Source organism: Chanos chanos, chromosome 3 (genome assembly GCF_902362185.1).
Source record: "Chanos chanos chromosome 3, fChaCha1.1, whole genome shotgun sequence".
Lineage (NCBI taxonomy): Eukaryota > Metazoa > Chordata > Actinopteri > Gonorynchiformes > Chanidae > Chanos > Chanos chanos.
In genome coordinates this window covers 40,600,301-40,885,828 of record NC_044497.1, presented here as the reverse complement: position 1 = coordinate 40,885,828, position 285,528 = coordinate 40,600,301, and the positions used below count along the sequence as shown (strand labels likewise).

The window sequence follows — 285,528 nt, the reverse complement described above, 5'->3', positions numbered from 1 at the left end:
TGAGCCTCCCTCCCTCTCTAGCAGCAAACTACATCTGCATTATAAATCTCACAGCCCCTCTCATGGGCACTGCACAGGAATGTCCCTGCCATGTGGGCACAACTCCAAACACTGTTGACATCAAACACCCACTTTAGCCATATCTAATTATGGGTCTGATACCATGTCCAAACTGTCTAAAGTACCACCATGATAACATCAACATTCACATAAACATGGACAGAGCTCTGCTCTATCATGGGCCAGGAAATGGGTATTGCCCTTTAGTTAATGCCCAATGCTATTCTGCACTTAGTCTTCTGTAAACAAACAGCAAATTATAATGGAGGCTTGTGGTTTCTTCCTCTCTCAACAGATGTTGGAATGTTGGTCATCCATGTGCATGTATGTGAGCTATACATGCCAAACTGCACATCAAAAATACATTTATGAGCCACTCAGCACCATATATCACCAACTGGGGATAATGTTTTACAATAATGCAGAAGTAGTTTGTGAGTAGTTTGTGTTAAGTTCTGCTCCACCTTTTTTGCCATCTTCTAAATGTTGTCAGCAGATAAAATATCACATAGAGATCATTCCTTGCTTTGATCTTAATGGATGTGTTTCCTCTAAAAATGCTTTATAGTAAAAACATCATAGGAAAAGAATAAAGAAGAAACACTATCTGCACACATCACAGAGAGACCTAGATCTGCTTTAAAGAAAAAACAAAGAATGAAAAATGCTATACATTGCTTTTCTAAAATTGTATGTACTTTCTGTACTTTTCCTAAAATAATGATGATTTGAATAGTTTTATCAAATCTTTTAAAAATGTTCTGAGTGTTGGCATTCACCAAACGTGAACAAAAGAAAAAAACCTTGTAAGGGGAGTACTACTTTTCAGCTAGTTCTGATTAAGACTGCACAAACCTCATTAATTTCTATTCAGAACCTGTAATTTTACAGTACTTTCCAGTACACTTGTTTTTAATCAAATTCGATTTTCAAATTCACAGAGAACATCAGAGTATTATTTTCAATCAACCAGTTTCTGTTACTATAAATAACTAATCAGTATTTTAATAGGCACCATTATTTATGTTGCTAGGTGATCCTTTTCTGGCTCCCTGAAACACACCCACTCCATACGAAATGAACAGAAGTTTTTTTTTTTTTTAATCTTGTACAAACATAGACACTGAAAAGAGAAGATTAAAAGTTCTGTGTGCACACTATTTATAATTCTAGGATACAAATGAGTGGTACCTCTCAGAATGCACACGGAACCGCTTTCTGTAGGACTTGTTTGCAAGATTCCTGCCGGTATTTGGCCAAGTTAACCCTGTAATTTGCTCCAGATAAGTGTGTCTAGAGCTAACAAAAGAAAAAAAGATCACGTCATCACTTAAGTAACAAAGACTGTAAAGTACAATGGCAAAATGTTTAGTCAAAAAGTCTACTTAGTTTGTGTCGCTTTTGCAAGGAGAAACGCTTTCAATTTGCATTATAAACAGGGCAAGTGAAATCCTGAAGTTTTGTTCTCTGGTCACTGCTAAACTGAGTACAAATTTCTTGCTTCTTTAAAAACGTACTAAAGAATGGAGGTTGGGATGGTGGTTGGATGGGGTTCAATGAGATCAGGGATGTTTTCACAACTACACTGGATACATGTGGTCCCACAAGGCATAAATTTGTTTGTCCAAATGATTCATATTCTGAAGTTGGCTGTTTTAAAATGGAACAGTTTTGCAATTTCCAGGTTTTCTGTGTAATGTGAAATAACTGCCATCTAGTGCACAGTTGAGGACGGACATACAAGGACCTGTTTGCTGTGAAAATCCTGTAACTTTCGAACCCCGATCACATTTGTAGCCTCAATGTTCTATAGCCTGTAATACATATTATTTACTATGGTCTCTCTAAAAACAAACATTCAACCAGGCAAAATATACAAACAAGCATTACAACATTACTGTGCTCTTCATATTCAGTGAAAAGAATGTAGACATATGTATTACAACAAATATATGATGACAGAGACCCAGCTATCTTTTCATGACACTGTAGCACCATGTCCTCTGAGACTCACTTGACCCCACAAAACCCAGTTAAGTGAGCAAGTTCAATGATGACTGCTAAGACTTTTTATTATCAGAAATGTGCAAACACATAAGCTTAAGTGGCATTCACTATCTTAACATTATAGGATATCTCACAATATAATTACAGTCCGCTACAACACATACTTGCAATTTTTTTTATAATTTCCTCACTGATTTAAAATATGAATGGAAAGAAAACCAACTGCAGAGACAATGGACTGTTAAAATGAAGAATTCCAGGCCATTCTGGCATGTAAAACTAAAGAATTTGCGTAGCTACAATATTATAGATCATTAAGAAGAGCACAGTACAATTTTTTAGGATACTGGCTTCATGAGTATGTTTATCTAAAAAGTCGTGACCCGTCCTACTAGGTAGTGCTTTGGTCAATGCACCTTTAGACAGTGCGCAATTATTTCCATTTGACGTTGCTACCTGTAACCCTCTTACATTACCACAGCGAGGCAGGATTCAAATAGGTAGAGGCACGCCTCAGCAACTTACTTTGAATGTGAAATACGGTTGAGTATGTGATCGGAGTGAACACTATACTTTCTTTCGAATGGTAGCATAGAACTGACAGTTCAGAAAACGCTCGGTTTGGCGCCGTGACGGTGTTTCTTTAGTTTGGATACTGTGAACTAGTCGTCGAACTCTGTAGGTAAACCGGGCAAACAGTAAATAATCAATAGTTTGTCTCCAGGCCACGCGTCGTCTGGGAAGTTTGCATTTCAGTCATGTCGGAACAAAGGAACATTTAATTTCTTACAATTTCGGCACGTCTATCTTTTTGTCCTCCAGGATCTGCTTTTTCTACTTCAAGGTAAATTGTTCTCCCATAAGTCTCTAAAGTTCTCTCTCTCTTTCTCTCTCCCCCTCTCTTTCTCTCTCCCTCCCTCCCTGTGTGTGTGAGAGATCGAGATGATACCGTAATTATTTTCAGTACACTTATCTCACCTGTATGTTTGACTTGGCTGATTTGCTTAACTTGCGTGATGCTAATAATTTAATACTCAGCTTCCGACTACTTGTAGAAACATTTTATAAACGCCAGTTTTCCTTCTCGCGTTTTCCTAGATCTTGGGGGAGATACGGGAACAAATGCTATTTCTTCAAGCTAAGGGGCAGGGGGAAAAAATACTTCCCTTTCGCCCAGCTGTGACAAGAAGATTAAACGTCACATTTAAAGTGACAATAGGTATTTAGGCAGGGCCTGTTTAAGGCAGAAATATTTCCTCAGATAAATTCATTTATCCCAACAGTCTTGTGTATACCACCCTCTCTTCATTTTAAACAAGGATCTTGAAAATGGATATCAGAGAAACTGTCAACTAGTAAATCAGCATTGGAAATTCAATGTGTACGATGACCCTGACTACTTTTTTTTTTCCTAAGGGGATTTGACAACGTTTCTTATAAGGCCACAGTAAACAGACACTATGCTGCAGCAGATTCTAACAGACATGTACATTGAGCCAGAGCTCTTGGCAGAACTAAATGAGGAGCAGAAACAAGTGCTATTCTTTAAGATGAGGGAGGAGCAGGTACGGCGGTGGAAAGAGAGGGAGGCCAGATTGGAGAAGGAGGAGACAGCAGTACGCAAACCCAAGAAAGGTAAAATTTTGACCTCTGCACCTTTTTTTACACATTAGTGCCCAGTATTTAGGCTGAATCAGGGTGATTTCCATTTTCTGTTCTAACAGACAAAACAAAATTTGGATAGAGCTCCACATGAGCCCACTTCAAATATGTACAATGCTTGGAGTCAGAATGGTTTAAGGCGGTTATGTAAACCATCAGTTGTTGAAAAATACAATAGGAAATCTGATTGCATTTATGGTTTCTATGTGCTCCTTTCAGCTGGTGGTAAGACTGTGTCGTGGATGCAGGGGTCAGACAATGATGTATGGGTGTGGGTGATGGGAGAACACCCAAATGACAAGTCCTATGATCAAATCTGTGATGAGATCATGGCAGAGAGAGCAGCACTCCAAGCCCAAAGAGAGGCAGAGGAGCTAAGGTCTGTTAAACATTGTCAACTCTCCAAATCCCAAGATGTATTACAGGGCCTCTTAATGAAAGCACAGTGGCTTGACTAAAAGTTACATTTTTAAAGGAAAACTTTCACTGGAATGCAGTACAGAACCAAGTCTAATATTTATCTGTTAAACTGAGGATGCGTAAGACTCCATTTTCTTAGACTTATCCAACAGCTAGTTCTCTTCATTACTTGCTTCAGACCTCTGGAAAACAGGAACTGATTGATTGTAAGCAAATTAATAAATACACAGAGTTGATTAGTTAATAGTAACTTTAATTCTCTCCTTTCCCTGTTCAGATGTCAACTGTGCTAAACAATGGGAAGCCACAAACCATGTAGTAACAAAGCATGTACTGTATGTAGCAGTTGCCAGATGTTTTTTTTCACTAGTATGGTGTGACATGTTGCACAAGGTCTGGATTGGAAAACGTATTCTAACTGTTATTGGAACATGAGTTCTGTAGGCCAGTGTCCCATGTTAAGACGTGTTAATATCTGTGTGTGCTATGATTCAGTATGATATGTTCCGCTTGCTTAGCTCCTTTCAAAATGCAGTGAAAAAGTGGCCTTGCACTAGGACCAGACTTAATCAGCGCTTTGTTCTGCTACCCAGGTTCCTCAAATAATTATTTCCTTGTTTCCCCATGGCCAGACATTGACAAGGCCACTCCCTGAGTTGTGTATGCACTTTTTCCATGATGTTATCTCAGATCTCCTTCTCCTGTCTCTGATATCACTGCAATAGAGTATTGTTCCAGACCCTAAGATATATGGCCCTCTTTTTTTATTATTTGTCATATTCATGAGGTAATGTCAAATTATTTTATCAGTCCTAACTGACTTGTCAACAAAAGCGAATGTCTACTTAAAGCATTTCAGTTATGCAGCTTAGTATACTAGTACATCAGCATATTAGTAGAGACTGTTTTTACTTTAGATGCACCGAAAGCACCCTGCAGGAGATGGCTGAATGTCTTTGAAACAATGTCTCTGCATTCTACTTTTTCTTTCTGTTTAATGTTTTCCTGGTTTTTTATTTGCCTTGATGAATGTGTCACACAGGTAGGCTATACATAATTACTTAGTGTATTATAATTCAGCTGCTCCTGTAAGTTTTTGCGTCTCATGCTCTTTTGATACAGTGGCTACGCTGTCCTAAAGCTAAAATAACAGCAGCAAAGACACAGCAATTTTAAACATACAGTGTCCATCTATGACTCATGTAAGGCTGAAAAGCTTTGTATTGTTGGACTGATGTTGATGGACACTGCAGTCATGCTTTCATTTTCATCAACCACACAGGCTGTGTTACAGGTGTGGAGAATGGGCCTCTGGAAGCTGCAGCACAGCATTCTTTTACCTCGTTAGGAAGGCCTTTAGCACACCTTTTCTCAGCTAATTCAACTACTATGTTACTTTTTAACATCAGCCTGAATGAGTCTTGAGCAGTGAAAAAGGGCCTGTTCCTAGACGCACTGATCTTGTCTGCCTGATGGTTGTATGTAGGGCTAAGAAGGAAGCTGAGCTGGAGAAGCGGTTCTCCTCCATATATCTGGACCCAGAGGTGCTGGCATTGACAGATGAAGAGCAGAGACAAGAAAAGGCCAGGCAAGAGCAGGCCCAGAAGGAGGCAGAGAGACAGGAGCAGGAGCGTCAGGAACAGCTGAGGCTGGACCAGGAGAGGCAGGAGAGAGCGAAGCAGGAACAGGCAAGACAAGAGGAGCAGAAGCAGGAGCAGGCCCGACAAGCTGCCGCCCTTGAGGAACTCAAGGTATGTAAAAGTACAACACCTCACGTTTCCAGGATTACTACACTTGACCTCATTCTCATTTCCTGTGTCTGCTGGATCATGTCCACAATGTCTCTGATTATTTGTAAATGAAAAGGAGTTAGCAGTACACCTAGAAAATGGATAATTATATCGAAAATACAAAGTATGTACACATCAGGAGGAAGTTTGTAATCACAGAAGCATGACTTAACTTGGACACAGTAAATGTCAGTTTTCAACATTTCAACAAAATTCAGATTACTTTATATAATGGTGTATCTCACTAAACAGATGTACCTTTTTGTACATGTTAGGTCTCAAAATATCCTCTTTTTCCCACAGTCTCTTTTTAGCCATTCTAAGTACAAATCTGAACTTTAGTATTGGTGGTCACCCTCAACAGTAGAATGCTCAAGTTCCAATACTCATGAAAGTAACATTCATAAAGAGCTATACTATACACTATAGCACCAGTCCATTTGTTGTTGGTTAATTTATCAATGGATTTAAATCAAGTGTGGTTGTAATTATGTCAGGTCTTTCAAAGGTTAAATATAGCAGTATGACTTCAGTGTCAACATTTTTATCAACAAGAAACACTTCAGTGGAACTTCACCAGGAAATAGGTTCAGTTTCCTAAGATTTATCATTATACAATTGCATACACTACCATCATTAGAGGATTCCTTGCACTTAGATCCTAAGAGCCTTTTTCTTATTAAGCTGTGCAGAACAGTATTTTAACAATGGTGAAATATACCTTGGATATCTGAATTGGTTCTTAACTTGTACAATGCACTCTGTGCCAGAAACATGAACACTGTCAACATATTGTTTGCAGATGTGTAATCAGGGGTTTATTTGTATGTGGCTATGCTTAATCTAATTTTCTTTTTCTTTTAGCATGATACTTATTTGTTATTAGGGTTTCAAGAACCAACAGGGTGTGGGCATTCTATTGTTATGCCCTACTGATAGTGTGCTGCCTTTGCAGATATGCCACAGGGATTTTAGATCTGTTGAATGTACTCTTTCACACCACAACTGCTTCAGATCCACAGTTTTCAAAGTGGTGTATTAGTCATATTTAGCTTGCAAAGGTCCAAGATTGTCTGACTGGACCACGATTGTCAGACTGTGAATGGAAGTCATACATTTTAGAATGGATCACTCACACAGTTTTCATGAGTTCATGAACACATAAATAAATAATACGCTTCACATTAAATAGCAGCAAGGGGACTGATATAAAGGGTGAGTGCTTTGGCAACATTCTCCCTCAAATGCAACACCCACATAAGATTTTCCTTACTGCCGGTAGCTAATTTTACAGTGCCTCGGTAAAAAGGAAATGTGTGTCAAATCAGAATAATAATTGACCACTACCAAATAGTACACCAAGTATCTGATAAACTAAGTGAATCCTTCCACGTCTCCACACACCAGAGAAGAGAGGCCGAGGAGAGACGTAAGGCAGAGGAGGAGCTGCGTAGGCTGGAGGAAGAACGAGCCCGGCAGATCTACATGGACCTGAAAAAGGTGCAAAACCATGAGAAGGAGGACAAGGAGTGGCAGGAGACATGTAAGAGAGACACACTTATTCACCGTAGTCCTTATGGTCTCGCTGGGTGTAAAAACAAAATGTATTAATGGTAATAGAAAAGAGGAAGAATGGTCATTTGTAACACTTCGTGCTACGCCGTAAATACCGCATGCAGCAAATTCTGCATGACTCTGTTGGTCACGTTCAAAACAGGTGAGAAGATGAGTTCATTCACTGACCTGTGCACAGTTTTGTGTATCACAAATTGTGTCTCAGGATTCCTCATGGATATACCTACCAATATTCTAATAAGATTTCCACTGACAGGGACACAAGCTCTAGCTAATGGTCAGATTAGGATCCTTATTTTTGTTTTGTAGGGACACTTTTCTTTGGCATCTTTTTACACATTAAAACGCATAACTGTTACAATCCAAAATGTATACTCTTAGGTTCAACTTCAAAATCCTCAACTGTGTTTGAAGGAATTTAAGCAATTTAAAATGTGTCAGAGGGCGCTGAAGTTATGTCATGACCTCAGCCATGTAATATTCTAGAAAATACAATTTCAGTGGAGTCAAATACAGATTAATATTTAACTGTGCTCTTGGAGGGAATATTGCAACTGACCTTCATTAACAAAAAAAAAAAAAAGAAAAAAAAGATGTGATGTCATTTTGAGGGGATATTTCAGTGTTGACTTGAGCATAGTATTGAGCAGCAAGAACAAAAATGTTTGTTACCCATGAATGTCATACTCCAAAGGTGAGAATATATCCCTAATACTCTTTCGACAATTCCCAGTGGTAGTCTAAAATCTTGAAGTCCTCTGAGAGTATGTGGTTGAACGAGCTTATAATAAATCCTCAGTGATTTGGTTTACGCTTTGTGTGTTTCAGTGCGAAAATCAAAGGTTGCTGACTTGCGGAGAAGGTCACTGGCCAAGCAGACAAGAGAGGATCACAAGAGAAGGTCACTAAAGGCTTTAGAGTCTGGCCGTGTTGCTGCTATGACTAAGGCCTTTGGAGGAGAAAAGCCAACTGCTCCACCCAAGCCCAAACCCAGGAACCTCACACTTACCAGTGATTTAATTCAGTGAGTCAGGAACCATGCATAAAACATCTCCTCTCACTACTTGTGTATTTTATATGTGTAATGTTTTGTTTGACTGATCTCACCAAAGACAAAAAATCGTGAATCTGAGTCCATTTGAATAATCAGCTGATCTGTATTACTACAGGAAGAGCCAGTTTAGCCAGCTGACTGCTTGGAACCAAGGAAGAAGAGAGTTCAAAATGATATAGCAATATAACAAACAATAACATGCAATAGCTGATGTTCGATTATTAGTGTCTTGCATTTTATACTCATTTTAGTTCGATCAAAGTTTGCATTTACATTTGACTCCTTTTTCAGGTAGATCCATGATAGGAGAGGCATTTGGGAACTTTTTGTCACAGCGCTGATATTTAAGGTGGCTGAAATTTGAGAGACAGTAACTTCTCTCTTTTTGACCCAGCCGTTGTTGTGACAGACCAGCTGAAAATTATGTAGCTGATGTCACAGGACTTTACAGTCAGACAAAGCAACATGCAACCCTGAGCTTTTTGAAGCTTTTGAGCTTAAACGCATGAATGCACCTCACCAGCCAACCTGCTTTTGTATGTAATGATTGACAGGAAGCCAGGTGTGTGCCGTTCATTGTCAACCTCCAGCAGAGAACAAATCATATGTTGGTTCCGGGATGAGCAGTTGCCCTTAAGAGCTGGATTCCAGAAGGACCAGAGTCGTATAGCACCCTGGTTCCATGGTGAGAAGAAACTTTTCCTGAATGTTTGGTCTGATAAATTTTCAAACAGTAAATTTCCAGGTCACCCACTTTTCAGTTTCCTGAGCCAGTTTACCCTTTTCTTTCTCTTTCTTTTGGGCCTCTGCTGCCACCTGGTGTTCACCATTTTTTGTTTTACAGTTTGGGTAAATTTACAAACAGTGAACTTCCGACTCGTCCACTTGTCAGTTTCCTGAACCATTTTCTCTTTTCTTTCTTTTGGGCCTCTGCTGCCACCTGTTGTTCACTATTTTTGGTTTTACAGTTCAAGTAATCTTCACTTAGGAGGAATTTTCCATTCATAGTATAAACTACTCCCTTTGTAGGAATTATTACACGAGAGGAAGCTGAGACCCTTCTGAGTGAAAAAGGTCCTGGGCATTTCCTGGTCCGTGTCAGTGAGAAGATCAGGGGATATGTCATTTCTTATCGGTGTCAAGACGGATTTAAGCACTTCCTCATTGACGCCACAGAAAACTGTTACATGCTGCTTGGAGACCAGCTAAAATTCGCAACACTGGCGGAACTGGTAGAATACCATGAGGTATTTTGTTTATTGATTTTTTTCAAATATAACGGCAAAGATATGCTCAGTAAAAACCCTGATTATCTTGCTTTAATCTCCAATCAGCTGCCTCTTACAGTTTCTGCTTAAGACACTCTCATTAACTTAAATGAGCTGTTCTGCATTCGCTAAAGGAGTCTGAGATGAACAGCTTTTCATAAGCAATCCTAGTCTTTGCCTACTGACACTTTGAAAATGTACAGGTAACAGCCAAAGTAAAGGAAACACCTCAGTTGAAGAGAGATACAAAGTAAACTCAAATCAAGTGCTGTCACACAGGTCTGATTCCTGAGATAATAAAGCTGTTTACATTCCATAATGCACACAGTCTTGTATATAAATGCTGGGAAGTTAAAGTCTCTCACTTGTGCTTATTATGGCCAGAGAAATGCATGTCATAGACTGTTTTAAAGGGATGATTTTTAGGGCACATGGCAGGAGCTTTATTTGTGAGGCCTGCGCATCTTGGCCATACCTCATGATTTATAGTGGCTAAGGCAATTGTGGCATGAAGGTCAGAGGGGAAAAACATTGCTGGTTAGGGTCTGCATGTGCATGGCATAGCATAGGTGGTGTAGTGGAAAATGACACCACACCCCAGTGCTGAGGTACCATGTTCACATCTTTACTGTTACTACCAGCTGGGTTGGGCATCACCAAGAAAACAATTGGCTGTGGTACAGTAAGGTCAAATGGAGAGAGTAGACTCCATATAACCAGTGACACCTAGTGCCAGTGGGGTGAAGTGCACAGTTGTAAGCAATTCCACAGAAGTATTGTGGACCTTAACACACACACTTGCACTTTGGCAGATGAAAAGTAGAGGATGTATCAGAGAGTACATCCTGTAAGATTGCTGCAGGGGTCATACAGAAAGTGGGACTTGAGAGTACAGAGAATTGGACATGCCAAAAGCCTGGACAAGACATGGTGGAAACTGCAGGTGAAAATGCCCTACCATTAGCCATGATGTCTGTTGGCTCAAAATGTAAGGCAATACAGTTGAGAACCTCTGAATCTCAGTTGTTTTTATTACATTGAAAAATGCATGTGTACTGGTAAAATGGTGCAAAGGCAGTGGTCTTCTGAACCTTTGAAGAAAAGTGATGTCTCTAGTTTGATGTCAAGAAATGGACTACCGCATGTGAGGCAGCCACAAAAAGAAGCCCATAGGCCAGAGAGCTTGTTTACCTATTTATTTATTCATTTTATATTTTATTCATAAGGGACCATGTACAATATTAAACATAAATGTTACCATTTGATGCATTGTACCAGAGTTAGCCTAAGGCTAATTTTCATCTGCAGTCCCCTGGCAGGTCACAATTGAAATTTCCACTCGCAGAGAAAGCTGACCGCCCAAAGGCAGTGCAATGAAATGTTACAATACAGTTTGTTATGAACTGCTATTCTTGTGTTTTCTGTGCTGGAGGGTTCTGGTGGCTCTGGTTTAGTGTAAGATAGATTCTGCTTACTTACTATAGATGCACTTGGAGGGCAAGGTAAATGATAGTAAAGACAAATCTATTCTGTGTTTACGTTGAAGACGTATTTCTATCCCAATGTGCGTCTGAGTATGACAGTACCCGTATGTGCAGGGCGGGAGTGGTCAGCAATTGGTATGATGAGCATAAAAATAATGTAAAATGTACCTGTTTAAGTCCCTAGATCTCAAACCACTTTAACACTTATGGGAAACAGCTAATGAAGGGATTTATTTCAGTGTTTTGTCTACTTTGGCAGTTGCAAGTATATTATGTCCTCTAATGAAAATGTCTTAAAACAAATTCATAAAAGAAAGGAGCTTAGAAAGGACGATAATGCAACGTGCCTATACCGAGGACATGTATATGCATCATTACTGACTGAAGAAATCATAGTGAGACCATTGTAGGAGTGCCTGCCTCTTACACGTCTATTCTTTTTCCACTAGGAGGAACCCATCACCTCATTAGGAGGGGAGTGTCTGCGGCATGCATGTGGACAGAAGCAAGGCTGTGTGGACTATGCTGATCTCTTCACCTAAGCCACAGGCCTGAGAGAGGCACTGAGGACCAGAGCAAAGTGATAGCAGGGGAGAGGCTCTTTATAGCAGACACTACACTACACATACCATGGGTTTATGCTCTGACGACACAGGCTAGGGTGCACATCTAATGGACAAATAACTTTACTGCTGAAACATTTATTTGATAATGCCCAGTAGTGAATTCGATTAAGGATTGAGACTTGTTATGGACTGGAATGCAAATGTCTGTGATTTTAAACCCAATTATGCTCCACCAAATACTGCATCGGGCATCTATTAAAAAAAAAAAAATCATGGAAAATGGAAATTTGAACCTTTTTTTGGAACATTCTCTTAATGCTTATTTATCAAATTATCTCGGATGTCTTTAATGAGGAATGAAATCAAAGAGTGATCCCAGATCACCAGTATCTCTTTCCCTGACCCTGGCCCACCTCAGGTTAACAATATCCATACTGTAACAAGCACTTCAACCTCACTGGGGCAACTTCTTTTACGTGCATTTATTACTAATATACTATGAAGTGTAATGCTCAGGTTGGATATTGTATAGCGTGCGATCTGGGGAGTCGTTAAGAAGCGCTGCCCTGAAATGCATTAATAAGCATTTGCTGAGCAAGGTCTCTGGAGATTCAGACAGACTAATGGGCATTAATGTATTTCTCTATTTGTTCTGTACAGGGGACTAAACTGTGGAAGAATAAAAAAAAAACATATTAATGAACCATTGTCATGTTTATTAACAGGAACTCCAATCATGGAATATTATGCACCAACACTTAAAGCCAGTTATGTGACAGTGAATTGACTGACTTTGTGAGAAACAAATGCAAAAATGCGGGGCTGACATCCACCTTCAAAGCTGGTTTTTCAAGTTTTAGTTTTTCTGATCGCAGAAAAAAAAAGGGAGAAGTTAACATTATTTAAAAAGCAAGATGCCTTAACAAATGCATCAGATAGATTCCAGGTTTGGGCTCCTTTCAGTGTAACACTGTGCAAACTTAAGACCTGGGGAAAACAACACCAGTTCTTTTCATAATTCCCTAAGCTCACCAAATTCATAACTGTATGTCTTCTTTAAATATCAGCATCGCCAGAGTTTTAAAGAAGAATATGGCTAATGTTGTAAAATACAGGATACATTCCAAGGGCAGCACAAACATCTCTGTCACAGTTCTTTTGGATGGGTTGCCCATTACCCATATATAGACAATAAAAATCCCTTTATCCTTCCCTTCAATGGTTGGTCATTTGCATGGCTTTGCACAATGTAAGGTTTGGTTCAGTTAGGCCTTATTACAAATGACTTCACACTACCTGTTGTTCCTAATGCACCAACATCATAATTGGCATAGGAAATACTGAAGTACTTTCATTCACAGGCATACAGTTTAGAACCATCTTGTTAGCAGTGTAAGGCAATCGCCTTTTAGAGGTCCAAAAGAGCAGATTCTTCACACAGAAAGTGCATCCAAAACAGGAGCCACAAATGCACTGACTGTTCTCATCCTACAGTTTCAGTGCATTTCATTTGCGTCATGGCTTTGAACTGTAAAACAGGAGAGACTCATTCAAAACACCCACATTTTGTATCCACAGTAAAGGGTACTCACTGGTGGATAGGTTACGCCATCATCAACTAAATGATAAAGGTCCCACTGAGGATGTGTGAAAATATCCCTTATGTTTTCTCTCCATGTAATTTTAGTTGTAATTGCTCAAGCTCCATTTTGTGTCATCAAAATAGAAAACTAAAAAAAAAAAAAAAAAAAAAGAAACTAAAACTAAAAAAAAAAAAAAATTAACAACAACAAAATAATAAATATCTAAAAATGGGAGAAAATAAAAAGTGTCTCTTAAAAAGTATGTTCACCCATGAGAGCAGATATGGACATGACGTTCACATGGGAGGTAAAATGAGTGTGCATTCATGCCTCAGGTTTCAACTGTCATGACTCTCTGCTGACTCACATACCAATTTAAAAAAAAAAAAAAAAACCTCTTCACTTTCTTATCCATCATCTCTGAGGGGAAGCTTAATGGCTTTTATCTCTAAATGTTTTTAAATGATGAATATCACTGAGAGGGACAGATTCAAATGAAACTAATGATGAGTATAAAATCATGGATGGAGCTTGATTGCAATAATTGCCCTCAGGGATATACTCATAAAGAACCTTTCAGCCATTTGAAGGCTGCAGATGTATCATCCTCCCTCCCAAAAGACAGATGAATTGAGTGACAAGTGAGTCATGGAGTAGGACAAGGAGAGGGAGAAATAGAAGAGAGAGCTGGAGTCTACATGAAAAACTGCCCCAGCAGGTTGGCTACTCCTAGCACGATGAGGAAGCTATGGAAGAACATAGACGGCCATCGCAATTCACCCCGCCTCTTCAGAGACAGCATGTGGATGACAGAGGGAAAAACAAACACCAGCGCCAGGCCACATGTTGCTCCAGAATACCTGCAGGAAAGACAGAGTTAACAATGTAGCCCATCTCTGATGTCACAGTTGCGCAAGACATGACAATATGTGCTGGCCTCTGCCGCCCCCCCCCCCCTTTTTTTTGTTTGTTTTCAAAAAATATTAAGCGAACGACCTAAGTTAATTCACCAGACACATTATATCAGCATCATAAGTTAAAGTACACTCTGTACTATGAACTCTGAAACTGAAAGATAAATTGGTGTAGAGGGGAGAGTTAGAGTGGTTTTAACTCTCCGTAGTCCATACAATTGACTGCAATGAGCAGCAGTTACACATTGAGTCTGGACATGCTCCTCAGCAGAGTCTCACCTTATGATGGAGCCAATGTTAGGATAGAACTTGGCCATGAGCACACCAGCCCCAACAATGGTGATATTCAGAACCAAGACATGAAAAAAACTGTGAAAAAAAAAATTGTTATTATTGAGTGTGGAGCAACAAAATGAAACTGGTACTCAGAGTTACATATATATATATATATATATATATATATATAATTATTATTATTATTATTTATATATATATATTTACATAGCTATGTTTATAATAAGATTTTGAAATCTGAGGATGCTTTTCATAATTTCATAAGAAGATACCTAAACATGACATTTGTTGTCAAAGGACTATGTTAACCTTACTTCATTCAATGGATGATGTTTTTCATTGAGGAGGTCCATATTCTGAGGAAGCAATCTTACTACCTGAGCTGAAATTAGTGTGACTGAGGGCTCACCTGGGATACTGCTTGCCAAAAATCTGTCCCATAATTTGAACCCGTACAAGGTAACCCAACAGAGGGTACACTGTGGTCATCTGGAACAGCAGACACAAGCGGGCGAAAAACACTAATATATCATTGCTGGGGAAGTTATCCAAGAAGTTCTGCAGAAGAGCAGAGAAAAGAGAAATTTTTTTATTAAACAGTACACAGCACGCATTCAACTTCATAAGAAGATAGAACATGGAGATCTACTAGTTTTCAAAAACATACTCTCAAATATATTCTCAAATAAACTCATCCTCAGAAACTTCAGACAATAAACTCTCATTACAATATCAAAGAAAATTGGCACCAGGCACTAGATAAGGTTAAAATCCAGAAGAAGGTATCATGGAGTTTAATGGATTACAGGAGGTGAGACATTTTTCGAAACAAATGTAAAGCACTCACTGGTTCGATGCAGTCTTTTGACAGCGGTGGGGATGGGAAGGCTGCAAAAATCAGTACTCCTACATACAGGTATGTCATTCCCACAAGCAGGTAAGCCACAGACAAGTCCCGTACCTGCAATCACATTAACTGTCCTACAACATGTTTCGACTCTAGACGTTTTGATGTGTCTGTCAAAATACGTGACCTTTGTCAAGAGAATGATTTGTGTGCCAAAAAATATTAAGAGGATCAAAATTAGCAATCTTAAAACCACACAAACACACACACACACACAAACACTCACAGGCAGCAGCACATTTTGCATTATCTGAGTAAACTGATGAGTAGCAAAGAGACACGACACCAAGATTTGGACTCAAGTAAAAAATGATGTGAAAGAGGATAGGCTTAGAGCTTAATAGCAATCCCCAGCTAACTGCAGGAAACCACAACATGGACGGAAAAGGATAGAGACTGGCTGACAACAGCATTTTTTCTGCATATGTCTACAAATTTCCAGAGAACACAGTTTAACCATAATGACTCAGTACACCGTTTGACAGCGTCACACTGCATAATTCATCCAGGGATTTGCTTTATTGATGCTCAAATGGCCACATCACTCTTCTAATCCTGTATGAGGGTGATGTATTAAATATAAAATGAAAATGAGAGGATGGGGGTCACTCACATTGTTGTTCTGGTTCCTGTTGCTCTTCATGAGAGTGATAACACAGTTATGAATAAAGAAAGCCAAAGTGAGAACTCCTGTCAGCTGGGGAAACAGCAGCCTGAATTCTACACCAGATAGAGACAAAACCAGACATAAATGAGTTGTAAACAATCAATTCGTACTAAACATCCTAGAGAGTGTACCAGAGGTAACCATGTAGAACCAAAACTACAAACAACCCTTTTACAGGTTTCACAAATCTTGTCTATGCATGTTGAAGCTCCACAAAACAAAGTGCTTTGGCAGAGTGAGACAGCTGAATGAAAGGCAAGTGCTGTCATGAAACAAGCTCATTAAGATGTTGCACACAGATGAAGAATCCTCTAAGCAAGGCTGTACTATACCTGGAAGAAACAACTTAGTGGAATCAAACCAGTGGAACTCAAGGTGAAAACCCAATCGAATCGCTTTCAGAGTGACCAAGAAGATAAGGTAGACCACAGATATAGTGCCTGGAAAACAAAGGAAAGTACTTCTTACACAGTAGTTTCATCATCTAGGCTACTTTACCACTCATAGCTAAACCTAGACAAGTAAACAAACATCAGGAAGCCCTTCAGACAATCAATGAGTGTCATGTAAGATAAGATTCAGCACTGTTTCTTACATGCTTTACATGTCTGTTCTTGGCCAACACTGACAAGCCTGATTAACTGATGACTCAGGGCCTTGATCAGGAGAGCCACTACTCGGGGGTCGGGCAAGAATTTTTTTGTTTGTTTGCGTGGTTGAGATTTATGGGCTATGTAATGGCTGTTCGGGGCTTTGTTATAACGGGTATTTGGGACTTGTGACCAAATGGACTGGACCCCTCTGTAATATCATGAGGAAGTTTAGACTTTATGACACCTACCAATACCTTTGGTTCTACAAATATGTACAATGATTGGTCTTCAGCTGAATAACTATATTAGTTAATCAACATTTACATTACACTTATTCATTCAGTAGATACTTTTATCCAGAATGTGAATTATTAAAGATGCAGAACACAAATCACGCATGTAGCCATGAAGGAGCTGTCTGTGGCATGGGTGCCACTGCTAAGCTAAGTATTAGACCAGATACATGTACAAGAAAAATTGGAGGAAACTAGGAGAGTGAACCACAAACAAATACAATTGGGTCTATAGCATTCCACACCATGGCAGACCTTACGGCAGGCCTGAGATATCTGAGTCGGTGCTAGCTTACCAAGAAAGGTAAACCTGGCGAAGAAAGACGCAGAACGGAAGTTGAGCAGCGGCAGCAGCAGGACAATGAGGTAGAAAGGGATGGTGTTGGTCTTACTCCACCAGTGATCAAACACTGCTTGGTCTGTGCTGTTTTCGGTCACATAGAACAAACTGATGCTGATGCTGCTGGTATTGTCTGGGTCAGTGTTTGGATATGGACAGATCACTGGAGGACAAGAAGGGTGTAAGAGACAACAAATTTATTCATTTCAGTGATTGTTCATCAGCACCATCAGGTTGGAATACCCTCACCAAAACATAGGAGATCTAAGGATGCTCACCTCGGTCTGTTCCGTTTGTGCCATACTCTGAATCAGATGTGCTGACATTGTGAACATAGTCTGGACAGAAGAGAGGAATGTTATGTGATAATGTGACATCATAACTCCATCTATGAGGCTAATGTACATCGTGCATGCATCTATGCTACAAAAATCAATAACACGGTTAACAATTGATGAAATATATTTCAAATTCACAAGTATTTGGACATATTGCTCACTTCGTATGTATATGTTATGGCATTAATAGCATTAGAAAATCTGGCCCTGTATGAGACATAGAGCAGTTCTGTAAACAAAGCCTTCTTACTGTAGATAAATTTGCCCGTGTTGAACAGGAAGTTGGACATGAGGACCCAGTAGACCACCATTGCACCAATCAATGAGACCATGGAAAAAATCAGGCTTGACCACTGTCCAAATGCCCCAAAGTAATGTCTACACACATCTGGAAACTCCCAATCTGAAGTATCAATTCGCTCTGTTAAAAATATAAGATGCTATCATTAAATACCATCAACGTGTTTCTGTGTGTAGCTTGCGTGTACTGAGGGGTAAACAGCTCTGTAATGACACATGCTTGTTTGTCAGGCTGTGAAAAGTAGCACGTACATGCAAAAGGAACCCTGTTTATACTGGCACGTGATGGTTTGAGCTCAGTTCTATTTCTAACTGCATGACGATACACAATTTAACTTATGTAAAGATAAGTTCCCATAAAGCTTTTTAGTGTTATCACTTTATCTGAGACATAATGTTTGATGGTGTGTTCAGGATGAAATAAACTGTGGGGAGAGAACCTCGAGTTTTTTTTTTTTAACTATTTCTAGAAGTTACAGTCAGGTTAGCTGATTGATTCGCTCTGTTCTGTGTTAAAGACAAAGTTTCCTGTATGTGATGATGGATGAACGAAAGATCTTACCTATGGACTTGGGGGACCTGAGTACTCTATAACAGCAGTAGAGTGTCAAAAAACCCATAAAAATTAGGATGATGATCCCCAGTGTGAAGCCAGCCTGGCATATAGAAAAACAAACAAATAAAAACAACTACTGTGTTAAATCAATCAAGAAAGGTGTGGTTACAACTCATTTGAAATTTTCAGCATTTTAAGATACTTTAGGGTTTGATGACAAAGTAAGAAAGCAAAAATAAATCAGTTAATTGTGATTTCAGAAAAATTCAAATCAAACACACCTGCTTTATTCCCCATGGTATGCTCAGTATAGAAGTTCCCATCATTGTATTCCATATGGCAAAACTAGACAAACAAAAGATGTATTCTTTAAATGTAGAACAAAGATTGAATTCACATTTCATGTGTGTAAACATGCATCCTTTGAAGCATATTCAGGGCTTGATGTCAAATACTGAACTTTGATTTGCTGATATACACTTCACTGCGTGTTGTGAAGAGTGGGTGTACCTACATAGTGACTATGCTTGGGTTCTTGCCATCCCCTTTTTGCACTTTAAAGGCAGTTCCCAATGGACTATAAACATAGATTTCCTCAGGAGGGGGGATCACATGGTCTGGGGGAGCCTAGTGAAGATAAAGGCAATTAAAAAAAAAAAAAAAAAAGAAAGGAAGAAAGGGGAAAAAAAGAAAAAAAACATCATCACACAGCAAGCCCAATAATCAATCTAATCAATGCCACACTACAACTGGTCTGACATAATTTGAATAGAGCACATAGCTAACTTTTCTCCTTTTATATATAACATACCTAAAAACAACTGTCATTATAAATGCACAAACCAAAAAGGCCCGTTCAGAAAAAATAATGGTTCAATTTGTGCCAGATCAAGGAAAGCCACAATCTCATGCTTTCATACTTTGATACTTCCATACTTTGTGCGTATACAAGAAAAGAGAAGCTAGTTTTTGACATGTTTCCTACTGCATCCCCATTTTTGTAAGGTCCAAAACCCTCTGATCGGCTGTGGAAGTTTATAGAATCAGCTGTGCTTGTAGAGTGGAGTAAGACAATGTAAACATCCCATCTTTATTTCCATTTGCTGATCTTTAGATTGCAACACATCTTGATTTATAATAGTCTTTCCTTTTATGTTTATCTTGAACAAGCAATAGTCTTAGACCGGGCAAAGTCACGCCTCAACTGATGTCGTCCTCGGATGAAATGAGCTTTCAAGCTTAAGTTACCTTAACAAACTCTATCTAAACTTTACAGATGTGAAAGAAAAGATAAACATTGAAATCCAAAACAAATTGACACGCCATTTGAAGCTGAAAACCTAATTCTGACATTGTGACCACTTTCTGACACAGACAATGCCTGTAAAGAACTGAGGGAGGACAAACTGGGCCTTTGGAAATCTGTGAAATATTGTAAAGCTAAAGGATTCTCTCTGGATCTCAGCTCCAGAAAGAAGCCATTGACTAATTTCTGTAAGCTTAACTGATTCAATTCTCTACAAACTATGTGACAGCTATGAAAATAACTACAAAAGAGGTACAGAGCAGGTGCATGGGGGCAACTGGGACAAGGAAAAATGTGAAAGGGATCAGGTTCTATTTTGAAGTTTGTGGTATGGATGTAACAGAAGGCAGAGAGGGTAGTTGGCGTACCAGTAGCCTGTCAGATGAACCTGTGAGGCGGCTATAGTAGTGCACTCTGCTGCTCAGCACAGAGGCTTCAGCAGACACCCTCTCCTGAGCATCCTCCTCGACAATGTTCCTTGGCTCCACATGAAAAGGCCTGTTACACACAGCAAAGAGGATCCAGATCAGGACAGCTGTCTCAGAAATGAAGAATTATTGATTTTCCTTATTAAAGATCCTTTTGATTTGATCACTCCTTGTGTGAGCAAAGGAGAAGTTTCGGAAAAGACTCAGTGAGAGCCTGGATTGGAATCTGCAATACAGCTGGGCAGGAATAAGCATGTCATTACTAAGATGTCACAAAAATGCCACATCAACAACACATTCTTGGCTCTTCATGCTTCTTCATTTTTGATCTACTAAAACAGAACCGGCTTATATGGAAACATCCCCCTTAATAGCCTTACCGTTTAGTCAGTGTTTGTGAAATACCAAACTGGATTAATTCAGAATGACTTGTTAGTGATGTGGTCTCAAATGTTTATTGCTAAGGCAGTGATGACGACGTTTCAAAGAAAACCACTATCAACCAACTGTTAATTACTGAACATTGGAGGTCATGTGACATCAGCTGCTTGCTAAAACTGTGATAAGAGTAATGCAGGAACACCCCTGCCTCGGTCCTGAGTGTTGTCCATTAAATCCATGACTCTTTGGAAAATTAAATCCTGACGGCAGATAACATGAACATTACCTTAGTGCTAATGAGATCTGTCAGTAATTGGCCTAGCCAGCATTTATGACCATATCGCATTTAATGATAAATCTGTGGACAAATGAGTTATTGCACAGTTCAAATGTAAATAATATCCAAGTATGCAGTGACCACAAAGGCCGACATAAAAATGAAGACAGAATTCTCTTGGACTTCTCTAGGACTGTACCTTCTTTGCTTGGTATCCACTGAGTCTGTTTGGTCTGTGTAGTATTCTCCACCTCGTACTGAGCTGAGTAGTGGTTTACAATCATCTTCCATGTTCTTCAGCTGTGGATCAGTATGTCACTTCAAATTCATTACCTGTACCAAGGAAGAGTTGGCAAACTCATGACACAGTCACAGAGCCTTTGACTAATTGCCCAAAACTCATTTTTGCAAAGAATATCAAATCTGTATATGGCTAAAAAAATACTAATTTCAGCCTCCAGATGCAAAAAAATAAAACTGGGTCAAAATGTAAGAACCTGACAAATGCGGAGCTTTGCTGGTAGAGATAAGCCAAGATTTAGGTCTATACACTTCTCGTCTTAATGGATGAGCGCCTAAACTCAGTTTGAAAACCTTGTTGTTCTGACCTCCTCTTAGAATCAAAGCAGGGACTTGAAAAGAGCCTTCTTCCAAGCACCGGCACATGACTAATAGTGTAAGGGGGAGTCTGGTCAGCTCACATCCTAACTCTAACTGTGACCTTACTTTACAAGAGTATAAAACAGAGCCAGCCAAATTCTTGTCTCAGGAGTGATATGGAAATTATCATTCACAACACCTCTACAGTCAGAGTGCACGTGTTTCATGAATACCTGCACAGTGCAGTCATTAACAGAGAACAGCCAAGTGTGTCTTAAGTTCATCATCCAAACAGTAGCTAAGAGTACAGCTAGACTAACACACTTGTTTATGTGTGGGTCCTATAAAGTACAGATATCATAAATGAGATGTGGAGCAACACACTAAAAGCAAATTAAGCCTAGTCAACAATGACACACACATATGAGAAAACAAATAAACCCTCAAAGGAAAGTCTGTCTAATGTAAGAAGATTAGCATACTTTAAGTAAGTATAAGCCTATTTTGGAAAATATATGAACATATTACAGAAAATAATTCAAAAAAGTATTCAAAGAAAACAAATGGTTTACAGTTACTTTGCCCCGTCATTTCGTTGTTACGTATACCTTATGCCCAGAGTTCTGACAGGATTTTCAGAGAATAAAGACTACATGTCTTAGAACCTCACTATCCAATCACAGTCGCTGAACTTAAACTTTATTGGGTCCAAATTGTGAGAGTCACATGACAGGATGAATGCTTCAGTTTGATTGACTCAACATTTATGTAACATTAAAGTAGCGGAACTATAGGTGTAGTATTACGTAGAATTTGAGAGCTGACTACACAATAATAGAAAACACATCGACACAATACAAATCTGCACGTGCACATGCTTCAAAAAAAAGATTAACAGTCATGTGCAGTTTTCCACAAGATGCCTTCAGGAAGTTAAAATTTACCGGTCAAGAGCAGTTGTCTGTGGAGAGGGTCAACAAGCAAAAGAAATCTGCTTTGTAATCCGGTTTAAAAATCAATCCATGGCTAGCAAAAGATCTGAAAACTATTCATTTCACATCAGTACCATAGGACCCCCTGTCTCGGCTCTAGACTTTGAGGTCATATAGGTTTCTACAGCTTGTGAGCTAAATTACACAGCCTAAGGGCACAAAGTCTAAATCTGTGACAGACAGTGTCTGCAGTTTATTAAGAGCGCAGGTTTCACATAATAATGGTGCTTGAAACAAACATTACTCGATGTGACTATCAACGTCCAAAGCAGTTAACCCCCGACAACGAGGAACCCAAAATAAACAATGCCTCGTAAACATGGTGACTAGCCTGCAACCAAGACTGTGCACATTTTTAGTGGACCACCTCTGATTAAATCCTAACTACAACTTCCATTAGCTGTCTATAATGTGACATTATCAGCTATCTACCTGATCCAGCAGATATTTGTACGCTTCGTGTACAGGTACAAGTCACATAAGACAGTCCTGATCCGCGTATCCATCATGCTAAAACATGTCTACTTTTACTCGTTAGTCTCAATTTTCTTATTTTAGATGGACGACAACTTACCGGAGAGGAAGAGCTTAAACTGAGTTTTCAACTGTTTTGAAAGAGGGAGATGAGAAAACACTGCCTGTCTAGAGGACTTGTGGGATTTGTAGTAAATATGATCACTAGGACAATACACGGAAGGGCTTAAACTACAATACCCACAATTCTGCTGCAACATCAACTCCAGCTGCCCGACAAGTACAAGAGAAGTTGTTAATCTGATGTCAGCGGAAAAAGCAGATTTATGTCAGTGTAAAAAAAAAACTCCACTGGAGTCCTCAGTGAGAGGTTTTGTATCTATATCACAAGACAAAATGCTGAATACTTTTTACTTCTGGTATATCTTAGATTACTATAAATTTTAATTGCGCATTTCATAGCACCCATTTCTGTAAACATCTACAAGAGGTCTGACATGTGTTCCATGGCTAATCAATTGCAAAATCAAAGGGTTCAGATTTCAAACCAGTTCTTGCTCATGGACTCCAAATTTTTGGCAGCGTAAATACATTTACATGTTTAAATATATTTACAGCTGTGATGATGTGGTAAAACGTACCAGTGCTGTTATACCGGTGTGTGTGTACACACACACACATATATATATATGTATGTGTGTGTGTATATATATATATATATATATATATATATGTGTGTGTGTGTGTGTGTACACACACACCGGTATAACAGCACTGGTACGTTTTACCATATATATTTATATATTCGCTGGTTGAATGCCTTTTATCCAATCAAATTCCTCGGCCGGAAATAACCGTTTAAAATTTGAATTTGACCGTAATCGCAGCTGCTGCAGTTCGCTCATGGGTCGAAGCTGTCCCGTGGGCTGTCAGTTTAATAGGCCTAGTGTACTCAGCTTTTATTTGACATGGAGAGTGCGTTAGCATGCTGACTTTAACTTGTTAGCTATGGTTTGTTAAATTTCCAGAAATACTTTCGTGCACCAAGAATAAGCGGAAGGCAAAATAAATATTCTTAACAACGCCTCTTAAATGAAGCATAAAGGGTTTTTAAATTATACAATTAATTTTAAATGAGCAAGCACCTTGATCAATTTTGCTCACCAGTGAGCACCAGTCATTAATCATTAACCCCCCAAAAGTTCACGCCATCAGAGTGAGGTGAATTATGCTGGCTGTCGCGGTTACAAGAAGGATATCCAACCAGATCTAAAATATTCGATTTTTTTTTTAAGTTTCCCGCCCACTCACTGAAATCCTCAAGTAATCGTCACAATTGTTCTGGTATGTTCTACGATCTAACGTGCAGGGACCACTGTGGCAGGTGATCGTTTGCAGGAATGTTATATTAACGTTATCATGTTGTGTACATTAATTCTCGTAGTTTATATTCAGTCGTTGTGTATCATTTAATGACAAATTTGTATTTTTGTTGACTTAATTCTTTGCGACGTTAATAATTCGCCATTTGGCAACACACGTTTGATGAGGTAGTTTACCGTTAGGCTTGCTAACGTTGTAACTGGATATACATGCTTTGACCAGTAGTTCAAATTTAATTTGCCGTAGTAACGAAAAGAAGTCTGTTTATTTGGTTTTCAAAATCAGCACGATATGCTCAATACATTCTTGATCAGCGCTTTTGGACAGCGAAAACGTCTCATGAATTTAAATTAGCGGAGGTTAGATAGGATGGCTGACGTTAATTCTGTGACCACGTGCGCTGAGTTGCTCCTATAACACGCGTTTTGATAGATTTCAGTATGGAAGCAAATGTATTTGCGAAATGATGTAGCACTTGTATGTTATGATGTTAATTAGACAACCCTCTTATCAAACGAATGGTACCTAACCATCTGCTGTAGGCCTAGAACCTTAGTAAACTCAGTTGAGGGTACCTGGCCGTTTGCTTAAGGTGGTAGTTTTAAGGCCCCCGCCCCGAGATCCCTTGTAGGGTGTGTCTAGAGTAGGTGCATTGTGTTTGTTAATTTTTTTTTATTTAGGTTAACGCTTGCCTACAACATATCTAATGTGACGAGTTCATGTGGAATCCATATAACACAAGGTTAACCATTCATCAGAGGTGCTAGGTGGGACAACGATCAACCTTGGACGCGCGTGACTTTGCTACTTGTATTCAGTGTCGTAAGGCCCGGTGTAACATAGCCAATCGACTTGAAAAAGTCAATATTGTTTGTATGTTCTTTGGTTTTTTTTGTTTGTTTTTTTTAGATTCAATCACATCGTTTTCCGAAATGGACGATTGGGAAGAAGACCAGGTAATTGGGTTTCAAATGAATTTTTCAGGTTAACGGTCACCTAATCACGTCAGAATGTGGAAAACCAGCTGACATAAATGCAATTTAAATTGCCCTGACTATTACAACAGTCTCCTCTAAAGTGCTGCAAACAGTCATTAATTTGTTTAACGTGATGCTGATGCTCCGTGATCACTTTGGAATCTGTGGAATGTAGAGATTTCCTGCAAATAAGCCTGTGAATTAGTCTCAATGTGGAATTAATGAGCGCTTAAGAGAAACCATTTGAACATCCCTACAAAAAGTTGTTTAAGTCGATGTAACTTTCTGGACAAAGCAAAGAAAGAAACTGATTAGCAAAGCATTTGTGTGTTGACCATGTTCTAAAACTTGTATTTTCTTGATTTCTCAGAGCACTGATGTCAGCACCCCAAGTTTCGGTAAGTCAACTTGCCAGAGCAGACCTGTAGCATGGCCGTATTTCCCTTGTTACTGAGTCCATGGGAACAACACCGGTTTGTATAGCTCGAGCTTTGTTTTGTTGTTCTTGGTTGCACTTAAGAGTAAGTTAATTGCCCATAGCTGCATTAGAGTTTGGACAGAGATCAAATATATATTGCCTTCAAAGTTTGTGAATCATCAGAATGGATACATTGCTTTTTGATGGACAAATATCGCTCAGTGGTCATGCACCCTAAACATTGATGTAGAATAAGTTCAATGTATAGGGAAGTCAAGCTGTCGTCTTATGATCCATATAATATGAACATAAGTGGAAAAAGCACTCAGGATTTTGACATCCTTGTCCTTCATTGACTTCATTTTTTTAATAAACTTTAACCCTTTTATAGGTAGTGGGAACTTATGGAAGAGTGGGTTTGATCAAAACAATAACTTTGAAAGTCACAACGGTAAGAGATACTGATTATAATTATTGTACTTGGTTTTCAAAAGAAATGTGTGTGTACCAGTACAGTATTTTTACACACACAAAGTAAGTAACTTGTGTCTCTGTGTTAGATGATCAGAGCAGCTCTTGGAAAAGAGGTGGGGGCTTTGGTGGGCAAAGAGGTGGCAGAGGTGAGTTCATCATTTGAAATAATAAAGGAATTGTTTAGAATGTATGTGTGCAACAGAAATATTCACTGGATTGACATACATTAGAAAAAAAATTAAAAGATCAGATGCACTGGTGTCACTGTTACTGTAATGTTTGAATCATTCAGGCCGTGGATCCAGGGGAAGGGGATTCAGTTCATTTTCCTCAGGTGTGTTTGAAGGTTGGATCACATGGGGCAGAGATTATATTGGTTTTGTGTGTATGTGTGTGTTTTCTGTCAGCATCAGACAACAGTCTCTTTCAGATGATCATGCTGATAAATACATTAATGATGACACCTTATTTTTCAAATTGAATAACTAGTAGTAATTGACTCCGAATGTGTAAACTGGAATTGGATTTAAATTTCTTTTTGTTCTGCACAGGAAATGAAAATGGCAGTAATGAAGGTGAGTAAGTTGTTCAGTGACCAAAGATCACATTTGCTTACATTGCTGCTCTCTGTCAAACAGTATGTTCATTGCTTTTGTCACTGAGTCTAGATGATGGCAGCTCTTGGAACAGCGGAGGAGGAGGTGATGGGTTCAGAGGAAGAGGAGGCAGAGGTAAGTACACAGACTGATAAAAGATGATAGAAATTAGTTTATTTCTGTGAGGTGTCTCAAGTGTTGCACAAGCTAATAGTCTTGGGTCACCACAGGTCCTGTTTTTCTCTTCACAGGAAGCCGGGGATCTAGAGGCGGGCGAGGGGGATCTAGAAATTTCTTCAACTCAGGTTGACTGTGTGTGATTCTGGTTTACATGTTTAATGGTTTACATGTTTTACATTGAGCTGTGAAGTTGATACCACTCATTCACAGAACAGACTGTCAAACTGAAACCGATTCTCCTTTCATTTTGCAGAGAATGATGAAAATGGGAGTGGTGATGGTATGTTCTCTTGGTTTCTTTTTAATGTCAATGGTTCTGCTTCATTTCTCTTAGTTAAATTGAGTGCCTTTGCAGGTTTTAGAGGTGATTTTGGGGGCCGAGGGAGCCGTGGAGGATTCCAACAGGGCAAGTATCTAATTCATGTAGAGTAAAACATAAATGATGAAATAATATTTTATTGCCACAGAGCAGCCTGCCATGCTCTGTGCTTCCATTGAAGGTGGTGCTAAATGCCTGCCAATTCTCATTAAAGGTGGTGATCATGTTGGAAGGGAAGGGTTTGGTGGAGGCGGAGGTAAAATTTAATATTTTCTGCTTTGGTGTGTGAGTATTGAGCTTTAAACCTGCCCACACAGGTATTTAGTTTAAAATCTTGCATTGTTTCCTTTCAATTCCTGTCATTTAGGTTACAGAGGAAGGGATGAAGAGGTGTTCTCTAAAGGTGAACTTGCATAGAATTCATCTTCGTAGTAGAGTTCAACTCATCTATTGAGTATCAACCTTTTTGTTTCTCTCTCCTCTTAATGTAGGTGTCACCACGGATGATGATGGCCGAGGGGATGGGGGAAACGCTGGTTAGTAAGTTTGTAATGTTGAATCAGGTTCATAGGAAACCTGAATGCACCATGTCTCATCATAAACATTACCTCATCTGAATCTATGTTTTCTCTCTATCTGCTCTCAGCTCCAAAGGTCCTCTATGTGCCTCCTCCACCTCCAGAGGAAGAGAGCTCTATATTTGCCCATTTCCAAACAGGCATCAACTTTGACAAGTATGATGACATTCTGGTGGATGTGAGTGGCAGCAACCCTCCCAGTGCAATCATGGTGAGATTCTGTGTCCATTGATGAAGTGTAGCTCTTTGAATACTTCAGCTTCACGTTTAGGCATATGTTGTTGAACTTCAGGATTGGTTGTAATGTTTTACTCTCGCTTCCTCTTGTTTAGACATTTGCAGAAGCAGGATTGTGTGAATCCCTGAGCAGGAATGTCACTAAGTCAGGCTATACAAAGCCTACTCCGGTGCAGAAACATGGCATTCCGATTATATCTGCAGGGAGAGATCTCATGGCCTGTGCCCAGACTGGATCAGGAAAAACTGTGAGTTTCCTTCCTGCAACTGAATTTTGACCAGTGTAATGCCTGAACCACTGATGGGTAAACCAGTACTGAAAAGTACCATGGTACTAGTATTTTAAAAACAGTACAAAACAAGCATTTAGAAAAAATTGATGCCAAATTGTGAATGATTATTTGATCTGGCTAAATAGGCATCTGCCTCTTTAAGCACAACACTGACGATGGTGGTGATGTGGCAGTGGGTTGTGTGATGTTGCAGGAAAACAACCTTACCTTAGAGTAATACAAGACACAACACACATGAAGTCAATTGAGAGAATACCTAAACACATTTAGAAGGAGACCCAGAAGTGAGACATTTTGGCTTTGAAGTGGACAAAAAAGGCAAGCTCCTAAGTCAGACCTGTTCAGCTGATAGCCTGTGGGCCAGATTCAGCCCAAGAGTGTAATCAAGTGGCCCTGATGCAATGACAGTCAAATTCAAAATGATACAACAGCTAGTTCCAGTCGAGTCATTTGACTGGACAAGAGACATTCCGTGAGCGCTGATGTATTGTAAATTCTCAGATAAAAGCCGGGCCTCAAATTATAGCCAGGGGTGCCGCCTCTTTGGGCAAATAAAGGCCAGTCCCAAATACAGGCTGGGTAAAAAAAAAAAAAAAGTTAGAGGCTCAGGTTGTAAATTCATCATATTTACACAGCATTATTTACATCAGTACAATAACATACGGTAATTACGCTCATCGCTCCGTTGCAGTTAGTTTCACTTTTTAACATAAATAGCATAAGAATAGTGTTCTAACTTAAATGGATTGTGGTTGCTGTAGGACTGTATGTGCTAACGGGCCATTATTAGTATTCAGGGACATCACTGCCAAAACTCTTTCCTTTTTATTTCCTTATTTCTATGAGTTATTTCACATAACAGCACGTATTAACAGTACTTGGAAAAAGTCACGAAAGGGAAACAATGTCTGATTTTAGATGGCGTAGGTACGGTAGTATAGTAAATGAATACCAGTTTCATTTTGTGATAGAATTACTGTTCTTTGCAAACTACTGCATCATTGGCTATATCCACAGATGGGTTTAAACCTGTTGATAATTGTGCTCCTCATTCTCTCTCCAAATTCGGGTAGTATTGGTACATTAAAATGATATGTGAGAATTCTGCAGTTTGAATGCTCAGGAAACATCTGCTCTGATGCAGTCTGTGCTAAACTTTATTGTGCATTGCACACAAGCTGATGCAATTTACAAACGTATATTGCATCAGCTTAATTTCATGTTGTAGCTTTCACAATAGTACACAAACTTAAAACAATCTGCACTGTTTCGTTTGCATTACAGTCTTGCAGATAATAGTAATGCATTAAATAATGCCTGTCTCTAATAATGCCTGTCTCAAATTCTTCAGTATTAAATAAAGGCCCCGGCCATTATTTGAGAATTTACAGCATATAGTGTAGCAGGATAAGGACACTTTACCATATGTATCACTCCTTTTCACAGCACCATAAATATTTTGCTAGCCACACAGTCAATGTGTTAATAAGCTACCAAAAACATCGAGACCAATGAACAAGGCCTAGTTTTGAATTCTGACTCATTTTAATTTCCAGTTGAATCGCTCTACCCTAAACAGCAGCACCTGTGCACAAGAGCAGTTTTAAAGTGTGTCTCTCAAAGAGAAGCTTAAACCTGCCATAAATCTTCTAGACCAACGTTCCAACCATTTTAAGGAATTCAAAGACCCATAAGTGATGGCATTTTGACAGCATGCCCCCCCCCTTTTAAATACTGAAAAGTATCAAGTATGGGAATTCATGATTTGATATTAGTATCAAAACAAAAATGTGTCATGACAACAACATGCCCTTGCAGTATATGTATCAAATGGCTGTGCTTAATTTCAAAAGGCAAAAAGAGCTCTGCTTATCATGAGGCGTCATTGAGCAGCTGTGGGTTGGCCTTTGTCCTGACGCCTTTTTTTATGTGTCAACGTTTTGAATTTTGTGCAGTAGAATAGCTCATTTTTTTTAGTGGTGATTGTTTGTTTGCAGGCAGCGTTCCTGTTGCCCATCCTGCAGCAGCTAATGAACGATGGTGCAGCTGCCAGTAAGTTCAGTGAATTACAGGAGCCTGAGGCTATAATCGTCGCCCCTACCAGGGAGCTCATCAATCAGATCTACCTAGAGGCCCGCAAGTTTGCTCATGGGTAAAGAACTCGCACACCTTTTAGCCAGAGAATTATCTTCTAAATTAGACTCCTTATACTATCCTAATAATTCACTTTCCTTTCTTCCTTGTGTCAAATTTCTCTTGGTCATTTCTGCAGGACATGTGTGCGTCCTGTTGTTGTGTATGGAGGCACAAACACCGGATATACCATTCGGGAGGTGTTGAAAGGCTGTAATGTATTGTGTGGAACCCCTGGGAGATTGCTTGACATCATTGGCCGTGGAAAGGTAGACTAACATTTGTTTGCAAAGGGAGTACACAGTAATCTCAGTCACATGATCAGTTATACGACATTGGACAGCTGTTGAGTTGAATCAGCTGTATTAGAGTTAGCAAAGCTCTAAAATGTGCAGTTCTGTAGGCCTTTAGGAGCAGAACTGGGGAACCTTGCCTTGTGTGACCTCTACTACATGGTGTTGTGTAATGAAAGTTGCTGAGGATGACTTGTATATTGTATCATTTCTCAGGTTGGCCTAAGTAAGGTTCGTTACCTGGTTCTGGATGAAGCTGATAGAATGCTGGACATGGGCTTTGAGCCTGATGTCCGCAGACTGGTGGGGTCTCCAGGAATGCCCCCTAAAGAGCAGCGTCAAACACTTATGTTCAGTGCCACGTACCCAGAGGACATTCAGAGGTCTGCAAGTCTCAAAGCTTTTACACTAATTAGTAGAAAGTGACCTATTGTCATTACATTGTGCTTGTGATGTAACCATACCATTTTGATGCAGGTTTATAGCACAGCTCTTGATTGAATAGCTTGCTGTCAGTTTATGCTAAGCATGGGTTTTGTTCACACTGCAGTGACTCAGTCTGAGTGTGTCTTCCCAGACCCTATTGCCATGGGCAAGTTGTGTGAGAACCTTAATCAGAGTTTAAGCCTGGCTCAAATTGTTGGCTACTGTCGTCATGGTTGTACTGGCAGAGCTGTTGAAATCAAAAACAGCATGAACAGCTATACTTTAACAGCTTTATTATTTAGGACAGTAAAGCTTCATCTTTTGTTTTGTCTTAAATTCTGGAACATTTGCTCAAAACCACATTGATTTTACTGTGCCTTCAACAGTGCAGCAGTGAATAAATAATGTCTTAATTGTGAAATGGGTTGTATAAAGAGATCTGTGCGATGTCTGTACAAGGCTGGCTGTAATCTTGTTGATACCATCATCATTTGCTCTGACAGGAAACAGGGCAAATGTTTTATTGTTGGGGTTTGACAGGATGCAAAGCTCTTACTGAGTCAGTGATATTTCTCAGTGATGAATGTCCTGAACTTCATAAATATAACGAGAAAAATGTGTCTAAATACTAGGGGTGTAACGGTACGCAAAAGTCACGGTTCGGTACGTACCTCGGTTTTGAAGTCACTGTCCGATACGGTTTCGGTACATTGAAAAAAAGACATGCAAAACATGAAATTTCTTTTAATTTATTATGAATGTACAAACTTGTAAACAGTGGCAAACTGACTATAATTTCTAGTTCAGTTTGCACTCCACTGTGTATGTTCCTTGTTCCTGTGGTAGTCACATTTGGATGATACTGTCTCAAATGAGTAATCATGTTCAGTGTACTGCCAGCAATATACCCATTTCAAATGAACAGTATCGTCACGCTGCCTTCGGCATATCCACTTGCCTTTGCCCGTTGCTACTGTAATTCACTGGAAAAATGAAATGTTCCCAAACAGGAGACCTGAAGGATACGGGAGGGTCCTCAAGCTCTGGCTTTGCAGTCCCCATACTTACAAGGCTGCATCATCGAACATGTGCTAATTCAGTTGCTAAGTTACGGCTGGCTAATGGAATCGGACAGGAAACTGGGGTTTTTCATTTTAGTTCCGCATACAGAAATGTAGAAGAGAGGGCACATTGTATCTTGTCAAGTATCACTTTATTCGCTGACGTTTCGGTCAACTGACCATCGGAGCATAAAAAAGCTGTGCACGTAACGTGCATGGTTAAAGCTAGACGACGTTCATTAAGATCACAACAAACAGAGCCGAACATTCTGTACTAAATATGTGTACCGTTAACACCCCTAACACAATATAAAGCTTGTCTCAACATTAAATAGAATAAGAATTTCGTGATTCACATGTGTTACTGTTAATTGTGAAAAAGAATTTTGTTACATTAGTAATGTAATGAGAGCTCAACAGGCTTGTCCTGCAGCAGGTTGGGATTGGGGGGGAGCGGGGGCTATCGAGGCCATGGACGTTTGTATCGTGGTTTCGGTCTCGAACCGTTACACCTTTACTAAATACTGGTTTACTTAAGTGTTCTATTTTTAGTTTGGGGGGGGGGGGTGGTAACAAAGATTTAATTACAGTGAGGAAATTCACAAGGTGGCAAGATGTAAACAATTGTCTCTGTTCTTCATTTGTAAAAGCTGTTCCAGGACTTACATAAGGTATGAGTTACTTTACAAAATTCATAATTCCTCTGAACCCCCATATGGGGGGGGGGGGACAATGAGCAACAATTTGGAATTGTATGCAGTGTGAACAAAGCCTTAGTCAACTGGGCAGGCCAATATTTACCCATTTGTAATGGGTGTGTGCTGCCACAGGAGTTGCTAAAACTTGTTTCTCATCTGCTTTATGGAAGGCTGGCTGCAGATTTCCTTAAGGTTGATTACCTGTTTCTGGCTGTTGGAGTGGTGGGTGGAGCATGCAGTGATGTGGAGCAGAGTATCATTCAAGTGACACAGTATTCCAAGAGGGACAAACTGCTGGAACTGTTGAAAACCACAGGTACAAAACCTGTTCTCCACCAAAAACATTGAACAATTCTTGGTGGTAATCTTGGGTGGCGTATATAATTAACTTGGAATTGACCAGAAATAAAACTTGCGTTTTTTGTTGTAGGAACTGATCGCACAATGGTGTTTGTGGAAACAAAGAGGAAGGCTGATTTTATAGCAACAGTCCTCTGTCAAGAGAAGTTACCAACCACAAGTATACATGGGTGGGTAGTTCTTTCAAAACACACTGATACTATGTCAGCGAGCTGTGGCAGGATACCATGGAAACACAATGAAAAAGGCCTGCAAAAGAACACCCTCAAAGGAAGTCATTGTTTTGAATAGTGTTTTTGCAAGCATTTTTTTTTTTTTTTTGACGTAGTTAAATTGATGTGAGGGTTGCCCACAATGTTTTGCAACATTATTTATCTATCCATCGATTGATTTCTCAGTGCTCAGTTGCCGTGTGACAGCGAGACATGGCACGTACGTCCCTGTATGAGTCTGAGCCCTGCAGTCACAGCCACTTCTTTCCCCACATCATTTCTCACGGGTGGCATCTTTGAGGGCTACAAATGGGTGGAAATGTGAGGGAGCCAAATCTAGCCTGGAAGGGGGGGGGTATATATACAGTCCACCCACATCTTTTTTATCGTATCTTGTTTTCAAACTTGTGTGATTGTCTTGTTGCAGGAGAATTCATTATTTTGAAGTTTAACTCTCCTTAAATGTTTGCAATTTAAGAGTTTCAATGTATAGATTGGAATCAGCGATTTGACCACAAGGCATAACATCGCCCCTTTTGCATCCTAGAAAGAACAGCCTCCATTGTTTCCCCCACTCAAGGGGTAACCTTAAACGTTGACTGCATAAAAATGTTGATGTAATCCTCCTTTAGTATGATTTCCACCTTTTTAAAGCCTTCAGAGATACCAATCATGGGACAAGGTTTGGCAATGATGATGGCTGCTACCACAGAAATCAGACTAGTACAAGAAGGGGGTACATGCTTGTGTTTGTTTGCTGCCACAAGGCTATTGAAGTTTGTGAAGGTTATGTAAAAAAAAAAAATTTAAAAAAGAGGAGTGTGGCAAATTTATCTGCTTATAGGATATGTTGAAATTGCTAGCAATGAAAACATAATTGTTATAGAACTTTTTGGGCAACCCTGGTGCATGTAGCTTAAGGTCATACTGGTTATCAATTGCAGAGACCGGGAACAGAGAGAGCGAGAGCAAGCCCTTGGTGATTTCCGCTCTGGAAAGTGTCCTGTTCTGGTCGCCACATCTGTGGCTGCCAGAGGACTGGACATTGAGCATGTCCAAAATGTGGTGAATTTTGACCTCCCAAACAACATTGACGAGTATGTGCATCGCATTGGGAGAACAGGCCGCTGTGGGAATCTTGGGAGAGCTGTGTCTTTTTTTGACCCAGAGGTTGATACCCCTTTGGCTCGATCCTTGGTCAAAGTCCTTTCTGGGGTTTGTATCTCTAGAGAGAAATGTTTACAAATATACTTCATGTTTTCAAAAATGTTTTCGACTTTAAAAGCCAACGCACTTTTTTTCCTCTCATTGTGCTCAAGGCTCAGCAGGAAGTGCCTTCATGGTTAGAGGAGATTGCATTCAGCGCTCATGGCACCACAGGATTCAACCCACGTGGGCCAGTCTTTGGCTCCACGGATACCCGCAAGGTACACCGCTTGTCCCGCTCTCACAACACCGATCACCAGTGAAACAGTAACTATCCTAAAGATTTCTGTCTGACAAAGCTGGTTAGTTAATTGTATTACAGAAGGCTTTGTTGAGAGCCTTTGTTACAGAGGTCTAATGGTTTTGGTAGCTATGTAATGCTATAGAAGCGCTCCCTTAGCCTTGTATCATTCAGATGTGCCAACTATGATCAATCAGCCCTTTACTATGGGTTTTCATGTGCTGTGGAGCAGTGCGTTAATACATTTAAGTTCCTTTAGGGAGTGCTGTCCTTTATTTTTTAAAGAAAAGCAGTTTCACTGTCAGTGCTCTTGCTCGTGTCACCTGCAGACACATGGAAATTAAGCTATGTCGAAATGACGGCTTTTTCTTCAGTCTGCTCTACTTACCTGTCTGTGCATGCTGATCACAGAATTACCATTCAGTGGAACTCTCAAACATTGCAAACATACCTGTCAAGTTGAGCAGGATGTTTGCGAGCAGGAACCAAACTGAGTTCTGAGAGAGCAAGACCACGATTGAGAATGCTGATAAATAATGAGACTAAGCACTTTAATATTGCTGTTTTCCCAAATGTCTGGTTCTTTTTGCTTAATTTTCCAGGCAATTTTCTCAACATCCTTAGCTTCTGTGTACTAAACAGGTTTCTTTAAAATTGTATAGTCTGGAATCAAACCAAACCTGATAGGGAATTACAATTTATATGCTGGCCCAGACCAACATATCTTGTTTGGTGTTGTCCTTATAATGAGAATTGAGTTTTTACAAACTGAAGTAAACAGACCTTAAAACCTTTATTTGCTGTCATTCTCCTGGGACCCTGTAATAGAAAAACATTGCTTTGAATTCTTTGACTTCGACAAATGTTACTATAAAGAATGATACTATAACAGTATAACTATAAAAGTACTATTACTATAAAAAAGTTGCTACATAAAAAGTACATACTTTAAAAAGGTGAAGGACGTAATGTGGGCACATCATTTCAGAGTTCGTATGTTCCACCTCCTAACAAGGGTTTTAAACATTTAACATGTTGGGACACTCAGTTTGATGTGAACTTGCTGGCACATTTAATAAGCCACACTGAAGCACACCAGTCAGTGGATCTGCCGGGAAGGGAATTTATCTTTTTTTTTTTTCCTTCTCTGCTGCCATTTGTATTGTGTATTGTTGGGGGGGGGGGGGTTTCGTTTGTTTGTTTGTTTTACCCTAACTGTATGTATGATGGAAGATACTTGAAAGACTTGAGTTTTGAATTGCTGTTTTGTAGGGTGGATCCTTCAAAAGAGAGGAGATTCAGCAAGGAGCTTTGCAGAGTTGTGCTGCAGACGATGATGAGGAGTGGGAATAAAAGAAGTACACGTCCTGCCTTCTCTGCCTTCCTTTCTTTTAGTTTTTATTAAGTTTGCTAAGTTCAGGGGGGTTTTTTGGTCTTAATCTATATGTGGACATCCGTCAAAGTTCTCGCTCTCATTTGGGGAGAAAACCCATATTATACAGTTCGTAGGTTTGGCTTGAAGTAGCACTCCATAGATGATTGTGATGGGTATCCATCAAGCATTGTCTTTTGGCTTGAAATTGTGTTAGAATCCTCTAAATGTTTTTCTACTCATGTCACTGATTTGTTTTGAAGAAAACTGAAGGTGTGTTGATTGCTCTGTGTTTTTCTGCAAAGAAATTGGAATTGTCAAGTGGTAAATGTGCACCTGTATTGTAATGCCCAGGTACTTTTGTTTCATGGAGCATCTACCTCAATGTTCATCCTACACATGACCTTGATTAGTTCTGTTATTACTTCAGCTGTAAGTACAAGTTGACGGACTGCGTTATCTAAACTCTTGAGTGAAAAGCATATGGCAAAAAGAATACCAATAATGGAAGAACTTGTTTTGAAAATGTCATACCAAAGAGGTAAATAAACTAGTTACCTACTAGTACTTTGTCATGAATTTTGCTGGCTCTTGGAGTGATTCTTTGCCTTTTCTGTTGGGTATTAATCTAGTTAATGATTAGACTGCTTCAAAATACAGCGCGTCGTCAGAAATTGAGGGGCATAACCTTTAACTTCTGCCAACATTTAATCTTACAGATTCATCACGCCCTAAATTTGTTAGCACTGATAATAATCGATAATAAAGGTTTTGGCGAACTTCAAAATTGTTATGATGGATTTTTATGCTTGCTGCGCATACTTGGGTTATTGCTCCTCAAGTAGTGTCTCTTTCTGCAGCGATGAGGCTGGAGTGCACTTCCCACGCAACAGTCGTGTTGCTTAACAGTAAACGGCAGTTGCTCTCGATTGTTCTCAGATCCAAGTGATTTTCGGGCGGGACTTCGATATTTATTTTGGTGTTATTTGGTTGAGTTGTAGACGGGAAAGATTGATAACGATCAGTCGTCTTCCCTGGAATTAGCAACGAGACTGAGAATAATTATGAATCGCTTGCATACTATTGCGAATATTGATGACAAACGCTTGAAACCTTGTGCTAGATAGGGAAGTAAGCTTTTCTGAGTCGGGTTAATGTGTTGCACTCAAACTTGGTTGAGAATGTTTTTCCAAGTGAGTGTATCCAGAGTTTGAAGTGAATTCTTTGTACGATTTTAAACAAACGTCAACGGACTGTCATACACCAATAGAGGAGAAATGGATTAGTCAAAGGTGTGAAAATGATACGCATTGGTCTACTCGTAATATTTCTCGTCACACATGGCAAAGGTAAGGTGATTTGCTCATTAGCTTGCTTATCTAATTTTAAGTAGGGTTGATGGGTTGAAGTACTTTCTGTGTTATAGTGATATCCTGTAATTTATGACCATATTATCTAACAAAATGCTTTCTTTTTAAACTGATGAGCTTTCTAAAGAAAGCGCTGGGGGATGCGATGTCTTTCCTGCTGCGACCGTCAGGGAGGATTCATTCCGAGAGGAGAGTCCTCACAAAGCCAATTAATATTCTCACGCTCGAACTTTAGTTGACATAAATTACTCCCGTCATCCTGGTAGTTTTCCGTGCTGCCTGATCGTTGTTAGTTTGAATTACATAGGCTGTCTTCAATGTTTCGGTTATATAAAGTTGATTTTTTTTTTTTTTTAAACAACAGGAAAACTGACGTCAAGCACTGTGCCACATGCTAATTAAAAACTGGTTGACTTTTTAAAAGCTGGTGTTGCGAGGGACGTCATTCTATCGAGCCGTTTTCATTTATGAGAAATGTGAACTGTCCCAGACCATCATATTTGAATTTTTAGGTATAAAAATCCAACCAAGTTTTGGCAACACTAAGCTGCTCCCTAAAGTGTAGCGTACATCAATTGAACAGTAAAAGGCGAGGAAGCTGCTCTTTAAGATTGCATAAGCTAGACAGTGCGCTATGTCATTTTGAATTTTATGAAGCTGACGGACCAGAATAGGCAACCAATTGGAAATTTCGCTCATTGAATTAACATTTGCGTTATTACTCAAGATATGTGCTGAATTCTGTGTACTGCTTTTAGTTACGTCCGGACCACCCATCTTTTCCTCAAATGTATTTATTTATAGGTACGTGTGTAATTAATGGTTGAGACTGGAATGCATTGTCATGGTTAATCATTAATCATGATTAAATACAAATTCTCCAATTTACCCCACATTAAGTATCTGAATTTAACCCAATCCTGTAGTTGTCTTATGCAGTAATTAAAATGGCAAAGAAAACAAACGTCAATAATTTTTTTATTATTATTATTTCAATGGCCTGAACTCCGGGTTCATTTGAACTTGAGAGCAATAAAATAAAAGATTGGAGACAAATCATGGTGCACTTCACAACTGGAGCGAGCAAGCAAGCTGCCGCAAGAGCAGAGGATCATATTTCATGCATGGAAATGCCTTAGGGGATGTCCTGGCTTCCCGTCATTGACTCCCAATTCAGACAGCAGATTTCAAAGTCCTCTTAACATATAAAATTCTTCACTGACTTGCGTCAGCCTACCTATCTGACTTAATTACAGCCTATAATCCCCCTTGTTCCCTGGGCTCTGAAGATTCTGGACTATTAGTTGTTTTAAGAGTTAAAAAAGTCCACTGGCTACCGAGCCTTTTCCTGCCGCTCACCCTTCCTCTGGAATGGTCTACAGAAATTAGGGAGGCAAACTCTCATAACTTTAAAACCAAACTGAAGACTTATCTATTTTTTCTTTAACTTATGGATACTATAATTTTTATTTGACTTTGTTTTGGACATGTAAAGCCCTCTGAGACTATAAATAGTGATATTGGGCTCTAAATAAACTTGTATTATTATAAATACATTCAGTACACAATCACATTGTAACAATTGACCTGGGAATTGTACCCAGGGCTCTGGCTTGGAAGCCCAGAGCTTTACCCTTGGGCCACCAAGTGTAAGACCCAAATACAGAGAGTAAGGCAAAAGTAATTCAGTAAAGTGGTTCCTTTTAATTGGTAAATCAGGGCAGAGGAATCCAAGAGAGTCAGACAAAATCAGAAAACAGTTCCAGGCAGAGGTGAAATCCAGTAAGCAAGATATCCAGCAAACAAATCCAAAAGAGTTAGGCAAAATCAAAAATCAGTTCCAGGCAGAGGTCAAAACCAGTAAGCAAGGATATCCAGCAAACAAATCCGAGAGACGGCAGGCAAAATCTTAATCCAAGAACAGGCAAAACAGAGGTTCAACAACAGAGAATAATCCAAAAATAAAGAACTCACAGAGATAACGACAAAGCTTGATCGGGAATTGCACACCAGGTAGCAACTCAAGACTGAGCAAAGAACTGAACAGAACAGAAGGCTTAAATAGACAGACAGAACAAGACACAGGTGAAAACAATACAACAATAATGAACTAAACAGGCACAAAAACTAAGACTGAGGACCCCACATGGACATGCTCGTAGATCCAGGGGTGCCGTAAGGTGTGGGGGGGTAGGGCTATTCCAAGGGCCCAGCACTGACAGGGGGCCCTCATAGAACACTATTAATGACACTGTTAAGGTCTGGAGTGGGGCCAATATTATATTCTTTCACAGGGCCCAAGGTTTCTAGCCCCTGCGTAGGCCTAAATCTCACTTTGTTTAATGGCTCACACTGTTAAATGGCCTGAGTACATTACTCAGGGTATCCTTTTGTAACCCACCTGTAATTTAGTCAACTTGTGTTTGTTGATTGTTTTCTTCCCTAAACAGTTGCTGTCACTTTAAGAATATGACAGTAGCCGCTTTTTTACTGTCGTGGAATATGACAGTAGCAGCCTGCTTTCCGGTTAGGTTAGGAAGCTCCCATATGAATGCATTGGCGGGAGAACATGCAGGGTCACATGGGCTATGCAAAGGCAGAGAGCAGGTCTGAAGAGTTGTGTGGTCCTCGCCTGAGCTTCACCTCCATCTATAACTGTGCAATATTCTCCTGCTAGATGGGCTGTCTGTCCCAGTAGTCCTGGAAGCTTGCACATGCTGCAGAGAGGAGCAGACGGAATTGTACTGGTCTCCCTGCTGGGACAACTTACACATGCAACTCTATAGAGTTTTTTTTTTTTGGGGGGGGGGGGGTTTCTTTCCTTTTTCTTTTTCTCAAATTTTTGCTTTTAAACTGAAGTGTGGTGATAAGAACACCCACAGCTTGGTGAATGAACAATTTTCTTCAGAAAAGAGACCATGATAGTACAAATTTGAAAGAATGGACTAAGCAAAGGGCTCATTTAATCTGCTGCTGAAGTAACAAGTTTATAAACTGGCTCAAAATTGTTCATAACTTTAATTCTGTGTGTGTTAGTTGAGTATGCGTTGAACTGAAGCGTTTAAAGTAACATATCAAGGTTAATTTGAATGTTGTAAGAATCTATCTTTTTTATTATTGAACAAAAGCAGTGTAATATAGAAGTACTATAGGAAGACTTTATTTTTCTTTATTTTGGTGCTAAAAAGAAAAACAGAAAAATGGGTTTCATGAAACAAATCCTAATTGTAAGATATTATAAGAGAGGGATACGTTCCAGTCCAGTCTTTGTTAGATTCAGGTAGTAAACGGCTACCAAACCCTGAATAAATTCTCCGTTACAGTAAACCAGTCTGCGGTCTGTTTATTTCTGCTGGATACTGTCACTTGGTTATACTTTCACAGAATAGAAACAGGTGACCTCACACATAACGAGGCTCTCATAATGGAACATAGAAGGAAGCGGGGAACAAATTAAAACCTTGACAGTTTTCGTCAATCATACAGTATATAGCATAGAACATTAGAACTCCGCTTTACTCATATAAAATCGATTGAAATCAAAAAAAAAAAAAAAAAAAAAAAAATAGAAAATAGTTCTCCATGTCCCATTCCTGTTTCGTGCTATTCTGCTTTTGAGTTGGATATAGTGTAATGTTACATCTCCATTCACGTGTTAATCCCAACACCACCCATCTACGAGATAGAGATAGCAATATAGATATTAGGGCTGTCAGGATATCAGATATTCACTACATGATTATTGTGGTCAAAAAATTCACGATAGTGATATCACGATATGTATAGAAGATTTGATCAAAAAAGTAATAATAATGCTATTGGTCAGATTCATCTTTAAATTTGTTTATTGTGTGTTTTGTCTCTTTTTTGGCAAATGAATTACACCCAAAATACAAGTGTAGTCATGTAGTTATGTACAGTGAAAAGGCAACCAGATGAACTAATAAACAAAATAAACAAAAGATCCCCCAAGGCCTAACCTCTGCCATCAATTCAATGTCAACTGAAACAAAATCACTTGCAGGGAGCTTGCGCTTCTACTCCCGCAATTTTCAGGATATCGATCCCATTCCAACGGTAATAGACCCATCCTAATGCCTAGCAGTGTGCTTGTATACAGCTAAATAATCGGTCCACTCGTTTTTTTTTTTAATCGCTTAATTTCTAGAATGTATCCGGGGTCACTAGGACCCAGCGGAAAAACAAGACGCAACATATCGTTTAGCTCCCGTTGTAATGATGAGTTGACATGCATGTTTGACATTGAACAGTGCAACATCAGGCAAGCAGCTTGTTAGCTTATTAGATTTTCACAATACTATTTAGTTTTTTTTAGTTATTAATGTGCCATTAATGTACATAGCCTGACGATTGTCAGCAAAGCTCGAGATCTTCTGGGTGAACAACCTTACATAGCCAGCGCGTCGCTATCTGTGGCTGAGAATCATTGGATTTTTTCGCAAAAGGTACAGAGCTTTTAATAGAAATATTTGCTCTCGTTTTTTAAGTATTATGATTGTTGACTGCCGTTTGTTTGATCCACTCGTTTTTTTAATTGCCGTTTTTAAATGCTTATTTTACCACTGAAAATGAATGGGGAAAGTTTTAGGTCTCTAGTGCTACACGGAGGGATTGCACGCAGCGGCAGTTGATAGTAGGATTCAGTAGTCTTTTGCTCCTTGATTACTGGAGACAGCTCGAGTATTTCTACCTTGAAGTTTCGATGATCCTGCGGCGCAATCACATTAGCATTTTCTTGCAGAAATGCATCTCTAGTTTACGATATTATCGTGTGTGTATTATTAACATGATATCAATATTTCATTCTTTAAATGTCACGGTTATGGTCTATACCATTATATCGTGACGCCCCTAATAGATGTCTGTGCAGCTCTGCTTTTACAGCAGATTTTCAACTGTTGTGATCATAAAACATTTGTGATTAGTGGATATGTCTATAATTATTAGTAGTAGCATTTATTTTGTGTTCCAGTTTTCACATATTCTCTTGGTGTTGCATGGAGGGATTGTTAAAAGCACTGAAGATGTTATTTACGTCATTGCTCTTCCTGTTACTTTCAAGCAATTTCTTTTCTGCCTACAGGACAAGATTCATGTGAAATCCTCCCCAAACAACCAACTGTAAAGATGGGATCAGATTTGGTGGTTTTATTTCACGCTCCACCTAACGGTGATTGCCGCAAACAGGTTACATACAGTTCTAACAGAGTGTACTGGAGGTTTAACAATAAAGCAATTGAAAAAAGCTACTACAGGTACAATTCCACTTTTGCTGCTGTGTCTATTCATAATATCACTCTAAAAGTAGGAACCATTGAATGCCTCATAGATGATATAGTCTTGGGTGGAACTATCATCAGAGCATACTGTGAGTATGAAGACAAATTTGAAAAAGATTATCAATTAATTTAAGTGAGATGTCAGTTTTGCTGTTTTTTCTGCAACAATTAGTTTACTTGAAATGTATTGTTTGCTTTCCACCCCTCCAGCCCCACCACAAAATATACACTGTGTAACACTCAATGAAAGAGTAAAGATGAGAGCAACATGTTATTGGGACCATGACAGAAGCTCAGAAAACACTAAATACACAGTTCAGCTCAAACAGTGAGTTCTGTTGAAAGTTACTTACCCTACACTCTCATTAATTTCATTATCAATGATACCTTATGCATTCTCTAATGATTCTCTCTCCATGTTTGTTCTGGTGTTCTCAGAGAGGGCAAACCAATTTTAAAGTGCATCTCTAGTGAGAGGGATTGCCAGTTTACTGAGAGCATCAGTATGGCTGGCATGAATATAACAGTGTGTGCAGAGAATCCAAGGGGTGTGGTATTGTGTGAGGAGGCCATCTACAATGACTTTTACTTGACGTGTGAGTTCTCATAACAAATTCATTTTTAAAAGAAATGCTTAAAAGAAATTTTTAAAAGAATTGACATCTCTATGCGTATCATGGTCAAAATGAATCTCTTTCTAACCATTTCTTAACAAAGTCATTTATTTAGTTAAATCTCACATCACTTACCTGTGCCTTTCCTCTCTATGTCATGTTGGCCTCAGTGAAGCCTAGCCACCTGCTGAATGTTCATGTAGAACCTCAATCAAATGGTAGTCTAAAGGTATCGTGGCTACCTGGAACTGACACTGTGAAAAGTTGGAAACACATCTGTGAAATCCAGTCCATCCAAGAAAGTTCTAATGCCAAGGTGAGTTGGTGATCTTTGAATCAGCCATCACATATTTATTTGTGTTGATACAGATGACATTTGGCAGATACACACTGCTAAATATCTGCTTTTTAGAAAATAAATTCTATATCAAACAGTATTTAAGTCTGTGCAGTTATATACATCTTTTATATAAGTCAGTATATAAGTCTGTACAGTTTTCAGTAGCAGTCATACTGCTCTCATGTGTACCTTTAGACTGTGAAGAAAATCGAGTGGATACCAACCAAAGGGATGAGCTCTTATACTATTGATGGAGTGCAGCCATGCTCCAAGTACACTGTGTCATTGCGCTGTGCCCTCTCTGAGAAGTACCCCTGGAGTGACTGGAGTCAGCCAGCAACAGCGCTCTCGGAGCTTAATGGTAACAGAGGATGCTGTGCAAAGCTAGTCTAATATGTCTTTGAAAAAAAAGATGTGTACCTAATTAACACAGCAGTGGTGGTACAGGAACAGAAAGAATCAATACATGTTAGACACCTCTTTTCATATAACGAAAAGACTGTCTAGTCCCCGGAGTCAAGCAATGATAGTCTACGGATGTATCTGCTTCAGTTTTGAATCTCCCCTCACTGTAGGCTGTGCAATGTTGCTACAGAAACAGGCAAACTTGTCTTGATACCAGCATATTGATTGAGACCACCTGTCTGTAATCCTAATCGACCATACTACAGAAATGATAACAAGCACAGAGCATTTACTAGAATCTAGTGTTACATTGTGTGCTGTTTTGATGCTTATTTCCATGTTGACAGTGAACACCGTATTGTTCCAGCTGTTAAGGACAAAAGATGTTCCTCAAGGAAATGGGATGAGACAAATGCACCTAATGTGGAAGGTAATGTGGTTAAGGAGTGTTTTGTTGATTCAAAGGGCTCTGAAGTTATTGCTTTTGATGGTAGTACAAGATAAATTTACTGTTTGCCATAGAGGTGCAACATACATCTATAGCGTGTTCAAAATAAAGATGAAGATGAAAACAAAGTCTTAAAAATTTATCATTCAACTAGGTTTCCTTGTTGCATGTGAAAGTGTGATTTTACTACAGCTACTTTTTTTGTTGTTGTTCTCAGGGAGTTCCCCCTTCATGCGGTTCCTTTGAGTATCGGCTTTTTGTCCTCAGAAACTACACAAATTCAACATCAGATATGAATGCAAAATTTGAAAGGTTCACCTCAACCCAGAATCATACCATTATTACTGTAGATAGGGAAGCACACACTCTCCTGGTTGCTGCCTACCACAATAATGTGATGAAGGGAAAAAGCTCACTTCAAGTTCCTACCTCAGGAGAGGGTAAACTGAAGATTAGTTTCTTGCTCAAAAAATGGTGTATGTTGAAATAAAATTGAAAGAGAAAACTTGAAACACATGAATGAATATTGTCCATGTTTTTGTATGTTAGATTTCGATCTGCCACCGGTCAATAACTTAACAGCTGTTGCCAACAGTGATCAGATTGATGTCAGCTGGGTTGCACCTGCCCTTCCTGTTTCTAGCTATATGATTGTTTGGAATAGTACTCGACATAAGCACCAATGGCAACAAACCCAAGAAACTTGTATCTCACTAACAGGTAACCTTTTCCATTACCTGTCAATGCACATAGTAGCATGTGTGACCAACTCTAGTGTCAAGTGACTATTTTTGAGCAGCTTCACATATGTGGTGATATTCAAGCCAGCAAGTATGGTTTTTTAAATTTTTGTTTAATTTTTTTTAATCAGCTCTCTGTTTAAGTGCTGTAATGTACTCTTGTTGTTGTTTTCTTCTCTGTTTTTTTTTTTCTTTCAAAGCTCAACCCAGCCATTTATACAAAATATCTGTGAGCCCGCTCTACGGTTATGTACCAGGATTGGAGAAATCTGTGCTTATGTACTCAAAAGAAGGAGGTGAGTATTCACTGCACCTCAGTGTTTTTGGACACTGGACAGTATTGAAAAACACTTAGTTGTACATGTCTGTTTCTTTCCCAGAGCCTGCCAGTGTCTGGAATGTCCACATTGATGATATCCGTGACAACAGAGCAAGAATTAGGTGGCAGCTGGTGTCACCCATCCAATGCTGTGCCTTTGTTGTGAACTATACAGTGTTCTACAAGGCAGAGTCAGGGCCAGAATTGAGTGGGTCTTTTTGACTGTACATTTACACATTTGAGTGTGTGCATGTAGCTCTGTGAACTGACTGAGAACCCCTTTTCCTCTACAGATATGACAGTAGGTAGAAATCAGAATAAAGTCATCCTAGATCAGCTGCAACCTGGCACAAGATATGATGTCTACATAGAGGCCACCTCATTCAGCAGTTCATCTAAGAGCGATCTCATCTCATTCCAAACAAAGCCACTGGGTAACAGTTGCCTCTACCTGTTTCAGAGAAATATAAGATAAAAAGGATGGTCTCCTATACACTGTTGGAGCACTATAACTGTCTTGTTGAGTGTTTTTCTGTATTCAGTATGAAATGGAATTGTATCTTTTTTGATTATGCGATTCCAGACTTTGACACACAATTTGTTTTTCTTTAGGTGAACTTGCCTCCACCCTCATAATTTTAGGTGGAGTTGTTTCAGTGCCCATATTTGTCCTGATTGGCATAATTTTGTAAGTTCCCATCTGTCTGCTGTCTGACCTTATGTTTTTAAAACCAAAACCGGTGAAGTGGTTGATTGCCATCTTTGATTTAGGGGTACCATAATGACAAATAGCTGCAGTAACTTGGCTTTGCAACCTCTGACCTTAGTTACATAAAGACATTATTATACAAAGAAAAGGGATTTGTTGGCAGCAACCTTAGAGCTAAGCTAGACCATTAACTAATGACAGCCAGCACTGTCACCAAGGAAAGTTGTTGGCAGTTTTAGCCCACCAGGATTTCTCCTTGACTTGATGGTAGCCAGAATAGAATTGCATATGGTATTAAAAATGACTATGTTCTAAATTATGCATGTATGTTCTTGTGATGTACCAGAGTATTTGATTTTGTAATTTTCTTTGCATGTGTAGGACGAGGAAATTTTTGAGTAAGGTCATCCCAGATCCACGTTACAGCTCTGTGTCCATGTGGTCCTCTCAGCAATGCAGAAAAGTATCTAATTTTCTGTCATGCAGTCAGTTTGTACAATGCTGTTTGTCTCAAGAATAAAGCACAGTTTGCTGATAGTCCATTTCCTTTCAAGTAACTTAAAAAGCAATGATATCATCTAGCCACTCTGGAACATAGCCAGATTTGTAGACAAAGAAAACAAATCTGACATATTTATCAAGGACTTGTAGTTCAGCTTCTGACTTTGGCTGATGTTTGTACAGATTCAGCACTTGCCTCAGACTGCATCCTGCATGAACACCTACTCAGAAGCCATCCTGCCATGTAGAATAGAAACTATAGAGAGAGACATCTCCTCTGCAGAGTGGACAAGCACTGAAGCACTGCACAACTGTGAAGAGGACCAGATTTCCACCTTCAGTCATATTGCCAGCATCTCCAGTCTTGAAAAAGAAGACACCGTCCTGGTTAGCTCCCAGTCCAAATGGGTGATTCCTACTGATTGTGTGCAAAACCCCTCACTGGAGCCAAGCCATGACTTCCATCTCCAACTGGACTGCACAGTCACCCCTTACTTGAACCAGACCCCTGTGGTCAGCCCTGTGGAAACACCTGAGATGGTCCTGGGTGGTTCCCAGAAACTCTGCATATCTCAGGAGACTGAGGCTTTGTTAAAGTCAGACAATAATGGAGCTGATGGCACCACATACATTATGGTTGGATAACTGGACACAAGGAGTGAAAAAAGTAAAAAAAGAAAAAAAAAATCCATAAATAAATAAATCACAATTAAGATGCCATTTATGCAGGGGTGGACAAAGCACAGATATTTGAAAAATGTACTTAAGTACAGTACTCAAGTAAATGTACTTTGTTGTAAATGTAAAGTAAATGTACTGTCCACCCCTGCATTTATGAATATGCTAACCCAGCGTAGCCTATCTGAGTGGATGTTAAATAGGCCTGTGGGTAAAATGAGTCTCCATTTGAACCCTTAGCAAATGCCTTTTACACTGCTTTCAGTGCTTTGCAAATTCAGTGCAAATTCAAGATTTTCTGTTCTTATTTTATTATTGTAATATACAAGAAAGCTGTATATTAAGAGAGTGCATATGCAGATAGACACGCCAATGTGGATATGTTTGCAGATTATTCAGATTATTACTGTACATTAAATTCATACTTAAAAAAACCCTTCAATGTCATTCCGCATGGATTTTTAGACTTCTAGTTCCAGATCCTGTTGAGCAAGATATGGCCATAGGGGAGTACAAAGGTCAGTGTAGACCTTTAGGTCAGTGACACTTTTAGACTAATGCCTCATATTTTCTTTTTGCTTTTTGCTTCCAAAGCTCAGTCCTACCATTACTATAGCATATCTGTGAGTCCACCCTACAGTGATAGATGGGAGGAAAGTATACAGAAAAAAACAACAACTCAGTATTCACTGCAGTCTTCCAGCTTATAGCCTTATTGCTAGTGCCCTGGTGTCACAGCAGAGGGGTCAGTTACTCGTGCCTCTGATAAATTTTGGGAATTGTAATGCCAGGGATATGCTGACCTCCGTATACTCAGCAGAGTTGGTGTTTAGGGTAGGGATCCTGAGATAACTTGCACCAGTAGCAGGATTGGTGATGTACTACCATGATTGAGCCTGAGTGTAGCCATGTGTAAATCAACAAGTGGATGATTTGAAATTTTCTCAGTTAAGAAGCAAACCGTAAAAGTCAGCGCTGTACTGAACAAGCACTCAGCAGTTTAGCTCATTTAGCTAACAGCCAGAGTCAAGTAGCACTTGAAGAAAAAACAAACACAACATGGCTTTCTGTACTCCATTTTGTTTGGTTGGGTTCTTGAAGAACAACTGGCTGTCATCTTGATGTTCAGGTGCACAAGATTTTTCAAAGCATTCTCTTGTATATGGGGAACATCACTGTCCTCTCTCCTACAGTTCAAGAACATCTGGAGTGGATTAAAAAGCCCTTACATGGTTTTAGGAACATGGTGTCTTTTTCAAACAGGTGTAATACTTTGGTTATGTCAGTTTCAACGAGGGGAATGCCACAGATCTAGAAAAGATGAAAGCTCTGAAGATATTCAGATCTTTCCAAGACTTAATCATTCCTGAAGGGGCATGGGATTGCCAGACCCCCTCTGTCAGCTCGCAGCTCTGAGGCAGGCACTGAATGAGAGACACCAAAAGACACAGCCGACTACTGGAAAAGCTTTCTCTCGAAAATGCAATCTGAAATGTTTGAGACCACAGAAACTGTACTATGTTGAAATCACCAAATTATTTGAGGGTAGAGATAAACCACCCTTGCTTTGGCAGCAGTGCTGCTTCAGGATCAAGAGGATCAAGATTTCATGAAATACCCAAAGTTCAGTTCTTGTAACACCTTTTTTTAGCTGATCAAGACAGGACTGGAATGACTAGAATGACAATATACAGTAAGACTGATTCACTCATAATGGCTGCTCAGTTCCATGTGAAATGTTTTTACAAACTTATAACAGTTCAGGTTGATGAGCCAATCAGTAACATAGTAGAGTTTGTCAGCATGCTGGAAAGGTGAATGGAGGGCAGGAGGGCAGTTCCAGACATGGCAAAATAAATGTATACATTTTAAATGTTAATATCTTCCTCCAGATGCTAATAAGTACATTTTGAGCCTTTAACTGCAATTTACAGGCATGAAGGTAGTTAAAATTTTCTGTCTTTGAATTGGTGTTCCAGTAACAAGCAGTACACTGATTTCCATTATGGAAGAAGAAATTATGGAAAAAAAGTAGAGTGCATGCATGCAGTCAAGGCTTAGGCCCTAAAAAGGACAAGTGGACAGATATCACTTTTAAGGATTTGACCTGAGTCGGTTTAATTTTTTTTTTATTGTTTTGCACAAGCAAGTTGTTTTATTGGTAATATAAATACCAATCCATTAGCTGAGAATAGATATGTGGTGAAAATGCATGCAGTGAAATGATGCACTATTTACTATTCTGAAGCTATGTAATGAGTAGTGTTCATCACCTGAGAGACAACAGCAGACAATTCTGATGTGGACATTTCAAAAGATTACCATAACACAGTGAATAACATTCTGTTGAACTTGTTTGAGTAAATAAACTTTAAAGCCGGTCCAAAAATGACTGTAGTTCCTGCCCAAAAAAGTAAGACCAGTTAGCAGTATATATCTGGTATACATCAGTCTCGATACAGTCACATCAGACTCTGGACTGTTGTAAATATATGTGACCATTCTTGAAATTTCCTAAAATTGAGACCTTTTTTTTTTTTTGGCCCTAAGTCTTTCGGTATTAACTATATAAAGCATGTAACAGTGCTAATACTGCTGAGTATGTCACATTTCTATTCAACAAAAGGAAAAAAGCCCTTACATTCAATAATACAAACAATGTTAAATAAAAGAGATGCCATGGCTTTTCTCGTGAGGCCACTTCCATACTTGGCCAAATAAATGTATACATTTTCAGTGTGAATATTTTTTGCTCATGTGCTGATGCAATATTTTCCCTTCACCACTCATTATCTAATGAGTAAAATCCCAGTGACAATCACAACAGTCTGGCACTACATATCAATTTGGGCTTATCACTCTCTCTGATACATCTATTTACAAAAGTGAAGCTTGCTATATTGTTAGTGCAGGACATTCAAAAGAACAAAGAAAATGAGTCCCAAAAAGTATAGAATTTGCTGGACAGTCAATAAAATGTGAGCTAAAGAAAGGCACGGGAATCAGCTGTGACAGAAATGTTACTCCTGGCGTGTTTAGTGTCCTCTCACTGTGGTCTGTAGCCGCTCTGTTGTGGCATGTAACTAGGGGAAGGGCCTTCCGAGGGAGGTGCTGCAGGGGTCGCTGTAGGCTCTTCATCCACTGGACAGAAGCTCAGAGACCCACAGTTTTGCTCCTCCCCCTCCAGCTGCTGCAACAAACCACCTGACTCTGGCCCTCGGCTTCGTTTGAAGTAAGAGTTCCTGTTGTCAAGTGTCTGCTGGTGCTCTGCATGTTCCTCACAATCCAAAAGGGGCTGCGTGGACTCTGAGCGGGCAAAGACAGGGGGCTGCTGGGCTGGGGTCTGGCCCTTGTAGCTGCTGGCAACCACAGAGGAGTACTGAATGGTGCTAGCAGTGGTCTGGCCCGAGTCTCCTTCGTCACTGTCGGAAACACTTTGGCGGGGAGAGGACATGCAGGAGGAACCCCCAATGCCACTGCTGTGCTCCTCTGACAGATACTTATCTTTCTTCAGAGGTAGCACAGCTTTGTCCTCCTCACACAGAGACTTCCTGTCAAACACATCCACCTCCACCACACTCAGGGGAGCCAGCGTGGTCTCTTTGGGGGTGTCAGCCTGCAAGGAGGTGAAAAGAAAGAAAGTGAAAGTAAGAGTTATTCTTTACTAGCCATTTTACTCACCAAATAAATTATCTTTCCCTGGTATGAGATTAACCCACAGTTTATTTAAACTGAATTGTCTCAAAACTCATACTAAACCTATGTTTTATTCAGAAAAAAATGAAACACTCACTGCAAGCAAGCACACCTAGTAAAGTGTAAATACCACATCCTTAAACTGCTACTGCAATGTGAGATCTCAGCACATTCTCTCCCTTGCATTACTCACCTTAGTAGGGAAGTCAGGTGACCAATTACCAATGCTACTGTTGGAGGGGTCTGGAACTTGAGGCCATAAATGCTTCTTTATTCTGCATATAACAGATTAGAGGTCTTAGAACTGGATGTTACTCACACAATAAATAGATTTTTTAAACAAACTGGTGGGCAGCAAACATCTTGTGGCTTAGTTTTAAGATGAAGGCAAAAGGAAGAGTGACTCACAGTTCCCTATTGTTGAGACACGCCAGAACTGTAAGTACAGTGAGAAACAGGAAACTGATGCACACGGCCACCACGATCGCCTCAAGTTCCCCTTTGGCTGAAAACCCGCACAGAAAAACAGTGACTTAGTGAGGAGAAAAATCAACAAAGAGGAACATTTCAGAGGGACTGGAACATTTAATAGTACTAAACAGAAAAGAACTTGTTTCTGTGCTTCAGTCTGAATAAAGCATGGCTGTCTTAAACATTTTTTGTATGTAAGAATATGTTACACTTTAACAAGGGGGTATTTCTAGACACAAGATCATCAGATAACCAAACAGTTTTAAGTGACATGTCAGCAATAATCTGGACTGTTCTGAAAGAGAGGAGATTAGAACTATTCTCTGTTGACCACCGTGGCCTTTGACTGCATTTTTACTTAATATACAGCACAACATGTAGTTGCTGCAAAAATCGCACCACATGAAAATGTTCCTTCTGTGACTACTTTGTCAGGGACTACATAACTATATGAGGCACAATTCACCATTACATCTGACTTATGGAAAGAAAAGCTTCAAATGTTTAAGTCAGAATACAGATAAGCAAAAACCCGAAGATTGGCAAAAACATACTAACCATACTTCAGTGTCATGAAATTGATGTCTGAACCATTTGTTGAGCCGTTTACTGTAGAAGCCATGACATGCACCACATACTTGCTGTCACTGGCTAAGTCAGTCAGTGTGTAGGAGTTGATGTCAGGACCAACCGTTACAGCTAAGAGAAATGACATTGAAAAAGAGATGAAAATCCCCTCTCAATAACTGAATACTCATCCAAACATACCTAAAATACTTATGTAAATCAATACACAAGGTTCATTATGCACACTGCTCTTAAAACATCAGAGCACACACTGTTCAGTGAACTAAACCCAAGCAAACACTCCATGATGATAAATTGGAGGCAATGTTTTTGCATGAAACTTGCTTACACGTTTCAATATTTTTTCAACATACCAGCATGTTTTGATGCACAAATGTATAAAAGAACTACATGAACAAACAAAAAAATAAATAAAACTTGACAAAACAATAATAAGAATAAAATTAAAACTCACAAGAAGTTGTATGTACTACAATAATTTCATATTAAACAAAAGACACCATAAGTATGAAGAATGATTGAATACATATAAAAACAGCAAAAAATGCAAAAATGTTACAATACATTTTTCCACGCTGCCTGTTTTGTAGAATATAGTATAATTTGTGATGATTCCCTTCTGGTTCTCTAGAGGAATCTCGTCCCACACGACCTCAGCTTCACTTTTCTTTGTTTTATTCACCCATGCATTTGGGCCAATCGAAGGAGCTGCAGGATAAATAGGTCCTTATTACACAGGCAGTAAATAAGAGCTAAACTGCACACAGTATGCAAATTATTTCATTTATGAAAACCAGTCATGTGAATAGGTGGTCCTTAAAAACTACTGAAAACTATAAGTCATTTGGATTAGCAAGTAACAAGTGATTGGCTATATACAATTTCTGTCAATCAGGAGCTGAAAAACATAACTTTTTAACACACACGTCTTAAGACTTATTGCATAACAAGCACCTTGATACTGATGACTGGTTTTACAACAGCTTAAGGCTTCAGTTACTCAAGACCATTATAAACAGAAAGATGAACGAACCTGACCAAAACCTGACCAAGTTTTATTAAAAAGGAAAAGCTCATTGAAAGACTGAGTAGTGCATACCTTTTTGTTGGAGGAAGGCTATTACTGTGACAGGCTTCCCTGCCTGGCTGTAGGCCTTTTGTGAGTATTTATCTGATGAGTTGGTGCGCTTTCTGATATTGTATAATGGATATACTGATATATCATAGCGTGTGTATGGTTCCAGTTTGCCTTAACCAGAAAAAAAAATTAAATCAGCTTTAACAGCACAAATGTCTTGCCTTGTTATCCAGTGTAGAATACAATTTGGGTTCAATTAAAAAACAAACAATAATATCTAAAAACCTGAACAAAAATTCACATGATTAATTATTACTGGTCCATGTCCCTAACTTACATTTTAATATTTTGTTTTCAGATTTGCTTGGCCTGAATGTGGGACTCTCACCTTTGATAGAAGCACTATAGTTCTTTTCCCTTTGCCAGTCAGTGTGTCCTTTACTGACAGACACCCACTCCAGGAGGTACTCACGGACACGGGGCAAGGGCTGCCACTCCACCCACAGGGCCCCATTCTGCACTGACCAGTCCACCTTCTCTACTACAGGGAGCCCTTCTGGAAGGTCAACACACGGAACACGTGCATTTAGTCAGACCAAAAAACACTTACACAGACTTAGCAATTAGGGCTGTGTCTGACTAAGCATTTTCTTGGTCATAAAGATTATGAATTAATGCAGTTAATTGGTTGACAGAATCCTAGTCGAACAAGAATGCTACAACCCTATTACCAAATACCACCTGAATTTCATAACACACACACACACACACACACACACACACCTAATTATGTAATTATCTAATTAGGGGAACCTACCCTTATCATTAACAGGGATAAAACAATTTGATTTTGAAGACACTCCGACTGAATTGTTTGCGGATATTTCAATGTAAGCCATTTTCCCCTTTGGCAGCAAAAAGCTGAAATGATCAGAATTTACACTGTATCGGTTTACAATTCCACTTATATCTATATCTAGATCATAGCCCAGTATTTTTCCGTTGGACTTCTTAGGAGCCTGTGAGAGGAGACAAAAAAAGAACAGTAAATTTATGTTGATAAAATCTGTATGGGATAAGAGGAAACTTTAGCAAGTAAACCATACTATATGATAGCAACTAATTAACTTGTTCCAGGTGAACTCCATAACAGGCATGCCATACCTTCCATTTGAGCGTCACATTTCTTTTGTCATCTGAGGTGACAATAGATCTCCAAAGATCAGGTTTACCTTCAGGCTCTGCATTGATAAAGGGGTAAATATGTATTATATATACACGTTAGGGAACTTGCACAGAATCAAGAAACCGGAAAGGGTAGCTTTCCTTAAGTGATCAACAGGCAGCTTTTTCACAGCAACTTCAAAACAACTCATGTCTACAGCGGCGGTGGCTGGTGAGCTGGAAATAGAGGAGGAACAAACCTCCCCTTTAAATCTATCATTAATTTCAACCTGTTCCCGTTTATCCGCCTTGATTAACAATAAAACTAACGATTCACAGAATAATGAACATTATCCGCTTAAACAGAGTAAATGATTATCAGTGTCATTTTGCGATAACTAGCTGTTACTGTCTTTTGCAAACTAGCTGAGGTCTGAGTGCTAAACTTTATTGTGCATTGCACTCAACGCTGATGCATTACACAAGGTGGATTAATGAGAACAGGTTGAAATTAATGATAGATTTAAGGGGGAACTTTGTTCCTCCTCTGTTTCCAGTTCACCAGCCACCACTGCTCTACAGTCATCCTAAATGGCAGAACTGGGATGTTCCTCAGATTTATTCTTAGTCACAACTGCTGACAGCTTTTTTTTTTAATCAGTTTTGCTTTATTTTTACCATGTAAACAACTTACTTGCTTCAGGGGTCAAGGCTGTGACGTTGGGACTCCAATCACTCCAATACCCAGAGTTGTCAGTTTGGATACAGCGTATCTGAACCACATACTGAGTATATGGCTGAAGGGACTGGAGCCTGAAGGAGTTTATATTTGCTTCTGTGTTTTCCTGGGGCACCTGAAACAAGATGCTCAAGATCAACAAAATGCAAAGGAAAAGAAATGGGACCTACCAAGTTTTATATCAAACCCTTCTTCTGACCACATCTTTCTTATTTTTTAACGCGTTGGACAGTGAAGGGGAGGGCCATTTGATAGTAACAAACATAAAAGTTCAGTAAGCAAATGCAAAGAATTAAGAGAAAAAAATCCATATCAAAGCAGAAAAGTAAATAAATAAGTAAATAAATAAATAAATAAAGATTAAAATGCACTGTTAAATATGTATTTGCCAGATACATTTAAATTAGGCAGCTAGTGCTTGCCTCCAGGGATCTACAAATTACCACCAACAGTTTGATGTAGTCAAGAAATGTGACATTGTTTCAAGAGAGTTTATAGAAGCCATTCTCACCAGAATCTCCAGGAAAAATATTTTCCGACATGCAAAGTTAAGATAACTAGTATTTTAAATCATCATCATTTTCAATCTGAAAAATCTCGAGAGATGTGTCATTTAACTTCTATAGGTGATTAACGGCAATATGGAGGCTAATATTGAATTTTTTCATTTGTCTTTTTTTCTCATTTTTTCCTCATTTCTCAATTGGAACAGGAGCTAAAATAATTGCTATTATACATGATATAACTAGTTACAGTACTGGTCAAAATTATTAGAACACCCGTTCAAAATGAACAAAACATACATTTAGTCCTATTTTGGTACTTTATTTGCACAGCTGCGGGTTACACAATTTTAACACTCTGGATTGCTATTTCTTGCGCAAGTAGTTTCTGCAGAGTTTGTATGAGTTTTAGGTCATTGTCTTCTTGATTCGTGAGGAGTCACAGTCCTGATGGAATTCCATGCCTTACTGGTACACCTTCTTGGCCATCATTGTGTTGATTTTGACCAGGTCTCCAGTTCTAGCACCACAAATATCACCCCAAGCCATTATATTTCCACTGCCATGTTTAACAGTAGGACAGAGACATTCATCAAGAAGCCTTTCACTGACGAATCTCCTTACAAACACCCTCCGTTTAGTTCCGAACAGTTAAAATTTAGACTCATCAGTCAAGACTACCTTATATCAGTACTCCTTGGTCCAGTCTTTCTGGGTTTTGGCGAACTTCAGACATTTCCGTTTATACTGTATTCACCAAAAAACAAGGAGATGTTTGTAAGGAGATACATTGGTGAAAGGCCTCTTGATGAATGTCTCTGTCCTACTGTCAAGCATGGCAGCGGAAATATAATGGCTTGGATGCTATTTGTGGTGCTGGAACTGAAGACCTGGTCAAAATCAACAAGACAATGGACAATAAGGTGTACCGCAACCTGCTAGTAAGGCATGGAACTCCATCAGGACTGCAACTTCTAGCCAAAAATTTCTGGAGACCATACGTACCTCTTTCCACACACTGGAGCCTACTTCACAGTATCGTATGTTATATTTCAGCCTCAGTACGAACCCTGACTCCCATTCGACCACAAATGACGTGGAGATATTGGCGTCAGAGATAATTTTCACTTTGGCCGGAGGATTTGGTTTAACTGCAAAACAGGTGGATGGAGAAAATAAGATCCAAGGCTCTTACCATCAAACTGAATCATGAAAACTTTTATACAACTTCTCACCAAATTTCTCAGCGTCCCCTTCAAGCTTATTTGAAATAACCTTCCCCACTTTGTTCTCCACTTCCACCCATACGTCCATGCGGGTATAAATTGGATATGTGCCTAGGTTTATGACTCCAGCTGTACTGTTTGCAGTGCTATTATACTCTTGAGACCTACAAATAAATACACAAAACATACAGCGAAAGATCAGCACGTTCTCTGGTTGTTTTGTCACTACTTAGAAGTCACTGGGGGCAAAAGAATGAATTAAACTACTTTTGTCTACTGTAACAGGATCAAAGTGTTATTAATTAAAATGTAACATTAACGTTACCACACACTACCATTAAAAATTAAGAAAACAAATATGTGACTCTGCAGTATCATATGCAAATATGTGGTGAGTGAATGTGAAGGTTTATGCATACCTAAAAAAAACAAAACAATTTCAGATATGACTGTAAATTTAAGAGTGCTGCTCATATTTTGTAGAACATACAATTTGAGAGCATCTCATATAAAAATACAAATGAAGGTGTTTAACTGGATTGCTTACAATGTTTTTGCAAACAGTGTGTATTTGGTATCAGTGCTTGGGTCTCTCATTCCAGGATACCATTGACATGACAAATGGGAAGAAATTCCTGTGCCAGACTGGACTGCCACACAAGACAGATTCTCTGGCTTAACTGGGGGATCTGAAAGCCAAAAGCATAATAGTCAGAGCCCTTTTTAATTCTCTCTAGGTCAACATTTGTGTAGTAACATGCAGTTATACGATGTTTAAACTTCTCTTGATCCTCTCCATGATTAATGAAAGGATGTAGACCAGGAAAAGTCAAATATGCTAGGCACGGGACAAAATATTTTCCTTAAGGAATAATATTCATCCTTGCATTCAGGTAAATGAATAAACTGTAGTTTTATAGCCACGAGTCAAATCTATATAGATATAAGAAAAAAAACTTCACATTTCTCAAGAACGGGCATTACATTTCCACATAGACACATTAATTCACTATGTGATTAAAAAAAAAAAAAGCAACAATGAAACATAGGAGAGTCATACTCACATTCCTTATCAAAGAAGATCCCATACTGACAGGGAGTTTCATATGAGTACGGGTTCCTTTCAGCTTTGCACAAGAGCAAGTTATCCATGTCGCTGGTTATGTTCAGAGTAACACTGACAGCGTGTTCACTGACTTTGGTGTAATACTCTTTTGGCACAACGGCCTTTCCCAACTGCCAGTAAATGTCATCAGCACTAAATTTAGAGTTTTTTGGGAGAGTGCAGGTGGCAGTAAAGTCCTTTCCAATCTCAACAAGAATTGCAGCTTTAGAGTCAGGAACAATTTTAACACAGGAGAAACCTGGAAATGTAAGAGAATATCTTGTAAGAACACACTGGAGATCCAGATGCAAGTACTGCCTTTACTTTCAGATTAACAATACTTACCCAATTTACAGCTGCAGCTTGCCAGGAGCAGGAGCACAAACGAAGAATGTAAAGAACCCATGCTGAAGTCTATGTTCATTATCCCCTAGGGAACAGGTGAAAGGCATTGTTATACACCCATGACAGGGCTCCTACAGCTTAATGCAAGTTAGATTTAAGACTTTAGGACTTTTTTAATGCCACCTGGAATGAAATTTAAGACCAACTTTACAACAGCTAAAATGAATAAAGTGTATTCTTCATACTTAAGCTTAAAATATTAGTGTGTTTTGTGTGGTATAACTAATTTGCATAGGCTCTTTACAGGTCCGACAAAAACTTGTAGAACAAAATCTTTTTTTTTTCCCCGTGTGCAGTCTGATTCTCATTCCCGTCTTAATGGCTTGATACCATCCAGTAAAGATAACCTCCCTCTCATTGATAAAATCAGCAGAAATGGACCAATTTATGACAGTCCCTCCGAGGAAAAACAGAAAGTTTTCGAAAATGAGTTGCTGTCAATTAGTCAATCTTTTAAACGTTTTTTTCAATCTGAGAAATATTGTGACACTGTTGAAATGTTATAGTGGCTATTCAAAATATGCAACATTCATATTATTCAAGATCTGGACACATCACTGAGCAGTCAAAAGGCAGTTTGTGCATTCTTACACCTCTGTGTGTAAATGATAAGCCCGCTAGTTTACAATAGAGCACATTTGAGATCAGGTCAACGGTATCAGTTCATATAGGCTGTAGCTATAGTTAACGTACAAAAAATACTTGAAACACAAATCATGAATTTGATTTCTCATGTTATGCAAATAACGATTTGATCACATTGATAATACCTGAATAATTTAGAACGTGATATGTGTATCTTGTCCTCTAGAGGACATAAATTTTAATTTCACTTGTACGTAAATGGACAAGATGGCTGTACCAATGCGTCCTTTTAATATAAAGTTTGTTAATGGTTTTTGCCTGGTAGAGGTTTCAGCCATGCTGCAAAATCTTGGTTGAATACTCAATTTTCAATGAATTTGCACTTCCCCACATGATGTCGTTGCTAGCTAGCAGACACTGCATCAGTGCATCTTCTGATCTGCGTGCCATTAATGCAAGAGGCATTCGGTAAAGTATTTGAAAAATAGATGTTGCCAATTATTTTGAGATTTTAAATCGCAATGTCAGAAAAAACAATTAATAAAATCCTACTTCCCATGTCTTAGCATTTTTAAGACTTTTGAAAGATTAATTTAAGACCTTTTAATGCTAATTAAAGCCTTATTTTTAGACTAATGAATTCAGTGCCTTTTACGACTTTTTAAGGATACGTGGGAACCATGCATGATCTACTTACATTGTTATCAAAAACATGATTGCTTAAAATAACAAACAATAGTTGGATAATATGGATAAGAGCTAAGTAAAAAGTATGAAACATTACCATTTGCACTATAAACACAGCTTTGCTGATTATGTACCTGTCTTATATAAGGATTATAAAACTGAAAGGTATAAAGCCTGACTAGTCTAAAACCCTCATAATTTTAGAATCAATGTGGTTGGGCCAACTTCTGTTTTTACACTTCCTCTTGAAAGTGTTTTTTTTCCCTTACCAGTTTGAAGAGAAACTAAATTTCCCCTCATACAGCAGAAAAGCTGTCAGGTGTAGTTCTTTTCTTGCAATAGGCTAAAATTTCATTCAACAGTCTCAATTGTCTTTGCTTTCATGAATCACTAAACACTTGGGATACTCTACACATTTGATCTCAGCTGAATACTGTACAAAAATGTTTCTTACTGTGCCCTCCCCCACTGATTGGCTTAGGCAAATAAATAAAATCAAATTGTCATTTTGCTTTCTGCTTCTTCTTCTTTCAGGGCTCTTAAGAAAAACTTTACAAGCTTAGGCTGAAATCACAGTCCACGCTTCAGTGCTTAATAATGCCCAGTTCACACATTGTATGGTTAAGAACAAGAGAACCAAATGAATAAACTAGATTTTCAAGAGGGTCACTTGCATAAATCATTGTGTTGACTCCAGTTAATTGCAAATGAGCATGGCTGTGAGTGTATGTTACAGCTATTCATTCCTAGTATTAGCTCAGCCTACAGTATGACTGGAAACCCAAGATAGAGGCTCAACTGGTTCAAGGACAGACGTGTAACTACAACACATTTCTATAGTTTTACCTTAGGGTCATGCTAAGTAGTTCTTGTTAACTGGATTACTTCAGGTCAAAGCCACAGCTGCTAGATGCAGTGGGCAAGATTATTCTTATTCTTGACATTTGGCTTAATGTTACCCAACTGAAAAGACAGTTTATCACACGCCTACTGCAGTCCAGGACTCAACATCTTTTTTTGAAAGTCATTCACTCTCTCACACATAACTCTTGCACGCACACATATGATATCCACACTCAATCATGGTGGCTACTGACACACAGACCAATTACTTCACACCTGTTGATCCATTGTCTAAATATCAAGTGAAATGTCATATTTCAATTGTATCCATAACTGTGCATTGGTTAAGCTTAATTGCAGCTAGCAACAGGAGCCGAGGAGCCAGTATTTAAATGTAATCAAGCTCTGTGTCATGTGGTCCTGCATACCAATTAGCTATAGATCACTTCTGGAAATACATGGACAAGAGACTGTGTCTACGCATTATTATTCATTTCACTGCCACTCTCTGTTGAGCCGTCAACAGCGATCATTAAATATATAGCACATGCTGCTAATATTCTTATTTGTGCTACGTTTCTTACATTATAATGCTACCTATACTTTTAGCTGGCATGATGCACTATGCATAGAATGCATAGAAACAACAAAGTGTTTCACTGTTGTGATACGCTTCAACAGTCATGTACGTCTCTCCACCAGACAGTAGATGATTGTGCTACAGTTTGTGTGAAATAGATGAACATTTCCAAAATCACTGTGAGCAAAAAAGTCTGGACAATTTTATGTACATTATTTAAACAATGTTAACTCAGATCATATCACTGAGTTATGATAACGTTTCTCAAAAAAGACTGCTAGTCACGTTTAACCTAATGTCTGATGAAGAATGAGCATAAAGGCTACATGGAAAGTTGCAGTATTTCCAATCAATTTAACTCAAACTTTGAATCAAGCCCGTAAATTCTTAGCAATCCAAGGAAAGGGGCCAACTAAAGGATGCCTCAGAGAATACGATTCCAACTTTTGCAGTATTACAAGAGAAATGTTATCTCGGGGCAATTTTTTGAAGTTCCATCTGTTTGCTTATACCGTCTGCTCACCCGAAACTCACACCGAGAACAAGACATGCGTTATCACAAATTTGTTAGGTAGGATCAATATAAAACCGTCTACGTAGGTAGTCCTCGCGCTCGTCTTTAAAAATTTACATTTACATTTGCATTTAAGTTTATAAATGTGCATTGAGAGGCGTGACGCAAGCGCAACAAATACTGAATACTCAGTCTGTAGGGTTGTCAAACTACTGGCAACGCCTCAGAGAACATGATAAAACATGATTTTGTTTTCAGCTTAGACAATGCCTTGTCACTTCAAGGTTTCCTCGCTGATCATTGACTCTCGGTTTTCTGCTACCAAAATGCTACGGTTCTCTAAAGGGGTCTTAGTCCCAATATTCAAATATACAAAGACAAAACGTTAGCGTTAAAGTTCTTATCATATGATAAGAACTTTAACGCTTATCAACGCATATCTTATCAATTTTGGACATTTGCAAGAAGTTTTCAATTAATGTCTTTACGATCGCACAGTGAGTCTGTTAGTTGCTCTGACCAATCAGACACTGTGTAACATACACAGTGACAGCATTTATCTCACAGACATTTCATTCTTAGATTGTAACTCAAACTTTATTTCTATGTATCACTAAATGCTTACAATATTTATAAACAACCAGAAATATAGGTGTTTGCACGACTTCTCTCCGCAAGGAAGCCATCCCGCTAACACGTTAGCGTTAGCTATTTCATGTTTAACACTGAGCTTTCAGGGTGTAGCAGCAAAGATCTGGGTAACTTGACAATGCAATGTCCCGTTTATATAACACACCCATAAATTTTAAATACGATGAAAACCAATTATCCAAATAAAATGACTCTATTAAGGTAGTGTACAATCAACTATTGTTAGCCGCAATCTAGCTTAACGCAACCAAACGATTTGTTAGCTGCCCCGCTAGCTATTTAGCTACGTCTAGGTGACGCTGTCAAATCTTGTCCACTGAGGCAACATGCGAAATGGTTAAGATTTCGAACGCTTAAACAAAAATTCTCAAGGTTTAAACATTTTCAAAGTTTCATTTTTTGTCTTGCCAGATCTCACGTTTCATACGGAGCAAACCAAACTATCACCTTTTTCGTGAGCGTCAACTTACTTCCACAAGTCAAGGATCCTTCCGCTCCTTCCGACTGGGGTAGTTATGAGTCTTTTATGGCGAACAGTGATAAAGAGGCTTAGAATACGTCAAAACGTGAAGATAAATATGCTATTCACGTCGTATTCGGAGACGATTTTTCCTGTGAAGTTCATTGTGTATGGAATCGTTTTGTGCCTGTCCCTCCTATTAGGCCATATCGAAGTCGTTCTCCACGTTGAACTCTTTTGGTTTGTCAGTAGAACTGTCAGTCCTCTCCATATTTAGCGTCACATGTTTTCTATTTCGTTTCCAGTTAGTCTCCTCCCTCTGCTCGAAATCTGCTGGGAGGTCCTTAATGTTGTAAGAGGAATACCAAGGAACTTCAATGAGCAACTGAATGCCATGGAAGTAGGTTAGGGTATTAAATTGTGTACAATGGATAACTGAGGTTAGCTCAGGTAGCTTTTTTTTAAGTATTATATTTTTCCCACCATGAAAAATTTTGCAAAATCTCTGTCTCACTTAAGTTTGTGATTTGACTTCGATTAGAACAAGCAGGGTACACAGCCAGATTAAGTTTTAAAAAGCAGGATTCATCGGAAAATTGGGGCGATGTGTTATTATAAAGTAGTAATCCTGTCTAAAATATCCCAACATTTTACACTGTATTTGCATTGAATTAGGTCATAGCATTGTACCTGTTAGGCATTAGTTACACCTTAAAAGTCAGGTGAATAAATATATGGATACCTATTAGCATACAACATAACCATAAACCTACATGCTGATTGAAATACTGTCTAAATCTATAGGTAAAAGCAAAGGAAACTGATAACAGCGGTGCTTGGTGAATGATTTAAAATAAAGCTGTTCGCTGGGCTTCAGCAGTGCTATATCTGCAAAATCTATGTAAAATCAAATCTGTATCAAACATTAAAGACAAATTTGGGGAAAAAATATGTCTACATCTGCCAGTTTACAAAATACATGTCAACTGTCAGTGTTACTTTTACTTACATGTTTAGACAAAATCACAGGTAAAGGTATAGGTTGAGATGCTCTCACATTTTTCTCACATTTACCTCCCTCTGAATAAATCAAGGTCCTCTACTTAAATACACTGCAGGGTGGACAAAATGTACTTGTGCTACGCAGTGGAGTTGTATCAGTGTCAAATAAACTCTGAGAGCTTTCATATTATCCCTCACTAGTCTGGTCTGTGTGATGCTTCTTGATCAATGTACTGAAGTAAATGAACAAAATGTAAAATAATTATAAGAATGATAACAAGAACAAATTGGATACAATCATCATCATATGGCCAGTTTCTATTCTGAAAGGTCATTGATACTCAGAACATTTTACAATAACGAAAATTGAATTTTAAAAAAATGAAAAAAAAAAAAAAAATCAGATGAAATGTTTAAAAACTCCAAACAGTAGGCTAAACAGCAGGCTAAATCAGAGAATACCAATCATTAATGATAATAAAGCTTAATGTTGAAAGTAATGAGCATTTCATGATAATTTTAAAAAAAAATAGTTTAATATGGGCCCAGATCTGTCTGATAGTTTCATTTAAAGGGTGTAGTAATGGTTAATGGATGTTTAGAGGATATATTGTCAATTTTCTCAGCTACTTCTTTCATTTAGCTTTTAATACATTTTAAAAAAAAAGAAGTAAAATGTTGGTCATTTTACTTGCAGATTCGACAACTGAAAAAAAATTGTACACTGGAAATTGTATTGGATTCGTTTTAGGTACGTTCCTAGAAACATTGTCATGCGTCTATCAGCCGACTTGGTGATCCTTTCCTTGACCACATGATTCTGAGACTTTTCCTCATTTTGTCAATTCCCTTACATTGTTGTTGGCAAAAAAAAAGATGATTCCGGGACAGGCCTCAGTATTACATTTCATCAAGGTACCATTCCATTATTAAACATTCCAGAGCTGACAGGTTTACTTTTGGAGGCTTTTGATGTGTAAGTCAACTAGAAGAACGGAACTCAGAGGGAGACTCGGTCAGACTGTTTAGGCAAACCACACAAAATCAATTTAAATAGTAAAAGAAGTAGACTATCTGGAGTGTATGACAATATGTTCTCAAGGTGATACTTTTTTGGTGATTTATTTCATAGATAATTAATTTGTCCTATAAGGTAAATCCTATGTCTTTACATGTAGCCTTGGCTGCTAATAATGTCACAATTGAGCCTTATGCATCACTTCTTAGCCTGAAATCACCTGGTTGCTGACACTGCTCCAGGGTGTCAAAATTTTACAAGTAACCAGCTGCTTGGCTGCTAGAATACCAACTTAATTGATTCTTACAGTATGACTAAAAGTTGTGTTACTGCACTTCATGGCACCACTGAAAATGAATTCATAATCTTTTTAAGCGGTCTTTGCTAATGTAGGATTAGGGATTATCCTCAACAGTATCTAGCTTCAGACCCCACCTTCCTGGGTTATAATTAAACAGCATTTCCTGGACTCAGGGGTGAGATGGGTCTCAAAGAGGAAGTGGGTGTCACAGGCAAGATCAGTTGGACCACTGTCTTAGCTAACCATAATTTATGTATTATCATGTAAGTAAATCATTTACTCCCTATGGCAACATGTTTAGTGTATCATGTTTCATGAGTAATGAAGCATTCAAAATTTTACAAACACTTCAAAGGTTTTCATAAATACTCATTAATGTCACCTGAAAAGCACAATTTTGTCTGGCCCCTTCAAGTTTCGGACGTAATGATAATATTTGAAATTCCTGATATGCTTGCTATAAGTGTACAAAATGTAATGTTTGATTCTTTGCTCTTTGAATATGGCACATCAAATGCACATATGTGCATCTGGTGTATATTTAGTATGGTACTGAACCATAATACCTTCTATTGTACAATTTCATATGAGCAACAAATATGTGCATTTTTGCAAAATCATGGGTCAAAAATGCCACATAATTTTATTAGTAATTCTGTAAAACATTTACATGGCAGTCTAAAACATATTTTTTCAGAGATCACTGAAAATTTGATGAAGCAGAGTGCATGCTGCTAGACCACAATCTTGTAAAAATATGTAAAAATATGCTGTGGATACATTTAATAAACTTAAGAAACATTTCAACAGTTAATTCAAATTTCAAGAAGAGGGCCATACTAAGGCTTTGACATTTAAATATACAGAATCTTAGTGTTTCCATTTCAAACCTGAAAAAATGTTTATGCAGTTTATATAGGAGTCGCCCACAATGTCATTGTCTGCCTGTTCCCAAGAGAGCCAATGATTGATCAGGGTTTATGGTTGAAATTACAGTGAGTTTTCACTGAGGTTTGGGAGGCGAAGGGCTGCGTTTTCTCTGGGCTGGAATTGCAGGAAGAACTTGTATGTTCCTTAGAGGTTCCCCTGCTCCTGGGGTGAGGAAAGAGGAGAGAGACTGGCTTTGGGGGATCCCAGGCCTGTAGATTTTAGAGGAGAGAGGAGGTGGGAGCCCTGGTAGGCTCCGCCCATGGGAATTGAGTGGCAGAGACTTTGACTTCTTTACTCCCTGGGAGACTTGGTCAGGTGGCAAAGAGACTGAGGGAGGAACATTGTAATACAATTTTAGTACTTTCTAAGATTATGTAATTATGTTACTATATGTTTGTTAATTATGAACACCTCTGAAAATTAAATTAAAAACTTTTAAGAGGCTTTTGTGATCAGGGCATAAAAATGATGTTCATATGCAAAGAGAGAAAGAATAAAACTTACATCTGTGAGTACAGTGGTCGCGAATGGGAGCCAAACTGTTGCGAGTAAGGGCATTTTCTCGCATTCTTAGAGGTAGAAGGTGAGTGTGTGGTGCTATTTTGGAGAGAGAGTTTAAATATATGAATTAAACAGAGCATGTCAAATAAACATTTGACACACATTGCTTTATGAATGGTATCACTCCATTTTTATGCTTTCATAGCGGACATTTTGGGCTCACAATTCATCAGTGTGCCATGTGTAAAGTCATTCAGCTTGTAATTCTCTACATTCATTGATGAATGCAACCCCACACAGTTTATATAATTGATATAAACATGTCAACCAATATCCAGATGGATATAATCAGCGCATTAACTAGTAATTTATTACAGTCTTGTTTGTAAACAACCATAAATGCATTAAGAGTATTGATTTTGTGTATCCATGAGGCTTCATGATTGAATACTTTTGCAAGTACAATGCCCCCTCTACCTCCAAGTAAACCTGTTCTATTCCCATGCAATGGAGCCTGACTAAAGAATGAACATATATGTTGTGAGGATGTAAATACAAGTATAAAAACGGGATGGCATCCTATTTCCTGATGGATATTTTTAAGTCAGCATGCCAGTTGTTTTGCACATGGGTCTTGATGCTTTTCTCTCATACAAAACCACACACAGTGCCTCTCTGTCATCCAGTGTTAGATACATGACTTATTTTAGTGTAGGCCACTTTTATCTCTCTTATGTCACCTCATTCCTTAAGGTCTCATTTCATTGGGCTATACAAAGATTGGCTGTCAAAATAATTTGATGTCTCAACAGCAGGTCTAAATGTATGATTATTATTTACAAGCTGAAAAGAGATGTACAAGACAATGCTCAGCTGTTGTCGTGTTTATCTGGAAGGCCATCCTACCTTGATCATTCCTTTGTATATACGGGGTATGGTTGGAACAAAGAACATCCAAGGGGCTTGTTGTTTCATGCAGTAGTTTGTCTAGTAGCCTTTCAGATGGGGGTGATATCCATGCCTTGTGGCCTACTAACTGACTGGACTCTGTCTTCCAGGTGTGGCTGAGCACTTTCTGACCTTTGGTTCTGCTATCAAACAGATCGTGTTCACTCTTGCTCTTCTGTGACCTGTGGGCTAAATGACTGGCCATCTGCCCAGAGACACTTCTCTGCACTATGTTCTGTGAGCTGGAAAACAGAGAGTTTCCCAGAGTGATAGGTGGAAGACTCTGTGCTCGTATGGGCGGCAACCCCTTGAAGTCTTTGACAGTGCAGTCCTCCAGCAGGTGGGCTTTGTCAGGTTCGCTAGATCTTTTTCTCCCAGCAGAACTGTCCTCTCTTGGTTCTTTGGCTGAGGGCTCAATTGTGCAGTCAAACATGGTGATGATATCATCCACCTCTGAGGTCTCCTCCTGTAGTTGACTGTCACAGCTTTGCTCCCTTTGCCTTGCCACCTGTAGCTCCCTCTTCTTCTTACAAGAGAAGATATGGTTGAGCATTCGAAATTTTCCTTCCTTTTTGATTGAGGCATCACTGTTCTGAGAGTTCATCTGTCTGCTGGACTCTGGTCTGTGGGGAGTGATATACTGAGATGTTTCATTTGAATCTTTGTGACACACACTGGGACACAAAAAAGGAATTCCTTTTACTACCACACAACACTTTCACAATGAGTCAATGCGTTCATTTTGCTCTGCTTTTTGTTTTCAAAGAAAGAAACACAGACATCAGTAGATCACTGAAATATAGATTTTTAATCTGCAAGCATTATAAACAATTGAATGTTTTGTGACTATTTATTTTTTGGATCATAAATGATGATCCTCAGTAATGCACCACTGATAAGTAAAGCTGACCTGTTCTCAGTGGAGAGGAGTTTGATGCAGGCCGTGTGCCCGCAGTACATTGCATATGTAAGTGGTGTGTTTTCATTGATGTCTCTGGGGTCAGGATCCACACCAAGCTGTAACAGGGCCTGTACACACTCTTCCTTTCCTGCTGCTGCTGCCCAGTGAAGAGGTGTCCTATGAGAGAGAGAGAGAGAGAGAGAGAGAGGGAGAGAGAGAGAGAGAGAGAGAGAGAGAGAGAGAGGGAGAGAGGGAGAGAGAGAGAGAGTCTTTGTTCTTTAGAAGACCTGGTAGCTGGAAATGTGAGGTCAAAAATAATTGTAGGCAGGACAAACAAGAAATGTCGAAACATGAGGTGTATGCTTGTAATCAGCTGTATTTCAAAGGAAATGGAGTTATGAAAGCCTGTTCTGATGAAGAATTACTCTCAACAACAGTAAAATGAGACTACAATTTTTTTAAAAAGTCTCTCCTTTGCCCAATTTTTCATTTTCCACATGCAGTGCACAACTTTTATTAAAACCTCATAGTATATACCACTGAATACTCAAATACAAACTCATGGGAATAGACTCACGTAAAACTACACGGTAAAGTTTGTGCTATATTATCATAAAGCTGCTGTTGAATGGTACTGTGAGAATGTCTCTGTGATGAGAGATGAATATGATTTTTTAAAAAATGAGATATGGGAGTCCGAACATCCTGAATATCTAAAGTATTACTACAGTGTGATGTGCTGATGAGATAAGCCTGACAATCCACATTGAAGAGTGCCTGCTTACCGCTCATCCACGTCAAGGGCTTGCAGGTTGGTCTCAGGGACACGGGCAAGTTCATAAATGATGTCACTGTAACCAGCTGCAGCAGCAATATGAACACAAGTCTTTCCATTCTCATCATCGTAGTTAATAACAGAGGAACCAAGATGATGGTCGAGTATGAGTGAACACATAAATCTGCTACCACTCTGTGGAAACACAGGCAAAGACCAAAGGTCTGATTCTTTACGAATTTATTTTGTTAATCTAGTACAAACACATAAGCACATAATCTAATTTGGTGCTTGTCACACCTTGGCGCTCTCTTTCCCCCTCTGCTGGTCACTTTGTTAGACTTGCATATGCACTTTCTGATCCCTTAGTTAACCTTGGGCAATTAAATCATGAGTTTTTGCTTAAGCTAGTCCTGTTCTGTTTTGTATAAATACCCCTAGTTTTCCTTGGTCTTGTTGCTTAGAATTGTCAATACTTTCTTGTAAATGTGATGTGAAGCCTGTGCCAAGAAACCTTGGACCTGTTCCAAGAAGTTCCAAGAAGTCTTTTTTTAAAACTAGTTTCATTCTAAAACTATGAAAACCTGCACATGCATCCAGAATCTCCCTTAGCCTGTGGCAGTACCATTAATTGTACAGGAAATATACAGCTGCAAGTTGTGTCTAAGAAGTATACACTGTCCTTAGTGAATAACCACAGCAAATTAGATAGTGTGCTTAGCTGTAAATCATCATCACTTACAGTTTTTAGTTCCAGTAGAGTGTTACAGAATAACATACACGTTTATGGTACCAAGAAACATCTAGTGAATGACAATGCAAACCAGTTTACACTGTACTATTGGGTCAGCAGTATTAATAAAACACTAAGAATGTTTCTTGTCCTTGACTCTGGTCCAACATTTCATAATCTTCAAAAAGACTGGATGTATAAGATTAAGGAAGACATTTTGCTTTCATCTATTCTGTCTAACACTGGCCATTTTAATGGCTTTACTGATCACTCAGGCACATTGGGTTATGCAAACAAAGTGCTTTAGTGCAAACTCAGGTTACACAAACATTGTGACTGCACAGACCCTTTCCATAATCATCTGTCACATCATGGTTTTTGATAGCATGAGTTTGTAAGCCACATAGTAAACACAGACTGTATTTGTGTTTGCAAAAATGATATGTCATCTACTTCCACTGAATTGATGCGGAATAGACTATGAAATCATTCTGTTCAGGTTTCTCTTCAAGAGAGTTTGTATGGATGGTGATTCTGCAAGTTACAAAACATATACTTGTTCATGCATAAATTTCAGCAAATTAATTGTTGGAGCAGGAGTATAGTGTGTTCAATTAAAGCTGTACCAGGGGAGTGATCCTAAGCCCCTTCAAGTATGACTCATTAAGATGCGTTTGGCTATGACTCAGGTCTCAGTGGAACACAATGCAAGCTTTTCTCAGGAGGTTCATTTAGGATCATCAAATTAGCAGAGCACTTGTACTCCACTATCAAAATCAAATATAAATTCAACAGTTATATAAAAGTGCTTTTGCTGCAACAGTGAGTCACAACAAATTATACACCTGAATAAATCAGACCCCAAACTGATGCTAGTGAAGGAGGCTGAAGATAAAAGTTAATTTATACATGTCAGTGGGCTGATTTGTTTACATGCAACCACTTCTGACAGGTCAGGTTGGGCGCACGGTGGCGCAGTGGGCAAACAGAAGTGATTAGAACGTATCTAATGTAAAATTTTAAAGGAAGCTAGACCTGAATTTGTGTGTGTGTGTGTGTCTGTGTGTGTGTGTTTGCGTGTGTGTTTGCATGTGTGTTGCCCTCTACCTGAACAGCCCAATGGAGTGCTGTCTTGAAGTCTTTGTCCACCAGGGTGGGGTCTGCCCCCTTCTCCAGCAAGGCTCTCACATGTTCTGGGCGGTTATGGAAGGATGCCCAATGAAGAGCTGTCATTCCCTAGCATTAAATAATTTGCAAAGTATTTTAACAGCAAATTAATGATGTTTAATGGAGAAAATCTGTTTTTCATCTGTTCATAAGAAACAGCTGATGAAATAGATGAGACACATCTTGGTAATTTAAGTTTTCCAAAGCTTGCACATGGATGTTGGTGAATATTGGTATGTTCTTGAAATAACAGCAGCAGACACTGAACAATGAACAATGTAATTATAAATGCTTAAGAGCTCATTTATTCTGCTGGAAGGATCAAATTATGCAGCAATTTGGCGTCCCAGAGATATTTAAACACAATATGTGTAAAGCGCAGTATCTGTGGGATCTAAATGTAAAAATAGTGCAAAGAACTAGCAATAGCTTCTGCCTTAATGAGGGAACACAATGAAATCATTAGCATGAATCAGAGAATGAGCTCAGGCCATTTTCTTACCCTTTTTTCTACCCATCTGGGCGTTCATAAGATGTACTTCAAAACAAAGAAAAATGTTTTTCTCTTCCCACTCAAGTGTCTGTTTCATATTAGTATAAAAACACTCGTTCATATTATCTTCAGCTCGCTCCTTCTTGTATTGTAAACAAACAAAACACCCCTCGGTAAAATGGTAGAGGATTTTGTCTCCATTTATTATCCTACCTCATTGTCTTGATGATTAATTTCACATAAAGAAGACTGCTGCAAAAGGACAGCCATCAGTCTGTAACAAATAAAACAAATACTTATAGTTAGGTATTATCCATACAAGACTGAGCTCAGTCGTCTCCAGGTTCAGTTTATTGTGTTGGAACACAGACACAGATGCTATTTTAGTGTGATGCATCTGCCATTTGTTTTATTGGAGCATCTGTTTATTTCATTTATCATAATGACAGTCGAGTCCAACAAAACCAATACAAGGGCACTAGAACTGTTGTAAATGGTAAACGTAAGGGTCCGGGTATATGTTACTGGAAGCTACATCTGCAAACCCTGAGCCTTCCTGACTGACTCTGGCAGCCAAATGTAATCATCCTGCCAGGTAGGCTGGGAGCAGCAGGAAGTAATTGTTGTTCAAGCTAATGAACAAAAGCACTGATCTGGATCTAAACCTGCTGGAGAGACCTCCGTGAGCGCGAAGCAAACACATCGGAGCAGCTGCTGCTCCAAACCACCGAGCAAAGGTCTACCATCACTATAGGGACAGCTCGTGCACCCTGGTGATGAAAATCTTCCCATCAGGGTAGATAAATCAACAGACATGCAACGTGTGCCAAGTCAGCAATCAGTAGTGCACACAGCAGTCCTGCCTAGCAGTGATAACATGCTGAACAAGCAGGTAGCCACAGTCATATGTGCATTGTCAGTCTGAAATTCACTTTGATGTCCAGGTGCTCCAAATTATTCCTGTTAACTTTTTTAAGAAAAAAGAAAAACTTTAAAAAACCCTTTAAATCTTTTAAATGAGTATTCCCTGATTCTGTCTTGTTTGGGCTAATGTCGCACTCAGAAATGATCATTTCCTCTTCAAACTGTATGGCAGATTAAAGTGCTTTGACTGATAGTTGAAGAGTTCGACAGTGTGATCATATTTCTAGTGAGATTAATTTTTCCCATACCTGAAATCTGTCTCAGCAGTTGCAGCATGAAGTGGTAATCGTCCGTTCTTGTCAGGGATGTTTTGTTTCGCTCCATTCCGCACCAGACACACACATCCCTCTAGCCATCCCTTTGAAAGGCAAGTTTGTAAAATGTTTGTCACTTCACATCTTCATGAGCTGGAAGTTTAACGCACCTGACTGACTTACTGGATATGGTCATTGTTACTGAAAGGATATTTATGCTGAACTACCATCCATTTTCACCTATACTTTAAACTTTCCAACTCTGTGTGCTTAGGTTGAATTAGTACCAGGTAAGTTGCTAAAGAGAGGGAAGTTCTGCCACATGCATCCTGTGTGTTGATGGAAGCCCCCATTTTCAGCAGGAGCTTCACTGTGTCCACCTGCCTCCCAGAAACTGCATGCATCAGTGGAGTGGAGCCTGCAACACAAGCACTGAAGGAATTGTATGGGCAATCATTCAAGAGGTCCTCTCATCTAAGAGTGGAACCTCTTTCTGTTCAGCAATGTTGAGTTATTGGTGGCAGAAGCCCCACCCTGCACGCACCATTATCACTAGAGTCATCAGTTGGCACTCATTAGCATGAGAACAACAACAGCAGCAGCGTGGGTTCTGATATTTTTGACAGCACTTAACTGTCAATGTTAGAAAAGCTTGGAAATGCCAGTGTTTGGGTTAGCATTTCACGACTGAAAATGACATCATAGTACACCCCTACACAGGACTTAGCCATTTGCATCAATATAAGACTGTTGATATCTTTGACCTTTCCTGCACCATGATGTTAGTAAGTCACAATGGAAACTGCATGACTAATGGCTGTTGTTATATCAAGTTTGAAGTCATTTTTACTACTTTTTAATGGGCAGCTTTAACTGTGTGAGAAAGGTTAAACAAAGAATCATATGGACAGAATTGTGTAACTGTTCAAACTCAAGCTGTTGTAAGCTACCTTCACTATCGCAGCACTCCAAAATGGAGGGATCCTCACGGATTGTTGCCGTTAACGTGTTGACATCCCCATTGGCAGCTGCCTGATAAACCACACTCAGGTCGACTTCCTCAGCAGAGTCTGGGACAGGGATCAACAGACATTTTATTTATGCAGAACAGAGGCATACATTACATATCACAACCAGCAGCAATTGAGTCATGAACGTAACCGAGAAATTCACACTAAAGAGCAAAAAGAATTGCATAATATGACAGTTTGTTATTTGTGGTTTGTGGAAGGAACTTCCTGTGAACGAGCCTATCTTATGGAGGGTTTGCCGAAAGACAGCCATCTCTGAAACTGTAGATTGAGTCTGGTGGTCAGTCGTTAGATCTGTGAGTTCACTGTGAGGACAGTGAATTTACCTCTGTATATTTACTTGTCTTTAATGTATTTTAATCTGAAGATGCCCCAAACTTACTTCTTCATTTTACCCATCTGGATCAAACTCTTTCAATAAGTCATTAAAAATAAACAGTTCTATTAACTGTCAAATAAAACGTAGAGGAGCAACGTAATGAATCAGCCAGACCATTGGGGTATATGAGGAATAACATAAGGAAAATGTAGCCTCCACTTCATGCAAAGCTTTACAATTTAATGAGACCTGACACTGAAAATTAATATCCACACCAAAACTGAGAGTTACTGCTGAGGCCAGAGATGTTACCACGCACAAGTCCTGACAGATCACTATGAACAACCAGCGTCTTTCTCAATTCAGACTCATTCTCATCAAATCAGTCTTGTTTCATAGAAAACATACATCAAGAGATGGGCTATTCTGTTGCTGAATGTTAAGACTGGAGCATTTCCATGGCAACAATGGCAGCAACACCGTCTCTCCGCCTCTATAGTGTCTCCTTCTTGCTATCATCTCAAACATGCACAGCTCCTTACCTTTGTGCTGGTCGAATACAGATGAAGAGCTGAACTCCATGACAGATCACAGCGACATTTCTTGTTGACACACACGGGGACAAAGCGCAGATGCCTCCTTAAAAAGCACACTACAGCTTAAGACATGGTACATTTGCTCCTCTTCTAGTTTCCGAGGCGTACAGATCCAAGAAGAAAAGCCCTGGTATAGCCACAGTAAAAAAAAACAGGAATGGGAGAGAGAAGAGACAGAAAAAAGAAGTGTAAAAGAGATCAGGCCTGAGGCTCAAAATCCTCTGGAGAAGACGGAGGGACTCCAGCCATCACTGAAGAGAGATCAAGCATCCTTTCCAAGAGACAGAGCAGGCAGACAAGCAGGCAGGGAGGCTGCAGAGAGAGGAGGGGAGGGGACTGAAGGCAGCATAGCCTGTGCGATTGTGTGAATGGAAGCTCAGATCGCACTGAGCATGTGCAGCAGCAACAGCAGCACAATACTGCACAGGGCTTGTTTTCATTGTGCCTGGATGGTTGAAGAGATAGGAATAACACACATTAATATACATGTTATGTACATGGTCCTGCAGGTACTATTTTTAAGGCTGCTGTTAATCAGAAAGCTCCCCACATGACCGACAATAACCTAACAATAGACCCTGCTGTTTTCTGGGCATTTGAAAAGCAATGGGAGGTGTTCACAGAGAGGGTTGTCAGATGTGTTGTTGAAAGGCCATTTGCTGTAAACTGGGGAGAAATACCTTAGGCAACAGATGTAGCAGTAAGACAATGAGATCCACTATTCGATGATAAAATACAGATTTATTCAATATTTATTCAATGTCAGTTGTTCTGACAGATACAGCACATGTATGAAGTATGTTAATATGAGACAGACTGCTCCATTACATGAAGTTTACCTGTTGTGTTTAGATATAACGCCCCATAAAATGTAAAGAATGGTGTTATGGTGTTTTGAAATTAAAGACAACCACTGAAAGTTAAATATTGTTGCCAGTGCAAAAGGAAATAGCTTGCGAATATGCTGTGAAATAACAAGCTCATCTTGGCTAACATATTTTCATTCATATTTACTGAGTGCGCCCTGTCGCCATGGGAACTGTGAAGGACAGTGGTTGATTATGAGAAACAGTCACTGTGTAAAAAAAAGGACTTGATACATCAGAAAATGAAAAAACACCCTCTAGAAAAGTGTACTATTAGGAATTTGTAAAAAATTCTTCATGTCACTTCACCTTTGTAAACCGCCAATCTTTTATTAGGGATTAAAGGATATAAAAAAAAAACAAAAACAAAAAAAAAAAACAAAAAAAAACCCAAGGCCAGTGATTTCGTAGTGTCACACGGACTTCAGGACAAATGTTGTTGCCTTTGTCAAAATACCCTCAAACAGATGCTATCAGTGGGAATAAACAGAACATAAAATGAATTCATCCATACCACTCTCTCAGCTTTTCTTATGGTTCCATATTTCACAAAAACATTCAAAGCATTTTATACCATATATAAGGAGCTGAACAACACTATTTTCATGGGATGTAAGCAAATTTTAGATTTTTTAGATTTTTAGAATTTAATAAGAACTTTTCTTTTTGATTTAAAAAAAAATGTACATGACCTAAATCAGTTTTCAACTTTGTGATAAAATGACTCAGCTGTGCATGTCACTACCTGCTTAACATTGGCAAACTACCTTGTTTGATATCAAAACATTATGTTACATCAATAATACATATTGCATAGATTGTTTGTATACATATGATTTTGTAATTTTCATGCTCCTTAAAAATTGTGTGAAACAACAGTCGTTCTCCAGCAGATGGCACTGTCATCTAATCACATGTGGGTATAGGATTAACAAAACATATATGATGAGGGTCAGGCAGTGCATTTGGTGTACTTCATTCATTTTACGATAAGGGAGTAAATATTTAATCAGAGGTGTAGTGCTGTGTTTATTTAATCATAATTTCTTGCATTTAAGTAACAACACTGGAGACATAATGAGGTAATGTAGTTAAGCGTATTCATGCGTGTATACAACAACAACAACAACAGCAACAACAACAATAAGTATCTTAACAAGTAAAACAAGTGTCTTGGAATATGACAAGACAGGAGAACCTGTCAGAAAAGGTCAAGTTAACAGTCACAGGCACTTACAAACCAAAACGGAAGCACGTCTTGAGATCTCTGCTCAGTGGATGGAATAAGATCTGAGCAATTAACGATTACACCCTCCCAGTAATAAACTACACTTGAGGAATCATCCAATGGGACTGCAGAGGCTGGACTGAATGACAAAGAAAATGATGGCCATATATGGAGTTCTCTGTCTCAAGGCAGATGTCCACTGATTCTATGTGACCCAAGAGCAAGGAGGAAGAGGCCTCAGAAACATTGAAAATGCCAACTCAGCCTGGCTGAGTACATGTGATCCTCCAAGCAAGACTGGAATGCAAACGTCCAGGCAATTCACCTAGGAGGGATGTAAAAGAGACCAGACAAAGAAACCGTGAAAGAGGATGAGATGGTCCTGTGAGACAAAGAGATCAGAATCAGCTGGAAGATTCCCATAAGGTGACCAGACATCCTGGTAATTGACAAGGAAACCAGAACCACAATGATTATCAACATTACAATCCAAAATGACATGAGTGTCCCAGTAGAGGATCAGGAGAAATTCTGCCACTAACTCACCAGGCCCAGGGAATGGAGGTGCACAAGATCTGAAATGTGAAGCCTCACATCATCCAGTAGTTCCTGGAGCCTTAGGCAGCCATTCTCTGGGCCTGAACAAACATCTACAGTGCCTGCCTGTGATACACAAGGCAGCAGCCCTCATGTAAGCCGTGCTTCATGGCAGTGGACATATCCTACTCAAGATCTTCTAGAGGACTGGCTGGTAGGAATTCTGAGATCCAGAAGAAGAAGAACCGATGCAGGGAAGAGCTGTGATTAAAGAACAGATAACAAGTAGAATAGTGTAGTCACGTCTTAAGGTCCCTCTCTGAAAGGGAAAAGGTCTAGCCAGTCTAGACGACTGAGGATTGTTATGCAATTATAAGGCATAAGCATGTTTTGGGCAAGCCGATTAGGGAATAAGCTTCCATAAACAAAGGAAATCCCTGGACTACATGCAATTCTGCTTTGTCATCTCCTGAACTAAGAAATGCGGTGACTCTTTCAAAAAGAAGGGGACCCTTGTTGAATTTGCAGTAAAAAAAAAAAATCATAACAACATTTAATCAGTGGTGTATCTGGCTCTCACAATGGTAACTTCAAATATGTGAAATACTGGCATATTCTACATTGACACAATTTTTTTTAATGATTTTTTGGTTATGAAGTGGATGTGAACTGGCTGGTTCTCCTTCGGCAAAGTCAGTCAGACTTTGACCATATTTAAACCTGAGTTGAACATTAATGGAACCTCAGATCAAACATTACATTGACAAATACCTTTAAGTCAAAAGATGATAGAATTGATGTCAGATATCAGTGATTAAAAAATTACAGATTACTGAGAGAATAGCTACACAGCTGAAACTGATTGTGATTTCAGAGAGGTAAAGTCTGTATGAAAACCAGTAAAAAAAAAAGTAAGACATAAAAGTTGCCTAAAAGCAAATTCCAGATATTGAGCCTCCTACCATGTCTGTTCATGTTTACACATCTTTTCAATCTCTCTTCCCAGGAGACAAGTGTCTGCTATATAATGTTGACAATAAGTATATTTCCAGCATTTCAAAAGTGCAGGAAATCAGTCAAAGGAACAGGAGTTCTGTGTTACTCATCTATACTCTTTTACTATCCGTGTCAGTCACTGTACTAGCTGGCTGTATGCACAAAAGTTAAAGAGGCTGCTGTTGTTTTGTGTGAGAGACCTTCAATACAAGGAGATGCATTTATGCATATTCCTTATCAAAAGCCTTTTCATCTCCATGAAGTAAATTATTAACACATTCCGTTGAAGAGGTGGGGTGAGCACTACCACCACCCTCTTTCTTTTTTGTTGAAAAAAAGCAAAAACAGAGCTATTTCTTTTTCTCTCCCCTTTTTTCGACATTCAGTGGCCCTCTGCCAAGGACCTTCAGTCAGCCGAAGCACTGTGGGCCGGTTGTTTGTCTGTGCTAGCCCGTGGGCAGCTTCTTTTGTTCCTTGGAATTTGAAATGGGAAAGTCAGTAGTGTGGGAGACGTCTGCCTTCTCCAGGGCCCAGACAGCCTGGGTGGGTGCGGGGGGGGGGGGGCATCTCACCGAGTCAGCGGTTATTCTGTTACTATTCACAAGGGGTTGACCGGTCAGTCAGCAGCTAGAACACCTCTATCTTTCATCTGTTCTGAAATTTTGTCCATTGGCTGTGTAATGGCTGTATAGACAAGTTCAGTTTGACTTGGGACAGCAAACTATGTATCCTCCTCCTCCGACGACGACGATCTCTGAGTGGATATAAATCCATCTCTCTGTACCTCAGCATTATCAGTGAAAGCACAGATTATTTCTAGGAGCACGATCAAGACTTTGCTTACTATTGTATCTTACATCTGATATATCTTATCAAATCAAGAGAAAGTACAATTTAGATTTTAAGTTCTTCAAGTTCCAAAAAGGGATCTGGATGTTTTCACTTATAATCCTCTTTAAGAGAATAAAACCGAGTTCTTTTTCAAGTGACCCAAGAGATGAAAAACAGAAAAAGGATTCAGTTCACTTTGTGTTTGTACATTGTCCCTCCATTTGACAGAGGTCTCATATTTTGGTCCACCCCAGCTCTGATGGTATCTCAATTGTGTTCACATTAACTTTGTATCCACATTAGCATCTTTCATTGGCACTCATACCACATGTGTCCCACGCAAGTGTGTACTAAACACATCGTGGGGGCCAAACAGTGTGTACCATAAGTGGTTCTGAAAACAGTCAGAGAAGAAGCTGGCTTGTGTGCATACTGCACAATTAAAGAGAACTGCACTGCTGTGGAGTTTGTGAAGATATGTCAAATGGCACATTCAGCATATCTCCATTAAATTCCTTTTTCTCCAAGAGGCTGAGGCAACTGATTTTTCTACAAAAATAACCAAAGATGAGGGTGTTTTAGATTTATGGTTGGCTTGACAGTTGATGTGAGATCCTTGTAAGCTGAGCTTCTGCCTTCTCTGTCCCCATTTGACTAGAGGATACAATTCTTTCAGATTAATTAATAAATCTAAAGAAAAGAGGTGTTACATATGGTGCAGCAAAAATTGTTTAAGGCTGAGACTTCCATTTTACCATGCAGAATAAGTCATTAGTCCACAAATGTGGAGTTGTTAATTGACCGGGAGAAGAGCTCTCTCTCTCCCTGGCATGTTTCTGTTATCTAAGCTCCTCCCCTTGCTCAAGTGTCTGTGTGTCTCTGGCAGTCTTTCTCACTCTCCACTTTGTTCATTCACTTGGAGACACGGTGGGGTTCAAGTTAATGGAATTACTGGAGGATTTGGCTGAACCAGTTGCTCTACTTGGCAAACAAATCAAGGGAGAGCTTCTTATTTTCTTTTGTGCCCTCATGCCCTCCCCAAGACCCCCCCCCCCACCTCCCCACCCTTACCCCTTTATCTTCCCCATCAACCTGCTCACCTGGGCTCTTAGTTGTTTTCACAGGATTTGCTGATTTTAACTTCTGAAAACTGGAGCTTTGTGTTTGGTTATTAGATGTTATTCATTACTCCAGGCGTGTTAATAGACATTAAAGATTGGCTTTGTGGGCTGCACATACAAGGAGGAAAAAAAAACAGACACAGCAGTTTCTGCCTCCCTTATTTGTATCAGCCTTACATCAGGTATAAGGACATGTCTGTCTGTCCTTTTCATTTCAGAATTGGATATGGTAATATAGCAATAATCAGTTGCTTTTCAAACAAATGAATTCACAAAAACAAAGTACTTCACCGGACAAATGTGGAGCATATGTAAAGTGAAGTAAGAATATGAGCCATGAAGGCTAGTTTGTAGTTTACTGATATTATACAGATTAACTTCAAACACACATTCTTAAACACAGCCTGTTCTTAAGCAGTTGTTGTCAACCTGTTTGTAAATCAGTACGTGTCTTTTGCCAAATGGTTAAACATGTCACAAAGCCAATTTAAATACTGGACAGCTTTGGCCATCATGTTTACATGCCCACAGACTTGAAAAGAATAAAAAAGTTCTGAAGAGCTTCATCTGTCAGCACCAGTCACTATGTTTAAAACAAGTACCCTCTGGCAATTTTAAGGGTAATTATCTCACAAATACATCTGTAGCCTGGCCTTTCCCGTATTCTCCGCCAAGACAAAGAAGAAACTGATGTACGCTCGTTTTACATGACCTGACCTGAAGCTGCCATTTTTGTGATTTGTGTGCCAGAGAAAACCAGAAGAAGAAAAAAAAAGAGAAAGGGGGAGGGAGTGTGGGCTGGGCGTGGAGGAGAAAGAAAGGAAAATACAAAAGGGGGCTTTGAAAAGGGGCCCATTTTTCCCCCTGCAGTAAACTTTTGCCGGCCACGAGATGATTTGCAGTCATCAGAGGGGGTGGACAAAGGGCATGCAGGAAAGAACAAAGTGCTGCTATGAGAGAGAGAGAGAGAGAGAGAGAGAGAGAGAAAGAGAGAGGGAGAGAGAGAGAGAGAGAGAGAGAGAGAGAGAAAGAGAGAGGGAGAGAGAGAGAGAGCGAGAGAGAGAGAGAGAGAGAGAGAGGGAGAGAGAGAGAGAGAGAGAGAGAGAGAAAGAGAGAGGGAGAGAGAGAGAGAGAGAGAGAGAGAGAGAGCGAGAGAGAGAGAGAGAGAGAGAGAGAGAGAGAGAGAGAGAAAGAGAGAGGGAGAGAGAGAGAGAGAGAGAGAGAGAGAGAGAGAGCGAGAGAGAGAGAGAGAGAGAGAAAGAGAGAGAGAGAGAGAGAGAGAGAGAGAGAGAGAAAGAGAGAGAGAGAGAGAGAGAGAGAGAGAAAGAGAGAGAAAGAAAGAAAGAAAGAAAGAAAGAAAGAAAGAAAGAAAGAAAGAATGAAAAACCCTGGTTCAATTTAACCTCCACAGTGCTGTATCTACTCAGAGAAATAAACAATAAAGAAAAATCAGAAGAATAATTACAACTGATATTGTAAAGAGAGAATGCTACAGTTTGATATTTAGTATTAACTACTGCACAATTGCACAAATAAATATAGATTATTTATTTTATGTTTAGACATAATGGGGACAAAACTACAATGCCTATCAAAGAGAACATTGTTCACATATTTCATAACATAATAGGTTCCTTACTGAAGAGTCTGAAAATATATTGGCTGTGGACATGTGTTAAGAACCACCTTGCAATCTTAATCTTTAATAATCATTATCACCTGACATGATGTAAAGTGCGCGTGATGAGTTTTCTGAAGCTCTGTCTGTCTTTTAGCTCTGTGGAAAAAGTTCTCAGTGAACGACAGGAAAAGGATACTTTATGAGGAACTGAAGGAGGTCAGAAAAGAACATAGGTTCTCAGTCAGAATATTTGCTAGCTCACAAACAGGGCTGTAACTTATTGTATGTGATCACAATGCTCCATTAAATCTCTGGCCTTTGTGCTCTTGCATTGCTCAGATTCTTGGCTTTTGTTGTTAACCTGAGAAACATTCTAACCTCTTTCTTCACCGCATGCTTCAGATATCACTTACTGGTGTTCTAGTGTCCTTCACCAGTTGAATCATTGAGTGTCCTTGCTTGACTGCTATACATTTTTATGTTGTAGGTGTAGTAAGATAGGTTTCAGACATCACTGTACATAGAGTGTGACAGCTCCCTATCAAATGTTAGTCCTTCCCTATCAAATGTTAATCCTATCAGCATCAGTTTTATCGTGGACTCACCTCTGGATCTTCAGATGTAAATCTTCTACAAACACAACCCTACAAGATTAAAGAATTCAAAGCTAACTGTTGGGACTAAAATTGCATTGTATCATTAACAATAAAAAAAATTACAGTTTCTTATACTGAGACTATACCATTGAATAAAAGCATTCTTAAACATTATTACTGAAATATTTCCTTCTCTTTTTCAAGCCAGAGCCTCTCTACAGAGATTTGGTTCATTAAAAACCATGCTGAGGCCTCAAGACCTTTCACTCTGGCCTTTTCTGACCTACTTTTCGTACTACTTATGAAACTAGAGGCCAAAAATATGAAACGTTTTCTTTTCTCTTGTCTCTCTCTGCAGGTTCTTCTCCTTTTTTAGCCTCTGAGTCCCTCTGTATGGTGACTTGTTTCACAGCTGGACAAATAAAAGCAGTTTTGTGTTCGGTGGGAACCGCCATTTCTCAGATATTCATCAATGTCCCATAAAAGCAGGGCAGGTGTTGTGTTTCTGGCTGAAGGGCAATAGCAGGCCTTTCCCATCAGAGACTAAAAGCAGATACAGAGCAAACATCTCATCAGACCAATACCACAGCTCATTACAGTTGAGAACATGCTGTATGAAAATGACAACCAAATGAAAAGGTGATAACAGCCTTTAAGTCTACTTAACTCTTCTGTCACTTACAGTTTAAATGAAGTCAGGGTATTCTTAGTAACTGCTGTCAGTACAGTTATACATACCTGTGGGTCGGTGGGTCTCAAGGAGTAAGTCATGGTCCCAAGTTCAAGAAGCCAGACAACAGATTTTAGGTTAGGTTTTTTAAGAAAGAAAGACAGAAAGAGAGAGAGAAAGAAAGAAAGAAAGAAAGAAAGAAAGAAAGAAAGAAAGAAAGAAAGAACACACACACACACACACACACACAAGGAAATTCAAGATTTAAATGTGGTTATTTGTGATCCATCTGGATTTTACACAAAATTTGCCAAGTGTTATAGCTGTAAGTAGCCATGAAAGAGAGTTTCAAAAAGTCATGCGTCCCTTATCAAAAACATTTGCGTAGCACTCTCCAGACTGAACTATATTTAGAGCAAAAAAGTGAATAGAGGCAGCCTCCACTGACATGCACAAATGGAGTTGTGTCTGTGTTATGTACAGGGAGCCTTAAGCCTGAAAGTGAGGTTGACCTTGATCAGGTCAAGCAAGCTTCTGTTATCAGTCTCTAACACTTTGAGAGAGCAAGAATGTTACATTTCTGGCTCAAAAAGAACTGAAAACCTACTGGAATTTGGGCACAGTTCTGACAGGGTCTGGTGTCTAATGATGACACACTCAAGTTGCAGCACCATCAAGGTCAGAGGTGTTTGTGCCAGAAGTGTGTTATTTTTAGTGGTCAAAACAAACAATAAGTGTTAATGCCTTTTCTGTGAAGTCTTACATTGTTTTCTGCAACAATGTATCTAAATTTCAGTTATGATACCACAATACGTTTCCTTGTTTGGGAAAAATAACTGCTATGGAGCTATTCACATTTGACTGGATATGATATATAACACTCCAAAGCAAATAAACACCCACATGCCATCAGCCTTAGAGGAAGTAACTAACAACACCGCAAACAAAATCTCCATGCTCAATGGCCTTCTTCAAACGACCTGGGGAAAATCAGACAAAAGTGTAAATGTATATATTATACATATAAAATTCTGTCTGATATTGAGTACTACTAATATTATAAAATACTACTAGTAGAAATGCTATAGCAAATGAGAGACTTCAGCAGGCTGCAATCAGAAAAATCACAGGATCACTACACCAGAACACCATGCAAATGTATTAAATCCTCATCAGTTTATCTGATAATCTCTCAGTATCCCTCTAAGCAGCTATCACATCTTGAGACAAAAAACTACACTAGGTGTATATGCAAGCAATTCAAGTGTAATTTCTTGAGGATTTTTAGTTAATTATGTTTTTAGCTCCAGTCTTAGTCTCTATAGCATGCCTTTGTTCTGATATCATTTTTAGTGGTCATAAATAGAAGTAAACATGTTCTAAAGCTCAAGCCTGGGTAGTCATTGTAAGAAGCCACACATTTGTAATTCAATCTCTGAAGATTTTATCACAAAAACCACACACACACACACACACACACACACACACACACACACACACACACACACACATATATCACAGCAGCTTTCTGTGTACGGTGTTGTACACGATCAAATGTCACTTTGGAATATTAGTGTGTGGGAGGAATTAGTGCTGCATGTTTACCTTCCAGCTGATTCTGATGGCACATTCTCTATAGTATTACAAAACATCATGAAATATCCATTTGTTCTTCTGTTGAGGCTTGAGGTTTTGCTCTTCTCTACAGTTAATTTGGTTGGTTTTGTAGTGTGAAATGCTGCTATTTCACCCCATAACAAGTATTCCTTGTACTTGAGACATACTCAAACATAAACATCATTTTTCTTTTCTATGTGAGTGATTCTGTAAAAGGCTGAACTATTGACATAGTACTTGTAGACCTGGATTCTGTTTACACTAATTAAAATTTTTTTTAAAAAAATACAATCAACGTTTTTACTGGTTTTTGAAGCATTGCAAATGATCCTGGTTAATCTCAAGACGCCAGCTATCATTTTAATCAGTTAAGCTGACTTATGTGCTCACTTACCTTCTATCACGTAGACTCACTCGGAAAGACCCTTCTCCTACGCTAATCTACTTGTTCATCTATAGTTACCAGGCTGGGCAAGATCACCTACATTTCCCAGTACAAATGTCAAGCAAAATATCAGTCAGCAAGGTTTTTTATTTCATCTCATTGCTATACCATTGTTTGATTTTCAAATGTATTAACAGTTAAACTTGCACGCTGGTCATTCTTTAGACGCAGGAGAAATTGTTACATGTCCTTTGTGGTCTCCTTAACTGGCAAACTGTGAATGTGACATATTGAGTAATGCTCCTGAATTTAGTGAAAGAGCTGGTAGATAACAGTCTTATTATATTACAGAGAGTATACCAGACATTTTACCAAGGACTTTCTGGTGAATGAAACCTGCATAAAATGTTAAAACTGAAAAGGCTAATTTGTGTTGGTATAGCAAATGTATAGCAAAGGTGTCCAAATGGAAGACAGGAAGGCAACTATTTGGGGAAGTGGAATAGTAGAGTGTTGTTTGTGGGTCCACTTATGGCAACAAGTTATCTAGTTATCTAATTATAGTTGGAATTTGGAGTTGTGTTAGAATTTGAAAGAAAGACTAGGGCCACAAAACAAGGAATGTTTTTGAAAGTTACCTTCTGGTCTTGAAACTTGATATTATTTTGATATCCCACTTTTCAAATTTCATACTGATGTATTAACTGTTTGAAAAAGCATTCAAAAGCTTTTTAATGTCAAGTTTTTCAAATTGGATATAAAGATTAGAGTGATGAAGGTGTTTTACCTTGATGTCTACAAATATGGTCATGTCCCAAATTAAAATTGTATATAAATTTCAAAAATGTGATATCTAATATCAAAACTTTGATGTCAGATTTCAAAAGCCTGATATCTAATTTCAAAATCTCAAAACCTCATATCACGTTAAATCAGATTTTTTAAAATGTTGCAATTCTGATGTGAAAAATGAATATGCTGACGTGTTTGGGTAATTGTGGTTGTTTTTTTATTAATATTTTTGGAGCATTGTCAAAAGAAAATACAGTATTCATTTGTAGTATATCATTCAGATCTGTACATGTCATAGTTCCAGATATTCCTCACCACAGGAGTATTTGCAAAGATATGGAGGCAAAGAAGTAAATGAGTAGAGAACGAAAAATCAGTGTGCCATGGAAATCATGCTGTGGTTCAAAAAGGAAAATGCTTAGCAGTCCACGCTAACCAGGCTGTACACCTTTTACCCATGTAAATTTAAACCAACGTGTTTTACAACACCAAAAGTTAATTCCATCATGACTATGAAAGTAGCAAAACTGATGTTGCCTTGTCCAAACTATTTTCCCCAACAAAAAGTCCACTGGATATCATAGCATAATGTTTATCCAAACAGCAATGATGTTCATCAGCAATGAAGTTCATGTTCACACATGCTGAAATGAGAGTCACATCTGCATAACATTATTTGTGTGTGTGTGTATGTGTGTGCATGTGTGTGTGTGTGTGAGACCTCCTGTGAAGGCATTGTGAGAAGAACAAATAATTTAGAGTGTAATTCAACACTGTTGTACTTCTCGAACCTAGCAAACAGTACATACATGACCCTGATTTACACTGATTTACTGTTTCATCATCTCCTCCTGAGAGTAAAAGGTTTTCATTGTGCTGTTGGCAAATGAGCTTTACGGCAAATGTGTACTTGGAAGCCCTTTGACTTAACAGTTTGCTAAAACTCCACGGTCAAAAGCATGTAATTGGAAAGGTGAGGTGCATGTTGAACCTGCCTGAACTGACTACATCACCCCAGACTCAGTCAGAGCAGAGCGAGTTCTGGTGACAATGTAACTCCGCAGCCTGCTTATTCTTAACTGAGCTGAGCAGTGTAAAATCAGGCTAAGCTATGGGGTAGTAATTGATTTATTCACTTCCTAAATATATATTGTCTTACCTTAAAAACACAGAAAATTACCAATGGCATATTACATTAGATGCTTCTATCTAAAACTGAAAACTCAACAATCAGAACAATTCAAGTTCTAGTATAGTGAGAGACCTATGAGTAAGCACTAAGTGTTACTGTTTAAAAGTGCCAGCAATAAGTGTGAGTTTTTTTTCAAGACAGAGGCAGGAGAGTAGGTAGAGAAGAACACAGTGGGTGTAAATAAGGCATGTTAGGGTGTTAGAGGTGTTAGGAGAGAAGGTGTTCTCAGAAAAGGTGAGTCTTCAAGAGGCAGTTGGAAGCTTGTTCCACCATCGGGGAACCATTAACGAAAACAGTCTGGACTGAGATTGCCTTGTGTGTAGGGATGGGCGAGTGGGCGAGAAAGTGGGTGAGAAAGAGCACTCATCAGATCAATCACTCAGTCTCTGAGGCACGTAGCAATCACATAAGAAAGGGGAAATGTCACCAAGTAAGAAACATATAATTGATCCACCTATGCCACCTGTGGGTTTTAGCCCCATTCAAATCCAAGTTTCTTGGCTGGGATTAAGATTGATTTTAACTGTAAGGTTACTAATAAGTGTGACTCAGCATTTACAGAGTCTCTCTCAACAAGAGGTACGGATTATGAGCTCAAAATGATATTTTAGTGCGCCAAAAATATTAATGATGTATTTGAAATTTGTAAGTGTAAATCACAGGAGACCCAGTGGAGTAAAGCAAAAAGAAGGCAAACTGTTGGAAATACTGCAAAGTTTGTTTTGAATTCAGTGACACTGTGTTGCAATTTACTGAAAAAAGACAGCTGTCCAAATCAGAGGTTGTTGTATAGACAGTGCAGAAGGAGCAATGATCCAATCAAATCTCAGACGATTAACATTGGTGTGCACACTCAGGAAAGCCTTGTAATACATTGGAGTGTGATTAGAGTTTGTTTACAGTAGATTTAAAACACGTCATGGAAAGCTTAATTAGATCAGAATGACCCTCTTTCTGTGTTAAGGTTGGCAAACAGATTCTTTTCATGTTTAGATGATCTTGTTGTGTAGTTGATCTTTTAATGAAAAAGAATGGCCTATAGCAGTAAATCAAAATACCTCAGTCTATAATCACACACACACAAAAATCTGAGTCTGAGCAAGTGACGACAAAGCTTTGCCCAGACAGACCACAAAGACATGTCCCTGCATACTGCATGAAGCTCTAAATACATTTCAGTATGGCACATACAAAATATACCACAAACTAACAACATACTGACCAACCACTTTTTGTTTTGGTGTTGTTGTGTGTACAATACATAGCTATGTACTGAATGAAATGTGAAAAACGTTTAAAGTAAACAATATCTGATGCTTTCTTAGTGGGCAACATGTCATATGAAATATGATTCATAAACAAAATAAAATATCATAACCCCACTGGTCAGCATGTAGTTCCTATACTTTTCCATGGACTGGACCAGATCATGGTGCTGAATATTTATACCTCAGTTCTTTATATGGTGAGAGGAGGGCCTCCTTAGGACCTTTGGATAAAAGATGCTCGTGATTGATAGCCTCATAAAACTCAGATCCCCTGAGAACTTGTGGGTTGTAAAAAGGAAAAAAGTCACTGAACCCCATGTATGTGTGTGTGTGTGTGTGTGTGTGTGTGTGTGAGAGAGAGAGAGAGAGAGAGAGGGAGAGAGAGCGAGAGGTAGTGTGTCCCTCCATATACCAGAGTTGAGCAAACTCAAATGTGCATTTGCAGGGTTAACCATACAGCTGAAACATTCATGTCTGTCCTTAACATTGCAAATGTATTTAATGTTTTTTTGGAATTTGCAAAGATCAAGATTTCTGAAGAATATATAAAAAAATATACTATCTTCTGGGAAAAGGTTAGACTTCTGATATCCTGTGCTCCCAAGATCTCATGCTTTAGACTGCTGAGTTTAAAGTCAGAAAAAATCTTCATAAATGACAGGACATATACCATCATGAATTTTATCTTGAGTTTGAACTCTGCATTTTGAAACTTTCACTTTCTACTCTTTGCTCTGATAGAGATACATGTGGTTAAAAACAGCCTGGAGTCAGCACAACTCTGTTTAGAACTGTTGATATATTTCTTTACCACAGTAACCACAAAACATACGTAGCTTCAAATGGTGTGTGAGGTTTGCTTATCATTTATGCAGCAAACTTTGTTCAACATCTATTTGCAACAGCATAGAAAACAATATTGCCTTTTCATATAGCTTTGTGAGAAACTGCTAAAAGCATACATCTATGTTATTTAAAATGTTGCCCTTTAAGTAATGCAAAAAAAAAAACATTACAAACAGTAAAAGTATGACAGGTCCATATGCATTTTAGGATTATAGTCAAGTTTACAAATCTACAAAATATAGAACAATGTTGGAGCATCACAGATTCCATTTTCTCGTCAGACAGCTTTTTCACTGCAAGAATGAGGCAATGCTTAAGACATCTGGAAGACAGCCTAAAATCTGCTGTATGAACTGCACTACAAGCACTGTATCTCATTTAAACAATGATGTCATCTGTGGCATGGTTGTGGATTTGAGATCCCCACAGAAGCATAGGGCCAGTGTTGGAAAAAAAAAGTTTTTGGACTATTTTGATTACATTAGCTCACACTAGAGCTTGGTTTTACTCTGGAAGCATGTAATTGCAGTCTACACTGGGCTGTTCTGCAGAGATTGAATCCTATTAATTGTCTCTCTCAGAACTGGCATTAGTGCTGTCCACAGCCTCTTAAAACTTTGAAGTCACTAGGCACAGGTTGTTTTGCTGAGCGAGCATATCCTCCCAAGCAATTAATCTTTTTTCCCATAATTCTCAGCCCATCTGCCTCTGCTCAAGGCTCTCCTAACTTTTTGCCTGAAAGAGTTTACACGGTTCACTGCAACAGGAGCTGTTTACCTCAGATTACTCCATGACCCCACTCTGTATTCATATTCATTATTCATATTCAGATATTCTGTGGCTTGGCAATACAACTGGCAGTGTAGGAGTGCTGAGAGATCTCATGTAAAATATTGTGTATAATTTCATTCCTCCGAAACTAACACTTTTGTTTATATCACTATTTTTGCTCCACTTGCCCAAATCCTCTTTGCTATGACAACTACACACATGAGATCAATGATCTACACTGCATAGTTACACTGAGTCTGTGAAATAACACATATCCATTAATGTGTATATGCACACACACACACACACACACGCACACACACACACACACAGACACACACACACACACACACACACACACACACACACACACACACACACACACACATAGAGTACCACAATACACACGTTGCCAATCCTGGTTGTTCTGGCAGCATAGATTTCCTCAGAGACACAACCCAAGAGGCTGATTAGTCATTGTTTTGAAGTGTGGAGGCACTATGCTGTACCAGGCACTGGGGTTCACCAAAGCCCAGGTGGGAGGAGAGGCAAAGCAGCAGAGTGATAGTAACCCTCACCCCCTTCTGCCTCTCACCAACTTCCCACACTTTACATTTTTGTGCAGTCTACAATAAGTGCATTGATGTTATTATTGTTCTCTGTGTTAGGTTTAATCAGACACCGGAATCTGCAAATGCAGTGCAGCAATTTGTTAAAAAGCTATTGTATTAATTTCAGATCAGCAACAAAAAATGAATAGCATTGATCAAATGCTTCAAATACACATATGCTAATCTTGATTACAGTCTTGTTATGTAAGCTATTATCTTCCCAGGTATTTCAGCTCTTGACATTATATACTTTTAGCGAGTTGAGGATGATAAATTGAGATACAGATACACACACACACACACACACACGCACGCACAGGCACACACACACACACACAGGAGAATGATGTCTGCCATGTCTGCTTCACTCATCTTTCATCGTGGCCTCATTTCAAAACCAGGGAGAGGCTGATGAAATGCTCACTGCTCTCCACTAAATTAAGCGCACAAGTATTAGTCTGAGCAGAGTTAAAGCAACTCCCATGGTTCTCAGCCATGGTTTTTCAGTAGTAAATCAAAGAGGCTTATGAAACCACAACTGTGTTAATTATTGCTCATATTTCTGTGATGACAGACTGCACATAGCTTTATTGATAATATGATAGTTAATAATGCAACTGACAATTTCCTATATCTGACGACTTTAAGACTTGCGCTATTATTATCATTATTATTTTATTTTATTTTTTTTATGAATAACATCCAGACCATCCTCTAAATGTTCAAGTTAGAAAACACAGACAGAAAAAGAGCTGTTATTTAGGGAAATACTGCAGGAACTGCACTGCACTGCGGGACTGCAGTGGTTTTGATTCCTGAGGATGTGGCATTATCCTGATCTGCCTTCAGGAACAGCAGGACTCCATCTGTCTGACACAGAATAAAATGTAGGCACTCAGAATAAGAACTATACTGAAATGAGGGGATGTTTTGTCGTAGTTGCTTACCTTGAACCTTACCCTCCCATAGATGGATTCCAATTTTACCCTGATCAGACCAAAACATTCATATATAATCTTTCAGGTTGTCCAGTATTATCTAATTTAGTACTTGTCTTTGAGTTTTTTCAAACCCTTGGACATAAGGCCAGCAGGAACCCTCAACTTTTTCATGGACATGTATCTTGCTGATAGTCATGGATCGGGGGGTTATGGATTCTAGACTTTCTTTTAATTCTTGATATTGAAATATGACCCCTACCTTGTAACATAGGCTTCATTAACCCGAGAAAAAGTGATTTTTCCCCATATATCGTATAAAGATAATTCACATCAAACTGGGCACAATAAGTAAGTAAAGGTTGATTTAACACTTCCGTATGTTGAGTACTGATAATGATATGGCTGACCATGGAGCAGCACCTACACAATACTGCTGTGTTATAAGCAGTGTCAGATCATAATATCAAAATGTGCTATCAACTCACCCTCTCTCAATCTAGAACAGTTTGCACAGGTTAAATTCAAAGCCATCTTTAACCGACATTCATCAACATTCAGCCATTCACAAGTCTGGACCAAACTACAGCTTTTTAAAATGCTTTATTTTGGTGTTTTGTAGTAGATTTATTTTGGTGTTTTGTAGTAGACATGTTGTATTGATATGTTATTTAAAAAAATGTTTTGTGTGTGTGTGTGTGTGTGTATATATACATATATATATGTGTGTGTGTGTGTGTGTTTGACATACATGTGTGATATGTATGTGATATACATATGATATGTATATCAAACTTTTCAAAACATTTCATTCTGGCAACCCCGTGTTTATTTTGAAAAAATTTTGTGCATTGACTGGGATAGGTCCATGTACTCTTGACTGCATACAACATTTTGTCAACCTTCTTCAGTACTGTACTATATGCTCAATTTTAAGCAATAACATTAAAAACTTTAATCTATTTCAGTCAAACATTTCAGTCAGTCAAATGACAGTTTGGCCACATTATACAACAAAAGATCCTTGCATTCATAAAGAGTTTATTATGATCTTGAATCTCAGGTTGCAAGCTCTCCAACTGCTCCCATTTACTATCTTGATAAGAGGGCAAGACTTTGTTTTGAGATGCATGCCTTTTAAACCTCCATTTAGCATCTAGGCATGCAGAAAAATGCTTGACGTGTCAAAACCTGAAATGGTGAGGATATTCACATGGACTCATTTTGAATCTGTATTTCATAAGCCAGTAATAATACTGGGAGGATTTCATGGTGCTGACACATACTTCATTGATTATGCAATCATTGAGGATGGAAAAAAGTGTCAGATGATGTTTCATATATATCTCTTCAAAGTGTCATGATGTCAGATGACAATAATTCAACGGACAAAATTCAGAATTTTGTTTATACCGGTAATTCTATGCATGACTCTATGTGTATCAAGTTGTATGTTGAAGTGTCTCTCACGTGGAGGAGCATTTTTTTGGATTTCAGGCAAGCCTCCCGGACAGTCATATGAAAATTTCAACACATAGCAAACCTATGTATCCTCTATATTTCCCTCGGATAGAACATGAACAGAATCTTTCATGAAAGTACGTTGTTGACTACGCAAGCGTTACTGGAATAAAATCCAGTGTAAATGAATAGTTAAGACATCTCTTTCAGAGGATTGTTTGTGGCTGAAATATAAACATTGAAACTTTTTCCCTTTAAAAATACAGAACGTCATAATGTGTATTAAATGTTGGACCTGTGATGACATGTATTGTAAAATATATAACAAGAGGCATTTGCAATATGTGTTATTTTCCATGAGTTGCAATCACATTTATGTGTTGGTTTTCCCATGTTTGCTTTGTGCTGATTGGGCAGTTCTTGGCTGCTGCAGTGGGACTATGATACTTGGCATGGCTAAAGAGGATATTGTTCATGGCCAGAGAAATGCTCTTGGCTCTGCTGGCTATCAGACTGAACTTTGACCTGGGAATGGCTGAAATGGGAAACAACTGTTCAGGGAGTATTCCACACCCGGACCGGGAGGCCAGCTTGAACAAAACTCTTCACTCTGGAAAAAAAAGCTCTCCAGTCTTCTTTCAGTGAATTGTTCTGTTGTTGTTGTTATTGTGACCAGACTCAACCTGTCTGTGGGCTATCATGGCTTAAAAAATGGGTTTTGAGATTTGGAATTATTCTTGTCTTTGTCCTTTTCCTTACCACAGTGAGAAATCCCAAAATTTGAAGACAATTTAGCTTAGCACATTAACATCACTCTTTATGTTATTTCATTGGTAGGCATGTTTTCTTCTCTTTAAAAACTTAGCTAAATCATTCTCTTTGTGTAATGAGGTAGTTGAGTGTTGTGTGTTGTTCTTGGCTGGGGAGGTGGAGATGGTTGGAGGATGGTAGTTAAGGGCAGGAAGCATGAACTTTCCACAGAAACATAAAAAATCCACCTGAGTAATACCACACGTGAAAGGGCCAAGGAAAGAGCTTTTCTGTTGTCTCCAGGCCTTTGCATAGAGAGACAGCAAGAGAGAGAGAGAGAGAGAGAGACAGAGAAAGAGTGAGAGGGACATGTTTTTCCATGTTTGGACAGAAGCAGGAAACAGCTTTGTGGGGAGATTTTATTGTTCTCAATCAATGAAAGGAAAAGTGTGACGCTAAAGGCCATGATTGAGTCTCTCAAAAGATGAAACTATTGGTACTGTGATCCTGGAGGGTTATAAAGGAATTGTATTTATGCACTCAGTGTGTGTTCTGTAAATGAAACTTGTGGGGAAGTTAAAAGCTACATCTATCTGTAAAAAAAGAAAAATTAATAATAATAATGATTAACATATGTGCTACACTGTATTACAACTGGAGGTAGTCACTGGTGGGGATGGAACATGACTGCAAACACAGGTTAGACTACTATACTAATCCATGTGTTGCTAATAACCAGTTAAACATGTTTGTTTTGAAAAAGCTGAACCTCTCCACTGATGGTCAAAGCTGATGGAGTTTGTCCACTGATGGTCAGGGCTGAAGGAGTTAGTCCATTGTCCATAGTTTCAGGCATCAGAATTTTTTTTTTTATCTCTATTTTCTCTCCAGTTTGTAATACAGAATTACCTATGCACACACACCTCACACATATGACGCTTGCCACTACATCTTTTCATACTACAAGCTGTGCAATATTGTTGAACAATGCAATACATTATATCAAAATGCTATTAAAGCTGCAATACCTGTGACTATCTAGGTGTCTAACCGTCTTCCTGCTCATTACTCCATGGGCTCTTTAAGGCTTTATGCAGACACCAAGCTGGCATTTACGTTACAGTCCTATTTTATTACTTGCATGGGGGTAAATCAGATTGTAGGGGTTCAGCAGGACTTTCCATATGTTGTAAATTTCACTGCATTCCCATTCTTTTGTCCCTGTCTCTCAGTACTAGCTCCTTTTCTCCCCCTCAAATACAAACACACTTACAATAGTGAATTTTAAGAGCTTTTTGGTGGGAAAGAGTAGACCTTTCTAATCACCATTTCCTGCATATGTTATATTCAACACCATTTTAAACAGTTTGTTTACAGAAGGTTGGCCACAATGGGCAAAAAGGTACTGTTGCTTTGAGCCGGCAGTAAACAGAGCTCCAGGTTATCTAATTTATTTCAGTAATGGAGCACCAAATAACCCAACACTCCTACCAACACACACACACACACACACACACACACACAAACACACACACATACAAACATATATCTAATGCTCTAGTTCCTTTTGAGCTACAGAGCCCTCCTGGAAGTGAAAGTGGGGTGCAGCGTAACGTGATCTTCCATCTGAGTGTGCAAGGCCACACATTTGGAAACAGAAATGTTGAAGGAGAATGAGATGGCCTTCATTCATAGCTCTGCTTCTGACCAGTGACTCCAAGGCCCTCATAACAATAAATCAAACTCTCAAACTTTGTAGAGTCCTGACCAAAGTAGCCCTGTAGTATGGTAGTTCCAGTAAATCTCATTGGTTAAAGTCCTGTGACTGCACAAAAACAGGAGCAGTGGCAGAACTCCATTCAAGATCAGGACCCCGTGGATGTTTCACATGACCTGAGTTCCTAAAGAGAACTCTAACCTTCTCCCTTCCAAATCCAACACCAGACACAGATCAGAGGAGTCCTGGCACCATTAACTATATTTAATTATCCTGTCCTAATACAGTGAGCTTGGCCTTGGATTTTTTAATACAGGCATGGCTAAAAATAGCTAATGAAATATGATAATATGATCCCACTGCCATGTACAGGGAGGTCTGTCTCCATAGGGCTTAGACCTAGACCTATATAGATGAGAGTAGGAGAGAGAGGTTTAACAAGCTGGGTTTCTCCACTCAAAGCATAAATACTTAAGGCTACCCACTGACAGTAAACTCGTGAAAAGTAGACATGAGTCTTCTGAAGAAAATTTCACTGAAACTTAATGTGGCCTTTATTTTTTAACACTTGAAGTTTCAGTAGTTCCAGGAAATGAAAACATGTTTGTCTTTCTCCAGAACTGACTGTACACACCTGTCTAAAAGACACAGTGGAAACTACCATGAGCCTTTCGGCTACACATCTCTTTCTTCACATAAGACACTAATACATGGAGATGACAAATGCAATTTGAGAAGCATCAGAACAAGTACATGTATGAGTGCATGTGCATGTTTATGTGTGTACAAGCAAACCACAGTCTCTCAAGGATACCAAACCTTGAGTTTGGAATGCCACTATTGAAGGTACGCACCTCACAGGCTCCTAGGGATTCTTCAGACAAAAGATCTTGACTGTATCTGACACATTCTGGGCTGGGGTCCCAACACAGCCCAGTGCATGCTGGGAATCCATGCAAAGGCTAGTTAAACCCAGCATGAGCTATTCCTCAGGCTAAAGAAATGAAAGTTTGATTTTATAGGGAATCACTGCATAGTTGCACATGATCATAAAGAAATCATCAGGAGCCCATAATGATGGTGTATTGTGTGACCGACAGGGGTTAAAGGCATTTATGTGCCTGCCAAACTCTTCACCAGTGTGAAATCAATGTCAAATCAAATGGAACGAGTGGCATCTCTTTTGGTAGAAGACAATGCAAAGTTCAATCACAATTGTGAAATATATCTTGGAAACTGACACAGGCTTGCAAGAGCTGTCAGGCTTTGGAATAAAGGTACGTCCATTGCAACAGAAAGACACTGAAGAAAAATATCTTTCCTGGAAAAAAAAGACAATGAGCAATTGGTGTACCTTGCATGCAACTAGTGTTTTAATTTATCATGAGTCTACACATCAGTCTAACACAACAATAATATATATATATATATATATCTTTTTAAACATTTGATTATCTGTATACAGCAAATGTTGTTTATGTCATGTGTTCTGCTTGCATCAATACTGCAAAATTAGCATTACCATTAAACATCATACATATCAAGTAATGAGGACATCACTAAATACTGCTTCGTTGGACTAACTGATCACACAGTTCATAAAAATAACATTATAGCTAACCAATCAGTTTGTGTTTACAGGTACAAAACTTTGATCCGGGAATTCAAACGACAGAGTCCCACAAGATCCACTGGATGTTAGTTGTGCTCCTGAAACAAGACTGCGCTTCAGTTTTACAGGCTGTGCTATCTGCACTCTAAGTATTTGCTCTTTGAAACCTTCCACTTGACTGCCCCAAGAAGAATTTTGTCACCCAACACTCGTATGACACTTGCCACTGAGAGAGGAACCTGTGTAGGAGGTCTGAAAATGGAGAAGGAAAAGCCAATAACAGATTCTTTTCAATAACCAGCTCTTTTTAGAAATGCTATTTTGTGTCACTTATTATTCTGTATTAGATGTTGAAGGATCAGGAAGGGATGTTTCAGAGGCCTTCTGTATCTGTTAACTATAGGTCTACTTATTCTCTGATCTTGATTTTCAAAAGTGCCCCACGTAGCATGGCTAATTTTCTCACATCAGCCTCACACCCATCCTATTTATATATGTTCTGGACTTTTTTATTTATTGCTATATAAGGTAAACATTAAATGCTACAACATTAATCAAACAGGGAATGTAATCTTTAGTGAATACGTTAATAGAAAAGATAAATCAACTGAGACAGAGCATGATTCTGTCTGTTGTAGCACACTGTCACTATGAAAAGAGCCATAAGTTTCTAATTCAGCGGTTTAAACCTGCTGACAGAAATCTCATTCTCATCAAACTTTTTTTTTTAAAAAAAACCCCAAAACTTAAGTCTTGCGTTGATCTGTTTTCCCCCTCCTATTTTCAGTAAAGAAGTAAGACAGAATCTTCCATAACTTCCCATGTCTTAGAGGAAACTCTGCACTGTGAGGAAAAATCTAGGACTGTATAGCTTATGTGACATGGGAAGAGGGACAAAGAGTTTGCGCTGCATTACACGTGAGCAGGAAGTGCAGAAGCTACAGGAAGCTAGACTGGCTAAGAATAGCGCTTCGTGATGGATTGGATCCACATTGACAGGAAATTGGTTTCTCTGGCTGCCCTGGACTTAAAGCTGCAACTTTGCTCTTTTGTGTTCCACCTACTCAGAAAAATGATCTGTCAGGATCTCAGCACAAATCACTGTAAATGTGGCTTACCTTTTACCGAGTCAGTGCTGTGTTTGAAAAAATGTCATGTAAATAAATAAAAGCAGTTTTAGGTGTATTCGATGTATTCAAATGAAAGGTTTGTGAGCAGCGCTTTGGAATGAACTTAAGTAATTCCAAAATACTATTGAAACATCCCTCAAAGTAATATCACATGTTTAAGACTAAAGGAGTTAAAGAAGGGTTCAGGATGATTAAACCCATAGCAATGTTTTTCTAGTTCATGCAAAACCAGTTAAAATGTCATTTATGAACCAAGGCATATGTAGTACACCAGTGTAAATATGCACAAGTAAAGTTGGTGGCCTTGATCTACTCTGCAAGTCACTAACAAGATACCCAGTTAAACAGTGAGTGACTTTACTATGGAGAGTTTACATATTTGATGCACAGTGTTGTTTACCTCAGTACAGAGCCGAAATGCAAAGTAAATGCTACAAAAAATGCCACCATATGCAACAACCGAATGAGACATGAACATATAATGGCAATACACAGTCTGATTCAGCATCTCTCCTCAGTGAACACAAATATAGAGAGGTTTTTCCATTCATCCACATAGTGTGCCTCAGTATCCCTCCACAGCAGACACAAATGTAGACAGGTTTTCCAATTGTTTGCAGAGTAATATGAGGCATAGCACAATGTGGATGACAAATTCTGAGACAAAAACACATTATTCGGGGGGACATGTAATTTGCAGGTTCACAAAGCTGAAATTCTGCCCAGACAAACGGCTGCCCTAGAAAAAAAGGAACACACTGAACTGGTTACAGACACAGATGGGTCAGTGGGTCTGGTGATGATTTAGACAAAACATCAACAATATTTTCTTTTTTGTATTTCAATTAGAAATCAATCAGTTAGACGAAGAAATTGTTTTATTTTATTTTTCTTGCCTTACATCTCATTATACATAAATGGCTTCGAACTTGTCAAATATCATATCAGTTATGGTATACTCAACCTGACAATGCTACTTAGTGTGCTTTTAGGATAATTATTTGTTTCAGTCCTTGAGAAACCTCTTTTTATATATGTGTATATAGTGTAACCAGCCTGATTCTTTTGCGCGAGCGCACGCGTGTGTTAATGTGCAATTAGCACTAAAATATACACAGCGGCGGATCAGCAAAGAGAATATATTATAGGTTTAAAAAGTTATCCAATATTTAAAAAGTAACAATGTAGCACCTATGAATAAATTGTTTGATAGATTATAGTTTTTAGACCGCTCCATCTGACCCATGAGTAAGATGACTTTATCAGCTTGCATTCACATTACAGGGTTTTGAAGCATTTTACAAATTACAGTATTAGCTGAAGTGCTGTGGCTCTCTTATCAAGATAATATATAGGTTAGGGTTTTCCATGTAATAGTTATTATTAGTGTGATTAGAGTGCAAACATAAACCTACATTTAGAAAGATTTAGAACATGCATTTAGAAAACTGCCACTGTACGCATGCCACGGTGGAACCATATTCGGCAAAGTCCAGTTGAGAGAGTATTGTTTGTGTATATTGTCATTTACATTGGCAATTTGCTCAGTGCGTAACGTTAAACAATAATTTGTTTTGGAGTGTTGTGTCACGAACAAATTTTGCTCAAAACATACCTTCTTGTGCGCTCCCTAGGGACGCATGTAAACATTACGAGGTTCTATCGCTCCTCCTTCCTGCCCTCCCCCAATTCCCTCCACTCCCTCTTCCATACAACCTATTAAGTGGCAAATATCGGCACAGAAAATGGCGACGGCGGGGAGCCGGACCTCGTCGTCGGGATTGTTAGAGTTGAATCACGGCGCTAACGGTGGAAGCGGACCTCAGGGAAGTTCTCCTACCACAGGTCTCTCAAGCAGTCCTGGAAAGCCGAAAAGAACTACCGGGGAAAACGCGCAATGGAGACGGAAAGAGCTGCGGAAAGTGAGGAGTGTTGATCTGGACAAACCTGAGGCGCTGCTCCTATCTCCCGAGACCGGGACAGCTCCAATATCAGCGCAACTGCACTTCTTGTCCGTCTCTTCGCCTGGTGCTGTCCAGTCTACTTTGTTACAGCAAGCTCATCATATTCAACAAAGCAATTCATTAACTGAACATACTTTTGTTGATAAACCAAGCAATAGTTTGGCATCAGCCGCTCAGGAATTGTTGAAAACTTCTTTTAAAAACAGCAGCGACCATCTCAGCGTTGACAATGGTGCTTCTGCAACTTCTATAGATGTGAATGCTTCGCAAAATAGGTAAGATTCTGTCATTTACGTAATGTTATCATATAATATTAGAGGTTTGATAAATTTGGCTGCAAGACAGTGACTTTCTAAGCAGATTCGGGACGTTTTGAAACTTGAATGTTTAGGCTGGGTTCTTCAGTGAAATTTACGTAGAAAACATTCTGGTTGTTTCTCAGTGGTCTTTCAATCAGCTGGATTAGAACTTCGAGAAAGTTGGTCAGGTTTGCTGGACACTACAATAACTGTGCAATCGGCGTGCAAAATTTATATTTAATGCTGGTTAACAGTCGCGTTTCGAAGTGTGTTTAATTTGTGATAAACCGAGCGCATTTTTAATAAACTTTGTCTATTTTATCTGGTAGCCCTGCAAAGTACTAGGCAACATTCAGGTACACCTGGCGCGGTGGTCATTACCGAAAACAGTGTGCTTGGCTTCCTTAAGCATTCGTCTGTCACATTGAAAGATAGCAGGACGATGATGAATGGGGAAAAGACATTGTCCCTGCTCGGCATATGTATTTAAAATATATTTATGACGCAGAATTGTATTCATAACTTCAGCGCATTTATTTTCTTCTTTATTTGGATGTCTGTTAAATCCTTACGCACAGTGCAAGTAGGGATATGTTGAAGTAGTGTAGCCCCCTCTTAAATTGCTTGCAGACAAAATCAGGCCTATTCCCAGGCCGGTTAAGGCAGGCCTGTTTCAGGTCGCTCTTATCACGTCACACTGATTTTGTTGGCACATGTAAATGTAATGTATGCTGTTTTTTCTACCCGGATTCACGTTACCATTAATTTCTCGTGGTAGCTGGCTGGGTGTACTGAAAGTTTAATTAAGTCGGTTTGATTTTGAAACCCAGCCCTACTATTGTATTACAAGCGCAGCTACTAGAAAGTTTTACTAACATTTTATAGCATACCCATTTCATCACTATTTTGTATTTGCTGATGCCCTTTGGGTACCTTGCTCCTGGAATGCATTAATCCTCAGTGAATCTGTACAAACTAGGTAAACGTGGATACTAATCTGAGCATAAACTTTGCTGCATTATTATTCGTGGCAGTTTTTCAGTTCAGCAGTGATTTCATTTCAAATAGACTAACCTGCTGGTTAAAAGATTAATGTTTCATTTCCTATGTCTCTTTAATATTCTTACACAGAAGCCATTCACTTCCTTTTGTTCCAGAACTCTGCTTCTCTTTTTTGCTTTATCAATAGCTTCACCATGATGCATATTAAAACATTTATTTACCAGTGTACGTGGACATTTATCTCCCTTGCGTTGTCAATGAAATGTAGTTCATGCAAAATAGTTGTGAGTATGGACCACTTTTTACAAGTTTATGTGTAATTTAGCATCACAGGCAAAGTTTTCCTTGCCTTGCCTGATTTCTCAATAGCTGTGTCGTAATGGCAGTGTCTATGAAATACTTTAACATTTTCATGGGTATTGTTATTACTTTATGGCTTCCTCAGTGTGGGTAAGTGACTGAACAAAGTTTTAGTATGTCAAAGTGATATTCATTTGAGCATGCTAAATGATATGACACATGAGGGTATTTATTGCAGGCTGTGTGAAATATGGTCAGTCTGTCTTTTTCAGTTTTTCCTTTAAAGGGAAATCCCATGTTAGATAGTCAGGGACATGAGGAGCAGGGATCCATGAACATAATCACGTGAGAAAGTTTAGCCTGCAAGGATGAATGACAGCTTTTTGGAAAAGAAAGATTGTGAGAAGAGAATTGGAATATGAGACGCTGGCCTTTGGAACTGTACAGATAATGAAAGATGAATAGGATGTTGAAAGGTGAAGAAATAGATGGAAAAAGAGCTGGATTCCATTGTGGAGATTTTTTTGTCAAGGATAATGGGCTAAGACTAGCTATCAGGGTCTACTCTCACCACAAAGGTAAAAACTCCGGCAAAAAAGGAATTATTTTATGAGAACAGCATGAACTTTTAGTTTTTTTAGACTTAATCAGCTAGCCTGACACTTCCAGTTGTGTGGAAAACTCAGGAACTATGTGTTTTTCTTCCAACAAGATTGACTTTTATAAATTGTATTCGTGAATTAGGTGTATTTAAAATATTGTTTGAACAACTTAATATCGCTAACCTTTTTTTCTGACCCCATTATCCCATGAGTGGAACTTGTTTTGCTGGTAGATCGATAAGAAAAAGTTCTTGTTTGATCTATAGGCTATCTGTTTCACAACGGCTGTAAAATTTCTTAGCTTTCATAGCTCTCTAAATTTCTTAGGACCTTATAGCTCATGAGCTTACCTTATATCATTTGGGCATTTTTCATGTCATGAGCTTGTTGTTCAGTTCTTTATTCTCTTTAATTAAACTGTGAGATCTGAAAGATATTCTTTTGAAACCTGTTTTGTCAGGAATTTAAAATGTGTTCTGAGAGCTCACTCAAGTTACAGCAGTCAAAAAAGGCACATGGTGTGATCTGCATGGTGGTTAGTCGGTGTTTGTTGTTGTTTTCATGGACCTGCATGGGGAACCTTAGATTTTCAGAGTCAAGACTGCACAGGTGTCTCCTTTTGTGTCAGGAAACTCATTCAATTTACTAACATCCTCTCAGAATAGGGTTAGGTTATCATTCTTTTTTTTTGTGTGTTTACACGCACTTTTATTTTTTTTTCCCCATCCTTTCAATCCTTCAAAGGATGAAGGTAGGTGCTGTCATATGCCAATCAACAGGTGTTGAAGACATTCTAAAAACAGATGTTCCTCTGCTAGAGTAATCTAGTATTAGACCCACATTCAGCAGTTGAAACTCAACTGCTCTTGTCTGTTTGATGAGAGATCAAAGGAAGCCTACCATTCCGACATCATCTTAGGCTGCCACAGTTTTGCAAAGGCTAGATTATTCAGAGGTTTGGATTGTCTTTGTTCCTTTTGAAGACTTTCTTTGCTCGCTGTAGGCAGTTTTATATGAAGGTCCAAGATCTCTTTGAGGTTTGTAAGTTTTGAAATTGACCAAAATCTCTGAATGTTGAAAGTTTCTGTGGGAGCTTAGTTTTTAAGTCATATTCTGTTGCTTGTATTTTACCCTATAATTTATGCATGGGCAATACCACTTGAACTTCAAAATTATGGAAGCATTTAGTAATCATGTTGTGGATTGACTTTCTTAACCTGTGTTGTCACCTCACCTGATTATTTAGCATTGGAAAAGTATAAAGTTGTGCAGTAGCTTTTTTTCCCCTAAAGTGCTTTATGGACAAAACTTTCTTTTGGAATGGAAGGAGCTGATGTGGCTCTGATGGGTGTTCCCAGCACACAGAATTATAATTAATTTGTTTGAATTTCCTGCGGATGTGGCAAGGGTTCTGAAGTTCTGCTTTACAGAAGACAGGCAGGCAGATCCAAGATGAAATATTTTCCTTGCAAATAGAAATAAATCCTTTGGTCCCGTAAACTAAAGGTTAAACTAAATATCAGTTAGTTAATTTTGCAGGCTAAATGACTGGGTATAATAGATGTGTATGCAACTTTGCTTGCTGTATTGATCAGGTTCAATCCTTTTCCAGTATTTCCAAAGAAAGTAGTTTTCCAGCTTTTGTCCTGTAGGAGACCCTTGTGGACTCACTTTGTCAGGTCAGGGCATTTTAGGTTAATGTACTATCAGCTGTATTCTTAGAGATAACTGGTGTTGCATATACCTCATGGGGTACCTCCCACTTGACCGTCCAGAAATGGCTCATTTCTAGTTAAAAAATAGAAGCACATTAGTGGTACCTCTTTAAACCATTTGTATTTGAAGATTTCAGCAGTTGTTAAAAATTGATGTGTATAAGAAAACTTGAGGACACAGCTTGAACTAGCCTATGTGTTTAATCATATGTTGACTAGAGGGATGTTAGACCAGTTATGGATGGATCTGGTAGGATAACAATGCTTTCTCATTATAGACTTCATTTCTGACATGTGTTATCATCAAAGTGTTGACCTCAATAGCAGCTTTAGTATCACAGTATTCACACTGAAATGATAACATGGCAAAAAGAAAAAAAAAAACATGCACTGAAACATTAGAAAATGATTTTATGGTGTTGCTGAGCTTGCTTTTATTTTAACTCTGTAAGCAAAATAATGCTGGATTTCAGATTGGTTTCCTGTTTGTCAAGAAATAGGTGACCAGCACCTCTGTAGCTTTTGTACTTTTAGTATCTTGTGGATTATTCATAAAAATGTTCACACTGCCCCCAGTGTTAAAGATCATTTCATTCCATTTGTCAAGTCCGTGCTTTTGCATAGCAGTAGTCTGAAAACTGCCCGTGGGATTCTAAACAAATAACACCTCTGTGTTACACTGGAAAAAAACTGGGCCTTTCTGACACCCTGGTTTCAGAATTGTATTTAAGACTAAGTCAGTTTTTACTTTTTCATATGTGAAGACACTGCATGGGAAAGTGAAAGGGGAAATACATACAGCTCTTAGCTGACATCTCAAGACAAAATCACAGAAAAACTGAAATCCTGTTAGACTTCAGTTTTTCAATCATTTCAATCTTCACTTAATGATTAGATTTAACTCTTTTTGTGCTCAACTCATTTTCTATGGTAGCTGTTCTCTAATCAGCTGTTTCATTTAGTAGTCTACCCCAAATCAAATTAACAATATAGTTTGTTTTTCTTGTGTGTGTGTGTGTGTGTGTGTGTGTGTGTGTGCATGCATGTTTTCTTTTCCATTTATTCCCTGTTTGGAAAGTCCAATTACCGGTATTCCTCCAAGTCTCCCACTCACTCTGCAGTTGCCTCTGTCAAGGTGAAACATGTTTGTACACACTCACAGTAATGTTTGAATGTAGCCTAATTGCTGTATTTTTCCATGCAATGAGTTGCATATTACTAACCAGTGACACAGCATGCCTGGAGCAAGGTGCATCTTGCTTCATCTTTACCCACAACCATATAGGATGATTGACCAGTGAGAGGAAGAGTGAACAACCCCTGTTTGCCTTCGTTAGACGTTTCACTACAGTTGGAAATTTATATATATATATTTTTTAAAAGAATGAACATTGAGCAAATTGATAAAGTTGTTTAAAACTTGAATATTAGATTACTGTGGACATATCTCACAATTTTATGGAGGGCTCAGTTATGCTGGGCCATTGGAAACATTCTCCCACACTTGTAAATCATTAATGTTTAAGACTATCGTGGGCAAGCTTTTCTATGAAAGTTACCGATAAGGTCTTACATGTGCTGTTGTTCCATGTGGCTAGAGCCTTAAGTATGCTGAAATGTGCTGTTGCTAGGCATACACAGGATAGAGTGCTGTAAAATAGAATATGTTGCATCGGAGTCAGAAGCTACTTCTCGGTCTGCACAACCCCTCACCTTGTGTTTGAAAGGTTTAATGCTGTTTTAATGAGGGAACTGCTATTTTAAGAGGGGAGTACTCATCATAAATTTATTATATGTTGCTCAGATGCATACGTATAAATGTTATGAATCATTCTGATCCGTTGCTTTCTGCTCTTAGGTAGTGAGAACATGGGATCAGGTTCTTGAAATTTGTTTTTAATAAGCATAAGTTGTTGGCAATAGTTGTAGGCAATCTGTTCAGCACAGATAATGTTTATCGCCATCTTGAAAAGCCGTGAGGTGAACCGAACTTTTTGACAAACTAGGATGAATTGAATTCTGTAACTCTAACTCTGGGTTACTAACACTGAATCATGTTTCAACCTAACACGGTATTTCATAGAGGTAATATTAGCTGGCAAATGCTGTCCTAGTGTTGGTGAGTGAAGAGGCCTGCTTGCTGGTTCTCTGTGGTGTTTTAGGGAGGGGGCTCCTGAGAGTGGAGGTGGGGTTGGACTGTTTTGTCTAACCAGCTTGCCGAGGCCTCCCCACGGTCACCAGAACTGACTGTTTAAAGCCCTGGGTTAGCTTAATGCTCATGGCTGGACACTGGCAACAAAGGCCCGGATATTTCCATCCTCATTAGCCCTGTCGGCAGGCATAGGGGTCCCCCCTCCCAGTTTCTGTTTAGTTAGCAGCAGGACGAGGCAAGCTGGAGATTACATGTGAAAAGTAAACACGAGTCCCTGTCTAATCAGACCCAGATTATCAGTTAAAACAACATTTCTTGCGCAGGCCTTCACAAGATGCATTCATCACATAGTGCACATACATAAATGTAACTGCCATGTGCCTATATAACCACCGCTATTCTGAAAGCAAAGTTGAAGGTCTTGTTTAAGTTGCAAGAGATGAGGTGACTGGTATGGCTGATATCAATGGATGATTCAGCTTAAAGAGATCTTAAGTTTGTGTTTTTGCCCATAATTTCATCTTCATCACTTGAGAGCCAAACAGATAATGGTGTTATGATATACCAAACCATGAGTTTAGTGTATGCTGCAGTTTGGTGGTCACCATTTGGTATGTTTCAGCACATTGTGACTCTGGTGACTCTGGTATGTTGCGGTACATCTCTGAACTGCACTGTGTCAAGGTTGGTTTAGCTTATGTTAAATTAAACATGACATCTTAATGCAAATTTCTACATTTTACTGATTCAAAATTTTAAAAATGCTATGTGCAATATACATGTTTCTGAATGATTGCTTATTAATTTTTAAAACTGTTTAGAAAGGCTGAGAAAAGTAGGCACACCACTCAGGGCTTCAGATTTTCAAGGAGAGACAGTTTAAGGAGTGAACTATTATTCTATAATTAGAAATCTAAAGCATTGTCAAGAAATGAACGTTAGATGGATTAGTGAAGTCACGACAAAATCTAGCCTAATAATCGCAGGGAGATATGCCTAAAAACAAGCTAGGTCTGTCGTAGAGAATCTTGCAGATTGCTGTAAAGAACCAAATGTTGAACAGTTGTTTGATAGTTCACATTTCTGTGTTCCTAAACCTTTTAAATGTTCATTTCAACAATACATACATATTATTTACTTAATATATGAAAGCACATTCATCTACATGTTTTCTTTGTAAAGCAACTAAAAAAACATGCTAGCGTTATATATTGTCCAATGGACATCACTTCTCACAGTTATTTTGAAGAACTGATACTGATATTCATTTTGCTTTGATAAGGGGTTTGCTTGTGACTTAGCTTGCCCATAACGAAACGTTAATTTGATTTTTGTTTCCCCCCCCATGATATAAGCAGGGCATGGTAGTGATACTGCAAATTGTGTATGGTATAGTATCCAGTTTATAAACTACCCTTGATAATCCTGGGGGGTTTTGGGAATAAAGTGGCTTAGACTTACTAAATCAAAATGTAACTTTTTTTATCACATGAGATGGGTTTGGAGAAAAAGGGTAAAGTTTTTGAAGAAAAAAACATTTTGCTAGCCGTTGAGCATGGGAGTAAGTCTATTAACCATTGAGGTCTTTGGCAGCCATTTGAATATTGACTGTTTTACATGTGGAGGCATGGATTCAACTGGAAGTCATCAAACTGTAGAAAGTAATACCTCAGAATCAGTCAAGAAGTCACTGAAGCTAAAAAGTTGAGAGAAATTTTTATCATGAGAATGATTCAAACACATACCACAAAATCAACCTTGAAGTACTTGTGAGATAGACTGATGAAGGTTCTGGAATGGCACAGATCTGCAGATTACAAGAGGATTACATGCTTAAATATCACTGAAAATCTATGAGGAGATATTTAATGTGCAGTATATACAAGATGACCCTTGAATATTTCTGAGTTGGAAGAGGTTGGCCAAATGTTTTCACATTCTGTATTTTACATAGTTTGACAGATAATTGCAAAAAGACAGCATACTTAGCATTGTGCTACACAGAGGTCAGCAATGAAATGTCAGGATACCTATACAATTGAGCACAACTCTCCAGATAACTGTCAAAATAAAGAGCATACCAGCATGAAGTGTCCTAACATGTCGTTGGACCATGAAGAGCCATCAGAATGCACCCTGGCATAGAGTATACAAATGTCTAAAACTCTTTAGCGTTATGACATTGTTATTCCCTGAGAAATTCTGTGATTGTCATGTTGCACTGACAGTGGTGGAAAATGCTGTTTCAGCTGCCTTTACAGAATTTCCAGTAAGCGTTCAGTTGGGGAAGTGGTGGCTGAGCCAGCCTTAAGTTTGCATTGTTTTAATGCTCATCAGATCATCCAGAGATCGCTGTGGTAGAGCACTCTCAAACTGGAATAGATCACTCTTCAGGATGTGCATACCTTAGTATGAGGTTATCACTCAGAATGTCTTTGTGTTGCCATTTATCCTGGGGAGTATTCCAAAAACGTTAACTTAACTCAAGAGTAAGCAGTAAACCTCCTAACAGAAGAGCCCAGTGGCTTTGTTTTGCTAGGAGAATGAAGCCGTTGGGCTCGTCTATTAGGAGGTTTACTGCTTACTCTTGAGTTAAGTTATCGGGGTTAGTCACTAAACCACGTACTTGGAACACCCCCACGCTCTCACAGGGTTTCAGTTGAGTAAAACCATGTCAAGAAAATGTACTCCATGCCATGACGAAGTCACCATAATCCAGAAATCTACCGTCACACACAAGATCTTTTACCCCATGGGTTTAATTTCAGATGGAGCACACCACAGCCTGTGCTTTTTGAACCACATTTCTTACAAACATGCATTTCTGGGTGTAAAATGGGGTTTATGTGGGTCGATGCACTGTAAATCAACCATGAAGTCCCTCTCAGTTCTTGACCGGCTGTACCTGCCTACTGTTCATGCCCTAGATTGATTTCATCTGATTCAGAGTGACTTCTTTGTTTTTCCTTTTATCTTTAACCATGACTGGACATCGTGACAGGGGGTTATGTGCTTTCAACCACAGCTGATACTGGTTAGGCTACTGATGACTTCTATGTCAGTATCACCATAGCTACTGTTCCTTGTGAAACAACAGAAAGTTGAGCAGCCTCCATCACTAAAGCTCCAGCTCCAGTTTGACTACCTCACGAACCACATGTGTTGCAGCATCTACATTCAATATATATTGTGTTCAATATACATGGTAGCATACCCTCATCCACTTGTGTCCTCTTTATTTTGGCAGTTACCTGAAATTCAAACCAAACCTAACAGAAAATTCATTTGTAATACGTTGACTGAGGGCAAGGATGTATTTGCTTCCAAAATTATGAACACAGTTTTCATCAGTGCAGGGCTATCCATAACAATAGCTCTAGTAGTCAATATGGGATGTTTTGAACCTCTTAGTCCAGTCTGTCAGAACAAGATGGACTTGTGTCTTAGTCACATGGGATTAAAAAATTGCCATCGCTCAATCTGTGGTAAATGTGATGTTTGGGTTTTAATGTCCTTTCAAAGGAAAACACTCTCTGTTATACAGAATATTGTGTTAGACAGAATAGTCAATAGACTGGCCTATTCCCTGTAGGTTGAGTATTGCACCACAACAAACTGAGTTGTAACAGCATGAGAAAGCAGCATTGATTTCCCATCCTATTTCTCTCTCCTTGAGGGATAGGCCACAGCTAATGTGAACTCTAACTGAGACCTTGCTTGTAAGTCAGAGTGACTTTGTTGATTGATTGGTCCTCTGGATAGGCACACGCAGCATACATTTGTGTATGAAGGAGAGGCAGAAGAACGCAGCACAAAGGCATACATTGTAAGGTCCTGACAGCAGGACCGCTGCCTGGGCTCCAGCACTAGAGCCAGTAATGAGGAATATCCACTAGCCTCAGCCTAGCATAGAGGAGCCAACAAAGGAAATGGCTGAGTCCCCATCACCCCCCAGCCCCCAAACTACAGCCAGTCTGTTTTTGGAAAAGGCTTGGAAATGTTTACTCAGCCACGCCTTTCTTCCTCAGCGCGCTCATCCGGGCAGCTGCTTTGGAGCGACCCAACTCCCCTGGGACACTGTTCCGCAAGTTGTTTTCCTTTTGTCTTGCTCTGTTCTTTCGAGGTCAAGTTTTGTCTCAATTGACTTTTTCCTCAAACGTTGTTCAAATGGCTGTTCATGATCACTGAATGAGCCCCCCCCCCTTTTTTTTTTTTACTTGCTGTTTTCCCCTTTCTTTCCACTGAATGTTGTGATGCAGTGATAACTTTGGATGGGTCGTATGGGAGCCTGTTGAATGAGAGGAGTGGAGGGGAGATTAACTGTGTTGGGAGTCAGACTCTAACAGAGCTGCTGGCTTCTCTCCCTGCCATGCTGCAATGTGCCAGTGTCTCCAGTGGCCCCCAACACCCACTCTTGAACCTCAGAACAGTTTATCATGAAGTTTAATCTCCAGCACAGCTTTTCCACAATGTTCTCAGGCAGGAAAATGGCACTCTATCCTCCATTATATAGTTTTTCATGATGATGTAGAGAAAAATCTATTTGCAAACTGCTTCATTTTCAGTTTTTCAATTTTTGTATATAAACCTTCGTGATGAGGCTTTTTGCAGTGTTTTGTAATTTGCTGCAATCTTACAGCCCTGCAAGAGGCAAATCCAGATCATCAATATATGGTGTTTTCATGGCAGTGGCAGGAACCTTCCCTCATTAATGCAGAACCTGAAGACCCCATGAATTTTCAGCCATGTCAGAATACCTCATCTCCATTTAGCAGATGTAGTTTTGAATGTTCAAAAGTTATTTACCAAATAGAGTATGTAGAAGAATGGGTCAAACTGACAAACATTCACACTGTCATACTGAAATCCCTCCACATCCCCCTAATGTGCTGTTTGCTTGGAGAGGCCATGCATGTGATTCTCTGAGCAGATTGGCCCAGATTCTCCTGTGAATTGAGTCTTGCTCACATGTGACTTGTGGAGCTACTAAAAGTGAAAAATGCTGTTCTGTCCTTGCTATTGGTGGAGGAGACGTTATGAATAAGCAGTGTTTCTTGCTTTCTCACTTTCTTCCCTATGTTGAGACTTTATTTCTCCCTGCACCCCTCTCATGGTGTGTGTGTGTGTGTGTGTGTGTGTGTGAGAGGGGTGCTATGTTCTTTATGCGTGGTGAAACCCATGGGCCTGTGGGTTCCATTGTTTTGTCCCTGTCAGCTTGCATCAGCACCCAGTATCCTGATGTGCATGAGGAGGATAGCACTTGGCTACATCGCTTGCACACAAACTCCTGTGCTGAGTGCCCAACCCAAGAGAGGCCATGTAGGTGGCCAGAAGATAACCCAAAATAACTTGGCCTCTAAACACACATCTCCTTATAGTAGAAACCTGTTAGCATCTCACCAAGTGTCAGCATTGCAGGTAGCTATGCATCATTCTACTGATTGAAGTACTACATTTGCTGCAAGAATCTGTGATGCTTGGATGTTTGATTTGATGTGGTCGGTGTACAAGCTGCCAAATGTTTTGTTCAAACTACTCTTATGAATGACCTAAACTATGCGGTATGTTTAGTACAGATCAACCTGGGGAGGAGCTGGGGGTTGTGGTTAAACTGTAAAACACATTAATGATTGCTCTCTATGTCTCAATCACTGCCAGTGGTTGTTAGATATATGTACTTCTTAACCACTGCAATAAATATGTGCTGAGCTGTTCATTAGCCCATTGGCCTCTGTTTTACCATTTTACCCATTTAAGGCGCTTGTTTTTAAGGAGACTGTGTGCCATAGTCAGCTGAAAGTGAATATTTAACACATCATTTGCTTTCAGGGGTATTGCTTATCTCAGGTACTGTATGCCTGATTTATGCTATGTAGGAAGTAATTATATTTATTAAGACATCAGGGTACGTTTTAAGGATTAGTCTCTTGGATAAGGTTAGAAGATCAAATGGCACATTAGAGACTACTCACTATAGGTGAAAAGAGATGTCTATAACTATAAATGTGTAATAACGGCTGAAGATGAGAGGACTCTGAAAAGCGAACCTCTGTTAAAAATTAACAGATGGCTTGAAAGGACACGTCAGAGGCCGGGGTTAACTAGGCAAGACTTAGCTTTATCCTACCTGAAAGTATGTTTGTAAGTTTAGGAACTTTGCATTTCCTTCATTTGATTCTTGGAGAGGTAGCTTGGGGCATGTAGATATATATATATATATATATATACACACACACACACACACACACACACACACACATACATACATATAGATGGAAAAGAATTTGAGTGTAGTTTTGGGATCCTGTGCATTACCTATTGAAGCAATTTAACATTTTAAATTGACAATAATCTTTTGCTGAGTCTTTTTGCTGAGCCCACTTGTGAAAGGGTAACAAAATGGTAACGGTGATAGAGTAGGATTTCCTTAAATGTTTTTCTATAAAGCTATGAAATAACTTCCCTTGAATGAACCATGTATAACAAAAGAGAATAAGAAGTAATAGAACTCATGTCCATTTGGTCTCTATCGCATGATGTTCAGTTGTAATTTTCCTTACTGAGAAGTGTGGGTCGACCGATTGTTCTGTCTGATAATCGGAGCCAATCTTCATATTTTTTCGATAATCAGAAGCATCATTTAGACTGATACGCTTGTTGAAAAGTCCCCTGATGCATCTGCCACTTCCCAAAAGGCGCAATTTTTAGTCTGGTTCAATGTTCCACCTGCAGCACTATTGGATTGTTCGAAATGTGGACAATGACCAGAACATAGCTAAACAACACCGTTCTCTGGGAGAGATGTGGGAAACAGAAGATCTGAGAGGCGTTTTCATTCTTTACTGCATGGAGACATAAGGAGAGCATGTTAAAGCTACAGAACTTGGTCAGTGGTTGGCAAAAAGAGCATACTGAAGTTACACAGTACCCTAACAGCAAAATTATTCAATTTTGTTAACTCTCTCTTTTTGCCCGACAAACTCATATGCAACCATTCCCCACTCTCACTGCTGTTGCTGGCTTAAACTCACTGCTGTGGGTGTTCCATTAATTAAATGATTCTGTTTATCAAGTCAGAATAACTCTGACATCTACATTTACATATCAAATGAGAACAACTCTGACATCTACAAACTGCCATTTTGCCATCAAAGTGCGATTCTGTTCAACATTTGAATAAGTAGAGAAATGTGCACACTTTCTCTGCGCCCTCTCATCACTTTCACCAATTCCGCTGCCTTTGTTGTGGTCCTTAGAAAATGATTGGCAGTTGGTAGGGCTGGGCGATTATGGACCAAAAATCATGTCTTGGTATTTTTAGCGTGAATGGTGATACATGATATATATATATCTCGGTATTTTCTATGATGTGGGCTAAATGTTTGGGTGATGGTCAAAGCCGCATGTGAGATATCACAAGCATTTTAATTAAAAAAGGCTGAGCAAAACAAAATGCAAAGACTGGAATTCCTTCCCTGTTTGAATATGTACAGCTGAAAAACACGTAAATGAAAAATTATAGTAAATAAATAGCCTATATTAAATAAAAATAGACCTATCTTTGAGAATGCTCCTTCAGTTTCTTGTTACTAAGAAGCTACTAAAGAAGCTACTAAACTCTAAGCGAAAGAAGTTACTAAGAGTTTCTCGTTACTAATCCACGAAACAGAAATTGAGTATTTAATGATTTATTCCTTAAGTATAAGAGTATTGCTGCTCTTACTATACCTTTACCATCTGTGTACCAAACAGCATAAGACTTCAGTTGTAAGAAAATAACTGCAAACGTGTTTACATTTTTTTCTACCATCAAGCTGTATAGCCTATGAAGATTATGTTGTATAAAATGTTTTTTTTTTTTTTAATGTACGACAATGAAAATTCACGACAATAGTTCTGTTCATATAGACATTTAATATACATCTCGTATCATCCCTATCATCTACAATCAATTTATTGAGCGAGGGTATACGGGCAAGTCATCGCTTATCTCTGGTAGCGGGCTCGGGCTACTGAGAAGATTAGAGGTAGGCTGTTCTACCACTACATATTTTGGGCTTCTCATTCAAGAAAAGCAACAGTAATCATGTTCTTAACACCATTACCAGATTATATTTTGATTCGATTTTATGAGGAAGTGCTTCATTTTGCATTTGAGTGACATGAAGGTGAAATAGGCAAAAAAAGAGAAGATTTATATTCTCTTTTGTGGATGCACTTTGGTGATGAAGACTAAGAGACAACCCTAATGCCCTCTGGGTAACATGAATAATCATGTTTCATTTTGACATACCTCAAGAACTGAGCACAACTAGTACTCAAAATACTTTAAACTCTTGTGGGTGAGTTGATTAGAATATATTAAATAACTAACACTTTAATATGTGTGGTGGCCTTATGTAGGCTTTAGTTTGCAAAAGTGTTTGCGTGCGTGCGTGCTGTGCACCCCTCCCCCTCTTTCCCAAAACCAATGTGTGTCTGCCTCATAAGCCCTTGTTTTCCACCCTCTTCCCCCAGAGGGCATGCTCCAATTCCAGCGCACTGGCTAGTGGGTCATTAATTGGACTGTCTGATTGTAAGCACACATGGCACAATCATCCTGACAAACTGGGGTGAAGAGAAGTGTCCTGAGTGGAGGGTGCATCAGTAGAAGCTGAAAGCAGGGAATGGACACTTCATCCAAATCTAGCCTATTGTAAACACTCCTATTTCTGCTGTGGTCTTTTGTTGTACTCTCCCTATTAGCAAGAACACCAGGTTTGCATTGTATTAGAAATGGGGGAGTATTGTAGTGCCAGATACAAACTGAAAAGCTGTTATGTTGACTCTCTGTGCATGTGCTCTGCTAGGACTGGGGAGGGGGGTGTCAATGTGGGGATAGGTTAGCGGGGCTCCCCCTGCTGTGAGGGGCCGATAGAGATGGCGGTGGTCACTCTTCAGTGGGGGCAGTGTGGTGTGAACAGTACTGGGTGGGAGGAATTTATCTGCATTCCAGCCACATACCAGAGGCCAAGCAGTAGGCTGCACACCAGAGAGAGAGAGAGAGAGAGAGAGAGAGAGAGAGAGAGAGAGAGAGAGAGAGAGAGGGAGAGGGAGAGAGAGAGGGAGAGGGAGAGGGAGAGGGAGAGGGAGAGGGAGAGGGAGAGAGAGAGAGAGAGAGATGCGCTTGTACAGAGCTCCCACTCACACCACCTGCTCTTACTCTTGTGCTAGCTGACCTTTCGTGTGCTGCTAAACAAGGGGTCTGAGTTGTGAAGTTCACATTTAGAAAGGGGGTTTTTTGTCATAGAATGCCCCTGTTGGAAATGTTGTCTGACTCAGGCTAAGTTTAGTGCTTTAGATTTACAATGGCCCAGCACAACCCAAATATTCAGCCTCTTCTTGTGTCACATATCGCTTTACAAATATAGTTGATGACAGCTCAATTTATAAGGGTGCATTAAAATATGCATTAAATTAAGTTGCACATTACCAAACATTTGGCCTGTCTCTCGTGAAATGCATGCCTTTTTTGCTCAACATGCACAGTCCCAGCGAATTGCACAGGATAAAACTGTGCACAGAGCTCAGCAGCATTTTGCAGACGGATGGTCTTTGCCAGCTCTAAATTCAGAAATCGTGTATAATAAGAAGGAAGACTCAGATTACCGCCAAAAATAAAAGCTATTTTAAGAGTTCTGCTCTCATGTAAAGCTCATTTTAAGATGTTGTGGTACCTCCAAAAGCATGCCTTTTACCTCAGATAGCCCTTCACTGGATATTAAAGGAGTGAAGCATGTTTTGCAAGCAAAATTAATTTTGTGGAAATGTATCTAATGTAAAACAAACAAAAATAGAGCCCAGTGATTACACTTCAGGCAAAACAGTGAAGATGGGGCTGTTTTGCATGCATCCTTGCAGCTGTAGGAATGAGATTCAACCTGTTGTCAAGTGAATGTCATTGATTCTGAATTCTAATTGATGTATTAAGACAGCATTTGACTGTTGCTTTGTACGTCACAGAAGTTGCAGTGGAATTAAAAATGAGTAACTATTGCAAACTACTACAAGATTATACAAGTGTGGCTAAGCTGCAAACTGTCAACATGGCAGTGTTTCCAGTTTTATCCAAACCCACAGAGATGTCCCAAAAAGCAGTCAGGTGTGGGCTAACAGTATAACCGGTTGTGTAACGTGCGGGAGATCCCCACACGCTCTGCCATTACACTGCGACCTAATTACATTGTATGTCGGATGGGACGCGCCCGACCATCATAATGCTTCTGATCCTGGGGTCTGAGGATAGCACCCGTGACAGCAACAGTTTAGTGCTCTGTTCCGGCTGGCAGTTAACATCACAGTTCGTTTTCCATCTTTGAAAGCAGCTCTGTGGGATAGCATGACCCACCCCCCCCCCCCCCCCCCCCCCCCCCCCCCCAAAAAAAAAATTGCATGATGCTTAAAGGCAAGGAAACCTGATTTAAGTTACTTCAATGGACATGAACACTAACACAGAATCGCTCAAACCACATGTCCTACTTCGCTTACTTCCCTTATGAGTAATTTCGCAAAATAGTGGTGTATAGTTTCGAAATCGCCAACTGACACACATGCATCTTTTAAATTTGTTGGAAGCAGCCCACTTACTGCTGTTGGTTTCAGAGCTGATGATGAAAATGGCTCCTTTGTTATTTTTTGACACAACGCACACTGACTGTTTTGTGCACGCTGTAGGACATAGCCCGGCTCTCATTTCCCCACTGCTGCAATCCCTGCTGTGTCTATTATCAAAAGAAGTGGTTTACACTTCATATCACGAACCATTGACAGTTTTCCAAATAAATAAGTAAATAAACGTTTTTGTGTACCGAAGTAAAGTTATAAAATGAAAGTGTTAGCAATGGACAGGGAATTAAGATTTCATTTGGGAGTTTGCAGTGTAGTCAGCTTTGCAGTTCTTCTTTTGACTTCCCAGCAACGTTGTAAACATTGTGGGTTACTCCCAACAGAAAGAGTCACTTTTGATGAATGGAAATTCTCGCTCTCACATCATGACCCATCCTTCAACATATCTGTGTGTGTGTGTGTGGGGGGGGGGGCTGATTTGCACATAACATTGAACAGATGCTCAGCCTCTTTCTTTTACACTACTACACTACATATTCAACACCCTAAATTTGTCCTGACAAAGCTGCACTTCTCCAGTAGGTTGGATTAATACAGAATTTACAGCTGTCTTGTCTAAGTGTACAAGTAAGCCTAATGGGTCTGAATCGTCAAAGACAAATATGCCAGAATCCTAGATCAGCAGGCCCCGAGGCACATCTGTTTGATTAAAAGATACACACACTTTTGTGTCCATCTTCTACATTTTGCGCCCCTCAAAGTTGTGCGCCTGCTCGACAGCATTCGTTAGCATGACTTCATGACCTCTGTGCAATCTTCATTATATATTTGAATAAAAAATAAAAAGTAAAAATGTTTGGTTTGAGGTGACCTGGGGCACTGTGGTATTTGATCAGCTGCGGTTAGCTTGGTGAGTGTGCCCTGTTAGAGTACACATATGATTCAGGTTGCATATTTTGGTGGATTTACTCTTACCTCTTCTGAGGCCTATGCCAAAGTGGGACTGGATAGAAGTTGCCCTTTTGTACAAATCTGACATCAGTTTTGCCATTTATCCTTTAATGGGCTAGTTCAGGTCAGGATTTGAGTAAGAGCATCGTAGCCTCACCCTGTATGTACCTGAGGGGATAACCTACAGCTGCCTTACGCTGAAGTAAATTGGGCAGACATGCTAACATGTATTCTTCATTGTAAATATCTTATATGACTATACCTAAATGTGTTTTTTCTCTCTCTCTCTTTCATTTTTGGGAGTCATTACACAGTGGCATTGCTGACTATAATGTGCCTGCTGTCTTTGCTGCATCTTATGCTATTATAACAGTTGGATATTTTTTAATCTGCCTATTTTTATGATATTATCCCCCTAAAGATTTCTAAGGAGCTGCTTCTTTGTCCGTGCTTACGGCTGTTAGCATTTTTAGCACTTCTGCCCCTCATTTATCATTTTTACAGTTTGCATTAATTGTGCGTAGCAGCATTTATACCCAACTTTCAGTTGCTTCATTCATCCCCATTTTTGCTATTGTGATGTTTTTCCTCTTGCAAGATCTGCAAAGTATGTTCATGTGGATGAGAGAGTTTTATTATTTATTTCGCACCTTGTTAACACTATATAAAATGGCATTTTTATGCTTCTAATGAGTGTTGATAAGTAAGTAAATATAAGTGTTATTACTTGGGGATCAGTGATGAAAAGCCGTGTAAATAGTATCATTATCATGCTGTATCATACTGGGGTTTTTTTTTTTTTGTTTTTGCGTCAGAGGAGCACAGCCCTAGTCATTAATGTGTCAGCAGCGGGATGCCCAATGTTTGTCTGTCATTTGACAGTTTCCATTATACTATTAAATGGCCCATTCTGTTAATGTGGAGGAACATGAGAAATTAAAAAAACTATTTAAAATGTTTGAAAAGTGAAGCGTATATTTCTATATTAGACAAAATTATGCATGCAGCTTTAAAAAAAAAAAAAAAAAATCTCGCAGGTTACTTAATCACCAGAATCTGAAACAATCAGCTAGATTGTGATAGGATATAAAGGGTTTATGGCTTTCACTAAAGCTGCTTCACTTCTGCATTTTTTTTCTTTGCTTGTGTCTTACGTTTAACTTCCTTATATGATATCAGTGGATTTAATTTATGGGTAACTTGTATGAATCAGTGGTTTTAATTTATGGGTAACTTCTATGAGTCTGACAAAAGTTACCTTACATGCACAGTTATAGACACAGAGTCAAGAGCATTTGGTAAATTGAGGTCTGTTTGTTTGTTGTGCTGTTGTTAACTGTCATTAGGTCCAGTGCTGGTGTTTTTAATGAGTGACGTTTGAGTCTGTAGAATTTTAATTCCGTCTAAAAACTAGCATCTTCTGCCACTCTCCTGAGAGGACTGGCTCCACTGTCCCCTCCAGCGGAGCCACTGATTGTGTGAACTGTAACCTGAGTTTTGGGAGCAGTTGTGGCCCATAAGAAATGGGTGGTGTGTATGAGAAGAGCCAACAGGTTTGTGTGTGTGTGTGTGTGTGTGTGACGCAGTCTTGGCTTACGTGGATGCTTGAAATGGATTCTCAGCCTGCCGGCCCTGCCATGTCCCACCTGCACGGTTTACAATGCCCCTTTGTTTCCGGGCCCATGGCACTGTGGGATAGCTGTTATTTGAGAGGCTGGGTCCGACCACTACTGACTTTTCATTCAGGGTAAAGATGGTAAACTCCTGCTATCTGGTTTCATTGTTCCTGGCTCTGAATCTTGAAAGCTCTGTTCCCTGAGTGTGGGAGTGAGAGCAAAGCCACTCCAGTTGTTTACTCTGCACTCTTGTGTTTGCTGGCAAATGTTGGAGTTGAAGTCAAATGTGCTTCTTCCCACAAAACATTGAATATTAAAGTAACCACATTGTTTTGAAATAACTTCAGAGTTGCTCACAGTGTACAAGCCTGTGATGCCTTGGGCAATCTTGTCAGAAAACATTTTTCTATAGCCTTTTCTGTGCCTGGAGAGGGAGGGGTAGTTTTTAAAATAATTTCTTTTTATTTGGCAAATTCACTACTTTATTTTCTCATGTCAGCAAGATTTTTTTTTTTATTATATTGATTATACTGCACTTTCTACCTGTTTGTTTTCACGCATTTACGAACTTAATTTCCGATAAAGCATTTGGTCCTTTTATTCTTGCTCAGATCCTCTCAGCTGAATTCAGTCAACATCCCAACCTACAGTGTTTTCTTCTAAAAGTGGCTTTTACTTTTAATATTCCCTCTTTAGTTCACCTCTGTTGATATCTCATCTGTTGAGGAAAGAGTCACACATTTTATGTCACCTATTGAAAAGACATGTGAATAAATAACGCGATGGCTTCATTGGTTACAGACTAACTTGTAAGTTGTTGTTTCAGTTGTAGTCAGAGTTCTAGCCCACTTCCTCCTTGGCGCATCTCAACTTTGCTTCAAACGAGTCTAGGAGCAACACAGGAAGTCTGCCTTTCCTGTTCTCTGTGTCTGTTATTGTTGCGCCTCTGCTTGCTGGCTTTTATTGAGTGTAACCAAAAGGGTGAAAGGGGAGTAAGTGCGTCATCGATTCTGCCTTCAATTAATGATGAATCCTGAACATCGTCCTTCTTCCCCTGTCCATGACCCACTGGTCACATGTGGCCACACACAGGCGTACAGGTCAGTCCCACTCAGGAAGACTCTGCTCTGTCAATCTCTCTCTCTCTCTCTCTCTCTCTCTCCCCCTCTCTCCCCCCTCTCTCTCCCTCTCGCTCTCTCTCTGAGATTAAGCCCTTCAGGCTGGTCTCCTGCCAGCACAGGGGCTTTCCCACCAAGGTGAATGAGGCATAAATAGTTGATTTAATGAGATTTTTTTGACCTTCAGTTTTGGTTTATGTTCCGCATTGTGCAGTTCTCGGTGTAAAATGTAATCTGTTTCGTAGGATCAGTAATTCCTTGTGTGGCTGAGGAGGTGAGTCGATCAGAATGGATTGCTGTCAGAAGTTATTTATATCTATCTGTGTCTGACTGCCTATCTCTCTAAGACAAAACCACTCTATGTACAAATGACTATCATATACTGTGAGGTTGAAGAGTGCTGGGACCTCACAAATAGCTGGTTACTTGAGATTGTAGTAATTTCAGATGGAGTTACAGCCAGTCTTATCACAACATCCCACAGGTCTACTCTTACCTTGCCTCAGCCAGTGGGTTGCTGTTTTTTGTTGTTTAATATGTTTACAGGCCAGAGTTCTTAGAGTTTCTGGGGCAGATATTTTCCTCCTCTCTTTTTAAAGGCAGAGTAAGTGTTTTAGCTGGTGAAAGGGCTCATTCACGGTGGAGCTGCACGGGAGTGCAGGCGGCCGAGCTGTCAGGCCTCATTTGTATGATGCACTGTAAATGTAAGGGGCTCAGACTGCTGGAGCTCCTTATCATAACATCCTCTTGCATGGAGCGGAATATTTGTTCGGAAGCCCTCTGCCAGCCTTACATGCAGACAGGGAGCAGGGCCTGTTTGCTCTGCTTGCCACGACATCCCATCCAGCAGCAAAGATAGATAATGTATACGGGGCAACCTTTGGACTTTTTGCGACTGATAGTGCACTGGACATATCAAGATGAAGATGCGTGATGCGTGTCCCTGATTTTTTTAATGAGACTGGGTTTTAACCAAAGGCCGCCTGAGAACAATGGCTGAGGAGAAGTCTGTGGGTTTGAACGGTGTGAGATCCTGTATGTGACCAGTTCATATGTGTTTCTCTTCGATGATGTAGTCGTGATATGGAGAGTAAGGACACTCTGCGGGGCCTGCAGAAGATGGAGGACCGCCCGGAGGAGCGTATGATCAGAGAAAAACTCAAGCTCACCTGCATGCCAGCCTGGAAAAATGAATGGCTAGAGAGAAAGAACCGCAAAGGACCTTTGGTAAGCCTGCTCTTATATACACAAAACCTCCCGTGCAGTCATTTACGCACAACTTTTCATGCAGGGTTACCACACACGCGCAAGCACACACTCACGGCATCGCTCACCAGAGTGATTCTATGTTCACGGATGCAGATGTAAATTTCTTGCACGTGTTGGACTGCCTATTGACATTATCATATACTAAAAATGTCAGATGCGTATATGACACCGTCGACTCTTTCTCACGTATATGTTCAAATGAAAGGCTAAAACATGCCCATCCTTCTCATTGAACTCCAATGTTTAGGGCCTTTATCATATTATAGAGCTTTGTGTAACTATTTTCTCTCCCCCTCTCCTCAGGTGGTGAAGCCCATCCCTCTGAGACCGGATGGGAGCGAGGCAGGTCGACAGGGGGCAGAGGCTAGCAGCGACAGTCAATCCAGCTCTTCCTCTCAGAGCAGGGGCCGTCGCAGCCCCTCCCCTGGAACCTGCTCCTCTTCATCTAGCAAAACAGGCGGAAAACCTGAGTCGCCCGGTGTTCGCAGGAAAGGGGCATCCCCAGTTCCTGTAAGTACCATTTCCTTTGACTATCAGGAAATTTGGGGAAATTTCATATGAATTGTCCTTCCATTATGTCAGAGCCTTTGTCCTTGTGTCTGTATCAAAACAAGTTTATTTTTTGCATTTTTTTTTGGCTTTTAGCTTGTTTAAACTTTACTTGGTAAGATATTGTGGGGAGAAAGTTCTTTGCCATCTTTAAAGCTCATGTTGTAATAAACGCATTAATGATGTTTATTTAGAGGTGTACAATATCGATAGTGCTTTTAATGCCAAATAAAAAGGCTCATCTGGATGTTACAGTCCCTATAAGTAGCACACTCTTTATTTGCAATATAGAGATCCTTACTAATACTTTGACTCAAATGTATCATGAGTGAGAGCATATTGCAGTTGTCATTGTAGCATGAATGCTGATTTGTGTGTGTGTGTGTGTGTGTGTGTGTGTGTGTGTGTGTGTGTGCGTGCGTGCACATGTGCGCACAGTTTCAGAGTGGCAGAGTAACACCACCCCGAAGAGCTCCCTCCCCAGATGGTTTCTCACCCTACAGTCCAGAGGAGACCAACCGCAGGGTCAGTAAGGTCATGAGAGCCCGCCTCTATCTTCTGCAGCAAATAGGACCCAACTCTTTCCTAATTGGCGGAGATAGCCCTGATAACAAATACAGGGTGTTTATTGGTCCTCAGGTAAGCATGTAACTAGGCAGATTTAGCCAGTCTTTAGTAAACATTATGTTATTTTATTTACCAGTCCTTCTATTCTTTGGATTGTACACATAAACTTTATCCAAACATGTTTACATGGTGAGCCAAAAACCCAAAACTGTGGAAAATTGCACAAGGACATGCATTATTCTATGTGTTACTCATGTCTGAATAAACTTGAATCAAACTGTTTTTCTTCTTCTCAGACCTGCAGCTGTGGTCGAGGAGCCTTCTGCATACATGTTCTCTTCGTCATGTTACGAGTCTTCCAGCTAGAGCCCTCCGACCCTCTGTTGTGGAGAAAGACCCTCAAAAACTTTGAGGTAACAACCACATTCATTCTCTTAGTACAAATATTACTTTTCATCCCTAGTCTTATTAGTCTGGCCAGGTTTGCCATTTGATGCATAAGCTTTCTTTTTACCTTTTGCCTCAATGACTGTCTGTTGCCTCAGGTGGAGAGCTTGTTTCAGAAGTACCACAACCGACGGAGCTCTCGAATCAAGGCTCCCTCTCGGAACACCATCCAGAAATTTGTGTCACGCATGTCCAACTCTCATGTTTCCTGCACCTCCAGTACCTCCCCCTCCAGTACCGAGAGCAGGTCAGTTCACAATTGGCTGTTTAGTGTCATGACTCATGTCTGAAGCCCCTGTCCTAGACCTCCAGATCATACACAAAATTATGCTGTGTGTCTGTCTTATGAACCAAGTGCGCATATAGGAACAGTTTACCCATCTTTGGATTTTCACCATTTTGTTCTTGCCTTGCTCATCTCTCCTTGATACAAAAGCCACATATCATTTGAGTATAGTCACATTCACACAACCCCTAGGTATACACTGTATACTCATTTCCAGCTAGAGGTGATACATTTTTGTCTTAAAACTACATAAAACCCCATATAAAATTCTTTAAATGTAGGAACACAGCACATATTCATACCTGTCATTGTTTCAGGAACTTTCTTTAGCACAAAATGTCTCATGAAAAAAAAAAAAAAAGAAAGTTTGCAACTGTCTGAAAACCAATATCTGGTATTTGTGTGTGTGCAGTATGAAGGATGAGGAGGAGCAAATGTGTCCCATTTGTCTGTTGGACATGCTGGATGAAGAGAGTCTGACGGTGTGTGAAGAGGGCTGCAGAAACAAACTGCACCACCACTGCATGTCCATCTGTGAGTAACAAGCACATAAACTTAACTTCAGCAGTCATACAGTCCTCTCCATGCCTAGCACCACACCAACATTCATGCACACAAGTATAACTGCCACAGGCTATGGCATTTCGATTGGCTTAGAGAAGTGAAGAGCAGGGAATGCTGCTGTTAATGGTCACAGCATATGATGTCGTAGTGAAAGGTTATGGTTAAACATGTTCTAAAACGTCAGTTGAATACGTTTACGTATGACTGTCTAATTGTTAAGGCAAATCTGGTGTTTTCCCTGTATTCTTTACTTTATTTATAAGCTTTGCAGTGTGGTTTCCTATCACTCTTGACCATGTGATGAGTTTTTAGATGCATGCACTGTAACATTTACATTTCACACTTTTGCATTTTTTGCTTATGACTGCTATAAGAGTCATTTGACATTCATAGATACCTTGCAGTCACCCATGAAGGAAGCCCTTTAGACTAGACTCTGTCCAGCTGGTTATTGCCACTGTTGCACTGAGTCTGTAACTAGCTAAAGGAACAACTCTAGAAGCATGTGTGTAACGTGATGCTCCTGGACCACAGTAACTTAGTGAGAATCAGACGTGTTCATCTTGAGGTCTGGCCCTCCTTGACAGCACTGTCTGATTAGAATGGCAGTCTGTTTGAACTGGCATCGTCCTGTGACAGGCAGACAGGAGGTGTTGCCACCTCCACCAAAATGACAAGGAACTAAAACTTTCTCTTACTCTCCTTCAGGGGCAGAGGAATGCAGGAGGAACCGTGAAGCCTTAATTTGCCCTCTTTGCAGAGCCAAATGGAAGTCCCATGATTTTCAAAGGTAAATGTTTCCTTGCCGGAAAAAAGACACTCCTGATCCTAGAACACATTCCACTCCCTTAACTCTTAAAAAGACACGTCAAGAACTTGGGACATTGTTATGCCTGTTATACCGGAGATGGGTTGGCAGCAGTTTCCTCTGATGAGAGTTCAGACAAATGTTGAGAAACACTGCTCAACTTTTAAAGGGTATGTGGGTACAATGCCTGGTAGTGCAGGGACCAAGAAAAGCCCGTGCAAACCTTGCCTTAAGAGTTGGATGGCACAGTGTACCACAGTGAGCACTCACAAATGTGCCAGACCAGTCATATATCAGGTCATTGTCTGTCAGTCTTACTGTCAACAGACCGAATTTAGGTCTGGAGTCTGTGAAAGTTTGCCAGGTTGGGGCAGTGGACAGCACAGTCTCTTCCAACTGACTAGGGATGGGTCCTTATATATCCTCTTAAGGAGTGTTCTAGAATGTCTTTACTCAACCTCGGAGCACAACAGATGACACTAAATTGAGAACGTCTGCAAAGTAGTTATCATTGCGGTGTCTCTCATCACAGTTTTGAGTTCAGTTCAGAAGCATTTTGGATCTTATTCGGCTAAATGGAGATGTGTCAGAGAACCATGAAAATGTGAGTGGTGTGCAGGTATCTGCAAGGTTCAGTGTTTCAGAATCTGATGTGTGTGCATATGCTGGATCTACTTCCCTTGGTTAGGTGAGCTAGACAGTCAGGCACCACCCATGTTTTGTGTGTCTACCTGGGACTGAAATGGCAGCGGTTAGTCAGGTTCACTTTTTTTTTTTCAGACCCTCCAGACATGAATGCGGCTCTAATGTGGGATTCTCCCCACACAAAAAACCTGAAACCATACCCAGTTGTTTTTCTTTGGGAAACTGCAATTATTCTAATTTTGTTACATAAATCCCCCATTTGGTATAGCCACGTTTAAGGTTGCGTTCTGGTTTAAGCAGATTCAGACAGGCCAGTTCATTTATATTCATAGAGAGACATGGTCGTCATGCTTGGACAAGTAATGGAAAACATGAAAATGCCCTCCATCCTAGCATGGGCTGAGCTTGGTTTTTAATGCATCTTCTGTACATGTATATTTATACCCACAAAAATAAATCATGTCTGTGACCAGATTCTTAGACCTAAGTGCTTGTTTGAATCAAACAGCTGTAAAATGCTTTCCATCAACTTGTGTAAGTTTAAATATTTTAGCATTAACTGTCTTTTTAAATGTAAGATTTATCCAGGCTTAAAAGGGTGTTGTACAACTGCATTTATGATCTGGTTGGTTCTGTTGACTATCTATTTGTCCCCTAGGATCAGTGTAAGTGGACATGACCACATGTTGTGATGTCTTAATTGTGCTGTTGTATTTGCAGTCATGAGCTAGCATCCGTGGTAGACAGCTCCTCTGGCCGCCCTCAGACTCAAGCCTCCTCCTCCTCCTCTGCCTCATCTCATTGTGAGGGCTCCAGACAGACCCAGGATGGAGACTTCACCCTGCCCCACTACAGCATACAGCAGATCCCTCAGACTTACAAAGAGCTGGCTGAGCCATGGATCAAGGTGAACTGTGCAACTGTGATACCTTTGAACTTTCTAGAGACTGTACATGGCTAAGAAAATTCAATTTGAAATGCTTTGAAAATGTCTTTCTGGGCGACTGGCAGTTTTTCTCTTGCCGTGTCTTTTCCTTACTTATCGTCTCCATATTTCACTTTTCTTCCACTTCTCTCTCTTAGGTATTTGGAATGGAGTTGGTAGGCTGCCTCTTCTCCAGAAACTGGAACATCAGAGAGATGGCCCTGCGCCGTTTGTCCCACGACGTGAGTGGGGCTCTGCTGCTGGCCAATGGCGAGCGCTCGTTGGTGGGTGCAGGGCTGGGCGCAACGGGAGGCTGTGGGGAGATCTCTGGAGATGTGGTTGTGGAATCTTGCTGCAGTGTGCTCTCCATGGTCTGTGCGGACCCTGTCTACAAAGTCTACGTGGCTGCCTTGGTGAGACCCAGTGTACATTCATACCTGACACTGTTTAAGTTAATGAACTGAACACTCCCTTGGCATAAATAAAGTTGAAGCAATATGGCTTAAGCATCACAAGGCTACCAAACTCTAGCAGCTAGGGAAATTCTCCAAGACCTTTCTTGGACTACCCCTGTGATAGTTTTGGGGAAGAGGAACACACAGGGCATGACAAAATAAAGGCGGGAAAATGTTATTTCTTGACCAGGGACCAGTGTTGAGATGTAATAAAATACTAAACAAAATACTTAAATACAAAGCAGATAATCCCTGTAGTTACTTAAGATACATTACCAGGTACATCACCAGCGGATAACTTTCAGCTCAGGAGTGTTACAAATCCAGTGTAAAATCACATGTTCCTCATCAGTCCAGTCATTGTTACTTTTCCAAACCCACAGCTCAGACGCTAAAATCCTGCTTCTAATGGACACAATAACCGAGGCTATAAATGAGTTGCTATGCTCGAGCCCTAGCACACTTGTGACATAGTCAAATTGTCACAAAGTGGAAACAGTGCAACAGATGATAAGGCCGGAGATACTTAAGGACAGATTTATGAAATGCTTTGACAAGAATTAGATAATGGGAAGTCGGCCTAGAAAGACACTAGTTTCATCTCTGTCCTGTTGTTTACTTCTCTGGAGTGCTTAGTATCTGATACACCTATGCATCATTTTTGTCCATTCTATCATTTGCATGTTCAAGTGCCTTCTTGACCACAGATCACATTGTGAGTGGTCACTCATGTGTTCTTTATCACATGCACTGAGACTACACAACACATCACATGCACTAATCACAAGCGCTGCAGTCTGTCTACACATATGACTGCGTGGAAGTTTGGCACTGACTGCAAGGTCAGGAAGTTGCATAATGCTTGGTTCTTAACTATGCCTTCGGTCTTTACAAGATGTCAGAACTTTGACAGATAAACCTGAAGTCGCGCCTCAGACATAAATACATTATTGTTTTTATTCTGAGAGGGAGACTGCAGTTTAGTATCTGTATTACATAGTGGACGGTCTCACAGCTTACATGGCTTTCTTGGCAAACGTCTTGAAGACTTTTAGGCCACACATTGAGTCCCACACGCACTGTCTACTGGATCAAAATAGTTCAAAGTGCATTTTCTCACAGCTGTTCATTGAAGTTTATATTTACTGCTTGTTGGAGAACCCAAAAGAAAACATTCAAGTGCATATTTTTTTCCTCATCATTGGCTGTTATCTGAACAGTGCTAAAGTTCAATGTTACAACAAACCGTGTGAGCTAGTTTTAAAGTTCATTTCTAACCAGGAAGCCTGAAAAGCAGCAGGGATCCTCAGGCTGGACTAAAAGAAAAGGTTTCTTTTCCTTTTTTTTCCACACCAACCCTCTTTATCCTTTAACTCCTCTAACAATAATTCTCGGAGCTTTTTTTTTTAAATCCATGTTTGTCTTTTGCCTTAATCTCTTTGCTCCAGTGAGCTGCATTTGAGGAAACAAGAAAGTTTTTTGTCCTCTTGGGGGTTTCGAGCATATTTAGCACATTTTGATTTTAGTGCCGCTATTCTGCAAAAACAAAGGGGGGTGGATGGCAAGGGACTAAAAATACCATGGGCACCACTGTTCAGGGCAAGGCCAGATTGTGTCAAAATGCTTCTGTTGAAGAACTTTTCTGTGAGGACAGCTATGTTTTCAAGCTTGTGGTAGTAATCTTGGGTTACTCAGTTTGGTTTAAGGATATAGATACCTACAAAACTGACTGTGACGTTTTAATTTTATGCCACAGAGATGTGAAGGTTGTGGTCATTTTTGCCTTATGATTTGTTTTTGTTCAGGGTTTTTTTCCTGTGCTTTGAGTTGTGTGTGTGGGTGTGGGGAGGGCATTTGCATGTGTGTAAGTGGACTCTGAACCGAGCCTGTCTGCACTGGGCAGTACTCCAGGGTATCAATGTGCTATCAGTCACCGCTCCCTAGTTCTCTCTAGGAGTGAGGGTCAGGGTGAACTGTTTCTCACACACACAGCCTTACACACACACACACACACACACAGTTGCACTTAACATACCCTGTGGTCAGACTTCTTCCAGCCCTGTTGTCAGGAATAGGCAGCACATAACACACAAGGTTAAAAGTGCAGTCCTCCTACTGTGGTCCAGTGGCATCACATTACACGCATGCTTCTAGACTTGTTTGTTTAGCTAGTCACAGATTGGCAAAATTTCACTGGGCCTTTACTGTAACCATTCATTTTCATGGCCCAAAGTGTCTGTGGTTATACATGTGCGTTTGTTTTCAGCGAGTCACTCTTTACACACGTGTAGCTCTCTCCTAATGTTTATGTTTAAGTAACCTACATTACAGTATATTACCAGTATCACACATGCTTGAGAGTCACTCCACTGAGAATTGCTGTCTTGCTGTATGCAATTTGGTGAAGTGACCCCTCTGTTTTTCAGAAAACTCTGCGTGCCATGCTGGTCTACACACCTTGCCACACTCTGTCTGAGCGCTCCCGCCTTCAGCAGCTCCTGCGGCCTGTAGTGGAGACCATCCTGGTGAAGTGTGCAGATGCCAACAGGTAATAGCACAGTCAAAACAGCCAGGCCGTAACTTGGGCTTAAACTCAAACTGCAGTGGTACATCACTGGATGCGTTAGACTGTTGGAGGCTGCTGCCCTCTACTGGTGCCTAAGCCCTGTACTGTACCACACAGTTTGAGGCTTAATGGATAAAGTAAATTGTTGGTGTGTGTTTGTTCTTCTGTCATACAGTCGCACAAGTCAGTTGTCTGTGTCCACTCTACTGGAGCTGTGTAAAGGTCAGGTTGGAGAACTGGCTGTGGGCAGAGAAATTCTCAAAGCAGGTATGTGTGTGTATATATATATGTATATATGTATGTATATATATATATATATATATATATATATATATATATATATTACTCCAGCAGTTCACCTGTAACGAAACATGCAATATAGCAATCAAATGCAGAAGTCAGTAACTGCTTGCTTTCGTCTGTCAGGGTCTATTGGAATAGGTGGAGTGGACTATGTCCTGAACTGTATACTGGGATCACAGACAGAGGCCAATAACTGGCAGGCTCTGCTGGGTCGTCTGTGTCTGATTGACCGACTCCTGCTGGAATTCCCCGCTGAGTTCTACCCACACATAGTCTCAGCTGGAGACTGCTGCCAATCCCAGAACCTGGTGGAGAGGTACAGAAGAAATTATTCTTCAGCACATACTTCATCACAGAGTTCTGTCATGTATTGTCATAATACGACCCATTTCGCTGGAGTTTAATCTTATTTTTTGAAAAGTTATTGCATTTGTTATTGACTTTCCGAACTTTCCAACCACTTGTGGAAATGAGCGGTGTTAGCAGTGTATTTGTATAAGACATCTAGTTTATTAGTACGAGGTATCACCTTCAATTACAATAAGCATCATCCTTGGTTTGTCTTATGCAAAGTAAAAACTTCACTTCGGCTTTATATTTTGCTTTCTTGATATTTTAGATACTTTATTGATCCTAAAGGAAATTTAGGAAATTTGTTGGATGTTTTACAATGACAAAACATTTCATCGGTAACATCCACTGTATCTACTCAGTCCTGTTGGCAGTGTTCTGATTAGTGTGTCTTCTGTGTGCAGATATCAGAAGCTCTTGCCACTTCTGAGCTTTGCGCTGCAGTCGATTGATAATTCCCACTCCATGGTGGGCAAACTGTCACGCCGTGTCTTCCTAAGCGCTGCCCGTATGGTGGCTCGTGTGCCACATGTCTTCGTCAAGCTGCTGGATATGCTGAGCATCACCAGCTCCACTCATTATGCCCGCATGCGCCGCCGTCTGCTGGCCATCGCTGAGGAGATGGACATCCTGGACGCCATCCATCTGGGTCTGGAGAACATGCAGACAGGCCCAAGCCCGCACTCCGAGGCCTTCATGGAGCCCCCGGCCCCACATAACTCCCCCAACACCACAGAGAGGAACTCGCCCACACATGTCCTGCAGACGGCAAGTAAAGTTGCAGCTCGAGGGCAGGCTGGCTCCAGGCCTGCGGCGAATGCCGATGACATCACAGAGAGACTTGCAGCCATTACCACGGCCACCGCGTCCTCCACTGAGTGTCCAAAGCCCCCGGTTCAGGCACGCAGCCGACCCCTTAGCCAATGTCTGAACTCTCCCACTTGCTCGACTTCTTCCTCCTCCAGTCATCCACGAGGCCCGCCCTCTTCCTTCACCTCCCATGCCCCTCCCCTCCCCCCAGACAATCCCAAACCCAGACCACAGAATTTCATACCCAGCAAACTGTCCACCTCCTCCCCCAGCACCCAGCGTAAGTTGCCCATTCAAAAGGGTGCCGGTGGAGGTAGTAGTAACGATCCAGAGAAGTTGCCCTCCCCCATGTTCACCCAGACCCGGCCTCTACCTTCCAGCCAGGTTCACCGCCCCAAACCTTCACGACCCTCCCCTCCGCCGTCCTCCTCCTCCTCCTCTGAAAGTGCCAAAGCGTCATGCCAAGGTGCTAAGAGCGCCATGAAGCTGGACCTGCAGGCGGGCGCTCCCACCGATAACGGTAACTGTTGTAGTGGGTCAGCTCTTATTCCCAGTGAGGACACGGTCTTCACACCAGTCGAGGATAAGTTCCGTGGCCTGGATGCCTCGGCCGAGCTGAACTCCAGCATGGAAGATCTTTTGGAGGCATCCATGCCAGCCGGTGACAACGCCGTAACCTTCCAGTCTGAGGTGGCGGTGCTGTCACCTGAACAGCCCGGCACAGAGGATGACACGTACACAGAGGACGTAACGCAGAATCAGAAGTGCAAGGAGAAGATGGAAGCAGAAGAGGAGGAGGCGTTAGCCATCGTCATGGCGATGTCTGAGTCACAGGACGCCCTGCCTGTTATCCCACAGCTGCAGGTGGACAAAGGAGAGGACGTTATCATTATCCAGGTGGATGTGAGTATAGATGTCATGTTGTCACTAAAAATGTAAGATTTCAATTAGATACCATTAATTAAACCAAAATGACCATAATACTGAGTCAAATCATGTATGTGACTCAACTCTATAGAAAACTGTAGGTAGTAAACTTAAAGGCAAATTCATTTTTTTGCTTGTAAACTTTAGTTACATTCCTAATTCATATCTCTGCATTTGAACTCTTGGGTTGAGATAGAATGTAGATGAGGTGATTTGATGAGATGAACTGTTCTCAGATCAGATTTCTGTCCTTTGTGCTTAGACTCCAGAGACTCTACCTGGTCATACCAAAGCCAAGCAACCTTACAGAGAGGGAGCAGAGTGGCTGAAGGGCCAGCAGATTGGTCTGGGAGCTTTCTCTTCCTGCTATCAGGCTCAGGACGTGGGCACTGGCACTCTCATGGCTGTCAAACAGGTCAGAATTTTGTAGCTAACTTTTAACTTCTGAACTGTTGCTTGGCATATCACAACATTCTGACTTTACGCTATGTGATTTCTTAGGTGACGTACGTGCGGAACACCTCATCAGAGCAGGAGGAGGTGGTGGAGGCTCTGAGGGAGGAGATCCGTATGATGAGCCACCTCAACCACCCCAACATCATCCGCATGCTGGGAGCTACCTGTGAGAAAAACAACTACAACTTGTTTGTGGAGTGGATGGCAGGTAGGTGTCACACTCACTTCACACGCCCATGTTCACAGCCTTAATTGGAGTTGACATATGAGTTAAAACACAAGTACAACTTAGTATAGCACAAGTAACACACTGAATGTTTCCTTAAAATCATTGCTTGTTTGCTGTTGTCTACATGTCAGCGTTTTGGAGTTTTGTATTTGTGGCCAGTAAAAGATTTTGACCAACACTAAGGCCCAATTCAATCAAATAACAGCATCTCAGATTTAAAGCAGGAAAACAGAGCCCAAATCCCCCGTTTCCTCTCCGCCACAGAGCTTTTTGATCTGATTTTACTGCCCCAGCTGTGAGTCCTTCAGCCTTCGTCCAATAATGCTCACACCCGCCCACCCTCTGTCCTCCCAGGTGGTTCTGTGTCTCATCTGCTGAATAAGTATGGGGCCTTTAAGGAGGCCGTCATCATCAACTACACTGAGCAGCTCCTCCGTGGCCTGGCCTACCTCCATGAGAACCAGATCATCCACCGTGACATCAAAGGTGAGCACACCCCCAGTGCACTCCAGTTAAATCCCCTGCTACTGAAACTTCTCCTCACAGCTCTGTGATTGCTTGTTTTGGGCACTTTTTGGAAGGGTGGACAAACATGGAAAATGAGGAGAGTGGGTCCAGACAGGAAGGCTTTCCCCTCCATGCCACCCTGTTCCCTGTGCCCATCCTCCCAGCTAATGAGCAGCCTGTTTTTTTTTTTTTGTTGTTTTTTTTTTTTGACTCTGTGTGGCCTCTCTCCCCTCTTTGCAGGTGCCAACCTACTAATTGACAGCACAGGGCAGAGGCTCCGGATTGCTGATTTTGGGGCGGCTGCCAGGCTGGCTTCCAAGGGCACGGGTGCCGGAGAGTTCCAGGGCCAGCTCCTGGGAACCATTGCCTTCATGGCACCAGAGGTAGGAGTGAATGAACTGCAAGATTAAGCATTCACTATTCAAATAGCACCCCCAGTTCAATAAAGAAAAACGTGGCCTGCTCTACTCAGAAATGAGCTGCTTAAATGGAGTGACTTGAGTTTAACTGAAACAAGAAAAGAATGGTTTTAATTTACAATTTCCATATTATAGACCAAAGTCGTCTCTTTTTTTGGTTTTATTTTTTAATGAGTCTTTAGTGTCTTGTCTGGTTTGAGGAGTGAATTCACAGAGGCCAAAATCTTGCTCTTGCTTTTTTTTTCTTTTTCTTTTATTCTGACCATTTAAATGTCAATGGCCCCAGACAAAGCTCTGGTGAGATCCAGTGTCCATTCTGTGTGGTATTCGAAGTCATGTGTCCAGTGGGGAGCTAGCTAAAGTGGATTTAGGTCTCTCACTAACTCCAAATGAAAGAAGATTGTAATCCTTTTGAGGCTTGCCACAATGGCTGGCCCCTTAATGCTTTGTTATCTTTGTGGGCCAAACCATGTTTAATTAGGAGGGAGTAGAGTGGGTCCTGCTTCCACCAGCAGAGCTGTTCATTACAGAGCCCTCTTCAGAATGAGCAGCCTTATTCTCTCGCTTCTTCTCCTCCAAATACTAAATAGTAAACATGTTTGTCACAATTTGATCTCTGCTGCTTCTTCTCTTCAGCACTAATCCAGGCTATCCGACCCGCGTGTGCGTACATGCGCGCATGTCTGCACATGCATTTGTGCAAGTCAGCGAAAGCGTTTCAGAGATGTCCCCGTTAGACTTCTCCTGAGAGTCTTTGTATGAGGGGAAACTCTCCTCTGAGTGTGTGAATGTGGTTTCAGGTGCTGAGGGGGCAGCAGTATGGGCGTAGTTGTGATGTGTGGAGTGTAGGCTGTGCCATCATAGAGATGTCCTGTGCCAAGCCACCATGGAATGCAGAGAAACACTCCAACCATTTGGCTCTAATATTCAAGGTGGGTGTAAGACTAGCTACTTAACAACAACAATAACAAAAAAATTCCTTGTACTGCTTTCCCTTTTGCTACTTGGACAAGGGAAGTTTTTCTCTTTTGGTGCCCTCTCAGATTGTCATTGCTCTGTTGAGGCATCTCTCTAGTTTATGTTATTTCAATAATGTTGTAGTCAAGGTTTTACAGAGGTTTGTAAAAGGAGAATTCCTCCAAACCACATGATTTCCTTATTGCAGCAGTTTTACTTACAGCCGATTTTAGATGTGTGGATAACACATGATTAGAGCATGACCCTCTCTGTTTAGGAGGAAAATGTAGTGAGATGGTGAGCATCATGTTATTGAATAAAATTAAGAGTCAGTTTAAACTCACTAAACACATGAAGTAACGTGAATAACAGCTGCATCTGTGTGAACAGCAGATACCCATTAACAACCTTTGCTTAAAGATGTATGTTTTGTACCCCATGTACACTTTGTCAGCAGCACCACAAGCCCCTTAAAGAGTCTCCATATAAAGCCAGTTAAACCCCATTGTCTGCATGCCTGTTTCTCCGAGCCACGTATTCACGAGTTCTCCTTTCTGCAGATTGCCAGTGCCACCACCGCACCCACCATCCCTCCCCACCTGTCCCCGGGTCTGCGGGACGTCACGCTGCGCTGCCTGGAGCTTCAGCCAACCGACCGCCCGCCCTCCAGAGAGCTTCTCAAACACCCCATCTTCCGCCTCAGCTGGTAGAGGTTTTCCTCTGAGAACCGAGCGCCAGTGCCATCTTACTACTGAAGGCCCAGACGGCCTGCATCTCTCTCTCTCTCTCACTACTGCGCTGGTCATCAGCCCTCACACATGCATGCACGCTGTAGGGGCAAGATTACCTGTTAGCCTTGGGCTTCGTCTTGCTTTAGCCCCCCCCCCCCCTTAACTGCTGTACCCTGAGCACAAAATACAGAAGCCAGCCACAAGTTTTTCCTCCTTCAGTGCCTTCTCAGAAGTGTAATGTTTAGTGCACTGTACTGATCTGTTTTAGGCACCTCTCTGGTCTATGTGGTTCATGGTTCTTTCAGCACTTTTGTAGCCATGGTTTTAGGGAGGTTCACAAAAGGAGAATTCCTCAAAACCATACGATTTTTATTCATGCAGCAGTTTTAATCACAACCAAGTTTTAGATGTTGGATATCACATGATTTTAGCACATGACCCTTTTTGTTTAGGAGCAAAATGTAATGAGATGGAAAGCGTTATGTTATTAGTTTATTTTATCTGGAAAATCTCTTGTGTGTAGCGAGAGTACTTTTCTGTGCATTTTACTGTTAGGCCTCCATTCTCGGTTTAATAAACAATCATGAAAGCGTTTCAGGGAAAGGTTTTGAACAGAAACTTTGCTAGTTCAGCTAGCTCAGTGCTGAATGTGAATGCTTATTATGCCGGTATTTTGTCTAAATATTTTTCATTTCTGGATTTTTTTTTTTAAACAGTGATAAATTCTTTGCATACATTTATGATCAAGTGTTACATTTATTTGCTTTTTTTGATGTAACTGATGTTCTGTTCTAAGCTATCCTTAGATCTTGAGATCATTTTCATGTATGAGTTCATGGTTTCAGAGGAATGTTTTGAAGTCAGGTCGCAGTGGAACAACCCAATTGGTCTTTGATCTTTGATGTTATGTTTTTGCAAATTAAGTCTTTGGTTTTTCTTTTTTGTATGTAAACATTTCTTGAGCCCTAAGCTGAAACTATGTCAATTAAATGCATTTGTCTATTCCGTTGTTCCTCTCTGATCAGCCATACAATTGGTGCTGTTCATCTTTTTCAATGTTATGCTACTTCTGCTATTTCTGCTATTTGATTCAACTGTGTTTTTTAAACACTCTTTAAGAAATTTTGAATTGCTTAAAGGATCAATCCATCTGAGGTTTTCATGTTGTCCAGGTGGTACTTTCTCTGTTATGAACATAAATGCTGTTTTAATATTTTGGTGGAGGGTTATTACTGTGCAAAGGGCAAGCATTTCTGCTTGCATTTTAACCAGCTCCTTTTTCTTTGACTTAGAATTGTTGAGTATGTTCCGAAATAACGTTGACTGTATGAACTATAACTCTTCAAGTGTTGTTGTTCTGGTTGTAATCAGTTAAGGAATGCAAAGGATAACGTTACGATAACAGATTGTTTAAAAATTCAAATGTTTAAAACATGGAATATGTGTTGCATTGCTATTTTTTATTTGGACTCCCTTCACATAAATGAAGTTAAGGGATGACAGATTTGTGACAATTTCAAGAATATTTTTAAACAGAAATTAGACTTTATTTAATGCAAATCCTATTTCTTTACATGGAGTACAAGCTGATCAGGCTTGAAGAGTTAAGATGTAAATATATATGAAATTTGGTAGTTAAATATAATGTACTTGACTCCTGTATTTTTATACCACACTGTTTTCCATAAAATACATATTTTTGTTCCTCTTTGGATTTATTTTTCTTTGACCTTACTTTTCAATGTCTTTATAAAAGCTTTAAAGTTATGCACTCTTGTCTTTTTATATACTGGAAAAAACACCCATTTCAGTCAAATACATGAAAGTTAATCAGTATTACTTCAATACGGCATGCCTGTAATTCTTACCAATACATCAGTGCCCCTCCCCTCTCCACCTGTATCTCTACCAGCTTGCTGGTCTTTACTTTATTTGATGCCTATGTGATGTAATCCTATGCTCTTTTTTTCCCAAATCTGAGCTGGACTGAAATTGTGTGAAAATATGCTGTCTTGTCACATGGTGGTACTTTTATTTTTTATTTGTAAAGGACGTCTATTGCTGTTTTATTCCAGTCTCTACTACCTCAGGTGTCCTATAGAATTTCCTCTACCAAAGTTCTCTCTCTTTCTCTCTCTCTGTCTCTCTATCTATTGATCTATCTATCTATATATATATATATATATATATATAAAAAAGTATATGTGTGTGTATATATATATATATATATATATATATATATATATTCTTTTTGACTGTTTGTTTTTTTGATTTCTCTTCTTCAAAGACTTCCAGGGCTTAAGGGCTAACTGATATTAGCACCTTTTATTGTGCAAATAAACTCATGAAATCTCTGGGTTAAGAACAATAAAATTGGCTTCAGTTGTATCTTTTAATCTTAAATATATCAAGATGTTTTAATTATTAAAACTTTTTACCCCATTTGAAGCATTTTATAACAAAATGACTTATTTTGGTGTTCGTCTTTATAGCAAATAAAAAATGGGAAAATGGTCTTGTCTCCCAGTTTGGCTCAACTGTTTATTTCTTGCAATTATTTGGGTTGTTATTTGGGTACTTTGTACTTTTTGGGTTTTAGGACCAAGCAGCTCCAGAGCATCTATGCATTGCATTTAGTTCAATTTATTTTGTCCATAGTGCCCACTGTCTTCCACAAAAAACTGATATTGTCCGAAAGCCCTGCAGCAGGAATTCTGATTGTTCAAGAAAGAGTGCCTTTGAGCTGATATGTAATTTTATTACTCAAAAATGTACATTTGGAAAATGTTTTATTCAGTATGTTTCTTAGAGAGGTTTCCAAATTCAACACAACTCTAGTACACTAATTTGGAGTTATAGGGGGCTTCTTTTAGGGCCTGTTTATTTCAGATAAATGTGTCACTGTTTAACCACTAGATGGCAGTGTTTATCAAAGTGCACTTCCTGCTTTACAGGAGTCCCCCCTCAAAGCCTTGCGATGTCTTATAATGATAATAAAATTTAAAAACCTAATTCAACCAATGTTAGATTAACAAAGAATTCAATTTAGGACAGCTTTTTGCCGAAAAGAAAGATATTTTCAGTGAGAATTACCTGATGGCTATAGGAACCACTTAGAAAGACAGGTTCCACAGAAAGTCATCATAAAATTATTTGACAAATTCCCTTGTATCACTGTGTCAGATTATATACTTTCGTTCACACCATTATACATGCAGTGACATGTTCTTGGGATGAACATAGAGTGAACTCAACTCTGATCAGATTTTTCTGAAGACATGTATAGGGATCTTTAAGAATAGATTGCTCTCAACTTAGACCATTGCATTTGGCTGTATTTAACTATTTGTCATGAGTGAGATGTTCAGGGACATTTCCTGGATCATTGTCATGCTGAAAAGTCGACTTCTTCAGCGTTTTGCTGCTCTCTTTCAGTTTGTTAGAAAAGGTCCATTATAGCTGTAAAAGACCAACAGGATCTTTTCTCTGTGTGACCACAGAAACACCTGGGGAAATACTTCAGGCTTCAGACAGCATTCAAGGATCATTCCTGAGTAAGGTCTGCTGTCTTGCACCCTTATATTGGTGGTAATGCTGAGGAATGCTTGATATATTGCGCCTGGCAGACATTTTGACTCATAACAACCCAGCTGTATGTCTACGAAAACTTCCACTGGCCTCTGTAAGAATGGGTGTGTCTTCTTGTTGAGTCTTGTCTTCAATTATATATATATATATATATAAAATCAATTTGTTGTTTTAATTTCCAAAGTTTGTAATCCAAAACTTTACAGTAACAAAATCCTAAATTCTGTATTATGAATAACATGTAGTTTTACATCATGCAAAATGTTTAAACTTTACTCAAATTTCTTCGGGTCCAATACTGTCAAATTTAGTCTCACCTCAACTTTAGGTCCTTCACTACCGTTTTATGTGTCTCACTGCTAGGATAAATGGCAAGAAAAAACATAATCAAAGTTTCCTCTTCATGTTCTGAAGTAGATTAGTGCAGTGGTTTGATGGCAAATTCAACTGAACTGATTAAACTAAAGAAAGAGAGAAAATTACAAAGTTAATTCTATAGACATTACGGTTTTATATTTCTTTATCAATAGAGCCACTGCCATTCTTATTCATTCTGTTATGGTTTAAATTAAGATTAAGTTTGTACTGTAATTTATTTAAATATATACTTAGTTAAGTATTTATTCATGTGTTTATTTATTCAAAGACTAGGTTACTGATATACTTTCATTTACTCTCTTGCATATTTTGCACCATATATTATATGCATTATACATTTTTGCACCGTAAATTTTTATATCCCTAAATTTTATAGACTATCTGCGACGTAAAAAAAAGTAATCCTGGTCAGGCTAAAGGTAAACTGTAGCAATGTGATGTGTTTTAATGTCCAACCTCCTGTTGTCAAGGAGACTGACCCGAGCTTCTTCTCAGAGTCGATCTGAAATGGCTGAGACTACATCGCCAGAAATCAGACGTGTTCTCTGATTGGCTTCTGCTCTCTCACCATATACCGTCATTCACTCACACCATTGAACCACTACGAACATCCCGGCAAATGGTAATACCTTCGCTCCTACTGATTGGTGAAAAGCTTGAAGAGGTGGGCCAAACAAAAACTTCAGAACTCTGTTTCCCTACAATGATTGGCTAGGAGAACAGCATGTACAAAACAGTTTACAATCCACAGGTACAGTACTCTGCCATGTATAAATAGACTGATGCCTTAGAACTTTTTCAGAGTGCTCAAGTTGATTGTGTCGACAGGTCACATTTAGTGTTTCATTAGATTCCGAGGAAACGGACGCTTGATTATACAGGTGAGTTAAAATTAATTATCTGTGCCATTGTTATACTTCCCCCTGAAAGTATCGTTTGTCCGCATGATTCATGCATACATTGTATGTTACTAGTATTTGCGTGGTTAATTGATGTTTCGTTGTGGTTTATTTATTTATTTATTTATTTTATGTGAACATTATTTTAGAATTGGCTCTGTGTAATCAAATACACGCGAAGGAGTATAACTGTGTAATGTGGGCATACATTATGTTTGATTTTGAGACAGATAACGTGACTGCATTCAAAATTTTTGGCATACGATTTGAAATACATATGATGTGAGGTCTCCTTCCTAAGAAATAATTGTCGAGGAATGAGCATGCCCTTTCCATGGCAAAATAGTTGGATCTAAGTGCTCTTAATGCCTCTGAGCACAAACGGAAGGCAGTCCGTCTGTTAAACTGTCCGGCAAACTCGAAAGCCGTCCTTATGATCTCTTAGGAAAGGACAACAACTTCAGTTAGCTTGAGTTCCGGCTAGCGACCATTATATGATTGTGAGGTAAGCAAAGACATTTCCTTGAGATCACTTTAGTGATTTCAAATCATAGAGAGAACGTGGCAGCGTTACCAGAGTGTTACTCTGGTGAAATGTTTTCCTTAGCTTATTAGCATGGTATAACTTTGGCGAACCCTTAGATGGCTAACTAGCTAATCTGCCTTTTATTTTATAGGTGCGGCCGCTAGCTAATTTTGGTTAGGAAACGAGACAGCGGGTTGTTAACCTGTTGGTCGGACGTTGTCATTTGTCTTTGTCCATTTCTCTTTGACTGGGGACAGAATGGTAGTAATATTGACAGCACTAAGCTCATATGCGCTAAGAAGTTGCAAGCGATTGTTAAGCCACGACGTAGATAGCTAAATAAGCTAACGAAGGGTCTTAGTTATTAGCTGGACTGTCATCCCGGTCACTGCTGGATGTCAGTTTTTATAAAGCGTTCACATATCCAAAGAAAAAGTGAACCATCTCCTCTGGCTACTTTTTCAAACTCAAATTAGCATGGCGTGTGAAGGATAAAATAAATGACCGATGGTCTGTGTTGATCAGGCTGGAGAGAGCTTTTCACCTTCAGCGTTTAACATTTAACCTTTTCATTATCTACCAGATAGCAGGGCTTTGTTATGTTTTGTGTCATATTGGTCAGTCTTTTGAACATCAGCTGATCGTTTGGTTCGTTGATCAGAGAGTTAATTCCAATTGTCGCACGAGTAACCCTGTTAGGACCGTTTGATCTACTCAGTGTGTAACTGGGTAAAAGGTCAAATGAATAGTAGCCTTTTGACCTTACCCCGTTTAACATTTAATCTCATTATAGGTTAACGGTGCTCTCGTGTGTTAGAGGCGTTAACGTTTGCTTCAGTTTGAAGCCAGACCTCTTTGTCGATCACAGTCATTTTTAAATTCTTACGTTCTAACATATTACGTTTAAGTTTTCTGCGAAATTCCTTAAAGTGAATTCTCTTCCACAGTCCATTCAGAATGCCTGGATCACTCCCTGCAAATTTTGAGACCTCATGGCCAAAAGATGTAGGTATCATCGCCATGGAGGTGTACTTCCCTTCCCAGTATGTGGACCAGACAGAGCTTGAGGAGTTTGATGGCGTCGGTGCAGGAAAGTACACTATCGGGCTGGGCCAGGCAAAGATGGGCTTCTGCTCAGACCGTGAGGACATAAACTCGCTGTGCCTGACTGTGGTGCAGAGGCTGATGGAGAGGAATGGCCTGTCTTACGACAGCATTGGGCGTCTGGAGGTTGGCACGGAGACCATCATCGACAAGTCAAAGTCAGTGAAGACAGTCATCATGCAGTTGTTTGAGGAGTCAGGGAATACAGATGTGGAGGGTATTGACACCACCAATGCCTGTTATGGAGGCACTGCAGCTCTCTTCAACGCTGTCAACTGGGTGGAGTCAAGCTCCTGGGATGGTATGCATCACTGTTGTCTTTTAAACAATTGAACCTCTGCCTTTCACTGGCTAAATGTGTAACCATAACAGCAACTGTTGTGTAATGATCTTATTCTTTACATTTACTGATCACATTTAAAAAACCCGCTGTTAGGCAATGTTAGGAGCTTTTTGTTTGTGATTCTGTATAGTACTTCTGAGATGAAAAATATTCATTTAGTATTAGGATTTCTTTCAGGCCTGCACACCACTGAAAATTGTTCTTTTGCATGCAGGTCGCTACGCCCTGGTTGTAGCTGGAGACATAGCTGTGTATGCAACAGGGAGTGCCCGACCCACAGGGGGTGCTGGAGCAGTGGCCATGTTGGTTGGACCTAATGCACCACTCGTATTTGATCGGGGTATGTCACTTGAGAGTTCCCAAATACACATACCTATCTTTCATTGTTAAATCTGACACACTTAAGCAATAATTCCCGACAGTGTGATTGCAAAATAGGATGTTTTCTGTCAACATCTGAGAGGGTTCAGTGCACCATAATCCTGCCACGCTCAGTATTTTGTTTACCCACAGAGTTAATATGTCACCGAAACAAACAGTACGTTTCCTTACCAGAATTTTTAAATGAACACCTGAATTGACAACAAAGTGTTGGTGTGCTGTGTTATGTGTCTCAGTGGTGTCTATTCCATTGCAGGTCTGCGAGGGACACACATGCAGCATGCTTATGACTTCTACAAGCCTGACATGGTGTCTGAATACCCTGTAGTGGATGGCAAACTCTCCATCCAGTGCTACCTCAGTGCATTAGATCGCTGCTACTCTGTCTACCGCAACAAGATCCACGCTCAGTGGCAGCGAGGTAGGCCAGAAATACATAATAATAATGTCATATTGATCAATGTAAATTAATAGTTAAGACTGTATTTCTTTCCATTTGTTTGATTTTTTTTCCATGGTATGGTCTGAGTAGAGTAATACAAACACATATAGTTGTAACACATGTCTGTTCAAAGTTTTTGCTGACAGCCTCTTTAAGCAGTTGAGGTGGACTTAGGCTAGGCATTTGAATCCCTTAGGTATTCTTAGACGATTAAAGAGTTCATGACATGCCCACCGCAAGATGTGCTTTTCTGTGCGTCAGTTGAACAGTTACTAACTTCGACTACATGTTTTAACCAGATAAGACAGTCGTATCATTTGGTCCCACAATTACATGCCTATTTTCTAAGAAAGAGTGTTTGGACCTGTCTAGCACAGGGGGTTTTGTGTGCTCTCCATCTGTTTTTGGTCAGCGGTGTTCTTTGTTCATTTCAGAGGGCACTGACAAACGCTTCTCTCTGGAGGACTTTGGTTTCATGGTCTTCCACTCCCCCTACTGTAAGCTGGTGCAGAAGTCTCTGGCTCGTCTCATGCTCAACGACTTCCTGTCACACCCTTGTCCAGATACAGAGAAAGGCCCATACAGTGGCTTGGAGGCTTTCAGGTTAGTCCCTGATCATTCAGCACTGTTTCATGTTCCTAGAGATATTTGCAGTGTTGAGAGCCCTCTTGCTAGTGATTTGCAAGAATTTGCGTGTTTGATTCGCATATAATCAGTCATGGTTAGATGGATTCTGATCATGTGTCTTGTTTGGTTATATTGGCGTGTTCTCTGACTGAGTGACTCATTCATGTGCTCAAAGGGATGTGAAACCAGAGGAAACATATTTTGACCGTGATGTTGAGAAGGCCTTCTTGAAAGCCAGCTCACACATGTTTGAGCAGAAAACCAAGGCTTCACTTCTTGTCTCCAACCAGAACGGAAATATGTATACTCCCTCTGTGTATGGCTGCCTGGCTTCGGTTTTAGCACAGTAAGTTTCACTGTCTCATTGAATACATTACTATGGGTATGGTGTTGTTTTTTTCTTACCCCAGAAACAAGGAGGATAGCACTAAATGCAAAGGACAGTTAGTAATCACTGAGTCTTGATCTTATATGGTTTTAAATACACCAGAATATTTATGTTTGTGTGTTCCTTTGACAGACACACACCACAGCAGCTGGCAGGCCAGAGAATCGGGGTGTTTTCTTACGGCTCTGGGTTCGCTGCCACGCTCTATTCCATCAGGGTGTCACAAGACGCCACACCTGGTGAGCATGCATGTACACACAGACAGACTGCTATCAAATTTTCAAATTAGAGGTGTTTCCCACGGTGACCTGCCAATCCATGTATATAACGTTACGTTGTGTTCAGGTTCTGTGTTGGATAAACTGGTGATGAGCTTGCATGACCTGCCAGCCCGACTGGACTCCAGAAAGAAAGTCTCTCCTGCTGTGTTTGCAGAAAACATGAAGCTCAGAGAGGAGACACACCACTTAGGTACAGTCTTACAGCTCTGTTAGGTACAGTCTTAGGTACAGTCTTACAGCTCTGTTAGGTACAGTCTTAGGTACAGTCTTACAGCTCTGTTTTTGTTTTTTTGCAAGTTGTCAAAAAGTTTCACCAACAGAAAAAAAAATATCTCAGTTCAAACAATAGCATATAACCTCCTTTTTATGTCTTGAAAACTACTTCAGTGTCCTTTTTGTGAGTTTATGATGTTATTTATTTCTACACCCACAGCAAACTACATCCCCCAGGGATCTGTAGATGAGCTGTTCCCAGGAACATCGTACCTGACGCGTGTGGATGAGAAACACCGCAGACTATATGCCAGACGGTCCCTAAACGACGACGAACCCCTGGAGGCAGGAGTAGTCAGTTCCACCGCAACCACAGAGGTACACCAAAGATGTATTGCACAGGATCTTATCAATCATTTGATGACAGGTTCTGAAGCATTATTGATGAGCTAAACGAATGAGTAGGTCAGGTCATTGTGACATAGTAAAGTGACTTAAGTCAGGCTGTTAACTTTTGCTTCTTTTTTGTTTGTTTGTTTTTTTCTCATTCAACAGCATATTCCAAGCCCTGTTAAAAAGATGCCCCGTATCCCAGCCACCACAGCGGGACCTGAGGCAGTAGCCATTAGTAACGGGGATCACTAAGTTAACCTCTGTGAGGTGTACATTTGCCCACATTGTAAGGAGGACTGAGGAGCAGGAACGAAAAGGAAACAAGCAAAACGGACTTGGCCATATATTGTGCAACACATAGATTTTTAATCATTCTGGTACAGAACTTATTTTGGCCATCACTGTATTTAAGCTGATTTAAGCTAATTTTTTAAAATGCGTTTTGAGTACCAGCTATAAAGGGAGGGACAGGATTCCTTCAGAGCAGGGTTGTATGCTGCTCTGAATCAGTTTATTTATGCAGATATTCTGTTTCAGATAGTCTGATTTGGGGCGCTTAATCAAGCCTGCAAGGTATTTCGATCGCTTTGACTCAGAAATAGCACATTTTTTTTAAAGTTAATTTTAAGTTTCATATTATTTTTCTGTTAATCTTATACTACTATTGAGGGAGATCTGAAAGGTCACCAGCAGGTACAAGAGACTGATGTTCTATAAACATGACTGCAGATAAGGGGAATGAGTCCCTTTTTTCCTTCCGGTTTGGCCAGGTAAATGCTGCTGCTTTCTCCGTGCATGCTGGAATAATGACTGTACTGTTGACCTCAAGTGATCCCTTAATAGGCAATGTCTGTTTACAATATTTCAGTTGTCCTCAGTTGTTTCTTTTCGAAACCATGTATGTGGTCCACTCATCCCATTTAACATTGGCAGGGAAAAGACTAAGTGTGATTCATTTGTGTGTCATAAAATCGCAGGCAGTACATGTAAGATTAATACTGACGTCAAACCCAGTCTGAAATATTTCGGTTGCTCTGCAGGAAGTGTTATGGATTATATTATATAATAAAAAGTTTTAATATTTTGAAGATTATTGCAATGCATGGTAATGGAAAAGATATGTAGTTACTGTTAAATGAAACTGCTTCAATTTAGGAGTAAAAATGCCCCAGTAGGCAATTTAAATAAATGAAACCAACATATACTTAACATGTAAGTAGTGTTGTTGATTGGCGATATTTTACGCCTGCAGGTTTAGCAGGAGAAAGTGTAGTCACAGCAGTTAAAGGGAGATGGTTAAATTTGTTCAGATACTCAAAGAGAAAAGATCATCTCCCAGAGAACTAGTTTTGTCTGGAGTGGCCCATTAAATGCAAGTCGTCATTAATCCATTGTCCTGTTCTCTTACCATTTGGTATTTTATGTTTGAAAAAATCTGGTAATCCTGATGATGTGCATGACAGATCAAACCTTTTTGTATATTTTTGTTGTCAAGCCCCTTTTTGCATTAAGTTTTGCCATACTGCTTCAATGAACACTTCCAGGTTATGTTATGTTTTGTCATTGCAGATGTGATGGGACAGTCTTTACTGTAGAAATACATCTGTTAACATGCATCTGTTGCCATTCTGCATCAGTATGAAAGCAGAACAACTTGTAAATGTAGAATTAGACTACTGTAAGACATAGAGCTTTAACATGAAAGGGCTTATAATCAGAGGCATTTAATACACAACGAGCAAGACGAGACCTCCATTGTCTGAAGAAACTTGCCTGTCTCTACCCATATTTTAAATGGGTGTGCAAAGGTAACGTTGTAGATGAGTCGTCTTTCATTTCTACTCTTGAGATGCGATTCAAGTGTGACGTTGTCGAAGAATGGATGGACGAGTTCTTTAAATAAAAATGTACCAGTGTCAGCCTCTCGGGCACTGTACTGTTTGAATGTTGACACTAGATTCATTTCCTCAAGAATGCTGTTAAATAATGAAACCCTTACTGGATCTTGACGGTTGTGGTCAAATTGCTAAACCCTGACAAGCCTTATTACAAGCTTTTATTAAAATGGACAAGAGTTATATTCTGATTAAATGTACAGACCCCCCCCTTTAAACTTTACAGCCAGGGCACACTGGCTCTAAGATTCCAAGGTTTTTCCTGAAAATGAAAAATGTTTACAAAATGTTCCTCAGAGATCATGTTAATCCTAGCAATTCTATTGACTAATGTACAGAACTAACCATAAAATTATTTATATTTGTAGATATAAATACATTGATGTCTGATCAAGTGTAACTTTTGTAGTAAAAAGAAAATCTATAGAAGAGATGCAATAACACGCTGAGCAGTTTCAGAGGTAACAAGAAATAAAATATGATTACTTACCCATGTGTTGTTGTTGTTATTGTTATTATTAGTAGTAGTAGTATTAATATTGTTATTATTAGAGTATTCATTTTAGTAGTAGTATCAACATTAGCGTTAGTATTAATGCAAATTAAATAAAGTCGGAAAATTTCACACTTCCTGCAGTCTTCGTTGTTGCTGTTGTTTACCAATAATGTCCACTAGATGGTACTATCGGTGTTCCGATGAGCACTTCAATATTTTTTTCCACCATTTTACCAGAACTTGTGCCCTCTAGCTATGTATTTCACACAAGCATAATATCACATTCAAATACGCTCATCACGTATGAAAAAGATCTTGTTCACAAATGGTTAAAACGTAAACTATTTGTCATTACTTCGTTTTCTATCATTAAAGTCTGTCATTATTTAGTTTTTCTATCACTCGTTCGAAGACAATCTGTTACAAAATGTTAAAAAGTGAACTATCGCGCGGAGTTCTTGTGCCGAGTCTGAAACAAATTTAGGTGTAGCCTATGTTGTATCTCTATATAGTGCCTCGAAGCACCAAGTGTTAAATTGACTCTACCCGTAAATAACTCTACTTTAAAGGCTGAGGGGCGAAATTGACATATTTCCCCCCCTTCCATACGCCCCATATCTGCATCATAGTTGAGAATGCTCGAACTGCTGTAGGGTGGAGTTTTAACACCGCCTCAATCCAACAGAGCAGGAGTCGAGAAAGCAGTTGACATTTACCAGCGTCTCGCATAATAATCTGCTGGGGAAAAGGATTGTTAACATCGATAACCGTTGTTAGAAGGCGGTCACACAACTACTGGTCAAAGAAAAAAAGGTACGTTTTAGAAATAATTTGTTTATGAAAGTCCGGTATAGTAGCTGCAACTGTTTGGGGTGTGAAGTTCCTTCCGATGTGTTGGTCGCACTTTATTTTCAAAACTTCAATTCAAAGTGACCCCCAAAACTATATAGATTATGCATATGGATTTATTTGATAGATGGTGACTTGAACATGTTACAATCTTGCCGAGTGTCAAATTGTGAACGCACTGTACCCGTTAGGCTACAGCAATACATGAAAGTAAACGGTGGACAAGACGACAGAATGTTCGTTACAAGTTACTTCTCACATAACTGGTACAATTAAACGCGGAAGAAATGTGAAGAATGGTCGGGGCTACGTGTTAGCCTTTGTTTGTAGTGTTTTGGTGAAATAATGGACATTTGCATCAGAAGAACACATTACCCAAAGAAAAATCAATGTTGAGTTTCATTTTTTTTTAAAAATGATCGACACGGCCTACACATTTATTCTGAAGATCTGAAGTGTACACGCGTCATGGCAAACGTAGCCGCTATTACGTGCACAAAAGGCTGAACTTCCACAGAAAGCTTAGAACAATAAGTATTCGTATTGTCTCATATTTTTACTTTCTACTTTTTATGGATTTCACATGTCGTGTTTACTTCACTACACTAAGAGAGACGACGTTTTCTAAGCTGATTTATTGCCCTGGTAGCAGATAGGAGGCATTCGTCCTATTCGACTTTATCTCCAGACATCACTGCAAAGTTTCTGAAACAATGTGACGGTGGCGTCTGCCTTTAAAAGAATGCTAAGCTGCCATGTGTCATGTGTCGGTCATAACGTGCATGATAAAGCCGTAACCTTATCAGGCTACACAACGAAATACACAAAAAGTAACTTGCATGTCCCAAGGACTGATTAATCATCAAAAGTCCGCACACACGGGCCATTGTACTTGGATATATTAGTACTCAAGACGTACCGTTACTGTAAGGTTGTCAAAAACGTGAGCAATATGGGCCTACTCTACAGCCCCAGGGTTAAATCATGGAATGACCTGGAGCAAGGGGTGTGGTGACCGGAGGGGCTGAACGTCATATCAGATGTAATGTCATTTTGAATGGTTTAAAATATCAGGACCGTGAAGCACTAAATAGTGCTGCAGTTGACGACGTCTTTTCCGTTTTTCTCTCAATATATTTTCTTTTCTTTTTTTGAGGGCCTTGTACAGTATGAATCATATTACTGTATTTAAAAGTCATGGATTCTGTTATTTAATTTAAAAGCAGTACTGTGGTTTATATAACAGTGTTATGAACCCAACGTTTTATCCATAATCGTATATACCCCATTTCGCGACAAGTGAAATCAGAGCTATTACAACATTAATTTTTGCATGGTCTGTACCACACTAGACACATTTGCATCCATAGTGCGAGTGTCAACTTTGAGACTATACCTGAACAGCACTATCCATCAGTCAGTCCCTCTGCCCGTTCCCCAAGGACAGAAATTGCTAAAAAGCTGCTCATTAAAAAAAAAAATGCTGTTAGTCCTATGTGCATATCAATTAATTCTATCTATTTTGCCCCAGAAAAGAAGAAAGATGGGGTTTTATTGAGAAGCTGCTGTCTCTTGCCTGATTGTTCTAGACACTGTTTGGCCTGAGGCTTTAACAGAGACGTGTCTTCTCAAAGGTGGTTGAAAGAGCATTCAGTTTCAATTATGTCTCACAGTCTTTGTGACTCCTAAATTTCTATAAACTGGCCTGCTTAGTTATTAGGAGAAACAGCTTATAAAAGGGGGGTGGCAGTGAGATGCAAACTAGGGAGGTCGAGCAGGTCCACATTTTGGCTCAGCTCTAGTGCATAGAACTGCGTCACTGTTCTTCCATATATTTTATTTTTAACTCACATTTACAAACTTCAGAAACTCTACATAGAGTTGTTGCTTTCACTCGGCTATTCTAGAAGATAAGGAAAGGAACAGTGGGAGGACCTGGTGTCAGAGTTTTGGGACTGGGGTATGTATATCTGATTGGAAGGATCCTCTGATGCAGTAGCACAGTGATATTGGCTTGCCCAATTTGGGATGATTGTAATATCTGTGTTGTTTAGTCTGCACTCTGTGATCTGTTGTACCTGATGAATTACTGTATTTGGATAGACTGGCGTTATGTAGTATCCAGAAGCTTAGATGATTCACGTCCGAATAAAGATGCAACATCGTGTCCGCAGTTTATCGTCAATAAATGCAAAAAATCTGTTGTCTGTGTTGACGGTTGTGGCATTAAATCCTCTATTTGCGTATACTGAGCTCACAGAGAGTGTGATGATCAAGTCCAGGTGAATCCAACTTTCAATACTACAGACAGGATCAGTTGGGGCAGAGGGCAAATCACATTTAACAGTGCAAGATTGAGCACACTGCTCCAGTAACATGACATACTTCTGTTGAGATCAATCCTATGCCAGTACTTTCTGGTCACTTTTCTCTCTATGTCCAAATACAACATACGTTAAGCTATTACGGCAGTCATAGTTTAACTGTAGTCACAGTCGCTGTTAAGCTGATAACATGAAACATCAGATGTGTTTTGGGATGATTCTGTTTGATGACTGTTGTTTAGATCCTTAGTGAGAATCTCTGCAAGAATTTTCAAAGTGCTGTTACTGTCTGATCCCTTTCCTGGAATTGTCCTTTGGAACACTGAACCATGACCGTGATCTCACTGAACCTATGTCCCTTTCCTGCTCCTGGACTGGTTTTGGACAATCCTTCTTATAGTGCAGTGTGAGTGAAACTACGTTAACTGAGTTGTGTTGCTGCTTGGACTCAAAGAGGTGAAGCCAAGGAGCAGCATGCATGTCCACTCCTTTACACACACCCCCCTCATTTAACAAGCTTGCCATTGATGGCTTACTGTGTGGTATTGTGGTGGGCTCCAAGAGAATGAAGGCTTCCTTTGTCTGAACAAGTCTGGGTGTTGCAGGAGAATTCTTCTGTCTCTGGAGAGAGGTAGAAGAGAAGAGAATAAAAAGTAAGAGCATGAAGAAAGACCTGCTCCCCTCACATGGCCTCTGATCTCTCCATAGATGCTCTAATCAGCTGAGTAGTGTGGAGGACAGTTTCCTGTGTATCTGACTGTTTCCTGTACCTGATGCTTTACTCATACTCATTCATATGTTGCCTGTTTACCTTCCCGTGGGCATTTCAACTCTCCCTGGCCCCTTTAATTAGCTTCAACTGTCATCTACAATATTTTCATTCCTCTGATTTTGTGAGTTGAATTTTCCACAATGGTTGTATACGTGAAGACAACATATTGACGTGTTTACATGAATAGTCATAACAGATGTGGTGTTAAGCGTAATTGAATAGAATGTTCTGCTCAACCAAGAGGAGGGTCTATTTGCAGTCATGCTTTTACTGTCACCAAATTGAATTCTAAGCTTCTAATCCTTCTTTTCAGCACTCTTGATCCAGTGGGTCTCTAATTTCTCTGCCTTAATGAGCTTTTATTCAATCCAAACAGGACAGACAAAACAGCATCTCAGCCATATTTGTTGATAAGAACTGATTTCTGTGGTGTGGTGCTTGGCCTCCTGTCCTCACAGAATTAAACAATGTCCTTCCCTAGACAGGCCCTCTGGACATTCCCTAAAGAGGCACTCAAGATGTGTCACCAGAGAAAACAGTCAAACGCAAACAGCATGAAGCTAAAGGAAAAATAAAGTTAGCCATTTTTGAACTACATTTAGCAACTGTATTAACTCAGATTATGTCTGAGTCTGATTATGTTAATCTATTTAGTGAATTATTGGACATCCACTCCTTTGCAACTTTTAATGAGGCATCTGGGAGATATAGAATTTTTTCATCAATTTGAAAAAAAAAAACTGAGGTCATCAAGTTCATTAAGATTTTTGTTCATCTGTGGTTTAAGAAATTGACTGACTGTTCTGAGCAGTTCAGAGTGTGGCCTTTCTTTCGTCATAGTCATTTTAAATGTCCATTAGAATGCTTTTGAAGCATGCAGTCTCACTCATCATGCTGGCCTCAGTAATGTAGTGCAGCTTTGCAGAGAAAAACCTGCAAGAGCTGAGCTAGTGCTGGATTTATGTCTGGACTGTATGTGTCTGTGCCTGCTCTCATTCCCATTTAGGAGATTTGGATGTGTGGTTTGTTTCAAGGTGCAGGAGGCTGTCCCTTGCCAGTGTTTGGAGCCAGCCATATTTGGTCAAAGCAACATGTACTGTTATTCCAGCGAGGAAAGAAATAATTTTTTTTTTGGAAGGCCAGTCAGATTCATTTGAGGTTTTAATAGGTTCTGAATGTGTTGAAGTCATCAGGCTCAATTGGCTGAGAGTGATGTAACTTCAATTAAAGTCATCCTTTAAAGTCACAATTAGTATGATTGAAATAGCTGTATATATTGAGTTTGTGGATAAGTGAGGCAAGCTGACGGATGTCCCACGAGTGCAGTGATGTTGATGCTTTCTGTCTGTCTTCACTTGGTTGCCAAATTAGTTATTTACATACAATGACTACAATTTGCCATCAGATCAGTGTCCCTGCTAAATGAAATAACTTGAGCTGTAGAGGAAGCCAGTCCTGGTTCCTTAATTTTGTTAGGTGAAATTTATATTGATTGAAAATTCATAATGAGTCAACAAAGCAGGAAATGTCTCATGAGGAGTGTGACTATATTTAGAGCACACAAACACACACATCTAGCAGGATATTTCTGATATATATATATATATATATATATATATTGTCTTCATTACTTGAAACTGGAGTACAGTACTGGAGTGCATGACTCATCGCTATCAGCTCTTATCCATCTGGACTGTGCCGGTGCCGGTGCCGGTGCCGTTGCCGTTGCGGGGCCAGTTCTGCCCTGATGCCCTTTGAGAACCGGCCCTGCATTTTGAAAGGTTTGAGAACCGAATGTTACGTAGCGAAAGTTGGGTAATTTCCGTGGGGAAAAACAGTCATGGCGGACAGAATGCATCTGCTTTGCTTGCTTTTCATAAATGTACTTTTACACTACGCTTTTACACTACACCACGTGAATTTCACCCTACTATTTTTCACTCTGGGGGTGTGGTCGTGAAAACAGCAAGCCTGTCACCTAGCTCAAACGTTCCAGTGCTTAAATGAAGGTCTGCCGTGGTCTATGTGTTAAGAGTTTTTTCTACCGCTCTGGCCCCGACTAAGTTCTTGTGACATGATAACAACAACCCATGTTGATGTAGACACAAATGGTTGCCCATACATCTTTTAATCATGTACATGTTTTCATGCTATATGTCGCCTGTAGCCTTCGCCATCTCGGTCAGACTTTTTTTGTTACTCCCATCCCTCTAGAGAATGTCACTTACCAAACACATCACACGCTGAACTGTGTGGTTCTCATTTGCATAGTCACTGACGTCAGTGGTTCCAACCTTTGGACCAGCAACTTTGGGGAGCCGTGCCGGTGCCAGCTCTTTGGCACCGCCACCAGTCTTTTTTCGGTGGAAATGCGTGGAACCAGTTCTAGATCAGGCACCGGCACCGCGTTGGCGGAAAAGGGCTATGTGATCCAACATTCTCTCAGAACTTGCTCACACCAGTGCTTACATTGCCCCTGAAATTTCTTGGAAAGTCATCAATCTATTTTATCTGACATTAGTAATGGTTTACATAAAGTGACACAACCAGTGTACACACAAGTTATTGCTCCTGAGTGTTTGGCATGGTTGTCTCCAGATGTTTGGGATAGCTTGGACATTGTGTCATTGCTACAGTTAGAATAAGGCTTTGCTAAGCCAGTCTTCTGCTCTTTTAATCACTAGAGCCCCAGATGTCAGAATGAAAACACTCCTGAATACCAGTGAAGTTTGAAAAATGTGTTATGGTAATCTGGGACTCATAAAGTGCCAAACAACTCCTTGGTCGTAAGGGAAGGAGTATGCAGCACAGAGTGTATCATATGCTTGCACATAGTTCTGCTCATTGTGTTCTTTTCTCTGTCAGAGTACTTGGATAGTAAAGCTGTTGTTAGGACATGATGTGAGAGAATGTTACTTCCTGATGAAAGAGTAAAACGAGGAACTTGATGAAATAGCTGAATATTTTGGTGTTTCTCCTCCACCAGTTCCCACAGTATATGCAAACTGCTGCTTGTGGAGGCTCTCAACCTCTCTGCCTCAAATAGGCTTGATATTTACACGCTGAAATATGGTTTGCCTTACAAGGAATTGCACTGAGCGCTGGTATAAAATTAAATGAATGTCATAATATCTTAGTATCCTTTTTTTCTTTTTTAGAAAACAAATTTGTAGCGCTATCAGAAGATGCTGCAATAAGCACGCGACATGAATCTGAATTGTGTCGTATTAGCACATTCCTCAATGCTTCCAGGTCAAAACATGCCTTTGAAGCATTTTGTTGAAAGTTGTTTTTGATGACAAATGTCCTCTTAGTCCTATATTTGCAGGATGGCTTTGATTTACGCCTCTGACTGGAGAGACCAGTAAACATAGCCTAATTGTGGTCTTTAATTCTGCAAGTTTGAAGTGGGGTCTCTTTGAGAAACAGATGGTCTTGAATGCTGGCTGGAGGTAACAGCTGTGTTTAAGAAACGTGGTAGTGAATGAAGGAAAATGGCGTAAGACGCAGATCGACTTCCTTTTTGCTGTGGTAATGTTACTGTGGGAATATGGAAGCCTAGTCAGTGAGCATAAATTCCCCATGATATATGAGGGGGCTTTTCTTTTAAACACAGAGATTTATCACTTTCTCTAGGGTTTCACTTTCATGAAGTCAGATGGAACAAGCACCTCTCCATTTCAGTAACCAACATGTTTAGTACCAAAATGATTAAAACTGCACCATATCTGGTTAGCTTATGTCTTCCAGATTCTGAAAAATTCCAGTAATCTGACAGGTTTCACCAAGGCTTGGCACATTTTCCACGTCCTGTCGCATGTCATCCAATGACTTGGTGGTTCATTGCTCATCTTCCTTTCATTGTTATTTCCTTAACTTTAAACAATCACTGAAAACTAAAAGCTGAGCAAACCTGTGTAACTGTAGACCTGGCAACACAGTCAATGGCAGGTATCCTTTAATAAAGGAAGTCGGGTTAACTTAAGTTCCCTAACCCCAGTACTGAAGAAGACAGTGATGAGAGTGCTATGCTCATCCTGTAAAGAGGAATAGCATCTTGTTTCCTCAGAAAGCCAGAGCTAAGTGTGTAAGGGACTTTTTGAGCTGTTTGTAGCCAAGGTGTGACCTTTGTGCTGCTAAAGACAAGGCTATAACTAAAGTGAGACAAACCCTGCACCTATGTGTTTACAAGCTCTTTCTTCCTATAGGGACATCTGGGCACAAGCTTTTTAGAAGGCTTGCTCATGCTGCTGGAATGCTTTCCCTGTGGACAGACTCTTTCCTCCTTTTTCATCTCCTTTGGCCTCCCCTTTTAGCAGACATAGCAAATCAAACCAACCAAACAAGTACTAAACCAGCTCACTCACTAATATTTGCATTTAATAACTAACTGTAGACCAGCATCAACAATGAAAACCACGCTGGAAGATTAAGTTAACTTCTCAGCAACCTTATTGGGGATGATAAAATTGTTATGCTATGTTTTTCTAGCAGTGTTATTTGAACAGACTAATGAAGTTTAGAGGCACTGTGAGTACAATCTTTCTCCAGACATTCGGCGGGCCTTGCAACATGACCTCTCTCTTGACCGTTTCCGTGTGGAGAACTGGTCCCATTTGTCATCAGTTTGTTGGATGAACTCTACCACTTGCTGCTTTGTGTGTTTTATAAATGCGACAGTAATTTGTCTAGCACAGGGGTTTTCCAAGGACACAAAACAGCAAGGAGGGTGTAACACATGAAAAAGTTAACACAGTTTCATTCACACTAAGATAAAGTTCTCGCTTTCTTCAGGCACTAACCCGACATGATAGTGTCATCATTGTATCCCAGCGCTGTTCTCTGTTCACTTGGACTTGTTCATTTATCATTTTTATTTATGTGAGACATCAAGAATGAGCTCTTATTTAGGTACACAGTATCATTTCTGTGTGCAATTCGCTCTAATCAGTGCTGTTTCCATTTTACAGTAAATTAGCAAATATTAAGGTTAGGAGTGTTACATAATCTTAGGATAAGAAGCTGTTGCCAGAAACATTTTGTGATCTGAAACTTGAGTTGATCAAAGTCAACACTGATGAATTTTTCTTTTAGAAAATTCCAAAGGTTTGACCTCCGTGAATGATTCTGGTTATGCAAACATTACTATGCTTGAATGGTCTCCCTTTTGTTTACTAAACAAAATAAAAAAGACGTTAGAATCTATATACAGTGCTGCTTCTCCAGATCTCCTCTCTTAAAAGCAGACAAAAAAGTGCAAACTAAGCAAACTAAGTCAAAACAACAAATCATCCAGATTCTCTCACTCAAGGGTTTCTTGCAGGGTTTTTTTTTTTATTTATCTTTTTTTTTGAAGCAGGTTAAGAAAGCTCTGCTTAGCCACAAAAAGTTAAGGAACTGGCTCCCGCCTCACATTTTCTCGTCCCTCTGGGAGTAAACAAAATGAGTGTCTTCCTCTTGGTCAGCCCCTGACAAGGAATGAGAGCCCTCCCTCTCCTCTAGCTTGAACTCCTCAGAGAATTGCTGTGGAATTCCATAGGAATGCGGCATGGAATCCAGCCATGGAGCTGCCAGGGGAAGAGCACCCATGGTGTCTCTCACACACAGCTTGTGTTCCTGCTGAACTCACAGTGTTACTAACCAAACTGACAGTTTCAAGCTCCCAGCTTGACAAGGTTCACACTGATCAACCTGGAATCAACCTGAAGTGTGTCCTGTGCTCACGTTCTTGTTTCTGTTTATTTTAGCAGAATGGCTAACAATAAGATGACAGAAAGAGCAGTGGTGGTCAAGTAATAAGGTAGAAGATAAAGAATTGAACATTGTAATTTATGGTAAGGTCATGAGATCTAGCCTCTAACTGGACCAGTTACTTAACTCCTGCTTAAGTTCTTTTATGTTGTCTTTTTCAACAAGTTACCTCATTTTCACATGTTTTGGTTCTCGTTTGCCAAGATCTCCAGCAAATGAAGCTGTACCTCTAACTGTTGTCATTGTGACTATTTCTGTTCTTAAAGTACAGTGTGCTTTTAGTGCCATTCTGAAGTCCTCGTTGGGCCATTTAAAGTTAATATGTGCACAGAGATTAAATCTGTGAGATTTACCCGACAGATTAAATCCAAACAGATGTTCCAGAGCTGTTGCTCGTACACCCCCATACTTAAGCCCCTACCATCAGAAAACATGGAGCAAAACGCAGGCCAAGTGTGTGTTCACATGGCTGTGCTGGATTTCATAGTCTGATGATAACATGGGTGCTTAGGGAACGAAGTTCCTGTTCTGGGATGCAGTTGTTTAATTTGCTACTTAACTTTAAATGGTTTGATTAACTAGAACTTGCTAGGAATATGTGTGCATAATCACAATGTTGCCAAAAATTGCATAATACATCATTTTAATTTTCATATTAATAGCATTTTGTGAATGATATTGCATTGTTGAGAGATATACCACATTCTTTAAAAAAAAATTCAAAAGCTTGACAAGATGTTAGAGTGGATGCCATCTTGTCTTTCTTAGGTGAGGACTTCATTTTTCATCTTTTTTTTTTTTACGTGCATGTTTGTTACAATAAGTCACACGCCACATCGACGCCAGGCTTTTGTTTTCTGTAAACAAATACAAATTCTCCTGAGTTATTTCAGTGGGATGATAGTGTGTCCCAGGGAGAGAAATGTCCTCTGCTCGGCAGTGATAAGTGACATTAGTCCTGTATTACTGTAGCCAGTAACTTCAGTCCACAGTGGGCAGATAAGTAGGACAGTTAGATAGAGCTTTAGTGGGACATGAGCTGTCAGGCTGCAAATGGAGATAGGGTTAGGAAAGAGATCATTCAAACTGCTTTTTTTTTTTAAACCGCTGTCCTTCAAACTCTGCACTCAGGAACTGACTCAGCTATCGGTAAGTAGCCAGTGCTTAGCCTAACCTTGGACAAGTACAACTTTTTCTTTTTTTTTTTTTTTTGGTCCCTCACTACCCATTACATTTCACACATTGCTCTGTTTCATCTCACCACTTGTGGGGCTGTGCAGATGAGTAAGTTGTTTGTCATTGAAGCATTAAAATGGAGCTGGACAGTTGGGAAATTTGCCCCTTAGGCAAATGGTATTGGATATTTTCCACAGCCCTAATTCAGTTGTACGGTAGTATCTTAGCTTAAGCATCATTGTATGGACTGTGCCTGCATTTCTGAGTTAATACTGACTCCACAGAGTGGTGGATATTTTCATGAAAGCAGTTCACAAGGCGCTAACTAAAGGGCAAGACAGACTCCCTTGACACACAATTATGCTAAGGTCACTTGGTCGAACCAAGAGCATAGCTACCAGTCCATCTTTTGAAGCTCAGTGAGAGAGGGTTTCCCAGGGTATCCCTTTTGACTGGTTCAACTCAAATGCACAAGTGAAATGCGTTAGTTTATTTCTGTGCATTATGACTCCATTACCAATGGTTCTGTCGTCCTGATGAGGACTGCCCTTCATGCCATATGGTCACCTCTTGGTGATTAGAACTATTGATTTTCAAGCTCATTCTGATGCAGCCCTTTGGGGATATATGTAGATAGATTGAACAAAAGGAGAATGTGTCATAAAAAAAACAAAACGCACTGTTTTATGTTTACTCTTAGACCTGGTCCTTCTTTATGTGTGTTTCCTGCTTGTGAAAGTGGACAAGGTTACTTAAACACATGGATGTTTCCAGTTTTGTTACCCACTACATATATTTGTGTGTGTGCATGCTGTGTAAGATGAGGAGGTAAGACCAGCATGAAGTTTGCTATAAAGAAAGTAAATTGTATTGTTTGTTGATGCAATTTGTCTCTGCTCTAAAATACTTGGAATTGTACTGTACTGTTGCAGTGCAAGCACTTTTACTAGACAGTAACTTCTGTCTGCAACCAATACAGTGTAACACTTCAGAGAACATTTCATTTCATGCTGCTCTTCCTTTCAGGCATTATTGCCCACACTATTGTTCATTTATCTGTCCCTGACCAGTCTAAGTGTGTTTAATCATTCTACATTGTGGTTGAACTAATATCATCCTCATTTGACTGGGATATTTTTGGCCTTGGCCTAACTGTGGGAGAGAAGGGCGCCGGCTTGTTTCTGGGAGGGGCCCGTGTAGACTCTCGGGGTTTGAGAGGTTAGGTCATACTGCCTGCAGAAGCCTCGTGTCCACTCAGGGAGTGGCAACCGCGGTCATCTGGATGTGTCTGCTCAGGCCAAGTCTTCACTGTCAGTTTGATCACTGAATTACAAGACTTTTCCAGGCGTAGTGAGAAGGTTTGACACTCCCAATGTTTTCCGTTCAGTCATATGGTCAGATATGATGCTCGTGTCACTGCGTGTTTTGGAGAACCTGTCTAATCTGATTTGAGTAGTAAACTTTAAGAATTTTTTAATAATGCCTATCTTTTTCTTTTTTTTTTTAATTTGGGGGACTAAACAGCTGGGCAGTGATCAACAGAGCATTTTTGCCTTCGCCTGTTTTTGTCCATGTTACACTTGTATTACAGAATGGAATTTGATAGCAGCTTTGCCCTCCAGATAGTCAGAAGGGTCAATATCTCTCTGCCTTTTAAACTCTTTAGGTTCAATGTTATTCACAAGGCATTTAAAGGGAGCTCTCTTCCACAGAGCCTTATTAAGTCCAGGCCTGGATTACAGACAGCTTTCCGTTGGGAATCCTAACACAAATGAATCTCTCATGTCCATAAGAAGGATATATCTGGATACAGAGAACCAGCCTATGATCCATGGCAGGTGTTTGAAGCATCTCCTTGCAAATGTGTCATACTTCTCTGTAAAGCAGAGAAAGTTCAGTGTGAATTAACACGTTGCATGTTTAAATTTATAGTAATTATTAATAGTGATACATAAACATCTCTAGTCTTATTTTCAAATATGCTGCATTGTGTTGATATTAAAATATGTCATTTTGTGAAGGTTTGTCAAGCCTCCTTATATGTTAAGAGAATATTTTTTTTTAAATATGTTAAAGGACTCAACACTCAGACATCTTATGTTTGAGTGCTGTGGTTTTCTATTTCCTTTCTATTTTTTCTGTGTGTGTGTGTGTGTGTGTGTGTGTGTGTGTGTGTGTGTGTGTGTGTGTGTGTGTGTTTGTGTACTTGTTTGATAGAATGGATGACCTAAGTATGAACTTGTGTGTGTGTGGAATGCTGGTTCTTGCAGAGTAAAGCCATCCACCCATTGATTTAAAGCCTTGCTGAATTTAGCAGGTGGTTGGCTAGCAATCCCAGAACACACAGGAAACCAGCATCAGCTATTGATCATTTAGGTCAACTCAAAGTCTCATTTGATTCTCTGAAACAATTGCAAAAACCTCACAAATACGTCAAGCAGTGACAAGATATCATTCAGCTGAAAATGCTGGGATTTAAATAAGAGAGTGTTTGTACATCATAAGAGTAAACTTTATTTACATTTGATTTCATCAAATGGTTATGCAGCACCAACTCTATAGATCTTACAGCAAAAACATATTTGTACCTGCGTTTTTGTGCCTCACTACAGACAGGCAAACAGGTGAATCCCATAAGTTCCATACACTCCATTTGTTTTCACTCTGTCGTAATTAGCAGCAGCACCATGCTGTGTTGATGATCGTTTTGGCAGCACTGGTTACTCTCTGGCGCCAGTATGAATACCCAGTTACCCAGTTTAGAGGCCAGCTCTCATGTTGCATGGCTGTATTTTTATGTCATATCAGTGATGCAAGATGCCAGAAATGAAACCATAAATTCTAGAAACGAGATCACCCTTATGTCTCTCGTGTAATATTAGACTACTCAAGAGTGTCTACCATGATAATGCTACTGTCTGGTTTATGAGAGCATTTCCATCATCAGTCTGGTAAAATAATACTGTGCATGGTCGTGGATCCAATACATTAATACATATGTGGATCTACAAAAAGATATAAGTGATTTTACTAGTTAATGGTGTTCATAGTCTTTGGGACCTTGCTAGTGTGAAGATCAAAAAAAGATCAGCCAGAAGCGTAGATCAGTAGATAGAAAAAATCACGTCTTCTCTGCATTTGAAGACACTTCTCTGGTGTACCACTTTGGAGTGGATGTTGAACAGCAACTACCGTCTTTCTTGGAAACTTCCTCTTTTTCCCTTGTATCAGGGGTGGGTCCTGTCAGAGGACATGTGGTTTTGAACTAATGCCAGCATGAACTTCACTAAATTTGAATATGTTTTAGGAAATGACACTCAAAATACTGCTCCAAGCTGTCTGAATTGGTGAAGATGCTCACATACTTGAGCGTCAATTGCAGATGTATTTATATTAATACAAGTTATGTGCATTCAGCCTAGGAACAAGAAATCTGAGTGTTTATCCTGAGAAAATTCCTTGAGAATCTGTTGTTAAAACTTTAAGACTTCAATTTTTTTGTTTGTTTGTTTGTGAAAATAACTGCACACCTTCATATATTTGTCTTAGATTAGTGTTCACTCTGATTTGAGGAACTAAACAAACCATCCCTTCCTTCAGTGCAGTCTGTAATTGCACAGGATGCATATCTCCCAGTGGTGAGAGAACCGGGTGCTCTGTGTTCTCCCTCTGTGCCTCCAGATTGCTAAAATTCCCTTTTATGGCAGTGAAGGCCCTTTTAAACAGGAAATGACATCACAACACGCTCAGGCAGAGTGGGAGTTACTACTACTGTGCAGCATTCCATACGGTGTGAGTTGCTGCTGTCAGGAAATGAATCCTGACACTAGAATCAACCAGTCTTTTACAAAAATAGCAAGGGACATTAAGAACCACGTTAGAATTGAGATATTATTACATCTATACTGGGAAGAGGAATTGCCTTGAACCAAAATAATTAAACTTCTCTGTAGACTTTGAAAAAGTTGTGTAGATAGACAGGTTCAGTTTTGTATTTATGAAAGGTAGAATATAAAAGTGATCTTCCTAAGGGCAGCTTGCCATGTATGTGTGTCATTTTCTGGGAGTGGCTTTGTTGTTTCTTAAGACGCTTATGTCAGAGGAGCCATTCCCTCCAGGATGTCAGGACTGCAGTCATGCAGAGGGTGTAGCTGGTGGAATGAGACAGAGGAAGACACTGTTTCTTGCTCAAACAGCGAGTCCTTGAAAGCCTACCGAAATTAATGGAACATACCTCTAGAAGGAAATCTCAAAAGTGCCTTTTGAGCAGTGACAAGAATTTCATTGGATTGAATATTGCTTGATGCACTGAATACTTTGAAGTATTTTGCTATTTCCTTGAAATCACTTACAAATCAAACAACTCTTTGAACATAGCTTAAGGATTTAAAGTGTAGTTTGTTGTGTCTGTGTTGTACAGGTTGCACAGTCTGATGGTTGAAGGATGTTGTTGATTGTTGAGTGAACTCTCTTACAGTCGCCTTTTAGCCTGATGAGGAATATCACTGAATCAGTCAGTCTCTGCCTTAGGGTCAGCTCGGTGATTGACACTGAAAGAAATCATTGCTGGTGACATGTCTGAATGCCCCCACCTCAACACTACTATCAGTTACAGAGCTGTGTATGGCAGCATGCTTTTAACCTGCCAGGGGTTCAGATCCTGAGATTTCTCTCCTGTCTCTACATCTCACTTCAACTCCCACCCTCAGACCATTTTTATTTTCATTCCCGCTAGTTAAAATGATCACCTCTCTCATCCTTAACACTGTTCTCACCAAAGCACAAGCCAGTGTGTTTTATCTTTTTTTCTGTACTCCCTCGTCTTGGCGCACTGTTTTATTGCTCAGTATTAACTGGTCAGCGGAAGAGCTCTGCTCTAATGGACAGTGTTGATGGAAGTTCTGTTGTGAAAGCTAACTGCATAGCAAGCTGTTCTGAACCTGTTGTTTCTTCACAGATCAGACTAGAAGACCCCAGACTACCACATCCCCACTGGGAGGCCCTCTCCCATTACCAGAAGATTCCATAAGGTACTGTGGATTTTGTTTCCTTCGTCTCATGTGGGCTGGACTTGAGGGTTCAGTAGTTTGATTGCGTTTGTTGGCTACGTTAGAGCATTTGAATCGGGCAGGTAACACACCTGAGCTGTGTCTGTGTGGGCAGAGATATTGAATGTAGGTCAGCAGTCCTCCGCGCTCTGGCCTCACTCCCAGGCCATCGTTGCGTAACACCAGCAACATGGTGTTTCTGGCTTAACAATCTGTGTATATCGCTCCTGTCTCCTGAACTTTTTCTTTTATCTTGCCGAGTAGACCTAAATGTGTCGTTTGTGCCGTATGCCATTTGTGTTGGGAATATACACCTTGAAGCATGCCGCTTAGCATAGCGTTCGTGTTTGCATGCTGTCATGGTTTACATATGATCTTTCTGATTACGTATGATCCCTGACTTCAGTTTTTTAAATCCATACAGTTTTCTTTTATTTTTGGACAGTCTACATGTTTGAACTGAATGTACACAACATGCTAACTTACTTGTTAATGCCACTTACCTCTTACAGTTTCATCTCATCATGTAGATGCAGTGATATTATGTGAAACAAGCCACTGTATGAAGCAGAGAGAGAAGTAACACAGGATATAGATTACAGTAGGATCAAAGAGTAAGACATCAAGACACATTTACACCATCTAATCTTATAGGCATGTCATGCTTTTCAGATCTTTGTTCAGTCTGTCAATGAGTGTAACCATCGGTTATTCGCAGGAATCGCAGGCAAATGAGACAAGAACTGAGTTTTACCAACAAAGTTCTTCCTTAATTTTAGTAAGTATCTATCCATAGCAAGTAACATGTGGTTGTGTTAAAACAAGCATTCCTTATTTCTTAGCCAAACCTTCACTACCATTGTGATCTTATGCTAAGAACTGTAAAGAATTGAAATGATGAGATCTATGAAAACAAATTAACAGGGATAATCTCATGAAGCTAAGGTTTATTTCATTTTATTTGATTATTTGAACAAAACACTTTCATATGGTATCCAAAGAGTATTAAAAGTTGTTGCAAATTATCATGTGAAAATTGATTATGTTACATGTATAAGTTTTTGTCATGCGCTTTGTTTCCGACCCTTCATTGTTTCTACCGTGGATGAAGAACACATAGAAGATGTTCACACGTTTGAGTTGCAGAAATAGCCGCTGAAAGAGGCTCTGCATGATTGCTAAATTTGAAACCCTGCTTCTCACACACTCATACATAGCCTAAGTCCAAACCACTTGTTTAACTGAGCGGAAATGCATGCATAGCTGTTCTATCTTGAAGCTCCCTTTCAAATGTCTTTTTGTGCAACTGTTTTCTGTGGGTGTTTTCATGAGGAGGACAGCCACATTCTTTATACAGGCCTTGGGTCACAGACCCAAGAACTGGATCCTCTCTGGGCCCACACAAGGCCAAAGTGTAGGCTATTTATACCACACTTTATCAAAAATCCTTCCTCACTGTTCTTCGTTTCAAACCCTGAGTCTGAGAGAGGACTTCTACGCTGTTAATTCACTCTTTTAAGTGGATAAGTCACGTAGGACAAATTTATTCACATGTTACAGTTACAGGGAAATCAGCTTGTCCCTTAACTTATGAGATTGAGTGAGCTTTTTTGAGCATTGTTTGTTCTGTTTTTTTGGTATTTTGGTGCTGAAATATGAAAGGAGGAAAGGAACCTAATGAGAGGAATGGTGCTAGCTGATGAAGAGAATCCCATTAAAACGTCACTGGGAATAAATGATGTGTCGGCCAACTTGGGGATCTTCATCAACTATGCAGGAACACACTTAGCACCATTGTGCAGGCAGCCTTTGTTGTACGCATAAAGTTAATCACTCTAATGCTCTGTAAATCATGGCCCAGTGGCTGAACAATGCCTAACTTCAGTGCGTGCGTGCGCGCACACACACACACGCACACATACTTAGCTGTTCTGTTTCATCCCTGGTCTGAAACTCATGATTTACAATAGTCCTTATTCAGTCATCCCTTGCCCCACACAGACCTTTCACAGAACCAGATGTCTTACTTTAATTGCTCCTGTGACTTGTGCTTTTGTAACAGCCATGCAGTGGTCAGTTTATGTGTTATTTTTCTGAAAATGGCATTAATCTAACTTTACAATTTAGTGAATGGTTTCAGTGAATGTGATGAGCTGAGTGATTTTTATCAGCATTGCTTGATGATCAAATAATGAACAGTCAGCCTCATTTCAGTGTAAACATAAACACAGGATATCTCTTTTATCAACATGCCAACAAGTCTAATAAAATGTTTTAACCCTTCTTAAGGAAATCGCTGGGAATCTGCGCTCTCATATCCAGGGTGTCTGTCCGTTGAATCTTGATGGATGGACTCCTTATTAGTGTACTGTGTGGTGGAGGTGTGGGATTGGCGCATTCCTGAAGGTTCACTGACTTGGATTTTAGACACGCTGCAACATGACATAGATTACCCAACTCTTAAAGGAAGATTTTCAGTGTTTATTAAGCTGCCAGGAATTTGTCTTGCATTTGCACATTTGTTTATAGTATTTTTTGATGTTGCAGTTTTGAACATGTCACTCAAACTCTGTGCATATCTTACACGTAAATCTTTATGTTTTCTGAGAAATCAAAGCTTAATGAGCTCTGCAGAAGAGGCCTTTCTTTTAGATCAGAACATGCTGCTCTACATCCACCCTCTTCTATTTCCTAGAGCAAAGGTAAACGGTTGTTCTTGTGGAAGCCTGCAGGATATGTATGATCCCACCTGATTAGCTCATTGTTAGCAGCAGAAGACCCTTGTAATATTAAAAGTCAGGCATATTAGATTAGGCCTGTAAGTAGATCCTGCATCAGTTTGGTTTTTAGGGTGAGGAGTACCTACTTCATTCTCAAAGCATTGTAGCGTTGTTTATGAGTGGTAATTTCATCCGTAGCTCAACCTTGTTGTGGAGGAGATGTTATATCTTGCCTGTAGGAACCTCTTTAACGCTGCAGTTGAAAAGGGAATATCCTGAATCAGCTGTAAAATCTACCTCGCCCCCTCCCCTAAGTTTAGACGTCGAGTCAGGTCCAGGATGTTGGAATGTCTCCCCACCTCTGCAAACCAGGAGAACCTGAGGCCAAGCAAGACCACACTGGTAGTTGAGAAAGAGAGGAGTTTTTGTGGGATAGCTGCAACCAGAATTGACCTCTCCTGTTATAGTCACTGTGAGAAACTGGTCAGATCTGCTCTCCTCCTCTTTTGGAACTGCATGTACAGTTCTGCAGTGAGATTGCGCTGCGTCCCAATGTGCACACCACAAAGCAATAACAGTAGGCTTCCAGTGCGTCTCTGAAATGCTTCTGTGTCATGACAGTATTATTTACTATTGATTTGTGAGCTGAGGCAAGGTTGGTCAATATTTTTTCAGTTTTAATGAGCTGAAGGATGTTGAGCACTTGGATTACCCGCAGTTTTCAAGATGTAAATACAGTTTGATACACCCAGCTTTGCTTGTGTGTTTCACGGTCTTGAGGTCAGACAAGAAAAAAAAAGGACTGGGTATGCTTTCTTTTCATTTAGAGCACAGATGGATTTCAAAACTGTCAACATATTCATAAGGAAATTCAGCTCAAAATATCACTGGTAATATTATCACAAATGCTTTAGAGGCTCCTTTAGGAAGTATTGCTTTGATTCCACAGAAACCTTTTCTGACTGGTTGCATCAAAATGGTTCCTTCATTTCAACTTCTGACCCAATGTGCTGTTCCTCTTTCTTTCTTTCTTTCTTTTTTCTTTTTTCTTTTTTTTTTGTTAAAGTTGAGTCTAGAAACGCAAAGCTCCACAGAAGTCCATCTGAGGACATAAGGAGCTCCATTTACTTTGCCAACAGACATCTCCTCACATTAATAGTTTCACATTGACTCATGTAAAAAAAATTTCAACTAACGGTATTGTGCATGATAGTAGATGTTATGTAAGACTTTTTGCTGTTTTCCTGTTTGTACTCTGCAAGAATAGTTGTGGTTCCTTACACAAAAACCCTGTTTTTTTTTTTGTTTTTTTGTTTTTCAAGACTATCTCTGTTTGTTGTTATAGTGGCTTTGCCAGCATTCTTTAGCTCATCTAGAGTTGTCCCCTTTAGGCTGATAGTGTTCAAGAGGTTTTAGGGGGGTTCTGTGTTTTTTTGTTTATAAGTGTGTGCTTCCTATGTGAGGAGTGTAGACACAATTGACATGAGTTTCTGATTGATTATGCATCTCATGCCCATCACACTGTTGAACATTGCTAGGCAACCCAAGTAGAGTCACCCAAGAGCCTGTGTTTTAACTGTGAAAGAGGACCATCTTAGTTCCCATACTGGTTGATCATTGTGAGTTAGAATGGACTAGCTTCAGTGCCCAGGCTTGGTGTTCAGATTTTGATCTCAAACAGCTGTATTCTCATCAGAAATGCTACTATAGTGTAGTGTGTTGGGTAAGATGCATGATTTATATGCATCTGAGAAAATGTAACACAGAAGTACTTACTTACAAACATCACAGACTTTACTTATGTTCACATAGATTATTTGTATCATCTGATGTATTGATCTCTGGCCTTTCTGTACTGAACTTTTCCCCCCCTACTTTCAAATTGAGTTATTGGGAAATGTTCAAAATATTTTCTGAAATCCCACTTCCATAAGGATGAGCACATGTGGTTTAGTTTTCTGCGAATTTCTTTGTTCCTGTTTTCTTCTGTAGTTTTTTCCTTAATACTAAAGTAAAATCCCCACGGTTTAGAGGAACTTGGAACTATTCAGATCAGCATGTCTGCTGGCAGTAGTCGCCTCTCATTTCCACAGCACTGACTAGAGAACTTTATTGAAGTGGGCACAGATTTCTTGGTTTAGCAGAAGATGGTGTATATTTCTTTAATAGGCTGATAAATGAAAGAGTGCAGTTGTTTTTTGTTTGCCTCACGTTTGTTTTTGTTCGTTTGTTTCGGCAGGTGTAGCAGCAATACAGACACAGAGCCGCAGCCATGGTGGCACTGTCACTGAAGATTGGGGTGGGTAACGTGGTGAAGACCATGCAGTTTGAGCCCTCCACAATGGTGTATGACGCCTGTCGTATCATCCGCGAGAGAGTCCCTGAGGCCCAGCTTGGCCAGCGTAAGTCTCCTAACAAATCACAGCGCTCTATATTAATAGCCTACCATGGGAACACACCTGGCTAATATACTGCTATCCATGAATTTCATAATGACATCATTGTTGGTCCTGAACATGCTGTCTTTTTAATCAAAAAATTGTGTTGAAAGTATTTTCACTTGAATTTTTAAGTGATTTGGTTTCAACATTTCAGCAGAGCTTTAAGAGCAGGTTGAGTGTATGTAGCATTTATCAATATTAAGATATTTTGTAATATATTTGGCAAACGCTGGGCTCCAGGAAAGCTGTTATCAGTGCCAACACAAAATTCCATATCTTAATGAAGAATCCGCTGTCTTTTGGTGTGTTTCTGTAATGGCCTGATGAGATATTGCGAAACCGTATGATTTCATACCTCCACGCCCTGTGTCACTGAACACAGAGTGTCTATGTGACGCATAGCAACCCAGGCAAGACTGTGTGAGTGTTGTTTATTTCCCTAACTTTCTTCCACTGTTTTCATTTATTCTTATAACTGATTTGATAACCTCTAGACAGCTGAGTGTCCTTCCTTACAGTCACTGTTCTACTCATAGCTACAGTGACAAGACATTACACCAGGATGATGGGATGTAGTCTGGTCATATCTGCTCCCATATAAGTCCTGCATTTTGAAGGAAAATGTCTTGAGGGAGCCAAAAATACTGGAAAACCCGAGCACAGTGCAGACAAAAACACTTACTATCTCATCTAGCTTACGGATCTTTAGCATTTTTTCCTGTTGGGTTGTGTCTTTGTGCCTGGTGTTACGTAAGAGCTTCGTATTCTGCTGAAGCACCAAGTGGACGGACTCCTCTACGTGCTTGTCTTAACCTGAGTAATTTTCCGCTTTGTGCGCCTGTTCTTGGCCAACATCAACAGCTAATATGGAATGTTCAGCATCTTAAATAGGACTCTCTCTCTCTCTCTCTCTCTCAGCCTTGGCAAGGCCAAGAGGAGAGGCACAGTCTATGCTCTGAGGGCTCCTCAGTCAGAAATGCCTTTGCCATAAATGAGGGGGCTGAAATATTTGGTTGTTGTGCTAAAATAACCTACTTTGGGGGAAAAATGTGTAGTTTGGGCCAATCTGAGGTTCCCACTTCCCTTTGATTTTTGGTGAGTTCATTGTTTTTTGTTTTTTACGTGGCTCTCAGTTTCAGAGAGAAATCTTGAGAAATTTTGCCACTAAGCTGCTCCAAATTGTCACTCAAGTTAGTGTCATTATATCCAATAATAGATTCTTTTGCCTTAGTGTGTTCTTGTGTAAATTTAAACCAAGCTGGATATGCCATGTGATCCCGTCCCATTCATGACCAAGTTGCCGGACCTGGCTGGTTTGGCTAGGCTAGGCTCTGACTCACTCTCACAGACAGACACAAACACAAAAATAGTTACTCACACAGCACTGGAAAACCTCTGATTCCTAAATCCTTTTCAGCCAATGACTACGGCCTGTTCCTGTCAGACGAGGACCCAAAGAAAGGCATCTGGCTGGAGTCAGGAAAAGCTCTGGACTACTATATGCTTAGGAATGGGGTGAGTCAGAAGAGTGGCTGAAGGCTGTGCCTGGTGGCATGGTCTATACACAGAGGTGATTGCACTGGTGTGGGTGAGGATGGTGTAACCTGATTACGTTTTGCTATGCTTGCACCGATATGTAATTGCAGACACATCAACTTAAATAGGGGGTGGCTGATTGACTCATACCATGTCTTTGCACAGCAAAGATTCAGTGGTGATCAGTCCATGATGGTTCCCAGAGTTATGATGGGTGGTCATGAAGTCATCATTCTATATTTAAACTATACTCTGAGTGGTGTTTTTTCCCCCAGACTAAGCTTTCTCTATCTATGAAACAGCAAGATCATTAAGAAGTGACATGACTAACCCATTTTTTTTTTTTGGATCTAGAGGAAAGGTTCACAATATTTGATCGCCATCTTGATTTGATACACTGGCCTTGGTAGCTGAATATTAAGATTCTAGAAACTTATCATCCTCTGTAAAGACCACAGTTTGGATAGTTTGAATCCTGGCCTCATCACTCTCATTGTCTCAAGGTGTAAGGAAACTGATGTTTGAATCTTAAATTCAGCTATCACAGTATAGGAATGCCTCAGTTCCTAACCATAGACTTGTTTAAGAACATGAGGGTGAGAAAAAATTGCTGTCTATTATGTACCACAGCAGAAGTAACACATGTTTGTTCTATTTTATATTATTCATTTCTTTCATTAGGCCAGATATGCCTCGGGGTTTCATGTGAATGATTAGGTTTAGTTGCATATGCTCACAGCATCAAGAACAATGATGACGTGGCTAGAAGTATCGATTCTTTTATTCGAACACCATAATGCGTCTGATCTGAGATGGACACTCTGTGGTTGATAGGACACTCTGGAGTACAAAAAGAAACAGAGACCCCTGAAGATTCGCATGTTAGATGGGACTGTGAAAACTGTCATGGTGGATGACTCCAAAGTTGTCAGCGACATGCTCATGACCATCTGTGCCAGGATAGGTGGGTGTGAAGTTTGACCTTGACCTGTTTGTCTTAGACTCTTTTCTCTTTAACGCTAATGTGTTTTCTCACAGGCTCTTTGAGCAGAATTGTATTGTCGCTTGTCAGTTCCAGCGAAGCAGATCTTTTTTTTTTTTCTCTTTTTTTTTGGCGTGGTCCGCAGGTATCACAAACTATGATGAGTACTCACTGGTGCGTGACGTGGGGGAAGAAAAGAAAGAGGAGACCACGGGCACGCTGAAGAGAGACAAAACACTCCTGCGCGATGACAAGAAGATGGAGAAACTAAAGCAGAAACTCCACACAGACGACGAGTGTAAGGAAGAACCAGGCTAGGCCACACGCAGTAATGAGTTCATCAAAACATTGTATTTCTTTTTGCACATGTATATGTGAAAGTCATTCTTCACATTGCTTTATACTGCACATTAAATATCACCCTGTATATGGAGAGTCATGATTGCATATCTCTTATGCTATGGGAAAAAAAAACCCAGATGATCTAGCGTTAACTTGGAGAAAGATTTTTAGTGAGAACATCGATCCCTGATAAATGAGGAGCACGTGTGCCTTGTGTGTGCAGTGAACTGGTTGGACCATGGTCGGACACTGCGAGAGCAGGGTGTGGAGGAGACAGAGATGTTGCTTCTCAGAAGAAAGTTCTTTTACTCTGATCAGAATGTGGATTCAAGAGACCCAGTGCAACTCAACCTGCTCTATGTACAGGTACTGCACACACACAATATTGCCACCAACTCTAATATTTCCTTATAATGGGAGACCGAAGTAGACCTGATCAGTGGACCAAGCATGTCTAAGTGCTAGTAAAGGTCAGTGCAATATGGCCAAGAGGATGGAGAGAAATACAGACAGTATGTGGGGGTTCTTTAGCATTAGAGATTTGGAACTTCCTAGCTGTAGTGCCAATAAGCCTAATGTTTCTTCTGTACTTTGTACTTTGTTATTGTAAGGCACCTGAGGGGTTACTGGATAACATTCAGTTTATTAGGAGTCTGAACTGTTGCTTCATTCTTGTCCAGAGAATCCTCATGTACAGAAGCTGTCTGTTCATCAGTGTTCCTTGTAGAGTGTTCTCCTTTTCACATAAGCACAACTGCACAGAAGTTTACAGTTCTTGTTTTTTTATTATTATTATTATTATAAATGCCAGCACCAGCTGTGATGTGTTGTGTCTCACCCAGAGGTAATCTTAGAAATTTGTTCTCAGAGCAATACTGATGATTAAAAGAATAGTTCACGGACATTTCATATAGCCTTTTGTAATTAGCTAATCAGCTTGTGTTCGATAGAGCAGTGATGCTGGTAGAGTAGTAGTAGAAACTTCTACATTTTAGTTATGTTTGTAATGATGTTTGAAGTGTCATAATGTTACTATTGTTAGAGTTTGATGATTCTGACACACACATTTTTTGTTCTATGTAATGGGTAAAATAAAAGACTTCTGATCCTTATCTGATTTTTTAACTTCCCTGTAGTGTTTTCTGTATTCGTTTGCTTTTCTTTTTTTTGGAAGTAGTACTTTGGTGATCCAAAGCGCTGTTGTATGTGAGCTGTATGTGTAGAGTCATGCCACACGCTGTCTCCCTTGTGCAGGCCCGCGATGACATCCTGAACGGCTCCCACCCTGTCTCCTTTGATAAGGCCTGTGAGTTCGCTGGCTACCAGTGCCAGATCCAGTTTGGAGACCACAACGAGTCCAAGCATAAACCGGGATTCCTTGAGTGAGTTATCGCGCATCATCTTTATCCTCCTCCTCCTCCACAGATTGCTATCTCTGATTTGTCTGTATCAAAGTTCCAACTCACCAGATGGTTGAACTTAAATCTTCATCAGCTTTTCTGTTGTTATTATGGTGGAAAGCCTGAGGTTGCAGCGAGTTAAGCTGAGCTAATTGAAATTTTGTGTAGTTTTGTTGTAGTGGTATTTGAAAAACAAAAACCAAAGCAGTCTGTAGTTAGCTTGATCACTCAAGATAAAACTCGATAATATTTCAACAGCTAACAACTGAGCAGATACTTTTTGTGATGCACTTCCTTCATCTTCTTATATAGAATTCAGAATCAACTGACACTCATTTTCCTGCTCACCGAGTCCTAAATTCCTTCTTCCCTCATGCATCTGTGTATTGACATTGCTCTTTCTTTCCAGTCTGAAAGAATTCCTACCCAAAGAGTACATCAAAAACAAAGGGGAGAAAAAGATTTTCCAGGTAAGGGGCCTGTGTTTGGTGTGTAAATGCTATGCTCCGGTGCTAGGTCATGTTCAGGTCAGCAGTGTGTTATGCTGCCGGGTTTTGGCTGGAGCGGCTCTGTTTTTCTCTGATCCAGAAGGGGATGAAAGCTCAGACTGAAAACACATGACCTGAGCGCAGGCAAATTTGAAACATTTGAGACGGAATATGTTATTTCCCCTCTGAATGTTATTCTTATGCCTTTTAGTCTGATTCTCAGATTCTTCATAAGAATGAAAATAAGCAAGCTCATGCTGTGCGTCTGTAGTTTTTAGAACATACCTCTGCTCAAGATGGAGCGTATTTTAACACGCGTTAATCAACCTACAGCCGTTAGGGTTTTTTTTTTCCCTGCAGCTGACAAGTGCTTTTACCACTGTCCGTGTGAACTCAGATTGTTCTTCAGTTCCTGTGTTCATTATGTGAAATGTACTTTTCTGTTCTCTCCGCAGGCCCACAAAAACTGCCAAAACATGACTGAGATTGAGGCCAAAGTTAGCTACGTCAAACTGGCCAGATCTCTCAAAACCTATGGAGTGTCGTTCTTCTTAGTTAAGGTAAATGAGGTCCTGTGACACTGTGTGCTTGTGTACTTAATTAACATGCAAGAGACACAGAGGCATCCAACAGGAATTTAAGTGAATTTGGTGGTTAAACAATCAAACAAAGAAAAAAAAATCGCTTAACCCTGCAGCACAGACAGTACAGAATTATCCAGATTAAAGAGAGATGGTCACAAGCGTTCAAATGTAACCAGCTTTAGTGTAAGTCCCAAGGAGGGAAGGTTTACCACATGAGAAATGCAATTAGCTTAAGTGAGTAATATTTCTGTTTGTGCTGAGAATAAGCTCTTCGTGTGTGTTTGTGTTGGTGTTTGTGTGTCTGTATGTGTGTGTTCACCCTATATAGGAGAAAATGAAAGGCAAGAATAAGCTGGTGCCTCGTTTGCTGGGTATAACCAAGGAGAGTGTGATGAGAGTGGATGAAAAGACCAAGGAGGTGATGCAGGAGTGGAGCCTGACCAATATCAAACGCTGGGCTGCCTCCCCCAAGAGCTTCACTCTGGTAAGATGGGCTCTGTGTAAAATTGGTTCATCTTTACAATGGCAGTGATAGTAGATAATAGTCACATTGATAAACTTGCTTTTCAACCTGCTGACATAGATTTACTCTGGTAATCATCATGTTCTTGGTCACCGTGTACATTCCATTGAATTCTTTGCTCATTGAATTATGACTTGTTTCCATTGTAATGTAAAAGCTTGAGTCACAGGATCTTTATTTAAAAAAATTAGTAATTGTAAATAAACAATTTAAAGTGTAGTTATTTAGTGTGCTATTCATAAAATTAACTCCAATTACAGCCCAAGTAAGACAGTAGGGTAGCCTTGTGACATTGCTCAGAGGTCAAAAGAACTGCACCAAAATGTTAGCCCTGTAAAATGGGATTTTTTTTTAGCTCCAACAGCAAGGGCACAATTGCCACTGAAAGTCTCATGATTCTGATGTACAAAGATTAGATATCTGCCACGGTTCATTTTGGAGATTTAAGGAGCCAAAAACTACACATTAATGTCAGGCTTCGGAGAACTACTATTCCATTTTCTCTGAAAAGAACAAAGCATTTCCCCCTCCAAAATGATCATAGATAAGATTATTTAGAGGGTGTACGCATGATATTCTAGCCTCACTTCCTTCAACCGTCTCTTTCTTTTCTTTTTTTTTCTTTTCTCAGTTCCCTACATGAAACGTAAAACGACTCAGTATACGTATCATTGTTTATTTTGGTGGGTTTGTGCACTGGGAAATACTCAGCCCAGTATTTCCTGGCAAGTCACCAGCTCACTGAAATCTGGCTCCAACAGTATGCGATACTGAAAGAGATGGATATTGAGTCTGTGTCTGCGATTGCCCAGTAAACTCAGTAAATAAACTGAGATGTATTATGAAGCCATTAATGTATATCCATCACTACAGATCTACTCCCATCCATTGCTACTGTTTGAGGACATGATTTAGCACGCCACTGCAAGTCCCAGTGCTCCCAGTCATAGTGAATCAAGATTTAAACCATGTGTTTTCCTTAGGACTTTGGGGACTACCAGGATGGCTATTACTCTGTGCAAACCACTGAGGGAGAACAAATTGCACAGCTTATCGCTGGCTACATTGACATCATTCTCAAAAAGGTAACTGCTTTCAATATGAAAAACATGGGCTTTAATATGGGAATTAATATGAAGAAAGTGGGACTTAACATGTCATACCAAATATTGGTCACAGTTGTGTGAGGTTGAAATTTTGAAGCACGGCCATTAATGAGACCACATTTTTCATGTTTATTATCAGAACACTATGAAAGTAACACAAGTAAGAATCTAAGATAAGGATGCATGCTTGGCAACAACATGAGATGCCTTTATTGGGAGTAGAGACAAAAAAAAACCTCTCCTGTATAAAATATTTTATATTGTTGAACCAGTTTAGTCAGTTCATTTGCAGTTTTAGACATTTTAAATAAAATAGTACATTTATCTCTGGATTTCAAGCCCTGTTTTCACTGCTTGTACAACACCTCTGTGTGAAAACGCTAGTAAGAGGTTTCGTGCATTTAGTGGAATTCCACGACAAACCTCAACACTTGACTTCTCTAAGGGTCAGCTCAGCAACACAGTGCTTCATTCAGGCACTTGTCACAAATAGCATTCTGTGATTCACTTAAACCCAAACTGTCCCTATTTACAGAAAAAGAGCAAAGACCATTTTGGCTTAGAGGGAGATGAGGAGTCTACTATGTTGGAGGACTCTGTGTCACCTAAAAAGTGAGTTTAATTTTTTTCTTTACCTTACAAAAAGACTGCATAACATAATATGCTCAATTTCCTGTTGATCATATTGTGTGCAGTTTGGGATTGTTCCAGAATATGTCGAGTGCTAAGCTCCACTATATCGAGTACTCTGCCGTATCGAACCATGGCTGCCCATGTTAAGGGACTCAAAACCATACACTTCGAGTGAAGCACAATGCAAATCTGTGAAGCCACAATTTGAATTATTCAAATAATGAGGTTTTGATGTGGTGCAGTTAAACACGAATCTATCCTGTTATCTTGCATTAATATGCATTTCACTCACACCTGTAGGACTTGGATTGCTATTGTGGTCTTATTCTTTGAATTTCCTTTTACCCATACACTACATACAGCATACCGCTGTTGCCTTTCTCTCACTGACAGGATATGATCTCTACCTCATCTGTTTGTGATAAGTGTCTAAACTGGGAAGATAGGTCTTCTTATATCCAAACAAGTGACTGTTTTACTCTATGTATTCCTGTTGGATCAACCCTCTGTTACAAAAATGAATGTATATGTTAAGGTGTGTCTCTTAGAATGTATGTTGTAGTCTATTATCAGCCTATATAAGACATTTGTTCCATTCCCTGGGTTACTGTGTGCAGATCCACAGTGCTGCAGCAGCAGTTCAATAAAGTTGGGAAAGTGGAGACAGGCTCAGTGGCTTTGCCGGCCATCATGCGCTCTGGGGCTGGTGGTCCAGAGAGTTTCCAAATGGGCTCCATGCCCCAGGCCAAGCAGCACATCACCAGTGGTCAAATGCATCGAGGACACATGCCCCCTCTGGTGAGACTAACAAAAACCGCGTGGCTGGAATCATGCTCGACCCGAACACACCGTCACAACGCTAGAACCATAGCGTCGTGACATTTCCAGATGATATCAAGTTGTCACTGTAACTCCTCAGCTTCTCATCTTCATTACATCTACTTTTACTGCTGTCGCAATGAAGCAGTGCCCATTATTTTAATGTTGTCATTTTTATCCATATCAGACTAGAGATTTTTAAGCCCAAATTGATGATAATGTTGCCATGCCAGTATATGTGTATCCCTCAGTGAATATATAACAGTGTTTCCTGTGCCACAGACCTCAGCTCAGCAGGCTCTGACTGGCACCATTAACTCCAGTATGCAGGCAGTGCAGGCAGCACAGGCCTCTCTGGATGAGGTTGACACCTTGCCTCCACTGGGCACTGATGCGGTGAGATAACTGCTGTCTGAAGAGATCATTGTCACTAAAAGTTATATTGGTAAAAACACTTGACTTTCTTCAACATTTGGCTGTTGTTATCACTTACACACTACATCTCTCTTTGTCAGGCCTCTCAAGCCTGGCGTAGGAACAAAATGGATGAGTCCAAACATGAGATCCACTCCCAGGTGGACGCCATTACTGCAGGAACCGCCTCAATGGTCAATCTCACTGCAGGTGACACATCTATGACATCTCCTGTTGTCTGAGTGGTCTATAATAGGGTTTATACACTCATAAACTAAGCTGTCTGTATACTCACCTGTAGGGGACCCAGCTGAGACAGACTACACAGCTGTGGGTTGTGCAGTAACTACCATCTCCTCCAACCTGACTGAGATGTCCAAGGGGGTCAGACTATTGGCAGCCCTCATGGAAGATGAGGGAGGGAATGGCCAACAGCTCCTGACCGCTGCCAAGAACTTGGCTTGTGCTGTGTCAGACATGCTGAAGACTGCTCAGCCTGCTAACACTGAGGTACCAGATACACTACAGCATCTCTGTTTAGAAAGACATCTTTAAAAAGAGATGAAATATCACAACAAATGGAAGTCCAAGAAAAAATCTCTGTATTGTTTATTTTTGATTTCAAGAGAGCCAAAGATCTATGTCTATGGTGCACAGATTTTCTTGTCTAGGTAATGTCAAGACGTGGTGCGCAATGTAGAAAAGCCACAGAAATGATGACAAGAGTGTGTGTATATGTGTCACCTCCTTAGCCTCGTCAGAACCTCCTGCAGGCGGCAGGTAATGTGGGACAGGCCAGTGGAGAGCTGCTGCAGCAGATTGGTGAGAGTGAGGCAGACCAACACTTCCAGGTGTGTTGATTTTACACACACACACATACATACAAACGTGTTTCAAACTGATTTGTTATACCTATATATAATACAGTCAGAATCTAGTGGAAAGACAAGACACTGTGTAGTTTAGTGGAATCACATTAACCCGTGCTCTCTCTATGACTACATCATGCAGTTTCGAGGTAAAGGATCTTTCAGGCACACAAGGCGGACGTCCCAATATAGTCAAATACTGGTAACAAAAAAAAAGACCTGAGAAATGTCAATCATTCTCTGTAGTCTGCTGTACTAATGGTTTTCCAATCAAGCACCAATTCCAATTCTGAGGCATCAATTCTCTAATCACACTATAGGACATAGTTCATCTCAGTAATTCTTCACTGCTGTCAAAACTCTGAGTGCACTCCAACTCTTACACACCATAGACTAGCCCTCGTAGTAATTGTTGGGTGTGATCTCAGGACTTTGAGAGCAGTTTGGTGGGTCTCTATTTGTAATTGGTAATCTGGACACACAACGAAAACTGATTGGCACTATTTTTTCTATTCTTCACACTATTTGATTACAACATTACTTTTCTGAGGTAATAAGATGATCATTTGCACTGCAAGTATTAACTCCACTGTAAAGATCTGTGGTAAAAGCTTTCAGATATAAATTCCATTTCACTGCTTTTGATTTGATCTGTTGTGTGTCCAGATTCGCTTTTAAGTAATGGTCTCTCTGGTAATTAATTCTTCGTACTACCTTTTGGAGAGGTGACTGTGTAGTAATGGAAAGCTGTCTACATTCTCTTCAGTCTCTTTAATTATGCCTGTTACCTCCCAGCAGGCACTCCTTATGATAAACTTTCCAAAGCCCTTGGCACAAATATACACTGTCAGCTTTTTACGACATTATGAAACACTGTAGCAGATATATTGTAGTAAGAAGCACAGTATATTTTTATACCATTGGGTTTAGATTTTGTAATGTAGTTCAGTTTGAGATCAGTCGGAGATTAGGACAGTAATATTAGATATACATCTGTAGTGTGGCATCCCACTTTTTCTGTTGTAGTTGTTGTTGTTAGAAACGTGACATTAAATGTGAAAGAGAGAGCAGAGAATGTGCCCATGAGGCTCAATGCAAGGCTCGGAAGTGGTCACATAAAGTGGATCACCCACAGCTGCCACAAAATACATAAACGTACTGCTTTTTTTCTGTTATAACTGCGGAGAACGAGCCATGTGCCTCTTCTCAGTAACTGAGGTGTTAAGACCATAGACACCATATAGAACATACTGACTGCACACGTGAGAACAGTCTTTGGAAGTCCCGCAGTTTATCTAACTGATTGTTTTCAACAGCTAAACTTTTATCAGTTTTCATTGACCCTTAAGTGCCATATCCAGCGTAGTCTGTCTAACTGAACAACCTCTAATTGTCTTTTATCGCTAATGGATTTTCATGGTTAGCTCAGCTGGAGCGGCTTCACTAAAAGGGATCATGTAGCACGACCACTGCATGCTAGCGCGCTGGCGCAAAGCAGTTGGCAGTCCAAATGCACACTTTCTGCGCATGCCGCATATCTTTTAGGAAAACCCACGCCGCCTCAATTATGCCTATGTTTAGAATACTACCTGTTTTCGTTAGAATCAGTTAGAGGCTTCTTGTGAAAAATGACATGTAAAAAGTCTCTAGGTACTATTTATGGGGCTCCTGAGTGGTACACCTAGTGGAGGTACTTCTTAACAGGAGGTGCGCGATCTTTGTCTCTTCTTCTCTTGCTCACCGGTAGTTTCATGGTTTTGCTCCCAGTGTAGTCAGTCAATGACATGCAAGTCAAAGTATTGAGTTAACTGAGTAATGAGTGAATAGCTTCAAGTATTATGGAGGAAGTGTGGGGGCGAACATCACTCGTCACACTTTGACAGAGATTATTGCCATGCAAAGGACAAACTGAGAAATTGGCTGGTAACTACACTCTAAATTGGGACAGAAGGGGGGGTTAAAAATACTGGTTAATGTTGGCTGAAAACATATTAGTTACTGTGCTAGCTTGGATCATATATGAACCACGTAGAAGTTCATTTTACCCTACTACTGTTGCATGACAGTTTTAAAGATAGACCACTGAATGCCACTTAATCTATTGTACCCCCGGTTTCAAATGGAAGGAATCTCACGCATGTTCGTGCATAGTCTAGCTTATGTGGCCCGCTACTTGCCTGACTTTATTGTTACCTGGTATAAACACTTTGTCTCTCATTGTACTCTCATGCAGTTAGAGTATACTGAAGTAAAGCTGCCATTTCTAAACTCTACTCTCATGGGTCAGGTACCTTCATTGGTGGTAAATTCCACACAAAACTCTGTGATCCACTCTTATGGATTTACAGATATGTTTTATACTCCTCTGAAATGTAAAAACGTTCACACAGTTTAGCGCAGATGATCTCTCAGTATTTCACTTGTTGTTAAATATCATTGTGTTGTCACCTCAAATCATACTCGTCAACGTTAGCATCAGAAATAGTACATTTTCATGACAGATCCTCTAAAATCTTTGATTTCACTAATATGTGAGTCATATGTGAATCATCAGCTACATGTACATCTTATCTGACCTCAGTCAGAGCTAATTGTAGTGTATCTGGGGATTTGCTATTGTAGGATATGTTGATGCAGTTAGCCAAGGCTGTGGCCAACGCGGCCGCCGCCCTCGTGTTGAAGGCTAAGAATGTAGCCCAGAAGAGTGAAGACTCAGCACAGCAAAACCGGGTCATCGCTGCAGCCACCCAGTGTGCTCTCACCACCTCCCAACTGGTGGCCTGCACCCGGGTAAGAACTTATACACACACACATATATACATTTGCCTTATGACCTCAGAAGCTGTTGTCAAATGCTGTAACCACTTTCTAGTCAAAGTTGCAGTTGCAGCAAACATATGTGGTGGATGGACCATCATTGTGGACATGGTTATAAAATTGTGCCCTGTGATCTATATGTTCCTACACGTTAAACAGTCAATGCAGTCACATTTTCAGCGCATCTGGTACCGTTGTTGTGTGTGTGCATGTAAAATTTGACAGTGCTTTCTAAATCTAGTGGAGCTCTATGGGCCAGATGACTGCCATGTGTTACACTTCAGTGTCCATCCAGTCTTGGCTCATTATCAAGCCATCCAGTCGTATCTAATTCCCGTAGACAGACTGGCTAGCTGGCCAGATGCTCATACTTATGTATGCATGTGTTTTTGTGCGCTCCACCCTCTAGGTGGTGGCCCCCACCATCAGCTCTCCAGTGTGTCAGGAGCAGCTGATTGAGGCTGGGAAACTGGTGGCTAAGTCTGTGGAAGGGTGTGTCGAGGCCTCACAGGGTGCCACCAATGATGAACAGCTGCTGAAGCAGGTCAACGTGGCTGCCACAGGTGTCACTCAGGCTCTTAATGAACTGCTCCAGCATATCAAGCAATACGCTAGCGGCGGCCAGCCAATGGGACGCCACGGTGAGGCCACCGACCGCATCCTGGATGTGACGGAGAACATCTTCAGCTCCATGGGAGATGCAGGTATTGCCCAGGGGATGAGTGGAGTCTGAGGCTGGGAAGGGGTTGGTACTGAGGAGAGGGAGCCAATGTGGCATTGTAGCTGAAGGTGACAGAAGAGCCATTCCCTTCTTTCTCCCTTCATGTTAGTTTGCAGTTTAAAGACAAATGATTTGATGCAGCCAAACCATCTTTTTTCTTAACAGAGTATTTGAGTTTTAAAACTTGTGCTTGTTTTCTGTTTCTCTCAGTTGTGGTTGTTCATAACGCTATGCTCTGTTGTGTTGTTTAATGTTATTGCTGTTTTGGTCTTAATCGTATTCTTTCGGATAGCATTTAATCAGTGCCATAGGTATATTCCACTGCGGTGTGTTTAGGTGTATCTGACATCAGCAGGGCATTACAGTGTTCCTTCCTCCTGAGGGTCCAAGTGCATATGGACCCTCAGGAAAACCTTAGTGCCGTGCTGACTTCAATCTCTCTGGCTCACGTGCAGGTGAAATGGTGCGTCAAGCGCGGATATTGGCCCAGGCCACCTCTGACCTTGTCAATGCCATCAAGGCAGATGCAGAAGAGGAGACTGATCTTGAAAACTCCCGCAAACTCCTCTCAGCTGCCAAACTCTTGGCAGACGCCACTGCCAAGATGGTGGAGGCTGCCAAGGTGAGACATGAGATATTAGTGCTGTATTACTCTGCTGGATTTATGAGTTCAGAGTGGGAAGTATGCCAGTGAAAGTGTATGCATCATTCAATCTGGCGGACCTCTTGGCCGACAGGGGCCAATATCACAACAGTTTTACTTCCAAAGATGCTTTTATCCCAAGCAGCACAAAATGCATGTAGTCAGTATGTCATACTCAGGTCTAACTGAGCATGTACCTTTTAAAGTGTTGGCTGTTATGGTGGACTATTGATAACAAAGTTGCTTTGTGATGACAGGGAGCAGCTGCTAACCCAGATAGTGAGGAACAACAGCAGAAACTGCGGGAGGCTGCAGAGGGGCTGCGCATGGCCACAAACGCAGCGGCACAGAATGCCATCAAAAAGAGACTGGTCAACAAACTGGAGGTACGACAATACCTACATGTGTGCACACATCCATTGGGTAGTGGAGGGTATTGGGTAAAGGACATTACATGACCTCACTATTCAACAGAGAAGCCTATTAGTGATTACTGTGCTGACAAACTTGCAGCATTCTGAGATTGTCTCAGTAATTTCCTGTCTACCTAAATCATTTTACATTCAGCGTGAAATTGAAACTGAAGTAGCATTCAAACAGTGATACCACTGCTATCTAAAATTGCATACAGCTTTTGGCCAAGGGCTCATTAGCCACTTAATCAGTTTCTGTGCTTTTAATGAGAAATGAGGTAAAGTTCAAAAACATGCACCCTGAGGCAAAAGATCAATTTGAGCTCCTATCAAATACATTCTTTATCTCCTCTGAATAATAAAAGAGTGCAGATCTGGAAGAGATGTCTTGGTGAGATCTTCAAAGAACACCTGTAGCTGCAAGGCATCTTTGCTGAACTGACTGGCTTCAACTTGTCAAAGTTTGGGGAGTAAGATAGCATAAAAGTGTCCTGAAGAAACTGAGAGAACACTCCTCTAAGTATTGGTTCTCTTGTACCAAGCCATGTTTGGACATTTTGTTTTTAGTATTGCGTTAGAGGAAGTGGCCAGTTGCCTTGGTCAGCTGAGGCTTTGTGCACTCTTAGTTCCTGCAACCAAGCACAAAGTGACTGAGTGAGACACCACACTGCTGTTCTAGGTGTTTAGTCGAGAGGTTTTGTAGGTTCTTGCAGAATGATTCACACTTGCAAAGTAAAGTATTTGATTGGAGGAGCAGTGTATATATGGCCTAAGGATGTATGCTTGCTATGGCCTAAGGATGTATGCACTCTGTTTAGTAAGCAGTATGTCACTTTAGTCAAATTCAGGCTTGGAATGCAACAGTTATTAGTAAGCAGATCTATCACCTTTTTTTAAACAGACATTTACACAGTGACCTGATGTAGTATGCAGGAACTCTTATGGTCAGTCCTAAAAAAAATGTTGCATGAGGATTTTAGAGTTTTTGACATCTCTCATAACATTCTTCCAGTGAAAATTTAAAAAGCCTTTCATACACGGATTTTGATAGGTGAACACACCCCAAAATTGAACTTAAATCTTTCTGCATAACTTGCTGCTCATGTCTGCACGGTTTTTGATAAATGTGCCAGTTCATTTAAATGATGTTCCTTAAATGATGGTCTAATCAGTATTGCTCTGTTTCCTGCAGAACGCAGCTAAACAGGCAGCTGCAGCTGCCACTCAAACCATTGCTGCAGCCCAGCATGCAGCCTCATCCAATAAGAACCCAGCAGCTCAGCAACAGTTGGTTCAGAGCTGCAAGGTGGGTGGGAACCACATTTCCTGTTTCTGTGGGGTTGAGTTGAGGTCACACACTTGTTTTTGTGGCTTTCTACTGACATTCGCTGCTCAGTTCTCACAAAATTTCTCACAGCACTGTCAGAGAATGCAATCAGGACGCATCACTAAAACCAGTAAAATTAGCCTGTCCCCTCTTCTCTTTCATACGCATACTTCTCTCAGATAGTGAACTCTATCCTTTTTAAATAAAAGACAAAAGAGGGGATGTCCCTTCTTTTCTTTCATACACATACATCTTTCAGATAGTGAACTGAAATCCTTTTTAAATAAAAGACAAAAGAGGGGAAATTCCATGAACTTTGCAGATGTGATTATATGAATCTTTGTGAGCTGGTCTCATTCTCCATATCTCACAGAAGATGTAAAATTCTGGCTGTTTGATTGGCAGGTGGTGGCAGATCAGATTCCTCAGCTGGTCCAGGGAGTGAGGGGCAGTCAGGCTCAGCCAGATAGCCCTAGTGCTCAGCTCGCCCTCATTGGTGCCAGCCAGAACTTCCTGCAGGTAAAGCAGTGGAACACAATCACTTCTTGACAATAGCACTGGGATAAAACTCTTAGCTCACGCATGTTCTCTCTCCCCACTTCCTTAGCCTGGAGCTAAGATGGTGACTGCTGCCAAGGCCACAGTACCCACAATCAGTGATCAGGCATCTGCCATGCAGCTGAGTCAGTGTGCCAAGAACCTGGCCAGTGCCCTGGCAGAGCTCCGCACAGCTGCTCAGAAGGTAAAGTTAACTCCCTCTCTCTCTCTCATTGGCTCTCTTTCACTCTTTCTTTAGTTTTAAAAACAGCTATGTTGCTAACCACAGTTATGTTAATTATTTAGCCTGATTAGTATCTGATTAGCACCTGATTAGCTTTTGACTTTAATCAGTTTGCGTTTATTTAGGGTGGGTCAAATTTGTGCACATGTTTGCAGACTAACATGTGCTTTCTACCTCATACCACTTAGAAATGAGTATGTAAAAAAATTTTTTTAACAAACCCCAAGCCCTAGAGCCCTGACCAAATGAAAATGACTTCTGGGGAGCGTGTCCTAGATGACCTGTCCATTGAGCTTTGGATCCAGGTCTGATTTACGAAGCTTTCCCTGCAGTCCTTCCTGCTCTCACATCCTGTTTGCTGTTGTGCTCTGTCTCCCTCTCAGGCACAGGAAGCCTGCGGTCCTCTGGAGATTGACAATGCTCTGACAGTGATAAGGGGGCTGGAGAAGGACATGCAGGAGGCCAAGGCTTCAGCTGGAGAGGGCAAACTCAAACCCCTCCCAGGAGAGACAGTAAGAGTGCTCCTCCTCATTTCATCTGTGAACTGCATATATATATATATATTTATATGTGTGTGTGTGTGTGTGTGTGTGTGTGTGTGTGTGTGTGTGTGAGAACATATACAGTCATCCTCTTCCCACAATGAGGACTCAGAGAAGTACTGGTTATATATTACACAACCCTGCTGTTAACATACTGTGGGTATAGGGGGACACTCATACACTATCGTTTTATTAGTCTTCTCTCCCCACATTACACATTTAAGAAGTACTCAAATAAAAACACACATACGCCTGCTACTTTCCTACTCTTGCTCATAATCATTTTCCACACACAATAACACACACCCACTTCCTGTCACATGCAAATCAACCTAAAACACAGAACTGATGGTTTGTTTCTTCACTTTGCTGGTCTTTAATATGTGCAAAACAGATAAGCACAAAGGCTGCTATTAACAACCCACCAGTCTGATGAAAAGATAAACAGTTGTTTTTGTTGCTTAAGCTGGTAAATACAACACAGAAAGACAGGTTGTGTATTGGTCTTTGTGGTGTGTGAGTGTATGGTGTTGCAGGCAGTAGACCTTGACATGCGCACCTTTGACAAAAACTGATACCATTAATATCACACCCACATCTCCAGTCGGTGCACTGCACATCTACATGTGCAAACGAGTGCCTGTAGAATGGGTTATATCAACAGTCCATTACACCAGCCAATTGTCTTTACATTAAGATTGAGGTTATTATTGCAGACTACCTTTGACAGTGATGATTTTCAGAGGCATTAAGTTGTACAGTTCATAACCCACATGAATTAGACAATTTCTGTACTAATCTTTAGGAACTGATTCATAGGGGTGAAAGAACATTTGACCGTGCTGGTGCTAGCCCTTAGTAGTTTGTTCTAACAGGCCTCCTCATTAGACTGTGTTCTTGTGTGTGCCTTAGCTGGAGAAGTGCTCTCAGGACCTCGGCTCCAACACCAAGGCCGTGAGTTCGGCCATCGCTCAGCTCCTCAGTGAAGCCACTCAGGGCGATGAGAACTACACAGGTGAGAGAGCTCACAGCATTTTCGTGTTTCATTAGCACACCTCATTCGGTGAAGTTAGGCTCTAGTGTATGACAAAATTGGACTCATAACAATATGTGTTCTTGCAGAGGTGCAAATAAACTCAAGTAATATTCTCAGCCTTAGTTAAAATGACGTCTCATGTCTGTGCATTGTACGGTATTTTTCCAAGTGGCCCATAGCGCCATCTTCCTGTGTAAAATTCTAATGCAGTGTAACCTTTTCTCTGCTACACGGAATGACACATGACTAACTGCTTGTCTTAAGTCAGTCTTGTCTTTATGTAGTGATGGAGGTTAAGAGAGAGAGTATAAAAGCTGATCTGAGAGCTGTGTTAAAGGCTAAAAGTGCCCAGGCCTAATCCTGTACATCTCCTCAGGTATGGCTGCCAGGGATGTGGCGCAGGCCCTGCGCTCTCTCGCCTCAGCCGCTCGAGGTGTCGCCGCCAACACGGCCGACCCACAGGCCCGCAACGCCATGCTGGACTGTGCCAGTGATGTTATGGACAAATCTGCCAACCTGATTGAAGAGACCAAGAGAGCCATCGCCAAACCTGGAGATCCAGACAGCCAGCAGAGACTGGCCCAGGTTAGCTATACTCGCACTCACACACTGACATACACACACTCACATACAGAGACATACACACTCAAACACATGCGCGCACACACACAAAAAACTTTTTTCACTACAAGTTTAAATTCAGCAATCAGACCTCCCTTTTAATCACACCCTGTGTGAATGTGACCCATCCACTGAAATGTGGAAGTGAGCATTAATGTCAGAACATAATTGTTGCCTTCCCTACGTGTCTATGATTAGTGTTTTCCCAGTTACTGTGGTGCCGATGATTTTCACCGAGTGTGTGTGGGCATGTGTGTCTTTAGGTGGCAAAGGCTGTGTCCCAGGCATTGAACCGCAGTGTGAACTGTCTGCCTGGACAACGAGACGTGGACAATGCCATCAGAAATGTCGGAGAGGCCAGTAAGAAACTGCTATCTGATCAGGTAGGTACACGTCAAAACTGATAATAGATATTTAAAGTTATTTCCCCACTCCTTATACAAAACGTAACACAAATCCCAAGACCTATATCTTTTAGATTATTCAAATGTTGTCTTTGTAGTTTATCATACATTTTAATAAGGAGTCTCTTTAAATCATTAATGTTATGTTCCCACTTCAGTTCCCAGCCAGTGGGAAGAGTTTCCAGGAGGCTCAGGCTAATCTGAACCAGGCAGCCATTGGGCTGAATCAGTCAGCCAATGAACTGGTCCAGGCCTCCCGGGGCACCACCCAGGACCTGGCCAAGGCTTCTGGCAAGTTTGGACAGGACTTCAGCCACTTCCTGGAAGCAGGCGTGGACATGGCTGGCCAATCACAGGTAAAAGGGACAGTCTTAATTTCACGCATGTACTCAAGTAATTCATGGTAGATTTAGATGAAGTATTTTTATGAGTTTTAATGTTTGGAAAAGTATATTTATGATTTTTAGCCAAATATGTTATTTGGATTTTTTTGTTCCTTTGTTTAAACCAAAAACTGTCAGTGTTTTAATATTTTTTAGACTTATATTAGTCTGCCCTTACATCAACTGAACCAGCTGTCCTGTTCACAAACATTCAATGAACCAATGACCTGACCCCGAGTTTACAGCACAAATATTTTAATAACCGAACTTTGATCCGTTCTCTCTGGCAGTCTAAGGAGGACCAGACACAGGTGGTTACGAACTTGAAGACCATTTCTATGTCCTCCAGCAAGCTGCTGCTGGCAGCCAAGGCCCTGTCCACCGACCCCAACTCCCCCAACCTCAAGAACCAGCTCGCTGCTGCTGCTCGGTCAGTCTCTCTCTCCATTTCTCTCTGAATGTCCAGCCCCCAGGTTCAGGGTCTGAATCTTCAGACAGGGCACTTCGTTGGTTCTCTTAATGTTTCTCTGGGCAGCTGTCTTCAAAAGAGGCTTTGAAAACTTGTTTCAGTGCCTCTCTTCTTCACAGAACTGGTTTATCATCTCTTTTGGTTCATACATAGCACAGTCTGTCCTCAGCAGTGTGTGTGTGTGTGTATTGCGCTGAAGTAATAATTTTGCAGAGTCTACCACTAAGTTTCTGCACCATAACACACTGCGTGGGGGCAGAGTAGCCTCACACAGTCCCTTGTGTCACAACAAACTGAGAGTCTCGGGCATCAAACACTCTCCCACATATACACACATGCACACACACACACACTCACAATGTACATCTTCTCCAGTATTAGCATACATTATGTAATTCTTTTTCTATCACTCAGTTGAATGGAAATGGGCACAATTATGTAATGGCCAACTGGCGAGAGTAGGCTGCTCTTACCCAGCTCTGCTCCTCTTTGCTTTTGCTTACACACAAGTAGGAGTGTGTTTTGGTTGACTCTTTGCTGACACAATTGTGAGAGTGTGCGTGTGCGTGCGTGTGTGCGTGCGTGTGTGTGTGTGTGTGTATGCGTGCGTTCCTTTGTGAGAAAAAGGGAGAGTGGGTGAATGGGTGAGTGAGCAGGAGGGAAATATCACAGTGGATGGCTCTTTTTCATCTTAAAGCCCTTCACAAGCCAATCCCTCAGTCCTCCTGATAGTTACGGAGAGAGTGAAGAGAGAGAGTTAAGAGAAAGAGGAGGTAAAGAGTGTGTGTGTGAGAGAGAGAGGGGGAGAGAGAGAGAGAGAGAGAGAGAGGGGAGGGGAAGAGAGGATGAGAAGAGAAGTCCTCCATAGCATCAGTACAGTTAGGTAGAAGTGCTAAGTGCCAGCGCGTGGTAGTGTGTGGGTGGATTGTAATTTTTTTTTTCCCTCCTCTTTCCCTCTCCCTCTCCCTCTGTCTAACACACTGTCTACCTTCCTCTCTCTTATACCGGTCTCACATTTCTGTTTTTCCCTCTCTCTCTCTCTCTGTGTTTACAGTGCGGTGACTGACAGCATCAACCAGCTCATCACAATGTGCACCCAGCAGGCCCCAGGACAGAAGGAATGTGACAACGCACTCAGGGAGCTTGAGGTAATCTTCTTTTCCCCTTAAACTCCTCCCTTTTGTCTCATTTCTCTCTAAACTAATAGTGGAGGCAACACTGGCACTGTGGCATTGTATGTGAAAGACTCTGGGGATTTGTAATTGTGGTTGGGACTGTAGGTGCTGTGGGTGGATTGTGGTTTGTTTTGGGGGTTTTTTTTTTTCTTCTTTTTTTTTTTGTCTATGCCCGTTGGGTACAGGCTGGTTTTACAAATCTCCACCTACCACATCAGTTGTTGTGTGTTTTAATGAGATAGCTTGTTTCATCTGTAGATTATTGATAAATGATACCTTAGAAGTAGAGATTAGGTTTGTCACATGTCCTATAGTCTTGCCAGTGTTCTAAAGTTGATGGACTTTCAAGCGGCATGATTTGCTTTTTGAATTGTGTTTTGAGTGATGTGTATTTGTTTGTGTGTGAGCAGACAGTGCGAGGCATGTTGGAGAACCCTACTGAGGCAGTGAATGACCTGGGTTACTTTGACTGCCTTGACAGCGTGATGGAGAACTCAAAGGTATCCAGTCAGCTTGACTTAGACCTGCAGAAATCACTTAAACACAGTGACATTCATGTTTCTGTTATTTTCTGCAATAATACAGCTTAATTTAGTGTTTTTTCTTACATAGAAAGTTGCTTAGTTTAATTATCTGGCATGTTTACTTATTTGGTTTAACAGTGATGTAATAAGAGAACACTAGTAATGAGTAGTGTTTGTACTTTCTCTCCATAGGTTCTGGGTGAGGCCATGGCTGGAATCTCCCATAATGCCAAAAACAGTAATTTGCCTGAATTTGGAGACTCTGTCAGCTCTGCCTCCAAGGCTCTGTGTGGCCTGACCGAGGCTGCTGCCCAGGTACGCTTTACCAGAGGAGGGAATATTTGTGGGAGTGTTTGTATGTATTTATCACTTGTCAAACTTCACTGGTGAAGGTCCAGGCTCCCTGAGTGTTTCATTCACTGTTTCATTAGTATAATTGGGATAATCGGTCTAATTTTAATTAAATGCACTAGTGCCCTGCAGCTTAAAACAGCTGTAGTTAAAAGCACGTTAAATAAACAGACAGGCAGCTGAGTCTGTCAGTCCATGTCTGTTTTCATCTCACTCTCTTGTTTTTCCTGTTTCGTCCTGTTCTGTCCAATTTTTGGAATGTCTTGTTGAGCTATATGTGTCAACACTCTCCTTCAGTCACAGGTCATTGTCTCTGCTCCTCTCATTTTATGCCTATTCTATTCTCTCTGTCTTCTTTAGTGTTCTCACCTGTGTGGTCACTCTTTACACACACACACACACACACACATCACACACACATTTTTAGTGGAAGTGGAAGTTCTTAATGTGTGGTGAGTCATGTTTAAATGCTGGCACTCTCTCTCTCTCTCTCCTCTCTTTCTAAAAGCCTTCTCAGGGACTGTGATTCTGCACTTCTGAGTTTCATTATGTAGTATATTTGGGGTGAATGATAGAGACTGGAGAGGAGGGGACTGATGACGTTCATACAGCATTTGTTGCCAAGGCAGATGGAGGGAGAGCACTAACGGAACAGAATGCAATTTTTCAGGATCCATTCTGGTTCCTATACATTCTATTTCAGAACAAGGATCTTACAAGGTTTCTTTTTCTCTAGGAACAATTACGACGTCTGACAACGCTTTGTTCTGAAAAAGCACACAGACCTTTAGGAAAATATTTTCTCCCCTCATTTATACTCAGAGCAAGTGAGGTTGACGTGGAAGGCTCAGCTATTTTACTCAAAATGTTCACTGAACTTCAAACAAATCTCTTTTTTTTTTTTATATGTCAGTCGCTCGTTGAACACTGGTCAGTTCCTGTTAACTGAATTGCTAATTTGAGTGGTTCACATGAAGTGACAGTTCAGTGCCATTGCATGTGAGTTTAACTGGTTACCAAACTCATTTGATTCCCCTGGCCAACTGAAGTTTGGAGTGTCTTCATTTTTCCCCCTCACGATGTCTTTAATATGCTAATTGACAGTGACGCTGTGACAGAAGTTTTACTGATGGACTTTACTGTGTCTCTGTTCCAGGGGGCATACCTGGTTGGCGTGTCGGACCCAAACAGCCACGCTGGGCAGAAGGGTCTTGTGGACCCAGCTCAGTTTGCCCGTGCCAAACAATCCATTCAGATGGCCTGTCAGAACCTGGTGGACCCAGCCTGCACTCAGTCTCAGGTACAACTTCATTTGATCAGAGCCGTTAGCAAAGCTACACTAAACATGAGGTTAGGTTTAGGGTCTGGCTCTCTGAAATTGTATGGACTCTGAAGAGACAAGAAATGCAAAATAGCAGCAATAACTAACTTCTTCATAATAAGAAAGCTTTCAATTTCATTGCTCAACTGATTTAGAATTCCTGTTTGAGTTTAGAAAAAATGGAACACTAACTGATCATGGTCTCTAATTGTGAATTTTCAGTCCTGTCATTTAAAGGACTACAAAGATAGCAATTTACGTACGAGTTTATACACAGAGCGTCAGACCAAGAGTGGAGTGAGGTATACTTACTGAAATGTTTTGACATATTTTTCTTTCTCAAGGTCCTCTCTGCTGCCACTATTGTTGCCAAACACACCTCCGCCCTCTGCAACGCCTGTCGTCTTGCCTCCTCCAAAACATCCAACCCTGTTGCTAAGCGACAGTTTGTCCAGTCTGCCAAAGAAGTGGCAAACAGCACTGCTAATCTTGTCAAGTCCATCAAAGTGAGTGTGACTCAGATTCAGATCCAGATCACATAGTAGAATTTGGTATCTGTTTGGATTTCTCTAGAAGTGCGTGACATTGAAGTTGTAAGTGTATGTGGGAGCATGCATGTGCAAGTCTATGCATAGGAGGTATGTGTTTAGAAGGTTGGATTTGCAGGAATTTTTGTGTGTGTGTGTGTCTCTACGCATGTGTATGTGTCCATGAGTGTAAAATTGAAAATAGTTAGAATGGATTATGTGCAAGAAGTCAGTCTTTTTACGTTGGTAAGTTTGCATTTATGTTACCATACCATTCTTTGTGTTTGACAGGCTCTGGATGGGGCCTTTAATTACGAGAACAGAGAAAAATGTAAGGATGCAACAGGGCCGCTCATCGAGGCCGTGGATAACCTCACTGCCTTTGCCTCCAACCCCGAGTTTGCCAGTGTGCCTGCACAGATCAGCCCTGAGGTGTGTCCCCTTACTGGAACTCACCATGCAAACATGAGTGTTTTCAGTTGTGCTATATTCCAAGCACTGCAGAAATATGACCCCACAGTGCGACCATTTGAGAACTTCCTCCTCTCTAGTTTTGTTAAACCAGCAGACTTTGTTCTGTTTTTCATTTTCATTTCATTTCATGTTGGACTTCCTAAATTCAAGTACATCCTCATTCGTTTCTGTTCAGATGATTCAAGGATTTTAATACCTGTGGTGCAGTCATTTTACATGATTAAGTCACTTATGTATGGGATGTGTGTGTGTGTCTGTGTGTGTGTATTTGTGTGTTTGTGTGTTAGGGTCTGGCTGCTATGGAGCCCATCGTGGCTGCAGCTAAGACCATGTTGGAGAGTTCCACAGGCCTGATTGAGACAGCCCGGTCACTGGCTGTCAACCCCAAAGACCCACCCAAGTGGTCAGTGCTTGCTGGCCACTCCAGAACCGTGTCAGACTCCATCAAGAAACTCATCACAAACATGAGGTACTGACACGTGTGTAATAACACAATACATATGGTTACCACACTGTCATACATACTTCACTGTGAAGTTCCTTTCAAGCTTGGTTTCACTCTTTGTGGTGGTGCATTGTTAAAGCAGAACTGAAATTATTCCAGAATAACACTTCTTTTGCTTCTCCTTAGGGTGAAAATACCACCTATGCCATGCTACAGCTGTTTTACCTGTGAGCTTCTAATGTTGGGCTTTGTGGTTTAAAAAATGTGTGTGTTTGTGTGTGTGTGTGTGTTTTATCCCTGCAGAGATAAGGCTCCAGGCCAGAGGGAGTGTGATGAGGCCATTGATGTGGTGAATAATTGTATCAGAGATTTGGACCAGGCATCTCTGGCTGCTATTAGCCAACAGCTCACTCCCAGAGAAGACATATCTCACGAGGTATGTGTGTTTGCTCACCTGCAACACAACTCATGTACACAGAGCTCTGTGGCTCATGGAACTGCCCTATTACCCTTTAAGCTTAATGTCCTCACTCAAAGTTAACAGTTCAAATAACAAGCATCTATACATTCCAGACTAATTGAACTGAAACCCTACGTTTGTCCGAAACTGAGGTTTGGCACGTTACTGGATCTGGGTTTAAGTTTTGTGCTTAAGACTGCTGTAATAATAAAACAATTGTAGATGTTTTGACTCCGCCTACAGTGACATAAGCTAAAGAAAAATTTACGGAATACATATTACTATATATTACTATAAACTACATATTTCTGTTGACCACATTCTCATCATAGTGACTGTAGTGCTTGAGTGTGAAGACATTTTCTGTTCTGTGTGTCTAGGCTCTGCATGAGCAGATGGCTGCCTCTGTGCAGGAGATCAGTAACCTGATTGAACCCGTGGCTGTCGCTGCGCGCTCCGAGGCCTCCCTGTTGGGTCACAAGGTAACACTTCGGCACTCCCAAATATCTGGCCGACTGTACTGGAATTCTACAATGAATCCAATCCAATATTTTGGTTGCTGTACTGCATCTTCCCTGTAATCATATTCAGCTGTTAGGATTTGAGTTTGTGTTTACTCTCTTATCTAACAAGGCCTGAACATCTTTTCTTTCACAGGTATCTCAGATGGTGAGTTACTTTGAGCCACTTGTCATGGCTGCCATAGGCACGGCCTCAAAGATCCTGAACAGCCAGCAGCAGATGAACGTGCTCGACCAGACCAAGACCCTGGCTGAGTCTGCCCTGCAAATGCTCTACACGGCCAAAGAGGCTGGAGGAAACCCCAAGGTCAGAGCGCACACAACAACAGCATGCTTCCCCATAATACTGGAGTTAAGGGTTCCCATAGCTGCAAAATATAAAATATGCCTATACATGCTATATAGGTATTTAGAGAGTGTGTATACATATTTGATACTAGTTAGTAATGGGAATGTATGTGTGCTGCACATTTGTCCTCTGCTACCTATGTAATATTCTCTATCTAAGTATGTGCTTGACATTTAATGTGATGTGGTTCTCCAGGCGGCCCACACTCAGGAGGCTCTGGAGGAGTCAGTGCAGATGATGAAGGAGGCTGTGGATGACCTGGCTGGCACCCTGTCTGAGGCTGCCAGTGCTGCAGGCGCTGTGGGCGGGATGGTGGACTCCATCTCTCAGGCCATCAACAAGATGGAGGATGTGCCTGGCACCGAGCCTGACGGCGCTTTCGTTGATTACCAGACCACAATGGTCAAGACAGCTAAAGCCATCGCTGTCACAGTACAGGAGCTGGTAAGAGACCTGTTCAAAGAGTCAGCACACGGACTGCCAAGTTTCAGTGTGTTCACGATCCAGAAGCTTCTTCTCATTTATCCTCAAATGACCACTGTTTTTGTTTTTTCGCTAATGGGTCTTTAGGTTTTTATAAGGACAGACTGTCTGGATTTCATAATATAGACTTGTTGGAGAGTAGGAGAAGCATAAACATACAGTCAGGTTTTTCAAACCAACTCCTACCACTTTGTTGGACTGATTGGTTTTCTTGCTGTTTTATAACCTGAGAGTGGGTGTGTGATGTGTTCTGTAAGAGATGTCAGGGCAGTAAGACATTGTTAGAAGAACACTAACTCGACTTCGTGTGGGAGGGAGGAAAACTCACTCTGACTCTGTCCTTAGGTGACCAAATCCAATACCAACCCCGACGAGCTGGGAGGTTTGGCCAATCAGCTGACCACAGAGTTTGGACAGTTAGCCTCAGAGGCCAAATATGCTGCCATTACTGCAGAGAGTGATGAGGTAAACAGGAGGTGGTACCAGCTTTACTCATAATTCAGGTTTCTTTTGGATTTTTTCCCCTATTAGGTTAAATCATGGTTTTATTTACATACTGCATTTTTTTGCGTTGGGGGTTTGTCACACAGCAGCTTCCCAGAATTCCTTGCCCCGCAAGTGCCTGGGAATGGCTGTACACTGAAAACTAAAACATTCTTTAGTTTTGTGTATACAACCACACAGCAGTCTCTATCTCTCTCTCCTTCCCACAGATTGGCTCCCACATTAAGAAGCAGGTGTCTGAGCTGGGCTACAGTTGCACTGGGCTGGTCACGAAAGCTGGAGCACTGCAGTGCAGTCCTAATGACTCCATCACCAAGAAGGAGCTTATTGACAGTGCCCGCAAAGTCTCTGAGAAGGTCAGCATAGTGAGCCAAGCTTGGCCACATGCGCACGCACACACACACACACTCACACACACCTGTTTACAATGAAACCTCAAACCAAAAATACTTTATGGCTTCTTTCAGATGTGATGATAAGATGAATGTGTGTAAAAGACAACTTGTAATTAATGCTTGCAGATTTGACCCTCAAATTTGTATCTGTTTATAGATTTTCTTAAATGGATCAAGATCCAGCTTGACCACTCTATTCTAAACACATATTTCACATGTATGATTACAAATTAGTTCATAGTTATGGTGGAATTGCAGATTTTAGTGTTCTGTGGAATAAGTTTTTTAGTTTTCCCTATAATGAAACCTTTTGTCTGCAATTACTGTTTTCTCTCTCTCTCACTCTCTCTCTCTCTCTCTCTCTCTCTCTCTCTCTCTCTCTCTCTCCCAGGTATCTCACGTGCTTGCAGCCCTGCAGGCCGGTAACCGTGGTACGCAGGCCTGCATCACTGCTGCCAGTGCTGTGTCTGGCATCATCGCTGATCTGGACACCACCATCATGTTTGCCACAGCAGGCACGCTAAATCGTGAAAACGCCGAGACCTTCGCTGACCACAGGTACTCCCTCCCTGACGTTGCCTCATATCCTTATACTGACAGCATCAGAGCCAGCCTCGGCCCAGCCATGTCTCTCTTAAAACACTGTGGTCTTGAAGGCTATTGCCTTGTTCCCTGATAACACATTTGAGTCCTACTGAAGGTTCTGTTGTGGATATTCTGTTAAATGGTTAGTCCATTCACACTAAGTTCAACAAATAGCTCCCACTGGAAATGTTACATGAGGACCACACTTACTGTATTTTGGTTTGTATCCTCGTTTACAGAGAGAACATTCTGAAGACGGCTAAAGTACTGGTGGAAGACACTAAGCTCTTGGTTTCTGGAGCAGGAGCCAGCCAGGAGAAACTGGCCCAAGCTGCCCAGTCCTCTGTCAACACCATCACCAAACTGGCCGAAGTGGTCAAACTGGGAGCTGCCAGTCTGGGTTCTGAGGATCCTGAGACACAGGTATGGATGTTTTCGGTCATACCTTTGTGAATGACTGAAGTAATCTACGAATGGTAATCTGAGTTTGTATAGTATATGGCTGTGATTTCAAGTCCAAGTTTATTTAAAGCCCAATAGCACTGTTTACAGTCTCAGAGGGCTTTTCATGCCCACAGGTTTGCAACAAACAAAGCAGGGTGGCACCCCCTGACTTAATCCTCATAGTGAGCAAGAAAAACCTCTGTAAAAAACCCATATGAAAAATGGGGGAAAGGGGAGAAATCTTGAGAAGGACCACAGACAGAGGAGACCCCTTCATGGCCGGACAGATGTGTAATAGGTGCCAACCCAGTGGGCAAATTGCAAACAACACAGAAATAATGAAAATGAAAACACATTAGTAGAACTAACCCAGACTTGAACTTATCTTCATTTTCTTTCCTTAACAAAAAAGGCTACTTGCTTTCCCTATCAGATTCCTCTTGTCAGGATGTGGATACCGCTTGAGTCTGGAAATGTACTCAAAAGTCTGTTTCTGTGTGTTTCACAGTGTTTGAAACTTGGACACATGTATGTTTGTGGTAGTGTATGTATGTGTATTCTGTCAACTCCCCACTGTGCTGAAAAAGCATAAGGATAAAGAAAGACTGACTAGTTGACCAACATTTGAGTGGCTCTGACAAGGAGCACAGTTTCATTGGGCCTTTCCCTGCTCTTGCTCTCTCTCTCTCGCTCTCTCTCTCTCTCTCTCTCGCTCTCTCTCTCTCTTGCTCTCGCTCTCGCTCTCTCTCTCTCTGTTTGATGTTATGCTGGCTTGCAGCATCTGTTTCCATCACAGACCCAGTCCTGACGTAAGACATAGATGCAGTCTTACATGGCCTCCAATGACTTGTTTTCAGTTGCTCCATTAATCCCACCAGATGAATCCGTTTGTTTCACTGTGTGAAGACTAGAATGTGAAGCCCCACTGCAGTGAATCCTTTAGTGTTGATCACAAAGCTTTAATCTATGTCATACACTCAGGTATATGACTTAGGTATGTGACCCAGCTTTGACTCAACTGTTACCGTTGTCCTCTGATAAACATAGGAACCACACAGAGATCAGAACTACAACTACAAATAACCGGATTTCATTCAGGATTGTGTCTCATGTTCCCATGAAAACATTTTTTAAAAGATCAAACAGATATAGATACTAATTGTCGTTGCTTGGTCTTTGTGGAATGGAGCAAGACTGAATTGCCAAGTGAGACAAAGAATGATTGTTTCATGTGGACCTTATATAACTGTTTGCATTCATTAGAGTCAGTGAGTCTATTTACAGCAGTTTCCCTCCTTAAAAAAGGAAATAAATAGATGAGATTTTTTTTGTTGCTTTTATAAAGAATGCCCCTGACATTGATACCATCTTTGTTCATTATTATGTTGTAGCTGATTGCTGTTTTTAAGAATTAGCCACCCGCTCCGCTTTAGGTTACGCTAACACTTGGCTTTTATGTAAGGTTAGAGCCTAGCTCCTTGATCGGTCAACTGATGTCTACTCTCATCTGTGTAGATGATAAATTGTCTTTACCAGAATTTATCAAATCAGTTCCTCATTTTGATAACATGATTAGGGTTGTCAAGGTGTTTTTTTGGCTCTTCAAATGAAGTCTTACTGCTGTTCCTCCATGATGAGTCGGATGACTCTTTTACCTGATAAACCTCTATTTTATAAGGTTGTACAGGAGCATCAGTCTCACGCCATTTCTGCATCAGATCAAAAGTGTCTGATCTTTTGAATGTGTTTCCATGTGCATGTTGTTCTGCCATTAGTGTCATCTCACAGAGATCTCATAGCTGTGTGTGTCAGTGTGTATGGCCATGTGCATGTCTGTTTTGTGTGCATCCATCCCTGTGTGCATGTGTATATCTGTCTAATTTGGGTGTGTGCGTGTCTGTGGACATGCACGCAGGTGTGTGTGTGTGTGTGTGTGTGTGTGTATATGTGTGTGTGTGAACACTAGATGGCAGTGTGTGTCTGTCATGACTCTTGACTTTGCTTTCTCTCAGTGCGTTGTGTTCTGTGTCTCCTGTGTGCTCTAGGTGGTCCTGATCAACGCAGTCAAAGATGTGGCCAAAGCTCTTGGTGACCTCATCAGTGCAACAAAGGCAGCGGCGGGTAAACCTCACGATGACCCTTCAATGCTTCAGCTGAAGAACTCTGCTAAGGTACAGAAACCGTACCAAACCACAGCATACCCCTACGCTGGCAACGTTTCAGATTTGCCAGCACAAATCCAAATCCAAAGCTGTCAGTATTTTGGTATGAAACATAAAGATGTTTCAGAAGATCACTATACGCACGTCAGCTCAATAACATTTCAGAAGGAATTGCTTGTTTCCTTGGAGAAGAAATAAATAGGTCCAGGCAGCATATACTTGACTTTCTGACATTTAATATGATAACCAAAACCGGTGACGTACTCTCAGATTGGTTTGAGATGAAAAAAGATGTTGGAACTTGCAGTATATTACCCTCTAGGCATTCTGACATTTCATATGATAGCTTCACACTTGTCAACACTGAACAGTATCAGTAAGAGCTGCATTTCACTGAGTGGGATACTAGCAGTTATTTGTTTTCAGTTCCATGTTTTTTTAGGAGCTGCAGTACACTTTGTCACCTCTTTAAGTGTGTATTTAGAATCTGGGTATATGTCAGCATTGGTGTAATTTCCACATAAAGATATAGCTGGATGTTGTTTTTCCATTAGAGCAACGACAGTCATTAATCACTCCATTCACTGCTGGCCTGGCTGTCTGCAGCTGAGGAGTAATTCTACCCTAATCCCCCTTTGAATCCTTTACCATGCCTAGGCTCATTGACCCAGCAAATTTACACACGCACGCACGCACACACACGCACACACACACACACATATTCTGGGCCAGTCTAATTCCTGAGGCTCTCTCTCATTCCTTCTCCCTCCTGAAGGAGCGCATGGAGTACTTGGCTGTTTCATGGTCCAAGTCGTGGGTGAGAGTGTGAGCAGACTGAAACACTGTGTGGTGTGAAAGTGTGGCTCGGTTTCATAGCAGTATGGCTGCATTCTGTCCCGTAGGTGATGGTGACAAATGTGACGTCTCTGCTGAAGACGGTGAAGGCTGTGGAGGATGAAGCTACCAAGGGCACACGAGCTCTGGAGGCCACCATCGAACACATCAAACAGGAACTGGCTGTAAGTCACACTCACAGCAGCAGCAGCGCTGGTCACTGGCGCTCTACTGTGTTTGGGTCCTACCTTTAAAGTGAATGAATTAGCTGAACTGTCTTTTTTTTCCATTGGAAATATGTCTTGCCAGTAAAGGCAGACGCGCAAGATAAACTATAATCTGAATCATATAACCCAGATAAGGTTAATGTACGCTGAAGATTATAGTCAGAAAATGCACAAACTGTGATTTGCAATTCCAAAAATGTGAAGATATGAATCAAATTCAGTTCATTGAATTTCAGACATGATAAGCTTTAAGATTTAATATGTAAAAGTAAGAATTTGTTTTGGGGTTTTTTTCATCTTTTTGGTTTTTTTCTAGTAAGTATATATTCCTTTAAGACTAAGACTTGTTGATTGTTGTTGATAGGTCTTCAGTAGTCCAGAACCTCCTGCAAAAACAGCCACTCCTGAAGAGTTTATTCGCATGACCAAAGGTATCACCCTGGCAACCGCCAAAGCAGTGGCTGCTGGGAACTCATGTCGCCAGGAGGATATAATTGCCACAGCAAACTTAAGCAGACGAGCCATTGCAGACATGCTGCACTCATGCAAGGTGAGCAGAGCCGAAGCATGACCAGTCCCATGGCATTAACAACCAACCAAAGACCTCACAGAGCTTTTTTAGATTCTTGTCAGGCAAAACCCTCAACACATAGTCCTTCAAGCTAACAGCTGTGACACATTTGCAGTTTTGTACTATTATAATTTTATAATCCATTCAAAATAAGTTTGTGCTTTCTTTAAGTCTCAATAAAGTTGTCTTATGATCATTTTTTTTCTTTGTGTTAAACCCTCCCCAACCTTCATTGCATTCTTGTGTATCCTGGGCTAGAGGAGACCTTCAAAAATGATTGCCGACATCTAGCCACATTGTCCGTCTTTAGTAGCAGTTGTCCCCACCTAATGAAATGAACTGGCTTCAGTTCTCTCTTCAGTTCACTGTGCTCTCCACTTAATGCAGCATTCACTCACGCTGAATTCCTGTATTGTTACCCACCTTATCAAAGATACTCCGGCATTCTGGTTATTCTGAGGGGATGAAGATTGAACATTGATAGTGTAACACTTTTAAGTGTCTCTTCTCATCACCTTTATTTGTCTCTCTGTCTGCTACCATGTAGCAAGCAGCCTACCATCCAGAGGTGAGCCATGATGTGCAGTCACGTGCCCTGCGCTACGGCACAGAGTGTGCCAACGGTTACCTCGGCCTGCTGGAGCACGTGCTGGTGGTGAGTACCGGTCATCAATCATCCTGCTCACTGCCACTTAGAGGATGTAAAGGAAGGCAGAGATCTGTTTACCACGGGACATCTGTGTTAGAGAATGCCCCTTTGACCTGACCCTTGGCTGTTAGTTATTTTGGCCTGACACCCTAAGTGGTCGTGTAGAAATCTCACAGCTCAAGAAGCAGTCCATCTATTCACTGCACTGAAGTTTCGCTGACAGCGGAACAAAGGCCTCAGTACATGTAATGTACATGATTATAGATTGATCAAACAGGTAGATACTTATAATTTCTCTCACACACTGTCATCTTAAAGAAGTGCTATGTAATTTATTATTCAGTGAAAAACTGTACCTCTCCATGGTGTAAGCGATGAAACCTAAATATAGTCATTTAAAATAATATCAGACTTCCAAACACTGCTGAAATTTATATGTGTGTTAATGTTGATCTGTCATGAATGGTTTTTTTGTCAATTTATCCTTAATTTAGGTATTCTGGTTGCCTTAACTTTGTGTCTGCAGAGTGTTCTTATGTAATCAAGACTATTCTGTCCTCTCCATTCTTCTCTGTGTCACTCATATCTGCGTGTCGTGTGTGTGTGTATTGTGTGTGTGTGTATGAATGTGTCTGTCACTTTTCAATGTGTTAGCCGGTGAGTAAGATATGATTGACCTGCACGAGTGTGTTCCCGCATTGTGTGTAAGTGTTAAGGTGTATTAACTGTCTATTTAGTCAGTGGAGACACTCCCAAAACAGCCTAATGAAGTTTGTGTCTTTGTTTTAGTTTGACACAGATTATCACAGAAATGCGCAGTTCTGGAGTGGTCTGGATTTATGAGAGAGGGAAAAATGCTGCTTTTGCATAATGTTTGATGGTCTGTTTAACCTGAAAATGTAGATTCATTTCATGACTTTCAGTGGGAGGTTGCATGGATGGAATGTGCCTAATGAGTGTTCATACTAAATTACACCATTATTTGGTGTTGGTACAGATTCCTTTGAGAGATTTTGATGTCTTGTGCGTGTGTTTCTTTGTGAGCATGCGTAATGTGCTTTTTCTGTCCTTTCTAATCTGTATTTTGTTCCTCCTACTCTCTCTCTCTCTGTCTCTCTCTCTGTCTCTCTCTCTCTCTCTCTCTCTCTGTCTCTCTCTCTCTCTCTCTCTGTCTCTCTCTCTCTCTCTCTCTCTCTCTCTCTCTCTCTTTCTCTCTCTCTCCCATTCTCTCTCTCTGTCCCTCTCTCTCTCTCTCTCTCTCTCTCTCTCTGTCCCTCTCTCTCTCTCTCTCTGTCTCTCTCTCTCTCTCTCTCTCTCTCTCTCTCTCTCTCTCTCTGTCTCTCTCTCTCTCCCATTCTCTCTCTCTGTCCCTCTCTCTCTCTCTCTCTCTCTCTCCCATTCTCTCTCTCTCTCTCTCTCTGCTTTTCATACTGTGCATTCCTGATCGGTAGGGTTTGTGTGGCTCAGGCTTTTTTTAGCAGTGTGTGTTAGATTCAAGTGATTTATACTGAAACCCAAAAGGGCACTTAACACAGGCGTGCGCGCACACACACACACACACAGCTCTTATAATGCCCCACACCTGTCATCCTCTCTGACTAGCCTCAGAACACCAGGCTGGAGGACACTCTGAGGACATGTCTGCATAAACATACGCACACACACACACACACACTCACACTCACACAGTTAAGTTAAAGACACATACACACACATCAGCTAGTTAAAGACAAGCAAATACCAATCAGGCATGTGTGTGTGTGTTTGTGTGTTTGTCCCACATGCATGGAGGGGCTACAATGAGTCTACAGTAGAGCATATATAAAGAAACACACACATACACTCACAGACAGAAACTGACAGTGCTCCAGCTGAGTACAATATCAGTAGTATCAGTAGACTAACACTATGTTGTGCGCTCTGACTCCCTTGTGAGAACTGTTCTCTCATATCAACAAGTTCCCTCTGTATCACTGTTGTCAAATAACTTCATCTGAGTGCCTTGTGATCTGATACAAATGCTTATAAGTCAGTCCAAGAGTATTCAAGACTGACTTATGTATCCAGTCCATAAATTACATACAGTATATACAAACTGCATTAGAAATGCATAGGTACATATTAGATGCAATAATTTAACTCTGGATTTTTTAGCAATACATGGCAGTTAGGGGCGTCGAGAATAGTCGCGTTTATGACTTGCCTATGGTTGGGTTCATCTATTTGTATGCCTATTGACTTGTATTGACTTGGCTATTACTGGGAGTAAAGACCAATTTTGGCGGGTCTGCCACCATGTAATATTGTGTATCGGCATATATTACTGTAAATTTCTGACTTTCTCTCTCTCGTTCTCTTTTGCGCTGCACAGATAATTCAGAAGCCCAGTCATGACCTGAAGCAGCAGCTGGCTAACTATTCTAAACGTGTGGCTGGCTCCGTCACTGAGCTCATCCAGGCAGCTGAGGCCATGAAAGGTACTGGCAACCTCACATCTCACCCTCACTCAGATAAAGTTACACATCCCGCCCAATGACAGTAGGATACACACATAGTTACACTACACACAGACTCTGAAGAATTACATCTTTTTACTCTATGTGCTCAATCACAAACTCACAGAACCATCCACCCATCTCTCACCCTTCTCCTTCTCCCTCGGTTTGGGACATGTTCGCCCCTCTGAAAACGACACTGCCTGACTGCTCAGGCGCTAATACCACGTCTTCATTAAACAGATGTATAGCCGTTTAGCTGCAGCTGCACAGCAGATTGATCTGGAAAAGGAGGCGGAATGATGTTATCCATAGACAGTGATATAAAAGGGCTCAGTCCTGTGAGAGAGGCTCTCAGATTGGTATCATCAGGACTGAGTAGGCAGTTCTCACTATCACACCACACTCAGACATGCCTGTCCCCACCAAACACCTACAGCTCTCACTGACATATGATCACTGAAGTAATCTGTCTCCGTTTTAGACAAGGATTTCTTGTCCTCTTGAGGTGAAACCCGTGGGAAAACGCATAATATCTCATCTTATTCCTTTAGATGTTCCTCACATAAGGGATTATGAAGACTAACATTTATCCAAGCATTTCCCACACTGTACTTCACAGACTTTTGTACTGGGGCTAATTAGTTTGTGGTACTGTGTTAGTATACCAGTGGCAGTTGTTGTGTATGTACCGCATAACATCAATGAGAGCTAACTGAAAGATCAAGAAGGACCACCAGCCGAAGTATCACAGAGATCCAAAGCTGCTTATCACTATGAGATCCATCAGAGGGATTTTCCTGTCTGTGTCCCACAGGCACGGAATGGGTGGATCCTGAGGACCCCACCGTCATCGCCGAGAACGAGCTGCTGGGTGCCGCTGCCGCGATTGAAGCCGCTGCCAAGAAACTGGAGCAGTTGAAACCACGCGCCAAGCCCAAGGTGAGCAGCTCCTCTATCAATGCTGTCAGGCCAAAACACTCACACCCACAAAAGCTGGTCTTGCAGTATTAGTTTTGACTTTCCCTTGACTTCCATATTGCCATAAGAAGGATTCAGAGTTTCAACCCTAGTTGTAAACAGGAAACATTTAGGCACTTTTTGTTGTCACAGCAGGGATTTTTCAGATATTGTTTGCCCTGTGAGCTTTTGTGGGGCCTTATGAACAGTGTAAAACTAGAAACACATCCACACAAGTATCAGTCACACATGAACTCTTCCAGTCTCTCCCAAAGAAACTCAGAGAGGGAGTTCTGTGTGTGTCATCCTGACCCATGTGTTAGATCGCAGCCCTGATCTCTGCCTAATGTTACGGCATAGTTATGGGAGCAAACTGTTGTAGAAACAATGAATTTCAGCACAGTGAAGGCATCACAGCATGTTCAGACCACAGAAACTCCATGTTCTTCTGAGTTATGAACTTTGACCTCTGTACATGGTTAAGACCTTGTAAATCAATTTAACATCCAAAATGACTTATTCTTGTTTGTATCGTGCAGTTCGCAAAGGGATTAAAGGTAACAGAGAAATCCTATGAAAATATGAAATTTTTCTGTGTCACCTGTGATATGATTTCTTCTAGTCAGCATGCACTGTGCAATATCACTCTCAAAATGGTCAGATATTTCACAGTATTCCATAACTGCATTGGTATGTGTTGGTCAGCATGCAAAAAGGTAATATATGTGTGTTGTAATGTGTTTTGTTGCTCTGAGTGTATTATTACATTGAATTGCTTTGAGCTTAATTGGACGATGTATGTGTCTTTGGAACAGGAGGCAGATGAAAGCCTGAACTTTGAGGAGCAGATTCTGGAAGCTGCTAAATCCATTGCAGCCGCAACTAGTGCACTGGTGAAGGCTGCCTCAGCTGCACAAAGAGAGCTGGTGGCCCAGGGCAAGGTAAGCTTTCTAAACTATATCACTGTGGTTACTTCTCTGATGAAGGTGCTGAATTGGTTTTGAAAATCCATTTAAATGTAATGTAATGTAAATCTCTGTGATCATACACACACACACACTGTGAACAGTGAGCAGTTAATTTGCCCTCTGCATTTAATCCATCCAACACACAGGTAGTGAGCACACACACCAGATGCAGGAACAGTGGGCAGCATTCCTTGCACTCAGGGGGTATTGGGGTTAAGTGCCTTGCCCAAGGGCACACAGCCTTGGATGCCCAACAATTTGGGGGCCATATACCACAGCAACAGCGTCACAGCACACTGGGAAACTCAACCTCCCTCTCTTTGTTCTGTGCATCTCCCCCTTGCCCTTTCTCATGCCCTCTCTCAAACACTCACTCTCTTTCTCTTTTTTTCTCAGGTCGGTGCCATCCCTGCCAATGCGGTAGATGATGGACAATGGTCTCAGGGTCTGATTTCAGCGGTAAGTCTGTTTTTCCTTGCTGAATGTCAGAAGTCCATCACAACCAGAAGTCAGCAGTTTTGAATGAAAACACCATGCAAAGATTCTGTCACCATTTACTCACTGACTTTACCTTTTTGTCATAATACGGTTTTAAAAACTATTGTGGACTAAAGGGAATTTGGTTCTAGAAGTTCATACACATAAGTGTTTAAGTAGTGTTAAATTAATTGATTGGAAATTCATATGTTTGCAGGCCCGGATGGTTGCCGCTGCAACCAACAACTTGTGTGAAGCGGCTAACTCTGCAGTGCAAGGCCATGCTAGTGAAGAGAAGCTCATCTCCTCAGCCAAGCAGGTGGCAGCATCTACTGCACAGCTGCTGGTGGCCTGCAAGGTCAAGGCTGACCAGGACTCCCAGACCATGAAGCGACTCCAGGTATGGATGCGTGTGCATGTTCGTTTGCATGGGTATGTATGGTGAGCGATAGATACATGAAGAATTTAAATCGTACTAGGAGTGCAGACAAGAATTTGCTGCTATAGAATGTTTCTTTTAAGATTTCAAGAGTGTTCCTTCATTAATTTCCTTAAAAAATAAAGAATGTTCTCATTGCATAGTGATGTACTCTGGCTGAATTTTCTCTGAGTGTAGAACTCCCATTGTTTCAGGTATGGTAACAATAGCTTGTAACAGTAAAGTTCAGTGAGGTACAGGAGGTGAGCCTGTGGACAGAAGTAGGTTCAGGTCTCAGTTTCAGGTGTCAGTTACACATACCCCACTGCCCCATCCCCCACACGCCTTGTCCAGCTGTCCTATCAAGCTTAGTCAAGGCTATGTTTAGTTCACAATACTCTTACTCAGCTATTAGTGAAATTATTCAAATAAATCAGCACGTTTAGGTTAAAAAGTCATTGTAAACCTAGATGTAACAATTTTGAAGGTGGAAACTGGTTTGCAACAGATCAGACAGCTTCGTCCTGTGCTGATGAGCTCAGTGCCGTTTTCACTAGTCTGTCTATGCCGAGTTAGAATTAGCTCTACGCCCGTCCTCTTGTTCCTTACTGTTCACTCCGTCTGTCTTAGCTCATTCTCTTTAAGTAGTATGACGCAGTTCTGTAAACATTTTAATCTAGGACTTTAGCTCTAACTTTATGTGGAACCGTGACAACACTCTTAAATCATGATACCAGAAGTACCAGGGCATCTCATGTTCTCTCATCCAATCAGCAGAGACTTATCTCCTCTGGGTTTGGGCCTGCAGCTGCTGTTGGGTATATTCTCCCATTTGTGTACTGAATGTCCCATCACCTGAGGAGTGTTGTGAGTGCTGACACTGAATTGGTCACCAGGAATCCAAAACCCTCAGGGCTGAGTGAAACTTCATTACTCAGCATGGCTCACTTATTATAGACAATTAAGATTTGTACTCTACAGCAGTTTTAGGTTCCTCTAGATTTTTTTGGCATTAGTGTGTGTGTGTGTGTGTGTGTGTGTGTGTGTGTGTGTGTGAGAGAGAGTGAGAAAGACACGGAGAGCCCAGTGGACAGAGTGACAGTGTGCTGTGTGGGATTGAAACGATAGCAGCAGCTGGTTTGGAGTCAAGGCTTTAAAAGCTAAATGCAGCCATTTACTCATTCACTATACAGTCTAAACTTGCCTAACAATACTCAACACCAGGGAGCCTGTTTAGTATTATTTAGGGCATTGCTAGTTTAATCTGTATTTTTATGATATAATTACATGATAAATAAATGTTCTACAATGAGTGAAAAGGTTTTCACTCTGCACTATTTACCTCCCCTTATTGATATAGTGTTTAGATTGAGGCCCATACTCTCTCCATTATGTAACACAACACACCATTTAAAATGGCGTCTTTGTCTGTGTAGCAACTACATGAAGAATTTTAGACCTGGGATTGACTTGTGCTTCACATCAAAGCCAGACCAGTGAAGAGGAATCAAAAGAAGAAATGCATGGATCCAGACAACCTTTAGCGTTGCTCTTAGCAGGGTGTCTGTCCCTCTTCATGATACCTCAAAAGGCAGAAAAAGAAAAAAAATGTCTCTCTTTCACTGTTTGAAAAAGAGCTGCCAGGCCAGCCGTGGAGATGTGTTTTATACAGTGGGTGAATCACACTCTTCTCTGACTGCATTGCCTTTTAAAGTCATCTGTGAGACAGAGGTTAGAGCCAATGTTATGGTTCGGCTGGAGCTCTGGAGGAGGCTTGCATTCTCCTCATAGACCACAGCGCTGACAAAGACAAGGAAAGAAAGATGATGGACAAAAGGGTTTTTTGTCACATGTACATCAGGGCCAGAAATGGTGTCTTTTGCTTGCATCTGTTAACTAATTAGGGACTTCATTTGGGCATTTTTTTCACGTTTTGCCATTGCTAACCTTATTATGCCCCTCCCCCCCCAAAACCTCTGGTTGTAGTAGCTTGTGTTATCACTGACCGTTCTAGAAAGACTGTCTAAATACACAGGAGAGGTTAACACACACAAAATGGCTGATACGACAAAACATTGACCCCATACTCTTTTCATTATCAGAGTGTTTTAGAGTGATGGAAGGTTTAACAGACGGCTAACCATTTTTCCTTCTTTTCTTGTGGAATGTTTGTGAATTCTTGAGCTGAGGTTTTGGTTCCAGCTGTTGGGAGTTCTCTGGCCTAATACATTTGTGTTTTTCCCCCCAGGCTGCTGGTAATGCTGTTAAGAGAGCTTCTGACAACCTGGTGAAGGCAGCACAGAAAGCAGCCTTCGATGCCCAAGACGATCAGGCTGTTATGGTCAAAAGCAAAATGGTTGGCGGCATCGCTCAGGTAAACTTATTTTATATTTTTTTTTCTCCGGTCATTCATTTAGATATTGAAAACAATAAAAAGCTGAAGTCAGCTATTTTCCGGTGGCTCATATCGACTGGTATAACTTAGGTGTCTTTGAGTGCATGCTTATTGATGTTTGTGGGCTTAAACTCCAGGATGTTGTTAAGCTGTGTTTGTTTTCTGAAACGTTTTATGATGTTAGTCAAACCACTGACACAGTCTGTGCTTGTGTAGATGAAGTGCCAGTTGTGAGTCATGACCTTAAAAGCAGATCTTGATGAATCACTGTGTAGAATATTACACTAACTATGATCTCTCTGTGGAACATTGTGCATATTATGCCGGTGAATACACTGTATCTGACATTAAGTGTGTATTAATGCTCGGTGAATGTGTGTTTCTGCAGATCATCGCAGCACAGGAGGAGATGCTGAGAAAAGAGAGAGAGCTGGATGAGGCCAGGAAAAAGCTGGCTATGATTCGGCAGCAGCAGTACAAATTCCTTCCCTCTGAACTAAGAGAGGATGGTCAGGATTAGTGAGAATCTACGACTCACAACCAAAACAGAGCAAAGACAAGCCTTGCCTCCGCCTGCTCAGGACTTCACCTGAGTTTTTCCATTAGCCAAGAGGTTTATGCAATATTGAAATGTTTGGCAACGTAATTAAATATGATGCAAATGGGCAAAAAGTGAACAATGTATGCAGGATGTCTATTTTTAAAGTTGTATTTTGTTTGTTGGTTTATTTGTATGTTTGTATGTCACTTTTTACAAGAATTATAATGCCACCTCTTTGTTTTGCCTTTTTTTTTTTTTTTTTTTTTGAATATTGGCCAATGTATGCAACTGAGCGCGCATTGAGTAGATCTCTGTGATTAATTTAGTGTTAGATTAGCTTTCAGTATTTAGAATGCATGAACCTGTACTGCAGCTACACTTTTCAGTTACGCAGTTATGCTATGAATGCACTTGTGTGCTGAGAGAACAGCTTCAGCTATATTGAACACCAGCAATTTAAGAGAGCACAGGTATTAGAAGAGGTGAAGCGATGTCTAGTATAGAATTAGGATTGGCTGTCACCTGCCAGTAAGGCAACAGTCGGTTATGTGCTGAGGTCTCCCTTGACTGACCAAACTGAGGGCTGAGAGAGAGAGCAATAGTATCAGTCATTGTGGTGGGAGATGTTTGAAACAGTGTTTGCCATAATGAGGTATGATGCTTAATCAGCTTCCAAAGACGAAATGATTCACATGAATGTGCAGGCTCTCAGCTAGGCCTTTTGTTCAACTGAACCAAGGACTGTTGACTGCATTTCAAGGCAATTTGGACCAGTGGTGCAATGATTAACTTTTGCGATGATACAATTCATAGAGAGAAAACATATCATTTTTTTTAAGAAAAAAGAATAATAAAGCTATGAAATGTGTTACAAATGGTATCTTCTATTAAATTTATATGTTAATAAAAATGTTTGCTAGTGTTTGTTTTTGTTTTCATGCACATTAAGGCCTGATAGCAATTTTAAGCCTTTTTTCAAAATTAAGTCATCTGTGATGCTCAAAAGCCGCTCTTGTTTGGACCCAGACTTTTGGTTTGATAATACTTATTGATGTTGATCAGTTTGATCCTATTCATTGGTTCAGTTCCATTTGGGATGTCAACATTAATATACACATTAAATAACAACTGTCGTAGATTGTAGAGATTAATATGCATATTTTGCAGGTTGCTGTTTTAGTCAAAGTATCTAATAATGCCATTGATGTAAACAAGATCTAAATAAATGTTTTACTGTTAATGACCACAAAGATACTTAAGAGGCCTTAGTATAACAATTAACTGCATTAAATGCATTCAGAGGTGCCTGCCTTATGTATTCTTTAACTGTGTAGAATTCACGGTTAACCTCCTTCTTTCCTCAAGTGCACTTACCCATGTGTTTAAATTAACAGAAGTCATATAAATTCACTCTTTTCCAAAGATGTCTTGTCGTTCTTGTTATTTTTTTTTTGGTCTATCAACTTGTTTACTTCACATGTTTATGCTTGCACTCTGTTCTTGTGTCAACATTTCTATTGGATCGCCGTAGCATAATAGCGTTTTGGGAGGGCCTGCTAAAGCGGTTTGTTCCCACAGTGAATGCGAACACATGGATGAGTATAGTATGGTAGTTAAACTGCTTAACAGGTGCGTTGTACTACAATACTGGAAGCCCACATACGTTCCAGATATTACTAGAAAGAGCATTAAGCAGGATGCAGTCCATTATCACCAAAGCGTGCTACCGCCTCTCAGTTCCACATCTACAGAACGTTTACCTCTACTGGATGTAGGGGGGAAGGATATCATGTCCATGAAACAATTAAAATATAAATAAATAAATATAGCGCTGGAAATGGCGTTGTGATACATGTGGTTGATCTGCGTTTGGAACCTCAAAATGTTCAAAAACAAACCAAATTTTGGTTCATCTAATTATATGCGACAAATCATACATTTACCTTTAATTATGCAGCAGTTTTGCTGTCCATTCGTAAATTGTCAGTAACGTTTTCATTTGTGTAAAGGCAAACAATCTAATATTTGGCTGGTGAAATAACTCGCTGATCGTGTAAGGCAATCTAACTGTCGTCTTATTCTTCTGTGTGGAGTCGCATCTGGAAATTAGTAATTACGATGCAACGTACAAAATCTAACTGCCATATTTCAAACATTTGTTTCGGTCAACGCTATGTGACCCATGAGCTATAAAACATTTTCCAACTGACATCTTGCCACCGAAACTGGGCAGAACAAAGATCAGAATTTCTCGCGAAGCCAAACTTATCAGGGTGAAGTTTAAAGGTATCAGAAAACGATCAGCCTTGATTTCAAAATAGTGTTGTCAGTACTTGCTCCATTGAGAGAAAAAAAAGAATAAGGACAATACACACAATGTTCTCTGTTTCCGAACAATCGTTTAATATTACCTTGTTGAGGCGCATCTATCCGAGTGTCCTTGGAAGTACGTTCAGGAACACCATTCATTCCTTGCTTATTCGAACACAGGAGAAATCAGAGCCTCCCAAAGATGGAAAAAAACTCAGCGCTAAATTCAAAGCCAATTCTTTAGGACTTATGATAGGCAGCCGACGTCACTCTCGCTCCAGACTTACTTTGGAGAACTTTCCAAAAAAAGACTTGTGGTCCTTTGGAGAGGATTCCTGCCTTGCGCATTACCCAATCCAGAGAGGCGTTGTCACCTCACTCTGTCCGAGCTTTTGGATCTGCACACATCAGTCCTCTGTGTCTGTTCGGGGCTCGCCAGCGTCGGTACTATCACAACTTGTCCTCTTTTCATCTGGTAGTAGGAGAAACCCACAGAACCAACCATGGAGGCCATCAAGAAGAAAATGCAGATGTTGAAACTGGATAAGGAGAATGCTATTGATCGGGCAGAACAAGCAGAAATAGACAAGAAGGGAGCAGAGGACAAATGCAAACAGGTAAGAGGAGGCAGAATTGACTGAAGGGCATTAACTTTCCAGTGCCATTTGGAGCTACATTTGTCCGAGAATTAGATAACTAAATAAGAGTCCCAGGTTAAAACTGCTCATTACTCAAATTCATCATTAATTTAGTCTTCTCTAATGTATCCTTATCCTGACTGCAATAACATGATGGGGTTACTTTTACTGAAAATGATAGGAACCTCTCTTAAATGTTTCTTGCTTCCACTGTTAATTCAAATTTCACATTGTGGATTTTTATATAAAACACATATACATGATATAACTCTTTATTTTTAAAAATGTGCCATTTGTCAAAAGTGTCATTGTGGTACATTTCAATAAAAGAGCAAGCATTTTGAGCAAAATACCAAAATAGGAGTACAAGAAGCAACATCGAGTTCAACATGCTAGAGTGAATATGTTAGCATTCCGTGAAGTTTCAAATTCCACAAGTCTCACCAAACATACAGGACGGAGATTAAACATCCTTTAGAGCAGTTGCAAATATTTTCTGGGTAAGTATACACAGATGCCCATCTATTTGCATGATTAAATGCCACATGCTTGTACCCTAAGACAAATTCAGCTATTTCATTAAATGTGACGTTAAACATCAAATGCTAAGGCCTATAGGCAGTCAGTTTGAGGTTTATTATAGGCAGTGTTAAATTCTTGGTATGAAGGAGTGACATGCCATAAGCAGCCTCATACAGTGCATGGCCATAAATCTGTAGTAAGAGAGGAAAGCTAATGAGCACATATCAAGGTTCATACAGGAAAGAGTGTGGCCTCTCACATTCATTCTGTATTCGGGTGTGCCAATCTGAAATCATACCAGGTTCCTTGTCTTACCTTGGCCTCATAAACCCCTTTAACCCCTGAAGAACGTCTCAGACAATACCATATAAAGACTGAAGAAAGATGGGGTTTTTTTGCGACAGAGGACGGTACCCACTTTCAGTGAAGATACCATTTCTTTGGAGGATTTTCACTGTGGTCTCCACCGTGTCATTCCACCTTAAGATTAAAACATCTCTAGACTTTGTTTTCTCTAGACCTCATTTCTGAACCCTCAAGTGAACTTCATGAAGAACACCTGTGTCTTTTTTTTTCCCCACTGTTTCATTCCAATGCCTTTCTAAGACACACAGAATGGATCTTCCTGATCACAAAGCCTATGACAATAATTGTCATGATCAGTGATCCCAGTCTGTAACTAATAACTGAGACAGAAGATGACATCTCTCTCCCTAGGATTGTATTTGTGGTCCAGATAGACTCACATGAATTATGTTTAAATATGGCCATTGCGCTGAAGAGGAATTTTGTCCCTTGGGACCAAACGTAAGAAGAGCTGCTACGTGTATGGAACACAATGTGTCACTGACCTATGGAGATGCCAAATGTGTGTGATTCCAACATAATACAACTTTCCAACAGGGGTCTCCCGAGATAATGGGGAGACAGGTTATTTTAACATTAAAACATTGTAACATTCAGCGCATCTACTCCTCTTCTCCTTAGTTCCCCTAATTAAATTGGCCGCACAAAGGTTAAGCAGTACTACCTCTCCCACAGCCTTTGTTCCAGAGAGACAACACGTTCTATTTTTGATTCATGGCTACTGCTCCAAGGCACAACTATGTCCATGTTCTTTTTCTGTGTTGCCCTCTCGCTTGGCATTGTTTTATGGAACAAAAGGGGTCAAGGCTATGGCCTGGGTCAGGCGTCATGGCCAAGTCAATCACAGAGCCACCACCATAGAGCTAGCATTGAGCTGAGACAGGCTTGGGCTATATGTGACCTCAAAGCTGTGATGCCTCACATAGCTGGATCTCAGATGTAATTTGAGGATGGCATTCATCACAGGCACATGGTGTTCACACCGTCTACTGTCTCTGTCATTCATCGTGGAGCTTTTTATAGTGTTCCAGGTTGAGGTTTTTGCCTATTGTCTCTAAGTGAGGTGAGCCTCTTAGTAATGTTTTAAAAATCCTGCGTATGCAATCTTTAATCTTTTCTCAGGGAGGAAACAAGTCCCTCCGTTTTTCTTACACATCAAAGCTATCTGTGGTGAATTGAGACGGAAAGCCTAAGCTTTTAGATCTCATCAACCTTACTTGTGAGCCTTAATCTCAAACAGTCTGTGAAGTGTGGTCTATTTCCATAGCGAGAGTTGTGGTTTCCACTTCCATATACAGTAGTGCTGCTGTTTCCGTGGCCAGGGGAACACAATAAATAGAAGGATGGTTTTATGAGAGGAGGCTATTCGCTATGTGATGGCTGCCTGGCTCTTAGAGGGAGGGGGGATTTATCTGATGCCTGTTAAAAGGGGGGGGGGCATCACAAACTGCAGGCCCACTGAAGACCCTGTGACGACCACAGCACTGTTTCCTATGTAAAACTGTACATATGTCACAAGGAGCCAACCTGCCTCTGACGTTCAGCTGTGATCACGTCACCACACAGATTATACCCAGGAAGGAGAAATTCGCTTTAATAAATGAATTCCCATTTAACTCACTGGAAACTAAATCTGAGGTGTTCCCTAAAATTAAGCCCTTAATTCACAACCTGAGAGGACTGCAGTCCCTCTAGTCACTTTAATTCAAACCCGGTATTATATTTAAGAATACTGTAAAATCACTAGTTCCAGATATAGTCAAAACTTGAGTGTTTTCACCAAGGTCTGCTAAAGTTCTAAAAGCTGATGAAACACAGTTATTTCTGTTCAAGGGTAAAATTAGCATACATAAGTGTACACAACCTTTCAGAAGTCTGGTATTCGATAGATTAAAAAAAATAACTTCCTTATTTATTAACACTGTTTTTTGAATAAGTACATGATAGAGGCCTCAGTAGGTCTCACAAGTCATACACACACACTTAGATTTTGAATGTAAATATTTTAAAATCAGATAAATGTTAGAACGGAGATTTGGAATGAAGATAAGGATATAATGTAACATGTTTGTATGTGTGTGTGTTTGTGTGCGTGTGCATACGTGTGTGTTTGTGTGTGTGTGTGTGTATGTGTGTGTGTATATAAAATAGCTGGAAGAGGAGCTTCTGGGCCTGCAGAAGAAGCTGAAAGGTGTGGAGGATGAGTTGGATAAGTACTCAGAGTCACTGAAGGATGCCCAGGAGAAGCTGGAGCAGGCAGAGAAGAAGGCTGCCGATGTGAGTCTATTCTGTCCATTCAAAACCTAAGCCTGACAAAGCTATATACACATACTCACTTTAAAAGCTACACTTCACAAAAGTCCACAGAGACAGATTATATGGTATCAAAATCCCAGCCCTTTATGGTCAAATGTCTTAAAATTTGTCTCCCTCATGTGGTTGTAGTTAGTATAGCACCAAAGCCCACAAGTCTGCTTACCAGTCAAGCCAGGAGTTCCTTTCTGTCCTTACTCTCCCATTAATCCTGGCTGCTGATAAGAGACTTTGCAGTCGACAGCTGCAGCGGAGAAACTGCCAACCACTCCCTAGTATCAGATTCTGTAAACACATTATAAACACTGTCAGCACCTTCAAGTGAAGGCTGCATGTTTTAATGATTTGCCTGAGAGAGTGTAATTGTCTTGTTCTCAAATTCTGGGTATCTACAAATATTCTGTCAGTTAGTGACTTTATAAAATTTAACCATTTTGGAACTAGAGTGAAATTATTGTAACATCTGCAGAAAGTCCTGGTATACTGGACAGGAGTAACTTGTCACAGTTGCAGTCGTAGTCTTCCACACTGCAGCTTTAACCTTTCAATAAATATTTAATATTTCACACAACTAAGGATTTATGATAAATGCATTCACCACACAGTATGATGTATTGAATTAATTTTTAATATATTTATCTACACACTTCATCTCATTCAGATGTAACTGGCATTACTGTCTGGAATGCTTTCACAGACCATTCAAACCATTCAAAAACTCTCAGTGAATTTAGGGGGGTATGTTCTTTTTTTTTTTTTTACTAAGTGTATCATTTCCAAACAGTATCTGTCACCGTACCCTCCTTTTCCTGCTAGTCCACCCTCCCTGATAACACCCTTCCTTTTCAAATCATCAACCATTTAAACAGAGTCTGCACACCTGTTGCCCCATGTCATAATCTTAATAAATCACACATCAGCTAGCGGAGGATGCTACCCACACTCTCTTGCTTTGAACAAGCAGTACAGTATGTGGCACATGTTGTATCAAAATCCAAAAGATGAGAAAGGGGCAAATAATCTGCCATAGTGAAGTTTGTAATATAACACACAGTCTATATATATATTTTTTTTAAAAATCCTATATACTATATAAAAATTCCCTCCTGAAGCTATTGACAACAATCAGTGGATGCTTTGCAAAATAAAGCCCTGAAGTTGTTAAAAGACTTAGGATTTTCTGTTTACAATGCTAGCAATTGGGCCCATGATTGGGCTGAATATCACTTTAATTCAAAATGCCAAAGTGAGGAAACATACTTTTGTTAGTCATGTGTAAAAGCCGCTTCACAAGCATTGTCCTCTTGTGCCAGCCCCTGTGGAGCACAGTACACTGAGGTTTGAGACCATACCAGTTAAAAAATATATCTGTGGATCTGTGGTCTTCTTTCTTTGTGGGAGAGGCTGAGGAGTCTCTGCCCCACGCACATAGCATTATTATAGCGTGACCAAAGAAGGAAAAGAATTGAAAGAATGCAGCCATTTGTTTATAGTGAAGGGAAGTAATGCTTTCCAGCTCTTACTCACAGCTTCATAATTAGTTAGACCACTCAGATAGTGAGTGCTCTCAGGGACAGAGTGTTTGTAAAATCAGATTTAAATCTCCTCTGAGCTGAATGGACACGTTCTAAAACACCACTATTTAGATTCATTTATTCAGTTTCACGTCCTCAAGATGTGAAAATCAAATGCATCCATGTAATGTATTTCACAATAACAACTGCTTTTAAAACATTAAATGTCAGAAATGTAGCAAGATATTTTGAATTTAGGGACAATGCTCTCATGACCAACGAACACGACACAACCGTTCCTCAAATTGCATTTGATTAATATGCGTGTTTCCGTGACGGTCTAGATAATTAACATTAGCAAGCTTCCAGGGGGATCAAGGTCCAGTCATTGTCTTACAACGACTGTAACCGTAAGATATATGAGCTTTCGGAAAAAAAGGACCAGAGTTTTTGTTCTGGAATGACCTGGTGTGGGGAGCTCATATCACATGTCCACAGAGAAAGAGGAGTGATCATTCAATAAGATACTACACCTCAGAACTACCCAACAAGTCTATGCATTGTTATAGATTGCTTGCTCACTATGAGGGTTTTAATCAAACTAACGGCGCGCTTCAACTTAAATCGTGTAAATTACTCAGTTCTATCACAGAAGAATCAATGGCATGTACACAAGATGACCAATCAGAACCAGAGCAATACTCTATTGATGATCAGCTTATCACATGCAACGGGCCAGTGGCGCAATGGATAACGCGTCTGACTACGGATCAGAAGATTCTAGGTTCGACTCCTGGCTGGCTCGGATGTATTTTGCCTCAACGGACGGGTTAGCGGGCTTTGCTCCTGCGCCGAAATGCGTGGGCAGTCCTCTGAAACCTGTTCGTATTTTCGGATTGGAGATTGTAACATTCCCCATAAACTTGGAATTCCCAGTAGGCGCGAGTCATAACCCCAAGTCGACTAAGTCTTTACTGCATTTCTTTGGCTTTGTACCTGCACTCTGCTCAATGACAGTAAAGTTGAATCTAATCTAAAAACTCTCATTGCAGTAGCACTGTTGATGAAAACGGTTAATCGTTCACTGTACATTGCATCGGTACATCGGCTTCAGTCATCTGCAACTCATTGCGGCTGAATATAAAAATGTTTGTATGCTGAAAGGCCAACAAATCCAAACAATAAGACTAAAAACAAACAAATACACTAACAACAGCCTACAGTTCCAATTTTTACACAAACAAAAGACTCAACATAGATTCAGCCACCCATTTATTTACAGTCTTGTCCCCGTAACACTAGAACTGGACGACAAAATTCAATAAGATCATTGCTCGAAGCAAATTGAATTGATGAATTACTGCAGAGCACAGCACATTAAGCCACCGTGCACCGTGATGTCAATGACTAATTTATTATGTAATAATATAAACCTTTTCTTAAACATGATTACTTTAATTGTGCGTCTTCCTTAAGCAGCGCGATAAATGATGTGTAAAACTTAGGACTCCGTTATCCTACAAAAAACTATGACTTTAAGCCACGGTCGGCCTATGACCTATGACATCATGTTAGGAGAGATAAGAGAGGAGGCGGAGTGTGGGGAATGCAGTGAAGTGCAACTTTTCCACAAACTGGGGGAACTCTGTCCACGATTCATTTGCGCCTTAAAAACAGCGGCATTTGGGAAGTCCGAAATCTTTTTGTGCGTTTATCCTGCGATCAGACAAATCTATTTATTAGATTTGCCATAGTGTTTTACCGTTCTCGTGTTTATGGTAGCCTACCTTGGTTGTCTCATCCTAAAGGTATCGTCAAGCAGTGTTGAAAGCTACAAAGAAGCGTTAGCTTCGTCTTAGGCGTCTCTGATATCTAATAAGCGTTTTCGAAAACACTCATAATGGCTGGAATGACGTCCATCGAATCTGTAAAAAGGAAAATTCAGGCACTACAAAAACAAGCCGATGATGCAGAAGATCGAGCCGAAGAACTTCAAAGAGAAGTGGATGCAGAGAGGCAGGCCAGGGAAAGGGTAAGCGACGCCTTTTATGGAAGCTGGCATCCACCCGACCTCTAGAGTTAATTCTCCATTGCAATTTTCAGGTAAAATGGAAGGGAAGGTTGTCCGTTAATGTCAGTATCTTTTACAACAACGCCATCATGGAGGACATTATTTTGCCGTCAAAATACAATGAAATGTAGTCCACTGTACTTGCTACTTTTCCACATCTTTTAATGTACAAATAAGTTGGTGAGCAGATTGGACTTCATAACAGATGTTCTGCAGTCGTTCTGTCCGTGCGTGTCATTTAATGTAACATTATGACCAAAAAAAACCCTTGATTGAAAACTTGCTTAACACTCCTTGAAAGATACTAAAATCTCATTTAACACCGACTGGAAACATATGTGGCTACGGCTGTAGAACTGGGGCACATAACACATATGTGACTACGGCTGTAGGACAGAGGGACATAACAAAGTCATTTGCTAAATTTCAGGGTGGTGTCAAATTGTAGCCCAGGAATCAAATTAAATTAGTTTATTTCTGTAACATAATCAGTGGAATTTGCTTAATTGGGTTAAAGATGAATAGTTGTTTTACGCCTCAAAATGGAGTATGGGTGTTGGTCCGTTACTGTATGGAGCGAGGGGTCAGCTTTCAGAAGTCCCTTTTAACATGATACAGTAGTATAGTTTTTTGTTCCACAAATTTGTGGGGGGAAAAAGTAATTTCAAAGCAGATTCATGTTCCTTAGCTAACATTTGAGGACCATCAGCTTAAGGGATATGTATCAGAGTTCAAGAATAGCCTTTTACCCAGAAACTCTGAAAGTGCATGACTGACTGGACATTACCCAGGGTTAACCCAGCTGGAGGTGGGTTGTTTTGTCAACCTCTCCAACTTCCTGTGTTCCTCCCAGCATTTCTCTCACTATTTGCTTAGTCGACCTGGCCCTCGTCCTAGGGATCCGGAGGTTAATCATTTCCTGTGTGCAAGCCTGCCTATAAGGAAGCAGGCTTGGGAAGATCCAGAATGCTCAGATGTTGAATGCTTACCACCTTATATGGCATTAATGAAGAACAGAAATGTGCCCTGATTGTTAAAAGTGCTTACAACTGTAAAATTTGTGACAATGGACATGTTCTCTTCAAGGGAGGAGGATATAGCCTGTCTCTTTAATTCAAACCTAAATAAGAAGTAAGCAGCTTGATCTGAATTAGTGTCTATGCCAAATTGCGATCCCCAGAGTAGCTTTTAGAATTTTCCCACGTGTTGCACACAATAAATATCAAATATAAGTCAATTAGACAAAAGGAAGCAGATGAAGAGGCCCGTTAACTGGAGGGTTGTTGCAGATGTTAAAATGTTTAGGATGCCATAGGCAGAATTCCGCAGCTGCCTTGACTGGGCTGGTCCATGTTGGCTCTGATTTGTGGCTTTCGAAGGAGCACTGGTCTGATTAGCAGTTCTCTGCTGAAGGAGGAACACTGACTCCTTTGTTATTCTCGGACCGCAGAATCTTTCTGTGGGAAAGCTGGAATGCTGGAATGCCCTCTAATCTTCATCTGTCATCGGCATCTGTTGAAAGACCTGTTGTTTCATCCTTACACACCTGTAGATATGGGCCTCTGTGAGCCTCTTTACTGTAAGGTGCCATATCATTCCAGACAGAGGAACCTTCCCCATCTTTATCTGCTGACTTTTGGTCCTGAACCAGCTTTATTGATTAGTATGGTTTTGGATATATGATTTGCGAAGCTTTTTGCGTTCTATCAGTACAAACAGGAAATACACAACATTTTGACTTGTTAATTTTCCAAAGTAATGTTGAAAATGTCGATCTGCTGTTTGAAGGGATGAGAAGCTCAGTGGCCATCTCTAAACTAGCAACTGAGGATTGTGGAGTCCCAAAGGTAGACAAGTATTCGTTGTTTGCTGAACAGGGACACTTCCTGTAAGACAATACTGTGCTCTTTTTATAAAATGAGAAAAGGTAAACATGTACTAAAGGCAGGATCATGTATGTATCTCATATGTGCCATCTATGCTATGTAATTCTACATTGGCCTATTTCATTATCTCGGCATTTAACTGTTTTGTTGCACCTTAAACTATCATTCGAATGTCAAGCAAAACAATAACCGTTCATGCTAGTTATCTTTTAATTTCCACACAGCATTACATCACTTTTTTTTTTTATTTCCTTGGTTTTACCTGGAGCCATTCAGCAATAGAAAGGGGATTATCCTCTGAAGCCGCATACTGCTTACTTCAAGGACATAGCAGCTCTGTGCACCAAGGCGCATGAGTGCTATGATTCTAAATCATATTGCTTGAATTCTGCCTGAGAACTGGAACAAAATGGAGGATGGCTTTTCTCTCGGGGGACAATGAACTCAAATATTTAGTGCTGTATGTTTAAAAGTAGATCAGGCCATCCGAAGGAAATGTGTGTCTCTGTCCCATGAGAATATCCATCATTATAAAGCCTTTAAAGTTTCAGCTCCCAAGATACTTCTTAACTAAACTGACGACCTGTTAAGACTGATTTTATAATTCCCTCCCATTCTAGGAAAAATGCTTTAGGAAACTTTTTTTTTTTAAGCTTTAAACATAAACTGCAAAGCTGAGAGAATTTATGTTTAATATGTCCTGATGTACATGTTCATATGGTCCTAAGGACATTATTTGTGTTAATTGAGGTCTTTGGGGCAAGTATGCGGCTTTTTGAGTTGACTCATGTGGAAACTGACTGCTTTCCCATTGCAGGCAGAGGCTGAGGTCGCTTCCCTGAACAGACGCATCCAGCTGGTTGAGGAAGAGTTGGACAGGGCCCAGGAGAGGCTGGCCACTGCGCTGCAGAAACTGGAGGAAGCAGAGAAAGCTGCTGACGAGAGTGAGAGGTAGGGCGTGCACGAGCGTGATCACTGGGTTTCGAAGCCTTAGCTAGAGGCCTCCTCTGAATGTTCATTTTAGGCCGTCCATTGCTTTGTGATAATTCGAGAGGCATGGCCAGTTCTCTGTAGTAGAACTGGATCTTCATGGCTGACTAAGCTCAAAGTTGTCTTCATGTCTTCTTCACTTTACAGAGGAATGAAGGTCATAGAGAACAGAGCTACAAAAGATGAGGAGAAGATGGAGATCCAAGAAATGCAGCTGAAGGAGGCCAAACACATTGCTGAGGAGGCTGACCGCAAATATGAAGAGGTTTGTGTCTGACAATCCAGAAACACCCGCAAACTGTTTCAGTCAGCCTCATTCAGGTCACTGCCCCTGAAGTTAAGCACTCTGCCCTCTTGCTCAAGCAAGGCAAATACTCAGTGTGCAGCAGTCATACAAAAATAGTTTATCTTGTAAATATGGTGTCAGTAACATTTGCTAAAAACATTAATATCTGGATGCTTTTTTTTTTTTTTTTAAATTAGGCCTTTTTGACTGCACAGGCTTCGATATTTTTTTTTTTTTTTTTTTTTTTTTTTTTTTTAAGGCTGGCCAGGATGGGGTGTGTTCAGTTTTCAGTATTGTGTGTTAATCCTATCTCATGTGTTTCACAGGTGTGTGCAGCATATTTATCAAATGCACACAGCACCACACCCAGCGGCTATAGTTTTGCCCACTGCATGTGGGCCAACAGATCAAAAGAGAGCCTCTGCATTCTCTCTGAAGCCTAGCCATGCCTGTTCATTTCAGCGTTCCTCTGTCCAGGCTGTTTAATGCAGAACAATAATGGACTTCCCCTCCCTTAGGGAATCCACTCACTAACTCTGTGCTCTCAGACTCTTAGAGTCTGTTGGTTTGATCATGTCAGCACATTGTGGAACCATTTAATGTTGTCACTACTTTTCCTTCAAGTTCTACTCTTTCATCTTGGAACAGTCTGCGTTGTCAGACATCTCAGGCATTTAGATGGTAAAAGGTGTAAATTGGTATGGTTGTCCTGCTAGGGGAAAAAAAGTCAAACTATCCCTGTCATTGGCATACTTGAAGGTACATCTTCAAACAACTATTTGCACTGTAAGTTAGCATTACTAGTTCATGACTAACAGTCCTGGCTAAGACGGGGTTATAACACATTTTGTTTATAACCCTGGGGTTTCAAGCTGGAAACAGCATGAGGGGCCACAGAACTCAGCAGCAGGTTATGCTTACAGACCCAAGGGTTTATTGAGGGTCTTTATCATACTGAAGCTTGCCGTTAACTACATGACACTGACACAGTTAAGTGGCTTTATCAGCTGCTTCTGACCACTTTTATAACTGAAATGATCTGCCAAACTTTGACAGATTTGACAGTCCATCACTATTGCTCACTTTTGCATGGAACTCTCTTTATGCAAAGTTGTTGCTTCTCTGTAAATCTAACAATATAACACTGACTATTAAAAGTAAAGTCAACTCAAACTAAAAAAAAATATACATTTGATCTGGATAAAATACATCATGATAATTGTTGGTAAAGAACTTGTAATACCTTTTTCACTCCCACCAAGTATGATTTCTTGTGAAAACTACTTTTCAGAAGATTTTTAGAGCGTCTCATACTACCCATGCAGATGTGATGCAAGCCCTGTCCTACTGCACTGTGTTAATGTGAGGATGTGTCATTTTCTATAGGTAGCCCGTAAGCTGGTCATCCTTGAGGGCGATCTGGAGCGTTCTGAAGAGCGTGCTGAGGTGGCTGAGGCGTAAGTTCATAGTCCTGAATGATTAAGACATTGGAAATAATTGTGCATACGCATCTACTTGACTCTTTACATAGTTTTCTAGTTTCGTTTTACCTTATAAGCCTATTCAGTTATTCATATTTGAATTGATCTTGGAATCCAAAATGATTTTCTGTGTAGTTAAGTCAAAAGACTTTATAGATGCATGCATGTGATGATGCCAGAATCATTGTGTGTTTGAAAGTATAAGCCTTTGCTGTGCCTCTGTTCCCCCCTGATAACTGACATGTTCCAAATATTAGTAATAAATTGAAGAGCATCCGGATTAACTATCAATTTTATCTCAGTCTGTTTAGTGAATGTACCTCAGTTATTTGTTTTGGATAGGACTATTTGATTAGTCTTTACGGTAGCGATTTTATATTTGCATGAATCCAACAGTCTGTCAGTTTGATGCATGTCTGTGGTGCCTGGAGTGCCTGATAGGATAGCAGAAGGGATTCTGATTGGCTTTTGAACAATTTTGATTAGCTGCTACATGCTGAAGGAAAGTAAATCTATTTCATATAAAAATGAAAGTCTTTGGAATCGCTATAGCAGTACTTCGGTGTCCCTCTGGCTCTTTCCAGTCTTCCGTTTGCCCATTTTTGCAAAGAAAAGAATATGTGAAAGAGGAGTGTTGGGACATACTAACCACAGCTACCCACCTGGATGTCCTCTCTCCCCTTTGTTTTTTTTTTTTCTAATGCATGCTTGAACACAACCCTCCTGGGACCCGACATGTTTTGACCCCCTCGCCCCCGTCCCCATTGCCTGGTCACCCCTCCTCCTGCCCCTATTTGCTGTGGACTAACCCAGTCGAGTCAGGGAGCTGGAGGAGGAGCTTAAAGTCATGGACCAGAATTTGAAATCTATGATGTGCTCAGAGGAAGAGGTACTGTGTGTTTGTGTGAATGTGGTTGATCTTACACCTTCTGCACTCCTGCTCTGACTCCACTCATCTCTTTCCTGAGTGCTTCTATCACCTCTGTCATGTGCTGTAGCTATGAGTGGCCTCTTACTGGCCACGCAACAGTGCACATTATAGGGGAACCTTATCCAGCCAAAGCAAAGGAGACCCCTGCTAGATTTGAAAATGATATAAATCGTGGCATGAATTGTACTTTCTCAGTCAGTGACTAAACCTGGCTCTGGGCTTCTGCTCTAGACCATGGGTTAAATCGTATCCATAAAACCTGTTTATTGCAGAAAACTTAATAGTACTCAAAAGTTATGTTCTGGGATATTCTCTCCCTCAAAAAAAAACTATATCAAATAATCGGGCATTATAAAAGATACTTTTTAGAAAACATGTTATCGTCAGATGCCTCAAAGTTATATCTAGCTGTTCCTTCAGAGTCCTCATTCTCGCTCCTCTCCGTTGTGAGGGGCTGCATTCTTCTACATTCAGGTTGGGGTCTCCTTCGCTGTTACTACTGCTCTCTACTATCTTTTCAAAGTGCTCTTTCTCCTTTCTCCCTCCTCTTTTTCCCCTTTGCTTTCCCTGTCTTTTCCCCCTTCTATTGCTGTTGGCCAGCAAATCTGGTGACCTTGAGGAAGAGTTGAAAAATGTCACCAACAACTTGAAGTCTCTGGAGGCACAAGCTGAGAAGGTAGGAGCAGAAGCTGCTGGCTTAGTGACCATTAGATCTATGGCCTCCATTTACAGCTAAGCCGGTCAGCCAATAACACTTCAGTTGGAGGCTCTATCTGCACATGGGGTAACCATGGAGATTGTAACTGAAGTACAAAGCCTAACACAATGACGACACAGGCTGTTGACATGACACATCATGGCTTACTTCAGGAAGAAAGTGTTTACACTCTAAGGATTTGACTTGAGAGAATTTTTACAGTTAATTTAGGGATAAAGGATTTATTCCCTTAAGTTCAAATCAAACATAAATAATTAATTTAGCAAATGGTTTATCTTGGCTCACTTTGTCCTGTTGTATGAAAGAATTTAATTAACTTACTCCCTACATAAAACCAACACTGCTTAAATAAAATTGATGGATTGGGAAAGTGCTTCAGGTTTATTCAGTTCTCTTCAGTCTGCTATTGATTTATCCTCTTTCATTTTTCAAGCTTTTTCATCCTTTCTCTCTCTGTAATAGACTTCTGCGCTAGCTTTTTTTGTTTTACTTAAAGCTGTCATGTATTGTTGTCACCAGTTTATTGTCTCATCATTTTGTATTATATGTATTTGAGCAACCTATTCAAATATCAAATTGAATTGATATAAAATATGACTTTGTATATATGTAATTTAAAAAAAAAAAAAAATGTGTGTATATATATATATATATATATATATATATATATATATATATATATATATATATATATATATGTGTGTGTGTGTGTGTGTGTATATATGTATATATATATATATATATATATATATATATATATATATATATATATAGCACTGGTTTGTCAGTCTAGTCAAGTACACCTTGCCGATCTGCATGTTTTGTTCTTTTCTGCCAGTCTTTAATAAGTTTAATTGTGGTGGCAGTGGAGTGTGATAAGCATGTGGAAAGGCCTGGGAGTACTTCAGGATAAGTGATTTTATACATTAGACTGATGCATTTTGAGGAGTTGTTTTTGTTTTGTTTGTCCAGTAGATTAATAAGATGTTCTCTAATATTGCCCTGAAAATTCTTTTTTACCTCTAGTACTCCACAAAGGAAGACAAATATGAAGAAGAAATTAGAGTTCTTACTGAGAAACTCAAAGAGGTGAGGAATTTTGAGTTTAATCATGTTTTAATGACCAGAGACCTAAGAAGTTTACATTGTCACCCTTACCTTGTCGCCAATTTACTGTCACAATCTTCTCTTTAGGCTGAGACCCGTGCTGAATTTGCAGAGAGGTCTGTGGCTAAACTTGAGAAAACCATTGATGATTTGGAAGGTGCGTTTTACTTTAGTACTTTTCTTTTTTTTTCCAGTGACTCACCACACACTTGGTGTTCTACCTTAACTGCTCTGTTCCCGAGAGTTATCCCTGTGGGGTTTTCATTTTTTCCCCACCCCTTTTTTTGTCGCATGTTCATGTTTGTTTTGTGTAACATGTCACAAATGCAAAAAACAGGACTGGCATGCATCATTTTTAGAGCATGGCCATAAGGCCATTCAGGCTCCATGCTGCATGTCTTCAGTAATAATTCTGTCAGTAATAACTGACTGACCTAACGGTGAACCAATAAGGAGCTCTGATGTAACAACTTGTACAATGAACTGTATATTGTTTCTCTATATGGCGGTGGTAAGTTAAGACAGAGTTAAGAGTAAGCAAGTCTTATAAGTTAAAGCTTGCTGTTTTAGAGTGAAATTCAGGGACTTGTTTTGACTAATGCGTGTGATAATTTTGACTAATATGTGCTTATTTTTGAATGTGCTAAGACTTATTTGGTGAGAAATGTGGTGTTTGTATGGTTGCCTATGTTAGTAGTCTATTGCTTAACACCTTGGCTAGGCTTAATAGTTTATATGTAGAGGTGGATATTCGCAGTGGTAGCTGCGTTTACAGTCAACAAAACGTAACATTTCCATTTTGCAAGTCATTTTGTTATTTACCTGTACGCAAATTGCAACAACTGCTCTGCGATAGAAAAGAGGAAGAGAAATGCTGGCAGTAACATGATTCATGGCTCATTCAATAACATGTGCTCTAATTTTTCTGTGATGTATTATCAGGTGTTGGTGGTTGTTTGTGTGCAACACACCATACTAACAGTAGTGGATATGCATTGGGTGCTGATGAAATCAGTGGTGCATGTTGAGTGTTGTGGAACCTTCTGTATACGGGATGTGTGAGCCACTCACAAGCTGCTGACATGTGGAATTGTTTCATGTTGGTTTTGAGCCTGTGGACTGACTACAGTTAACACTTCATTGGAAGGAAATCGAGTTCAAATATACATTTGTTGTAATGCTTTAATTTAGATGTGAACTTGTACAGCGAGGTCCAGAAATCTTTGGGCAATTTTTTTTTTTAGTTGTTTTGGTTCTGTTTTCTAGCTGTGTGGATTTGAAATAACACAGTGAGATTTAGGTTTTTAAACTGCAGCTTGTTCGCTCCAATTCGAAGGTATTTTCATTCACATCAGATGAACCATTTAGAAATTAGAGAACCTTTTTGTATGTCCTCTTTCCATTTTATGACTTTTTTTAATTGACTCCAGCTGTGTCTTTTTAGCCAGGTGTGTTGGTCTGTGTTATCGTGTATTAGAAAGCCATCTGATCCTGATTCTAGGTTCTGTAGATGCCTTTGGACTCTTTTTGGGGTTGAGCAGCATAGTGATGAATGAACTGTGAGTTAAGCTGGACGTCATGAGGTAGAAAAATTGGAATACAACAATAAGGATGTTTACAGAACCATTTGGCATGCCATTTGGTATGTCATTGAAAAGAGAAAAATGCACAGAATCAAAACAAACAGAAAATGCATTAGCATCCAAAGATTTTTGGCACTCGCTGAAGCTAGTATAAAAGGCCTCTGCAAAGATTCACTGAATAAGCAAGACGTTAACATTTGAACTGATAGTGTGTGAGAACCTGGGCCCTTATGTGAGGCCAAAGGGCAGTTTTGAACATTCAGTCCATCTTTCTGTCTTATTGATTTGTCCTCTCTCTTTCTTCTATTCATTGTTTTGTTCTGTCTGTGTCTGTCGACTGTCTGTGTTCTCCTCTGCTCTTGGATCATGGGCAGATGAGGTATATGCTCAGAAGCTGAAGGGCAAAGCCCTCAGCGAGGAGCTGGACCTGGCCCTCAACGACATGACTACACTCTAGACGCTTCTTCTCTCCTCATCCCTCATTTTCCCCTCCCCTCCTCCTCCTCCTCCTCCTCTTTGGCGCTCTCCATCTGGCTTACTTTGGGTTCCTTCAGTTGTTGCTCCAGTTGGGTTTTTTTTTTCCATTCCACATTGGTTCTGACTGGGTTCTAGTTTCCTGCATTAAAATGAAGGGTCAGAATGTAAGATGTGCAAATGCGAAAATGTTTGAGAGAAAATCAGAAGCATTTGGTAAAGATGCTTCTTTGCAGTAAGGAAGTGTAAGACAAAAGCATCACAACTGTGCAACCCATGTAGCCATTTGTGTCAGGATTTTCTGTCCCGGTACCTTTTTTTTAAGTAGAGGTGTCACCATTGTGATTGTTAGGCAAATATTTATATCATCCAGTCCCACAGCATTGTCACATGGTCATAATGTTGATCCCTCTCAGAAGGTGTTCTGCCAAGATTGGTTCAATGTCTTTATATGTGTTGCTATACTCCTTTCCTGTGCTTTACTTTCTTCCTCTGTAATAAATGTCAAAACCTTTCTCTTCTGCCTTTTTTTTCTGTTTCATTCCTTTTAATCCCTTGCTTAAGCGTTGTCCAGATTTTGCATCACGTTAAAGTTAAGATTTTGCACAATCTATAAACCATTTTATTCCAAGATGGTGAACTTGGAGCATTAAGAGATACTGAATGAATAATTTAATTAGTGTAACTGATTGTGACTGTAGCATAATTAAGTCACTCTGATGCTCAGACACAAGCTCTGAATGAAATTTCTTCCATTTTGATCTCAACCTGTGTTTCATTTGTTTAAAGCTTGGATTCACATTTATTTTCAGTCATACACTTATTTTTGTAAGGGTTTATATTTGATATCTTGAGAAGATAAAACTTTTGTCATGAAATACACAATGAGGTAAGTGTCTCAGCTGAACAGATGATGAAACAAAGCACATTGACAGACAATGACCAGATGTGTTCAAATGATTCTCTCACCACGATGATGTTAAGGTGTAATATACAAAAATAACCACATGCTTTCATATTTCAGACACTGTCAGTTTCCTGAAACTCAGTCACGAGTCTATTTTGTGATAGTACTTTCATATATATGCATAGAAGTGCTTCACATATGTATAGTTATGCCCACAGAGTCATGCCAACATAATCTATTCCTAGGCTTAATCTGCTAATTTAATGATGAACATTAAAGTGTGTAGAGACCTGATATCTGCCAGTTCTCTCCTCAGTCCTTTTCACAAGTAGTGTCCTGTAGCTGACAGGCTGACCTATTCCATGGTGCCAGAGGAAAGAAACTGTCTGTCTGTTTTTCTGCTCTGCCTTCCAATGCCTTGTGATACTTCTTGACTGTACTAACGCTTTCTTTCTCTCTCTCTCTCTTTCTCTGCGTTTTTTTTCTTCCTTGTGCGCGTTCTCCTTCTGATGCTGCCGTGACTGCAGACCGCTTCCACAGGATGGTAGAGCAGAACAGAGTGCTCAGTAGTGAGCTAAGCATTGCTCTTAGTGAACTCCATGGCTAAGTCTATCCAGAAAAAGACCTCACCCCGCCTCCATATACTCACTCACTTCTTTTTTCCACTGTTATAAATAACTCCGACAGAGCAGCAACTTGGTGGGAAACATGGATCTACTGGAAATTTTCTTTTGCGGTGTTTGTCTCGCTGACTTTTGCATACGCCTTTCTTTTGCAAGAATTTCAACATTTTAAGAAAATTTAGAATGGCTAATGCTGTCATGCAGTGTGTTTATGACTACTTAGAAATGGAACCGATGCTTTGCAAGAAAGTTTCGATGATATTTAATGCATTTTACACACACGTAACACCTATAATCCAGAAACTACTCTCTTTGAATCACTGCCCCAGTTTTAAGCTGGAAGAAGAAATTTTAAGACTCTGTGTATAACACGTAGATTCTTTGATTTCAGTGCAGGAAACTGAGTGGACTAAATACAGCCACTGCCACTTTCTTAAAGCAGCTGTGTGCCTGTCCAGTTAAACCTCAGTGTGGCTGCCAGGGTTGTATACCTGTCCCAAGAAGAACTTCTTTTAGCTCACAATACAGTTGCATTAACATGCAAAATCTGTTAGGATATTATTGACTTTTAAACCTTCTTTTACCACACACACAAAAACTGGACAGCTTCAAAGATCCCAGCAGAAAAAAAAAAAAGTTATGTCATTGATTACTGCAACTATAATGATTTGCTTCAAGTACCTGTTTGTTACTAAGCATGAATTTTACTGATATGCTGGTATGAAATGGAGCATTGCACATATGCACTCAATGTGATGATGTAGTGATATTCTCCATAGGTATCTGTTAATGTCCTATTCTGTCTACAGATGTTAAACTGCACTTTAAGCATGACTCCTATTTAAATATAGCCTATACTTTGCTCAGGACGATAGTGGAAGCAATTTATTTGTCCATTTTTGAATTATCATTTTCAGTAATTAAGTTGGATGGGTGAGACACAAACTGCCTTGTGGAATTGTCAAAATGCAGGTTAATTTGTATGTTGTTCACTATGCCCTTGTGATATTGTACAGGTTTGCTTGAGTCTGTGTACTCTATGTTCCATGTGCTATAACATGTACTGCAGTTCAGGTGTAACTTAGAATTAGTTTGTTACACAAAGAATATAAAAACTCTCAGTGACCTCCAGTTCATGAGTGTATCCCCACTTGTCAATAATTACTGACAGTTAACTGTGCCTGAGTTCAGAAGACCCAAGTCTGCCAGCCTTAGTCTTAGTGATGTCTCCCTAGATCCGTAGTTAAAATCCACTATGCAGCTGAGATTCTGTGTCAGCACACAGCATCTGCCCTCTCCTGTGATTGCTCTGTTGTTCTGTGAAAATAGAAATGAGAGGAAACACAAACCTCATTACAATTTTCCTTGATACAATGACTTCCCTCTCTCTTTTTTTCTGCTGAGACAACCCATGGCACACAAAGCAGTGGTCAGAGCTCACGCTCGCCTTGTGTATGGACGAGCCAATAAAATAAAATCGTCTGTTTGACTTACTTTGTGTTGGATTTGGGAAGTCAACAAAATCTGAACTGCGCTTGAATTTTCTTTTTTTTTTAGTCCTGTTCTTTTACACTATTCTCATAGTAAAAATGTACTTTACAATTAATGTAATTCACAAAATTGTATAATGAGATCATATGTATTTTTACTGTGACTTTTTGTGATTAGCTGATGTCATGTTTGTCTCTGTTACTGGCACTGTTCCTTTGTGCTGTTCCCATAGACCTGCCCTCTCACGTTGTCATTCTGTCTCCCCATCACCAGAGAAACTGTCTCAGGCCAAAGAGGAGAACCTAAACATGCACCAAGTGCTGGACCAGACCCTCCTGGAGCTCAACAACTTATAAAGAGAGTTATGCTTGAGGAGGGGACCAGGAGTCTTAAAACACATAGAGCTTTCCAATGAGGCCCAGAACATCTTGGTCCTATGTGTACATACCCTCCGAAGGGAAAAGTCTTTTTGTTTGTTTGTTTGTTTGTTTCAGTTTGATGGGTTTTAAAGTCACAGAGATGCATTCTGCCATTTTCTACGTATGATTATGTTTAAGAACCTATTGGTTTATGCAGCACATGTGCAACCTGCAGACTACAAGCTCATTTTAACCTTTTTCTCTTCAACACAGTGTAATTTCTACAGTGCACCTGAGCAACACACTGTGAAAGTCTTATCATTTTACCAGAATTTTCTACTACTAAAGCTGTGCTGTTGGCTAACAGTTTGGCTGTGTTGTTTATTCCACTGTGAGCTTGTAGACTGCAGGGGGCCTAAGGGCCAATAAAGGAGGAAGACCCCCCATAAATAAATAAATAAATAAAGGAATAAATAAATACGACTGTAACCAAAGCAGTCATTCTTGAAGTTACCATCAAATAGTATGTTTGTCATTTTTGCTCTCAAAACATGCGGCATTTCAAATTGGCGTTTCAAATTGACATTTTAATAAGAATGTATTTGTTAGACAGTAAAGATCCTTAATGTTTTTTAGGGGGTCTAAAAGAAAGTTTTAAAACATCACTTTTTTTACATGGCCATTGCAGTGTAGTGCATTTCATAATTGAATAAGTCAAAAAAAAAAAAAAAAAAAGGTCATACAAAATGAAGGGGGGGGGGGGGGGTATTTTCTTGATGCTGACATCTACATTTGCTTCTAAGGGAACTTTTTGGCATTTTCCTTTAAGTTTGAAAAAAAAAAAAAAGAACAATAAACATTATGGTATTAATGTCACCTTTTTATTTCATCACTCACATATGTATTCTATGCAACTGTGTAAGCTCTAAGATGAACAAATGATTAAACGTAAGACATGACCCTACACTGTCTCCATTTTTTTAGATGATTCCATATTACTCTCTCCATTTCAGTGGGTTTTTTAATAACATGTTTGTCTTTTGCCTGACTGGCCCTGTCCTTTTTTTCTTCTTCATCTTAATATCATCCATTAAATAATGATTGCCATTGATAACTTACAGTTATTGTGGCTAAATGGGTGATTTTGCGGGCCAAACAAGTCATTATGTAATATCAAATCAATGGGCATGTAACAGCCAGTCTACTAAAAGCCAATCATTTAGACTATCACGAATGCAAAGCAGATGCACAACAGAGGTAACACAGCACTGAGATATTCAAAAAGTCTCACACCATACGTATACTCTGAAATGTACCGCTCAGTGGAGTATGGCCTGTTTTCAAGAACCATATTGCTTGTTTGCTTTTGGAAAGGTTCACTGGTGCCCTGGTCAATTTCATCACAGGACCAGGCTTTTTACTCTGAAACAATGTGTGCCCCGTCTCTTTGGACCACACTTAGACTAAATCATATATCCCATCTACACATGTTAAGGAGGAAGGTGCTAGTAATATCAGCACTGTGGGTGAAAAAAACAGACTCAAAAAGTGCCTCTCTCTCTCCCTTTAATGAGATACCTGAGTTTGTTAGTCTTATACAAGTTCTGACAGTTCTGGAGGCAGTATGGCCACAGCTGTAATCAGACTGTTCTCCACACTGAGTCTGTTCCTCTGCTCGGTTTGGATTTGGGTCAAAGCTGAGAAAGTCACTTCACACAAATAGGTGAACCTCTAAAGGGCTGAAGTTCATTAAGTGCATATTTCCCCAAGTCACGATATTCCTTTTCCACATTACTCTAGTATTGTGTCAGTGTCCTGTCTGCATGTTTCATCTTTCGCCCACAGTCTGAGGACACATTCATCAACTGTTCCTGCGGTCTGATAGGAAGGCTGCTGATGCTGTCAGTCACACTGAAAGGGTCATTCACCCAGTCCAGTCTAGCAGAATTGCTGTCAATGTCAGTGACGTACGAGTTCAGCTCACTTTTGAGTTTGGATGTTTTCATGACAGTCTGTGTTAGTAGTGGTAAGATGAGCATCAAGCAATGGGAAACAGCTCACATCTCCTAGTCCACAGTTTGATTTTCTTTATTAATCTTTTCACCTTGTCATACATGTTCGTAGTATGTGTATTTTTACCTTATAAAGATAAGTTCGGATCGTTGAACATATCAGCAAGATATGCTAAACATACAATCCACTGTGCATCCTCCTGCAGTGTAGCAAGAGGGTGCAGGTACCTTTAGAGATGCACATACCTCAGCACAAGGTTCAAGGTTTGCCATGAGATTTCAGTATGACACAGTAGCTGGTCATGTTGTGTTCCACCACTTTGCCAAAGACTTTGAAAGAGTCTGTGATTGATAGGCCTGGACTTGATGAAGTTTGCCAATTTAACTGCATCATTAAAAACAGCACTTAACTCAGGAGTCATTTTCTTATGTGTCCACTTCATGTCATGGTTTACCTTCTTTACAAACAATCCATTTACACTACATGGCCAAAAGTATGTAGACACCCCTCCTAATCATTGAGTTCAGATGTTTCAGCCACACTGATTGTTAACAGGTGCATAAAATCAAGCACATAGCCATGCACTCTCCATAGACAAACCTTAGAGGTAGAATGGTTTGTAGTGGAGAGCTCAGTGACTTTAAATGTGGCACTGTCATAGGATGCCATCTTCACCACAAGTCAGTTTGCAAAATTTCTGCCCTGGTCAACTGTAAGTGCTATTATTTTCAAGTGGAAACATCTAAGACCAACAATGGCTCAGCCACAAAGCGGTAGACCATGCAAAACTTACAGAGTAGGGCCACCAAATGCTGAAGCATGTAGCACATAAAAACCACCTATACTCTGTTGAATCACTCACTACAGAGTTCCAAACTGTCTCTGGCTGCAACATCAGCACAAGAACTGTGCATCGGGAGCTTCGTGAAATGGGTTTCCATGGCCGAGCAGCTGCACACAAGCCCAACATCACTATGCACGATGCCAAGTGACGGCTGGAGTGGTGCAAAGCATGCCGCCACTGGACTCTGGTGCAGTGGAAACGTGTTCTCTGGAGTGAGGAATCGCACTTCACTATCTGGCAGTCTGATGGACAAATGTGGGTTTGGCAGCTGTCAGGAGAGCGCTACCTACCAGAAGTTTGGTGGAGGAGGGATAATGGTCTGGGGCTGTTGATGCAGAGTTTTCTCTGCATGTACACATTTGTTATTGCTCTGATTTGTTTAGTTGGGCTTCACAATTTTTTGTTTGCAACATAGAAACATGTAGATCTCATACAAAAAAAACACCAAGTAGTGCACTGTGTATATACACGCATCTAATGGTGTATTTTTCTAGTGTGCATATGTTTGGCTTCTGGTTTATGTTCACAATGTATGATATTTCAGGAAATAATTTCCATTCTTTGAGACACAAGTAGACCTTGCACTTGATGCACGTCACACGTTTTGCTGTTGCAACCTGACTTTCGACACCCGGATGCATGTGTATCGCACATCATTTCTGGAAGATGGACAGTCCCATAATGTGTCACGGCTGCATTTGGCTGCAGTTTCCACTTTTGACATGGGGGGAGTTTGTCTTCATCATCTTCACTGCAGGCTCCTGCTTGGCCATGAGTAATTATCTGCTCATCAAGGGGCATTTTGAAATCCAGGAATTTCAGAGCATTCTTCCTCCCCAAGAGCTCACCGTCATTCTTGTACTGAATCCACAAATTGGAGATCGCCACATCAAAGGAGTGGAAAACTGAACGAACCGTCCATTTGAGTGCGACTGGACATCCTGTAGAAGCTTAGCATCCTATCAGCCATGTCCACACCACCCATGTTGGTATTGTACTCAGCAACTGCTGCTGGCCTAGACACCTGGACATGTTTCTTCTCTTTCTGAGACCAATGACCGCGTGTGTCCTGAGGCTCAATGCCATAGGCAGAGGATGCCATCACAACTGGTTTATCAAAACATTTAATGACTGCGAGCTCAGGATTTCGTCTGAAGAGCATTTCAGAGGCCCCTCTTCCTCTCTTCTTCAAGGCTTTGTCCCCTATCATCATGCACTCCTTTGGTACTCTGTTCTTCATGAGGGTTCCAGTGCCTGTGAGTCCCTTCTCCATCAGGGCATCCAGGAGGTAGACAGACATAAAGAGCCAGTCAAAGAACAGGTGATTTACTTCTGGGCACTGACTTGGCCAAACAAAGAACAGCTTGCTCTCCAATTCCATGTCCATTTCTGATTGGGAAGGTGCTTCTCCCCTGGTAGACTTCAAAGTCTAAAACCACACCACTTGGTGTCTCCAGCACACAAACCTTCAGTCCAGTTGGATATGGTTTTCCTGGGACGTACTGGCGAATTGGGCAATGACCAGTAAATGGGATCATTTGTTCATCGATGGATAATTTTCCTGCTCTAGGCTGATTTAGACATCCCTCTCTCACTTTCTTAAGAAGGGGCCTGACTCTCCACAAGAGGCCTTTTCTTTTGTTTTCCTCAAACATCTAGGTCATTGGCCAGCTTGTCTGAATGTCTCAGTTTAAAGAAACAATTCCTGGTCATAGATTCAGACACTGTTGGAACTCTTGTCTTCAAGGCCCAGTACATCTATATTTTCTGGATAGCCCAGGCAGGCCATATAGACAGAGCTCCCAAAGAATGTCTTCAATTCTTCTGGTGTGGTGCTTAGTGATGCTCCAGACACTTGTACTTAATGCTGATACACAGTTTCATCAATATACTGTTTAAAGTAATCCACTGGGGTCCAGTTTGTCATTGTACATTATTGCCCAGAGTCATGGGGGGATGTTCCAATGGGGGGTTGAGTCTTGCAAAAAGAATAAAGGCATGAAGAAAATTTGTGTCTTTGACCATAATCAAGCATGCTCTATCACACCAACATGTATAGATAATTATTGCTCATTTTATGACCTGTGTAAATAGTTTGATGTAAATGTGTAAAATATGTAAATAGTTGAAAATCATTGTACAGAACAAAGTCAAGGTGTACATTTGGGTCTTGGCCTAGAGTGGACGATGACCAGTCTGACTTGGTCTGATTTCTCCTGCTCTGCCTGATCAAAAACCTCATCCTCAGAGCTCTCTGAAGCCTCCTCTGCCTCATGACCTGCATCTGGATCTTCTTCATCAGATAACTCAACATCTGAGTCAACTATCCTAAGAGTTTTCTGGCATCTGATAGTGAATCATCTCCCTATGATTTGAAGAGACAAAATTGAGGTAATAAATAATGTCCACTGTGGGGAACATGTTATTAACCATCTCATATTTAGGTGAAAACTTGTTAAATGAGTCTAAAAAATGCTCCAAATTATTCTTGAAGTTCACATACAAGATCTCAACAAAATTACATGGTAAAAATTACACTACTAATGTAATTAGGCACTTACTCTTCTTCCTTCCACAAATGTCCTTGTGTTGATGGCTGCTATTTTCTTCAAAGAGGAAGAGGAAATTCCCAAAGCCCCACCCCCAACATATTTGGTATCACTGGACTGCTCTATATGTCCCCTTTAGAGTACAGTGGAAGTTAACTCAGTAGCATATATGGTTTGGAAGATACACCCATTTACAAATGTCCACTAGAGAGGACAAAAATGAGTTGCTGGAACTCAGGAGGTTTCACAAGGCAAAATCGAAATCTCCACACTGGAAGCCTGAGGTACATGGAATGGAGGAAACAAAATCCTACTAAATAAACCACAATTCATTCATAATACTGCAAATGTATAGTTTCACAGACAGATGGTTGCATTTTTTGTTGGTGGGGGTGCTGAAGGTGCGGTTCACCCAGGGCGCCATACAAGCTAGAATGGCTACTGCCCAGCTGGGAATCATTGCATTGGAAAATTCAGAAATTAACATCCCTGCATGTTGAGGGTCATGTATGATTGGGGTTGTCGTATCCATTCTTGCATTATGTTCACTACCATACCAAGGAAAAGGTTTCAGAGACTTTGTGAGAAGGGGGACTATTAGGACACATTTTGCAGGAGCCTCAGTGATGCAGACTTCCCATTTTACCTGTTTCACCAGGCATACAGGCCTTAAGTGAAGGTGGCACGGAGGTCTATGAAATAGACAGTATTACTTTGGTTTAAGTGTTTTACAAAATGCACGTTCCTCAACTGTCTTGACTGTGCATGGGTTTCAGATGAGAGGAAATTAGACAAGCAAATCTGAGTCAGTTGACAACAGATAATGGTGCAGGGCAGAGCAGTCATTGACAACTTTAGGACTTCAGGAGTTCTATAACCCTCCTGTAGGTGTGGTTTTGGTGTGGTTATTTCAGTGCATAAATCCCTTATTGCACCCATAGGTGCTCATTTGTGTTTTAAGTAGAACAAAGAACACAGGCAGTGGCCTATTGATCCGTGTAAAATAGACAGTCACATTTTTCATCCCTCAGTGCCTTTTCAACAAATGGGCAAGTCTATTTGCATGTCAGGACTAAACCTTTGGCTATAAATAACTCTAGTGAGGTGGACGCGTTTCCTTCGTTTAGGGCAATTTTTGTATCTAAAACCTCATATTTACCGGAGAACAGGAGAACCGTCGATATTTCAGTGTTTTTACTACTTTTAAAAGGTACATTTCAGGGAACTACCGTGGCTACCCAGTTCTAAAAGTTTTGCAAACGAAGAAATGTCTATATAGGCTACTGTATGATACGAGCTACATCCTTTTTGGGGGGACTGGGGGTTAGCTACACGACACTAATTACTGATCTATTGTAAAAGGGTGCACCATTTAGTATGCCATTGCGAGATCTACCCTGACGTTTCCAATTAATTTACAGCATTTGTGTCCTTGTTTGTAGTTGGTGCTTCTAAAAGAATGAACTTGGCCCCTTTAAGATGCTTTACCCTGCAATTAGCGTAAAACCCGGAAGTACTAGCAAATAACTTGGAACAAACAAAAGCCCCTGGAAATAGCATGCCTTTGCTTCTGAGTGAAACGGGAACTGAAGAATAAGTTTTAAAATGTCATCAAAGAAAGTATAGAAGAAAGACTGATATTTTGTTTTTTGAATTATTTAGTTGCACCGCCGAAGTTGTAAGACAAGGACGCTGCAAGTTATTCTATTGCTGTTTCGTTCTAATCTGTTGATATACGATAGTTTTTCATGTAATCATCAGACAAATGTGTTGATAGTTAGCAATGAAGTTTTCCGTATTGATCATGTGTAGAATTTAACGACGCCTTAAGGGAGATTGTGTGGCCTTTGTTATCGAATCTTTTTGGATTTAGCTCGCTAAGTCTTAAAACGACTCCCTGTTGAACAGTAACGTGTAGCCATTAGCCCGCTAACGTTAGGTTTTGTTGCTCTTATAAAGTTATTTAATCACAGTAGGCATGACTGTAGCGGTATTTTTCGGCTGTGCTTTCATAGCTTTCGGGCCCGCGTTCGCCCTCTTTATTTTCACTATCGCTAAAGATCCATTGCGAGTCATCATTCTCATCGCTGGGTGAGTGCGGTCATATTTCTGTTGAACTTCCAACACAAATCATCAGGTGGATACGTTAGTCTGTGTAGCAATAGAGCCTCCAAAATGTTACTTTGAGCGGCTGATGACTGTTCACTACATGGAGTGCCTAATGGTAGAGCAATTTGACCCCGTTACCAAATTCTGAGTCAGCTGTTTGAGATATTGAGATACGTCAGAAGTCCTCTCCGGTCGGTTTTTCGATTAAATATGTGGTTGCATACATCACAAATAATAAACTCCATGAACTTGGCAATATGTTCCTTGTGATCTTGATTAAATGTGTTTTACTGAAAAACTTGCTACTGTTTGCTGCAGTCTACATGATACCCCGATGCATAAAATCGAGGGCTTTACTCACAGACTGTAACAGATTTGTCGTGTGGTGTGTTTCAGGGCATTTTTCTGGCTCCTGTCCTTACTCCTGTCTTCGTTGGTTTGGTTCATTGCTGTGAAGGCCAGCAATGCTGATAATGCCAGTCTGCAGAGAGGCCTGCTTATATTTGGGGTCATCTTCTCTGTGCTCTTACAGGAGGTGTTCCGCTTTGCTTACTACAGGCTGCTCAGGTACAGGCACCTACACTTGTCCTCACCAGAATCTGATGTAACATTTAAACTGTTGTCTAACAACAGTGTTTTTAATTCTCAGTCCTTGGGATCTTCTGGACAAAAATCTTTTGGCTCTGGCCCTGCATTAATATGCTTTGTTCAGCTAACTGAGGGCCTTTTTAGTAGACAGGCAGATGAAGTGTGTTAGTGCTAGGTTTGACTAGATCGTTCTAAACTGAGATGGTTGTAATATCCCTCGGATAATAAATCTATTGGAACAAAGGATTTTTTTTTTTTCTTTTGCAATTGCTGTTAATTTTATGCGTATACTAAAACTTCCACTAATCATCACAGTCGTAAACTCCAAGATTTAGTGCTACAAAGTTGTTAAAGTAAAAATCCCACCTCTTGTTGAATCATGTTCGATATTTTGTGTATTAGAAAAATGACTGTTTCTTTTGAAAATAAGTCAGACCTATGCCTGATTGATGAAAAAACATTTTTCATGCCACTGAATAAGTATTTTCCCTTTATTTAGTACTTAGGGAGTTTACCCAAGTATAAGTCTTGTGATTCGGTGCTTCTATTTTAATGTGTGGGAAAGACATTGCTTACTCAATGACACAGATTGTTCTTGGTTTATTAGTCTCTTGCCTTAACATGTCTTTGGGAGAAGTCCTGCAGTAGGGTTAGGTTTCTTTTATGAATATCTTATCTCCAACTTTTTTTCTCCCTCTGTGTGCCTTTCAGGAAGGCTAATGAAGGGCTGGCAACCATCAGTGATGAGGAAGCATCACCAATTTCAGTCCAGCAAATGGCTTACGGTAGGCTTTTGTGCTTTGTGTTTTCTATAATTACTACTTGTTTTTGAATCAGAAAGGCTTTACTCTTTTGTAGACACTCTTTACCTCTTGATGTTTTATGTGATTTGAGACATAAGAATGTAATTTTCGATAATCCAGATGTCCAAGCTCATCTTGCCCATATGTAATTCTTAACAGTATATAGTAGATGAGAATAACTCTAGCTAAGCTTCAGACATGTGTTAATCTGAATAAAATCCCTTTTCATTAAGACTGAATTTCTTACCGAATGGCTTTGAGCATGAGTAGTCCTGTAATGAGATTTTTACATGGTCTTAAACATTCTGTAATCTCTAGAGGAGAAATCATTGTTAGCACTTTTATCTGATTATCTGTTCTTTTCACATGCGGCACTTTTCTTGAAATGCCATTCTCTCGCCGTTTTGTATCCGTGTCTGTGCGTGGTTGTGTCGGCGTCTCTCCAGTGGCTGGGCTGGGTTTTGGGATTATGAGCGGGGCCTTCTCTATGATCAACATCCTCTCTGACTCCCTGGGCCCAGGCACAGTGGGCATCTTTGGGGACTCTCAGTACTACTTCATCACCTCAGGTGAGTCATGTAATCAGCAGGAACCCTGAATCACTACATACACTTTCAGTAAACACACACAGGCATGCTCATCTGCAGTTTCTTATGTAATCAAACCACTTTTTTTTTTTTTTTTTAACCGCCACACTAATGCCTTGGTGTGTGATTTAATCAAAAAGAAAAGAAAAAAAATGGTCACCTTCTCTGTTAAACCCTTTGTAGTTTAAGAATGGTAACATCATTTCTTTGTTATTCTGTGTTTTATTTTGCCTTTTTTCCACATTATTTGGGATTTTGTAAGAATCTACTTCACACAGTTGCTTGAGGCTAGCAAATGCCGCCTTCGTCATGTGTTAACTCATTCATTCCATTTTTCCAAGCTACCAGTTGCCTGTTAATGTTGATGTCAGAGGAGAGAACTGTTTGCTTAACTGTATCTGTATCTGGGCACCTGATTGTTATTGGCCTCTATTTCCTGATTAGGAGAGTGACTCTGGCCAACATACCTGACCAATGGGAGCACAAATGTGTTCCCTGGCTCTCCCAGCCTCACTCAGCTAGTGTGGTACAACTGGGATTCAAATGCCCTCCTCTCTGTTTACTCTTTCAGGCTGGAAACAAAAGCATTTTGATTGAATAGGAGATTTCAGAGCATGTTACTTGAATCCAACTTCTTATGTGTTACTGTGAGACATACACGAATGGAGTCCACTCAACCTTTAAAAAATGAATGAGCAGTGACTCTAACACACCTCATTTTAGTTAAAATCTTATAAACTATCAATCATTAAGCTCCTACCCTGTCCTCACAGAGTGTTTGTTTGTGTGTGTGTGTGTGATGTTGACTATAACAGTGTTTGGTATTGTTTCTGTTTCTTCTGTAGCTCTGATGACAATGGCCATGACATTGTTGCACACATTCTGGGGTGTGGTTTTCTTCCATGGTTGTGAGAAGGGTAACTGGTGGGTCACTGCGACAGTGGTGTGTCTCCACCTGCTGGTGTCCTGTCTGGTGAGCTATCCACTGAGACACACTTCATGTCATACAGGCTTTTCACAGTGGTACATGTCTCTATATACACACACACATGTGCACACACACACACACAGATTGTGTTTTATTTTTTAGCGTATGACGCGGTTTGAGAGAGGCATGAGAACAGCGCTGTGATTTCTGACCGCTTGAGATACTTTAAATTGAAGATATTACAAATTCCATTTAAACAGATTGTGTGTGTTTCCTAGTGATTACATGTTGTGGAAACTTTGTTGGAAGTCAGGTGACATGACCTAGTGCTGATTATAATTGGAGTGAGCAGAAGGGTTCAGAGTTCAGTGAGGTAGCATTAAAATTCTGCTGGGAGCTGCACTCGTAACACAGTGCAGCCACATGAGGGAGTTCCATACTAAATGTTGACCGGCCCACCCTGGCTCATTGCACTCTCACCATATAGGAGTGTAACCTAGATCCATAAAGCTTGGCTGCGCTAACCCTGTCCATCAGCTGACTGCCTGTAAACCCTGTTCGTATCATGACTGTGCCTTTTCTCTCTTAAACATGTTATAAATATGTCCAAATGTGTACTTGTTGTGGGATCAGTACTTCAGATGAATGCCTTTCACCAAACCTCTCTTGATGGTATTATTGGCTGGAATATCTATTGTTCAACCAGAGTAATGTAAAACCCATAATCCATGTTAAACGTACAGCAAAAATATGTGTGTCACTTAAGTCTGCTGTGTAAAATTAGGTATTATAGTGATTACATGTGACAGGAAGAGGCCTTGACATCTTTGCAGGGTAAAACCCACCAGGACACCTTTCCAGCACACTGCACAGGAATGTGTCCCTCTTAAAGCAGCTTTGTAAAGTAGTCAGATCTGTTCAATTACGGGAAAACAGCTTTATCGTGGTTTATATTATAATTGCAGAGTGAGTGGTTTTGGCTAAATGTCAGTGCAGTTTTTTGGTGTTATAAGTTATATCATAAGGTGTCACCAGTTTTTGATGCTGACAGTTTTTCTCCTCCTCTCTCTCTCTCTGTAGTCTCTGTTGAACCCACTGTATGAGGGCAGTCTGCCTCCTGTTTACTGCGTCATGGTGGTGATGGCTGTTTGGGCATTCTTCAGCTCAGGAGGATCACTGAACAACCTAGCACAGCTATGTACACGTAAGAACCAAGAATCTCCCTCTTTCTCCGTCAAACTCTCTTTAAACAGTCACTGACAGAAGCAGTCACAGTAAGAACCAAGAATCTCTCTCTCTCTCTCTCTCTCTCTCTCTCTCACCCCCCATGTTCTCCATCACACTCTCTTTCCACGGTCACGGTCGGAAACAGTCACAGTTAGTCAGTTGATAGCAAGGGTGCGTTTGATTGCTGCCATTTAAGATTCAGAGCAACTGTTTGTAGATCAGTTTAGAATTGCATGGGAAGATTGAGATGGCTTGGCAGACTATGATATGTTGTAAGCAGTGACATCAACGCACAAAACGATGACATCTTTAAGACCATTTCGCACTGTCCATTGACCTGACCTCTTGGCTTGCCGCAGAACTGCTGATAAATATTTAACATATGCTGAGGATGAAAGGTGACCGTTGTGATCATGTGAGGAATTCTCACACGTGAGAACAGGTTTGAAGCAGTTTTGGAAACCGTCCACTCTTAAGTTGCTAACTGCGTTTATGATGTTAATAGTCAAAGTGTAATGTGACTCCAGAACGACATTCTCCAGTGTGTGTTCTAACCTTCAGTTAGATAATACACTGAGCACAAGGCTTTGTTCTAATCTGAAGTCCTTTTTTTTTCCAGGTCGGAAAACTGACGTGAGTACTTCGTAAGATGTGTTCTGGTCTCTCCAAGAGACGCACGCAGGATTTTTGGCTCTCTGTTCAGTGGAACAGAAGTGATTGATGGAGAACATATTTCTGTCCATGGGTGATGCGATTGGACGAAAACAGAGCCCCTACCAACCTGGCTATCCTGACAACAGCCAATCAGGCAGGAGGACCTTTACAAGCTTTTTTTTTTTTTTTTTCTGACCGTAAACGCTGTACATAGCTTATCATGATTTAACACAGACGCACACATTCACAAGAGTGTGTGCTGGTCAGATGATTGATCAGAAGGGAACGAGGAATTTCCGTGTATGATTTTGCTTTGCTTGGGTTCCTCATTTTTTTTCCACCTGCTTAATATTTTTTAGCCTTTTTTTTTGTTTTGTGCTGTTTTGATTTTCCTCATTTGGAATGTAAATATGAACTAAGCCAAGGAGAGCCTTGCTCACCTGTTCATACAAGCACCTCACCAAGTGAATGAATGCAAAGTGGAATTTGTCCTCTGTTCACTTTTATAGATAGTAATATTATATGGTGCAATTCCTAAGAATGCAAAGATCCCCAAACTAATGTTTTGCTAAGCCCTCATTCCTGACCAATCAAATGCAGAAACACTCCAGATGTACAATGAAAACTCAAATATTCTTTACTGTAAAACTCAGTCGTATTATTGTCCATATCCTGCCTAAATGGGAAGGCACTGGGTTAGTGTTTGTTATTTCACGTTAACTTTTTTGAGAAAGATGTTATAATAATGTGAAGTCTCCAACTGTTTCTAGCCCACAGTTGGACAGGGCTTTTTCTGACATGTCCTCAACTTTCAAAATCAAACGATTCCATTAACTCGCATTCTCACTTTTACATAGTGTTTCAACGCATTTCCTGTTTATCTAATCTGTGAAATATTTGCAATATTAATCATATTCAGTATTCTGCGACAGATTCCGCCGCCTGAGTGTGAGTTTCATGTCTTTGCTTTCTTTTTTCCTTGGCTGAGATATTGAATCACATGATCAAGACAGAACTCTTTACACTACGTCTTTTACAGCTCCTCTCTATCTCTCAGTCAGGTATTTCTTTAACCATAACCATGGCTGATTACTGGACTGCGCCATGCTTTTAAGATAGGTAGGAAATGACCAAAAGCAATACCTGGGTACATTGAATCTCCACGTTTTATAAGGTCTTCACTGATTTAAGCTCTGGTGCTGCCTGTCAAGATACACACACATTCCTCTGTTATGTTTTCTGTTTCATATTAAAAGGCTTTTGTGAGGAACTTAGCCTTTTTTTGTGGTCAGTGGTCATATCTGAGTGAGATAATATTGCATGGTTATCATGCATAGGAGTATTAGTGCCAGTGTTTGAATGAGAGTGTGGCTCATTCTCCTAACCAGTACACAGACCTCACATATCAGTCTACAGTCGGTCACTTCAATTCAATGGAGTGAAACCTGGTTTCCCAGTCAATGATTAATGGGTTCCGTCATTCAGACTGTAGTTTAGTCTAGGCAAGACCTACGCTAAGTCATTGTTTAAGAAACCAGACCTTATGGTTATGTCACCTCTCTTCAAAAGGTGAGGAGTTAATGTTCATCTTGCCCCATCTGGATATTGGTGACTGACCAGGCCTGGGTTTGGCATAGACAGTCTTCCTGGCATATGTGGCCTGGCACAACCTCACTCAGCTATACCACCACGTCGAGGACCACACAGACTGATTCAGTAAAGAACGGCTTGGTGGTGTCAATTTTTTCCAAGGCAGCTCTTTCCTACCTAGTCACAGACAAACTGAAATAGTTCTGTCTGATTCTAACATATCAGCTTTTGGGATAAAGTGCTGCTCCATTCATTCAATAACTTAACCAGATGGAGGGACTGCGTGTGTGTTTTTTTTTTTTTATACCATTCCTACTCTATTGTCTGTCCTCATGTATCTGTCCAGTCTTTCGATTCTTTTTAAAAGGGTACAACTGAGCAAGTTTTATTTTACCTTCTTGTATCAAAATGCGTGTTAATTACCTGTGGTTCACTGACAAGTCTCAGAGCCAGAAACTTGTGGTGCGATGCATTTCCTTCCCAATGCCCTTGCATCAGACTATCACAGATATTACTGGTGCTTGCAAAGATTTTGATTGTGTAAAACACTTACTGTGGTGAATAATGACTCTGTAAGATTTCAAATGCTGCTTTATAGCATTTCTAAAGACAAAAATGTGCCAAACAGGGAACCACATGTTTGTCCATTTCACAGAGAAACTTTCAATTTGGTATGATTAAAAAATATCCTGAACTTGACAGTAATCAAGGAGTCTGTGTGTTTGTTGTGTATTGAGGTCTTCACATTAGTAGAAACCTGGCCCTTGTGGGATATATGCCAATAACCATTACGTCACTGGTCTTTGCTGTAGTGCAATGGGAATTGGTAGGGTTAAGAGCTGTAGATGTCACAGTGAATCACTGGTCACAGGTGCTTAATTGTCCATGAAGACATATTATTGTATCAAACCACGGGGCCTGTTGTGTGCAGTAGTTCTGCCCCCGTTGCAATAAGACTTCCATTTACAGGATGGTATATGATGGAGCCGGTTAACTTTCGGCTAGCATCTATACAGCTGTTGCATGGGATTTCTGCTCTCTTCAAGGCCAAAGTGTCATCTTTGTAAATGTTTTACTTCATATACACACATGCTTTCATAAGGTGAGTTGGATCGTTAGGTATGGCCTTATCCCTGACATGCAGCATGTAGCCAGAGCTTGGAACAGCCTGACACGTTAATTACACAACGCTAACACATTAATTTATGGTATGCAAGGTTCATGCTAGCTTTCTTCTTCATTTTTGATTTTTCATACTCAACAGCACTGACTCCAGATTTTCTAATGGTAAACTGAACATGCAAAGGGAGATAACATTAACCATTTTTGAAGTTAATGATCTACTTTGTATATGTTACTGAACCCCTATAGGAGGATACTTGTGATCCTACCATAAATCAGAGACACAGCAGGAATGCTGGGCAAACTGTACTATGTCCAGGCCAGCAGGACATGTCTGTTTGTCTGTTGCGGGGGAGTAAGCACATACTGCAGTTGTAATACAGCTTTTGTTAATGTCTTATTAAACTCTGGGCTTCTTTGAACCTGCCAAGTCTCCTGAGACATGTAAGGCATGAGTAAGACATGACCAGTGGGGTTCAGTATTCTATTATTTGGTGGAGAGATTTTCTGAGAGATTGCGGTCAGGGACAGGGACATGCCCCAGCCAGATTTCCGTTCATAGGAATATTCACAGTAGATTACACTCACTTGTCTCTGAACTGAAATTCTGAAAAAAAGAAATGAAATAAGTGATCAGCAAAAATTTTTTAAGTTAAATTATTAAATAAAGAATTGACTCTCAGTCTGAAATATCACCTGGGTATAAACTAAAGATATTTATATTGTTCTGCTTTAATGCTATCCAGATCTTATAGAGCAGCGTGGATTAACTTGCTCTCATGTTTTCTCATTCCACAATGATCAGGGCCTCTGTTCTCACAAGAGGTCATAAGTTAAGCATGGTACAGGCAGAATGTTAACATGATGCAGACTGAGCAGACTAACAGATCTGTGTGTTTATGCTGTAATGAGCTCATCAGAAAGTCTCATGCTTTTCCAGTCTAAGTGTGGTATCATCATCTCCATTATGCCGCAAATGTCATGTCTCTCATCCACATGTTTAGAATTAATTCACAATATTGCATTCCACTATATTTTGCGTATGGAAAACGCCAAGGAATGGGCTGCTTATTTTATGATATATTATGTAATAATGTAAGCGTTACTGAAAAGATTTATGTCAAATCAGATTTGGAGACAAGCAAATTGGTAATATTGATACATTTATTGTGCGCTGTTTTATGAATGTGGTCAATACATTAACATATATGACACAAAGGCAACAAACAAAAAGGGAAGATCATAGGAAATGAGATGGTTTGACATGAGAGAAAATGAGAGAGAACAAAGGCCATTATTTACCAGTTATGAAACAGGGACAATAACTTTATTATTAATAATGATAATAATAACAATTGATTTCACCATATGTATTAACAATAGAAAACTTGGTAAAAGTTCCACAAAATATCACAGTATAAATAGAGAATGGAATTGACTGCATGTCATTTGGGGGTCCAGCTATGCCTCTTCTTTGATTGCTGGCTTATAAATGACATTCTGCTTAGAGGAATTCTTAAACCTACGGAAAGAAGTGAAAAAGAGAAATGTTTAGTCTTAAAAGAACCAAACTCTACTGTGTGACATTCCACAGGTAAATAAGAGCTATCTTAAAAGCATATAATTGTGTGTTTTAATGAAGAGATCAGACAAATTGCAAACAGAACAGCCAAACAGATACAAAAGGACAGAATGTTACTCTACTATGTAATGTTATGTTTATTCAAACACACTTTTATGCAGATTATCTGTGATTATAAACAACATTTGAGCGGGCTAATGGATATTCTGTTTAGTGACTTATTAACCCCACCTGGAACACAATAGAGTATTACTTCAAAGTTCCCAATATTAGGTTTTGAGCATAAATTAAATGTAAAAAATGACCGGTCTAAGGCAGGTATGGATTACTGAAGATTTCACGTACTTTGAGTATTTTCTCCGCTGCGTACATGCGTACACTGCAAATACCAGTAAAGTGGCTGCAAAAAGAGCCCCAAATACTATAGCCAGAGTATCTCCTGCAAAGGAAGTTAAATACATGTATAGTTACGTAAATGCCCCGCATTCTTTCCCTCATGTATGAATTGGGTTCAATGTAATGATTTTCAAAGTCTGAATAAATCTACAGGCAGCATGATATGTATAAAACATGTGACATACCTCTTGACAGTCCATCTATAGAACATAACAAACAGAAAAATAAATTAATTTATCACCATATATCGATAGATGCTATTTATCAATATCAGGTTGATCTTAGATGACACTGAAAGATATTAAAAGGTGCTGCAACATTTTCTTTTTATGGGCTTACCAAGCTGGCCATCTCCCGTGTTCATGCTTTTGTCAGGCACAGGGACACTTTTTGGACCTGCAAAAGTCAGTTAATCAGTACGTCACCTTCAAGAATGAACATATCTGTCCTACATTGTTCTAACTCTGGCATAGGTATAGTTCAACTGCAAAATAATTAGAAAATGACACACAGAGTGAAATTCAGTGAGACGACAGAACACCCACACACTTCTGCAATATAATAATTATAATGACTCTTAAGCTTTTTTTTCTGGTTACAGGATAGGCTGCCAAAATTAAAATGTTTTAAATTGTTGTTTTAGCCTAAAATGAAAAACCTGAGAGCAGTTACTCTTGTTGCTAAGATTGCACTGCAGACTATCTTGCTAAAATCTCTCTGGCCTCATTATTCGGTCTGTGCTGCTCACTAATCAAAATGTGAACAGTAGCAGGAAATTGTCTCTGGAAGCTGTGTTTACTTGTCAAATATAATGTTTGTCTCTTTGAAGCAAGAAGATGCGCCCTCATTAGTAAAAGATGTGCATGCTGGCTTTAACTATTGAATAGTTGAATGTGAGACTGTGATTAATTGTTAAGAATGCATGTGTTGTATGTCTGCAATAGCTCTAGCCCAATTCATCAAGACACATAAAATGCTTTACCTCCCTAAACACCCAGTTGTGCAATGTGATCACTGATCTTGGGTTGGGCCTCTTTTAAGAGGATTTGAGAGTGGGTTCTTAGAAGTAGAGGTTAAGCGGCATAGCTACTGATTACCGTAAGTGAAGGGTAATATTTGAAGTATATGTAAGTTAAATGAGATGACCTGATAGCCAAAAATAGATGGCCGATAAAAGGGCATTAGAAAAGAGAAGTGGAGAGATCTCTCACTCTGTGGGATGGGTTTGGAGATGAAAGATGCCTGGACTCGTCTTCCATGCAGAAGCTGTGGAGCTCTGAAATTCTTAGACAAGAGCTGGTTTTGTCCTGCTTTCAGTGTGTCCTCTAATGCTGCCAGCTAATCCAAAGAGAGGAAAGGGGACAGTGGGTTTTTTTGTTTTTAAATGTACTCATAAAAAAAAAAATGTAACAAAAGTCTTACTAAAATGTAAAGTCTTACTAATATACATAATAACCAAATCACACACATATTGAAAGTAGTTGTTGTTACAGACCTGTCTTCTTGATACTGTGATTGTTTCATTAAAGATTGTCCAGTTGACAGTCTGGAAGCAGGGTGGTGTTGTCAGAGATCCATTGTACCTGTAGAATTTCTCCAGGTTTTTAGGCAGCAAATGGCGGACATTGAAACCTGGAATCTCGGTGTTTGACTCTGAAAAGACAGCCCCAGTTTTGTCAGAAAAGGTTTTAATATGTCCACAGAACTTGCCATAGAACCGGGCTAATCTATGAGATAAAAACAATGAAAATTATATGCCTTTGATCTTTCCTGGATAAAGTTAATCAGCCTGGAGGTCAACTTTAATCTGTAAACTGACTTTATGGCTTCATAAATGTCTGAAAAGTGTTTGCTGTCAGTTAAAGTTCTCCTGAGAATTACCTTCTGCACTGACATCCCTCAGTGCTGAAAGGATTTTTTCGTAGTTCTCATTCTCATGTAGACCAATCTAAATGAAAAAGAAACATATTATATGCGGCTGTATTTATTTATATATTTATGTAGTTAGTTAGTTAGGACTGCTACAGTTTTTTGGAAAAATAGCTTTGGATCAGCTTACCCCAATGAAGCCTCCTAACACAGCCAGTCCATCAGGTTTACTGGCAGCCTCAGAGAGACTAGCATACTTAGAGTTATAATGAACCACATGGATCTGTGGAGAAGAGCCCATCAAAATTCATGTATTTATTTGAGGTAATTTTCTCATTTATTAGATATAATCTAACATAACAAAATACATATTACAGAAATATTAAAGTCTCACACAAGTTCAGAAATTATAATTTACCAAAAGCAAAGTACGGTCTTATTCAAGAAATCTTTCTTTTTTAGTTTGTGAGATGATCTCACCTCTGCAGGGAAGTGAACATTGTCAATTGTGTGTTCTGAACCTGGGACTTCAACAGAGCCCCAGTGGAAGTGTAGCTGTGCAGCGAGGTAGACCTGATCAAAACCCCGGACTATACGCATGCTGTTGGGAAGACTGAGCTGCACTGATGGAGACAATGCAAAGTTCACTCAGTAACAGCACTTTCCATTTGAAGGGACAAATAAACATGACTTTAATTTTTTGAATGCTCAAAAGCTTAATAATAGAAAACATACACACATTCTCTTTGAAAATTAATGCAAAATAAAAGTTTTCTTTCATCTTCTCACAGTGTCATTGCATCCTTGACTAAACCCAAATTGTATATTGATTGATGAACCACACCTTTCACCACCCCTGAAACTTACATGTGTGCCCATTGTTCATCAGTGTCAGGGCAGGAGCGTCTGTCAGATCATAGCCCTCCAGTACAATGGGTGGGAGACTAGGCGTGAAAATGGTCTTACTGGTATCAACATCGATAGGAGATTGTGATTTCCCATTGCAGTGCTGGAACGCAGCAGACCAAGCTTCCTGATCTGACGGAGAGCAGACAGGAATCATTAACGTGACAACTGACCTTCACAGAGCAGGTGGTTTAATAATGAATCTTAATCTTAGGCATTAAATCTTAAGCATAGTAAGGAAGCTTGTGTGAAAGTCACCCAAAATGACAAATTGACCAATGGCTGTCAGAAGTTGAGACGGTTGACAAAACTCAGGTGACAGACCTCATGTTTTTAAAAACTTGTCTGTGTATATCTGGAACTCTGATGTATGACCATCAAAGTCTCTCTAAAAGTTTTTTTTTTAACTGTATAATGTTGTTCTGATACAGTTTATTGCTTTACTATCATAAAAAAGGTGCAAAAGTTACTGGCTGTTAACATTATCACTAATGAGCCTAGTATCTCCTGGAAAATCTATGCTTAAACAATAAGGCTAATTATGAGCCCTATCAGCGCACAGCCCAATATCAGTGCTTCTCCAAGGACTTAAGGTTGGGGATCATTTGCTTTCATATTAGTAACAAAGTACATTCTTATCAAATCAGAAGCATGCCGACATAAGTGCTTCAGGTAATTTCAGTGACAACCTTGGAGCTTATGTAACTGACCAATGTATTTTGGAGATGAGTAAACACAGAACATTTTTGAACAGTATGATTGGGTCATCAAACAGGTGTGGCTTTTGAGGTATTAGCTCTAGCTACTAATTTCTGAAAAGGTGATGTAGGTTATTTATTGCATTTACCATTATAGCTCCAGTGGTGTCCATGTGAGGAAGCTGTGGACAGATAGAAAGAGAGAGATCAACAACTCAGTTCAGCAATGTATGTAAATGATACTGTTCTTGCCCTTCAGCAGTCACTGTAATGTAATGCCGACCCATTCTGCAGAGAGTAGTTTAGCCAATCCTCGGGCAGCCTTGTGCTGAATAAGCATATTTAGCAATGATAAATTCTGTTAAATTGATCAGACTCGTCGCAACTCAAATAGGTCGATCAAAAGGGTTGAAAGGAAGCAGAACAGCTAAATTTGTCAACCCTTTTGATCGCTGTTTATGCTACCTGTGTTGTCAGGACTTGACTTCTAGACACCAGCCCTACCACTTGTGACAAGTTGAATGAAATATGTTAAGCAAGCAGCTGGTTGGTGCCAATTGAAACAAAGTGATTCTGCAAGTTTCAGTGAAAGTCTGGGAAGAATTCGCGGTGACTAGATTTAAGGAGGCAGGTAAGGGGCAGGTAACATTGCTCTGGTGACACACATTCTGTTTTTCTCTCACACCAGCAAGCTCACACAATCACTCCTTCATGCTGCTGTCTGAATGTGAGCATTATGCCACTGCCCCGTGCTGGGCCCCTGAGAAACAGAGGAAGATAGCTGGCAGCCTACTTGTGAAGCACTACTGTCTCAGTCAGGACCATTGTTATTTTACATGTTGCCTCCTGATACAGTTAAAGACACAGTCCACAGAATCGCCCTAATCCACCAGAGGAATAACAGCAGAGCATCTGAATGAGATGCATCAATCACTCAGAAACTTTCCAGATACAGCTGCCCAGACTTAATGTTCCCTGAGAAGAAAAATTTCAAAGACAGCTGCTTTTTGATATAGTTCTTACATTCATTGACTTGCTGCTGCATATTGTTCTTAGTGAGACTGAGAACACCCTCAAGGTATTTGGGTAATTTTGGAGGAAAAAAGGAGATAATTTTTTTTTACCCGTTAGCACTTTTAACCCTTACTGACCAGCTGATCCTCTTTTTGTCCACTCTTCACAACAGTAAAGATGTGAATGTGCTACATTAAAGTTTGCAATTTAATTCTGAAGTGATGAAGAGCTACATTAAACAAAAACTGTTAAGAGATAATTCACTGAAAAGCGCTGGAGTGATTATGTCCAAATAACGAATAATACTTCAAAGAATATATTGCTTAAACAGGCAAAAACCTCTTTTTATACATGTTTTGTATGTGTTTTGCTAAGTTTACAGTCAAGGCCAAAATGAAATGGCCTTGTTCTACTCAGCACTCTTCGAGTGATGCACCTAACAGCAATACCCTCCAACAGATTATTAATGCAAAAGTTTTTTTTTTCCATCCCTGTGTAAGAGGAACCTAAGACAGCATTGAAAAGTTCATGGAAGAACAGGCTAAAACTATTATCAACCTAAATTTAATCTACAACTGAATGGGTGGGATTTTTACTGTACACATTTATAAAAGTGCAAGAACATGTGGCCAAACCAAAAAAGAGGAAAGAGTCAAGCTTAACTTTCACACATTTCACCCGCTCTCCTCAGCAGAGCAGATAAACTCCAGGAGTTGGTATCCTATACGCAGTATAGATTACATCAGCCGGACATTTAAAGTGTATTAAAACACCACCCAAGAACACCAATGTAGATATTCTTCATACCCTGAGCCTCTTTTTAAGATGAAGAAATCCAGTGAATGATGGGATGAAATGACTTCAGTCATCATTTATATGAGAATGAATAATAGGGTGAAGTGATGAAATGTCAGCTTCTGTAAATTCACAGATTTTCCAGTTAGCATTAGTCAGTTGATGAATACGTTCCTCAAAGCACGTACGGATGCAGCTGTGGAAAAGATGGCAACATTTCAGCATTTTACAAGTAAAGCCAGCACAGCACTGGCAAACGGCAGAGGTGAGAGATGGAGTCACTGGAGTGGTTCCTACAGGAAATGTGACTGAATCATTTGCATGGAATCCTGTTTTCCTTCAAGGCAGCGACAGAGTGTTGACTGTGAGTTAAAACTATATTATCTTAAAATGGATTTTTACTAATATAGCAGCAATCAATGTTCTGTGACAAAGTAGATATTTAAAAAGAATGACTGGTGTGAATATTTGTCCTTAGCTCTGTTTGGCAACACTGTCAATGCATTTGAGTTATCTACCATTTCTCTGTAGATATCCATGGTCTGTATATATGTATTTATACATACATACTATATACATATATGTTTCTACATACCACAGGACTTAAGCTTTAAAAAAAGTGTGAGGCTAGTATAAATCTGCTTTTCTAAATCCTATTCCCAAGGCTTCAGCACGTATCCCATATATAGATGTAAATGTGTTAATTATGAGAGGTGCGGGGTCTGGACCAGAGTCCATTTCAAATTGATTTTTACTATTTATAAGTGCTCTAAATGTTTAACAGAGTAAATTTGGAGTGATAAATCAAAACTGTTTTTTTTTTTTTAGTTTTAACAAAGACAAAGCCTCCTGCAATGAAGAATCTCAGTGCAGAACACATGTTAGTGTAGAGCATCTGACAGAGAGAGAGAGAGAGAGAGAGAAATAATCTTGTATGAAATGTTCTTTCCTTATAAAGCAATGAGCTTCTCGCCAGCTAAAGTCCACCTTCATCATTCAAAACATACCACCAACCTCCCAGCTGTGCCCTTTATTTTGAATGCAGCTGAAGTAAACACAAGTCTTTGAAAACATTAAATCAATATTTGCACCATGCTAGTTGACTGCACAGTTTGGGCTATAAGACAGTCATAAATATCTGTGTACATATACAGCAAGTAGTGCGTAAACAAAAAGGTCTCCATCTCTTTGACATCTCTATGGTGATTCAACTAATGAGTCATCTATCACTCTTCCCAATCTGCTGCAGTTGGCCAGACATTACAACTGACTAAGGCCTAATGTTTGGGACGAGTTAAAGCTGTTACCTTGTACAAAAGTTTACAAAATGTTGATCAATGACACATTCATTGGTATTTTTAGTTAGTTGACATGAGTTCAAAATCAGCATCTGCATCAATAAATTAAACTCTGCACAACCTGTGTCATTTTGTCTCTCTGAGGAGAAATGACACGTTCTGTCTGTTCCTTGAGATTTCCTTGCTGGCAGGCTTACAGTATGATGAATCTGTACTCTCAGAATGGCACGTAGACCAAAGGTTCTCCCAAAAACCACAGGCTGCCAGCAGCATCACCACATCCATGAATACCATGGAACTTCCAGGGAATGTGCTACTCTGTCAGTTACACTGCAGTGTGATTTAGTATACTTGGGCATTAGACTAAAAGGATAGAGCTCCATCATTCCCAAAAGAGATAGATTCATAAATTCAATCATCTACATGGTTTTTGAAATGTATACATTTATTTATGTGTGTTAATGGTTAATGAAACATTCAGATATGTATGTTCAACCATTCTGTGGTGTATCAAATGGTCAAATGAAAAGACCTCATTTCACTCAAAGATGTCATTATTTCTTTTTTTTTTTTTTAATTAAATGTCTTTGCGTAGACTAAATTGAATGTACTATTTCCTAATAAATATGGTGCTCAGCACAACATATTGTTTGCTGAGCCTTACTCTTCTGTCAGAGAATAACACTGTAATATCATAGCAATAAAACATACACTGAAGATCTGTCTTAAAAAAAAGAAAACAGAGCACAGTGGAGCTGGTCAGTCTTATTACATGTGTGGCACAGGGTCTTTCATTGTTACAAAGACTTCTCCATACAATTTCTATTTTTTATTTCAAACTTTAATTTTTTATTCTTTCTATATATAACATTCATATCACTAACTCAGATGTGAGTTTTATGTTTTGTTCTGTTTCATTAAACATCTGTTTAAAATGTTATGTGATGTTACATTAGCTCCCAGCTCTCAGATTTCCTTGCAGCTGACATGTAAGAAATGTTGCTTTTACTGACTCATTTGAGAAAATTAACTAAAAAACCAAGTTGGAGATTGACTTACTTTTGTGATGTTCTTCATCCTGCTCACTGCTGCCATCATCTTCCTCAGAGGAAGAGGATGTGGAGGCTTCAATTAGCCACAGACTGTTAAATAGGAGGAGGGTGAGGAAGAACTCCCACTGCATTCTGACTTGTGATGCTCTGGTTGTACTTGTTTGTACAGTTGTCCAGTTTTCAGTCCAGTCCACCCCACAGACACACACTCGCTCTGTCTCACACACACACTGCCAAGGCTGTGGTGACTCAGGGCCCAGCACCTGGGACTTGACTTCTTAAAGCAATCGTGAGGACATGCTAACTACCAATCAGGAGCTAGGACTTGCTGTAAGTGGCTAGTACATCCCTCCCCTCTCCTTGCCTCTGAACCTGAAGCCAGAGTACAACCTAATCTTAATATCCCTGTCTCTCAGTCTCTTGCTGGCCAACCAGCCGCCTTTTCTCTCCACCCTTTGCTCTCTGTCTTTTTTTAACCCTTTACAGTGAACAAAGTCCAGTGTATTTAAAGGACGACATGACTGGTAAACACTGCAATTCTGATGAAACACTTGTTCTCGTACTTGGAAATGCTCAAAGCTTCTAAAAAGTAAGCCAACTCAGGTGCTTGTCACTTTATTTACACTGAACTCCTTTGGTTTTAATTGTATATGCATGTCCACGTCAAAATGAATTATAGTTCTTTTGTAATTATGCCAAACTGTAGGATATTACGTGCCATAATAAAAATGCATAGTTTATATGCGTAAATATAGACACTGTTGAACAATCTGTAACTATCAGTTACATAGAACAAAGAAAAAAATTATTTTCTTTTTATTCCCAATTTTGAAAATCTGGATTTTGATATCTTCCAGAGGATAAGATTACATTGGTCTTCCATAATGATCTTGTGTATCCAGTAAGTTTAAGTTCCTCCATCAGCTCAAAAACTAAAATGTTTTGATAACAGAGCCCTAATCACTAAGACACTGTTCAACTGGCAGATCACATCACTCTCTCTGCTTTGTCTCACCCCTCCACTTATATCCTACCTGATTTGGGGGCATAGAAAAAAGACAGAGTATTTAGGAGGTCAGGCTGACCCCCTCCTGCTGTTTGTGACTGTTTTATAGACATCTGAAAATATTTCCATGGAATTTGCGCAAAGCACAGGCCCGAGCAGTCTCTGCATAATCCCATTCTCTGAGAGATATCTGAAATAATATTTTCCTCAACTGGTAAAGCACTCAAATGGCTTCCCGGTCACTATTTATCAGTGCTTACAAAATCAGTCTAAAAACATACCACACAAATTTGACATGTTCATGCATGGATCCACTGATTGTCAGTAAAATGAAACATTTCGTATTCAGAAAAACTAAGACAGGAGAAATAGTTGGTTTTTTTCCACCGTATTTTAGGCTAAATGAATGAATTGTGTGCCCAAATGAAGTGCCAGTTATTGAACAAACTCATTTTTGTAATCTGGGGAGAAAAGAGACTATAATTAAAAGCACAGTGTCTTTATTCAAAAAAATAAGCATGGGGAGCACACACATTCTTTGGATATTGGAGACAGTTTTGCATTGAGAATTATGTTGCATGATAGTGAATGGAGTTACCAAGCTATTTAACTGCATGTACTTTTAAAATTTCAGTGCCACTTCACAGAGAAAAAAGAACACCCCACAGAAAAGCAAGCAAATGGACAAATGATTAGTCTGTCAACACAGATGAAGAACTTGAGCAGCAACATGACTTGTTAACTTTCTTGGAAAAAAAAACAGAACAAAAAAAAACCAGTTCATATAAATGACACCTTAGAGCACGTCAGACAAAAACTGAACCAACAATGGTTGACGTAAAAAATTTCAATGCAAACTCAATGGTGTTTTTCTTGAATGTGCCTATGCCAGATCAACAACAGCTTCTTGAGTAAAAACAAACACGTAAGCAAACAACTTAACAGGCATGAGGTGGAATGCTATGATAATGGTATCAGTGAATACATAAACACTTAACGCCTCAAGACGCCCTGTGCCATTTGAATTTATGAGCCTTTATGCAATGCTTACAAAAGGTCTACGTAGCTTTTATGTAAGAGGCATTCAAGGGCACAGATTCTATAAACTCTGTAGGACCAGTCTGTGGTAGCTCATTACAGCTGTACCTCTTATGGACAGCTCAATTCAGATGATCCACCAATCCTAGTCAGATGAGAGTTTTACTCATGCTAAATGGCCCTCTGCAGAGGGAACACTGTTACTTCTCTGCTCTGACAATTCCAAAGACTTTAAATATCACATCACAGTCATGACATGAGCAGCTTCTCTAAGCATCTGCACGATTGCTTCGTAACTATTCAGAAAGGACTGTGTTAGTCAAATGTGTTGAATCTTGCTGCATGTGTTATACTAGACTGCATGTACAGTGCCTTGAAAAAGTATTCAGCCCTCCCCCCAAATTCACATGAATGATTATCAAGACCTCAGGTTGTGGCAAATTTGACTGCAAATTTTTATTTGTGAATCATACTCTTTCATAGTGCAGCCTAAAAAAAGAAAGAAAATTAAAAACCATTAAAAAAAAAAAACAAAAAAAAAAACCCCACACCCTCAAAAACTGCAGTCAACAATAAGCATTCATCCCCATTGGTCAGTATTTGGTTGAACCAACTCTCACAGCTATGACAGCCAATTGTCATTTTGGAAAAGTCCATATTAATCTTGTACAACATGGAGTACACTCGCTGAGCACTTTATTAGGAACACTATACTAATACTGGGTAGGGCCTCCCTTTGCTCTCAAAGCAGCCTCAATTCATCGTGGCATGGATTCCATGAGATGTTGGAAACATTCCTTTGAGATTCTGGTCCATGTTGGCATGATTGCATCACGCAATTTCTGCAGATTTGTCAGCTGCATATTCACACTGCGAATCTCTGTACTACATCCCAAAGCTCTTCTATTGGATTCAGATCTGGTGACTGGGAAGGCCACTGAAGAACACTGAACTTGTCATGTTCATGAAACCAGTTTGAGACAACTTTTGCTTTGTGACATTGTGCATTATCGTGCTGGAAGTAGCCATTAGAGGGTGGACAAATTGTGGCCATGAAGGGACGCACATGATCAACAACAATACTCAAATAGGCTGTGGCACTCAAGCAATGATTGATTAGTATTAACTGGCCTAAGGTGTGCCAAGAACGCATTCCCCACACCATTACCCCACCGCCACCAGCCTGGACTGTTGACACAAGGCAGGTTGGGTCCATGGATTCATGCCGTTAACGCCAAGTTCTGACCCTACCATCTGTGTGCCTCAGCAGAAATGAGGTTCATGAGACCAGGCTACGTTTTTCCAGCATTCAAGTGTCTAGCTTTGGTGAGCCTGTGCCCACTGCAGCCTCAGCTGTCTGTTCTTGGCTGACAGAAGTGGAACCCGACATGGTCGTCTGCTTTTATAGCCCATCCACCTCAAGGTTCGACGTGTCGTGCATTCTGAGATGCTTTTCTGCTCATCACAGTTGTGCAGAGTGATTATCTGAGTTACCGTAGCCTTTCTGTCAGCTTGAACCAGTCTGGCTCCGTTGACCTCTCATCAACAAGGCGTCTCTGTCCGCAGAACTGCCGCTCACTGGATGCTTTTTGTTTTTCGCACCATTCTGAGTAAACTCTAGAAACTGTTGTGCGTGAAAATCCCTGGAGATCAGCAGTTACAGAAATACTCAAACCCGCCTGTCTGGCACCAACAATCATGCCACAGTCGAAATCACTGCGATCACATTTTTTCTCCCATTCTGATGGTTGACAAACATTAACTGAAGCTCCTTACTTGTAATCTAGATGGTTTCATGCATTGCACTGCTGCCATACGATTGGCTGATTAGATAACTACATGAATAAGTAGGTATACAGGTGTTCCTTATAAAGTGCTCAGTGAGTGTAATTTTTGTGCATTGCTCCTCCCAGAACTGCTAAAGCTGTGCAGGTTAGTTGCGAGATAGGAGTGGTGGTGAACAGCAATTTTTCAGGTCTTGCCACAAACATTCAATAGGGTTAAGGTCAAAGCTCTGACTGGGCCACTGAAGAACATCAATATGTGACGGCCTCCACTCTGTATCTGTGTTGGGTGCAGTTGGGTGTCAGAGTGGGAGGGCCGTCCTGGTTGATGTTGGGCACCTGGGTGCTCTGATCTCCAGGTGTATAAAGCCTAAAGGGAACTGACGGTTCTCCCCCTCTCTTGCCTTTCCCCTTCCTTCTAACTCTTTTTCGCTTCTCTTTTCCCCAGGCCTCCACCATTTGTTTCATGAGGATTTTTGGCTACTGCATTTCAACACCCCACACTTCTCTAACACACATCCATACCTTGCCTACACCACTGATACTGCTGACTACCAGTCTAATTGTTAAATTACTGGTGTTTTTTTGCTTTGATAATAAATTTGCTTTGTCCTTAATGTGGTCTGTGCGCGGTCTGCCCTTCTTTTTGTCACCTCTTCTGAGCCGAGTCGTGACAAATATTCTTCATTTTAAGCCACTCCATTGTTACTCTGGTAGTGTGCTTTGGGTGGTTGTACTGGTGAAATACCAACTTCCTTCCCACTTTCAGCTTTTTGGCAGAAGGGAACAGGTTTTTGCCCAGGATCTCTGTATTGTGCACTATTCATCTTCCCATTAATCCTGACCAGACTGCCAGTCCCTGCTGCTGAAATACATCCCTGTAACACAATGCCACCAGATTTGAAAGTTGGGATGGTGTTACTTGGCTGATGTGCAGTTTTAGATTTGCATCATACACACTGCTTAGTGTTTGAGCCAAAAAGTTCCACTTTAGACTCATCGGATCATAAGACTTTCTGCCACATCTTTGCAGTATCTTCCAACTGACATTCTGCAAACTCTTTATGGGCAGGGATGCGTTTTTTCCCCCGGGCAGAGCTTCTGTCTTGCTATTGTTCCATAAAGGCCCTTGTGTGCATTGCCTTGGAGACTGTTGAGTCATGAACACCTTCAACTGCAGCCTCTGATTTCTACAGCTCAAGTCACAGTGACAGTGGGCATTACAGTAGCCTCTCTAACAAACGCCATCCTTGGTTGGCAACTAGGTTTAGAGGGGCAGCGTGACCAAGGCAGTTTGACATTTTTTTCACCTCTGTGCGATGGGGTGCACTGAACTCTGAGACTGTGTGGTTCCCTTCCCCAGCTCTGTGCGTCTCTTACATCCCTGACTTATTGTGAAAGCTCTTGTCTTCATTTAGGTTTGCTATATGGCAAATCTCTACTGCACTGTTGGACTTCACAGAGAGAAGGGGAATGTACCTGCATTCATTAAATTGACAAGAGGTGATCCAGCACTTTCCTACACAGGTGGGGACCATTAACAAATTGTGAAAAGGTTTTGGACCCTTTCATTTGATTTGGCAAGATGGACAATGTTTTGTAGATCAGCCGAAAAAAAAAGATCTGACTTTAATATATTTTTGATTTAGAATCGGATCACAATAAAAGGTGAACATAGCTTTGGAGGCTGAATAATTTGAAGGCACTGTATACGGTCAAGGGGATTGATGTAACATAAAGAAAAGACCACCCAGCTCACACACAGCTCTAGTCTCAACAGCAGGTGCAAATGTATGTGCTCAAACAAAGAATCTGTGTTCTCTGTTATGGTATCATGCGTCTTCGATAAGAAGCAACTCCCATGATCGCATACCAGCCAAAGACAAAAGATGCAGTGAATTCTCTTAATCTTCTCTTTGATTATCTAAAAGTAAACAACATGTCTGTTCCACATCATCAGCTTACATTTCAGGTTTCCAGAGAAAAAAAGTTAGACCTCTCACTTTGTCACATTGGTCCAACAACACATTACAATTGGTGTCCCTGATTTGAGCTCTGTGAAGGAGCTCTTCCTCTGACTAACTGGATGAATTTGCTAATGTGGCTGACACAGAGGATCACATTTAAAAAAAAAGGTGGAAAGCATTTTCTGACTGACAGAAAGAACGAGTTTCACGAGTCGAAGCACTTCATGATAGCCTCTCGGTCAAACTTGAAGCTGAGGAAGGAGCTGGAAGAGAGGATCTGCTCATAGTCACCATTATAGTCACCAAGGGAACGCTCCGACTGTCCATTAGGGGCATAAATGTCACATCCTGCATCTTGGGAAGAAAGAAAAAAAAAAGAGGTGGTATCAATATAGAGAGTCAAATAAGGAGGTATCAAAGGAGAGACTTTACTATCCCAAAACATGTTATAACCTCAAGATGTACTATTTCTGAGACAATTTTATGTGGACAATGATAAAGGATATAACTTTTTGAAACATTTAGGCATTTTAACAGTGTGCAGGAATCAAATATATACCTACCCATGTCAAAGTTGTCCTGCAGTCTTCTAGGCTGGAGCTTTTTGTCGTCTCTCTAAAAGGAGGACAAACAATGACAGCTACTTCAGCCAGTTTGGGACTACACTCATTATCATTGGGTCAAATAAATACAAAATATCAAGATGGAGCAACAACACTAACATTAGCCAGGAGCACTAACCTGTGAGCCACCAACCCCATTTGTCCTCTTCTTCATGTTTGGAGAGTCCTGGTGTTTTTTACCATTACCTTTCACATTGTGGTTCTATGGAGATATCAGAACAAGGTCTTTGTTATGATGGCTTTGTTTTCCCCCAGACCATCTGAGCATAAGATGATCATAAAAGTGATCTTAAGAGGCATTCTTTATTTCTGAGGTATTTTTCAAAGGCACTTAAGCTCTTTCAAATGACCATACATTCACGAGTAGCCTCTGAATAGTCACTGAAAGTTGAGTGCATTGCTGAGATAAAAAACACCTCACATGCCACCTAGAGGACTTGCAGGCGAACTACAACTGTATGTTTACTCCTAATGTGAGTGTTCATTTGGCCTACATGTGTAGAGTATCAGCATTCTGATTGTTTAACTACCGTAAGTAAAGCAGACTGGCATATATTAACTGAATGATGAATTTGTGACTTTTCACCCAAGCAGACAGATGCACTTAAGTATTGGACACATGCTCCTGAGTCAAGATTTGTTTTGTAGAGGTTTAACAGTTCACTCTATTCATGGTTTGGCTTGTTCTCCTAAGCCTCTTGTCCATGACAATGACTGGAAGAAATCTAAACATCAGTATCTTTTAAAGCTGTTCATCAAGAAAATTATTTCAAGATTTCCGTTCCATTGTAGATGACAGCAAAATTGAAGCAATGCCACGCTGAACACAATTTGAACGAGACAGGAAGTTTCTCAATTTTGGAACTGTTGCTAAAGCACAAGTCTGTGTAGGAAAGGGGGGGGACAACTGCAAACTGACAACTGACTGTTCTGACCTTTTTAGGAAAATGTGAGCCTACTTTGATCAAAGAGAAACAAGATCCCACTTCGAGAAGCCTAGAGATTAGATCTATTTTATTTGTTTATATGGACACATATATCTCAGCACAGCTTATTTATGGTCTCAGTAATCACACCACATTCTTTCCTGTCTTTTAAAATGGTTACTCAATCAACACCATCATTAGAGCTGCTATCATTGTCCACTCAATTTATCTTCTTGTGGCGAGAAATGAAAAAAAAAAAAAAAAGGTGTTCTGGGTTCAAATTATGATTATTGTGGATCGCCATATATATACCATGAACCTTACTTATGTATACAGAGCTATGGTTCTCGGTTTCAGTAAAAAACTGTTACCCCCTATTGTTTTGAGAAACGTGGAGGAAAAAAAAAATCATTAAGACTGCTCACCCTCCAAAACAAAAAAGGTATGAATATGATTTCTATTACAATATTGCTACTTTTATTTATAACAGAAACCATATTAATACAATTCAGATTTAAACTGAATCTAGATCAGTTCATGTAGGCTACAGCCACTAAATGTATTCTTGCACTTGCATTATTAGACACCATTAGTTGGTCTGCCAGTGATGCTGTTAAAAAGTAGGACTATGTGACTCATGGAGGGAGAATTGTGTGCTGGTAAGCTGAGATACCACAATCATGGCGTTGCTGCACGAAATATTCGATACAAATCTTGCACACAAAAGGTTCTGACATTTCCAGTTCAGAAAAACTGAAACTAGTTTGTCTTTTGCTGTTGCACTGACAAATATCTTAGCACTGTACGTCCAAACACCAACCTTGACTTTCAAGAAGTCTGCAAGTTCATATTGACCAGGTTGTGCAAAAGCTTTCTGCTGCTTTTGCTTTGACCAGCCATCTCCTGGAGATGCCTCAGTCAACATCTGAGTCCTTCTTGGTTTAGAGCTGACAGATAAAAAGAAGATATTAAGATATAAAAAAAAGATTAATCATGCCTGCTCCTCATGATAACTTACACAAAAAAAAGCATTCTGAATTGATTGACCATTCTGAATTGAAATGAAAAATTGAATGTTTTGAATAATTCTGTAAATTACTGAAATGTTATAAACTACAGATATTGCCTTGTACACAAATACTGGGTAGAAACAAAAGCCTGCCACTGATAACTCACTGGACTCTGTCTAGAGGTTTGCATGGAGTGCTGCCATTGGAAGCAAAATCCTCATCACTGCTTGTCGACTCCACTTTGTGCTTGGCAATCCATTCTCTGAGAGGTCTGTGGGCAGAAGTTTCTCTGTAATTTTTTTATATAAATGTTTTACATTTTCCTAATCAAATGAAAACCTAAGACATAAAAATAATGACCACTGTTTTCCAGCCTTTCTGAAGACACCTGTTACAATAACAGGGCAGCATAAACACCTGCGCCTCTAAAATAATGTGCATTGAGGCATTCTGTGCATTCCACTTTTATCCAAGCTCACACCAACATACAAAAGAATGATTATAACTTAATTTATCAGAAGGTGCTGAAATGATTTTATCAAAAGAGTAAGTAAGGCCACATAAAGAGACATACCTGATGAATGGAATGGCCATGAAAAACTTGTTGGGAGCCAGTCCAAGTTTGGATTTAGGAGTCATGTCATTCCTGTGACATGGCAGGTTCTCAACAGGGAACCACTCAATGTTCTGTCCACAAAAGAAAAGAAGTGAAACCATCATGCTACAGGCCATTCCTACAGCAAAACAAACAGACGAACAAACATACAAACAAACAAAAACCCATAATGTGCAACCAAGTGGAAATACAAAGACCTTAATACTGCACCCTTATTTCTTTTCGAGTTTTGGGATTGAACTTTGTCTCCTTTGAGACTCCTGGGATTATGTACAGCCGAGCCAGCTGATCTGTGATCTTCTGCTCAATGAAAGTGTCTTTGCAGATACGGTCACGGATATCAAAACCCGTCTCTTCCAGAACCTAGGGGAAGAAAACCGAATTAGGCCACCTGCCAGGACGCAGAGTTTTCAGTCCGCAAAGTGGGTCAGCAGATCAAAGTGACGACATTAAAGTGAACATTAGCTTCTATGTACCATTTAGACGCACACTGAATGAGATCCAGGCAACTCACAGACTGAAAAAAAAATTCAACAGAGAGCGTCTGTAGAGTTTGCTGGTCTACCAAAAGCCAACACTTTAGCAAAGATTCAACAATTGTCTAGAGGAATAAAACACCATTCCTCCACAAGAAACTTCATTAGTTGCCATTTTCTTAACAGTGGCGGGAGACGCTGTTTTAGACCTCACACTTGAATCTCCCATGAGCATTGAAATAGATTGAGATCTGGTGACTGAAACAGCCACATTATTTTCACGCTCACCAATCCATCCACTGACCAGTTCTGGCCTGTAGATGGGGGCGTCATCATACTCAGAGACCAGGAAAAAATGGTTCACCATAGGACAAAGGAAACTATATAGAATTTAGAATCTGGATTCAATATCATTTACCTTTCCATCCGAGCAGACTTAAACCCTGCCAAGGAAATGCGCCTCACAGCATCACACAGTTGCCAGAACCCTTCACTGTGGGGCACAAGCCTTTTGTTCCCAACTGTTCAGTAAAGTACTGCCTGTATTATTTACAACAAACTAGTTTTTTCCCCTAAGAGTTCCATGCCAACACTACCCTAAAGACTGCTCCTCTGGTAACATCAGAAAATTAAAAAGGCTTCCTCACTGAAGCTCCTGCCAAACATGCCACAAAAAACAGTCTCCTTTCAAAGTAGGACTCCTCTCTTCTAGTAAGCTGTCAAACTAATTGGCTTCTGTATCGGTCCCGCATCTTTATACATGACCCTAAGCATGATAGGGACGTAAACTGCTCAACATTCTCTGTATCCCGCCCCCTTATGGCTGTATCTAACTTTAAGCTGAAAGTATAACATCTCTTCACAGATATTTCAGCATGAAATTTAAGAGCTGCATCTATCTGCATTTATCTCAGAAACAACAGTATTATTCTGCTGCTGGGATAGAACAATTTAACCCATGTGTGTCCACATACAAGAACAACAGCAAATTGCAGCAGCCCATGAAGTCTCCTCACCTCTCGTACAGCGCAGTCATGGGGTGCCTCGTCTTCATTGACTTTTCCTTTAGGAAAGCCCCATCCAGACTTGGCCAGATATCCCTGGACCAGCAATACCTAGGCATAAAAATACAGTGTAAAAAAAAAAAAAAGAGAGCAGTGAATATTTACTAGATGGTGCAGCATGAATATTTTCAATAGGAAATGCAAGTTTTGTCAATTAACAGTTTTCCACACTCACATTCTCAAACGTCTCATCAAGAATAATTGCACCATATGTAGGAACACCCATCTTATACTCCTTCCACTGTTCTAAAACTTTTTGCACGTCCTCTCCTTGGGGCAGCAGAAACGGACAGTGATTAAAAAGTAACAGAAGTCAAGGAAATTTTGGAGTCAAGGAAAGTTCCACACTGGCAAAATTACTAACGTACTGAAAATAAAAGTCCAAAATATTACTTTGCACCTCTTCTTTGTCACACCCCTTAGGGCACCCCATTACAGAGCAGAGATGCATATTGAAACTGGAATTTACAGTTAAAATTACAATTCAGCCTCATTTGCCACTTTTGGAATGCAACTATTTTTCTTCCGGCTCCTTGTCATTATCCAGTTGCCGTCAGTTTTCAAACACAGCGCATCATGTAAAATGATGCAAAGATGCTAGTCTTTCACCTCTGAGGGGTGCAATGACTATCCTGTAAGATTTAAACATTATCAGCTCAGGCTGTTGACCATTCTTTACAAAAAAAAAAGAAAAAAGGGGTAAATGGATTCATGAAAGTGCCACCTCAGCATTAGTCAAGTGCTTGATCTAAATTATGCTAACAGGTCCACGAATATCCCAAATCTTAACAATGCTGTCTGGTACTAATATTAAAAACATACTGCATTCAAATATCACTGACAGTTATACAGGCTAAGGCATAACTACTCATGTGTCTTTGTTTGGTATAATCACTGAAGTGCTGTCATTAATGACAGCTAAAGGATATCAGCTTTGGCAAAGTCCCTTATCCCACACTGAGGCAATCCTGGTGAATTCTGCATGCAAAAGTCCAGGTAAAACCAATGGGCAAGTTCAATCTGGAAGCATACTCTGATTGCATTGTCCCTTTCTTCACTGGGGATGTGAAGGATGAAGCGGCTGGAACAGTGACACAAGAAATACAATAAATTGATACATCGATTGTAGAGATATTGATGAAATATTGATGCTCAGATATCTTCAACATTTATTTTAACTTGTATTGGACTAATGAAAATATTCCACGACAAAGGCATGACTGAGAGTGCTGTAGGAATTAATATTATTCTGAACAATCAGCAAGTAAATGTACGTTCGGGGCCTATAAAATGCAGTGTTTCAGAAATCGCGCTAAAGGTGAGAACGGTAATGCAACAAGCATATTTAAGCAGATTTAAATGTTTGACACGAAAGTCTGTGTTTCCATGGCGATGAGACTAAGCCAAAGCGTAACCAACGCTAACAACTGTACGGGTTTCAAATGGCTCAACATAGCGAATAGCATGAAAGTTTAGCACTCAGCCGTTTTGGCACGGGTTGTCCGAACAGCCCAAATTAGCAAAATACGCAGAAAACTAAAGAAGAAAAATCAAAATTAACCTCTGGCTAGCAAAACAATACACAGCAGAGTTGCTAATCAGCGACTCTTTGCTAATTGGGCCAAAAAGTTGATTGCCAGCATGGGTCCACAGTTACCACAACAACAAACGACGTACAACTGCTTTTAATCCTTAAGTAGCGGATAATATTCACAGATGCTGAAAACTGCTCGTGGACTTCATCGTAAATAGTTGCCTACTTCTGTCTCGGACTGCTAGCAAGCTATCTCAGCGACATAGGTTACCTGCAAAGGTCGTCCAAAACGCCGTTAGGAATCTCCCCTCGTTTTGTCTCCATGATGAGGATAAAAACATCCCGACCTGGCGAAACTAATTTGAGAAAACAAGCAGCGCAACGCTACAATATTTGCTTTACTCGTTTTACTAGTTTATGACAAAGAGACATCGCTCTGGATTTTACGTATTACCTCAGCAAGTTGCATGGACGGTGCTAACAAACTAGCACACACTGCCTTGCTAAAATAGGCTAACCTGCTAAAAATATTGTCTGGCGCCGCGCGAATTCATGAAAAAAAGATAGAGAAGGAAGTGGATCACATACACAAGTCAATTTTTGACCAATAGCATACATAGAAAAGGGCAGACAAATGACGTTTGGCAAATCGCTTGGCTTTCTGTATTGCTGACACTGGCCATAGCCAATCAAAATCTTCAAGAAGGAGCCGTACGTTTACGGTGAGTAGATAAAGAAGGTACAATGCAACAAAGAGCGCTCATGACACACCATGGTACATGCTAGTCCCAGCCTTTAACAAATAACTTATGTCACTTCATCATTTTATGCCATTACGGGCATCGTCTCTTTTGATCACACTACTGAAAATATTACTTGAAAGGACACGAATGTTAAAATGATCATAATCAAGCCAGGTAGTTAAATCAGCCTCAAAACGAAACGTGGCATTTCAAAGTGAAACAGTCAAATATGGTAAAATAACATCGTGATAGGACAGCTCATGTGACACTGTGAGATATGCGGCTTAATAACTCATGAACTAATGTGCTTAGACAGGCTCAAATTCTGAGGTAACGTAGAATAAAGTGACTGCCAATCATCCACAGTGTATACTGACTTTGAAAGAAGGGTGTGGCAGGAGATACATTGGGCTGACGTAGGTCTCTGACGATGCATCCTTGCTTGGTAGAAGCATTTGGTACATGAAGTGAGAAAAGGCACTGGATGTCGCAGTTGAAAAAAAAGTTTGATTTCATAACCAACTGACTCGCTTTCACAGGATACAAAGATGGCGCAAGCATTAAAAGAAAGATTTGACAAGTTCCTTCACGAAAAAAACCTCGTTACAGATGTGTTGGCAAAGATAGAGGCAAGAACAGGAGTGAACAGAACATATATTGCCCTCGGTAAGTATAATGGATGGATGATCAGGAAATGGGGAAATGATTTTCAAATTTAGATTTTGGACGTGATTTGATCGATGTCCAAGATTTTGTAATGGTGTTGTAATGTCTTAGTTTACCGTACGAAACGACACGTTTTGTGATTTTCGTCAAAGTGAATCGTGGTACCTTTTACTGGTCATGTGCACTAACAACATCGGGCCTCTGGTTCTCAGCATAAAACATACTTAACCGTCTCATTGTGTTTCTACAGCTGTCATCTTATTTATTGCCATTTACCTCGTGATTGGATACGGTGCATCTCTTCTCTGTAACCTTATTGGATTCGTCTATCCTGCCTATGTGTCGTGAGTGAACATTTTCGTTTTGTTGTATGTGCTGTTCGACAATAAACGAACTGTTGCAGTTATGCTTCGAGCTGTTTCAATGAGGAGTTAGTTACGTCATCCATCCACAAACAAGCAAAGCCGTTATTATCGCCAGGCTTGGCACACTGAACACCTTTTGGGCACGATACTTGCTCATGCGACTTCACAGACATATTGTTGGTTTTGGGTGCAGTCGAAATGGCGGTCTCTGATATAACGTGGGAGTAATGTGTAATTGTGGGTAGTTTGTTGCATGAATCTATCTATCTATCTATCTATCTATCTATCTATCTATCTGTCTATGTCCTCACATGACAGGGAGTTTCCATTGTGTCCACACTGTGCCTTGTTTAGTATACCACATGACTAAGCATCTTTCTGTCTTGTTCAGTCTGTACTAAATAAATTCTGTTATAAATGGCAAATATTAATAAAATAAATATAATTAAAATAAATAATCAATTTATAGATCATAAATATCTGTTGAAAAATGTCCCACAAAGAACTGGAAAATGGCTGTCATGAATGTGGGAGTTAACTTCAATAAGCTATAACTCAAATTAGCTATTAACTTATTGATCATGCTCAAAAAGAGCAGACCTTTAGAATGCTCCCGGTGATGAATCTATAATGCTTTTGTTGGATATCTGTTCTTTTGCCACATGACATTGTGAGGAACATTTAGGGTTGCGTGCAAACATTGAGAACCACAAAAAACAGCTAATGAGTCATCCATGTCAACCACGGCTGCAACTAAATGTACTCCACATTTTTAACTCAAAGTGAGCTTCCATTCTAAGCACTTTTCTGTTCAGAGTGCATATCTATACCTAAATATTCCTGCTTTCAGAATTCTGCAAATAAACTAGGCACAACAATGCAAAGCTGCTCTTGGATAAAGGTCATTTTCACATTTGAATTCAAAATGCGTGGGATAGACTGAGAGCATTGCCAAGCTAAAATCACAAAAAATTAAACAGAACAGTCATTATAATGCAGTTCTTTAGCATAGATGTATAATGTTTGTCTATTTTCAGGATTAAAGCCATTGAAAGTGCAACCAAAGATGATGACACAAAATGGCTGACCTACTGGGTGGTGTATGGAGTCTTCAGTGTGGCAGAGTTTTTTGCAGACATCTTCCTGTCGTGGTTCCCTTTCTACTACATGGGAAAGGTAATGTATGAGTGCTTTTCATTTCTAGACCTGATGACACATTGGTGAAATGACAGTGCAGAGTGTGTTGTTTTCCTTAAAATTAAGCAGTGCATTGCTACTGTCATCTCTCAGGAGAAAGCTTACATGCACTCAGCAGTAGCAACTCTGCTGCATGCACAGAACCAGAGTCTCATCACTGTAATTGGAAACAACCATGTCACGGAAATGTTCTCCTTACACCTTGTGATAAAAAAATTGATCTCTTTCACCATTTAAAACACCTGTCGACAATTACCAGATGACTGTAACATCACTGCAAAAAACCTGTAAAACCAAACAAAATCACACTACATTTTGATCTCAAAGCTCATTGGAGCTCCTGCTTCAGATGTGGCCTCCAAATTAACCATGGTATCTTCTATATAATTTTTCTAGAATATCTTTGAGTCATACCACAACCATGGAATGTTTATCTTTGGCTATGTGTTATAGAATAGGTAGTAATTATGTATGTTTTTCCTCTAGTGTGCTTTCTTGGTGTGGTGCATGGCTCCAACTCCCTCAAATGGATCTATCTTGATCTATACACGGATCATCCGCCCGGTCTTCTTGAAGAATGAGGCTAAGATTGACAATGTGATGAAAGACATCAAAGATAAGGCATCTGAAGCTGCAGACAAGTTCAAGGATGAGGGTGAGGGCAGAAAAACTATTATCCGTTGTCTAAACTATTGGTATGTCTGTACTAGTGCATTAGGCTGTGCTGCCTGTTACTCCTGTATGCCTGCTTATTTGAACAGCAGAGGTCTAGTTTATCAAAGAAGTTACTGCAATAATGGAATACCAAGATACATATTTATCTTGACCGTTTTATGTTTTAGTATTTAAATGAATCTTCATGGTACAATTGGCAGTGATCCAGCTTGTTCCCGTTGTTCAAACTTTACCTTTAAAAGGTCAACATTAATTTTTCAGCATTTGGCTCTGAACAGGTGGTAACCAACACTTGGGGCTTCGCGTAACACTTTTAGCTCTCATGTGTCCCAGTAATTATTCTGAGCATTTGATGCTTTTTCTTCACCTATCAAAAAGTGGAACGAATGACCTGAACAAATGAATGAATGAAGAAAAAAAAGCGCCTTATATCATTATTTCACTAACTTTTTTACAGTTTGTAAACAGTTTATGTAAAGAAACATTAACAACCAATGCCATTTTCTAGTTTGAATGAGTACTAAGTGTGGGATAGCTTCTTAAGTCTCTTAAGAGCAATTTTTGTTTGCTTCTTCTAGCCAAGAAAGCCACAGCAAACCTAATATTTGAAGAGAAGAAGAGTTCGTAAGATACTGCGAGATGCAAGTCCATTTCAGCACTCACATATCCCTGAAGACTATCATGTGCTTGAGTACATGTTGCCATGGTATCCTTTATTTAAAATTAATTTTATAAATAACTGGAATATTGCCTTTGTTTTTGCCCATTTTCTGTCTGTAATAGTAGTGATAGACAGTGTTGTACCATATTTAGTAGAGTCCAGGCACCCATTGATTGAAGCTGGGCTAGCAAATTTCAAAGGCCATACCTAGTACTAAAAAGAGCCCGTGGCATTCACTCTGCTATGCTTTCAGTCTACCAATAAAAAAAAAGTCTTACCTCTGACTTCTTAACAAATTTGTGTCATGTTTTTCTTTGGTAGCAGTTTATGGATTTTTACCTAAAAATGACTGATGTTTACTTACCTGATTCACACGCCTTGTGTTCTCAGTACAATTCTTCAAAGTCTCTCCTTCACAACCACAGATACTTCAAATATATATAAACATTCAAAATTCAAGAAACAAAAGTTCCAAATGGGTCTGAGGAGGTGGGGCTCATTTGACAAACTAGAAGTCAAATGATCAGAATGTCATCACATGTGTACAATAGCCTACTGTTCATCACTTTAACATTTTACATACAGTACATCCATTGCTAGCATAGTGGCACTGTTTAGTTGTCCTTCTAAGTTTTTATTCCCTTTATGGCTTGCTGTTTTTATTCACTCCAAAGATTTACTTCAAAGTTGGCATGTCCATGTCCTTGTACTCATTGTTCAAACTTATCACACTTCTCCTCTCCCACCCATTGCTTAACTGGGAATGTGGCCATGCAAAGCCTCTGCTAGCTTTAGATACATAAACTGTTTCTGATAGCGCAAGAAAGATAAATGAACACTATTAAATAATGCCTCAAATGATAAATGGAAGAGGTTTCATTTCCTTCTGAAGCTGGTACTAAAAAAGCATAGTGAGATGGCACGCTGATCAATAGAAACATTTCATTTGTCATTAACATATTCATTACAGAGATGAAGAGTTACTTGCAATGGTTAACAGAGCAATATAAATTTCACAGTGCTTTGAACAAAAAGAGTCAAACATAGTTGCAGTGATAAACAAATGAAAAGTGCAAATATGCATAACTCGCTAAAAAAAAGAAACCCACATACTTCAAAAGCCTTATCAGGACTGGCAGACATGTTGCTGCTCACTGGAATGTGGTAAAAAAAAAAAAAAAAAAAATGACAGGCTCAACCAGGCTCATTGTTACCATCCAACTCAACTGAAGCTTATAAGAAAATAAACTTATATTCGATTCACCATTTCCTTAGAACACGTTTTTCATTTTCACCCTATTCCCTATGCATGACATTGATTTGCAAAGCACGTTTCATTAGTAGCTCTGAGGCGAATGAGTTAAAAGACCATATGAAGTCCAGTCCGATAAGTCTGAAAGTAAGAATTATGACGCAACATCACGGGTTGCTGTTCCATATCTGTAATCTGCCTTGCTCCCTGAGATTTGCCATAGTGGTTTAAACGCGTATTTGAGCCCATCTGATCGCAGACAGGAAGGGACAAACATCTGTCTCACACAGTCCATGGTATATTTCAGGTCACTTGTGAATGAGAGGTTTTCAACTACACACGGTATACAGGTGAAAACAGTGATCTGAGTTTAATGACTTTATAAACAATTATATAAAACAATTATTTTAAAAATCCATGCATTTTTCAGTGTAAATTCAGTTTGAAATATAGAAGAGATCTATATACATCAGTGTGTATTGTAACAGCATTTTTGACTTCGGCTTGGGCCGTTCACCGGAAATACAATTGGGCTGCATAGAAGATTTACCATTATTGCCTACGTTAAAAAAAAAGGAGGAAAAAAATCCTTAAAAAAATGTTCTAGTTTATTTGAGATCATATAAGTGCCTCTACCTATGATCGACCCTTACACTCTGGTTCCAAGACATGATGGCGCTAATTAAAACGTGAGTCTGCTCACTCACTCAGTGATAAAGGAACAACTGAGAAGTAACAGAGAGAGAGAGAGAGAGAGAGAGAAAGATGGACATAAACACACAAATAAAACAGAGATCCTAACAGAAAAATACATAAATGGAATAGCTTCCCCATTTCCCGAGTTACATTCTAAATAGCCTCATCATTAAGATTAACTGTCATACAAAAAACCAAATCGTTAATTAACACGACTGATGAGAAAAGCCTGAGTTGATGGGAAAAGGTACAGTCAAAAACACAAGCCAAAAAAGCCTGAGAAGAAAAAAGCCCATTTGATTTGCTTCTATACAATAATTTACAGTAGTACAATTTGTGAAAAGAGGCCTTTTTAGAGGCCCCTCAAAAAAAAACAAAACAAAAAACAATCCAGGTTATTTTACAGCTGAGACAGAATTAAATAAATTCAAGCATGATGGAAATTAAAAAAAAAAAAAAAAAAAAGATCGGCAAGGTGGTCACAAGAAAACCATGTAAACGAGGTACTTTGGAAGGTGAACCCAAGTCCTTCAGACTGCTTTCAAAAGAGATCCTTTAAATCCACCTGTAGCATGATAACTTTTACATAATGTTCTTTTCAATTAACACTTCTTAAATAAGCCCAGAATCGTGCTCGGGGTGTGTGAAATCAATGCCAGGATCCAGTGTTGCGGGTGGTGGTGGAACACAGGCAGCACACAGGATTATTACGGGTCCAAGTTTAAAGGAAGGGAAAAAAAAAAAAAAAAGTTCATTTATAAAAATAATAATTATAAAAAAACCCTAAGCTGCAGCACCTATGAAACAGCGCAGCATGACTTTTAAATACAAAAATATGCAATTTATGTGTCTGGCCCCCCCCCTCCCCACAGCTGTCCCAGTTCACCTAGTGTACGGTGAGCACAATGGCCCCCCCCGAGGGGCGTGGTGTGGAGCACAGCGGTCTGACAGTCCCATAAGGCATTTCCTGTGTTGTGAGGAGTCTATGGCTGATTGAGCGCAAGCCGTAGATTCACGCGCTGTTATGTCTTGCGGCCGCTCCAGATCTGCTCGGGCGTGCTCTTGTGGTCAGACGAGTACTCGAAAGGCGACCTGTGACCCAGGGGTGAGCGGGAATCGTAGGGTGAACGCTGTTCTCGGGGGGAACGGGGACCGCTGCCGGATGCTCGGTGGTCCATGGGCCAGTCTGAGTGGTAGCGGTAGTCACGCGAAGAGGACTTGTGGTGGCTGTACTCAGAGCTGGACCGGTGGTCACTGTGAGATCGGTGGTCACTGTGTGAGCGGTGCTCTGAGTGTTGTCTGTCCCTGGAGCTGCTGTCTGACCGCCGGTCTCGACTGGAGCGATGCTCGTCCAGCTTCCTGTGCTTACCGTCACTGTAGTATCTGTCAAAGGAATCACGGAACATTAATTTCCCTTTCAAATGCTCAGCTAGCTAATGCAGACATGAGTCCCAGTGCATGTACAGCAGCTATGGGCTTGGATCTCAAACCACCATGTACTTCGTCCTGATATTTACTGTTCTGCAATGAAAACTCCCCATTTATATTTTAGTTCGGACTCTATCCTTGCCCAGAATATCAGCCTGATATTCTATGTAAATTTATCTGACAGCAGTAGGGACCACTGATCTGTGTTGCGTTGTACTATGTACTTTGGTTCTGGGGTCATGGTTTGGTACATTCTCAGTTTATCAGAAACACAAAAAAACTCCTGCAGTTTGTGCAAGTGTAATTATCCACTGGGACAAGAATTTTTACACAACAACTGGCAGGCTTTGTACTTTGATCATGCATCTGTTTCTAACACACCGAGAGATTAGAATAATAACACAATCTATTCAGCCATGCTACACTGTACATGTAAACATCACATCCCAAACACGGTGTACTTCTATATGCTGCATTCTCCCATAATCATCTGAAAGCCATTTACTTCACAATGAGCACCGGTCGTACATCAAGTCTGAGATGTCTGATAGAAATCTGTTATACTTTATCGGTCATGATGCTCAGACAGAGTGGTCTGTGTATGGCTGTACCTGCCGTCCTGGCGCTCTGTCCTGTAGTGGTCTCGGTCTCGGTCTCTGTCTCGGTCTCGGTGGTCTTTGCCGTTGCTGAAGGAGGGGTAAGGTCTCTTTCTGGAGTCAGAGCTCTTTCTGTAGGAGTCATTTGTGTGGCGCTCTTTGCTGTGCTCGTGGTAGCGTGAGGATGTGTGATGTCTGTCTGAGCTGTAGCTGTCTCTGCTACTCTCATCCTGCTGAGAGCTGTCCTTTAACCTCTCAATGTCTGATAGCAAAAAAAAAATACACGCACGCGCGCACAGACACAGACACACACACAGACAATACTTCATTTATAGAAACATGAACCCCAGTTTGTCTCTACCAACTACTAATTACAAATCAAACATTATTAAATACTTGACAGGCTTGTCCAAAAGCAATATTTAGGTCATTGTTCACTGCCTATAACTTACTCTGACAGTGTGCCTTCTCGCTATATATATCAAAGTAGTAAAAACACCATTGAAAACATGTTCAGCAAGACTGGTAGTTTCAACCTTTGATAATTTCACCAAAATTCACTGTCTGCAGTCAAGCCATATGAGTGAAAGAGCCATACCTGTGTGTTTAAAGCTCTGCATGTTGACACCACTGGTGTTCTGGTCCACTGCCTGAAATTAATACAAAATCAACAGAACACCACTGTCAGACAGAAATAACATTTATACTTTTCAGTTATACAGAGACTGCTGTCTGTGCAATATTAGGTCTGTGATATGACTGTCAAAAATACTACACATTTAAATATTTCAGTGAGAGGTTGTCCATACCTGAGCATTCTCCTGTCTCTTCTTGATTGCATGCTTGTACAATTTATGTAATTTTCTAGCATCAAATTCAGTAAATTTCGATACAAAAATCCAAAGGTTTCTGTGAGAAGAGAAAAGAAAAGATTCAGCTTCAGTGTAAAACAAAATTCTGTCAAGACCAACTCACGTAAGCATACTTAACATATGATGAAATCAAAACTAGCGCAAAGGTTGTGTAAATGTTAACGACTATAGGGATCGTTCAGGGTGAAACTCCAGAGGAACTTGTTTTAGCAGTAAGCCTTACTTCCTCCACTGTTTGATGTGTTCAGGGTTGGTGTATTCTTTCAGACACTCTGTGATGTGATCTCCTATTTTAATCAGGCACTGGCGTGTGTGCTCCAGCTGTTCCCGCTCAGACAGGCCCTTCTCAGGACGGTCCAACTGTTTCAGGGCTGCCTTCACGGGTCGCATGCGCTCCTTACACTGAAACACACATACACTCACATTAAATACATACTTGCTTTAACCAGTGCTCACTTTAATACAGCATTATAATTCAAATCTTTCAAATATCTTCCTGCAATTACTACCGAAAAGGAGGCTGTAACTGCCTTTTGCAGACATGAAGAAACGATCAATTTAACCATTTTTTCCTTTAAGAACCAACAAAACGAATCTCAGAAAGACCATTTTAAGGAAAATATGAGATAGTACAAAGGCAATCAGATGGTTACAAAATATCCCGCAGGTTAAATAAGTTTGAATAAGTTCACACAAACTCAGAAGTAGGTCAAAAGCATCACTAGTACAACTGTACCTTAGCAGTTGAAGAAAATTGGGCTATAGTGCTCCAAACCTGCTTAGCAACTTCATCTTACTTATTGCACACTTCTTGTAGTGACACTTGAGATTTAGGAGAGGCATCTGACTCACCACGCTGAAGGTCTTCTGGTCGAGCTCCTCAGACTCCTCACTTGGTATGCTCTCTCCTCCTGCTGTGATATGGACTGGAGTGTCACCCTTCTTATTTTTCTCCCGTGACTCAGTCTTCACCTCGGGCGTCTACAAACACACAGTCACAATCAGAAAGGTTGAACATAGGGACCACTTAAACAGAGGCCGGATGAGTTTCACAATGCAGGTTTGAACGTGGGACACTTCTCCTGTAGTATCCACATACAATCCTCTGCACAGTTACCACACTAATACCAGGAGTTAGGTGTTGACCAATATAGTTTTTCTGGGACTGATGACCAATATTTGCAGTAGACAAATTTTGACCACCATTCATTCTCTATGGGCCACAGTAAAGTGACGACATTGGTGAAGGGGGCGAGACACAGCACGGGAAAGCAGTTACATTTCTCTACTTATTCAAATGTGAAGTGAAATTCTGGATTTAAAACACTGTATAAGAAAGGGCTTTCATTTTTAGCCAAAGCAACAATTCTGAAGATTGGGAGGACGATGAAGATCGGCTCCGATTAGGCCGGAACAATACCCGGCTGACCCCTACTACTAGTGTATGCAAATTTAAAATCATTAAGGCAAATTTAGTGACATTATAAAAGTTGACCAACAGCTCTGCTACACAGCTGCACAGATCTGTACAGTAAGTCTGAGTGAGAGGTAGATGCCTCTGGACTGACCTTCTCACCAGGGAGCTCCTCAGCCCTGTGCACGGGTTCCACGGGCTTGCTCTCTTTTCTCTCCTTAGCTTCCTTCTTCTCCTTGCCATCTCGACTATCCTCTTTTTTCTCCTTTTTCACCTCCTTCTTCACCTCCCTCTCTTTAAGCTCCCTATCCTCTGGCTCTTTGATAACTTGGCTCTCCTGTTCAGGCTCCTCCTCTTCTTCCTTCACCACTCGTTCAGCCCGTCCCCTTCTGGTTGATGCCTTTACTGGAGCCATGTCCTGTAGGTAGATTAAATACAACCATGAGGAGACCATCACAATTTACAAAGTTAAACCACGTTGTACAACCAGACCTGTTAAACACAAAGTTTCAGATTCAAACACTATGTAAATCCTCGCAGCACTGATACCTTAGTTTGTTTAAAATAGACACACTAAATTCAGCTAAAACTGATGGCTACATCAGCTCACAACAAAACCAATGAAGCTTTAGTCCACAGCTTACTGCTACACAAACCTTTTCCTCCTCCTTGTCATCCTCATCCTCTGAGCTCTTGTCTGAGGGAGGTGCTGAAGACAGGCTGTTCACCACCTCGTCCACCTTGGATGGCTTCACAGCTTTGTTCTTCTTGCCCCGGGGCTTCCTCTTCCGAGAATTCACCTACAGGACAGAGCAGGTTGTGTTTTAGATAACAACAGACTGCTAAGAGGCAGAGAAATGTTTCACTGTATTTAAGAACTATTTCCAAGCGACTCTCAATACATACTCAGGTTATTCTGACAGACAAAGGGGAATGTTTAAAAAGTGTCAGGTGAAATTGAACCATGTGGTTTCCCATGTGTTCTCTTACACGGTTGCGTTCTAAGTTTTAACAGAGCTATCGGGCTACGTAAGTGAAGACAGCAGTGAGGAGAAAAGGGGGACACAGCTGTCTGTTCTGGATCTAGATAGAGTATCTTCAACCACACCACCTGTCACATTTCTCTGCTACTGGGTAAGCCCAACTCTAACATGACCCTGCGGTAACAGTCAAACATTTAGAAATCTGACATAAAATTCCCTTGTGAAGCAGAAAAAAAATGCTAGGTGGCACTGAAATTACAAATGAAACAAACAATAATAATTTGTGGAATGCTTAAACTGTTACCAAAAGCAGTTCTTTAAGTACTGAGATCTCGGCACAATGGCCAGTGATAAGTGACAGAGAGACGAAAAGGACAGAGTAATTATCATTAACACCTGAGCAAAAATAAGTAACTAGTTTCAGTCTTACTGTGCCCGCTTGTCTCTGTGCCTCCTTTTTGGCTAGGTCCTTGCTGAGCAATTTGATGAGGTAGTCTGCTCGTGTCTGCAGCTGTTTGGCCTGTGGTTTCTTATCAGGGTCATCTGGCAGAAGCTAGTTTGCAGAGAGAGAGGCCCAAAAAATAGTTCTTCAGTTGCCCTTTCTAAGAACTAAGAAAGCTTACTGATCCAGGCAGAGTGCATAAAAAAAAAATTGCTACTGACTTATTTAAAATAACGAGTCCTGCTCTTTAAAATGATTTGTTTCTTACCTTATGGGTGAGGTTGAGGTCTGGGTCCATTTTTATCATTTCCCAGCTCCCATAGCCATACTCATAAATACCAATGAGCAAGCTGGAGTCATCCTCTTTACCCCACTCTATGTCAAAGTGAGCTGCCTTGCAGTGACAAGGAATCATGTACCTGCAAACAAATTCTAGTGTTAAATCTCTGAATGCTGATTAAGTCAGCCAGAATGCTGATTAAGTCAGACTGTAAACTGAAAGAACAAGTTGTGAAAGTGACCTCTTCCTCTCCTCAGCATCAGCAGGAATGGCCTTATGTAGTGGTGCCAGCTCCTCCTCGTGAGAGATCACCAGCTTGGCATTGACTTGTACCCCAGAGATCCTGAAGGTGGGTCCTTTCACCTTCCCTCGTCTTCCTCCTGAAGGTAGATAAAAGAACAGATATAAGGGCAGAGGATTTTTCAGGCACTTTACTCTTGATAGATTAAGACAATAATTTCTTTATGAAAAGCAAAGAGATTTATTTACTTAAGATTTTATTTACTCTCAGTTTTAAATGTCCCTTTCTTGGATGTGCCATTTGAATAAAGATATTGTAAAGCATTGTAAAACACCTTTCAGTAAGAATACTTCAGTTTCTGGGTTGAATTCCACACACAGTGGTAATCCTCCACTTGTTTCTGACCTTTGTAGTTTTACATTTATGTATAGTTATGTTGTGGGTGTTAAGCTTTTGTGAAGTACCTGAGGTCTTCTCTGGTCCACAAGGGTTTTCCCTCAGTGTCCGGATGCACCCGTTGTGAACAGTTTCTGCTAGCCTCTTCAAATCATGCTCAGACTTATCCACCAATTCTGCATCCCGGGCTATGGCATCCAATCTGTATTATAACAGCACATGAATGAGAATGCCAACCAGACAACAAAACAAGTCTCTCTGGTTATTTATTCAAGGGATATTTACCTTTCCAGAGGACCACCAAACTTCTTGTAGCTCTTAATAAATCTATATTGGGAACAAAAGGCACAGAGTTTAGGCTTCTGGTGGCTTCATGGCTGAGTGGAATGCAACACATTTGCCAAAATGCTTCCAGAGAGTTCCAGACTGAGAAAAGTTATGGGCAGCTAAAATTACCTTCGTATTTCAGCATCACTGAAGCCCTTGATGTTTTCTCGTGGAATGGTTCGGGGTCTTCCTCGCTTTTTGGGGCGTTTTCGATCTGATACAGAATCGCTGTCTGAACCCGAGTACCTTCTGTTCCTACTCCGTCTGCCTTCGTTACCGTTAAAGCTGATCTAAAGATTCGATTAAAAACAAACATTTCTAACGACCAACCGCTTATATCAAAACATTATTCTGCATGTGACATATACATCAATTACATTTGCAAATATGAAAACACTTAATTAGGTAAAAATAATAAGGATTGGCTGCAATTTAAGGTTATACAGGTCTTTCACAACTTTTAACAGTGGCATTAAATTCTGATGTTGTTGTTTAAAGCAAAAGTAATACAACATGGAGCGGTGATGAAACACAGGGCACATGAAAGCTCCACAAGAGTTGTGGGTATAGGAGGCCTGGCCTGGCTGACCTGTTTAGCACAGTTCCTCATGCGGGGCAGCAGGTAGATCTCTGCTAACTCCTTCTGCCTCTCCTCCTCCTCTAATTTGCGCCGTTGCTCCTCAGGGATAATTTCCTCCCAGTTCTTCTGGTTCCCGTCAGTATCCATCTCGATCTCCTCCTCCTCCATCATGGAGAAGTTTGCCACCTATGGGATATAACAGGAACTGATTAGTAATGTGGGATTTCAGGTTTCCCAAACTTGGTGGAATATTTCACTGGGTTTTCATCATGTTTTTGTGGCATGAGGGCTGACAATGCTGACAGGTAAAAAAATTTTTTTAAAGACTTAGTGCTCCTACTCCAAATGCTCATGACCAGAACCCTTCTGCAAAAGTCGTGTCCATGAGAAAACCGTGGTTTCACTTTAAAACCCTTCTTGACTAAAACAACTCCATTAACTCTGGAAAAAGAAGTGCTGTCAAGTAAACAAAGGCTAATGGATGTACCTTGAACTGTGATAAGAGCTCTTCTCCTACAGTAGACGGGCCAGGGTCATTTTCTCTGGTCTCAGCCCTCTTAAGGATCTCATCAATGTCCATCTCCTGCTCATGAAAGACACAAATAAATAAAACATATTCAAATAAAAACCACAAACTGTAAAATAAAACATATACTCTTTCCGTACAAGTAGAGTTGGTGGTCTTTAAATGAGCACGTTCAGAAGCAGCGGTTCTAAAATACGTTCTGATCTGTGCAAAGTAAACAAAATAAATGGGAAACGACCAAATGAACTAACCTGCGGCTCCTGCTCCTCTCCCTCTGGCTCTTTGAAGAGTTCCTCAGCACCAAATTTCAAAATTGCGGACAATTCCTCCTTGTTGAAAGGGGTGGAACTGCAGGGGAAGTGAACATTTCAAATGTCATTTCTGGGATATGAATTTAACAGATTGTGGTTCTCCCATTCTATAATATAATCTCAGGGCCTGTTACTCTTCACCTTCTCATGATTCATGCCTACCCAGAAAAGAATTGTGTGCACACTGCACACTCTTCAGCCAATCGGTGAGCTAGTACTTTTAGGAATGAAAATCGAAACAATATGTGGATTTGTAGACAAAAGCTGGATAGCCCACTCACAAACAAGATCCTAATGGGCAGAAAAGGCAAAAAAAACCCCAAAAAACATGTTTCCTCAGGGGCCTGTGTCACATACCTGGAGGGAGCAGCACCTGTATGCAGCACAGTTTTGCCTGTGGTATCCATCCTCTGAATAACCAGGTGGTCCAGCACCATCTTTTTCTTGGCTCTCTCAATGATGTCCTCCTCCACAGATCCTTTTGTCACCAGACGGTAGATGTTCACCTAAAAAAATACATTTAATCCACACAATTTTCTCAAGTGTGCAAAAGAGCCTATGAAAACAATGCCTTGGGTTTTCATGAAAGAAAGAGACCTTTATAAGGGTATAAAACAAAGAAAAAACCCCAACAAAGCAAGGGATGTATAAATCCACATTAACCTTCTATTCAGACGCATTTTTTTGGCTGACACATTATCTCCATTCTTATTTCTTTAAGAAATAAGCACATCCACCAAACCATAAAGCTCATCTGAGACCAAACTTTACCTGTCTTTTTTGTCCAATCCTGTGAGCTCTGGCCTGTGCCTGCAGGTCATTCTGTGGGTTCCAGTCTGAGTCAAAAATGACCACTGTGTCTGCAGAGGCAAGGTTAATGCCCAGACCGCCTGCTCGCGTGGACAGCAGGAAGCAAAAGTCCTGAGGGGACCAAAGTCAAACAGTACGTCAGGTTTTTTAGGTTTTAACTTCTGTGTAAATGGAATAGTCCGAACCACTGAACGTGATGGGTTCAAATGTACCTCAGATCCCTCTGCATTGAAGTGATCGAGTGCCTGCTTTCTCATCTCCCCTTTAATGGAGCCATCCAACCTCTGCACAAATGATACATTGTCATGCATCACAGTTATTTAGCAGCTAGAGAGGAAGAGAGGAATAAACAAATCAGCTGATGGGTGTTATCTGATTACCTGGAAGAGGAACTGGCGGCTCTTCAGATACTCGGCCAGGATGTCCAGCATCCGGACCATCTGGGAGAAGATGAGCACGCGGTGGCCGCGCTCCTTCAGCCGTACAAGCAGTTTGTCCAGCAGGATCAGCTTCCCACTGCTGCGGATCAGATGCTGCACAGAAAGCACAGACAGTCTTCAGCCTCAGTGACACGCCAAATTGAAATTCTAATAAGGTTCACTATTAATGTCCAACTATATTCAAGGCAGTTGAAGTTCCTTTACTGTGTAGTGAACCATGCTGAACATTATGGCCGTGTGATTAAGATGTACATAAAACAGGACACACAAACTAAAACATGACCAATAAGCTCGGTTTAATCACACGTTTCACAGAAAGTAATCATTAACACAGCAGTGTCAAACAATGATTTCCTTTTTTCTCTCAAGACAGCCCAAACAATCGAGCATGTTGAAG

At 40.2% G+C, this 285,528-nt stretch overlaps 15 protein-coding genes and 1 non-coding gene across 28 annotated transcripts in view; 10 read left to right on the top strand and 6 right to left on the bottom strand.

Annotated features, from left to right (window-relative positions):
• The first annotated feature begins 2,547 nt into the window (after positions 1-2,547).
• sh2d4a (SH2 domain containing 4A) lies at positions 2,548-12,581 on the top strand. Of its 2 annotated transcripts, none has more exons than XM_030769116.1 (9): positions 2,548-2,911; positions 3,484-3,702; positions 3,949-4,108; positions 5,636-5,900; positions 7,347-7,482; positions 8,343-8,538; positions 9,123-9,253; positions 9,598-9,815; positions 11,770-12,581. In XM_030769116.1, the coding sequence occupies exons 2-9, from the start codon at positions 3,528-3,530 to the stop codon at positions 11,860-11,862; spliced, it is 1,374 nt and encodes a 457-aa protein (XP_030624976.1). In that variant the 5' UTR covers positions 2,548-2,911; positions 3,484-3,527; the 3' UTR covers positions 11,863-12,581. The 2 variants fall into 2 exon arrangements, with proteins under 2 accessions (XP_030624976.1, XP_030624977.1); XM_030769117.1 differs by lacking the exon at positions 2,548-2,911 and adding an exon at positions 3,212-3,286.
• A 1,562-nt stretch (positions 12,582-14,143) lies between these two features.
• Positions 14,144-21,354, bottom strand: slc38a9 (solute carrier family 38 member 9). The gene is made up of 14 exons (XM_030769739.1): positions 21,263-21,354; positions 20,346-20,475; positions 19,186-19,298; positions 18,953-19,016; positions 18,678-18,771; positions 18,066-18,236; positions 17,756-17,815; positions 17,434-17,640; positions 16,584-16,691; positions 16,198-16,304; positions 15,525-15,638; positions 15,087-15,235; positions 14,663-14,752; positions 14,144-14,329 (listed from the first exon to the last, which is right to left on the bottom strand). The coding sequence occupies exons 1-14, from the start codon at positions 21,352-21,354 to the stop codon at positions 14,164-14,166; spliced, it is 1,665 nt and encodes a 554-aa protein (XP_030625599.1). The 3' UTR covers positions 14,144-14,163.
• Positions 21,355-25,444: 4,090 nt separating this feature from the next.
• Positions 25,445-37,120, top strand: ddx4 (DEAD (Asp-Glu-Ala-Asp) box polypeptide 4). Its single transcript, XM_030767859.1, has 22 exons — positions 25,445-25,468; positions 25,860-25,887; positions 26,299-26,358; positions 26,447-26,527; positions 26,674-26,727; positions 26,933-26,956; positions 27,050-27,112; positions 27,411-27,437; positions 27,513-27,563; positions 27,691-27,732; positions 27,844-27,879; positions 27,968-28,012; positions 28,123-28,265; positions 28,387-28,539; positions 30,582-30,736; positions 30,857-30,986; positions 31,227-31,393; positions 33,366-33,511; positions 33,626-33,725; positions 34,712-34,982; positions 35,087-35,194; positions 36,487-37,120. The coding sequence occupies exons 1-22, from the start codon at positions 25,445-25,447 to the stop codon at positions 36,565-36,567; spliced, it is 1,989 nt and encodes a 662-aa protein (XP_030623719.1). The 3' UTR covers positions 36,568-37,120.
• A 766-nt stretch (positions 37,121-37,886) lies between these two features.
• LOC115807001 (interleukin-6 receptor subunit beta-like) lies at positions 37,887-47,977 on the top strand. Its single transcript, XM_030767858.1, has 15 exons — positions 37,887-37,935; positions 43,061-43,345; positions 43,467-43,584; positions 43,695-43,852; positions 44,041-44,186; positions 44,406-44,571; positions 44,963-45,045; positions 45,281-45,503; positions 45,613-45,783; positions 46,004-46,099; positions 46,184-46,330; positions 46,416-46,556; positions 46,735-46,810; positions 47,213-47,294; positions 47,516-47,977. Exons 1-15 carry the CDS (start codon positions 37,887-37,889, stop codon positions 47,975-47,977), a joined length of 2,403 nt encoding a protein of 800 aa, XP_030623718.1.
• A 2,151-nt stretch (positions 47,978-50,128) lies between these two features.
• Positions 50,129-63,561, bottom strand: il6st (interleukin 6 cytokine family signal transduce). Its single transcript, XM_030767530.1, has 16 exons — positions 63,316-63,561; positions 58,926-59,010; positions 58,540-58,839; positions 58,023-58,164; positions 57,485-57,639; positions 57,255-57,400; positions 55,702-55,861; positions 55,008-55,084; positions 54,661-54,862; positions 54,232-54,399; positions 53,865-54,014; positions 53,330-53,473; positions 52,736-52,876; positions 52,115-52,211; positions 51,900-51,981; positions 50,129-51,626 (listed from the first exon to the last, which is right to left on the bottom strand). Exons 2-16 carry the CDS (start codon positions 59,002-59,004, stop codon positions 51,057-51,059), a joined length of 2,613 nt encoding a protein of 870 aa, XP_030623390.1. The 5' UTR covers positions 59,005-59,010; positions 63,316-63,561; the 3' UTR covers positions 50,129-51,056.
• Positions 63,562-64,287: 726 nt separating this feature from the next.
• Positions 64,288-75,184, bottom strand: ankrd55 (ankyrin repeat domain 55). The gene is made up of 12 exons (XM_030770188.1): positions 75,145-75,184; positions 74,203-74,322; positions 73,540-73,670; positions 73,247-73,356; positions 72,288-72,348; positions 71,522-71,650; positions 69,692-69,876; positions 68,916-69,083; positions 67,964-68,628; positions 67,061-67,153; positions 66,649-66,883; positions 64,288-64,309 (listed from the first exon to the last, which is right to left on the bottom strand). The coding sequence occupies exons 1-12, from the start codon at positions 75,182-75,184 to the stop codon at positions 64,288-64,290; spliced, it is 1,959 nt and encodes a 652-aa protein (XP_030626048.1).
• Positions 75,185-100,499: 25,315 nt separating this feature from the next.
• On the top strand, positions 100,500-135,978 carry map3k1 (mitogen-activated protein kinase kinase kinase 1, E3 ubiquitin protein ligase). The gene is made up of 20 exons (XM_030768698.1): positions 100,500-100,993; positions 122,155-122,305; positions 122,651-122,857; positions 123,335-123,535; positions 123,760-123,876; positions 124,009-124,157; positions 124,609-124,730; positions 125,469-125,550; positions 126,934-127,120; positions 127,297-127,551; positions 130,020-130,141; positions 130,335-130,426; positions 130,586-130,778; positions 131,218-132,526; positions 132,813-132,965; positions 133,052-133,214; positions 133,590-133,721; positions 133,983-134,125; positions 134,962-135,093; positions 135,679-135,978. The coding sequence occupies exons 1-20, from the start codon at positions 100,500-100,502 to the stop codon at positions 135,826-135,828; spliced, it is 4,554 nt and encodes a 1,517-aa protein (XP_030624558.1). The 3' UTR covers positions 135,829-135,978.
• Positions 135,979-140,601: 4,623 nt separating this feature from the next.
• Positions 140,602-147,361, top strand: hmgcs1 (3-hydroxy-3-methylglutaryl-CoA synthase 1 (soluble)). Its single transcript, XM_030770012.1, has 10 exons — positions 140,602-140,696; positions 142,188-142,645; positions 142,902-143,027; positions 143,325-143,489; positions 143,945-144,113; positions 144,313-144,483; positions 144,658-144,764; positions 144,871-144,996; positions 145,240-145,397; positions 145,575-147,361. Exons 2-10 carry the CDS (start codon positions 142,198-142,200, stop codon positions 145,662-145,664), a joined length of 1,560 nt encoding a protein of 519 aa, XP_030625872.1. The 5' UTR covers positions 140,602-140,696; positions 142,188-142,197; the 3' UTR covers positions 145,665-147,361.
• Positions 147,362-148,496: 1,135 nt separating this feature from the next.
• Positions 148,497-210,015, top strand: tln1 (talin 1). The gene is made up of 57 exons (XM_030767199.1): positions 148,497-148,616; positions 163,633-163,705; positions 168,683-168,845; positions 170,302-170,399; positions 171,255-171,384; positions 171,548-171,700; positions 171,968-172,110; positions 172,999-173,126; positions 173,554-173,614; positions 174,088-174,192; positions 174,545-174,700; positions 175,723-175,824; positions 176,381-176,457; positions 177,096-177,276; positions 177,580-177,693; positions 177,813-177,921; positions 178,013-178,221; positions 178,464-178,562; positions 181,203-181,370; positions 181,807-182,101; positions 182,574-182,740; positions 183,019-183,147; positions 184,367-184,480; positions 184,907-185,020; positions 185,109-185,243; positions 185,666-185,794; positions 186,737-186,839; positions 187,237-187,445; positions 187,745-187,864; positions 188,044-188,241; positions 188,559-188,698; positions 189,792-189,885; positions 190,323-190,412; positions 190,629-190,751; positions 191,944-192,087; positions 192,453-192,614; positions 192,927-193,067; positions 193,397-193,578; positions 193,858-193,990; positions 194,395-194,496; positions 194,672-194,842; positions 195,080-195,328; positions 195,713-195,832; positions 196,081-196,227; positions 196,658-196,824; positions 197,091-197,274; positions 199,341-199,466; positions 200,360-200,476; positions 200,883-201,068; positions 201,637-201,744; positions 204,110-204,215; positions 205,051-205,175; positions 206,009-206,134; positions 206,558-206,620; positions 206,856-207,038; positions 209,305-209,430; positions 209,840-210,015. Exons 3-57 carry the CDS (start codon positions 168,716-168,718, stop codon positions 209,969-209,971), a joined length of 7,623 nt encoding a protein of 2,540 aa, XP_030623059.1. The 5' UTR covers positions 148,497-148,616; positions 163,633-163,705; positions 168,683-168,715; the 3' UTR covers positions 209,972-210,015.
• A 2,790-nt stretch (positions 210,016-212,805) lies between these two features.
• tpm2 (tropomyosin 2 (beta)) lies at positions 212,806-233,526 on the top strand. Of its 12 annotated transcripts, none has more exons than XM_030770229.1 (9): positions 212,806-212,919; positions 215,980-216,105; positions 222,430-222,563; positions 222,750-222,867; positions 224,275-224,345; positions 225,901-225,976; positions 227,045-227,107; positions 227,213-227,282; positions 232,477-233,526. In XM_030770229.1, the coding sequence occupies exons 1-9, from the start codon at positions 212,806-212,808 to the stop codon at positions 232,557-232,559; spliced, it is 855 nt and encodes a 284-aa protein (XP_030626089.1). In that variant the 3' UTR covers positions 232,560-233,526. The 12 variants fall into 12 exon arrangements, with proteins under 12 accessions (XP_030626089.1, XP_030626087.1, XP_030626091.1 ...); XM_030770227.1 differs by lacking the exon at positions 225,901-225,976 and adding an exon at positions 225,183-225,258; XM_030770231.1 differs by lacking the exon at positions 232,477-233,526 and adding an exon at positions 230,617-230,925.
• trnar-acg (transfer RNA arginine (anticodon ACG)) lies at positions 218,388-218,460 on the top strand. Its single transcript has one exon. It is a non-coding gene; the product is annotated as a tRNA-Arg (tRNA).
• Positions 233,527-239,707: 6,181 nt separating the features above from the next.
• LOC115808251 (gamma-secretase subunit Aph-1b) lies at positions 239,708-245,169 on the top strand. The gene is made up of 7 exons (XM_030769568.1): positions 239,708-240,059; positions 240,474-240,644; positions 241,377-241,450; positions 241,915-242,037; positions 242,901-243,028; positions 244,064-244,187; positions 244,830-245,169. The coding sequence occupies exons 1-7, from the start codon at positions 239,947-239,949 to the stop codon at positions 244,856-244,858; spliced, it is 762 nt and encodes a 253-aa protein (XP_030625428.1). The 5' UTR covers positions 239,708-239,946; the 3' UTR covers positions 244,859-245,169.
• A 3,868-nt stretch (positions 245,170-249,037) lies between these two features.
• Positions 249,038-257,317, bottom strand: ca9 (carbonic anhydrase IX). Its single transcript, XM_030767857.1, has 11 exons — positions 257,194-257,317; positions 253,177-253,209; positions 252,291-252,461; positions 251,904-252,046; positions 251,614-251,706; positions 251,436-251,502; positions 251,050-251,207; positions 250,766-250,892; positions 249,740-249,754; positions 249,504-249,597; positions 249,038-249,098 (listed from the first exon to the last, which is right to left on the bottom strand). The coding sequence occupies exons 1-11, from the start codon at positions 257,315-257,317 to the stop codon at positions 249,038-249,040; spliced, it is 1,086 nt and encodes a 361-aa protein (XP_030623717.1).
• A 5,459-nt stretch (positions 257,318-262,776) lies between these two features.
• On the bottom strand, positions 262,777-269,682 carry dcp2 (decapping mRNA 2). Its single transcript, XM_030769472.1, has 11 exons — positions 269,502-269,682; positions 268,626-268,777; positions 267,872-267,999; positions 267,649-267,747; positions 266,367-266,519; positions 266,115-266,227; positions 265,707-265,811; positions 265,351-265,477; positions 263,723-263,806; positions 263,545-263,596; positions 262,777-263,335 (listed from the first exon to the last, which is right to left on the bottom strand). Exons 1-11 carry the CDS (start codon positions 269,552-269,554, stop codon positions 263,187-263,189), a joined length of 1,215 nt encoding a protein of 404 aa, XP_030625332.1. The 5' UTR covers positions 269,555-269,682; the 3' UTR covers positions 262,777-263,186.
• A 749-nt stretch (positions 269,683-270,431) lies between these two features.
• Positions 270,432-273,811, top strand: reep5 (receptor accessory protein 5). The gene is made up of 5 exons (XM_030768927.1): positions 270,432-270,639; positions 270,890-270,983; positions 272,042-272,180; positions 272,688-272,856; positions 273,455-273,811. Exons 1-5 carry the CDS (start codon positions 270,522-270,524, stop codon positions 273,502-273,504), a joined length of 570 nt encoding a protein of 189 aa, XP_030624787.1. The 5' UTR covers positions 270,432-270,521; the 3' UTR covers positions 273,505-273,811.
• Positions 273,812-276,507: 2,696 nt separating this feature from the next.
• The window catches only part of chd1 (chromodomain helicase DNA binding protein 1), a 17,014-nt gene continuing 7,993 nt past the window's right edge, over positions 276,508-285,528 (bottom strand). The window contains exons 17-37 of the mRNA XM_030768653.1: positions 285,072-285,224; positions 284,904-284,975; positions 284,653-284,802; positions 284,239-284,387; positions 283,822-283,918; positions 283,532-283,627; positions 283,054-283,230; positions 282,594-282,754; positions 282,423-282,464; positions 282,206-282,339; positions 281,742-281,877; positions 281,489-281,639; positions 281,209-281,331; positions 280,452-280,595; positions 280,082-280,111; positions 279,234-279,323; positions 278,605-278,783; positions 278,319-278,418; positions 278,108-278,159; positions 277,525-277,771; positions 276,508-276,868 (exon numbers count right to left, since the gene is read on the bottom strand). Of these exons, the coding sequence (XP_030624513.1) occupies positions 276,508-276,868; positions 277,525-277,771; positions 278,108-278,159; positions 278,319-278,418; positions 278,605-278,783; positions 279,234-279,323; positions 280,082-280,111; positions 280,452-280,595; positions 281,209-281,331; positions 281,489-281,639; positions 281,742-281,877; positions 282,206-282,339; positions 282,423-282,464; positions 282,594-282,754; positions 283,054-283,230; positions 283,532-283,627; positions 283,822-283,918; positions 284,239-284,387; positions 284,653-284,802; positions 284,904-284,975; positions 285,072-285,224 (2,844 nt within the window). The remainder of the gene's footprint in view (positions 276,869-277,524; positions 277,772-278,107; positions 278,160-278,318; positions 278,419-278,604; positions 278,784-279,233; positions 279,324-280,081; positions 280,112-280,451; positions 280,596-281,208; positions 281,332-281,488; positions 281,640-281,741; positions 281,878-282,205; positions 282,340-282,422; positions 282,465-282,593; positions 282,755-283,053; positions 283,231-283,531; positions 283,628-283,821; positions 283,919-284,238; positions 284,388-284,652; positions 284,803-284,903; positions 284,976-285,071; positions 285,225-285,528) is intronic.

Bases quoted from the DNA above. Each gene is read 5' to 3' on its own strand.
- sh2d4a (XM_030769116.1), top strand. From the start codon at position 3,528: ATGCTGCAGCAGATTCTAACAGACATGTACATTGAGCCAGAGCTCTTG. The intron at 5,901-7,346 runs GTATGTAAAAGT...TCCACACACCAG, and splicing joins CCGCCCTTGAGGAACTCAAG to AGAAGAGAGGCCGAGGAGAG. The intron at 7,483-8,342 runs GTAAGAGAGACA...TGTGTGTTTCAG, and splicing joins CAAGGAGTGGCAGGAGACAT to TGCGAAAATCAAAGGTTGCT.
- slc38a9 (XM_030769739.1), bottom strand. From the start codon at position 21,354: ATGGAAGATGATTGTAAACCACTACTCAGCTCAGTACGAGGTGGAGAA. The intron at 19,017-19,185 runs GTAGGTACACCC...TTGTTTGTCTAG, and splicing joins AACCCAAGCATAGTCACTAT to TTTTGCCATATGGAATACAA. The intron at 18,772-18,952 runs GTGTGTTTGATT...TCTATATGCCAG, and splicing joins TACCATGGGGAATAAAGCAG to GCTGGCTTCACACTGGGGAT.
- ddx4 (XM_030767859.1), top strand. From the start codon at position 25,445: ATGGACGATTGGGAAGAAGACCAG. The intron at 27,564-27,690 runs GCAAGTATCTAA...TTCTCATTAAAG, and splicing joins CCGTGGAGGATTCCAACAGG to GTGGTGATCATGTTGGAAGG. The intron at 35,195-36,486 runs GTACACCGCTTG...GCTGTTTTGTAG, and splicing joins GCTCCACGGATACCCGCAAG to GGTGGATCCTTCAAAAGAGA.
- LOC115807001 (XM_030767858.1), top strand. From the start codon at position 37,887: ATGATACGCATTGGTCTACTCGTAATATTTCTCGTCACACATGGCAAA. The intron at 43,346-43,466 runs GTGAGTATGAAG...CCACCCCTCCAG, and splicing joins AACTATCATCAGAGCATACT to CCCCACCACAAAATATACAC. The intron at 46,100-46,183 runs GTGAGTATTCAC...TTTCTTTCCCAG, and splicing joins TATGTACTCAAAAGAAGGAG to AGCCTGCCAGTGTCTGGAAT.
- il6st (XM_030767530.1), bottom strand. From the start codon at position 59,004: ATGAACATAGACTTCAGCATGGGTTCTTTACATTCTTCGTTTGTGCTC. The intron at 57,640-58,022 runs GTAAGCAATCCA...ATTTATTTGTAG, and splicing joins ACACTGTTTGCAAAAACATT to GTCTCAAGAGTATAATAGCA. The intron at 51,982-52,114 runs GTGAGTCACTCT...TGTTATATGCAG, and splicing joins TGTCTCAACAATAGGGAACT to AATAAAGAAGCATTTATGGC.
- ankrd55 (XM_030770188.1), bottom strand. From the start codon at position 75,184: ATGGAGTTCAGCTCTTCATCTGTATTCGACCAGCACAAAG. The intron at 67,154-67,963 runs GTAGGATGGCCT...TCTCCAAAATAG, and splicing joins TATACAAAGGAATGATCAAG to CACCACACACTCACCTTCTA. The intron at 66,884-67,060 runs GTAAGTTTTATT...TTCCTCCCTCAG, and splicing joins CGACCACTGTACTCACAGAT to TCTCTTTGCCACCTGACCAA.
- map3k1 (XM_030768698.1), top strand. From the start codon at position 100,500: ATGGCGACGGCGGGGAGCCGGACCTCGTCGTCGGGATTGTTAGAGTTG. The intron at 122,306-122,650 runs GTAAGCCTGCTC...CCCTCTCCTCAG, and splicing joins AGAACCGCAAAGGACCTTTG to GTGGTGAAGCCCATCCCTCT. The intron at 132,527-132,812 runs GTGAGTATAGAT...CTTTGTGCTTAG, and splicing joins TTATCATTATCCAGGTGGAT to ACTCCAGAGACTCTACCTGG.
- hmgcs1 (XM_030770012.1), top strand. From the start codon at position 142,198: ATGCCTGGATCACTCCCTGCAAATTTTGAGACCTCATGGCCAAAAGAT. The intron at 142,646-142,901 runs GTATGCATCACT...TTTTGCATGCAG, and splicing joins GGAGTCAAGCTCCTGGGATG to GTCGCTACGCCCTGGTTGTA. The intron at 144,114-144,312 runs GTTAGTCCCTGA...ATGTGCTCAAAG, and splicing joins AGTGGCTTGGAGGCTTTCAG to GGATGTGAAACCAGAGGAAA.
- tln1 (XM_030767199.1), top strand. From the start codon at position 168,716: ATGGTGGCACTGTCACTGAAGATTGGGGTGGGTAACGTGGTGAAGACC. The intron at 174,193-174,544 runs GTAAATGAGGTC...CACCCTATATAG, and splicing joins TGTCGTTCTTCTTAGTTAAG to GAGAAAATGAAAGGCAAGAA. The intron at 188,242-188,558 runs GTAAAAGGGACA...TCTCTCTGGCAG, and splicing joins ACATGGCTGGCCAATCACAG to TCTAAGGAGGACCAGACACA.
- tpm2 (XM_030770229.1), top strand. From the start codon at position 212,806: ATGGAGGCCATCAAGAAGAAAATGCAGATGTTGAAACTGGATAAGGAG. The intron at 222,564-222,749 runs GTAGGGCGTGCA...TTCACTTTACAG, and splicing joins GCTGCTGACGAGAGTGAGAG to AGGAATGAAGGTCATAGAGA. The intron at 227,108-227,212 runs GTGAGGAATTTT...TCTTCTCTTTAG, and splicing joins TTACTGAGAAACTCAAAGAG to GCTGAGACCCGTGCTGAATT.
- LOC115808251 (XM_030769568.1), top strand. From the start codon at position 239,947: ATGACTGTAGCGGTATTTTTCGGCTGTGCTTTCATAGCTTTCGGGCCC. The intron at 240,645-241,376 runs GTACAGGCACCT...TGTGCCTTTCAG, and splicing joins GCTTACTACAGGCTGCTCAG to GAAGGCTAATGAAGGGCTGG. The intron at 244,188-244,829 runs GTAAGAACCAAG...TTTTTTTTCCAG, and splicing joins CCTAGCACAGCTATGTACAC to GTCGGAAAACTGACGTGAGT.
- ca9 (XM_030767857.1), bottom strand. From the start codon at position 257,317: ATGCAGTGGGAGTTCTTCCTCACCCTCCTCCTATTTAACAGTCTGTGG. The intron at 252,047-252,290 runs GTAAGTTTCAGG...TGTCTCCATCAG, and splicing joins GATGAACAATGGGCACACAT to TGCAGCTCAGTCTTCCCAAC. The intron at 249,099-249,503 runs GTACGTGAAATC...TTCTTTCCGTAG, and splicing joins CAGCGGAGAAAATACTCAAA to GTTTAAGAATTCCTCTAAGC.
- dcp2 (XM_030769472.1), bottom strand. From the start codon at position 269,554: ATGGAGACAAAACGAGGGGAGATTCCTAACGGCGTTTTGGACGACCTT. The intron at 268,778-269,501 runs GTAACCTATGTC...TCACTGTTCCAG, and splicing joins GTTTTGGACGACCTTTGCAG to CCGCTTCATCCTTCACATCC. The intron at 266,520-267,648 runs GTGAGGAGACTT...TTCTTCCCCTAG, and splicing joins ATGACTGCGCTGTACGAGAG to GTTCTGGAAGAGACGGGTTT.
- reep5 (XM_030768927.1), top strand. From the start codon at position 270,522: ATGGCGCAAGCATTAAAAGAAAGATTTGACAAGTTCCTTCACGAAAAA. The intron at 270,984-272,041 runs GTGAGTGAACAT...GTCTATTTTCAG, and splicing joins GTCTATCCTGCCTATGTGTC to GATTAAAGCCATTGAAAGTG. The intron at 272,857-273,454 runs GTGAGGGCAGAA...TGCTTCTTCTAG, and splicing joins AGACAAGTTCAAGGATGAGG to CCAAGAAAGCCACAGCAAAC.